The sequence below is a fragment of the Mesoplodon densirostris genome, chromosome 15 (assembly GCF_025265405.1).
Source record: "Mesoplodon densirostris isolate mMesDen1 chromosome 15, mMesDen1 primary haplotype, whole genome shotgun sequence".
NCBI lineage: Eukaryota > Metazoa > Chordata > Mammalia > Artiodactyla > Ziphiidae > Mesoplodon > Mesoplodon densirostris.
The window spans coordinates 20179335-20432051 of record NC_082675.1 but is presented as its reverse complement, the minus strand read 5'-3'; the positions used below and the strand labels follow the sequence as shown (position 1 = coordinate 20432051).

The 252717-nt window shown below is 47.0% G+C and overlaps 2 protein-coding genes across 2 annotated transcripts; both read right to left on the bottom strand.

Moving 5' to 3' along the window:
* Positions 1-5795: 5795 nt before the first annotated feature.
* ASPHD2 (aspartate beta-hydroxylase domain containing 2) lies at positions 5796-18474 on the bottom strand. The gene is made up of 4 exons (XM_060118875.1): positions 18391-18474; positions 13746-14843; positions 8155-8268; positions 5796-7567 (listed from the first exon to the last, which is right to left on the bottom strand). The coding sequence occupies exons 2-4, from the start codon at positions 14626-14628 to the stop codon at positions 7458-7460; spliced, it is 1107 nt and encodes a 368-aa protein (XP_059974858.1). The 5' UTR covers positions 14629-14843; positions 18391-18474; the 3' UTR covers positions 5796-7457.
* A 33095-nt stretch (positions 18475-51569) lies between these two features.
* On the bottom strand, positions 51570-245213 carry SEZ6L (seizure related 6 homolog like). The gene is made up of 18 exons (XM_060118330.1): positions 245196-245213; positions 244823-244862; positions 128647-129417; positions 127692-127825; positions 125508-125700; positions 123182-123367; positions 119430-119595; positions 115293-115459; positions 114699-114893; positions 112779-112917; positions 88356-88552; positions 81767-81961; positions 78850-79041; positions 60899-61093; positions 57909-57941; positions 56020-56134; positions 54568-54670; positions 51570-51606 (listed from the first exon to the last, which is right to left on the bottom strand). Exons 1-18 carry the CDS (start codon positions 245211-245213, stop codon positions 51577-51579), a joined length of 3069 nt encoding a protein of 1022 aa, XP_059974313.1. The 3' UTR covers positions 51570-51576.
* Positions 245214-252717: the final 7504 nt, after the last annotated feature.

Sequence of the window (252717 nt, the reverse complement as noted above, 5' to 3'; positions counted from 1 at the left end):
GAAACATCACAGCTGCCGCCTCTCTCTCAGTTCACCTATTTTGGGGAGAAGCTGACATCCGGGCAGCCCTATGGAGAAGCCCTCGTGGTGAGGGTCTCCTGCCCACGGCCACGTGCGTGAGCCTTCTTGGAAGCAGGTCCCCCAGCCGGGTTGCCTTCAGAGGACTGCAGCCCCTGCCGACATGTGACTCAACCTCGAAGAAACAGCCAGAACCATCAAGCCGAACCACTTCTGAACTCCTAGCCCTCAGGAAGTGTGGGAGATAATAAATGTGTGTTGTTTTAAGCCACTCTTGGGGTGATCTGTCACAGCAATAGACAGTAGACTCGCAAGCCCACAACTTATTCCCCGACCAGGTTCCCTACAGCTTTGGCCCAGGGACCCTTCAGCCAAATGGTGGACAAAGCCTCGGTCCGTATCCCAGCCACCAGCTCACCCACCGGGCCACACCACTTAGGAAGAAACTGAGCGCTCCCTCCCCTTTCTTCCTGCCAGTTCCAGAGTCCGATCCTTCCCGCGTGGGCGAGCCCCACTCCTCCACACCGGTGCCCCCCAGGGACGGCGGTGTCTGCACGACGCCCTGGCTTACGGCACACCCCAGAGTGCCCCCATCATCCAGGACAACTGCCTCCCGCCAGTGAGCGGGGAACACGGGAGGAGGGAGAGAAGTGAGAGGCTCTGTTTGGGCTCAGTCCCTGCGGCTGCCACCTGCGAACCTCAGGGAAAAAGGTCCTATGGCGTGATTAACAGTGGCAATCAATCAGACTCCTGCCGGGAAAGGCTCTCTGGTCCCGGGAGGGATGTTGAGCCTAATCAAACTGCCTCCCGCTGGAGGGAAGCATCTAGGCTTATGGCTCTTGTCACCTTGACAGTACAGCCAGTGGAGACTGGCTCTTGGTTGCAGTCACCCTCTCCTGAGCGCTGAAGCCCCATGGGGGGCCTTTCTCACGTGGCCGAGACGCTCTGCACACTCCCCCAGTTACTGCGTTCCTCACACCCATCCTGCAGGAAGTGGGGTGCGGCTGCTCCCCGCTGAGTGTGCATCCTCACACCGGACCACAGGCCTGTGTCATGAGCCCAGAAGCGGCCCCCAAAGATACCAACCAGGTCCTGTGAGCGTTACGTCGTGTGATCAGGGTCGCGCAGGTGTGATTAAGGATCTTGAGATGCAGGTCATCCGAGTGCCCTCACAAGTGTGCTTGTCAGAGAGGCAGAAGCACGTGACTCACGGAAGAGAACGGAGGCAGAGGCTGAGTGATGCGGCCACAAGACACAGAAGGGGCAAAGGATGGACTCCACCCCACAGAGCAGGACTTTGTCAACGCACTGACTTAGGCCCAGCGAAACCAATTCTGGACTTTGGCCTCCAGAAGCACGAGCGAACGAGTTCGGTTGTTTTAAGCCACCAGGTTCGTAGTAGTTTGTTAGAGCAGCCACGGGAAACTAACGCGCCCACCCTGCAAACTGGATGTGCCTGTCCTTCTGGCCATTCCAAGCCTCTGTCTTTCAACAGTGCGGTGCCACGGAGCGCAGGCGGGGAGCGAGGGCTCGCACCGTGAAGGCCCTTGCAAGGTGGCCGAGACACTGGGCGAAGGGGAGCCTTTAAGCAGAGCAGTGACTCAATTTGGTTCCCGTTGGAAACGTCACTGGCTCTCAGATGGGCGAGAAGCAGGGCAGGCGTGGAACCACCAGGAGGCTGTGGCTGTCCAGGTGGGAAGGGTTAGTGGCGCGGAGCAGGGAGGTGACACGACTGAGAGAGATGGGCAGGTTTGAGGACTACTTGGGAGATTGGAAGCGCCTCACTTGGGGCAGATAGAGGGATGTGCCTGCTTTGTGATGGGCACTGTCTCCAGACGGAGGAAGCCACGAGGGAGAGAGGGAGACCCCTACTAATAAGGGGTCCACGGGGGTGAGCAGGGAACCGACGGCTGACGCTCTCGAACTGCGTGTAACGCTAGCATCTGTTGACCGCCTCCCGCCTTACACACACACACACACCTTCACTGTGGATTGTCCTGGGAAAAGAGCAGCAGGAGGGGAAGTACCCTGTCCCCTCCCCCTGGGGAGGGCGGGGTGTAAGATCCACACTCGTCATCCTAGCTCAGGAAAAAAAGACACTCTGGATCTTTTCTCAGTACATTCATTGAATTTGGGAAGCTTAAGGTGAAGATTCTAAGGGCTTCAAGGCTGAAAAAGGACACTTCCTCTCTGTTTATTTTCAACGTCTGAACTTGAAACCAGCTGTGTTTCTCTGGGGAACAAAACCCAGAGTGCCTTTTGAATCCTGTCAAGCGCCAAGAAGAGGCCACGTCATGAGAGGCTGAGTGTGCGCGGGTCCAAGCTGAGTGCTAGCCCTTCTCTGCCCTGCCCTCCTACTCAGCGGGGCTGAGTGATCCCTGGGAAGGGCGTGGGGCACGGGGTGAGACGAGCCCTCTCCCCACTCCATCTCCCGTATGCTCAGAGGGTGCGTCCTTGCTCTCCAACCAGCCCCAACTGGTTCCTGGGGCAGTAGGAACACGCGGCTTTGGTGTGAGACCAGGGTTCAGATCGCAGCTCTACCACTTAGTGCTTTGGAAACTCTCAGTATCTTCTTTAAAATGCAGAGGAAAGGCGATGTACATAAAAGTGCGGCATGTCGTGGACCCACAGAAAGTGGGGCTCCGTGTGTGTGTCCTGAGAAGGCAAACGGCCTCCCCAGGGGGGAGAGAGAGGCCTGAACACACGACCGGAGTGCAAAAGCCTGGGAATGCTGAGCCATGAGCTAGGACACCTGGCTTCTGTTTCCGGCTTGCCCTCCAGCCGGCACCAGAGCCTTGTGCTCGCCCACTGCCCCGAGCCTACATTTTCTCGTGTTAAGTGTGCATAACTGGGTGGGTGTCCCAGCACCCACCCCCGCGGGGCCACAAGTATTATGGGATAATAATGTATACAATAGAATCTTCCAGAGGGAACAGTGCTGTCTGTACTCGAGGACGAAACGCACTCACCTTGAATCCGGGGTGGCTAACGCGGCGGAAGTGGGAAACATGGGGAAGGGTAGGTGACCTGAAGTTAGGACCAACGTGTGTGCCTGGGAAGGAGGCGGAAAGTCAATCAGTCTCTGTGTGTGTTGCCTCCTGCCACCCAGTGCTACAGTCTGCTTGGGTATTTTCACTGCCATCTGTCAGCAGCTCCAAAATATACAGCCCTATTCTGTCCTGTTCCCTGTGTTTACATCTGGTTAGCAAGATTCAGCCGGGGACATACATGTCATGGGGAGGCGGCTGCCAGCAGGGCAGGAGGGTCCTTAAAAACAGCATTTTGTACTTAGCCTCTGCTTCTCATATTTACATTTTAAAAACATGTAAGAAACACTTCCCACCCACCCACAACTTGCCATAATCTTATCTTATTCAGACCTCACTTTAAGCCTATAAGAGGAAGCATTAGGCACATTTTCGAGATGAAGTTCACAGAGTGGATTTGGACATGTGGTAGCAACAGACAGAAACCACAACTCAGACTTAAGAGTTAAAAGGGAGTTTATTGGCTCATGTAACGGAAAAGTCCAGAGGTAGGGCTGGTTCCAGGTAAAGCTATATTAGGACTCAGATGATCTCCACAAGATGAGAGACCTGCTCTCCTCTGTGGGTTTCACTCTCAGATTTTCTTTACACTGGATCCCCCACTCCCATCCCTCGAAAAGTAGCCTCTCTTTCTCAATGGTCCCAGGAAAGAACTTGGATCATGTGCCCAGCCCTGACCCAATCTCTTAGCACCCGGGAGTTTGGAAGGCTCTGATTGGTCAGGTGCGGGTCATGTGCCCAGCCTTGACCCACTCCCTAAGTACCCAGGAGTTTGGAAGGCTCTGATTGGTCAGGTGTGGGTCATGTGCCCAGCCCTGACCCAATCTCTTAGTACCCAGGAGTTTGGAAGGCTCTGATTGGTCAGGTGTGGGTCATGTGCCCAGCCCTGACCCAATCCCTAAGTACCCAGGAGTTTGGAAGGCTCTGATTGGTCAGGTGTGGGTCATGTGCCCAGCCCTGACCCAATCTCTTAGTACCCAGGAGTTTGGAAGGCTCTGATTGGTCAGGTGTGGGTCATGTGCCCAGCCTTGACCCACTCCCTAAGTACCCAGGAGTTTGGAAGGCTCTGATTGGTCAGGTGTGGGTCATGTGCCCAGCCCTGACCCAATCTCTTAGTACCCAGGAGTTTGGAAGGCTCTGATTGGTCAGGTGTGGGTCATGTGCCCAGCCCTGACCCACTCCCTAAGTACCCAGGAGTTTGGAAGGCTCTGATTGGTCAGGTGTGGGTCATGTGCCTAGCCCTGCAGCTGGGGTTGGGTCAGGTCCTGGAAATCCACGAACTGAGAAAGGGGAATGTTACGGTCTTGCAAGAGGCTCGTCAGAGTACTGCTGGAGGAGAGTGTTAACACAGTGACCATCCCCTAGATGCCAAGGTTAGGTGGCTTATCCCAGTACCACACAGGGGCACAGCTGAGCCTTGAACCTCCAGCTGGCTGATTTCAAAGGCCTTGCCATTTTTGCTACTCAGGGCATCGACCCTCAGCTCCAGCTACACATTAGAGTCAGCCCAGGAAATGAGCTGAAACAAATACCGAGACCTGGCCAAAGAACTGAGACGCCTTGGGGGCAGGGCGTGGGCATCAGTATTTCTCAAAAGCTCCCTGGGTGATTGTACTGTGCAGTCAAAGTCCAGAGCCAGTGGGTGAGGACTACCCTTCTCCTCCAGCACACGCTGCAGGGCACTACTCAGTGCTACCAGTGTGGCCGCTGCCAGCAAAGGAGGGCTCAGAACCCAGATGATGAGCAGGTGCCTGGGAGACCTGGGAGGTGACCCTGTCAAACTGAGTCACCGATCCGGCCTTGCAGCTGAGGCAGGCTGTCTCCGGGTGGAAGGCAGGGCCTCCCATTCGAAGCTGGGCAGGCATGCTGCCTCCCTTCTCTCACCTTGGGCGTCCCCGGCTGCAACATGTAAATTACTTTAGCAATTGCCTAGTTGGCAACGCGCACTTCAGGAGAGTGAGAAATACCGTGGCCCAGAGCGCATGGTGCTCTCCCCTCCCACTTGCCGTGGCAGCCTGGCCAGCTTTGCTATGAAAACACCTGGCAGCCAGGCATCTCCCGGGGCTCCAGGCCACCAGAGCTTCCTGTCCTTCTTCTAAGACAAGGGGAAAAATTCAAAACAGAGCCACCAAGGGCCCTGCTTCTCCCCGAGGTTAGACACAGACAACAGAAAGAAGCCGCAGCTCCCCTGGCCACCTCTACCACTGATCCAGTGGGTTCGTCCATCTCTTCCTCACCCATCCTTCCTCCTCACCTGTTTCTCTGTAACTGCTTAGAACCACTGCTATGTCAGGAAGGGAACCAACCCGCTGCTTCGTGTGCCAGGCACTGTCTCTACAGTGAAGGAAGCTGAGGCTCCCAGAGGCTCCGTGACTTGCCCAAGGTGACATGGGAGCAAGTTCCTGGCACCGAGTCCTGAATCCTCAGCGTTCCTGAAGCACGGTCCTTGTTCTTTGTCCAGAGTGACACCTGCAGTTCCTGAACATTCCATGGATCTGCTCCTTTCCCCCACTCCGCGCCCATTACTTAGAACTACATCTTGCTTCATCCCCTGTACATGATCACCGTTAGGGCCCGCCTGTCTCTGTGACACGATCCAGAAACAAAGAGCCTGCAACGAGTGGCCCTCTCGGAGCCTCTGCCCAAGTCCCACGTCACCTTTCCAACAGACCGCTTTACCACTTCACTCTGGTTTTCAGCAAGATCTTTTATTTACCCCCTGCTCCCCAACCGCATCACGTGAGCACAGGTAGCCAGGGACCTGTGTGGGCTGCTGGCTTTGTAAACGTAGAGCAGTCAATATGTATAGAAATCATGCACCTCAGTGATTCTTTAACAAGAAACTTAACAAGTAAAAAGACTTCAGGTGTGTTTGACATTTCTGCCCTTTCCTGCATTCTAATTGCTGAAAAATATCTGTGTAGAAACTGTACTCAAGTGTAGACACGGTTTCTTTGCACACTTGCTAGTAACTACCTAGTGCGTTTCAGGCTGCGTTTACTTCTGACGGTTGCTCCTCCCAGAAGCTGCTGGTTTCCGTTCGGATAGAAACACTGGACCCAGACATGGGACGAGCAGTATGTTCCGTACCGCTCCAAGGCTTTATAAACCTGACTCTGCCATAATACGTTATTCAAAAACGGCATCTCTAGTGTGGCTGGAGGAGACTCCTTCACACATCGGCTAACGGGGGGCTGTTTCTAGACTTCGTGCCTCAAACTGGCCACGTCCTTCACAGGAGACCCAGCGCCACGACCATGGGTCCTTTGGGTGTGTAGGTCCCCCCAGTGTCCTCACGTGCACACACTGGCTTAGGTGGCCCTCAGTGCACCCTTGTGCACTGACAGAGACAGAGGGCCGACTCTGCCATGATCTCTGAGCCCAGTGTTTGAACACTTATGTACAGACAAATAAATGGAAAATCATAGGCAACAGAACTCCAAAGCAAAACAGACACCTTGGGCGGATCTACGATTCCAGTTTGGCAGAGAAAGGCTTTTCCAGAACGTCAATGGATGAGTGAGGTCTTATCCCACCTCGGCGCCCATCAGCCAGCCTGGTGGTCTGAACGCTCATTACCGTGGACTCCAAACAGCTCAAACGGGGAATTCTCCAGGCCCGGTTTGGCAGCAGGGCTTCTGTAGGCAGTGAGGTCATCGAATCACATGTTCAGCTGCTGACCCGAGGGAGCCCCAGCTTGGCTCTCGAAGACACCAGCCTCAGCTCTGTCGGAAAGCAGCGTCTACAGAGAAGCCTCCAGTGCCATCAGGGACCTGACTGGGTTCAGGGCGAGGTGAGCAATGGTGAGTCTGCCCCGCCCTGACTGGGCCACCCTGCCGAGGAAGCCAGCCGGGGACGGCTGCGGATGCGGACCGCGGGCTCCCCCGACCCGGGCGGCTGAGGCCCAGGGTGACCATGACAGCAGCAGAGGCCACGTCCTCCAGCTCTCTGATCTGCAGTGTTTTGTTTTGTTTTTGTTTTTTTCTCTTAAGATGACAAGAAGATTTATGTTATTACATCCAGACAAGTAACCATTTGGCGACCCTATTTCAGAGCACTGATGAAACCAAGTAGCAGCGTGACACGGACGACAGGGACACCGAGCCTCTGGTCACAGAGCAAAGTAATGCGCTTTTAGGCAGAAAGGAACCGCAGAAGCAAATGACTGGAAGGGAAAAAAATCTAAGGAAATACAAGCTGAAAATTTCCCATTTTCAATAACCGAAGGAAAGAGGGACCCAACACGATCTAAAAAACAAAACCCAAATGAGAGCATTCTGTCGAGGCAGGTTTCTGAGCATGGAATTGGAACAGGGGCAGGGGCCGGGCCGCACCCCTGTCTGCCCGGGCGGACCGCGGCCACTCTCGGCGACTGCAGCACGACCAATGTTCTCATCGTCCCGGGGCAAAGATGAAATCCAGGGCCTGCCGTTCGGCCGCTGCGACGTTGGGATGCCACAGATCCACCATGAAAACCACCCGTGGGCCGTCCTCCGCCGAACCTGGGGGAGGGCGGCGAGAGAGGAGAGGTTCAAACCGCCCAGAGCCAGGACCCGGGCAGAGCCAGACCCACGCGGTTGGCTTTCAGGCAGGGACCCCTGCTGACCCCGGCACAGACCACAAGCTCTCCTCCTCTCTGACCAACAACATTATCAGAAGGCCCCAGAAGGTTCTGAGCAGAGTGCACGGAAGGAAACGGGCAGAGGGAGGGAAGGGGGAAAACGTGGTGGGTGGAACGCGCAGGGTTTTTAGGGAGGGGAGGTTATTCCGTGCGATCCTGTCCTGGTGGACACGTGACATCACACGTTCATGCAGACCCACAGAGTGTACAACAGCAAGAGTGAACCTTCATGTCAACTACGGACCTGAGTTAAAACTGGCGCGTCCATTGTAACCAACGTACCCCACTATTACAAGCTGCTAACAGAAGGGGAAATTTATGGCGGGGGTCACATCAGGGAGCACACTCTGTACTTCCTGCTCAGTTTTTCTGGAAACCAAAAACTGCTCTAAAAAGAAAGTTTAAATATACACGTAAATATATGTATTTATATTTTTAAAGGCGGCCACGGGGCACGCAGACACTCACCCTCATGGAACGCAGCGTGCAGGAAAGAATCGTCAAAGAGGAGGCAGCGGCCTTCTGCCCAGCACTGCGGCTCCCCGCCCACCACCAGCTCACAGCCACTCGGAGTCTTCAGACCTGGGGGCAAAGCAGAGAAAAGAAAATGAAGGCAGGCAGGGCCAGGGACGCCGGAAGTCGGGAGTGGCAAGCTGTGGAGGGAGCTCTCAACCTCCGAAGCCCCGACCCTGCGCCCCACCCCTCGGGAGCCCCGCCTGATGGGTGGGTGGAGGCAGTCCGTCAGGACAGATGCAGGCTGGGCACCTGCATCCTCACTGTGCTCCCTGGAGAAACTCATTCCTCTGGTGGCTTAATCTGTTCTGGGCCAGGGACTACTCTGATTAAAGCACAGACCAAGGTTTGCGCTACATGTGTGAGACTCCTGAAGCCCAGTCGTGGGACCCTGGAAACCGAGGGAGGCCAGGCTCAGAACCCTGCCTGCCCAATAGGCAAAGGCTGCTTTAATCGAGATTAAAGACTCGGAGACTCACACAGTGCCCTCCTCTTTAGGGTCCAACGTTTAAATCCACTGTGAGGCCTGAGGATGGCATGTTCACAGTCCAAGTTTCCCCAGCCTCATTCTGGGAAAATGGTGACACCCTTAAAGAAACGCCTGAGCTTTCAGAGGAAACGGACTGCCACCCTCATAGGGAGCCATATGTTTAAAATGCAGGTTGGGGGGCTTCCCTGGTGGCGCAGTGGTTTAGAGTCCGCCTGCTGATGCAGGGGACGCGGGTTCGTGCCCCGGTCTGGGAGGATCCCACATGCCGCGGAGCAGCTGGGCCTTTGAGCCATGGCTGCTGAGCCTGTGCGTCCGGAGCCTGTGCTCCGCAACGGGAGAGGCCACAACAGCGAGAGGCCCGCATACCGCAAAAAAACAAAACAAAACAAAATAAAATGCAGGTGGGGGACCCGAGCTCGGGTATATAACCCCGGAAAGGGGGGTCTTCTTCAAACACTGCCGTGCATGCACTTTCACACCCCCATTTCCAACTCAAGGGTCTGAAGGAATGCTTGGCCCCTGGCACTACCTGGTCTGTGAATGAAGGCACCGGCACAGCCATCTAACTGACTCAGAGGAGGCTGGGTAGGCCCTGACCCGGGAGGAAGTGGGCCCTGCAAGAGGGCCTGGGATCATGGTGTTGTCTGTCTGTCTTCAGTGACCCACCCTGACAATCACGACCCTGGGCCAGTCAGCATCCCCGCTCTGATTTAATGTCCCTATGACACACATGAAACAGCGTACTCTCTAACAGCCTGAGGATTTAACACACCCTCTGAACCAGAAATAGATGGCTCCAGGAAGCACATATGGAGTAAGAATTCAAACAAAGAGGCCACGTGGAGTAATGGGCAGGAGAGAGGACTTCAGGTCAGACGACCACCCTTACGTGCTGGGTGACTCTGAGCAAGTCACTCAACCTCTCTGAGCTACAGCCTCCTCATCTGTAAAGAGAGGCCATGAGCACACTTGCCTTCCAGGCTGTGTGACCGCTGTCCTTGCTACCAATCACTGAAGACTTACTGTGAGCAGGTTTGTGTTAAATAATCACTTTACAGACATCACTTCACACACTTTCCAGATGGAGCAACTGAGCTTTAGAGAAGTTAAGTGACCTGCTGGAAGTCGCTATTTAGTCCTGTGGGAACTGAGATTTGAACCCAAATCTGTCTGGCTCCATGGAACAGGCTCTTACAACACTGGACAGTAGGATATAAATGCTAGTTGTTACATGGGGTAGCAGTGAGGCTAAGTGGTTGTCAACTTCCCTGTAGTTAATATGTTTCAACTATCAATAGTACATTTCACTGAATCAGCTGGCACCGTCCATTCTGCCTCTGGAACCAGGATCTCCCACTACTGTTAACAACTGCTGGGGGAGGTTAGGGCTGTAGAGGAGCTCCGCCTGCTGCTCACTGGCCTGGATGGAGAGAGCCCCACACGCCACATCTTTCCATGCATGCCCTCACCGCTTGGGTGGAGAAGGCCTTTAGGGATAGGTGGTTCTCTGCAGCGACAGAACACCCCAGGATTCCAGAAAGAAGCTCCCCTTTGTCTGGGCCATGAAATGATTCATCACCACCACCCCCCATGGTACAACACAAAAACGGCCTGGCTTGCCGGCTTCCCAGCCCCTGCTCACTCGCCTCCGCCTCCCTTCACCGCGCCCCAGCCTTCCAGCGGCCCACCATCCCCGCCTACTGCCATAAACCAGCCTGGCTGGCAGATATGATCAACACTCGCCCAAACAGAGCATTCGGACGGCTCCTGGGGACAGACAGGCCCCACGCATGGCCTCAGCCAGTCCCATATCCCCAGGCCCCCTCTGGCTTAGGGCTCACTGCTTTGTCCCCAATGCCCATGGACAGAGGTGCAAGACGGGTGGAGAAAGGGTTCTGTCCCCCACTTCAGGAGGCTGGCAGCTGGCACTCAGGGTGGGCAAGGCAGACAGGAGCTGACCAGCTTGCATCACCCAGCCGGACGGCCAAGAAATCCAACAATATACTCACGAAAGGAAAATGAGAGCCTAATGGGCTTTTGTAGCGAGAATCTGGATCCGCTCACACATTTTCCTCTACCCTTCCCTGAGGGTCCGCCACTGGACCGGCATCTGCCTCCTGGCTAACAGCTGCCTGATTAGTTTCAGAGGTTGTTCCCTGGAGGTTTGTGACAGTGGGTGGGGACCTCGCAGCCCCGTACACGATGCTGGGTGACGGCTGGGCCGCATGGAGTGGGTGCTGCGCGATGCCACCTCTAGCGGAAGCTCGGAGCAGGCTCGGCAAACGTGTGCCATCCGGAGGCGCTGACGGCTGAAGAGCGGTGGCTGGGACGACGTCCCCAGTCCCCACTCAAGACAGAAGGCGGAAAGGGAGGCTGCGGGGCACTTCAAGGACACAGTTCTGGAACCGCAGGTGCCTCCCCACGCCTGCCAGGTAACCGGCGGAGGTGTGGCCGTTGGCATGTGCCAGGCCCTTCCTGCCTCTGACCTCATTCTCCGGACACCGCCTGTGTCAACACACGAGGTCACCTGAGTCTCACACCCCTCTCTTTCCTTCCTGGGTGGAAGGACAGAGGAGAGGGGGAAACGGAGCAAACCCAGGCCTGGCACTCACCCTTGCCATGGGGACAGCCCACGGTAGTGGGACGCCTTCCAACACAGCCTGCTGTCCAGGGTGACACGGATGACCCAGTTTTTCTGGTGGCAAGTGACTCTCTGGGCCGGGAGGGGAATGACGGGTCATAAAGAGGCCCACGTGGGCACATGTTACACACACACACACACACACACACGTACACTGCACACATATACAACAGGCATGAACACCCAGGAAGCAGGTCCACCAGCCCTTCCTACTCAACACAGCTGCCAGGAATTCTACCACATCCACTTCAAATGCCCCTCCTTACACGTCCTTCTGAAGCTTGTAAAAAACTTACAAGGGAAACCTTTAAAAAGAACAGCATGGCTCCCCGACGCCCACAGCCTGGCAGGGAGGCCCCCTGCGGTTTGCTCCCACTGAGCTGGTCAAGCTCAGCCCCACCAGCGGGCTCCCCAGCTAGCCCAGATACAGGCGCCCCAGCCCCAGGGGAAGGCTCCTGCTTTGCTCCACCCCGGCGGTCCCAGCGGTCCTGCAGGGTCAGACCCCCTTCCCGGAGCAGCCCACAGGCAGCCCCTGTGTCCCCTGAGCTCAGCGTGCACCCTGGTGCCTCACACAGAGATTTTATTACAATAATCATCACTAAGACGATCATCTCGCTTCTTAGATCAACCAGAGCCCCCTTTAACTGACTGCCCTCTACCTGCCAAGCACTTCACACACAGGACATACTTCTAATCTTCTAAACAGTCCTCCAGGTAGGTGTTACGCCCATTTCAGAGAGGAGAAATTGGAGGCTCAGTTTCAGAGCCTGCCCAGAGTCACCCGGCAAATGGGGCTAAGCCGGGATCTGAGTCCAGGTATGTTTGCTTCCAGAGTCTGTGCATTTTCCACTGTTTCCTGGGGGCAGGGACTATGTCTTATGGGTCATTTTTCACACTGCCCAACACAGTGTTTGATCATAAAAGCTACTAGCTACCCTTTATCGAATGCCGTCGCATGCCAGGCGCCGTGTCAAGTAGCCATGGCAGATATGACTTTATTGAAACCTCTCAACATTTCTGTAAGTACTATCTCCTCATTTTACAGATGTGGAAACTGAGGCCGAGAGAGACGTGGTTATTTCCCAAAGTCTCACAGCCAGCCACGAAGCCAGGCCACTCCCTCCAGAGCCCCTACCCTGTCCTGCTTTTACTCTTGAAATACTCAAAACGATGTCAATTGCCCGAATCTAGTTCCTTTTGTTTTTTTAAAGCAGTGAAGCCCTCTGTCCAGTCCCCACAGAAAGAGCGGGAGAAGCAGAGGGTTCTGGGCGAAGAGGGGCTGGAGGGGCTGGAGGGCCCGGGGCGGCGGGCTCAGGTCCCCCAGGCAGCCCCGAGGCTCCCCTGGGGACCACGGTTATGAACCCCCTTCTCCAGCCTACACTGGGGCTCCTCCGCGCGCCTCTCCTCCCTCCAACACAAAGCCAGGCGGGCACACTGCGAGCTTCCAAAGCGGGACCTTGCTCAGGCTCTCGGCAGCTCCTCTAGTCTGGGATGCCAACCAGAGGTGCCACTGCCCTGGTAACCAATATGTTATCATGACTCACTAGGAAGCAGGCATCCTGGAGAACTAACATCCCGCCTCACCGAGTGGTTTTTGAGCCTGCTTTTATCAAGTACTCACCACCAGGCTCTGCTTGAACAAATGCTTCACGACGTGCGTTACCACACCAGAGCCTCAACATAACTCTGTAAAAGATGATCTTTTTATAATACCTGCACTTCCCAAATGAGGAAACTGAGGCCCAGAGAGGTGGACTGACTTGCCCAAAGTAACACAGCCAGCTCATGGTGGGGTGAGGACGCAAACACAGGCAATCTGATTCCAGACCCTGTTCTCAAAACCACTGCTACACGCACTACGCGTATTACCAACCTCCCTCGAAGCCAAATAAAATCAACTTCACACAAAGCGTCCCTTCGTCCTTGGTGATTTGGAAGGCACTTGAGTATCTTTCAGCCTCCTGAATCACCCCAATAGCCTTTGGCTCTAGAACTACTCTGTCCGATACAGTAGCCAACTGTCATATTTTAAAATTTCGATTCAAGTAAAAATTGAGCTCCTTAGTTGCACTGGCCACATTTCAGGCACTCAAGTTACATGCAGCTGGTGGTTCCTGCACTGGACAGCGTAGATGGAGACCATTCCCATCTCGGCAGACAATTCCTTTGGACGGAGTTGCTGTCACAAATTAGGTTTGTACTGACCACGCGTTTCTTTTTTGACTCAATTCTCTGCTGCCAACACTGTTTACATGTGACCCATCAATTTCTGATCAGAGTACAGTGAAGCATGTGAAAAAGCACAATCCTGGCTACTGACTACAATTCGTGGTGTCTGGACTCCCGTCCGGCAGACGGGCTGGGATGTATTTATTAGAACAGCACGTGCCAGGACGCCCTGTCCCCACCACATACCTAAATGGCATCGGATGCGGATGTTGGTGGGTCCGTAGTGCTCCGTTATCACGGTGCCGGGGCTCAGCACGGAGATGCACGCATTCCCAAAAACATTGTTCCCAATACAGGTCCGAAGGCTTCCAAGCAAGCGGTACGTCCGTGGGCACTTCCTACAGTTCCGGGGGACGCAGACCCCCTGATTGACCAAGTAAAAGGTGACCCACTCCCCACTGGGGGTGCTGTTCATTTTCCAGCCCTGTGGGAGGCTGCAGTTCGAAAACGCTTTGTACAGGGCCTCAAACTCGCACAGGATGGTCTGGAAGCTGCGCTCCAGCAGCTCCACGTCATGCTTCTGTGCGTCCCGGGCGAAGTAGGGCGAGGTGGGGAGGTCGGGCAGGAAGAAGACCTCGGGCTTCTGGATGGAGGGCCGGCTGTTGAGGTAGCGGCCCTGCTCGCGGATGCCCTTGTGGATGCGGCCCATGCCGGACCAGGAGTAGCGCTTGGCGTACTCCTGCAGGTTGTGGTAGAGCTTCTGGTTGAGACCCTCACTGTGACTGCAGCGCACGCACTCGGGGGACTGGCAGTACACGAACCCGTTCTGCAGCCCCGTGGCGTCAGGGCCCTGCATCAGGGCGTTGACCGAGACGTAGGGCCGGGGCTGCTCCCTGCCCACGTGGTAACAGTACCACACGAACAGGACCAGCAGGCAGGCCACGGTGACCGCGGCCGTGGTGTCGCAGTCCCGCACAGACTGGATGCCGGTGGCGATGCAGTCCCTCAGGCCGTCCAGCGACCAGCTCCAGGCCACCAGCCACTCAAGCGACATTTTGGGGGAGCTGTTGGGGATCCAAAGTGAGGTCAGCTGGTCAGTCCTCGGGGGTCCCGAGGGCATGCATACCATGCAGGTCAGCGTAGGGGGTGAGGGGCGGCTGGGGCAGGCGGAGGCATGGCTGCCACGGTTCCTCGGGTCCTGCCAAGGGCGGCATGGACAGGCATCTGTGCCCAGCCCCCCACTCCCGGCAAAAGTCACTGCGGGTGGGGGCAAAGGAGCAGCTTTTGGTCACGTTGGCAAGTGGGGCTGGTCACCGTGAAATGACTTTTTGAGGCAGTCCAAACCTGAGATGAAAAAAATAATAATAAACCGCATAAATTTTTACACCTGGAAAAGTCCTCAAGTGAAACGCAAAGCCCCAGCTCGTTTTGTCAGGTCTCTGTTGGAAGGGGACACACTTCTCAATCCTGTACCTTCTCCCTCCATTTTATCACCACCCCCTTTCCCAAAAGGCCAATAGTGTTTAATCTGCATCAGGTACTGTTTGATCATTACAGTAGTTCCATCTGTTTTGTGTCATCCTTAGGAGGTGCTGTGATCCCCATTTTATGGATGAGGAAACTGAGGCTCAGAGAGGTCCTATAACTCACCCCAGTTCATGCAGCCGGGGCAGGGACACAGAGCCCATCTCACTTCAAAGCAATATCTATCCATTTTGCTATGCTCTTGCATGGTAGGTATGTAATAAATGCTTATTCTCCTTAAATCTCTGTACTTTTTATTAAAGAGAAATCTGGATTCAAAAGCATCTTACAAATGATAAAGTAATTTGGAACTGCATATTCTCCATTTTACTTTCCCTTTTCACAGCACTTCATCATTCTCATTTAATCTCTCTTGCCCTTCTGACATAGGTTGGGCTTAAATCAAGCTGGAAAAGGAAGTGGGCTCCCCGGGGTCACATCTGTGGTGGACACCAGGCATTTTCTGTCTACTCGCTTGGGAGGCTATCTACTGGCCTCACCCATGAGATTATGAAAGTGAAATGATGGATAGAATGAAAATAGAAGCCCTTTCCGGTCTGTCTCCAAAACACACAGAAGTGCTGCGCTTTGCCACGTGTCCTGCCGATGGTTTGGGCCAGCGTCTAGCTGATTATCCTCACAACCTAAAAGATGATCGGAGCCCAGCTGTCTCATTGCCCGTGTCTATAAAACCCCGGCCGCGTTTCCCAGGTGAAACTCCCTGTCCATCCTGCTCTAATTGGACGAAAACAGCCAGGTCTATGTTCTACTACATGTGTAATACATTCCCTCACCTCGAGGAGCAGAATAATTCAGAAATTTCGCTTGGTACCACGCTCTCCCTTGTCTCACAGGAATGTGAGAAGGCAACTAACAAAAACAGGAAAGCTGTACCCTCCCCCTTCTCCGGGGACGAAATTTGGCCCCAACATTCTTGCACCGTAGCAGAGAGGTTAAGAACCCAAACTGGGCAGGTCACTCCCCTGTCTCAGTCTGCTCATCTGTTAAGATGGGGTAATGCTCCTCTCATTGGATCAAGGGGAATGATGGGTTGAAAGCACTGATGATTACATCATGGTGACAGTTCAGAATGCGCTAGTGACCGCTGTGACATGTGGATCCCCATCTCTATTAGCCAGCAAACCACAGGTGGGCCATCAGGGAAAGGATCTCAGGTCTGAGAATTCCAACAGCCAAAGGTAAACCCTTGTTGCCACACATCTCAAGGAATTTTTTGGGGGGAGGGGTCCCCAGACGTGCAAAGCTATTAAAATTAAAGGGAAACCTTAGATTGTCTTTAACTCCCTACTTATATCTTCCCAGCTTAGGTTGAATAAAGAATCGCTTGACTATAATATTCAGTCAGAAACGCATATGCTGAATATTCATGGACATTTTTATGTTTCTAGGAAAAATACAAGAGTCGGGAGGTTAGAAGCTAAATTCTTTCCTCATACGTCCTCCATTTCTTCACAGATTTGGGAGAAGAGGGAAAGGCTGGGCCCCCTGGATGGAAACAGACTCCCTCCCCCACTCACCCCAGGGCCATGGTTCTTGACTAGTCCTCCCATAACTGGCAGCTGTTTCCTCTTGAGGAAAAGGGAAGGAAAATCATGATGAAAGGTGTTTTGTTTGCAAGCCATCTCCCAAACAGAACCCCAGGATTCTTGAAATTCAGTGTGAAACTAACATCTGTAGGATAACAAGCACTTTTACTAAAAGGATTTCCCCCATCACTGAGCTGAAGCCCTAACTGGAACTTTGAAAACCCAGTCTCTCAGGAAGAGAGGTTTTTCTTAAATGTTCCAAGAGTGACATGATGATCATTTAACAAACACCTGTTAAGTTTCAGTTCCCATCAGCCCTGCTTGAAGTTTAAGTCAATCAAAATGAAGACGTGGAGTACCCGGTGGACGACGAGGGAATCTCTCCATTGGACAGTCACACCACTTACCCTCTCCCCAGGGAAGCCTCATTCTGTACAACACCAGCCATGAACGCTCCCTAAGCTGAGCTATAAACAAAACGCAGAAGATCCTCATGCCCTGGACCCCAGCTTCAGACCCTGCTCACAAGATCACAAACAGCACTGAGCGCTCAAGTAAGGACTTTTCACATCTGCCACTTACTTTTACCCAAACTACGCTGGCAGGACCCTGAGCCCGGAGGTGGATTAACAAGCTCACAGCTGAAACGTGACACTAAATTAAACCTTTACCTTTGCAGGGTGATTGGCAGTTTATTAACTACTGGTTCAAACATCTGACCCTCATAGACCCCAGCCCTGCAGCTGGGAGGGCATGAATTCCACCCCCCACTCCCACCCCCCAGCTCTTGTCTCTGTGACCACAGTAACTTCCAGCTTCCTTTACACATCTGTTCCCATTTCTTGTCCTCATCAGGGATGGGGACACCTCATTGCAGTTCTGCACTTTAATAATACGCAACTCCAGATCTTCAAAGTCAGCCAGCTCTGGGCAATAGGGTCCGAATTCATGGCCACTTTTTGGTGAGCAAGTCCAATCAAATATAACTTCTGATACAATGAACACCGAGGGAGAGAGACACTCGCCTCAAACCTGGTTAATCCAGTTCACATTACCAGTCCAAGAGGCTGCCCAGTGCCAGAGAGCTTCTGCTCACTCTCAGGGTACCCTAGAAGCCCCCCAAGGAGCAGGGCAAGGAGTGTGATGCAGGCACCCAGGAGCTTGAGAGCTGCCCTGGGGCCAGCCCTCTGCTGCGGGGAACCGAAGACCTCTCCTCCTCACTTTCTTGTCCAGCTTTTTCAGTATCCACCCACTCAGGAGAGTGGGGGAAAGGGGAGTGCACAGGTTAATACAGATGGTGACCACCAGGAGGTCGGGGCGGGAGGGGGGGTGGGGTGGGGGGAATGGGACGATGGAAAGGTACTGACAGGAAAAGTGGGCGATTAGGGAAGGAGGCTCATGGGACAGGGGAGGAGGGTCACCACGGGAAATAAGGGAAATGGGTGATGCACAGGGATGGGGGGGAGGGGGAGAGCAACAAGAGAAGGGACCAGGGAAGGTGGTGACCGAGGAGGTGATGGTGATGGGGCATGTTAACACGGTGCACAGAGTCGCGAGGGAGCAAGGGGACAAGGAGGGTGATGCCCGGCCCGGGCCGCGTACACTGCCAAGGCGGCGGCGCTCAGCACGTAGCGAGCGCTGGGCGGCGGGGGCCCCTCGTACGGGCCGAGATGCGGGGCGCTGAGCACCCTCAGCGGCCGCGCCGCCGGGCGTGGGGGCCGCGGGCCTGCAGCCACCCGGCCCCCGCCTCCTCCCCCTCTCGTAGGGTCGGTCCCGTTGCGCCGCCGTCCTGCCCCGCAGCCCCCGGAGAAGCCGCTTACCTGCGCCCGAGCTCGCGGGCGGCGGGGGCGGTCGCTGGGGCCGGGGCGACGCCGCCGCCCGAGGGCGCGGACGCTCGGACGCCCCCTGCCCACGCCGCGGAGCCACCGCCCCGCTGCTGCCCGGCCCACGCCGCCGGAGCCCGAGCCAGAGCCGAGCTGGTTCCCAGCCGGTGCCGACGCCGCGCTGCGCTCCGCGGGGCCGCGGGAACCACAACTCCCACAATGCCGCGCGCGGCCGGGCGGCTCGAGGAAGGGGGGCGGGCACGGGCGGGGCGGGGCCGAGACCCCCAGCGGCCAGCGGCGCTAGTCAGTCGCACGTGGGGTGACCCGGGGCCGGGATCGCGTCGCCCGCTCGCGTGGCTTTTGCGGGCGCGGCCGTGGGCCCGAGCGGGGAGACGCACTACCCGCCCAGTCCCAGGGCGCGCGCAGGCGGGCGGGCGTTGGGTAATTCATGAAGTCCGGCGGGCGTTAATTCACCTGCTCCTGGTTCTTCCTCTGTGCCTTCTCTGTTCTCCCTCCCTTGGTCTCTCTCCTTTCTCTGGTTCTCCCTCCTACATTTCCTCCTTTCCTTCTCTTTCACTTTCCCTCCCTCTTCTTTCCTCCCTCACTTCCTCTTGCCCTGACACCCTGTTTCTTTATTAATTCATATACTTAAGAGGCCTCGCAGGCACTTGGAATGAAATCGCAAATCAAACAGGATCCTTAAGTTTCATGGAAAAAAACTCATTCGCTTGATACAAATGATTATTGGGCAACCTCTCTGGGGCTGGCCCTGCGCTCTCTGGCGAGCAGTCCAGACGCGGCCCCTGCCCGCAGGGAGTCACCGACTAGCCAGGAGTAGGCGGTGCCCAAGTAATCACAGGTACACATCTACAGTCACCTACCAGGCAGAGTGGTTACCAAGAGAAAGGACAGGACAGGATGAGAATGTGTAACAGGGGGACCTAATGCGGGGTTGGAGTCCCCAGGGAGGACTCTCTGAGCAAGTAGTGTTCGAGCGAAGGCTTGTGGGAGACAAATAACAGGGGCCATGGGTCGTGTTGTGGGCTCCGGGGGAACTATGCATGAGTGGGTTTTGGGAACACGGAGTGGGAGGGCCAGCCCACAGTCCATCCATTCTGTACCAAAATCCACCTTGCCCCTTCACAGACCCCACCTCCCACCTCCCACCACCCCCACACCCAGAACCCACCTCTACCGTGTCCCAGAACCCACCTTGCCCCTTCCCAGAATCCACCAGGTCCCTGTCCCAGAACTCACCTCTTCCATGCCCCAGAATTCACCTCACCTTTGTCCCAGAGCCTACCTCTAGGATGTCCCAGAATCCACCTTGTCTCTCTCAGAAACCACCTCTACCATCTCTATTATTGCTCAGAATCCACATCTACTGTGGCCCAGAATCTACCTTTACCATGTCTTAAAATCCACTTCATCCCTGTTATCTCCCCCCTTAAGTCCAAAGGAGGAAGAACTTTTCTTTTTTTCTCTTTTATTCCGGATGCATACATTGGGAAACCATAAAATGCATCCGGATTTGCTCCAAGTGTGGGTAATCGACACAGGCATCAGATTTAGAAACATTAAACATGTTGTATCTTTTCACTGCCAGCCTCGGAATGGTTGAGCCTGGGTAGGGTGGAGAAGATGGGAGGGTATTTGGTGCATCTCACATTCAGAAAGTTGCTCAAATTTAGAGTTCTCCAAAGACACATATGTTCAGTCACTGCATCACACTGACAGGGATGAAAAAGAAAAATATTCTTCATACAGTTGTAAATGTGTGCTCCATTGCTGGATCACACCATCTGTAGTACATTATGAATTAATATTGTCTATAAATCTTGTAATTATCTTTGACCAGTGCAATTATTTCGCTCTGTATTTGTTAAAAGCATTTATTTGTTCAACGGCAAAATTACCACACACACACTTTGCTAACCCTGCTTGCCATTCTTTCCTTTGGGAGACCCTGGGAGGTGAATTCCCCCCAGAAAAGGGTATATGGGCCTTCCAGAGGGGGCTTTTGGGTGAAAGCTCATGACAAATTTTCACTGTGTTAATGGAAGAGTTGAGATAAGGGCCAAGTGCTTATAAATTGCCTGGCTTCAGCTTGGCTGTTACCCGCGTCCTCCTCCTCTCCCCGTTGTCTCTAGCGCAGTCATTCCCGACCCACTCTGAGGCTGCACAGCCTATCTTTATGCCATCTTGTACACTTGTGGGGTCCACCCAACTCCCTCCTCCTACAGATGGAGTCACTAGGGGTCCAGAGAGAAAACATGCCTTGCTCAATCAAGGTCACAGCAAGTCAGTAGGGGAATGTGTAGACCATCGACAAAATACTTGTTTGGTGGGTGAGAGAAACTGGTATAGTCACTTTATAGAGCAATTTGGTAGTATTTGCTAAAACAACAGCAACAACAAATATGTTTCCCCTAAGAACCAATAATTTCACTACAAGAGAAATTCTAGGGTAGATAAAGTAATAGTAGCATCTTCATGTTATATAATACTGGGCAGCTATTAAAAAGGAAGAGCTAGATGTATGTATAACAATATAGAGCTCCTGAACAAATGATAAAGCAAAAAAAAAAGCAGAATTCTACGTGCAGTATAATTTCATTTACATAATATGCACATATACAACACAAAACATTACTCTATGGTTTCTGTGGATGTACACACATATTTATGTAAAAGCAGGAGAAAAGCACTGGAAGAATACCCTAGTATGTTGTCCTTTTTAAAACTTAAAATAATACAATGTTTGTAAATATAAAGACTATCCCTCAGAGAAAGCAACTTAGAGGGACGTCAAGAAGGAATGAGAATTGGACACAGTGGACAAAAGGAATTCCAGCATTTTCTGTAATGTTTTAACTTCATTTGATATTTTCAAAAGGATTTAAATGCTCCTGGAACAAAAAGCAAAAAGGACAAATGACTTACTAGGACTACCCTTCTTCCCTATCCCTCAACCACCCAGTTCCCTTTCCTTGAGAAAATCATTATAACCAATTTCTTACCCATTTTCCCAGGAAAATGCTATGCATTTGCAAATATACAGAAGTATTTTAACTTTAAAAAAAGGAAAAGACACGGATGGTCACTCTCACCACACCTACCCAACATTGTACTGGGCCTTCTCACCAGTGCAATAAGGCAAGAAAAAGAAATAGGAGGCATTTGGAAGAGTAAGTGAAAAAAAAAAACATTCATAGTAGCAACAAAACAAAACTGTAAAGAACTCAGGAATGAATTTAACTAAAATGGGAAAGATGGGGGAAAAATGAAATAAAAATATTGAAGGGCACAGAATAAATTGTGAATAATGACAATGTACGCAAAAACTCCCAAAGAGACAACATCACAAAAATGTCAGTTTCCCCAACTGACCTATAAAATTTAAATCAATTTTTATGACAATCCCAATGTTTTTCATGCAACGAGATAAACTGATCTTAAAATTTATAGAGAAAAGCAAAGGGCCAAGAAAGCTAAAGACAAAATGAAATTATCTAATAAAAAATGAGCCAAGGATAAGAGCAGGCAAGTCACACAAGAGGAAACACAAATGGCCAGTAAACAACTAGGAAGGTGCCGTGCCCATTGTTCATCATGGAAAGGCAAATTAAAACCACAGTGAGATGCTCTTTTGCTTTCATCCTGTTGGCAAAAATTGAAAGGCCAGTTGACGCCAAGTATTGTTAAGGCTGTGGAGCAACAGGTGCTCTTGTACACTGCTGGTGGAGTGTAAATTTGCACAACTACTTTGGCCCTCTTTTGTAAAGTTTGAAGGTGTGCACACCCCCCAATCCTGCCATGCTACTTCCTGGTATATGCTCCAGGGCACTGATTTTCAAACTGGGGGTTCCACTGATGGTTGTAGAATTGACAGAGTGAGTCATGACCACGATTTGAAACAACGAAATAGACAACAGACAATCAAAAATTACAGGAGTGTTTCTGAAAGTGTCCTAAGAGTACTGTGTGTTTGTGTGCATGGGGGTGTTGCACTGGGTCCCAGTGTAAAATGCATTTCTGATAGTGGGTGGCAGTCAGGTCAATTTGAAAGCCTTTGCCCTAGAGAACTTTGCAGAGTGGGACGCGTACAAGAATGTACATTGCAACATTTCGTGAAAAACTGGAGGCAACAAACATTATCAAGAGGAAAATGCACACATAAACTCATACAAAGGAATATGATGTAGCAGGTAAAGTGCTTGAGACAGAGCTAAATGTTTCAACATGGATAAATCTCCAAAATATAATGTTGAGCTGGAAAAGGAAACAACAGATTGGTATTATAGCATAATATTGATATTAAGTGTGAACTCATGCAAAGAATACAATATGCTGTTTAGGGAATATGTATATAATATTATATGTTACATATGTGTACATATACACATAGATACATTCAGGAAAATGCATATATTAATGTATGTATTAATAGTAAAAATCTTGCATGGGGACAATTAATGCAAATTCAGGATAGTGGTTATTTCTAGGGAGGGAGTATAGAGGAGAGGGAGTAGGATTGGGGAAGGGTACGTGGTAGGGGGGGCTTCAACAATATTTTAAATATTTTATTTCTTTCAAAAACCAAAGCAACAAAGCAAAATGTTAAGATTTGCAAAGGAAGGTGGTAGGTACATAAATGTTTATCCTGTTATTCCTATGAATGTTTGAACTATTACACAATTATAAATTATAAGGAGGCAATTTATTTTTTTTTTGTGGTACGTGGGCCTCTCACTGTTGCGGCCTCTCCCGTTGTGGAGCACAGGCTCCGGACGCTCAGGCTCAGCGGCCATGGCTCACGGGCCCAGCCGCTCTGTGGCATGTGGGATCTTCCCAGACCGGGGCATGAACCCGTGTCCCCTGCATCGGCAGGCGGACTCTCAACCACTGCGCCACCAGGGAAGCCCAAGGAGGCAATTTGATTAGGTAAAACTTACTTTGTTTTTAAAGGTCTGGGTTGCAGGTTTCCAATATGACTTGAGCTACTTGGAGATTTTCAGAACAGCTGCTTCAACTGTGTTCCAACTTTGAGGTTCCTAGTAGCCCTGGTAGGGGCAACAAGAGAAAGGGGATGAAGGGAGTGGGGTGACAGGCACACGCCCAGGGTCTCTTAGTTGCTTGCCTCTGAGCAGCTGGCTTTTCATTGGCTTCTGTACTTGTATTTTAGTTCCTAAAACTAAAATAAGTTTGTATACCATTGCCCTAAGCTACCCCAAATAAAAACTAGGAAGCTTTGGGGGGAGTGGGGGAGGGAAGGATTGGGAGTTTGGAGTTAGCAGATGCAAACTATTACATATAGGATGGAGAAACAACAAGGTCCTACTGTATAACACAGGGAACTATATTCAATATCCTGTGATAAACCATAATGGAAAAGAATATGAAAAATAATATATATATGTGTAACTGAATCAGTTTGCTGTACAGCAGAAATTAATACAACATTGTGAATCAACTATACTTCAATAAAATTAAAAAAAAAAAAAGCTGGGAAGCTTTGCTCTGAGCAACATCAGGATAAGCCTGAGTCAGAAATCCTAGGGAATGAGTTTGCATATCTCTCCAAATAGCTTTATCGCATTGGATGATACACTTTGGTTGGTTAGCATATACAGAGGAGTAATTCTATCTGTCCAGAAAGCAGAGCCACACTTCCGCGTTATCAAATGCTTAATGGATTCCAAGAGCAAATCTAAATCACCTTGAGCTGATCCAATAAAGTGCTGCTAACATCTCTTTTGCGTCTGAACAGACAGTGAACTTCCTGCTTACAGTGTCAATAGGTAGAACCAGACATGAGCCTGCTGCTGTGAAGACGGGGATAGCTTGCCTTAGACATTGGAGTAAGTGACTTAATTAAAATTTCTTCCCAAAGCCATCACCTGTTTCTGCCACTGTCTTCCACTGGGTCACCACCCAGCCCCCGCTTGACCTGGCTCACTGCCTTCATCTGGACTACACCAGTCATTCCTCAATCTCCAGAAGCTTTGGAATAGCTTTGGCTGGGCAGGGAAGGTAGGTGTGAGAAGCTATCAGCCTCTGCAATGGAAAAACAGCCATTAGAAGCATGAGCAGGTTTATAAGATCTTTAAGAGAATCAGCCCTCTACCAAACCTGGAATAGACTTCAACCTCTAAATGAACTAGAGTGTGTTTTGCTTCCTTTCCCACCTCTAAGAGCCTTTGTTGGTCACAAACTGTGACCAATATAGCCTTCCATTTGTGCACCCAGTGGGGGTTGATACTAAAACTGTTTAACAATCAGTACATCATGGCACCAACCATCAGAATGGATGCAGACTATTAAAAAACAGCCACGGCCATATCAATGCCACATCAGCCTCAGACCAAGTGGTAGAGAAACCTCATATTCATGGAATTCATCCAGGCTGCCTCTGAGCTCAGGAGCAGACATATCTTGAAACTCCCAGCTAGAATAGAGAAGCGTCCTCTCATTCTGAACCCACTTTTTCTACATTCCCAACAGAGGGAAGCTGAGAAGTCACCTGGGAAGACTATTTATTCTACACAGAATTGTTGAACATATACTCTGTGCTGTGCCCACTGAATATATGGCAGTGATTGAGTACTGGTGGCCTCTGTGTTAAATCCAGCATGAATATACATTCAATGTGGCCCAAAAGGAGCTTTTAAAAATTGTCAAACTGAAGGCAGAAGACCTAAATAGACATTTCTCCAAAGAAGACCTACAGATGGCCAACAGGCACATGAAAAGATGCTCAACATCGCTAATAATCAGAGAAATGCACCTCAAAACTACAGTGAGGTATCACCTCACACCAGTCAGAATGGCCACCATCAAAAAGTCTGCCAAGAATAAATGCTAGAGAAGGTATGGAGAAAAGGGAACCCTCTTACACTGTTGGTAGAAATGTAAATTGGTGCAGGCACTATGGAGAATAGTATGGCGGTTCCTTAAAAAACTGAAAAAGAGTTGCCATATTATCCAGCAATCCCATTCCTAGGCATACACCCAGACAAAACTCTAATTCGAAAAGATATGTGCACCTCTACGTTCATAGCCGCACTATTCACAATAGCCAAGACATGGAAGCAACCTAAATGTCTATCAACAGATGAATGGATAAAGAAGGTGTGGGGTGTATATATATATATATATATACACACACACATACACATATATATATGAATATTACTCAGCCATAAAAAGAATGAAATAATGCCATTTGCAACTACATGGATGGATCCAGAGATGATCATACTAAGTGAAGTCAGTCAGACAAAGACAAATATCATATGATATCACTTATATGTGGAATCTAAATATGATACAAATGAACTTATTTACAAAACAGAAACAGACTTACAGACATAGAAAGCAAACTTGTAGTTATCAAAGGGAAAAGGGTGGGGAGGGATAAATTAGGAGTTTGGGATTAACAGATACGCACTACTATATATAAAATAGATAAACAACAAGGACCTACTATATAACACAGGGAACTATATTCAATATCCTGTAATAACCTACGGTGGAAAAGAATCTGAAGAATAATATATGTACTGTATACCTACATATATATACACATATATGAAACCAAATCACTTTGCTGTACACCAGAAACTAACACAACACTGTACATCAACTACACTTTAATTTTAAAGAATTGTCAACCTTAAAAAATTAGGAGGGGCTTCCCTGGTGGTGCAGTGGTTGAGAGTCTGCCTGCCAATGCAGGGGACGCGGGTTCGTGCCCCGGTCCGGGAAGATCCCACGTGCTGCGGAGCGGCTAGGCCCGTGAACCATGGCCACTGAGCCTGCGTGTCCGGAGCCTGTGCTCCGCAACGAGAGAGGCCACAACAGTGAGAGACCCGCGTACCGCAAAAAAAAAAAAAAAAAATTAGGAGATACCACATACAAACCAGGATTTCCAGCTTCTCTTGAAAAATGGCAATTTCTGGTCATACTGGGACTGATTTCTGCAAAACAGCAAACTGGCTGGTAGGAGGTTTGCTGCAGTCACCACCCGCTGTCTACCGCTCCCCAACACCAAAGAGGACTGTCACTTGCCCCCACCACTGACTCTGCACTGTGTGTGTTTTTATAGTAAGAACTATTTCTCTGCTTTCATGTCTCTGTCAAAAGTGGGAAAACAAAAGCCAGACCAAGAGAGCTGAATGATTTTTATTAGGCTTGGCCACTTCCCCTGTTTATGTTACCTGACATGTTCCACAGGCACTTGAGTTTGTAGCTCCCGGAACGAAACGATGCCAAAAAAAACTTTAAAAAATTTTAAAAATGAATTTCTGCCTCTGGGAACTTGCAGAAGTGAGGATTAAACTTGACAACCTTGGGACCTGGTAGCAGGAAGAGGGGAGGAAGGAACAGTGAGTGCAAAAGGCTTATAAGTGTGAACAATCTCGGCATGTTTAGGAAATGGCAGAAAGCCCATGTGGCTGGGGGAGGGGACAGGGAGCGTGCAGGGAGAGGGGTTTGGAGAGCAGGCTCAGGCCTCGTAAGCCCTGGGAAGGAGCTTGGGTTTTATTCTAAGTGGCTTGGCATGTGTTCTGCTCAACAGCCACAAAGGCGCCAAAGGCTCCTGAACGACACTTGGTTATTAGACCTTGTAGACAGAGGTAGGTTAGAGGAGCAGTAACAGCAGGGGAGAAGAGGTGTGGGTCAAGCTGGCTTTTACCTAAGTGATTGGTATCACTCAGGTGCCCAGAAGTGGGGAGATGGCACACTCTCACTGGGTTTCATACCCACAAAAACAACTAAGTGAAGTGGAGCTAGGCAATCTACCTGAAAAAGAACTCAGAGTAATGATAGTAAAGATGATCTAAGATCTTGGAAAAAGAATGGAGGCACAGACCAAGAAGATACAAGAAATGTTTAACTAACAGCTAGAAGATTTAAAGAACAAAGAGAGATGAACAATAATTGAAATGAAGGGGCTTCCCTGGTGGCGCAGTGGTTGGGAGTCCGCCTGCCAGTGCGGGGGACACAGGTTTGAGCCCTGGTCTGGGAGGATCCCACGTGCTGCAGAGCATCTGGGCCCGTGCACCACAACTGCTGAGCCCACTTGCCGCAACTGCTGAGGCCAGCGCACCTGGAGCCCGTGCTCCAGAGCGGGAGGGGCCACCACAATGAGGGGCCCACGCACCCCAGTGAGGAGTGGCCTCCACTCACGGAAACTGGAGAGGGCCCACGTGCAGCGGCGAAGACCCAACGCAGCCATAAATAAATAAATTTATAAAAAATAAAATAATTGAAATGAAAAATACACTAGAAGGAATCAATGGCAGAATAAATGAGGCAGAAGAACAAATAAGTGAGCTGGAAGACAGAGTGGTGGATATCACTGTCCTGGAACAGAATAAAGAGGTGGGTTTGATAAAGGGAGAGGGCAGAGTTTAAGGAAACCTCAAGGATGGTGCAGTACCCAGAGCTAGTAACAGGGGGAGCTGTTACCCCCTTAGGCTGGAAAGGACAGGGAGAGTGGTTACCAGAATCTAGAGATAGAGATATTGTTTAGAGAGGGCTGTACTCTTCCCATAAAGGACCCTGTCAGCCCGTGGGACCCCACATACAGGAAGCTGGGAAGAATGACCTCACTCTCTGCCTGCCTTCTCATCTCCTGCTGGGGCTCTACCAACTGGACACCACAAGAGAGGGAGCCCATTGATGGAGATCACATAGGTCAGCCTCCCCAGGGGTGAGAACAGGGAGAAGGCCAGGGAGTGGATCTGGAGGTGCAAAAGAAAAATACCCAGTTCACCCTCCAGGACAAAGGAAATGGAAATCGCATCCCGATGTGGATGAGGGGCCAGACTCAGGTGCAGTGTTTGCTGACAATGGCTATCACCCAACATCTCCAACTTCAGGGCAGAAGAACCTCCTGGTTTCAGGAAGCCCAGGGACCCATGCAAGGAAAACCTTCAGGATCTGCTTTTGAAGGTAAGCTATTTGGATGCGGACTCAGAACTGCCAAAATGGAGCAAGAGGCACTTTCGATTAGTTGGAAGTCCCTCGAGAGATGTCCCTCAACTGCTGTTACTGGAATTTGCAACTCCTGTAAAAAGCTGCCCCGGGCATGACTCACTGAGTTGATGTCCAAACCACTGCCTCCACGGCTCTCCAACCCAACCCCCTAGTCCCCTCCCTCTTTCTGCAGCTGCAATCTGAGAGGCAAACTTTGCTCCCTCCAGGGAGGGGCCCCCAGGACCTAGTGCCAGCTTCCTTGCCTGGCCAGCTGCCTTTGCACACTGCAGGTAGCCAGGATTTCCTGGATTCCAGGGGAAAAGAAGCATGTTGGAAGAGTCCAGACAGTAGACGTCTCCTCGTCGCAGGTCACATTCCCAGAGGGAGGAGGTGAGTGCCGTGGAGCCACAACTGGAAATCACCTGATCAGTTACAAGCTCCGGCTCAGTAAATGAGTTTAGGACAGCTCCATGGAGCTAAGTCTTTTTCACATTTCTTTGGGGTTTTTTTTGGCTGTGCCATGTGGCTTGTGGGATTTTAGTTCCCTGACCAGGGATTGAACCCAGGCCCTCAGCATTGGGAGTGTAGAGTCCTAACCACTGGACTGCCAGGGAATTCCCCTTTTTTGTATTTATTAACGAATTTGGTTTTCATGCATCTGGGAATTTGCAACAGCTTGAACCAGATGCTTTAAGGTTTAGTTTAGGTTTGCTTTGTTTTGTTGCAAGCTTCTTTTTTGCTGTCTTTTGGTCTGCATTTTTCCCTTGCTTCTACCTGGCTAAAGGAGAAATTTATCAGCCCTGCCAGATTCTATCTAGCTGATCTGGCAGTGGCATGGGAGCAATGGTCAGGTCACAACGTGACTGTTATCAACTCAACCTGCTGGTTGACACATATGACCTATCTAGAATTGAAGGGCTGTATTCCAAGTTCCTCTGAGTCTTCAGCTGGCAAAGTTGTCATGATTTCCCTTAACCTGAGATGCACTGTTGAGAATTTTTTCCTTTATAAACTCACACTTCACTTGATGGAAGAAAGCAAGGAGCTTTAGACTCAGATCCAGGTTTGAATCCCATCTCCATCCATCACTGGCTGTGTGGCCTTAGACACAGGTTACCTAAGCTCACTGAGCCTCAGTTGTCCACCTGTCAAAATGGGCTTAATACCAACCTCATAGTATTGCTATAAGGATTCAATGGGATGACATGAATCCTTTATACGGTCTCGTTTAGCAGGTATCCGGTGTCCTCCTGTTCCCAGCCTCCTTATTCACACATTTGAACCCTTTTCATCCAGGCTGCTGCCTTCAGGATCTTGCTTAACCACAAGAGGAGCCGGCATGATTATGCAGTTTATTGCCGTTCACAGACTTCCCTACTCCTTGGAGCTCCAGCCATCATCTAGCCCTTGCCAAGCCTTCTGCAGGTTGTGTCCTACAGAGTGTGATGTTTGGAGCACCATGTTGATTTGGGAAGATGGAAATTCAGAGCAATGGATTGGAAGTACAGTGGGTGGGGAGGGTGTGGGAGAGACTTGGGCGATCAGCAGGGGCTGTGAAAAACCATGGAACTGCTGAGAATGGCAGGAAAAAAAAACAAAGCAACCCTGATGAGGCTGGGCAGCAGGTGCTGCAGAGATCTTACTGGCACGCAAGACGCCCTCAGTATTGGTGAAGGAATGAATCTGGAGGATGAGGAAGAGCTCAGGGAATGGGCAAATCAGCCAGCAGTCTCAGGGCACTTAGAAAGACTGGGTTTCTGCTTAAATGCCACTGATCAGAGAGGACCTCCTTGTCCTTTGATATCCAACAGCACTTGACCCGTCGTCCACTTGAGCCACTGTCCTTCCTGGCTCCCCTGCAGTGCTCATCACCATATTGCATATTTATTGTATATTTATTGGTTTGTTGTTTGGCTACTTCACTAGGATAGGAACTCCAGGAGGGCAGGGACTTGGTCTCTTTTGTTTTCTCCTGCATCTTCAGCCCCTACAACAGAGCACGGCACACAGCAGAGACTCCGTACATATATTTGAATACGTTCATGATTGAATACATGAGAGCCATTACAGGGATGGGTGGGGTGGGGATGGGAGGACCGGGGAGAAAGACTTGCCATGGTTCTCAAACTTAGGATGCCTCAGGATCACCTGGGGCTGGATTAAAATGGGGATTGTCTGGTCCCATTCCTGACCAGCTGAATCAGACTGTTCTGGTGCAGGAATTTTGAGGACTCCACTGAGAAGCACTGGACTTGCCTTAGAAACTGCTGGATTTCCCCCAATCACTCTCCCTCCTAGAATGATCCTCCCTTCACTTATCTCAGAATCACTTTGTGATATCCAAGCACTCGACTTAATAGCTCTTCTATATATATATGTCTTGATACATCACGTTGGTGAAGCCCACCCAGAATAACTTGATGAAAAAGAAGAGAGAACTTTCTCCAAACTGCTCCATCCCAAGATGATGCTCTTGGGCTCCCCAAACTCTCCTTCCTAAGAGTTCTACTTGCTGGCACACTATGAAAACACTAAATTTTAACCTTTAGCCGTTTACTGTTCAGTACTTCATAGCCTCTAGTGTCTTATTTCTAAATGATCTTCTGTGTTTGAATTACTCACATTAGGGAGTACTCTCGGAGGACGGGGACTGCAACTTTTATTTTCCATCTTTCCCTTAGTGCCGGCTGTCCGAGAGTCTGCTCTATGAATGCTCTTAACTCACTGGCCAATTAACAGCCACAGTTGGGCGCTGCATAAGCGCCTGAAACATGAAAATGATGATGAGAGCGATAACAATAACAGCTTCTTGGATATGAAGCCTCCAAGTGCCTTCCTTTCTAGAAGACCAATGACTTGGTAGAAGAGGAATTTTCCTATTGTTATGTAACTTTCACTGTTTCTTCACTACTCTTTGGCTTTCCTTCCTGCCCCAATAACATGATCTGTCCCTAAAGGAATTTATTCAGTTAGCCCCAGGAAGTATATGCCCACAGTATGAATGTTTAGGTCGACACAGAAAGATGGGAATTTGCAGGGAGATCAAAGGGGGAGCTAATACTTTCACCTCTGCTGACTCACCTTACATTGAAGCAGAAATCGCAGGACAGATGGCTCTTGCCCTCTGAATTTGCAGAAATGTTATTTTAGTCCTGTGCCCATTGCTCATGATAAAAACAGTGGCAAAACAAATGAAAGAACCACCATGGCTTGCTGTCCACTGTTGCTGCTGGTGGTGGTGGGGTGTGTGTGTGTGTGTGTTGCAGCAGTTTCATCTTTTATGAAAATGCTTCTGACACTCCTTCATCTCTGCCTCCCAACCCCAAACCAAAGATGACTCCTGTCTTTACAATTTCCATTGCCGGCCCCACTGTTCTCCCAGAGACCTTGTTTTGAATACTAGAAGCTAACTCTGATTTCTTCCACTCCCAAGTGCTTGCTGCGACCAGTGGACTCTACCTCCACTGTCTCGCCCACAAGCATCCCTCTTTCCCATTCTCTTGGCTACCACAGCAATTCTGATCCGCACCATTCCCCAATCAGTATCCCCTCCCCCCACATATCATGGACAATTTCAGGTTTCTAAAGCAACTCCCTGGTTTCAAAGGCTCCCAATTTATCTACCGAAAAGATATGCAGACTCACTGGCTTGGTTGTCAAGCCCTTGCAAGAAAGCCCCGACCTACCTGGCCAGGCTTATCCCCTCTACTCTGGCATCTAGGTATTTTCTCAGGTTGTCTCTATGTCCAGGGACGCTCTCCTTTACTGTCATGTCTGTAGAAATCTTGTGTACTATCTTAGGCCTCACCAAGTGAGCATCAATGGGCTCTTCAGTTTATCCAATCTTCACTGAATCTCCAGACACAGTGCTAGGTGTTGCGGATTACAGAAATGAATAAAGCATGGCCCCTGCTCTCAGCGGAGTTCACTGTCTAGTAGGGGAGAGTGATGGGGGAGCATTCAATAAAGCTAATGGTTTCAATAATTCAGATTTTTGTGGAAGTAGAGAGAAGGGGTGCCTGACTTTGAACTTGTTTGTAGGGCAGGGATGGTGGGAAGATAGGGAAGCAGATATGGAGGGAGTGACACGTGGGCAGTTAGGTGATCATGAGAGGGCAGCACATAAGCCACCAAACGAGATGAAACAAGTGCAAGGAGGCTGTGGAGAAGCACAGCCAGATGCTCTATCACATGGGACATTTGTGAACAGGCTGTACAGAAACCCTGTGCCTCAGACCAGTTCACTGAGAGGAAGAGAGAGGAATTTTCTTCTGGCTCTTGATGCTCATTGGTCAAAGTTTATCTGACAGGGCATTGAGTCCCCACGTAGGCTTTTGGGAAGCTGCTGGGGAGGTCACATCCCAGGTCCTGCTACATGGAGCTTCATCCAAGTCTAGACGTGATGGGGAGGATCAGAGTCTTCAAGAGCCTGGTGTGCTCGTGGACCTGGGTACCAGAGCTGCCAGGGCTCCTACCATGGCAGGTACAACAGACGCTGTGTCTGATCCTAGCCTCAATCCAGGGGAGGCAAAGAAGCCAGCACTGGGGGGCAGTGGAGACTTCAGCTGTGGTGATGGTGGCTGGGCTTTCCATGAAGCAGAGCATCAACTGTGAGTGGTCCAGTCTACCTCTTGAACTTCTCATTTATACGTAGGCCTTCCCATGATATCTGGCTTCCAGACCATCATATCTGGTCTCAACTTTTTTGGAAGACAAGGCTACTTACTACATGGAGGGTAGATTTAAAGGGGTAGATTTAAAGGGATTTAAAGTCTGGGAGCAGAGAGATTAGCTAGGAGGCTCTTCAATTGTCTTAGTAAGAGATGATAAACATCTCAACTAGGATAGTGGTAGTGGTGATGGAGAGGAGAAAAAGAACCTGATAGATATTTGCCACTGCATTGTGGCCCCCCAATTCATATGTTAACCCCAACACGATGGTATTTGGAGACGGGGGTCTTTGGCAGGCAATTAGATTTAGATGAGGTCATGAGGGTCGGATTAATGCCCTTATAAGAAGAGACAACAGAGCTGTCTCTCTTCCTCTCTCCCCCTCTCCCCCCCCGCCACCCCCCTCCTCTCTGCCATGTGAGACCAGAGCAAGAGGGTGGCTATCTGTAGGTCAGGAAGAAAACTCACACCAGAACCCGACCATGCTGGCACTCTGACCTGAGACTTCCAGACTCCAGAACCAATAGAAAATGAATTTCTGTTGTTTAAGCCACCCAGTCTATGGTATTGGTATTCCGTAATATCTTATGGGAAATCCTAATGAACTTTCTGGCCAACCCAATACTTTGTTATGGCAGCCTGAGCTGACTAATACATGGGGGTTGAGGGAGAAGAAGGAATCAAAGTTTCCAAGAAACTTGATTCCAAAGTTTCTACCTTGGGTAACTGGAAGGAAAGATGGCGATTCCAACATGTGAAATGGAGAAGGCAGACGTTTCCCACTATTTGAACCATGGGAAAAACCAAGAGAACAAGGCCACCATTTTTGAATGGCCCAAACAAAATCCAAAGGCCAGAATAGGAGGATGTAGTTGACACTTTTTATATCATAAGAGAAATTTCCAAAATTCCAGTTTGTCTAATTATTTTCTGAATCTATTTTTTTTAAATTAATTGAATATCTTCTTTAGGAGTTTAAAAGAAAATCTCATCTTCTGGTATGCCAATCTGACAAAGGTTAAAGAGAGGCATTATCTTTCGTTTCACATTGCCGCCTTACAGACTGGATTTAAAAAATAGATATATAATCATCTGAGTTGCAAGGCTCTTTTTTAGCTCAGAGAGTAGGAGGTAGATTGGCATGCAAGAGGTTCATTTAGCAAGTATATTCCGAGTTATGTTGCCACACTGTCCTGTCAAGATTTAAATGCTGAGAACAGCAAACAGGCTTGCCATCCATAACAAAGTCATGTCTCAAGTCAGGAGCCCATGGATCACTGAATCTGCTTCACCCAATATCTCCCTGGGACCGATTTTTAAAAGGACAGAATCGAGATAGGATGTCGGGATCTAGAAATTATGTCAAGCCATTCTTATTATCATTCATCTTCCGTTGTCTTCTTTGCCAAGTTGTGCCATTGTTTCTCTTTCAAATCAGGTCTTAGAAAAATATATTGCAGGGACAGTTTTGGACATCTTGATTTGAAATTTCCAGCAGCTCTTTCAGTCAGTGCTTTTTCTGTTTCCATGGCAACCAGCAACGTTTTGAAGAGGCGGTGACAGGTTCAGCACAAACCAGCTACCATGGGGAGTATGTGTCAGTATGTCAGCTAAAGTCAGTGGCAAAATTACCACCTTCTGGGGCTTTCTCTGATATGGCCAACTTGACCTTCTAAAGAAAGAGAAACAGAATGATGATGACAAAGTCATTTCCGCCCCCCAGAATTCCGGGTCTGTATTCTGTTCCTCTCTCCATCACCAAGTCATTCAGTACTCCCACTTTGAAGCCACCAGCAGAGCAGATGTGGTGACTGCTGTCTGCGAAACATGCGTGATCACAGGGCTAGAGAGAGGAGATAGCTCTGGTAAGGTAGGTGACTTGCCTATTGGCTGACATTTCCTGCCTTGTGGAATTCATTCCCAGGAACCCTAATGTGTCTTGCTAGGAAATTTCAGATTGGGTTCATTGCTTTAAGAATTCATGGTTTTTATCACATCAAAAAAATAAAATACTTGGGGATAAACCTAACCAAGGAGGTGAATTGCTAAGAACTATAAAACAGTAATAAAGGAAATTGAAGATGATTCAAAGAAATGGAAAGAAATCCCATGCTCTTGGATTGGAAGAATTAATATTGTTTAAATGGCCATACTACCCAAAGCAATCTACAGATTTAATGCAGTACCTATCAAAATACCCATGACATTTTTCACAGAACTAGAACAAATGATCCTAAAATTTATATGGAACCATAAAAGACCCAGAATTGCCACAGCAATCCTGAGGAAAAAGAAGAAAGCAGGAGACATAACCCTCCCAGACTTCAGACAATACTACAAAGCTACAGTCATCGAAACGTGTGTTACTGGCACAGAAACAGACATATGGATCAATGGAACAGAATAGAAAGCCCAAAAATAAACTCACACACGTATGGACAACTAATCTTTGACAAGGGAGGCAAGAATATACAATGGGGAAAAGACAGTCTCTTCAGCAAATGGTGTTGAGAGAGTTGGACAGCCACATGTAAATCAATGAAATTAGAACACACCTTCTCACTATACACAAAAATAAACTCAAAATGGCTTAAAGACTTAAATATAAGATAAGACACCATAAAACTCTTAGAAGAGGACATAAGCAAAACATTCTCTGACATAAATCATACCAATGTTTTCTTAGGTCAGTCTCCTAAGGCAATAGAAATAAAAGTAAAAATAAACAAATGGGACCTAATCAAACTTATAAACTTTTGCACAGCAAAGGAAACCATTAACAAAATGAAAAGACAACCTAAGAACTGGGAGAAAATATTTGCAAATGATGTGACCAACAAGGGCTTAATTCTCAAAATATACAAACAGCTCCTACAATTCAATAACAAAACAAACAAACAACCCGATTGAAAAATGGGCAGAAGATGTAAATAGACGTTCCTCCAAAGAAGACCTACAGATGGCCAACAGGCACATGAAAAGATGCTCATCACCGCTAATTATTAGAGAAATGCAAATCAAAACTACAATGAGGTACCACCTCACACCAGTCAGAATGACCATCATTAAAACATCTACAAATAATAAATGCTGGAGGCGGTGTGGAGCAAAGGGAATCCTCTTACACTGTTGGTGGGAATGTAAATTGGTACAGCCATTATAGAAAACAGTATGGAGGTTCCTCAAAAAAACTAAAAATAGAGTTGCCATATGATCCAGCAATCATATGATCCAGATATCATATAACTCCTGGGCATATACCCCAGGAGTATAAATTATAGACAAAACTATAATTCAAAAAGATACATGCACCCCAATGTTCACAGCAGCACTATTTACAATAGCCAAGACATGGAAACAACCTAAATGTCCATAGACAGATGAATGGATAAAGAAGATGTGGTACACATATACAATGGAATATTACTCAGCCATTAAAAAGAATGAAATAATGCCATTTGCAGCAATGTGAATGGACCTAGAGATTATCATATGAAGTCAGAAAAACAAATACCATATGATATCACTTATACGTGGAATCTAAAATATGACACAAATGTACATCTACAAATCAAAAACAGACTCACAGACTTGTGAGTCTGTTTTTGTGAGAGTTGTGAGAGTTGCCAACTTGTGAGAGTTGCCAAAGGGGAGGGGGTTGAGGAGGGAAGGTTTGGCAGTTTGGGGTTAGCAGATGCAAACTATTATATATAGGATGGATAAACAACAAGGTCCTACTGTATAGCACAGGGAACTATATTCAATACCCTATGATAAACTATAATGGAAAATAATATATATATATATGTGTGTATAACTGAGTCACTTTGCTGTACAGCAGAAATTAAACACAACGTTGTAAATAAAAAAAAATTCATGGTTTTCACATAGTTGCATGTAGCGGAGAGAGAGGGGCACACATTTCTCACAGACCCTGAGATTCTGCTGGATTTGGGGAGACATTCCTCGTAGGTGTGTGACTCACCTGTAAAAGTCCAATTACACGTGGGCTAGGTATGGGGCATTGTCAGCAGGAGAGCTGGTGACCCCCCTCTCCAGCTTCCTAAGGAGCTGGGTGTGGCACGTGTTTAAAAAAAAAAAAAAGAAATCCTCAATGAGATCCAACAAACACCTTGCCACTCTCACAAATGCAAAAGGAGAAACTGTTATATTTATTTTGCTCTAGATTTTATCAGCCATTTGGCCACAGAAGACAGACCTCTGTTTGCCTTGTCAGATATGCTCAACTTAGAATCTGCAGGAGATGCCACGTATCCTCAAGGCTCTTACCATTTCTCTGCGCTTGTGTTCCTTGTCCTGCAGGCTTTCTCTGGAGCGCCCCAGCTATTGGCACAGGTGACAGGCCAGTGTGTCAGGGAATTAACAAACTCTGAGAGCTGCCATCATCCAACTGAAGGGAGATACGGGACAATTATCTCTGCGCTTGGAACGGGGAGATTAGGTTGTGTGTCTACACTGGCTCCAAGGGTTCCCAGGTGGAAGAGAATTTCTTTTTTTATAAATTTATTTATTTAGTTATTTTTGGCTGCGTTGGGTCTTCGTTGCTGCGCGGCTTTCTCTAGTTGTGGCGAGCGGGGGCTCCTCTTCGTTGCGGTGAGTGAGCTTCTCATTGTGGTGGCTTCTCTTGTTGCGGAGCACGGTTTCTAGGTGTGCGGGCTTCAGTAGTTGTGGTGCGTGGGCTCAGCAGTTGTGGCTCGCGGGCTCTAGAGCGCAGGCTCAGTAGTTGTGGTGCACGGGCTTAGCTGCTCCGTGGCATGTGGGATCTTCCCAGACCAGGGCTCGAACCCGTGTCCCCTGCACTGGCAGGCGGATTCTTAACCACTGCGCCACCAGGAAAGTCCCGAGAATTTCATTAAGCAAGTTATGCACTTATTTAATGCACCTTTTACTGACTGCCTCTCTTCTCCTGACTCATTTCCCTACTGACCTGTGGACAGTTCCTGGGTGGGCTTTTTATATATTTAATTTTATTTTCCCACCAAATTTTAAAAATGAGGTGAAATTCACATCCTAACATAAAATTAACCATTTTAAAGTGAGCGATTCACTGGCATTTAGTACATTCACAATGTTGTTGTGCAATCTCTGATTCCAAATCATTTTCAGCAGTGCAAAAGAAAGCCTCACACCTATTAAGCTGTTACTCCCCACCCCCACCCCCTCCTCAGCCCCTGGCAACCACCAATCTGCATTCTGTTTCTATGTATTTACCTATTCTGGATATTTCACATAAATGAAATCGTATAGTATGTGACTTTTTGAGTCTGGCTTCTTTCACTTAGCATAATACTTTCAAGGTTGATTCACGTTGTAGGATGTGTCGGGACTTCATTCCTTTTTAAGGTGAATAATATTGCATTGTATAGATGCACCAGTTTTGTTTATTCACTTGTCTATTAATAGGTATTTGGGTTGTTTCCACCTTTTAAGCTATTGTAAATAGTGCTGCTATGAACATCCATGTACAAGAACTGGTTTGAGTCCCCGGTTTCAATTCATTTGGGCCTATATTACCTAGAAGTGCAATTGCTGCATCTTATAATTCAATGTTTAACTTTTTGAAGAACTGCCCAACTATCTCCACGGTGGTTATACTGGGGTTCAATTTCCCCACAACCTCGCCACCACTTACTATTTTCTGTTTAAAATTATGCCTATCCTAGAGGGTGTGAAATACCTCATTAAATACCTTTTCCGTGTGCTCGTTCCGAAACACATGGAAAAGTTTAAAAAAAGAACACAAAGCACAGAACACCTGTGTGCCCTCCGCTTAGCTTCAACAATTTGGATTTGCCGGAGTAGTTCCTGGTGGTGTCATTTAACCGGTTCGTCCATCTTGTGTATTTTCTGTAAACTGGGAGTTTTGTCTAAAAGCCTGAATAGGTTCAGGTGAAACATCTCAACTTAACATTTTAAATAATAATAGCAGACAAGAGTACTAGGCGCGTAGTAGGGGCCCACTGTTCCACGCACATAGTCTTACCGAATCTCAAAATGACTCTGGGTAGAGGAGGCAGCAGTTGTTTCTACCTGTCCGGAATCCACAGCTGTCTCTTCTGGCCGCAACACTTTGATTTTCTTCTCAGAAACCACCATTCCTCCTTTGGTCCTCCGGCTAGGAGATGCCGGCCGCAACCCCTACCACCACAGGTGCCCCTGACTAAGGCGTAACAACCAGACTTGCAGTGATTGGCCAATGAGAGGCACGTGATCCGCTTGGGCCAATGAGAGCCAGCCTTTGTGCTACCGCAGTTCATGGAATAGAAGGCTACGTCTTTGACTGTAGGACTCACTGTAAAGAGAGTACTGCCAAGTAGTTGTGAAAGGGCATCATTTGTCAGATACACCCTGATTTCAGAAATGTTCAAATGTGAAAAGGAAAAATGTCTTACATTGCTGGCCATCTTGCCCTCCCTGGAGGAGAGCCTGTCTGAAGAGTGGAGAGGTGTTTCCTGGGGAGAGTTGCTTAACTCCCCACGCACTCTTTCCTCTCTTCTAATGGCCTAGGGACAAGCATTGGGAGGCTGCTGGCTGAAGCTCTGGATGCTCAGGAAACCGACCCAGTCTCGCCCAACACTTGCAGGAAATGCCCTCTACTCACTCATCTTTCCTGACGACCGGGGTCCTTTGGGTCCCCAAATTTGCAGAGACTTCATGGATTCCATTGAGTGGGGGAGTGGGGGGTGAGCGGGGGGGAGGCGGCACTAGAAGCAGCTACACAGTCCACAGAGACGGGTCTGTGATGGACAAGACATTCCCGTGGGGACTACAGTGGTGGTCAGGGCACTGGGAGGGAGGTCCCAGAAACCACCCTCCCCCAAAGATCTCCAGGCACTGGGCTCAGAAATCGGACTGTTTGAAGGGTGACCACTTAGCTGTGTGACACTGGGCAAGTTACCCAGCCTCTCTGAGCCTCAGCTTCCTTATCTATACTGGCTTGTCATTTACAAGGCTGCTGGGAGGCTTAAATGAGAACATCTCTACAGAGCTTATCACAACGCCAGGCACACTGTGAGCACTTACCACTTGTTAGCTGTCGCTCTGCCCAAGATTATCCAGACCTTATGTGTCTGGCCAGCCTTGAACCTAGGGATGTCTGGCTCTCCCGCTGTGTTCTTAACACCTCCCCAGGATCCTTTCACAGCCTAGATCTCCTCCCCTTTTCCCCACTCTTGTCACTCTCTTAAACTCACAGCTAAATTGTGACAAAAGAGGGATTTGTGGCAAATGGCTCAGCAGGATTTAGAAGCAACTGCTGGGCACATCTGCTGCACACGCTGACAGACTCCAGAGAACAAAGCTGTGACCACCTCAGCTCACCTCCGGAGTCTAGAGTGGGGGTGGGAAGGGAGGAGCTGGAGGACTGGGTGTGGGGCAACACCCATGGGGACCTCCAGGGGCCTCCCAGACCCTCCAGTTGTGTCTTTCAAAATCACAAAGCTTAGGAATGAGGTGTGTGTATGTGCTCTTTTCGTTGGAATCTCAAAAGTCAAAAGATATTTTTAACAGAGGTGGACACTGGAGAAATTCAGCGATGGCTGTGCAAGGCAGGTTTCCAGGCAGCCCAAGATGTGCGCAGCCTGACAATCTGGTCCCTGGGAGACGGAGCTGGTGCCGGGATGATGTGGGGATGGGGGCGGGATACAGACAGAGACGAAGAGAGAAACAGAGGGAGGAACAGAGAGATAGATACAGAGGGAAACAGAGACACAGAGAAGCAGAGAGGGAGAGAGACAATAAGAGACAGAAACACACAGAGAAAGGCAGAGAGAGAAAAAGAGACAGAGAGACAAAGAGAGACAGAAAGAATCAGAAGGAGAGAGAGGACAGAAAGAAGGAGAGAAGAGGACATTTGTTAAAGAGAAAGAAAAGAGAAAGGCAAGAAAACGGAGAGAAAGAGCGGGGGCAGTGAGAACTTGAGGCGAGAAAGAGAAAAAGATTAAAGGGAAAAAGGAAACAGACGAGAGAAAGGCTGAGGGGAGCAGAGAAAGGAGGTGGGAGGGGGCGGGAGGGATCTGATTAGCCAGTGAGGACCTTTCCCCATTTCTGTCTCCTGTATTTTTCCTCTGGCAGGTGGAGCGCCAAATTAGCAATAATCTCATGCCTGTGGAAGCCCTGAACCCCAGCCCAGTATCCAGGCTATGTTAGAGGTTTATGGATCTGATTTTGTACTAGCGTTTTACCCCACCAGTTTCCGCCCCAAAGTAGACCCTTCTCCTAGGCACTCAATGCTTGTTCATAGGCCACAACTTTGGGAAGACCCTGGGAGATACCGACAGCCTGGAACCGGGCACATAATTTTCAAAATGCAAACATGGGGCCCCTTGTTCAAAAATTATCAAGACCTTGACAGCCGATCATTAAACCAAGCATGGGGCTCTTCCAAGGGCAGGGCACCTACTCCCCTCACTTAGATGTGAGTGAGTGGGAGAGCAAGGACCCCAGGGCCTCTGGGAATGGCAAGAGGCAATGACTCTACCTTGGGTTTCTCTGTTAACTTCATTCATTCATTCATTCATTCATTCATTCATTCAACAGATATTTAAGACTTTTAGCCTGTAGCTAGTCTTAAATATGGCAACAAAACCCTCCATTTCTCAAGTACTTTTCTGCGCTAAGCATTTTATGTCTATTATCTCATTTCGTTCTCATTAATAACTAGACAGCATGGCTGTTATTATCACCAGTCCCATTTTACAGATGAGGAAACTGAGGCCACTGGCTTAAGTCCCAGGGCTATTAAGTGGTAGAGCCAGGGCTGTCTGCCTAGAGCCCTCATTCTTTACTGTCAGGCCTGTCTGTCTCTATTCCTCTTCTGAAAGGAACAGGAGACAGAAAGTGAGGCTCAGTAGAAAGGAACATCTGCTTCATGATTTCTGGTGAGCAGGGAAATTAGAGGGAGGAAAAGGGGAGTAGACTTTAAGCAGGAGGAAGCCTCTTCCACATAAATGTAGGAGTTTTCACATACTGGGGTATGGGCAGAATTGGCAGGAAGCAACAAATCATGGCCCCAAAGCACAGCCTGCCTGTGCCCTAGGGACACGGGAATGAGCAGAGTTCAGAAATTCAGCATCTGATGTGTAGTGAAAGCATCCGGTGCAAGTAAGTTTGGTTTTTTTCTCTGAAGTCGCTAACACACCGTGTCAGTTTGCCCTGCAGTGGGCACCACTTGATGGATGTGTCACGTCCTCTGGAACGGGGGTTCTTAGCCTGGGGGTGGGAGTGAGCTCTGGTTCTCCTGCATCTGGATGTAGCTTTCCTGGTGGGCGCTCTCCAGAAGCAGACCCTGAGTTAAGATGCCACTAAAAGTGGTTGTTTGGGAGGTGATACCAGGAAGCACCAAAGGACAGTGGGTAAGTAACCCTCAGAAGGGAAGGAAGACCATAAAAAAGTCTTATTATTGAGCACTGGGAACTCTGGGGACAGCATAGAACATACCTCACAGTTGTTCCTCCCAAGGGAAGTGAGAGCTGGGATAGTAATCCCTCAACTCCATCCCTCATTGGCTGAGAACTGCTCCCAGGTATATCCCTCTAGCGCGTCCAGTTGCCCTGTAAGCCACGTAGAGTATATAATTCTTACCTGTGGGTCTTCACATTCGGTATACGAGTTATTACTAAATATAGAATTGTCGGTACACTACACAAATATTACAAATTTTCAGATGTAGATAGATGCTTTGTGAATATGACTGCAGGTGTGTGTCTGGGGGGAGAGGCACCTACACAAGACATATTTTCTCAATTACCCGACATACAAATAATAGTCCACTAGTAGTATACCTCTGAGTTTCAAGGAACAGAAACCCAACTCAAATTGGCTTTATCCCAAAGAGAAGTTTTTGTTCATATGATTGCAAAGGCAAGAGGAAGTGGGTCTGACTTTCAGTCCAGCTGGATCCAAGAGCCTCAATAACGTCACCAGGAATCTCTTTTTTTCCATTTCTGGGATTTGTTTTTCTTGGTCTTTTTTTCATTTACAGCCAGCTTTGTGCCACGTGACAGCAAGATGGCTGCCGGCAGGTCCTGGCATCCCTCCAGCAGCCTGACAACTCCCACACAAAGAGTGAGCCTGTTTCCCATTGGCCCAGATTGGGTCAGGTGACCATCTCTGAGCTAATTCTGGAACCTCTGATTGGCCAGACTGTGGTCACGTGCTCAGAGTCAGGCGGTAGGATGGCTCCACCCAAGCACGTGGACTGAGATCCCCTCTCTCTCGTGGTTCCCCAGAGTAAAATGGAGGAGCTATTACTAAAAGAAGGGAGCCTAGATTTCCATTACAGCCAGCATGTGGAGTGCCCGCCACGAAAAAGGGACCTTCCTTTTGGAAAATGTTAGGATATAGACCAAAATATACCAAGGTCTTCCTAAAGAGACATACGGTTGGTTGCCATGATTTGGGGATAAAAGTATGGTTCTTGCAACATAATTTGATGAAATCATTTTGATTATATAAACCGCTCAGAGAATCCTCCAGTAGAAAATAGTTGAAATTCACGAAGGAGGGACTCGGGGCGTGGGGGCAGGGATGGGAACTGAGGCAGAGTGGATAAATATCCACTGTAGAGAAGAGGTCCAGGTAGAAGAGCCTCCCTGCAGGTGGGATCCCGCAGTACCGTGGGTTAGAGCCCGACTGATGAGAAAAGCGGGATTCTGGAACTGCTGGCAAAGCCTTTCAGATAAATAAGCACAATGGTTCCCTACTGATTGTCCTTGGCGTTCTTTTTAGCTTTTGACACAACACATTCTGCTGCAATAAACAACCTTGTACAAACATCCTCTCCCCGGTGCCTTGTATTTCTGTGGGATAAGTGGAATAAATTATGATGTCGCACACCATGGGCTATAACTCAGCTTTAAAATAATAAGCTGGAGCTTTGTTCAATGACCTGGTGAGATGTCTGGGATAGATATGTCCCCCCTCTCTCTCTCTCGATAAAAAAAAGCAAGGTGCAGAACTTTTTCTTTTTTTGAGGAAAACTAAAAACTTTGTGTTTTTATGAGCAAGGGGAATGGTGTGGAAGGACACTCATCCAACAATGAATATTAATATTTTAAGGACGTGGGACTAGAGGGCTTGAAAAGGTGATTAGCTTGCTTACTAGTCCAGTGGGCTATATTTATACACGTATATATTTCACACGCAATCAAACAAAAATGTAAAGAGGAAGCCTGCCTTCTAAGAAGGTTGAAGATTGGCCTGCAGGTTGGGGGTTAGGGAAAATTGAAAAGGCATATATTGCTTTTATAGAAGAGGGAGGTAGGGTTGGTAGATAAAATGCCCAGTTAAATTTGGATTTCACATAAAGGACAAATAAATTTTAGCACAAGTATATCCCAAACATTGCACTCTCCCACTGGCCCAGCTTGGGTCATGTGGCCATCTCTGAACTAATCATGAAACCTCTGATTGGTCAGAGGGTAGTCAGGTGCCCATAGGGTCAGAACTTATACTACAGATTTACACATATTTTTCAAAATCTGATTTTCAAATTTAACTGGGTGTCCTATAGTTTTATTTTCTAAATTTGGCAACCCTGTGTGGAAAAAAGTAAGCTGTCTGGGTAGGGGGTGGGGGTAGTGACCAGGGGGCCCCAGCTCTGTAAGTGGGAGAGCACTGAAGTTTGGAGAGGGAGAGATATTACAACAGGAACCCAGGAATGTGAGACTCTTGAGGACAGAATTGGGGAAAGAGAATTTTAAGGAAGTTTCCTTGGGTGATGTGCCTCTCACTCAGTTCCCTTGAGAGACCATCAGTAAAAATTCGATTCTTTTAAGTCTTCTGTGGACTTAGAGTGGTTGAGGCCTACACTGTGTGAGCCCCTGGTCCCAGGTGAGCCCATTTTTTAACCATAACACCTTCTGCCTGGATCTATTTCATGGGCAAGGAGGAAGTACCAATGAAGTTCGTTTCTCTTTCTCTGTCAAGAGTCAAGGGCAGTCCACTCATCCTCCAAACTGAAAACTGTTGTATCAGAAACAATCCATTTCATCAGATGACTTTGTCCAAAGGGAATAACCCTTGTGAGGCAGTGAAGTGTGGCTGAGGCTGCCATCTGGTGGTTGAAAGGGACTCAGACGCTGGCAACCTTGGCCATACCTTGCTTGGGCTTCCCTGTTTGGTTGATATTCATTTCTTCACAAATATTTAAGAATGCCTATATGTGCCAAGCAACCACGTTGCAAACAGTAGTATTAACAGCACTGTTTTAAAATGGGAATTTTTTAGTTGAGTGCAAATAAAAACTTATACTGGAAATGTAAGAAAATAAAAAGTAGGTCTTTAAAACTTGTAAGCTATGAAATTCATGTCTTAACTACTTTTTCTATCCTATGACATCTTTTAGGGTAGACGGTTCGTAAATCTTGGACAGAGTTATAACATGGAGAGGGAAAGAGTGGGGATCAGAGTGAGGAGAAAGGAGGGAGGGCGAGAAACTGGGAATGGAGGTTGGTGGGGGCACAAGAGCTGAAAAGTTGATAGAACTTTCCAGAAAGTGGCATTCATACCTTATCTTTGCTTTTAGATTCCACTTTGGTGAAATATTTCCTCTGTTTATACTGTTTCAGAACATACAGAACCATCACCTGTATTTATGGAGCTGGTTTCATGCATTATTATGCTTTACACTTGGGACAGATAGGTTGATGTTGGTGCCATCAGCGGGCCAGGGTTTTCTATCCACTTAGTGTCCATTCTTAGTGGCTTGCTTTTGTCCTCACGCTGGACTCTTCTATTGCAAGATGAACACTCAGGTCCTGAAGTATCATGGCTGGGTTCAGAAAGGAGAAAAGGGGGCTGGTGCTGTAGCAGCTGTGTCTGTCCCCTTTTATCAGGAAAGCAAACACTTTTTTAGGGCAACCCTCACTCTCCACACACACACACACACACACACACACACACACACAGAGCCAACTTCAGCTAATGCTTGTTGACCAGAATGGGTCAGAAGATCAACCCTAACAGCAAGGGAGGCTGGGGAACTGGGTAACAGGATTGTCATAATTGAAACCAACCATGACCCGTTGTTGGAAGATGGGTTCATGGCTGCTCTGAACAAAATTAGGGCTTCATTAGCAGAGAGAAGAGAAGCAGATACTGGATACTGTCTGCCCCAGCATTCCATCACTTTTAGGACAGTCAGTAACTTTTCCTTTCTCTTTTATGCAGGGATTTGGAAGCCCCATAGCGAGGAGCTTCGCAGGGACACAGGAAGGCGACTCCCCGTTGGGGTGCGTCACTCCAAGACGCTGCTAATTGCTGATGGAGTCAAGATTCAGACCCAGAGTGGCAGCTCCTCACTGCTGCCTAACACAGCCGAACACCTCCCAGGACAAAACCCAGTGAGGCCGAGCCCCTGAGCTCAGGGCCTCCACAGGATCAGAGCCTGCTTGGGTTCTGCGTGCCCCGGGAGGGAGCGGCACTGCTCAGGCTGGCTCAGGCATTCCTACCCAGGACATCGACCAGGATCCAGACCTCCTGGGTTCCCTTCCCTCATGGATGAGCTATGTGGACTTGGGCAAGCGACTTAGCCTCTCTGAGCCTCAGACGCCACATCTGTAAGAGGAGAATGATAATAATTTTACTGACAGGAGTAAATGAGATATTAAAGGGCATCAAATAACTAGGAAATCTAAAACTATTCTAAAAGAGAAAGTGCGTTTAAAATGTAGAAAACAAAACAAAAAGAAGCAGCCAACGAATGCCAGCTACTAACTATTACCATGATTGTTATGATTATTACTATGTTATCCTGGCAGGGATCTCTTTGGTCACTGCTTTATTGTTCTCCCTCTCCTGGCCCAGGGCTGCCCATTCTGCTGTTTGTCTGAAGCACATTTACTAGTGCAGGTGGGTTCATGGTCTCAGGGGAAGCTCTGTCTTTGCACTATTGTTCTAAACTTGTAGGCAGCCAGGCCTGGGAAACAGAATCTTGGTTTCCGAAAGGATCCCAGGCACCCTCTGCCTTTCCGTCTTCTTTCTTCACCTTGTCTGTCCTTTCTCGGAATCTCCTCCGTTCCAGACCTGATTTTGAGTGACAGGCCCATGGATGATTCAGCCCCACCCTGGTCCTGACAGTGGCCCCGCCCCACTGGTGAAACTTCTCTCCAGGAAACCTATCAGAAGCCCCACCCCTTCATTTTATAACGGAAGATGATTGGATAGCTGCAGGGAAGGAGCACGCCCGACGTCCACCCAGGATGTTGCCCTACGTGCCTCCCCCACTCTGTTCTCCGTTTACTGTGAGTTGTCCCTGGGATGATAAGGCGAACTTGGAGCCTCCTTCCCCCTGATCCTTGAAAATTACCTAAATTTTGGATTGGATTCCCCACGTGGCCACCAGAGGGAGCATTAAACACAAAGTCCAGTCCTATCCCTCCCCTCCCTACCTACGTGTGGTCTGCCCCCTTCGGCCTCTCTGCCCGCCTCCCACCATGCAACCCCCTCTCTCCACCCTCCAGCCACACTGGCTGTCCCTCAAAGGGGACAAACTCCCACTGGCCTCCCTCTGCCCCGAAGCTTCCCCAAACATCCCCGTATGGCTTTACTCTCCTTTCCGTCCCAGCTTAAAATCACCTCCTTGACCGCCCACCCCTAACCACAGCCGCACCTGGCTCATGCCTGCACTTGTCATTCCTGGCTCGTATCCTTGCTTGTGGTCATCTATAAGGATTTTACTCCTTTCTTCTGGGTACCACCTGGAGGATTGCTTTTTCAAATGGAGACAGGCCAGTGATGGCTAATTGTATGTGTCAATTTGACTGGGCTAAGGGATGACCAGATAGCTAGACAGACATTTTCAGGTGTGTCTGTGAGGGCGTTTCCCAAAGAGATTAGCATTTGAATTGGGAAACTGAGTAAAGATCATCACCCTCACCAAGGCAGATGGGCATCTTTCCAACCCACGGAGGGCCTGAAGAGAACAGAAGGCGGAGGATGGAGAATTTGCTGTCTGCTTGAGCTGCAGCATCTCTGCTTTCCTGTCCTCGGACACTGATGCTCCTGGTACGTCCTGCATGGTGGTATGTGACGATGGCAGTGGACATGTCTTGTTCCAAACATTCCCCAAATGTTCCTGGAACCATTCCGAGTCAGCAGTCCTGTCTTGGCATTCAAAGTCTCAGTAGGTGTCATCCCAGCCGAATCCCCAGAAACGGGGAACATTCCACTCAGTGCCAGCCTGGAGCGTTTGTAACAAAAACCCCATAGCTTTGACTCTTTTTCATTTCTTTTATTAGCATCAATATATACAAAGTGGAAAATGACTTCATTTCATTATTCTAGCTTAGAAAGTTTGTTTTGCGTTTAATTCTATTTGGGCATAAAATGGAAATGAAAACTTCCCAGGAGAAAGCCTCCCTTTGGGGGTTCTGAACAACTCAATAAAACGTGACCTCAAATGACCCAGCGACCTCAAAAACATAGGAAAGTCATACCCTTTGGATTGACCAAAAGAAAGGTCATTTTTGCCCAAGGCTCACGCTCAGCCTACATCTACCCACGTATTTGCCCAGTCCCGTCCGTCTGCTTATACAACCATTTGGATCACATAGCCACTTTGTTTCCTGCTGGGCTGTTTGGCAGTTTCCAAAGCTATCAGCCTGAGGTTCTGCAGGCTCGCCAAGGAGCTGGCTTCAAAAGATCATTTTTAAAGCATGTCCGTGGAACTAAATAAGGATGGCCATCAAGTAGCAACCAGAATACTTATGTTGGCTAAATAATTCTACCCTCTACCACCAAAAAAAGCAGAAAGATGAGTCCCAAGCTGAAGAGGGTTGAGTGTGTGCATTTTTAAAGCACAGGGTGGTAGCTGGCAGATACAGCTTATACGAATTAGCATGTAATACGCACCATCACATGCATTCTTTGAAGCTCGAAATCTCTGTAAACATATTTCCCCGATGTTTTACAAAGAGTAGCTTGTAGGAAGGTTCAGTCTGTTCTCAAGTTTAAGATTGTATCCTGTTCAAAAATATTTAATCCCAGCGGGTTGTAACATTGAGCTTATTAAAAACAGACATGACATGAGCTGAAATGAGATGCCTGGTAAATTTTTGGCACGATTATTATGATCTGTTTTACCTTTACATATTAAAAAGACACATTCAGGTATTTTAAAAAGAAAAATAGACACCAACCTGTCTTTCCCATCACACTGTACATTGTCAAGCTTGCATGATCCATCTTTTGACTAAAACAAACTTTTAAAACATGGTCACAGGTGCTGTATGACTAGGACAGAACTAAGACATTGGAATCCTGGAAAAAAAAGAAAAATCAACACCTCTCTACCCCATCCAACAGCCAATAAGAACTCCTGGGCATGGCCTGGCCCGTTTTAGGGAACAGGGTTAGAATAAAGATTTTATATTTTGTCAGTCTTTATGAAAGGCAAATATTTAGTGTTCATGTAACCACAGTATGTTCTAAAATTAAATATCATTAATAGAGTTCTTCATTCTGGATGACCCAGGGTTAGGATTAGAATCAGCATCAAATAGATATAAAAGCAAAGATTTGATTCTGCCTTCAAAAAAAAAGTGTGCATTATTTGCATTGCTGGTCTTTCTCCAGACATGACATTGCTCATTAATGGTCTGGAACACTTCTCCTCTGGTTCTTTCATAAAATGGGGTGGGCTTTGGGCAGCTGGACAGCAGCCTTTTATGATCTCTTGCTGTGCATCATGAATGCATGCTTGAAGGAGCAGCTGTGCAGGATTCTTTTCTGGCAGAAGGAAAATATTTGGGCCTCAGACCCCCCCAAGGCTGAGGTCCACGGTCCCGGCTGGGAGGAGGGGATGTGCGTGTGTGTGCGTGGTGTGTGTGTGTGCGCGCGCGCAAAGCCAACCACCATATTCTGTTTCAGATGCTTCCTAAGCAAGCTACCAAAACATGGACTCCCAGCCATTCTCCCAAAGGCATGGCAGCCAGAAAGGTCTTGTTTGAAAACCAGCTGATTTAAAACAATTCTAGGGAGCATGGGAAGGCTCCAAAGAGTACCCCAAAAGCCACTGGGCCGGTGTGCCTCTCTGAGCCACTGGCTGACACTAGGGAGATGAATTAGCCTCACATGAACTTTTCCTTCCAAGCATCCTCACCCCTTGCCTTCTCTTTACACCTATATTTAGAAAAGAATCTTCCAGATAATCACACACTCACCAGTCCTACTGGGTTGAGGTGAAAGGGCTCTGACAAAATACCAGGATGCAGGATTAATGAGATGCTAAGAGTTCCTTTCTGGCCTACAATTCCTCCTTCTCTCCTCACTGGAGTTCAAATCGTGTGATGTGGATGCCGTCGTGGCTTTAAGCCCCCCGTTCCTGTTCCTCGGCACCTCTGTGGTCAAGCATTCATGCCACCATCCAACATCCGGGCAGAGCTTCAGAGAATAGAAAAGTAGTTTCTTCTCATAGGACCCTCCCTCCCTCCAAAATACTTGATTGCAAGTGTATTCTGAAGGTGCCACCTTTTAGAGTGACAGTGCACTTGAGTCTCCCCTATTTTGAGGGCTCTGGCAGTGCAGCACCCCGGGAGGGAAACAGAGCTCACCCCTGGATTTCTCCCCTGCAACCCAAAGCCTCTTAACACTATGGACGGTGCTGCTCACGCCTGCAAAGACTACGGATCTATCATCGCAGCTTGAGGGTGGCCTTGTTGAACAAGGTGATCGATTCTGGCCCTTGGAGCATAAATTACCTGCCCTTTCATCGTTGAAAGAGTATCACGGAAAAGAACATTTTATTCTCTCGATTCCCTTAGCCAGCTTTCCCCCTCATCCACTTCTTCACTGGAACTCTCAGATCTCTCATCTTCTCTGAAAACTTTCCTTTGTCATCTGTCACCTTTATAGAAAGAAAACATTTTCTTAGTTTGCCAGCATCCAGCGAGGCCAGGGTGGTGAAAGAGAATGTTTATGTAACACCTTTGCTGCCTTCAGAGGGGCCGTGGGAGGGAGGAGACGGGGCAGGTTCTTTTAGAAGCTGGGGAAATTGGAAGGGAGAAAACAGACTGGTTTTGGAGTAGTGCTGTTTAAGTCTCCGTGCTAAATTTCAACCCAAGTTAATCCAACAAGAAATACCCTTTCCAACCTAATCTTGGGACTTAGATTTGTATGAAAAACACCATGGGCATGGATCCTGAAGATGCATGCAATTTGATGCAGCCGTAGCATGGCATTGCTGATGGGAGAAACAGCTTGTTGTTGTTGTTGTTTTTCCTCTTCCCTCCACTGCTGTGTTTGCTATTTTACAGGTCCTCTACCTGCCTTCAGGATTGAAGCTGTACCACAAATTTGGCTGCAGCTGCAATACATTCAACCACATCTATTTCGATTTTAAATATAATAAATACAGTGAAGAAAACAGAAAGTCTTCAGTAAAGAGTCTAAAGAAAAGACAGCCGGCACTCTGGGCTTTCCATCAAATGCCACATGGTCTCTGGATGAATTTCTCGAGGAGGTTGTAGTTGAGTTTGTATTTCTAAGTTCCCTTCTCACGTGGAGTTCTCTCTAGATGGAAACTTCATACTCTCTGGTTTCCTGTGAGAGAGAGAAGCACAGATCTGTTGACCCCGTGTGGCAGAGTGACTCATGAATCGTTCTGGATCTTCACCCTTCTCTGTATCCAAGATATTGGACATAGGACTTTGCAGTGCTCTTTACTCTAAACTTGACTTGCTTTTACCAATGGGCTATGGGAAAGTGGGTCATAAGAGGGGCTTGAAAAGTGCCTGTTTCTGCTGCTGGTGTCCTGCCCTTCTCCCTTCACCATGAGTAGAGCATGCCTTGATGGCCTTTAGCACCAGCAAGAAGATGAGAGTCATGGACAGCAGAGCTGAGTCATCAGCCAACCACAGATGTGTGAGTGAGCACTGCCAAACCAGGACTACCACCCAGCTGAAACTACCTGGAAACACTGTCCCATGGACTGATGAGCAAATTAACGCTTGTTACTTTGAGCGACTGAGTTTTGGGATTGTTACTCGGCATTAACATAGTGCTAGGTGACTGATACATATACGAATAAGTCTTAATAAGGTCTAGTTTCGGGCCTCCCTGGTGGCGCAAGTGGTTGAGAGTCCGCCTGCCGATGCAGGGGATACGGGTTCGTGCCCCGGTCTGGGAGGATCCCATATGCCGCGGAGCGGCTGGGCCCGTGAGCCATGGCCGCTGGGCCTGCGCGTCCGGAGCCTGTGCTCCGCAACGGGGGAGGCCACAACAGTGAGAGGCCCGCATACCGAAAAAAAAAAAAAAAAAAAAAAAAAAAAAAATAAGGTCTAGTTTCTAAAGTGCTATTTTTCATCAGCTTGACCTTCTCTGAGGATTCAGAAACAAGCTATACACAATGTAAAATAACATATGACCTTGTCTTACCAGTGCCATATCTAAAATGACCACAACATGTAGGCAGCAACCAGTTCAATTTCTCCAATACTCATTGGAGTGTGTGTAATGTACTCCAGGGCCCCAGGGCAGAGGAGTAGGGAGATATAAGAAGTCATAGGCTCGGCCCCATGTCACTGTCACGTGCTTTAATGGAGGTCTACAGTTCCCACTGGGGCAACACAGATAAGCAATTCTGTCTGTGCTTCATGGTAGATGGAAGTTTGGGGGGCAGGCTCCAAGGTGGGCCTCACGGTCCCCAACCTCCTGGTATCCACATTCCTTGTATGATCCCTTCCCCTTAACTGTATGCAGAACCTATGATTTGCTTCTAAGCAACAGAATACAGCAAAGGTGCTAGGATGTCACTTCCATGTTTATATTTTGTAGGATTGTGACCTCTCTCTCTCTCTCTCTCTCGGTGACTCTGAAAAATCAAGCTGCCATGTTGTGAGTTGTTCTATGGAGAGGGACACACAGAAAGGAACTGAGGTTGACAGCATGCAAGAAACTGAGCCCCTCAGTCCAACGACCTGCCAGAAACTGGATGCTATCAACAGTCATGTGAGCTTGGAAGTGATCCTTCCCCAGTCAAGCCACAGATGAGACTGCAGCCTTGACTGGCACCTTGATTGTAGCCTGTGAGTCCTGGAGCAGAGAACCTACATGAGCTGTGCCTGGACTCCTGACCTACAGGTTCTATGGGGTAATAAATGTGTGTCCTTTAGGCTCCTAAATGTGCAAAAATATTGTTACACATCAATTGACAACCAACAGGAGGTCAGAGGAAGCAGGAGTGAAGGAAGGTCAGCACGGACAAGGAACGAGTCAAGTTTACGCCCCCAATATTGGGAGATGATTGTATGTCATCACACAGTGAATTTGAAGGGTTGTGGTTTTGCAAACTCATGACCAGCCTTCTTGTTCTTCACACATGCCTCTGGGCCTTTGCATGTGCTCTCCTGTCTTCCTGGCGTCTTCTTCAGCCACCTTATATGACTCAGCTTTCTCAAAGATGAGATGAGATGGCCTTCTCCCACCCCATCATACACTCATAGCACCCTGTCCAATTTCTTTCATGGACCTTAAAAATTATGGTTGGCCCTTAAAAATTATGGTTTGTTGCAATCAAGATATTCACTGGCATATTTGATTGTTTGAGGTTCAAGGAGAGGCAAGAGAGTCTAACAGAGTTTGCATCCTGGCTGCAGGTTGTGTGTTCTGGCTGTGTGCAATCTTTTTTTTTTTTTTTTTGTGGTACGTGGGCCTCTCACTGTTGTGGCCTCTCCCGTTGCAGAGCACAGGCTCCAGACGCGCAGGCTCAGCGGCCATGGCTCATGGGCCCAGCCGCTCCATGGCACGTGGGATCCTCCCAGACCGGGGCATGAACCCGCGACCCCTGCATCGGCAGGCAGACTCTCAACCACTGCGCCACCAGGGAAGTCCTGTGTGCAATCTTGATCAAATCGTTTTTCCTCTCCCTGAACCTCAATGTCCTCATCAGTCAATCAGAAATAACTAGAGAATCCATCACAAAGAGAGTTACAAGGATTCAAGGGGATTATGCATTTAAGGTGCCTGGCCCATAATATTACTATTACCATTACTACTACTACTACTACTACTACTACTATTGATATCTGTCTCCTTTGTGAGATTATAAGCTCATTAACGGAAGGACTGTGTCTATTTGGTTCAGCCGTGTCCCTAGTACCAACACAAGGCTGCTGCTCAAATGTGTGGGCATGGTGCACACTGCCATTCAATAAGGAATGTAGTTTAATAAGATGTTGGGAATGCTGCCCACTGCCACCAGGCCACCGCTGGGCTCTGACCCATTTCAGCTGTCTCTCCATGGGTCTCTGGTGCAGCCCCTTCTTTCTGTGACCATTCTGCTAAGAACAAAGAGTTACAGGCTTGTCATCAATTCCTAGAACGAGCTGAGTTCTCCAGCATTTACTTCAATAGGGGTCTTGGCGGGGATGAGACAGGAGGACCACTGGCCATGCCTTTCTGCCAGCAGCATCATGAGCAAAAGGAAATTAAACCTCCCGTTTTGATGTCAATGGATTCAGAGCAAAGAGGGAGGCACCAGGGAGAGAAGAGAGACCCACTCACCCCTGTCTCGTAAATGGGGTTGTCGAACTCGGTTTCCACGGTGATCTGGCTGTAGGGGTGGGAGTACATCAGGGGCAGGCGGAGGTTGGAGTAATAGCGGCATCTGGAGAAGAGACGGTGAAGGGAAGAGAAGTTACTTTTCCTGGACGAGGAGGCACCTTGCAGTCCCACGGGGGAACAGTGGGTGCCACTTCCTGAGCATGGGCACCTCCATGGATAACAAGGAGGATGTGTGGAGACGGCCTCTCGTAGGTTAGAATCCGAGTGGGGTGAAAGCTGAAATCATAATTGCTCTCAATTTCTAACCCAGTCAGTGATCCTTAAAGCCCCGGACCTCCCCTTACTGGAGCTTAATGTGTTTTCTCCTGTAAGATGATACAAGTCCCTCTTTAATGCAAAGAGCAAGCGCAATAATAATGAGCATTTATTAAGCATATACTGCGTTGCCTCAGAGCGGCCTTCCCTGACCACCTGTTTAGATCTGGTCTCTGTTCCCACACCCTGTCTCTTTCCTTTATTGTGTTTATTATAGTGTGTGATCATGTGTGTATTTCTCCTCTCCCCCTTCCAGACTGTGAGCTCCACAGGGACCATTTAGAGTAGGCAAATGCCTGCCTCAGGGCCTTTGCACATGCTGCTTCTCTGCCTGGAATCCTCCCCTCCCAGATATGCTGCATAGTTTACTCACTGTTGCTTTCAAGCTCGTACTCAAATGTGATTTCTCACCGGGGCCTCCTCTACCCACCCCCCCAACTTAAAATGCAACCACTGCCCCACCCCAGCTCCCTTTTTCTCTAAGTTTTCTTTTTCTCCCTGCATTTTTCACCTTCTAATGTACTACTTACTTTTATATTATACTTTACTTATTGTCTCTCTTCCCCCATTAGAACCTGTGCCCTACATGTCAACGATTTCCTTTTGTTTTGATCATGACGATGATCTTAGAGCCCAGAAAATGGCCTGGTACAGAGTCGGTGTTCAATTGTGAAATTGAACGAATTAGTGAATATGCTAGCCACAGATGAATACCTTCCTTCCTTATTAAAGGCACATTCTATGATCCCCGACACCTGGGACACTGACATTAGACTGTCAATACATACGTGTTGAATAAGTGAGGGAATGAATGAGTGAATGAAGGAAAGAATGAGTCAGTGTGCCTGGCGATAGGAAATGTCTCTCTCTCCCATTAAACATTAGCTCTGTGAGGTCAGGAGAGTGTCTGTCTGATTTGTTGCTGCATGCTCAGCCCTCCTACCATGAAGGGTTGGCAGGCGCACGATCTAAATATTTCTCAGAGCTGAATTGAATCACACCATCCCTTCAATCACACAAATGCTACTGTCCCCAAGAGTGGAGACCCTGAGGCTCAGGGTCCAGTGACGAGCCCAGCCCCCCAGCACGCTGGTCGCTGAGTGGGTGAGAGCCCCACTCCCACCCGAAGCCCCATACCTGGTGATGTAAATGTAGGCTCCTCCCAGCAGTAAGGAGATGATGAGGACTGGGATGAAGATAGCCAGTGCCATGTTTCCCCCTTCCAGAGACGTCTCAGCTGCCGCTTCTGCTACTAAATGCACAAGCCAGTGAGGGCACCTGGCTCCCAGGGGAGTACCCGCCCTCCCAGCCCTGCACCCACTCCAAGACCTAATGTCACAGAGCCAGCCAATGGAGAACCATCTCCAGAAGGGAGAAGAGGCAGAGAGTAAAGGAAATGGTGCTGGTTCTTGGCAACAGAGCCCCAGACCCATTCCTGGATGGGGTGGTCATCACTTGAAATCTGGTTAAAATCCAATTCCAGGGAAGACTTGGAGAAAATCCCCAATGTGCTAACTGGAAAGGCAGATTTGCTTGACAGTCCATGGAGAAGACAGAGGTCCCTCCCAGACCTGCTCAATCAGACCCTCCAGCAGAGGGCGCTGGGCAGCTGGGTCAGTGCTCGGTACCTGCACACCTCATGACACCCCAACTGCACACCCCATGACACCCTAACCGTGAAGACAGTTTTCATCCTCAGAGGCCACGGCTGCACACTCTCAGGCAACCCTCTTGGCCTCACCTGGGGCCTCCCGCTACCTCCCAGTGGTTAGAGGAAATCACAAGAACTCTGATGCTTATTGTGGAGGTGGAGGGGGGGAAGGGGGCGTTTTCCGAGCAAGGCTTGAAGGCAGGCTCCACATCCCTTCTGGACACATTTTCCTCTGCCGTTCTCCACAGCCACGTCTAACAGAGCTCGGCGTTATGCAAATCTGCAATCCGTTAACCACCACTCCTTGGGTCTGAAAAATCAATCTTAATACCCATGATGAATGTGCGAGCCCAGAACATTATGATGGCCTCACACCCTCTGAGCAACCCAGGCCTTTGAGATGTTCTCATGGTCCACTGGCCGGTGCAAGACAGCAAAGGAAGGGCCTGTGTAGAGCCTAACACCACAGATGCCCTTCTTCTTCTAGCGGAGTGACTGATACATGCTCCCCACAGCCTACACATATATTTGAACTCCGGCTCTGTCTGCTTGGATTAAAATGTCATCTGTTGCAGAAGAGAGCAACTAATGACATGTAATTTCCACTGCCCCAGATTCCGAGTGAACAATTTATTGTCAGAAAGATAAGTGGCTCCAAAAATAATTTAAAAAACTGTCCAATTGGTTAAAACTTTTTTTTTAACAAAACATGTTATTTTTTTCCTGATACGACAGCCCAGTGAGTGGTTTTGTACCAAACTGAACGAAGGTTATACAGAAATGCAGAACATTTTATGTGTGGGATGCATTGAAAAGGGAAGATAAAACAAAATCCTGGATCACTTTTAGCATCTGTTCCACATTAATATATCTCACTTGGTAATTTCTAACAAGAACAGAAAACAAGGGGGATCCAGGGACAGCTATTTTGGGGAAGAAAAAGATGGAGGGGAAAACAGACCACAGAGCATCCCCTGGGGAAGACCTTTCCCTCCCAAAACCCTGCAGGAGCTTGCTCAGCATGAAAGGTGAGGCATCTCTGGATTTAGCTCCCCCAAAGAGCACCACATGGCTGAAAAGTTTTACAAGAGGGTATGTGTTTCTCAGGCACGTGAACTACCAGATGTTTTTACCTCGTCATCATGAACAGAACGGGCATCAAATCTCTTTTGGGTCATAGTTAGGACTATAAGTTGCAAATTCAATGATTTTTTTTTCTTTACAGTGTCATTTGTTTTGAAATTATCTTCAGCAGTGTGAAGGTAGAATTTTTGCTTAATTTTCTGTTAAGCGCCTCGATAAGGAGCTCCAAGGACCTTCCCTTGCTTTCTGCTATTAGCTTGATTTATGGGATTTTTTTCTTCATGGGACTCACCTTCTAAAGCATGTTCAAAGCTGTCTTGATTAACTGAAAGAGAAATTGGAGCATTGGTCAATGTCAAGTGAATTGACTCTGTTTGCATGAAGCACCCCCCAAATTAGGTGCAAAAGTCCACTCCATGCTTTGCTGTAGTGCTGTGGTTTTGTTTGTTAATTTTTTTAAATCTTAGGCTACTGGAATTAGTGGAAATGCCTCATTCCCTTCCTAAGTTCCTGAGAGATGAGACAGATATGAAAGGAAAAGGACAATAATTACTGAATACTCACCAAATGTCAGATACTGGGCATCAAAAGCTTTATATGTATTTGCTCACTTAACACTCACAACAATCTCATTAGGTAGATATTATTCTCATCCCCATTTAACAGATAAGCAAACAGAGGTTCAGAGAAGTGAAATGATTTCTCTGACACCACACTGCTCCTAAGTGATGGAGGCAGGATTTAAACTTGCTTGGCTTTCTTGGGCCTTTGCTCTTAACTACATAGTCCTGGTCTCTTCAGTGTTTTTGTGTCGGACCAAGGCTGATGAATGGCGAGGGGCAAGACAAAATTCCAAATCCGAAATCCTGAGCCCAGCCAGAGGTCAAACTGTTTTCCTGCTTTGAAATATACATTTATATGAACCTTTCTAATTTCACTTTTATTCCATATTGATTTGGAATATAGGGTTTTTACTCCATATTTTCATTCCTTCATTGCCATAGACTGGAACTCTCTGGAGTTGGTTTATTCCCCTGGATTCCCTGTACAACTTCTCCGGAAGTTCAGGATGATGGGGGCCGGTGTCTTCACACTTTGGCATCCAAGTCATCATGATAGCTGAGCACAAAAACAGACCCACAGGGACAGGGTTCAGGGATGCAAGACCCCCCGAGTGAAGGGCTTCGATGCAAAGATTGCATGATAAGGTCGTGGGAGGAGCTGGCCCCCAAAGGCCCAGCAACAGCCGTGTCCTACATAATACGGAGATTTCCTAGTTAGAGCTTTGGTCAAAGTGACTCTGTGACTTTCATCGTTATCATGTGACGATAACAAAACCAGCCGACAAAAAAGCTAACTAACTAACTGACTGCAGACATCTCTGGAGCCAGGGCATCAGGAAAATGGGAAGATTAAGGCAGATGCTTCCTACCCAAGACATGAATGGGACCTTGATTACGTGTCTGGGAGGGCATGAGCTTCCATGAAATCTTAGAAATGGAAGGAAATGTTGAACCTCTGAGTGTGATCAGTGGGCCCCGGGGGCATGTGCTAAGAGGCAGCTTCCTGGGCCCTTTCCTGGACCTGCCAGGGCGGCGTCCTTGGGAACCCAGGGCCCATGAGTCCCAGGGGGTGGCCTCACACGGGCGCTCTGTCATTTCTCCAACTCCAGACCACAAACGATGGACCCCACTTTTTTGGGGAAGAGGAAGTGATTTATTATTTCATTACAGAGTTGGCAGGGTGGGCCACAGGAGTGGAAGTGGAGAGGAGAGAAAAGGGCAGTGGTCTCCCAAGACAGTGTCTTTCCTGCTAGACGGTCTGTCGTACCTGAGGGGCTAGGACTGCCTCACCTGGTGGGCTTTCAAAGGCAGGGAATTTATAATTAGCAGAAGTGGGTTCTAATCCTAGATTTGTCTTGTACCAGTTGTGTGGTTTGGGGTAAGTCACTTAACCTCTGTGAGCCTCTCTGTCCACATCTGTGAAATGGGTATGACGGCTCACCTATCTCAGAGGATGGTCAAGAGGCTTCAATGAGGTGATGCAGGGAAAATCTTTTTTTATGGGTACAATTCACATGACATAAAATTAACCATTTTAATTCAGTGTCCAATTCAGGGGCATTTAGTACATTCACAATGTTGTGCAAGCATCACCTCTATCTAGTTCTAAAACATTTTCATCATCTCAAAAGGAGATTCAGTATCAATTAAGCAGTTACTCTTCCCTCCCCACCAGCCCCTGGGGAGCTCTGAGTTCCATCTCTATGGATTTACCTGTTCTGGATATTTCATTCAAATTGAATCATACAGTATGTGACCTTTTGTGTCTGGCTTCTTTTCACTGAGCATAACCTTTTCAAGGTGCATCCATGTTATAGCATTCCTTTTTACGGCTGAACAATATTCCCTTATATGAACATGCCACATTCTGCTTATCCATTCACCAGCTGATGGACATTTGGGCGGTTTCCATCTTTTGTGAAGAATGCTGCTACGATCATTTGTACAAGTGTTGGTTTGAATACCTGTTTTCAGTTACTTTGTGCCTACACCCAGGAGTATAAGTTCTGGCCGGGAAAGTACTTTTAAGCCTTAACGCTGAACTTCACGAACGAGCATTTGGGGATCCGCTGAAGTTACGGGTTCCCAAGTAGACATGTAAAACTGCATGTTTTGGTCCCCCCCGAGGGAGAGAATTCAGAGCTTTCTGCCTGATTCTCAAAAGGGTACTAACACCATAAAAGGTTAAATCCACTTGCCTAAAGTGTTGAACATACTTAGGATATGATTATGAATTTCACACCTCAAAGATGCGGATAAATGGATCCAAATCTCACTAGGTGTGCCCTAACTTAACTTCAACGATGAGTGGTTCACTGATTCTAAAATACACTTCCCCCCCTTTTCACCATCTCTGAGATGGGGGGTGTCTCATAACCAAGTGGTTGTGAGAAGGGGGTGCAGGAGGCGGGAAACTTTTCAGCCACGCTGTCCAAGCAGGAGTCAAAAGCAGGCTGCCTCTCCTTTATGATAAAAACCTAAGCTCTTTCAGTAAGTAAAAACAAAAATGCTAAGCAAGGAGAAGGCACTGTGTCATAGTTTAATTGGCAGCCATGTCCTTTCTCAGCAGTGCAGAAAATAACGGTGGTGTCTTAGATTTAGTGAAACACAGTAGCCTGGCTTTTTAGAATAAGTTTAGAATCGCTGCAAGTCAGTCTTTACATCTCTGGGTCCCTCATCCCCCGGGACTCCGGGGGTGGGGAGGCGGTGGTTTCTTTACCTTTACAGACGGGCAGTGGCCCATTCCAGTGGGATGGCTGTCCCAGGATGCATCGAATCGTCACTTCGCCCATAAGCTCGAAGCCCTCATAGCACATGAAGGTGAGGGACTCTCCTGGCAGGTAGAGTCGTTTGTACAGGATTTGGTACCCATTTTCAGGTAACCCTGGGTTGTCACATGCGAGGGACTCCTCCGCTGAAATGCAAGCCAAAAGGAGCTCTGATGAGACGATGTAAATCTCTGGGGACTCCTACTCAGAGCCTGTGTGATCTGAGGCCAGTCTCTCCAGCATCATTTCTCTGCATCCCCACCTTGCACTGAACTGTTGCTCACTCCTCAAACTCACCTTTCCCTCTCCCACCTCGGGGCATGGGTTACACGTGGGCACAGTACGATATACTAAGCTGTGGAATCTGGGTTAAAAATCTGGGTTCTGCTACTTACTAGCTGTGTGACCTCCAGCAAGGGCCACAACCTCTCTGAGCCTCAGTTTCCTCATCACTAAAATGGCAATAACAGCAGTACCTATCTCACAGGGACCTGGAAGATTAAACAAGATAATGTGCGCAATTGCTTAGCACGCCCTTGAAATGTAAGTACTCAGTAAATAATGGGCGGTGGTGTTGCTACATTATGAAATATTCCTCCTGCTTCTCACCTTATACCTCACCTGCCCACACAGCCTGGATATGTCTTGTTTTTCAATACTCAGTCCTCATATCTCCTCCTTCAGGAAGCCTTCCCTGACGCTCCCTGAGTCACTAATCTCTCCGGCTCTTCCTCCACCACAGCACTGCATACACTGTATTGTATTTAATTATTTACTATCAGTCTCCCTCACTGGAGATGAGCCTGTTCAGGCATGCTGGAAGCTCAGGGCCTGGTATACAGTAGGAGCATAAATGACCCTAACATGTACAGTAGGAGCATCATAAATGACACCTGCTAGCTTAAGACTTATTGGAGAGTTGAACCTGACAGCCTGACCCATTCCAGGGCCAGTGTGTGATCTAGTTCCTTTTCAGCACCTGGATAGACTGGAAAGCCAGCAAAAACTGCTGTGCACGCAGGACTACACGTCCTGAAACGTTAAAAGTTCTTATTATTAAAAAATTTAAACTGGGTAAAATCTACATAATATAAAATTTACCATCTTCACCATTTTAAGTATACAGTTCAGTCGTGTCAAATACATTCCCACTGTTGTACAATCTCCAGAACTCTTTATCTTCCCACATGGAAACTCTGTCCCCATTAAACACTGACTCCCCATCTCCCCTCCCAACCAGCCCTTGGCAACCACCATTCTACTTTCTGTCTCTATGACTCTGACTACTCTAGGGACCACACATAAGTGGAATCATCCAGTATTTGTCTTTTTGCGACTGGCTTATTACACTGAACATAATGTCCTCAAGGGTCATCCATGCTGTAGCATGTGTCAGCATTTCCTTCCTTTTTAAGGCTGAATCATATTCCATTGTATGGCTGGACAAACATTTTGTTTATTCATCCATCCACCAATGGACACTTGAATGGCTTCCCCTTTCGGCTATTGTGAATAATGCTGCTATGAACATGGGTGTGCAAATACCTCTTTGAGACCCTGCCTTCAATCTGTGGCTAGATACCCAGAAGTGGGATTTCTGGACCATACAGTAATCCTACATGTCACTTTCTGAGGAACCACCATCCCGTTTTCTACAGTGGCAGCACCATTTTACATTCCCACAAACAGAGAACAAGGGGTTTTCTACGCCAAATCCTAAAACATTTTGTTCCTTCAGGATCTTGCTTTGCTGTACAAAGACCCAAGTCTTTACATATCACAGCTGCACCTGCCATACATGTTTCAGAGAAACAAGCTTCTGTCCACAGCTTCCAATACTCACTTGATTAGTGAAACTCGGAAGAGATGACCTGCTGTCTCTTTTACCTGAAGGATTCCTGTAATATCTGAGTGATTTTTGCAACTTACTAGTGTAACCCCCCAGCCTGCCATCATCCTGACTCTGCAGGCCCTCGATGTAGAACGTGGAGCAGGTGGCTCTTTTATTATTTCACACCTGGTGATTCCACTGCGCTTGGAGAAGAGGCAGGGTCTCCAGACTGGGCTATTAGGGCTTTGTCCATCTGCTTCCTGCCTCCCTCTCAAATGGTTCCTCACTTTACATCGAACTAGTCACATTTTGCCAGATGGGTTACTCTGTTTCACCCCTTTGTGCTTTGCCTATGCTGTTCCCTCTGTCTGAGATGCCCTTCCCCTTCCTATCTAAAGGAGAGTGACATAAATACACTACCATGTGTAAAATAGATAGCTAGTCGGAACCTGCTGTATAGCACAGGCAGCTCAGCTTGGTGCTCAGTGATGACCTAGAGGGGTGGGATGGGGAGGGGGGTGGGAGGGAGGTCCAAGCGGGAGGGGATATGCGTATACATGCAGCTGATTTGCTTCATTGTACAGCAGAAACTGGCACAACACTGTAAAGCAATTATACTCCAATAAAAAATAATAATAAAGGAGAGTGCAGTGGAAAGGCTAAGACAGCCCTTGATAATCTTCACCTGCTGGTATTAACGCTCTTTGCAGCTCTTTGTAGCAGGACCTGGGACTCACTTCCAACCAATAAAGTATCAATACAGCCAAGACGAAGGGCTGTCACTTCCGTGAAGATGTTATATAAGACTGTAGTTCTGTCTTGCTAGCAGACTCTCCACTGTCTTTGGAGTAGGAGCTCCAAAGCTTGGAAGTGGATCCTTCCCCCGACTGAGCCTTCAGATGAGACTCCAGCCCCAGGTCTCTCTTATGAGAGATCCTGAACCAAAGGACCCAGTTAAGCTGTTCCCAGTCTCCAGACCCATAGAAACTGTAAGACAATAGATATGGGTTGTTTCAAGCATCTTATTTTACAAGGCAGATCTCAAGAATTCCCCCAAGGAGCCAGATCTGTCCCCAGCAGCATGAATTCCCCTGTCCTTGGAACCCTGTTCTATAACCTTCACAGACCTCCATCGCAGCTTCAGAACCTTTTATAGCGCTGTTTGAGTCTCACCTTGCCCACTCACTCCCAGGCTGGAAACTCATCTTACGTTCAGGTCAGGAATTCCAGTGCCTAGCACCTTGCCTGCATCACAGGAAGCACTCATTCATTCATTAGGTCAATGAATGTTTACTGAACACCTATTATGTGCCAACACATATGTAGCACTGAGGACGCGGAGGTGAATGAAACAGATATAACCACTTGCCCCATGGAAATGGTGGATGGCACATAGTAGAACAGAAGTCCCAACTAGACCCTATGTCCCTGTGAATTTGACCTACACATGGGCTCTACTTAGCTTGTGCAAATCAGGGTATTTCATGTAATAATCTGAATCTCTGGCTTCTTCTGAAACATTGGAAGGTAAGACAATACTGGGTTCACATAACTACATGGCAATGATTGTGACCTGGAGCCCAAGCACCCAACTCACATGGCGTTGAGTAGAAGCTGTCCGCCTTAGATAAGAAATATGTTCCCCAGTTAGACACAATCCTTACCACTCCCTATTGTTCTACACATGGTACCTGCCTGACATTTAGGAAGGCATTTTAATGTATCACCTTTCCAAGGAACAAATGAATGAATGACTATGTTTTAGTGACAGTAATCACCACTAATGAGGAATTGGGGCTTTGATCTCTTTGAATGGGTGGGTCAACAGGGACCTGGCTTAGAAGGTTCCTAAGGTTCCTAGGGTTCCAACCTCTTGAGGTTGAAAGATTTTTTTCTTTGTAATTCAATAGCAGCCTTCATCAGGGGTGAAGAACTGTTTTCCTCCCATACCTGCAATCCAGGAAGCCAGCCTGTAGAAAGGGACTTGCTGGGTCGCTGGGTGGCTAGGGGTGCATCTTGCACGACAATGCAGATGCACCTTGGCAGGTGCTCATGCTTTTATTCAGAAAACATTTAGCAAGTGTTTATTGCATGCCAGACAACGCACCCAGCAGCGGGGCCAGAAGGCGAATCAGACACCATTCCTGCCCTCCAGAGACTGTGGTCTCAATGCGCTAAGCGGGCAAACAAATGTAAACGGACAACTAAACAAAAAGAGACGGCAGTTGCTGTCAGAGAGAGAAGCTCAAAAGAGTTAGGGGCACCTGGAGGAGACCCCCTAAGTCGGCGGGGGCGGGGCTGTGAGAGCAGCTGAGAGAGAGGCAGAGATATTGACTAGCCTTCCCTTCAGTTCACACTCCCAGGAATGAGGTGCCAGGTGGTTCAGCTGATGCCTGACCAAAGCTCATCCCTCCACTAAACCAAGGTCATCTCTATGGTTGAAGTTCACCCACGGGCACTTGAGAACAGCCAGTGTTACCAGGTCTGGGTCCCCGGTCAAACCACAATGCCTTCCTTCAATCAATCACAGGGACCCTTAAAGACAGCATTGTATTATGTGTCCATGGAAGACACCTAGAAGGACTGGTAAGGTATCATTAACCTTGCAGAGTGTGCCTGGGGTATGAGCTGTAGTTAGGGAAAATTTTCCTTTTACATTTTATAGTCCTATATAGCATATTGATGTATCGTTTTAAAAACAGGTTGGGCACGCCTTACTTTTATAATATACACAGGTAATAACATCATGACCCAAACCCTGCACCCATGTCCTAGTGATTCCTCTGAAAGTTTGCTCTTCAACCTGGCTGGGCTCTGTGGAGCTGGGGTTGGCTTTTACTCACTGCTATATCTTCAGCAGTCTGGCACACAGTAGGTGCCCAATAAATGTTTCTTGAAAGACCTTACATCAATTCAACTGAAAGATTACAGAATAGAAGTTCTTGGGCTCAAGTGCCTAATGGCCCGGGATTCAGATCCTAGTTATGCACCTGTGGGTAAGATATTTGACCTCTGTGAGCCTCAACGTCCTCATCTGTGAAATGGGATAGATCACAGGGTTGCTATGATGATGAAATGAGCTCATGCATGTGAGGGTGAGCAACATATAGTAGCACCCAGTAAACGATGGTTATTTTTCTGGGTTTTACAATTTTGGTCATACTTTCAACCCAACTTTACTATTGTTTACTTAATCTTTTTAAAAATTTCTATTAACTTATTTTTCCATTTAAACAGTGTTACATAATTTAGCCTCACCCCAAATAATAACATTCTTATAATCACAGGTTTCAAATGTCAGTTTTATTTTTAAAGATTTTCTTAACATTGAAAAGTTAATCTGGGCACTGTCTAAAGCCACATGGGTATCGCCAGTGGAGTATATAATACTCCTTGGGAAATGCAGCCCCATGCACTACACTTTACAGTTGATGAACTTCCAGAGTCTAAAATTCACCCTTTGGGTTTAAAAAAATTTTTTTTTCAGTCCAGCAGACATTTGCTCTGTCCCTATGTTCCAGGCTTGTGCTAGGAGCTGGTACAGAGCAGGGAAATAAAGAAGCATGGTTCCTGTTTTCCCAGGACTCAGTCTAGTGGGGGAGAGGAACAGTTATCAGGTAATTGCAACCCAGTGCTTGGCAGCAGCTGTGATGGAAGAAACACAGAGCAGAAACCTCACTGAGTCAGTCAGAGGTGGGAAGGTCAGGGAAGGTTTTCAGAGGAAACCTGGAAATCTAGTGCTATACTGGGAGAGACTGAAGACTCAGACCCCAGGTAAGTGCTGATCTGATTCCTTGGCTTCTCACCCTCCTGGGAATCCAGCTTCCCAGTAAGTGATCCTTAAGAGAAGATAAATCCTTAAGACAAACAAAACAAACAAGTGTATCACCTGCAGTGTAGCAGAGTGGCCAGCAGGTGGCAGTGGCAATGCAGAAGGATTTCCCTACAAACTTTCCCTGGAATTTTCTTTCATAAATGAACAGATTAATGAGTATAACAAATATTTCTTGAGCACCTTCTATGTGCCAGGCCCTGGACATACAGCAATGAGCAAGACAGACAGGGCCCCCGCCTTCATGTAACTTAATGTTCATGTATTCCACAGTATTTCCTGTACCAGGCACTGTCCTGGCCCTGCGGAGATAGAAAGTGACAAAGGACAAATTCTTGGACCTGGAGGTAAAGGAAGAGACTGACAGCAGGTCCAGGAGGATGAGGGGGAGGTGTCCTCAGCTGTTCTCACCTGGCTTCATAGTAGAATCACCCTAGGTTATTCAGTGAGCCGGCTCTGCCCCCTAAGGAATTTTAATCAGTCCCCCCCAAATATTCTTATTAAAGCTCCCCAGGTGATTCTAAAGTCCAGCCAGCAAAGAAGACATACTGATGGCCAAGAGGCACATGAAAAGATGCTCCACGCCGCTAATTATTAGAGAAATGCAAATCAAAACTATAATGGGGTACCACCTCACAGCGGTCAGAATGGCCATCATCAAAAAGTCTACAAATGGGCTTCCCTGGTGGCGCAGTGGTTGAGAGTCCGCCTGCCGATGCAGGGGACACGGGTTCGTGCCTCGGTCCGGGAAGATCCCACATGCCGCAGAGCGGCTGGGCCCCTGAGCCATGGCCGCTGAGCCTGCGCGTCCGGAGCCTGTGCTCTGCAATGGGAGAGGCCACAACAGTGAGAGGCCCGCGTATCACAAAAAAAAAAAAAAAAAAAAAAAAAAAAAAAAAAAAAAAGTCTACATATAACAAATGCTGGAGAGTGTGGAGAAAAGGGAACCCTCCTACACTGTTGGTGGGAATGTAAATTGGTGCAGCCACTATGGAAAACAGTACGGAGGTTCCTTAAAAAACTAAGAATAGAGTTACCATATGATCCAGCAATCCCACTCCCTGAGCATATATACCCAGAGAAAATTGTAATTCAAAAAGATACATGCAGAACCATTTACAATAGCCAAGACATGGAAGCAACCTAAATGTCCATCGACAGATGAATGGATAAACATGTGGAATACACACACACACACACACACACACACACACACCCCATGGAATATTACTCAGCCATAAAAAAGAATGAAATAATGCTATTCGCAGCAACATGGATGGACCTAGAGATGACCATACAAAGTGAAGTCAGTCAGACAGAGAAAGAAAGATACCATATGATATCACTTATATGTGGAATCTAAAAAACTGGTACAAATGAACTGATTTACAAAACAGAAATAGACTCTTTTTTTTTTTTTTTTTTTTTTTTTTTTGTGGTATGCGGGCCTCCCACTGCTGTGGCCTCCCCCGTTGCGGAGCACAGGCTCCGGATGCGCAGGCTCCGGATGCGCAGGCCCAGCGGCCATGGCTCACGGGCCCAGCCGCTCCGCGGCACATGGGATCCTCCCAGACCGGGACACGAACCCGTATCCCCTGCATCGGCAGGCGGACTCTCAACCACTGCGCCACCAGGGAGGCCCCAGAAATAGACTCTTAAAGTCCAGCCAGAACTTTAGGGCTGAAGGGTTTAGGGCTCAGAACTGCAGCTCTGGTGTCTTGACATGGTTAAGAAATTAATAATTTAATCCACTGATTTCCAAAGTATTCAAATACCCATTCTGTACCAGATGACTTGCAAATATTATTTCTAATCCTCCCCTAAATCTTTAAAGATGGTAACAGTACTGACCAGAATAGCCAAAATTTACTGAGAGCATTCTATGAGCCAGGCACTATTTGGAGCTTTTGTATCCATAAACTCAGTTAATTATTCCAACAACCCCAAGGCACAGACATTGTTATGACTCTCCCCATTTTATATCGGTGCAGATGAAGCACAGAACTGTTGGGTATCTCGCTGGGTAACCTGTCAAGCTAGTTAGTGGGAGAGATAGGATTCAAATCCAAGTGGTCCAAGTCCACTGTTAATCACCGCACCATACAGCCATTTTACAGATGAGGAAACTGAGGCTCAGGAGAAGGTCTCTTGTGAAAGGTCCCACAAGAAGGAAGTGGCTGAGTTAAGATTTGAGTCTTTCCCTCCAAAGTCAATCCAATTCAATTTTGACCCGACCATCAGTAAGAGTCTGAGAAGAATTCCACATGGAATTCCACCTCTGGCAGAAACCAGCTGTCTTTGAAGGCATCTGTATTTATCTTCAGCTCCCAGAAGATGGCAGGAAAGTGATGAGGGAAGTGACTTGAATCTGAAATTGGAGGCCGGGATCCACTGTGTTACCCTGGGTGAATCAATTCATGTCTCTGGACTTCGCTTTTTCCTGCCTGCTACGTATATAGACTGGACCAAGACCCCACTCTTAAGCTGAGATGTGGCTGGTCAATGACATTCCTACACCGAGGAGGCACCCACACTTTGAAATAAGATGGTTTAAGGCAGGTTTTCTCAGCTTAGATGCTGCTGACATTTTGGGCTGGGTAATTCTTTGTGGTGGGGCTGTCCTGTGCCCTGTAGGATGTTGGGCAGCATCCCGGCCTCTGCCCACTAGATGCCAGTAGTACTCCTCTTCCCCTGTTGTGACAACCAATAGATGTCTCTAGAAACTGCCTTTGACAATTGTCCCCTGGGGAGCAGATTCACCCCTGGTTGAGAATCACGTGTCTAAGGTTTAAACAATTCTGACGGCAATCCGTGTGATTTCAACCTGTTCTCTCCCAGGAATTCAAGTGGCTTGGACTGATGGTCTTATAGACATAACCACAAACCTACCCTCATTTTTATCTTCCTCCCATTCCCCCCCTCCCTTTAAGTACAGGAAAAAATGTACATTTTTAGAGCACATTTGTACGAAATGCTCAAAATCAGGTTTCTTGGTTATTGCTATGAATGATTTGTAATATACTCTACAGTAGTGGAGCAGTGAAACTGAGTGGTAATTAGCAACCAGTGTTAACTGAGCACTTATTAGACAGCAGACACACTGTTATGAGCGTCTATATTGATGGTTGGTATGATCATTCTTTCTGATGAGGACACCGGCTTTGCCTTCTTCAAAGTCACGCAGCTGGCAAGTGGCAGGGCTGAGATGCAAACCTGACCTGCTGGATTTGAAGTCCTGTGCACTTAACGGTTCTGCTATAATGAAGGGCGCTTCTCCTGCCCAAATTCCCTGGGCTATCGTGAATTGCTCTGAGCTACTGCTTCCTCAGAGACAGGAATTTTTAAATGAAGAAGGGCACCCAGCTAGGGCCTGGCATGCTGGCCGAGGTGAGGCCGCTGGGGATGATTCATCAATGGAAACTTTTACTGTGGCCACCGTCTGGCCATGTGGCTTCTATCCAGGTCAGGAAATCTCCACATCTCGTATTTGTGGTGTTCTGGGGGCAGGGCTGTGAAGGGCCAGGGCCTCCTGGGGAATCCCTACAGGCCTCTCTGGAGAGCCACCCACAAAACCCTCGCTTGTCTTTGTCAGAGCCTCATTACTTTTCATGCTGTGGTTTATGTCTTCTGGATGGGACCCCCAGCAGCCATCTACCATGTCGCCACCAAAGAAGGGAAGCTGCAATGAAGCCACGAAACTCAATAAAGACTGCATTAGTATTGCTAACAGGGACGATGACAGTAATAGTAACAAATACTGTCATTTTTTGAGCCTGCTGGGCCCAAGGGATACAAGAACCAATTGGATACATTCCTAGCAAGCAAGGTATGTGTTTGAGTCTCTGAACATATAAACAGATCATTTTGATAAGCTGCAGCAAGTGCTGTGTAGCTATAGGAGCCATGGGAGTGCAGATGAGAGAAACATGACCTAGCCTAGGCAGTCAGGGAGGCCCTTCTGGAGGAGGTGATACTGCGGATCCATTGTTCTTTCTTTCATAGACTTGTTTCTCCTCCCCCATCTTCAATAGACCCCAGGCTCCCTGACAATGCAGACTGTGTCTGTTTATATATTGCAGCATTTCTGCCATATTTTCAGGACCTAACACCAGTGTTCCCGAACTATACACCATGATGCCCCCGGGTGCCACCATGAACTCACAGGGGTGCTGTGAGATTTTTAAAAAATGTTGAAGAGACACAGTGACATCTTCCAGCCTCATGTGAACTCTTAGCTTGAGAAAGTTCACAGTTTTAACATCAGATTGAGCTACATTCTTTTTTTCGGGGGGGGGGGTGCATATAGATTGTAGTTTATTTACTTTTTTAAACATCTTTATTGGAGTATAACTGCTTCACAATGGAGCTACATTCTTTTTGATGATGCCCCATCTTTGCAAAGGTAGGTTTTCTGTGGTTGCTGTGCTAAAAAGCAAGAACTGTGACAAAATCAGTGTGGAACAGGAGATGCAGGTGGCAGAGTCGAGTTTGATGCTAAGAGTTTGAGAAGTTTGGCAGAGCCCAGCAGGCACACACACTCCCGCAGCAGTAGTTGGATTATTACTGTAATTGTAAATAAGTGTTATTTAAGAACGAAATAAAAATTTTACAATCTTTTCTCTCAATTTATGTGCATTCCTTTTTCAAGCAGCTCCTAAGTTGTCAGGATATAGCTGCTTATTAAGTGATTTGGACCTAACTGCTTAATAAATAGAATTGTTAGGTATTCTGGCCTAGGAAATCTACAAAACAATCCTGACACTCCAAAGATACTGGGAGTTGAGAAAGTTTGGGAACCTCTGTCCTAGCATGCACCTGCAGATAAGAGGACTTGTTAAATGACCAAATTATATCCAACAAACCTGCGTGGTAGGAAGCAGTAATCCGTTTTCACAGATGGGGGCCCTAGGTCCAGAGAGAGCAAGCTACTGGTCCAAGGTCACACAGAAGAGCTGGAGGTGGGTCTGACAGCAAATTTCAGACTCTTCCCTCTACCTATGCCTGACCTGTCTGTTCTTGAAGTGGCCTGGGGTAAATGGACCAGGAGTGAAAAGACATGGCTTTGAGTCCCAGCTGGACCAAACGATGGCGTTGGCAAGTGACTGTGAACAGAGGCTGCAGATGTCCAGAGCTTATACGATTTGCTTGTTGGTGCAAAGTCTTGGTCAATGGTAGAGCCCCAGAGCTTCACCCGGGAACCAGGGCTGCAGAGTCCGAGGTAGGAAGAAGACACTTTGGGGGTTAGGCAGGCTTTAGCTGGAATCCTGGGTTTTCCCCTTCCCTGCTATGTGACCTCAGGAAAGCTGCTCACCCTCTCTGGGCCTTCTCTGCCTGCTTTTAAGTGGACATGCAAACCATTCATGCAGTTTTGTGAGGGTTAAACGTGTGAATGTTGGGGAAGGGCTGGGCACAGCCAAGGTGCTCGTCAAATCAGGGCTGTTTCCTTGGTTCAGCAGAAGAAACATCTTAAAGCTGTTTTATTGGACTTCCCTGGTGGCAGAGTGGTTAAGAATCCGCCTGCCAATGCAGGGGACAAGGGTTCAAGCCCTGGTCTGGGAAGATCCCACATGCCGCGGAGCAACTAAGCCGTGTGCCGCAACTACTGAGCCTGCGCTCTACAGCCCACGTGCCACAACTACTGAGACCGCGTGTCACAGCTACTGAAGCCCACTTGGCTAGAGCCTGTGCTCCGCAACAAGAGAAGCCACCACAATGAGAAGCCCACGCACCGCAACGAAGAGTAGCCCCTGCTCGTCACAACTAGAGAAAGCCCGTGTGCAGCAACGAAGACCCAATGCAGCCAAAAATAAATAAATTAATTAATTTAAAAAAATAGGGCTTCCCTGGTGGTGCAGTGGTTGAGAGTCCGCCTGCCGATGCAGGGGACGCGGGTTCGTGCCCCGGTCCGGGAAGATCCCACATGCTGCAAAGAGGCTGGGCCCGTGAGCCATGGCTGCTGAGCCTGCACGTCCGGAGCCTGTGCTCCGCAACGGGAGAGGCCACAGCAGTGAGAGGCCTGCGTACCGCAAAAAAAAAAAAAAAAGCTGTTTTATGTCCACTAACCTTGTTAAAAATACTCTCAGAACCCAGATACAACCGCCCCTCAGTCTGGGCACCTCGCTGCTAGAATCTGACTATCCTCCTGCCTCGTGTATCATCTCCCGTCGGCCTCACCTGCCTGGATCAATGCTGGAACCCCATGCTGGGTTCTCCTGACATCTGAGAGGAGGATGGCGTGCCTCCTGGCACCGAGCTTGACTCGTGAACTCATTAGCATGGGTGTCAGGAACAACTTCTCACCGGAGCTCTGCAGATCTTGGGGAAAGGCGGCGGCCCCGGAGGGACCGGGGCTGCTTCTCGGAAACCCAGCAGGTGCTGCAGCCCAGAGGGTCTTTGGAGGCTGTGCCTCATTAGTGAGGTGCCTTTTCTTTCTTTTAAAAAAATATTTCCACCTTTCAGTATTTTAAAGGGGAAGTGGGAGTTGTATTTGCTTCTTGGGCTGCTGTAACAAAGTGCCACAATCAGGAGCCGTAGGACGACAGTCATTCCTTGTCTCATAGCTCTGGAGGCTAGAAGCCCTGCTCCCTCTGAAACCTCCGGAAGGAGGATGCTTCCCTGCCTCTCCCTAGCTTCTGGTGGTCTCTGGCAATTCTTGGCATCCTTGACTTGCAGGTACAACACTCCCATCACTGCCTCTGTCATCACGCGATGCTCTCCCTATGTCTGTGTCTCCATGTGAGTCCAAATTTCCCTCTTCTTGTAAGGACACCAGGTCACTGGATTAACGCCCACCGTAATCTGGTATGACCTCATCTTAACTTGATGATATCTGCAAAGACCCTATTTCCCCAAACCTCATGGTTACAGGCCCTGGGGGTTAGGACTTTGACATTGTTTTTTGGGGGACACAATTAAGCCCCAAACAGGAACCAACCAGTCAGTGTCAGAACTTGGCCCAAAGGTCTGGGGACTGGGAAGGGATGTGGTGGTGGCTAAGGGGTTAGGACCATAGACTACAATTCCACTGGGACAGCCCTGTGTGAGTTTGCGCCCTGCCACCCATGGTGAAATGATGGCGGCGCCAGGCTGGTGGAAGGGATGCTGGCCTTGGAGATCAGAGCCCTAAATCGGAATCCTAGCTCTGCCCACAAAGAAGTTTGTGACCTTAGTCATACTTCCCTTTGAGAATCAATTTCCTTTACATCCCCCCCTCCACACATGCATTTATATGTGTGTGTGCACATATATACATTCACAAAAATACATATATATATATATAAAATCTAGTTAGCAATGTATTTTACACATGATAACTACTGTTATCTGTATTTTCCTCTGAGCTTTAGTTTCCTTAATGTATACGTGCATGTATATACACACATACTGTACACATATATACATATATGTTCACAAATACATATAACATGCTTAGCAAAATGTCTTACACAGTTGATAGATAACAACTATTTTTATTATCTGTAAAATGAGGGCAGCTGTGTTTTATCTCAAGGTTATCCTCAATTGCATTTTATCTCCCAGATTCCCTTCAGCTCTGAAATTCTAGGACTCAGACTAAATTCTAGGACTCACTCAGACTAAATTCTAGGACTAAGGGTTGTGTGGTCCAAGATTCCCTGTTACTTGTGCAAACAGAATAATAAAGTCTCTCCTTTTCTGTGCAGAGCTTTTTACGGCGATGAATTCCCACTTGTCTATATTTGCTTTTGTTGCCTGTGCCTTTGGTGTCATATGTGTGAAATCATTGCCAAGACCAATGTCAGGGAGCTTTTCCCCTATGTTTTCTTCTAGAATTTTTACAGTCTCAGGTCTTACATTTAAGTCTTTAACCATTTTGAGTTGATTTTTGTGTATGGTGTCAGATAAGGGTCCAATTTCAAAGAAAACAATCAGTGAGAGAAATCTTGAATGTACTGAATGAGAGAACATATTTGCAAACCATGTATCTGATAAGGGGTTAATTTCCAAAATACATAAGGAACTCCTACAACTCAACAGCCGACAAACAAATAACCCAATTAAAAAATGGGCAAAGGACTTGAATAGACATTTCTCCAAAGAAGATATACAAATGGCCAACATGTACACGAAAGATGCTCAACGCCATGGTCATCAGGGAGATGCTAATCAAAACTACAATAAGATATCACCTCACACATGGTAGGATGGCTATTATCAAAGAAACAAAAGACAGCAAGAGTTGGTGAGGGCATGAAGAAGAGGGAACCCTTGGTGGGAATGCAAAATGGTACAGCCGCTATGGAAAACAGTGAGAAGGTTCCTCAAACAATTAAAGATAGAACAAGCATTATGATCCAGCAATCCCTCTTCTGGGTATTTACCCCAAATAACTGAAATCAGGATCTTGAAGAGATTTTAGCACCACTGTGTTCATTGCAGCACTATTTCCACTAGCCAAGATGTGGAAACAAACATCACTGATGGATGAATGGATACAGTAAACGTGGTGTATACATACGATGGCATATCACTCAGCTTTGAAAAAGAAGGAAATTCTGCCATATGTGACAACATGGATGGACCTCGAGGATATTATGCTGAGTGAAATAAGCCAGTCACAAAAGGACAAATACTGTCTGGTTCTACTTATAGGATGCATCTAAAATAGTCAAATTCAGGGACTTCCCTGGTGGTCCAGTGGGTAAGACTCCACGCTCCCAATGCAGGGGCCTGGGTTCGATCCCTAGTCGGGGAACTAGATCCCACATGCATGCCGCAACTAAGAGTCCGCATGCCTCAACTAAGAATCCACATGCCACAATTAAGAAGTCTGCATGCCGCAACTAAGAGTCCGCATGCCACAACTAAGAGTTCGCATGCCACAACTAAGAAGTCTGTATGCCGCAACTAAGAGCCCACATGAAACAACTAAGAGCCCGCATGCTGCAACAAAGATCCTGTGTGCCACAACTAAGACCCAGCGCTAAGTAAATAAATAAATTTTTTTTGAATAGAAATTTATTTTAAAAAATAGTCAAATTCTTACCATATGATCCAGCAATGCCACTCCTGGGCATATATCTGGACAAAACTCTAATCCAAAAAGATATATGTGCCCTTATGTTCATAGCAGCACTATTCACAACAACCAAGACATGGAAACAACCTAAATGTCCATCGACAGATAAATGGATAAAGAAGATGTGGTACATATATACGATGGAATACTACTCAGCCATAAAACAGAATAAAATAATGCCATTTGGGGCAACATAGATGCAACTAGAGATTATAATGCAAAGTGAAGTAAGTCAGAAAGAGAAAGACAAATACCATATGATATCATGTATACGTGGAATCTAAAATATGACACAAATGAGCCTATCTGCGAAACAGAAACAGACTCATGGACATAGAAAACAGACTGGTGGTTGTCAAGGGGGTTGGGGGAGGGATGGGGTGGGAGGCTGGGGTCAGCAGATGTAGGCTTTTATATATGGAGTGGATAAGCAGCAAGGTCCTACTGGATGGCACAGAGAACCATGTTCAATAGCCTATGATAAACAATAATGGAAAAGTATATAAAAAAAGACTGTATATATATGTATAACTGAATCACTTTGCTGTATAGCAGTAATTAACTCAACATTGGAAATCAACTATGCTTCAATAAAAAAATCTTTTTAAAAAAGGTCAAGGGGCTTCCCTGGTGGCGCAGTGGTTGAGAGTCCGCCTGCCGATGCAGGGGACCCGGGTTCGTGCCCCAGTCCGGGAAGATCCCACATGCCGCAGAGCGGCTGGGCCCATGAGCCGTGCGTGTCCGGAGCCTGTGCTCCGCAACGGGAGAGGCCACAACAGTGATAGGCCCGCATACCACAAAAAAAAAAAAAAAAAAAAAAAAAGGGTCAAATTCATAGAACCAGAGAGTCAAACGGTGGCTGCCTGGGGCTGGAGGAAGGGGAAATGGGGAAATTGCTTATCAACAGGCATAAAGTTCCCATTATGCAAGGTAAGTAACTTCTAAAGATCTGCTGTACAACACCATGCCTCTGAGTTAATGATACTCTATTATACACTCAAAGATTTGCTAAAAGGGTCCATTTCATGTTGTGTTCTTACCACACCCTCCCCCTTTTTGAGAAGAGAAAATGGGAACCCAGAAACATAAATCTTCCTCTAATAAAGGAATCAGATGTCAATTAACGAAAATCTATGAAGTAGATGATGTGCACTTAAATTTTTCATTTATTTGGGTCTGTGTGATAAATCCCTTTTGTGGGCTGAGAAACCTGAATTTATGGACTACCACAGGGGACCCTGGCCTTGGCTGCCTCACAAATAGAAAGAGAGGAAGGTCTCCTCAGAGTTTGAATTTGACCATGCTCTGTTCTTTATCAGAAGCAACGAACATCTCTGCTATTAATTAATTATGTGAATGTGAATTAATGCATGTGACTGCTCAGAATGGTGCCTGGCATACAATAAGTGCTCAGTAAGTACAGGCATACCTTGTTTTTTTTTTTTTTTTCTTTTTTGTGCGGTACGCGGGCCTCTCAGTGCTGTGGCCTCTCTCGTTGCGAAGCACAGGCTCTGGACGCGCAGGCTCAGCGGCCACGGCTCACGGGCCCAGCCGCTCCGCGGCATGTGGGGTCTTCCCAGACCGGGGCATGAACCCGCGTCCCCTGCATCGGCAGGCGGACTCTCAACCACTGCGCCACCAGGGAAGCCCAGGCATACCTTGTTTTATTGCACGTTGCTTTACTGTGCTTCACAGATACTGTTTTTTTTTTTTTTTACAAATCGAAGGTTTGTGGCAACCCTGCATGGTCAGATGAGGGTTAGCATTTTTTTTTTTTTAAGCAATAAAGTCTTTTAAAATTAAGGTACATACTTTTTTTTTTTTTAGACGTAATGCTATAGCACACTTAATAGATTACAGTATAGGCTAAATGTAACTTTTATATACACTAGGAAACCCAAAATTTTGCTTTATTGCAATATTTTCTTTTATTGTGTTGGTCTGGAACTGAACCCACAGTATCTCTGAGGTCTGCCTGTATCTGTTTATCCCATGGAAAAGGACAAGGATTTTCTTGCTTTCCAATTGTCTTCCAAACAGTGAATGCTTCTGTCCATCTAAATGGCAGGGCTGCTTGTTTGTGGCCATGAAAAAGCTCCACAAAGCCTGTTTTGATACTTGTGAGAAGTGACAAAACACAGCTACTTCAGGAGAGAGTCACATCCTTAAGTTACACTCTGTTCATCACATAAGATGTAGTTTACAATAAACATAAACATACAATAAACATCTATTCTTTTGTTGTTGTTTAAAGTCTGATTCCCCAGCACTATCAAGACCTCAGTGCAGCTCTGGGAGCTTGGGCTGCCTGTGCCCTTAATGGATCTCTTCAAAAAACACTCATAAAATAGCAGTGCAGCTGACATCTCTAAACCCCAGGTATCGTGTGAGGCTTTGTTCCTTCTGCAGAGCCTCACGCTTTTCTTAAGCAATGGGTCCGATATCTGTCAGCACATCAGAAACCTTGGGAAGCCTTTGAAACTCACGATACACCCCAGACCAACTGCATCCGAATCTCCAGGGTGTTTTAAAACATCCTAGATGATTCCCATGCGCCATCGAGGCTGAGACCCCCCACCCCCCGCCCCAGACCCCTGCTCTCCACCTCCTCTGCCTGGTGAGAATATGCAGTTACTCTTCCATTCTCAGAGTGACCTTGGAAGCCTTTTTTTGAGTTCTTATGGTAGAGAACCCCCCAAAGTGTTTTTTTAACCAAACGTTTGCTTTGATGGCCCTGTAGAAGAGGTCAAAGAGAGTCTAAATCACTCTATTTACTGCCCTGTGGACTGCTCAATTTTAATCACTTAGAGTCAGGCAGGCCTGGGTTTGCCTCTGGCCTCCTTCTTAACTGACTAGCTGTGTGATCTGGGGCCATGATTTCACCTCTTTGAACCTTAGTATCCTCTTTGGAAGATGGAGACAGTACTGCCGTGCTCACGAAGCTACCCAAGGAAGAAGAGAGGGAAATCTGGTAAAGGACTCAGCACACTGCCTGATAAACTTACCATAACTGTTAGAGTAGCCATGCCCTCAATCCCTGTTAGTTATTGTTGGGGGACAGCGATAATAAACGCTCCCAAGAGTGGGTACCGCCTCCTAGGAGCCCAGCCCTCCACCGGGAGTAAGAAGAAGCCAACCCCCAGATGCATCCCGGAGGCTCAAGCCAATAAAGAGGACTCACAAACACAGTGGGGCAGGCGAGAGGTCCAGATGGGCGTGCCGGTTTCACGGCTGTAGCAGGTCAGGAGGGAGCTCCCTTCCAGCACGAAGCCCGTGTTGCAGGTGTACTGGATGGTGGTGCCCACCAGCAGCACGGGGTCCGAAATCAAGCGGGTCGAGTGGTCTACTTCCCCGGGATCGGTGCAGTACATAACTACACGAGATGAAACCAAACCAGGTGGGTGTTAGGGCCTGATGACCACTGGTTTGCTGAGAACTACAGAATGATCTAGAACATTTCCTCACTTAGTTCTTTCCCTGTTTGAAAGACACTGCATGCGGCTGGAGAACAGGCCAGGACAAGAGAGACTTGAATTTAATTTTCACTTTTAGGAATTTGCCCAAAGAATTGTTTGCATCAGGGCCCAAAGACCCACATACAAGGCTGCACATTGCACATAATAATATTATACTTGTAATGGTTAAAAAGCAATCCTTTAACAGAAGAGGAGTTAAATATCAGGCAGCAACCATTCCATGAAATCCTGACCAACCACGAATGAGAACAAAGTGCTCTTTCCCACTGCTTTCTTTGTAGTACTTAACTATAGGAAAATAAGCATCCACTACATTCTTTCATTCATTCACTCATTCATTTATTTGGTCTCACCGTGTCGCTTGTGGGATCTTAGTTCCCTGACCAGGGATCGAATCCCGGGCCCAGGGCAGTGAAAGCACGGAGTACTAACCACCAGACTGCTAGGGAAGTCCTAAGTGTCCATTACTTTTAAGTTAAAAAGTCAATATAGATAAAAGGAGAAAAATAAACCAATTAAAAAGGAATGAAGTATGGAAAAGAGAAACTGAGTTTTAAATTGACAACTGTAATGTAAATTTTGCACTGTGACTCATGATACACTATTCTTAATATTTATGCAGAGAGGAAACATCTTAAGACTAAATAAAACCTATTTCTCATTGTGCTGCAAAAATAAAAATAAAAAGGAATGAAGTAGATCACATGTGTGATATGAAAAGATGTCTATTTCTGAATTGAAGAAAAAAGCTGTTGCAAGGCAGTTTCTAGAAACTGATGCCTATTATGGTAAAATATCTGTATCTGCAGCTATTTCTATATGTGTATCCATATATATCTCAACATACACAATACACACACACATGCGTATTTACGTATGTGTGTAACAGACAGATACATACATATGCAATTGGAATAAGACAGAATAAACTTTTGAGCGTGGCCTCATTGCTAGAGAGCAGATCATAGGGATTTTCACTTTCTACCTCATTATTTTACTACCACTTGATTACCGTATATTTGTTACTGGCACAATTTTAAGATACAGTTATATATTTACATCTTTTAATGTCAAGAGTGGAGCTTAACCAATGAAAGGTAGTTATAACATTCAGGGACTTCTAGGTGGGACCCCACTGTTCTAGGAGGTTCTTCTGCTCTCATTTCACTAGAAGAGAAGCATTTTGGTGGGTCTGTGTCTTGAACGCAGAGTGAGCGTGGCACCCAGCCTGGGAACATAAACACACAGGCACACAACAGGCCCAATACACATTTATTTGCTCTACTTTGGGCCTTTTCTTGGCAAAAATTGAGGCAGGGGAGGGGACCCCCCCCATAGAGAGCTAGTTATGTCCCCTCCAAGCCTTTAAAAATGTTTAAAAAATAATGATGATGATGTAGACTGCATTGGTGGGTTCGTGATGGATCTCTCTTAATTGTACATCTCACTGTCCATTTTTATTTTCTATCACAATCCGCACACATACACACACCCCACATTCTGTTGCAGAACAAATCGATGTGTTTGTGTAGCTGGTTTTATGGACCTTCAGCGAGTTCTTTCATGTTTCCCACCATTATAATTTTCCTTGATGTTGGAATGTTTATGACAGGAATTGTATGTAGCCCCCCCATGCTCTCCTTCCCTGACAGCCTCTTTCTCTGCAGCACTTAATATTTCTTCTTGGGCAATTGGTGACTTAAGTCATGCTGAACAGATCTACCGAAGTATCACCAAGGATCCAAGGATTCCCAGGAAGAAGGCTGCAGACTAGAGTTTTATGTAGGAGGTGGGAAGCAAATGGAGGAGGGGAGAGGCCAAATTTAGCTCCCCCCACCCCGATACTAAGACATCAGGGTAGAAACCATTAGAGGCACTTCCTGTCGCTACCCCTCTTCAAGACGCTAAACTCAGCTATCACTAGACACACTTGGCCTGCACTCAGGCCAGCACTCAGGAGAGCAGGCAGAAGGAACCAGGGGACTGGGGGGGATGCTGTCTGGATAAAGTCAGCTACCTACCAGTGTCTACTTCAATGTAAATGCAAGAGAAAGACCACTGAAGGTTTAGAAACAAGGAGAAGTTTTCTTGTTTCTCTAGATACCTTCACTAAGGCGTTGCCAGAAAATTCAAGCTACTTCTTTTAAAAAATTATCATCGATCAAACTATTTCCATTTTGGAAATGCTGAGAAAATAAAACGTGCCTTAAAAAAAAAAAAGTTGGCTACCTACCATAGGGGTTTTGAACTGGGGCTCCTAGGGCCAACTTAGATTTGTTTTGCTTGGCTGCTGCAGGTATTTTAACGACTTGAATTTGAATGATGTTTTTACACAGGCTACATATATTCCTGCTGACTGCAGTCCACACCATTCCCTAATGTCTCACACCCAGCCTGCTTTACTTATTTCCATTATCTGCCAGGCTTTTGAAACCACCTGAGTCTGAGATCCCTGCCCTTGGGCTACAAAACGACATTGGTGAACAGCACCGGTGTGTTGGTGGAATAGAAGAGAGGCCAGATTCTACACTGAATACCTCCTCTGCATCCATGCAAAAAAATACTCCATGGGAGGGATTTTCCATCCAATGACCTAGAGGAAAACAACAAGACTACTCTTACTTTTCTCACAAAATGGGGGATTGCTGCTCCAGCTGAGGTCCCACTGGCAGGTGAGGGTGTCGCTCCCCACGATGTCATAGCCGGGGTCACACTGGTAGGTGATTCTGGCTCCCCTCACGAGCTCTGTATGAGAAGTGGTTTTCCAACCATTCTGGATCTCGGGCAAATCTGAGCAGGAGTCGTTCCTTGACACCTCTTTAAAACAAAAACATCATCCTTAGATGCGGAGGTGGCCTTGTTGCTGGGGGTTCCTTTTATGAATGTCAGACGAAAGAGAAAATAGAAGAAAAAGCCCCCAGAAGTAAGCAACACAACTTCTGAAATCCCTTAACCTGCAAGAACTCTTCCCTAGGGGGATTTTACAATGACTTCTTCCCATTTTGGATGTGGAACCTCCAGCCAAGCCATCAGAGGACTGCAGCCCCAGCTGATATCTTGACTATAACCTCATGACAGGCCCCAAATCAGGACCGCCCAGTATTAACTCCTGAATTCCTGACTCACAGAAACTGTGAGATAGTGAACGTTTATTGTTAATTTGGGGGGGTCATCTGTTACGTAGCAATAGGTTGCTACTATACTCAGCCTTATCCTAAGAATGTCCATAAATCTATGGGTTTGATGGATTAGTCATATACATTTTTGTAATGTAGACTAAGATAAACACGTAACTATTAAGAAAGAAATAATTATTGGTTGCATTCTTCAAATCACATCGCCTACCATCAGCGAACATTAACCATACTCCAGAAAATGCTACACACAGCTTATCGTCACAGAATCTTCCTCTGGAATAATTCTGTTTTCCCCCTGCAAACCTTTGTTACTAAGGTAGCAATCCAAAGCCCACTATTATCACTCTCGCTTCTAAGTGCGCACTGCACAGATTTTGAGAAGAGGGCTAATTATGCCATGTAATTAATTTGCGGCTCTTATGTGCTTCTGGGGAAAGCAAAGCACCTCCATTGTCTGCAGGAAAGTCATTCTGAGAAACAAGCAATGGCTTTTCCCGGGATTTCATCATGATTTTATTTGGGGGAAGGAGATCTCCTGGGTGTCCGCAAGAAGAAGGGGAGCGGGAAATGGCTTCTAGAATTGCTTCGTGGGGAACAGGAGCCTCTATTTTTAGGCCTTTGAAAAATCAGCCAAGCCCTGGATTTGGGACACAGCTGCAAATGTTCAAACTCTGGATGAAAGAGGAGAAATGGGGGCAAATACTGGATATGTGGTCTGCCTTGTGCCAGATGCTTTGGGACTGAGAAAGGTTTGCTTGTCTGACTTTTCAAGATGAGCCGGCATGGCTATACATTTCCATGGGCCCTCCCGTCTCCTCCGTAGCATTCATCGCATTTGTCATTCTCAGCGGCTGCCACCATGCAGCAGAGCCTTGATTCAAACCTTGGCCCCACTGTCCACTAACTGGGTGGTTTTGGCTAAGTCACTTAACCTTCTGTTCTTCAGTTCCCAGACTCTACCCCCAGAGACCCTGATTCAGGAGTCTGCATGTTCACCAAACACCCTAGGCAGAGCTTCTGGAATTATCTGTTCCTATGAACCTTTGTTAACTTTGCTTAGAATGAGAAAACTGGCCCAGGAGTCAGAGAACTTCCCTTCTAATCCTCTTTCTTTATTTTAGAAGCTGTGTGACTCCAGTCATGTCAATAAACGTCTCTGAGCCTCACTGTCCTCAATCAGAGAATGGAGACAAGAATCATGACCCTGTCTATCCCTAGAGGCAAGATGAAAACTAATTAATGTGCAGGATATGAGAGAATAACACTAAGACAAGTTATATGGTTTCATTGATTTGTTTGACTAAGATGTTGTGAGTGCGTACTATGTGCCAGGCACCAGGAATACAGAGATCTGAAGTCATGGTTCCATGCTCACAGTCAAGATCAGCACCATGGTACAACTTTTGGGCAAAAGAAATACCTAAATGTACTGAATACATACCACCACTTCACAGTCTTATGCTCATGGCAGACATCACTAATCAACCATAGCAATCTCTGTCTTTGAATCAAGCTGAAACCTCCCAATCCTTCTCAACACAACATTCCAGGGAGCCACTGTCATTTGATTGGAGTTGACCTACAATATGGAACTTATTTATTATCCTGGGATTAGAGGAATAAACATACAAGTGACCAATATCTCTTTGAAAAACACTGCTTGCTTATCTCTGCTTTTTAATTCCCTTCCCTCCCACGCACTTGACGACAGACAACAGCAAAACATAAGAAGCAGTGAGAAGAATGGGCCTTTGCTTCTGTCTGTGCAAAGGAGAATTATGGGAAGTCAGAACCATGTAGGCCCAGTGTTCTTACATGGAAGGTTCTGACAGCAATCAGAGCAGATAAGCCTCGGCCACTTTCCAGAGCTGGGGTCAGGCCTTGAGATCAGTGTAGGAGCTTTAGTATTCTCTAGATGAGGGGCCTCCCTGGTGGCGCAGTGGTTAAGAATCCACCTGCCAATGCAGGCGACATGGGTTTGAGCCCAGGTCCAGGAAGATCCCACGTGCCGCGGGGCAATTAAGCCCGTGCGCCACAGCTACTGAGCCTGTGCTCTAGAGCCCACAAGCCACAACTACTGAAGCCCGTGTGCCTAGAGCCCGTGCTCCAGCACAAGAGAAGACACCACAGTGAGAAGCCTGCACACCGCAACAAAGAGTAGCCCCCGCTTGCCGCAACTAGAGAAAGCCCGTACGCAGCAACGAAGACCCAACGCAGCCAAAAAAGAAAAAACTAATTCTCTAGATGACAACAGAAACCCCTAACCCTTCCATCTGATCCCTCTACTGGATGGGAGTTGCATCCGTGTCTGGTTAAATCTAGACCCAGGGTAGCAAATACCTCTCCCATGCCCATGACAGACATCACTAATCAATCACGGCATTCTTTTCCACTGACTTCAGGCATGGCCTCCTCTGAAAACAACATGGTCTTCAATCCAGGTAGTCACTGGCAATTGATTGACATCAAAATTAAATACAAAGGCCCACTTTCCTTCTCTGTGAAATTAACCTGTGTTTCTTTAAGAGAAATAAGAAAAAAGTTGAGCTGTTCTCCCTTTTTGTGTTACCCATATTAGCCAGGCTGTGTACCCCTGGGAAGCACTCTCTGAAATCCTGTGCTCATCAGCATATGATCCTGATATTGTCTGTTAATGGGACTCTTCCATTTTCACTAACTGGCTCAAGGGCAGGGAGAGAATTCTATTCATTCCTGTATCCTGATGACTAGGACAGGGCCTAGCATGAAATTTTGTGAACCAAACTCTGTGGAAAATGGAGATAATGCGTTTGAAGATGAAATAAAATAATATATGTAAGAGTGTTTGCCAACCGCAAATTGTCACATGAATCTAAGTTTCAGCTTCAATTAACAAGAGCACCTCCTCTTCAAAATATTGCCAAACTGAACAATGGCCAGGCTTTCTGGTCAACCTTGGGCAGCCTTGGATAGAGTCATATTTCTGCCATCAAGCTGAATGCAGTTTTGCAAGACTGACTCGGGCACCAGAGGAGACAAATGAGCAAAAATATGACCTCATCTTCCAGTAGGGAGGGAGGCGGGGAGGAATGGTCTAAGGAGACAGACTGAAGCCAAGTCACCAGAAACTTTCCCTCCAAAGGCAGCTGACTCTGGAGGGCACGTCGCCTGGACAGCCTCTGCCCAGGGCATCACCCAGTGAACAACGCATGGAAAGTGGCAGCAGTTACACTCTGAACATACCCAGCATCGCCATCAAGGGTAAAAAGACCCCTGAGTCACATAAAAAAGAAATCAGTGCTTGTGATTGCTTCTCTGAGAGGTACCTGCAGAGCAGAGCGGGGACAGGAAGTGTCCACCAGCTGGAAATAAAAAAAAGCAAGAGACTTATTTTCATATGCATGAGGCTCCTTGAGACAGCCAATGGTCAGGGAACTAGCTTGTATTCTGGAGGCAGGAGGAGATACAAAGAGAACACTTTGTATGAGCTAGAGATGGGCAAATCTTCAAGCCAAGGGGAAGAACCAAAGACACGGAATCGTGCTCAAGCCAGAGGGTCTTTGGTGGTGGCAGAGAGACTTGGCAGGATCAGTCCTCCTTTTCCTGGTTCCATCTTGGAGATCAAGACGTCAACCTCTTCCCTGGGGGGTGCAAGCAAGTCCCCTAACTGCTGGCTGAATCCCGCCCATTGAAATCCTCAGGAGGCAAGCACCCACCATCCTGGATGCCAAAAGAAGTTAGGTCTTTTCTACCTAACACTGTGTCTCCCAGGTTCTCTGCTATTGCCAAAAATATTGGGGGTAGAGAAACCCTAAGAGCTGGAAGCCTGGATGTGAGCCTCAGGTCCGCCCCTGATGATCAAGTCCCTCATCCTTGGTGGTCCAGGGCTTCTTGTGCTGTGACGAGACAGGGCTGGACCAGACACTCTGTCAGTTCAAGTCCCTTCCAGGGCTGGGATCAGTGGGACTTCACAGTGTTCTGGTCCCGACTGCTGGCGAGGATAGCAGCTTGGACTAGGGTGGTGGGCGTGGATAGACGGAGAAGAGGACTTGGATCTGAGACAGATTGTAGCAGTACAGCTGAGCGGAGGGACTGGATACAGGGGAAGCAGCCTGAGAAACCAGGAGAGTCGTGGTCCCGCCTCCTGGGCTGGGCAGACAGCAGGAGCAGTGAGAGGTGCTGAGGGCAGGGAGGCAAAGAGGTCGCTCTGCTCTGTCCGTGCTAAACCCGAGCTGTCAGTGAGACGTGCAAGAGCGCAGTGAGCAGGGAGCTGGAGAGATCTGGAGTTCACGGGAGAGGTCAAGGCTGTAGGTACAAACTAGGGGTCAATGGAATATAGATAAGCATTGTTTAAAACCATGGGCCTGGAGGACAGCACACAGAGAGAAGGCAGGACAGGGTCCAGGATGGGACCCTCCAAGGTTTAGAGCTTGAGCAGAGCAGAGGAGGGGGATGGAGCCAGGAATGAATAAGGGGGAGTTTCAGGGTGAGGAGTGAGGAGGGAAGGGTGTGGGTGGATGAAATAATTAAGAAGGGGGTACTGGATGGTCACGTGTGAACTTAGTTTGAACTTTATAGCAGGATTTTTTTTTTTTTTTTTTTTTTTTGTGGTATGCAGGCCTCTCACTGTTGCGGCCTCTCCCATTGTGGAGCACAGGCTCCGGACGCACAGGCTCAGCAGCCACGGCTCACGGGCCCAGCCGCTCCGCGGAATGTGGGATCTTCCCGGACCAGGGCACGAACCCGTGTCCCCTGAATCGGCAGGCGGACTCTCAACCACTGCGCCACCAGGGAAGCCCAGCAGGATTTTTTTTAAAAGATGATGGGAAGAGAAAAGGTTTGGAAGACACATTGAGCAGCAAGAAAGAATCTAGAGTACGGGAGAAGAGTATGGAGGTTCCTTAAAAAAAATAAACATAGAGCTATCATACGATCCAGTAATACCACTCCTGGGCATATATCTGGAGAAAACCATAATTTGAAAAGATACGTGCACCCCAACACCAATAGCAGCACAATTTACAATAGCCAAGATGTGGAAGCAACCTAAATGTCCATCAAGAGAAGAATGGATAAAGAAGATGTGGCACCTATATACAATGGAATATTACTCGGCCATAAAAAAGAATGAAATAATGCCATTTGCAGCAAAATGGATGGACCTAGAGACTGTCATATGGAATGAAGTAAGTCAGACACAGAAAGACAAAAATACCACATGATGTTGCTTATATGTGGAATCTAAAAAAAGGGTACAAATGAACTTACCTACAAAACAGAAATAAAGTTACAGATGCGGAAAACAAACTTATGGTTACCGGGGGGAAGGGGGGAAGCGATAAATTGGAGATTGGGATTGACATATACACACTACTATATATAAAACTGATAACTAATAAGGACCTACTGTATAGCACAGGGAATTCTACTCAGTACTCTGTAATGGCCTATATGGGAAAGGAATCTAAAAAAGAGTGGATATATGTATATGTGTAACTAATTCACTTTGCTGTGCACCTGAAACTAATATAACATTGTAAATCAACTATACTCGAATAAAAATTTAAAAAAATAAAGTATGGGAGGTAGGAGAGAAAGGGCTGTCTTGGTTGGACGGGGCTTCAGGAGAAGAAGAGTCCTTAGGGGAGAGCCAAGCTTCAGTTCAGGCAAGATGGCATAGGTAATGCTTTGAGAAGTTGCAAATACGGAAGAGTGTGTTGACGATATAAAGTCACAGCTGGCTGCAAATGAAAAATGATGAATCTTAAAGTTATGAGACATTATCTACTAAGTCCTGATATCAACCCTGTGGAGGAGGTATCACTATTTCCATTTTACAGATGACAAAAAAGAGGCTCAGAGAGGTTAAGTGACTTGCCCAAGGTCACACAGTCATCAATGATAATCCTAAGATTTGAACCCTTGTCCTTCTGACTAGAGAGACCAACCTCTTAAAAAAAAACGATGTATATTTACCGTGTCAATATATTGAAAAACTCATGTAGCACAACCCTCCCCAAAAGACATATCTAGAAGAAATTGTCTTAACTTGCACCTAAACCCAAGGAGAAAAAGTGACTGGCTAGAATACTTACCTATGTAGTTCATGATGAACCCCTGGCCCTTCCCAAAGATGAGCCCGGCAGGGTCTGAGTGGAACTGGATGGTTAGGTCCGGCGTGGACGAGTACAGCTTCTGGGGTCCGCTGTTTCCAAGGTACTGCCCCAAGATGTGGGGCATGACCTCATCACCGTCGTAGATGGTCAGGATGTCGCTGTTGCTTAGGTTCAGGCTTGGGGGGCAGAGAGAAGAGGAGGGGTCTTGTGAAGCCAAGTTACAGGCATTCAACAAGCCTTTGATTTCTTTTTTCAAGCAACACTCATTTTCTTGAGATATACTATGTGTCATATCCCAAGCTAGGAACTGGGGGTGAGGAAGGCATAGACCAAACCCGTGAACAGGATGTGATGGTCCTTCCTAAAAGCATCGCACACAGATCCGTGGATGGATTGGGCTTTTGAAGACTCATTCATGAAATGACCTTCCCAGCATGGAGCTCACTGCAGAGTCAAGTGCTGCATTGTCTGTAGAATTGCCTTCAATACCCCCGTCATTAACAACATTTTTTCCTGGGTGAAACTAAGTGCTGGGCATTGAGCCACCTGCTGGGGGTGTGACCTGGGTCTTCCATTTTTCTGTGATGCAGAGCACGCTGACTGCTTGCTAATGATAACTTGCATTCTTATAGTTGGCAAATTCCTCAAAATCAACCAGCTAATCTATTATGTTTAGGGGACGGAACAGAGAATGGGATGGAGGCACCTTATTCATGCACTATGCTCCAACCTGCCATCACTATTCATAGCATCACAGGATGACACACTTTTAAAGACCCAAACACAATAAGAGTACCTTGACACTAAGTATTTGGACAGCGATGGACAGTTAATAATCCAGAAAGCACAGTACGGCAAAGAAACGTGTGCTATGTTAGGTGTGCTGGATAAAATTGATCTGTGATTGTAGGAACGCCAGACAATTCAACTCCGGCTGCATCAATCATGGATAGATATTAACTTACGCCTCTTTCCTTCCTTTCTCCTTCTCCACTTCTCTCTTTCTTCCCTTTTTCTCTTGTGTCTTCTTTACTTGTATCCCCTCCCTAATATTTCCAAGCACCTACTATGTGCCAGGCCCTGTGCTGTGATCAGAGGACACAAGGAGTCACAGAGCAGTGGTCTGTTTAGACGAGAAAGCCAGGGATTGTGGTAGGAGTTACAGTCAAGGTAGGTGCAGAAAAGTGTGTCTAACTCAGATGGGGGGCATCAGAGAGGCCTCCCTGGAGGAGGTGATCCTCAAGAAAGAGAAGGGGACCACTAGGCAGATAAACAGGAGGTGGGTGGAGAGGGCAGCGCCTGAGGCAGAGGGAAGAAGGGAGAGGGGTCACAACTCCTGAAGGAACTTGCCTGGTGGTCAGTGTGCCCGGCTTTGGGTATAGACATGGAAGCAGGAGTCAGACCATGAAGGGTTTAGAGAGACAAGTTTAGGTCACTTGGATGTCACCTTGCTGGGGATGGGAGACAGTAAAGGATTTTAAACAGGAGCATCCTGACTGAGCAATTCACTGCCAGAGGAGAGGCGTTCCAGGAAATGGCCTCCAGAGAAGTTCTTGGAACTGATGCAGAACCACAACCTCCTCCCACCCCACCCCTCATGCCCCCCTCTTCATCCACTGCCCAAGGGCGGTGTCTGCTGCCACTCCAGGAGCAGGGAGGAGATGTGGAAACCACCCATGTTGTTGGTGCTTCAAGTAGTAAAGAACAAAGCAACAGAAACACAAGGCACACTGCTGAAGGTCTGTTTCCAGAGCGCAGGGGACATATTTTATCGACCATAATTCCTCATGTCAAGTTGTCCCAACAGGTGGCTTAGGAAGATTCTAATTATCCCCATAACCTCCATCAGCTTCCCCGGCACCACCCCCAAACATCCTCTCCTAATAAAAGCTGTGCGCTTGTTTTGCACACAGGGCTTCCAGACTAAGCTCCGAGACTCCACCTACTCCCCGCCAGTTTACAACCAGGCGACAGCCTCTAAACCCCTATTACATTGACATTCTGGAGTCGCCACCTTCTCTTGAACACAGTAGGTGCTCAATAAATGCTATGCTATGAAAGAGTCTGCTGGAGACCCCATATGACAACAGAAATAGTAGGGTTGATGTCAGTTTTTGAACTATGGAAGAGTCTCTTAACTCTAAGTACCATGAAAACATCAGTAGCTCATGAAAGTGCGGATTAGGCTAGTGCGAAACGTTGTAGATGGCAGATATTTATTCCATAAGCCAACTTCACAGCGGATCTGCTGGTAACAGTGGGCTGCAGACAGTGTACAACTTGGCTTTATTCTATCATTCATTTCAGTGATCTCAATGCAGTAGAAGCATCTTCAAGGGTGCAAACAGCTTTCATGTGAAAACCCTAGCACAACTCTCTGTTCTTTCTAAAACAGGAAGGAGCAGTGCTCTGGAAAGAGCACACAGCCTTGGAAGTCAGAAAGCTCTGGTTTCATTCTTGGTTCGACACTTTCGTGGAGGGCATGTGTTTTCTCTGAAGTTCCTTGTCTGTGAATAGGGCTGAATATTTCCAGTCAATGTCATGGGCTTTCAGAGTGAGGTAAGGCAGGCAGAAGATCTGGGATCAGACTCTAGGTTCACTGATAGCACCTGAGCAAGTCTGGTCAAGTCATTTGAATGTTATGTCATGTTGTCATGTTACCATGTGCATCATCACCATCATCACCAACATCATCATCACCATCACCACCACCATCACCATCATCATCATTCTCTTTTTGGATTGCCATTTACATCAAATGACATCAGATGGCTTACGTCTGTGATTCTCAGCTAGAGGTGGTTTTGGCCCTTGGAGACAGTTGGCAATGTCTAGAAACATGGTTGTCCCAGTGGGGGCGGGGGAGGTATGCCACTGGTGAGTCCATGTCAGGGAGACTGTTAAACATCCTATAATGCACAAGATAGCCTTCTCCCACGATAAAGAATTTGGACCACAATTATCTGGTCCAAAATGTCAACAGTGCTAAGGCTGAGAAACCCTTATTTATGTGAATGCATTTTGTAAACTGTGTGCAACAAACTATTAAATGCAACTACTCCTGTCATCCTGGAATTTCAAAGTCCCCTAAGCTAAGAATAAGCCAACAGGGACTAAGCATTCCTACTTTCTAAAGGAATAGACATGGCCATTGTTTAAGACTGGGTTCTGGGGACTTCCCTGGTGGCGCAGTGGTTAAGAATCCACTTGCCAATGCAGGGGACACGGGTTCGAGCCCTGGTCTGGGAAGATCCCACATGCCGCGGAGCAACTAAGCCCGTGCGCCACAACTACTGAGTCTGCGCTCTAGAGCCCACGTGCCACAACTACTGAAGCCCGTGTGCCTAAAGCCCATGCTCCACAACAAGAGAAGCTACTGCAATGAGAAGCCCGTGCACCGCAAGAAGAGTAGACCCCACTCGCCTCAACTAGAGAAAGCCCACACACAGGAATGAAGACCCAATGTAGCACGAAATAAATAAATAAATTTATTAAAAAAAAAAAAAAAAAAAAAGACTGGGTTCTCCAGAAGCTGAGCCTGAGCAAAGATGTGAGTGTCTCTTGGAGTCTGGCTTATCTGGGAGGCCACCCCAGGCAGCACTGGTGGGGAAGTGGCATAGAAGGAAGGGAATGAGCCAATGCATGGTGCATAGATGGGCAAGTTCCACGGTGGGCAGTGGGCTCAGTCCTGCAGGAACCGTGAGAAATGGTGCAAAACATACCTTGGGGGAGAGGGAGCTGGGGTATTTATCTTCCAGCTCCCATCCCTCATTGGCTGAGGACTGCTACTAGGGATACTAAATCTCCAGCACTTCTGACTTGCCCACGTGGTACCAAAGCCTTCAGGTGAAGAGGGTTGCAGTAGGAAGCCATCGTGAGTACACAGTGGTAAGGGCTCCAGGGCTTGGATAAGACACCAACGGCATCTGCTACCACCATCTATGCAGCTCTTCCAATATGAGCCCTCCACCCACTTCTAGCTTAATGAAGGCAAGGAATTCACTGGGCCATCAAAGAGGCTTGCAGGGGGCTCCCCTGGTGGCGCAGTGGTTGGGAGTCCGCCTGCCGACGCAGGGGACACGGGTTCGTGCCCCGGTCCGGGAAGATCCCACATGCCACGGAGTGGCTGGGTCTGTGAGCCATGGCTGCTGAGCCTGCACATCCAGAGCCTGTGCTCCGCAACGGGGAGAGGCCACAACAGTGAGAGGCCCAAGTACTGCAAAAACAAAAACAAAAACAAAAAAGAGGCTTGCAGGAAAGGCTGCCTTAAGGGGCAGGCCACTGTGGGAGGGGAGCCAAGGGGAAGGGAGGAGGTATATCACCCTCATCTGGTGAACAGGGCTTCGAAGAAACTCTTGGTGGCTTGACAGTGACTGCATTTGATGTTCACCAAGAAAAGAGTAATGAGAAAAATCAGCCTAGAGCTGCCTGCCTACCTGGGGCGAAGCAAAGGGAGAAAGGGGGGGTGTTGGGAGTGAGCTACCCATCACTGATGGGAATGGGGATGCTTCCTAGGTCTAGATGTGAACCCTGATGAAGGCAGCCACTGTGCATCCCCTTAAAAATGGTCCCACTCTGAAAGGGCAATGGAATCCAGCAGAGGGGAAGGTCAAGTGCATCCAGGCTCTGCCCATATCAAGCATGCCCCGTAAGAGAGAGGAAAAAAAAAAAATCAGCATTCTACATCTTCCATAATATAACAGTGCAGTGACATTAGACTGTCCTGTGAGAAAGAAGCAGCCCACAAGGCCCTTTCTCATTGCAGAATTCCCAGCCCAAGAAGCCCTGCTGAGGGAGGCATGAGCTTTTGAATATGAATAATGTTTAGAGCTGTATGATTATCAGACTGAACTACACTTCTTAGGACCAGAAGACCCATGAAAACAAAGCTTTCAGCCTGAGAAGCAAAAAAAAAAAAAAAAAAAAAGAGAAGGTACGGGAAGGGAAGTGGGAGAAAGAATGAAGTTACTCTCTCCTGTATCCTTCTGGATCCATCTTTTTGAGAGGCTGGTTCCCATGATATATACAAATGCTGATAATTCATTTTCCGTCCCAATCCAAAGACGAGCCTGCATTTTTGCTGGCCCATCCAGCTGTGTTTGATACACTGAGTACATCCAGGGTCCCTGCCGCAGGGCCATCCTCAGCAGCTGAGAGGAAAAGGCAGAGACTTAACGGCAGAGAGACTGGCCAAAGGGCAGAGCAGGGTTTTCTGCCCAGGACGGAAGAGAGATGTCAGCCAGATACAATCTGAGGAGGTGCCAAGAAATCAGGGTGTCAGTTTTACTCCAGAACTAATGGGAAATGGAGTGGTTCCGGCAGGCAGGTGGGTTTGATCTGACTGGAATTGGGTGTAGCAGGTCCCCCACAGGGAGAATTCCACGGGAAGACAGAGCTCCCCAAGGCCAGCCCCTGCATGTGCCAGCCCCTCTTAACTGCCAGAGGGAAAGGCTTTCCTCGGGCACAGGGTCTTCAGCTCCTGCCAGAAGACCTCAGCCTCTGTGTCTCTTCCTACACCACGAGCCACTCCTTTTTCCTTGGTCTCTGCCATAGGCTTTTCTCCATCTTTCAGCTGGATTGTGGGGCAGGACCTCACGGCTTACTACCTCCATCCTTCCCTGGTCCCAATCCCTCTCCCATCAGCGCTCAGGGAAATCCTTCCGAAACACAAAGCTGGACCCTTCACTTGACAGTTCAATAGATGAGCAAACATGGTCTATTCATACCATGGAGTCTTATTCAGCCATGAAAAGGAATGAAGCACTGACACACGCTACGACATGGATGAGCCTTACAAAAGAGACAGTTTAAAAAATCACTACATGTTGTGTGATTCCATTTATAAGAAATATCCAGAAGAGGTAAATCCATAGAAACACAAAGCAACTTGGTGATTGCCAAGGGCTAGGGAGACAGGTGAGGAGGAAGGAGTGTGATTGCTTAATAGATAGGGGTTTGTTTTGGGGATGATGAAAATGTGGTAGTTACACAGCATTGTGAATGCACTAAATACCCCCGAATTGTATATGATAAAACGGTTCACATCATGTTATGTGGCTTTCATCTCAATTAAAAAGAAAGCTACCTTACCTTAGGTAAAGTACAAGGTTTTGATCCCAGTGTCAAGGCTGTATCTATGTTTTCATCCCCTCCCCTCCTCACAGCCTCATCTCTCCAACCCAATATTCCAACCCAAATATTTTACCCTCCAGCCAGACTGAATTACTTGTCAATCTCGCCAAAGAATGTGGCCCTTGCCCACCTCTGGGGCTTTCGACATGCTGTTCCCTGGACCCTGTATCCTTCCTTAGCCTTCCCTCTCTAAACCTGGGTAACCCCTCCCATCTTTTACTCTCAGTCTTTCAAGATTCGCTCACGCATAGAGCTCCCCCCCGGCCCTTGAGTCCGGACTGGGAGCCCCTCCGTGCTCACCCCTCATACAGAGCTCAGCACTTGTGCCCCAATGGCCTGGCATGTCTGCACGAGACCAGAGGCTCCCTGAGGCTGGGGAGCACGTGTGCCTGCTTACAGCTGTGTCCCCAGCTCTTGGCACAGTACTGAGTGTGTGCTGGGTGAATCAGCAGCAGCCCAGAGCAGTTGTCGGGTCTCAGCCTCAGCTCCCATGCAAGGCGGACTGTGGCTCTGATCCCGTCTCTGCCTGGGACCCTGACCCCAGATGGATTCTTACCTGTACCAGCCTTGGGAGCGGGACTTCTCTGGCCCTGGCTGCTTTTAGGACTTGCTCCCAGAGGTTAATTTGAAAGCCCTAAGTGATGGGAACTCCCCCAATGATTTCTGCCCCACCTGCCTCCTGGAGCCCTGTTGCCCACACCCTCCATTCTTCTTAGATATGCAGGTCACCAGAATCAAGCCTGATACCACAATGATGTCCCTATATGCCTGATAAGCCACTTCAATGTCAACCCATGACCCTGACCAGCTGGGTTCTAGTTTCCTCCCCTCCCCCACCTTGACCCTGCTCCGGGCACATCCCGAGACCCATCCAGTGCCTGAGCAAGCATTTGTGGGCACGCCATCCACCGCTTCCACTTCTGAATTCCTCTTTCAACTCTGCCCTGTATCAGAGCTGTAAAAACACCGGTCCCATGGGTGTTTTGGGACAAAAGGTCTACCAAGACCTCATTTAGCTTTTGAACAACAACACTGCCTACTGAGTATTAAGCACTCAAACAACAATAACCCCGCAAGCTAAGACTTACAACCATCCCCATGTTACAGATAAGGAAACTGAGGCTCAGCCAGGAGAAGCCACCTGTCCAAGGTCACGTAGGAATCAGATTCAGGACTCAAACCTAAGTCTGCCAAGCCAAAGCCTGAGATAGGAGCCACTATTTCATACGATGTCCCATGAAAGCCACATATACATGTGTCCAAAAAGTGTACCCAGACAAGGACCTACTGTATAGCACAGGGAACTATACTCAATATTTTGTAATAACCTAAAAGGGAAAAGAATCTGAAAAAAAAATACAACTGAATCAATCTGCTGTACACCTGAAACTAATACAACTTGTAAATCAACTATACTTCAATAAAAAAAAAAAAGTGTGCCCAGATTCAGTCTTACCTCAGAAAATGCAACTTTAAAATTACAAATAAAGCCTGCAGGATGAGGAAGCCCTGTTTCACTGCCACCCTGGATCCTGACATGTCTTTTGTTCTCATGACGTCATACCTAAAGTTCATTTGAATAATGAAAATAAAAACAAAAATAAACAAATGGAACCTAATTAAACTTAAAAGCTTTTGCACAGCAAAGGAAACCATAAACAAGACGAAAAGACAACCCTCAGAATGGGAGAAAATATTTGCAAATGAAGCAACGGAAAAAGGATTAATCTCCAAAATATACAGACAGCTCATGGAGCTCAATATCAAAACAACAAACAACCCAATTAAAAAATGGGTGGAAGGGCTTCCCTGGTGGCGCAGTGGTTGAGAGTCCGCCTGCCAATGCAGGGGACATGGGTTCGTGCCCCGGTCCGGGAAGATCCCACAAGCCATGGAGTGGCTGGGCCCGTGAGCCATGGCCGCTGAGCCTGCGCGTCCGGAGCCTGTGCTCCGCAACGGGAGAGGCCACAACAGTGAGAGGCCTGCATACTGCAAAAAAAAAAAAAAAGGTGGAACATCTAAATAGACATTTCACCAAAGAAGATGGCCAAGAGGCACATGAAAAGATGCTCGACATCACTAATTATTAGAGAAATGCAAATCAAAACTACAATGAGGTATCACCTCACACCAGTCAGAATGGCCATCATCAAAAAAATCTACAAACAATAAACGCCACATTCTTGGTGGGAATGTGAATTGATACAGCCACTATGGAGAACGGTATGGAGGTTCCTTAAAAAACTAAAAATGGAACTACCATATCACCCAGTAATCCCACTTCTGGGCATATACCCTGAGAAAACCGTAATTCAAAAGGACACATTACCCCACTGTTCACTGCAGCACTATTTACAATAGCCAGGACACGGAAACAACCTAAATGTCCAACGATAGATGAATGAATAAAGAAGATGTGGTACATATACACAGTGGAATATTACTCAGCCATAAAAAGGAATGAAACTGGGTCATCTGCGGAGATGTAGATGGACCTAGAGTCTGTCATACAGAGTAAAGTAAGCCAGAAAGAGAAAAACAAATACTGTATATTAACACATATATGTGGAATCTAGAAAAATGGTACAGGTGAACCTATTTGTAGGTCAGGAATAGAGACGTAGACACAGAGAAGGACATGTGGATACAGGGGGAGGGTGGGACGAATTGGGAGATTAGGTTTGACATAAATACAGTACCATGTGTAAAATAGATAGCTAGTGGGAACCTGCTGTATAGCACAGGGAGCTCAGCTCAGTGCTCTGTGATGACCTGGATGGGTGGGATGGGGGGTGGGGTGGGAGGGAGGTCCAAGAGGGAGGGGATATAGGTATTTTATATATACCTATATATATATATATATATATATATATATATATATATGGCTGATTCGCTTCATTGTACAGCAGAAAATAACACAATATTGTAAAGCAATTTTACTCCAATAAAAAAATTTTTTTGTCTCCTAAACATTTTACATTTCTTGGTAACAACTTATTTCATTTTGTTGCCAATCACATAGGACAGAGAATGTGATAAAATCAGCATTAAACTGGTTGCTTAGTCTGGGTGGCTTTATTAGTGGAATGAGATTTCTGTTATGGTTTTGGAAATATGTTAAAAGAGTCTGGGAAGGATGCTTAAGAAACTGGTATAGCGTTTGCCTTGAGGGAGGGGGCTGTTTGCTGGGAAGGGTGGGAAAGGACTTTCATAGTAGACCCTTTTGTACCTTTGGGTTTTGAATCATGTGAATGTTTTACCTTTTCAAAAGGGATAAAAACAGCCCGAGGGACCCTCATTATGGCTTTCACTAGGGTCTAGAGAGCCAAAGAGGTGAGGATGGAAGGCAAATTTGAATCTGACACACATTAGCAAGTATATCTTCTCTTGGCCAGCAGAAGGCAGTGTGCGCCTAAGCAAGGCATATGCTGCTATTCCTCTGCAGGGCGCCCCTGCTTTCCCATCCTTACCCCAGCCAACCAGGACCCTGCAAGTGGAGAGAAGGTGGTAGGTGAGCTGCAGTTAATATTCCACAGAAGGTGTAGAAAGAAATGATGGGCACCTTGCTTTTCTTTATTCCCCTCCCAACAAACATCTGACCCTTGCTTAGAAATCTTGCCTTTAAAAGTCTTTCCCGAGTAGTATTCATAAGACGATTGTAGGTAGACAAACAAATTTGGAAATGTCTAATGGTTATGCATTTATTTAAATGTGAATTAGAAAAATATATAAATATATGGTTTGCACATCCAACTTCTAATTTCACGGACATTATTTTGTTTAGAGGAAGCCAAGAGAAAAAGGCAAGCCAATTTAAAGGGGAAAATAAAAAGCAGCTGGTAGTAGATTTGGACTGTGGAAATAGCAAAAATTAGCCCACAGAATACAGCTCAGTTTCCCAGCCTTCCAAGACTTCCGTGAGCTCCACAGGTGGGCCCCAGCCCACCTCTGCTGGCTCAAGCATCTTTGGATACCAGATCCTTTGTAGCCCCTAGACCTGCCTTCGCCAGGCTGGTCCCCTGTATCTGGAATGCCTCTCCTCTCCTCTCCTCTCTGCCTGACATCATTTTATAGGTCCTTCTGTGCTCCTTACACCCTCCTGCGTTTATGGCCATATAATAACTAGCCAAGGCTTTCATAAGGCTTCCTCGGTGCCAGGAGCTGTTCCCAGCACTTCAGATGACCATTTCACTTTATCCTTAGACGAACACTCTAAGGACTACTATTCTCACCTGTTTCACAGATAAGTAAACTGAGCTACCCAGAGGTAAAGAAACGCACTGAAGCTCAAACAGCTGGTCATACAGGAGAGCCAGAGTCTAAACCCATGTAGTTGGAAGGCAAGACCCCAGCACTGAACCACAGGACTCTACTTGCCCATGTCAGCTCCCATGTCGGGCTGCAAGCTCCCTGAAGGCACATGCCCTGTATCTCTGGAGCCCAGCAGGGCTTGGCACAGGTGAAATAAATGTCATTTACACGGATGAATTATAGTGAATTTCTCTGTTTTTTCCAGGTGAGCAAACTGAGGGATTCAATGACTTTCCCAAGAAAACACCATCTTGCAATCAAGGCAGGACCTCCACGGGACAGCAGAGATTGGTGATTAAATACACCAGATTTAAATAAGGGAAAGAAGAGAAGCAGAAGCCATAAATGCAGCTGTAAGTGCAACAAAACTTTTATAAAACACTTATATTTTTTCTGAAGGCCTTAAAGACCTGTTTAGAATTCCTTTGTATTCATTTTCTCATCAAATCCCCTCAGCCACATGGTGAGGTGGTTCAAGAAAATGTACTAATCCCATTTCACAGACGAGTAAACTCACGCCAGAAAGGCCCAGGTCCCAAGGCCTCTGCGCCTGCATGAAGCCACACAGCCAGCACCAGGTGCTCCTCCGCACCGTGGAATTGCTGAGGGGCCCTTTGGCCCAGTGCTAATTTGGTTTCAATTTAATTTGATAAAATGGCAGGCGGGACAAGAAACCATGTCACCTCCAAGGAACACAGAGAAAACCAATCTCTTTGGCTCCCCAAAAGGACCCATTAAAGCGTAAAAAATGAACAGGTTTCTCATTTCCTCTCTGTCCTTCCCCATGTCTTTTCCTTCCTTCCTCTCTTCTTTCCCCTCCAGATACTCCCCAAGCGCTGGTCTGTGTCGGGCTCAGACCCAGCCCTCGCCCAGTCCTGGCTGCACATAAGAATCTCTGGGGAGATTTTAAAACTCCCAGTGATGTCCAGGCTGGACCCCAGGCCAACTGGACCCTCAGCATCTCTGGGGGTGGGTCCTGTGCATCAGTGTTGCTGAAATTCCTGAGGAGGTTGTGCCGGCTGCCAGGACTGAAAGCCACTACCCTGGAAGCTTCAATGTGGATGAGACCCCACCTCTGTTCTGCCTTTCTTTCCTCCTTTTCCCCCACCTTTTTGCCCCTCCTCAACCAACTCCCCCAAAGAGAAAGAGAAGAAAGAGACCCCTCACCAGATGTGCCTTTCCTCTGGGACCACCTCACGGGCTGAGCTGGCACATCCCTGGACTGAGCCATCTCAGAATGCGGTGGGCAAAACTTCAGCAAGATCAACAAGGCATTTCCCACCCAGCACTGCAGACCAGGGGCAAAGCCAACAACACTTTTCAGCTGCTTTGCTGCGAAAGCAGAAAGAAATCAGTCCTCAACCACCCTGGTGTTTTTGCTCCATCTTGAGAGGCAGTGCTAAGAGAATGGACTCTGGGTTCAAATCCTAAGTGTGCTGGTTTCTAGCTGGGCGACCTTGAGAAAGTGACTTAACCCCTCTGATCCTCAATGTCCTCACCTGTAAAATGGGGATAATATTTTTGAAAGCTGCAACTAACATAATTAGTGCCAGGAATTCAATTAACATAGCATTGTTTGTCTTCGAAAAAATACATTTCCAATGAACTATACAGCCTGCTCAAGGGAGACAAGGTGTGGTCTCAGGAGATCTCACTGAGGGCTCCTCCCCGGCCCCCGCCCCCGCCCCCGCAGCGCTTCTCTGCTCTGTGACTATGAACAAGTCGCTTGCCCAGCCTGGCCCTCAGTTTCCCCAGATGAAAATCTCAGAATCCACGAATTGTAAAAAAAAAAAATATATATATATATATTAACAATGGCTACAGTTTCCTTCTACTCAGAAGGTTGGACTCCCTACCCCCTCCTTCGATAGTAGTTAAGGGATGGATTTGGGAATTCAAGGATTCAGACACAGGCTGGTAAAGCTTGGGTTTCTCAGACCCAAGGGTGGCCCTTCCCTGACTTTCCTCTGTGGAGATGCCCACATCTCTCCCTCTTTTTGGATATGAGTTTCCCCAAATTTATAAAATTAGTGGGTGGGACCAGAGGCCTTCTTCATTTCAGGACCTCTAAGTCAGGGTGAAAGAGCTGAACTTGAGAGAGTATAATTAAAGCATAATTAAATTAGAGCTTAAATAAGGGTGTGTGTTGTGTGTGTATGTATGTGGTTTGTACGTGGTGTGTGTGGTTTGTATGTGCTATGTATGGTATGCGTGTGCATGGTGTGTGTGGTCTGTTCGTGGTGAGTGATATCTGTGTTGTGTGTGTGTGTGGTGTGTATGATGTAAGTGGTGTGTGTGTGGTATGTGTGATGTGTGTGGTGTGTGTGATGTGTATGGTGTGTATGTGTGATATGTGAGTACACGCACACACACACATGTGCAGAGGGAGGTGGGCCCAGGACTCTGCATCACTGCAGGAAGATGTTCCAAGCTGTCACCAAGCAGGAGCTGACAGCCTTTGGATATGTGTTTCCTGTCACTCCGAATCCCCATCATGACACGTATTCTTGAAGGCGTCACCTTGTACAGCCTGGTGTGGCTCGTCTGAGCTGCCAAAACACTCCCTGTTCGACAGATCGCAGTCTCAGGGAGCGGGAGGAACTGTCCTCCAGGAAAAAAACAAACCGTTTGGAACCTCGAGGGCTCACCTGAGCTCTCCCTGGAGGCACAAGATGGGCGTGCAGGGGTTCCCCAGGCAGGGCCACACATCACAGGACCACGCCCAGGGCCTCTGCCGCCACCTGGCTGCCTGATCCCTCCCTCCACCCTCCGCCTATTGCCAGGGTGTGCAGTCTAAACCACAGGTCCGACCATGTCACTGGCCTGCTTAGAATCTCCAGGGAGGCTGGCTGCCATCAGGACAACGTGGTCCCACTACGTGAGGCAAGGCAGGGCTGGGAGGTGATGCAGGACGTGGGCTCAGTGTCACACAGCCAGGTCCAAACCTGGCAGCCACTGACCCTCCAAGCAACTGTGTCCTCAGCTATGACATGGGGAACATCATCGTGTGAACTCATCAGTTGTTTACAGAATTAAGTAAGTTGATGGAGGTGATGCACTCAGAAGAGTTTGGCACGCAGTGAGTTATTGTTATCTCCAGGCCTCGGACAACCTAACGCAACACCAGGCACATGGTGGTGGATCCTCACTAAGCACTTGCTGGAGGGTAAGTGCTGGGGTCACTGTACGTCAGGTAGTTACCAGACAAGCAGCTGCAGCTCCCAGGATGTCGGATCTAATTGCATCCGAAGGCCGTGGGCTCCTAGGTGTGCGCCAGCAAAGCAGGGGCCTGGCTCGAGACAGGGGGTGGTCCCCTCCCAGAGCTGCAAACACCAAGGCTGGGAAGAGCCTGGCATGGCTGAGGAGCAGAGAATGGGCATGTGCTGGGGGAGGACCTGTCCTGGAGCTTGTGTTTCCAAGTTACCACTAACCACAACAATCCCTTGCAAATTGGGAAAGGGGAGTGTTCAATCAGGTAGGGTGCCTGGAGAGTGCCTTAGGATGAAGCCACTTCATCCCTCAGTGTCAAACCAAAACCCCATGGTCAGGGGCAACGCGCGCACGCGCGTGCGTGTGTGTGTGTGTAGTTATATAATGGAGCCCTATTTGTTCACACATCATGGAAGGAATTAATCACCCTCATCATCAGAGCTGCCAATTAAAGTACTGAGTGTGTGCACGGTATCAGGCCCTTGCCAAGAGTTCTACCTTTTCAAGAACTCTAAGAGGTGGGTACCACAGTATTATCCTCCTTTTAAAGATAGGAAACTGAAGCTCAGAGAAGTAAAGTGACTTATCCAAGGTCATACAGCCAATAAGTAGAAGAGTTAGGACCTGAACTCCAGACTTCCTACCACTGGCAAAAAAAGCCTATTCCTCTTCCTGAAAAAAACTCAGGATCTTTCCAGAGTGCCTCCCACAAGTAGGAAGCATCAGGTAGAGAAAGAAACATTTTCTGAGCTTTCTTTATGCCAGGCACCAAGCTCTGGGTAGAAATCTTGTCTCCTTCACTTCCTAGCTGTGGGATTGTAGGCAAGTTACTTCACTTCTCTGAGCCTTGGTTTCCTCATCAGTAAAATGGGGATAATGATGGCCACCTCTTAGGGTCAGTTGTGCACAGGGATGTCATTTGGAGCTTCGGACTAGGACCAGGAGACCCGAGTTCTAACCCTTATTCCTCTTTGGCTGAGGTAGCTTGAGTGTGAAAATGATTTCAAAGCTCTGCCCCTTTGTGTCCATACCCTTTGCAGGAGGCATCTGCCACCAAGAGGTGGAGTCTGTTTCTCCTCCCCTTGAATCTGGTCTGGCCCTTGCTTTGTGACTTGCCATAGGATATGGCAGATGATGCTGAGAAAATTCCTAGTCTAGACTCACTCAAGAGGCCTTGAATGCTTCTGCTCATGGTTGTGGAACGCTGGCCACTCGCCACAGGAAGGAGCCCAAGCTAACTGTTGGAGAATGAGAGACGCGTGGAGCAGAGGTGAGCCATCCGAGGCTAGGGTTGATTAGACTGTCTGACAGCCAACCCAGCCCAAACATGTAAGAAAGGCCAGTCACGATTCACGGAGCCACCTACCTAACCCGCAGCTGCCCAAAGACATGGGAGTGAGCCACCTCAGACCAGAATAACCACCTTGCTGATCTGTAGACTCATGAGAAATAATACAACTGAGTTTGGGGTAGTTTGTTACACGGCCATAGCTGACTGATAGAATGGTCTTGGGACAGTCTTTTCCCATCTCTGGGTCACAGTTTCCTCATCTGCAACAGGATGGAAATTGGGCTCTATGAACTGTGTTGTTCCTTAGATTCCCTAGAATGGTTCTCAGATTCCCTAGAATGTTTGGCTCTGGGGAAATCCCTTCTCCCTCCACTAATGGATTGGAAAGCTTTCATTTCTATTGTGGCCATTTCTCCCATGATTTCTGTTGGTGTCTGGATATCTGTGCTCCTGGGGGGCTGCCCTCAAGTCTTGACTCTCCCTTCTTGTCTGGCTCTTGAGCTGAGTTCTTTCCACCCAAAGCAGCTATATCTCTGTTTGATGGACGGAAGTGCCTCCGGACAGGCACTTAATTTTTAGGGCTTGGAATTAACTTAGCACAGAACAGGCTGGCAGCAGCTGAAGAGAAATATTCCACAGCTATCAATCATATGGTTACTGGGGTTTGTTATTAGGGTCTTTTATTTCCTGGTTGGAGGACTGTGCTGGGGCCCATAAACAGGGAGATATTTGGGGCTGTGCCCCACAGTGGAGCTGAGAAAGGCAAGCTGGAGCTTGGCTGAAATTTTGTTCTTCCAGAAACGTATGTAGGTGTCCAGGAAATGGGAGGAGGGCGCCTCTCTGAGCCTCAATTTCTTCTTCTGTAAGATGGGGCAAGGGATTTCTCCCTTGTGGAGCACCTCATTACCATTTATTGGGTGGTTATAACACCGGCTTTGGCCTCAGAGACCTCAAATCCTGACTTGGCCTCTTTCTAGCTGTGTGACCTTAAGCAAGTGACTTCACCTCTCTGAGCCTCAGTTTTCCCATCTGTGAAATGGGGGTAATCATAATGTTATCACATAGGTTTCTTGGTGAGAGTTAAATGACTTTACATGGGGAAAGCACTTAGTGACTGGCAAACAGTAAGCGCTCAATGAATTTAGACAATGATTTTGATGCTGATGATAACTGCCGTTATCATTCATGTAATAATTCCTGCCAAATGTTTAGCCGAAAATCTGGCATATAGTAGGGATGGTTATTTGCCTATTTTATGCCAGAAACCTTACTAAGAACTTTACGTGTTGTTTAATTAACATACACACTCACCATCTCTTTCATTCAACAAATATTTATTGAGCACTTACTGTATGCCAGGCCCTGGGGAGAAAGTAAACAAAACATCCCATTGTGAGGCAGGGATCACCACCTTCAGTCATCTGCCTGAGGCCGCAGAGCCAATAAGAAGTACAGTCAGGCTTTAAAGGCAATTCTTCTTTGACTCTAGAACCTTCAGGTCTCCTCTGGCATGTGGCATCTTCAAGGTTGGCCCCTGGGCTCGGCTCTTGTGGCCACCCTCAGGCTATCTTTCAGGTCCTAACTCTGACTTGCTGTACGATGCCAGGCAAGTTACCTCCCCTCTCTGGGCCCCTCCCAGCTCTTCCATTCTAGAATGTCTTCTCCAACCATTCCTTAGTTCTTTTATTCTCCTTTCTATGTTTTACACTTTGAGAGAGCAAGAGTAAGGGAAAAGAGAGACTTAAGAAATCCTTAAGGATGTAAGAGATTCATGCTCGGTTGCATTTTAGGGTAGCAGCAGATTCCTGATGGAGCTGGGAGGTACCTGGTGGATTAGGGACTAGGCATTTGGGGTGGGAAGGAGGTTTAGCCTGGGGGCTCCTGACTCACCTTATGCACCCACCCCTTCTTATCTGTAACACTGACAATACAAGGCAGAGGGTTCTAATTAAGGCTGCAATTCAGGGCATCCACTGGGTACTTATTGGTCACTGTAACACTGCTTGAGTCCCTTGCTCACAAGGGCCCCTCAGGGAATGCCATTCCCCCATTACAGTTTGACCAATTGACACTCTTCAGAATCCTGCTTGGATGTCACCCTCTCTGTGACATTTCCACAATGTGCAGAGATAAATCCAGTGCCCCATACTGCCCCACCCCCACCCCCGCCCCACTCCTCCAGCCACAGCACTTTGCCTGCATCTTGCCAGATTGTTCATGGCCCTGCTTCCCTTCCTGACCTTTGAGTTGCTGGAGGCCTGGGAGCCTTCCTGCTTCATCACTGAGACATATAGCTGGTGCCCCCAAAGGCTGTTCCAGTCAATGAAAGTAGACGCTACAGTGTGTGCACAAACCCTGGCTCTGCCCTTCATTAGCTGTGTGACCTGGGGAAGCCGATTCACCTTTCTGTGCTGTCATTTCCAGATCCATAAAGCGGCGATGATAACAGCTGTCTCATGAGAATTCCTGGCAATTGCAGTCTTCATTTACTAAGTGCCAACTAGGTGCCAGACCCCACGTGATGTGGTTTGCATACATTATCTCTAAATTTGGGTAATTACCCCTCTGTAATTATCTCTACTCACATTAGCGCTAATTTATGTAATTATTATCTCTATGTAATAATGTTCACGTTCATTATTGCTCATGGGTATAAATGATGCAGCTCAGGGCCTAGAACACAGTAGGTCTTTCATAAATGATGGCTAATTAGAACCGTTATCCTAACACCCACAGCACCACAGACCTGCCCAGTGGATGAGGGGGAGAAAAGTCCCCTCTCGCCTGGCACACTCGGCTGATATCCTCATGACTCAGCAAACATTCCAGCACCTACTACGGGCCACCTACCCAGCTCGGTCAGCAGTGCAAACTCCTTCCCCTTTGCCGATGTGATAAATAACAACTGCAAACACTTAGGCCACGTGAGGGGCCCCAAGGACGGAATTATTTTTACTATCAAACCCAAATTGGTTTACTAAAACTGTCAGCGGAAACCGAGCAAGATAAATTAAACCCAGCAGCTCCTGGGCCTCATGCATTCTTCGCTGGTGAGACGCTATTTTCACTCCCTCAGTGGGAGGAAGGGGGTGCCGGGTCCAGATGCCGCTCTGCCAAGCGTGAGCCAGGGTTTGCTGGGGAGCCTCGGGCTGGGACCCAAGCGTTTCAGCTCCCTTCTGCAAAGGCTTAACCCTGCGAGCTCCTAAACCCCTTCCCCTGCTGCCAAGTTTGGGCAAGTCCAGACTCCCTCATGTGGCCTTCAAGGCCCTGCCTGATCCTACTGCTTCCTTGTTGATGCCACGCCTCCTATATCTCTGAGCTCCAGACACACAGGGCTTCCCTTAGCTCCTCTCATGAGCTGGTGAAGAACACAGACCCTGGAGACAGGGCAAGCAGAGCTGGAATCCCAGCCATGTGATCATAGTCACTGTTCTACTCTATAAGTGTCAGTTTACTCCTCTGTAAAATGGAGATAATAAGAGGACCCACTGCACGTGCTTATTGTGAAGGTGCCTGGGATGTGAACGCCTGGGATGCATTAAATGCTCAGCATATATTCCATATTACAGACAAATAACAAGAGAGTCACGCTTTCCTGCTTCTGGACCTTAGCACATGTTGTTCCTTTTGGCTGGAACACTGTTCCCTCCATCCTTGCTCATCTTCTATCTGTCCTTTGGTCTCAGTTCAGCATAGATCAGGGTTTTTCTGCTTTAGCACTATTGACATTTGGGGTCCGCTAATTTTTCGGTGGGGACAGCCCTGTGCATTGCAGGATGTTTAGCAGCATCCCTGGACTCTCCCCACTAGATGCCAGTAGCATCTCCCCCCTCCCAACACATACCACTTATGACAACCAGAAATGCCTCCAGACATTGCTAAGTGTCCCGGGGGGAGGCGCGCAAAATCATCCCTGGTTGAGAACCACCCACTTAGAAAAGTTGCTTTCTCAGGAAAGCTTTTTCTCCACGTCCTGCTAATTTATTTACTTATTTGGCTGTGTTGGGTCTTCGTGGCTGCTTGTCGGCTTGTGGGGGCTACTGTTTGTTGCGGTGTGCGGGCTTCTCACTGCGGTGGCTTTTCTTGTTGCAGAGCATGGGCTCTGGGTGTGCGGGCTTCAGTAGTTGTGGCTTGTGGGCTCTAGAGCGCAGGCTCAGTAATTGTGGCGCACGGGCTTAGTTGCTCCGCAGCACGTGGGATCTTCCCGGCCCAGGGCTCGAACTCGTGTCCCCTGCATTGGCAGGTAGATTCTTAACCACTGTGCCACCAGGGAAGCCCCCTGCTAATTTAGATAAGGGTGTTGAGGGACATCTCAGAGGAGGCAATATGGGAGCAGAGACCTGCAGGAAGCTAGGGAGTGAGCTATATGGATATTCAGGGCAGAGCATTCCAGGGCAGGGTGGGGGTGGGGTGGTAGGAGACAGCCAGTGCAAAGGCCCTGAGGTATGTTTACAGAACAGCAAGGAGGCCAGTGTGGCCAACAGGAGAGACCAAGGAGGAGAGTGGAAAAAAGCGAAGCAGGAGCCATAATTAGGGTCAGATCACATAGGGCTTCTGTAAGAACTTCAGCTTTTACTCTGAATAGAATGAGGAGCTATTGCAGGGTTTGAGGCAGAGTATGATGCGATCACTCAGGGTGCCGGGTTAAAAACAGCCGCCAATGGGACAAAAGCAGGAGCAGGGAGACAAGTGAGGACGAGACAGCGGAGGCTTAGACCATGGTGGTGGTGGCAGTGGGGGTGTCAGAGATGCTTCAACTCCAGGCAGATTTAAGTCCTGAGTAGAATCAACAGGATGTACTGAGGCTCTGAGTACAGATGTAGGAGAAAGGGAAGAATCCTGTTCACAGGGAGTGTGCTGGAGCCGGTGGCTCCTACTGGGCCATATGGGCTGACTATTAAATGTCCAGGCATTTGGTGACCCTGTTGGCTTTGTGTTGGTTGCTTGATATTGGCCACAGTGGGAGTATTTACACCATGGAAATTGGCAAATGTTGCAAATCAGGGAGTTGCTCCCCACCCCTTGTCAAGGAAAGCCATTGTGGAACGCTGACCAGTGTTCTCCTGCTCTAGAATAACTCCACATCTTTTGGGTCTGAGCAGCAGGCAGGATGGGTGACTCCTTTCTGAGATGGGAAGGTGAGGCGAAATAGGTTTGGAGAAAGAGAATCAAGGGTTGAAGTTTGGGGATACGTCGTTGGAGATGCCTCTTAGACATCCAAGTAAGAGGTAAGAAGGCAGGTGGAAATAAGTTGAATATAATAGCTGCATCTTCTTTCTAGGATAACTTTGAGGAGTAAATTAATTAACGTTTGGAAAGAACCCTGCAAACAGTGAGTGCTCAATGATGAAAATGGCTTTCTTTATCACCTCCATTAGAAAGGATTTAGACTTGTGGTCCCTCAAGTCTGAATCTGACCAGCAGCTACTTTTTGGAGAGGAGGGGGCATTATTTTAACAAATTGAATTTATGTTAGAGAAATGCAAATCAAACTACAATGAGGGACTTCTCTGGTGGTGCAGTGGTTAAGAATCTGCCTGCCAATGCAGGGGACATGGGTTCGAGCCCTGGTCGGGGAAGATCCCACATGCCGTGGAGCAACTAAGCCCATGTGCCACAACTACTGAGCCTGCGCTCTAGAGCCCATGAGCCACAGCTACGGAGCTCACATGCCACAGCTACTGAAGCCCGCGCGCCTAGAGTCCGTGCTCCACAGCAAGAGAAGCCACCACAACATGAAGCCCGCGCGCAGCAACAAAGAGTAGCCCCTGCTCACCACAACTAGAGAAAGCCCTCGCGCAGCAACAAAGACCCAATGCAGCCAAAAAAGAAACTAAAAAAAAAACCTACAATGAGTTACCACCTCACACCGGTCAGAATGGCCATCATTAAAAAATCTACAAATAACAAACGCTGGAGAGGGTGTGGAGAAAAGGGAACCCTCCTACACTATTGGTGGGAATGTAAATTGGTGCAGCTACTATGGAGAACAGTATGGAGGTTCCTCAAAAAAACTAAAAATAGAGTTGCCATATGATCCAGCAATCCTACTCCTGGGCATATATCCAGACAAAACTATAATTCAAAAAGATATGTGGGGGCTTCCCTGGTGGCGCAGTGGTTGAGAGTCCGCCTGCCGATGCAGGGGATGCAGGTTCGTGCCCCGGTCCGGAAAGATCCCACATGCTGCGGAGCGGCTGGGCCCGTGAGCCATGGCCGCTGAGCCTGCGCGTCCGGAGCCTGTGCTCCACAATGGGAGAGGCCACAGCAGTGAGAGGCCCGTGTACCGCAAAAAAAAAAAGATATGTGCACCCCTATGTTCATAGCCACACTATTCACAATAGCCAAGACATGGAAGCAACCTAAATGTCTATCAACAGATGAATGGATAAAGACGATGTGGTGTATACACACACACATGTACACACACACACACAGTGTATACTACTCAGCCATAAAAAAGAATGAAATAATGCCATTTGCAGGAACATGGATGAACCTAGAGATTCTCATACTGAGTGAAGTAAGTCAGAAAGAGAAAGACAAATACCATATGATATCACTTATGTGTGGAATCTAAAATATGACACAAATGAACTCATCTATGAAACTAAACCAGACTCACAGACATAGAGAACAGACTTGTGGTTGCCAAGGGGGAGGGGGATAGAGGAAGGGAAGGATTGAGAGTTTGGGATTAACAGATGCAAACTATTATATAGAGAGAATGGATAAACAACAAGGTCCTACTGTATAGTACAGGGAATTATATTCAATATCCTGTGATAAACCATAACGGAAAAGAATATGGAAAAGAATGTATATATGGTAGCATATACATATATATGTATATATAACATATATATGTGCATATATATGTGTATATGTATATATATACACAAATACATGCACATATATATGTATATATATACACATATATACATATGTATACATACATATATGTGTATATGTGTATATATATGTATATATAACAGAATCACTTTGCTGTATGCCAGAAACTAACACAACATTGTAAATCAACTATACTTAAATAATTTTTTTTTAAATTTGAATTTAAATGATGTTAGGTGGGGATGTAGTTCCCACTTCACCACAGTTCCCCCAGCTCTACATTATCTCACACAGCCCCAATTCCCATTTTATGATACTTGCCTGACCTTGCAGGAGTCAGCGTTTGCATTCTCTCTGTTCAAGGCAACCTGTCCCTTTGCAGAAGAGTGAGAAGCCCAGAGAGGCTGGGTGACAGGTCCAGGGTTGCTCAGGGATCACTGTCAGGGCACAGAGGAGGGAACCCAGGGGTCCTCCCTCCTAGCCAACACTCACATCTCGAGTTGCCAAGATGATCAGAAGAAAGTGCCCCCTGCAAGGGTTCCTTTTCTGATGCTAATGCTGGTGGTGGCCTGGCTTTGGGGAAGTATTTCTGCTTAAATGTTCCAGTTTCCTGGATGGGCTGCTGCATCGTGTGCTTTGTAGTGGAAGTAAAACCCCATCCCATGTTGAGATGAAGGTTAATTGAATATTTGATGCCTGGAGGGGATGAAAGCAGGGTTCCCATTTTCCTGTTTCCTCTTCCAGGCCTCTGACACCAAGGGGAGACGTGGGTCAGTCTTGGTGAAGCAAAACCACCTGTAAGGGATGCATGCTGTGAGGAGAGGATGCTGAACTGGGCAGAAGGGAGGGGACCACAAACTATGTCTTGGGGCAGGGAGCTGGAGGACCTGCAGCAGAAGCCAAGATATCAGGAGTTGATTTCCTCCTCTCCTGGCTGAAGACTGAGGTGGTTTGCCCAGCAACTTCTGGTGGTGAGGTGCTCATCAACTGGGACCATAAATTTATATTTGTCATGAGGGCAGTGGGGAGCCATGGAAGGCTTCCTGGAGGAAGGAGCTTTAGAATGGGGTTTCCTACCACCGGAAAACTACTAGAGCTCATCAATGAATTCAGTAAAGTTGCAGGATATGAAATTAGTATGCAGAAATCTGTTGCATTTCTATACACTAACAACAGAATATCAGGAAGAGAAATTAAAGAAACAATCCCATTTACCATTGCATCAAAAAGAATAAAATACCTAGAAATCAACCTACCTAAGGAGGCAAAATATCTGTACTCAGAAAACTATAAGCCATTGATGAAAGAAATTGAAGATGACACAAACAGATGGAAAGATATACTGTGTTCTTGGATTGGAAAAACCAATATTGTTAAAATGACTATACTACCCAAGGCAATTACATATTCAATGCAATCCCTATCAAATTACCAATGGCATTTTTCACAGAACTGGAACAAAAAATTTTTTAATTTGTGTGGAAACACAAAAGACCCCGAATAGCCAAAACAATCTTAAGAAAGAAGAATGGAGCTAGAGGGATCACAATTCCCAACTTCAGACTAGACTACAAAGCTACAGTAATCAAAACAGTATGGTACTGGCACAAAATCTTGAAAATAATTTCCCTCTCGCCAGGCTCCTCTGCAAAGCCAAGCAGCACCCAAGTCATGCTTCCCAGACAAGTGGGTTTCTACTTCAGGTTTGAGGGGAGAGCTGACCCCCAGGCTGCATCCAGAGAGGCTCTTCCAAACTTGGCATCCCCCCACTGTCCTAGCCACATGTCTGGATCTGCTGGACAGCCCTTTCTTCTGCTTTTCTAGCCACCACTGTGTGTCTCTGTCCCCTTCTCCTGATTCCTGGGGAGTTAGGGAAAGTTCTGGATGGAGCATCTAATAGGTACCCCCACTGAATATTGGAAACAGCCACACAGCCAAGTAAATCCATTCATGACAGCATTTCTTCATTCAGCAATCATTTTCTGAGCATCTACTATGTGTCAGGCTCTGTGTTAGACCCTGAAACAGAGATAAATCAGACCAGGACCTGACTGCAAGGACCTTCTGGTCTAGTTGAGAGAGACAGATAGGAAAATAAACTACTGTGGTACAGAGTGTACATGTTATATTTCTCTCCTCCTCCTGACCATACTAGCCATTCGGTCCTCTGAAAATGCTGTGCCTGCTCTTGTCACAGGGCCTCTGCATACTCTGTTCCTTCTTGGATGAATTCACTCCAATTCATCCTTTAGTTCTGAGCTTTGTCAGATCCTCAGCAAAGGCTTTTCTGACCTTCCTCTTTATATCAAATCCCCATTATAGAATCTCATGGCATCAGGCACCCTTCCTTACAGCACTTAACAAAGCTACATCGAAGCAATTCCTCACTTAGTGCCTGTTTCCTTAGACAACTGACTTTCCTGAGGATAGGAATTCCTTCTGGGTGTGTATCATGTTGTCACTTCCTCACCATAGGGACCCCAGTTCTTTGCACAGTCCCTGACACGCAGTAGATGCTTAATTAATACTGGTTGAAACAATAAAGCAGGAGCAATTTCTTCCCCAACTGGCTGGCCTGGGGGGGTCCACCCATCATAAACACTCACAATTGGATATCTAAGAAGATCCGTTTCTCCTCCCCTACGTGGATCTTCCAGACACAATCTTCACCTTCCACGTAGGGCTCTGGCCAGTTTGGGGACAGCACCACACCGGCCACGGCAGAGAGCTCCCCACCACACATGGCTGTAAAGACACAGACACACACACACATTATCCATAAGGAAGCAGATATGGTGTAACAGTTAAGAGTGTGGTCTATGAAGTCAGACAGTCCATACATGTGTGCGGAATGATTAAATTAGGACTGGCCACCTGCCTCCTTTAGCTGAAATTTGGCAAAGGTGGGGCAAGGACATTGTACTGTGCGTTCTGCATCCATGGATTCAACCAACAGGGGATCAGAAATATCTGAAAAAAAATTCCAGGAAGTTTCAAAAAGCAAAACTTGAATTTGCCACTCACCGGCAATTATTCACATAGCGTTAACATTGCATTTAGGACATTCCCATAGCATTTACATTGTATTTACAACTATTTACATAGTATTTACGCTGTATTAGGAATTATAAGTAATCTAGAGATGATTTAAAGTATATGAGAGGATGTGCCCTTTTATATAAGGGGCTTGAACATCCACGGATTTTGGTATTGGGGGCGCGGGGGGGTGTGCCCTGGAACCCGTCCCCTGTAGATACTGAAGGATGACTGTAGTTCTTTCAGGACGAAGGACAGAGTTCAAAGTTTCAAGTGCATCCTTAATAGCCCTCCCCTTGAGCAGGGTGAATAGTGACTAGAGACGGTACATTCTAGTCAGAGGGACCTGGGTTCGAGTCTTGCCTCTGCCATCCGCCTCTTGCTCTGTGACAAGGCATGTAAGAAGTTCCTGGAGCCTCAGATGCCTCCCTCTGTACAGCAGGGAGAAACACCAGTTGCTGACTTCACTGGGTTATTCTGAGGCTTAAGTGAGCTCATGGATGTCAAACACAGCACAGCGCCTGGCACAAGGTAAGCGTTCAGTAATTCTTAACGTTACTGTGGAACGCCCTGGCTCTGAACTGGAAGCGGAGATGTGGCCACACCTGGCGCCTGGCCCTTTAAATTCCACTCTGTGTTTACCGCTTTGGAAAATTCTCAGTGTGGCAGAGGCCAAAGCACCAATAAATTCCGCTCTCTTAAACCAGTACATTTAATACAGGGATCAATCCCTCACCACGGCAAGGCTGTGATTTCACGCCAACCACCATCCAGGTGGCGGCTGCCAGGAGCCAGGGCTCTGTTCATTACTCCACATTCCCCACATGGGTCCAGGCTCGGGGTGGCTCAGTGGCCTTGAATATGGAGAAGTGGGGTGGGGCAGGGCACTGGGAGTCCCCGTAGATGAGGATTCCATACAGCTGACATTGTCCAAAGGGGCTCAGGGCACAGGTCTCTGAAAACAGAGACCTGAGTTCCATTCCCACCTCTGCCAATTACCCTCAGTGTGTTCTGAGGCATATCACGTCACAGCTTGTTTCCTCATCTGTACACGAGATCGTAATAATATGCACCTCACAGGATTGTAGTGAGGATTAAATCAGATAAAGCACAAAGTGCCTGCAACACAGTTTTTTGCACTCCTATTAACAACTGTTATTATCATTATCATTAATTAGACTCAGGGCTGCCATGTGCTGTTGGGCGGGTTGTGCACTGCACATGTCTGCATAGCACAGGTAGGAGCTGAAATCCATGCAGCGATCTTCTCACCAAGCTGTGCGTGATGGGGTCTTGTGCCTGGAGGAAGAGGCAACTTTTCAATTTTATCCATTTTGTGATTTTCTCAAGGACCAGCAGCAAACCTGACCCAAAGGAGGGTGAGCTCCAGAAAGGATTCTACTCCTAAAATCGGTATATAAGCTGGGCCTTTCATCTGAAGGGGTGGACGGGTCTGGGGTGCCCTGGGAGGAGGGCTGTGACCCACTCACCTCTGCACAGGGGCTCCGTGTCATTCCAGTATGGGTCCCGCATGTTGATGCACTCAATGATGGCCGGGCCCTGCTCCAGGGAGTGGCCGGGGTCACAGGTAAACTCCACTATGGTCCCGATGTTATAGGTGGGGTCGGACGTGGTGAAGTTCCCGTTCTGAATGTAGGGCTCATAGCAGTGGCCTTTCTCAAAGGCTGGGGCCAGGACACAAAAGAGGGCAGCCACTCAAGTGAGTCAGGGGTGGCTCACAGGGCTGTGTCTCAGAAGCAGGGGCCCCTCTTGCTGTCCAGGGAAGCCCCAAGGGAAACGGGTACCAGACCCCACATTCCAGTTCCCACTGACCTGCTGAGGGCCCTTAGGCCATTCACTTGGCTTCTCGGGCCTCATTATTTTCATATCTAAAATGGGAACAAGAACCTCTGCTCTCCCAACCCCGCAGAGGCGGCCTTTGGAAGTCCAAGAGTCACTCTAGCTATGGCTTCTCCCCCATCCTTTGCAGGTCAGATTTCTACCTCCCATGACCCGGCCCCGCCATGCTTCCCCTGCTCCCACACTGCCACCCCAGGAGACGGGGCAGCCTCTGGGACCCTCACCCTCGAACCGGATGTTGAAGGCTGAGGCCATCCGCCCCTGGTCAGACGTGAATTCGATGCAGATGGTGTGGCCATCACTCAGCAGGCCCTCAAAGGGGACATTCTCGGTTTGGAGGGAGTCGTAGAGAAGAGTGGACTTGTTGGTCAGCCCACTGTAGACCATCATCCTGGCAGTGGGGAAGGAGACAAGAGCCAATGTGAGGTCTTCTTGGGCCGCTGATGCACAGCAGTGGGAGGTGTGTGCTGTGACCACCCCCTCCGGGGCCTCAATCCCAGACTCATATCCCGATTTCACCCCATACTCGCCTGGACACTCTGCTTCATCTATTCGAATTTGTCTCCCTTTCTGTACAATGCTTGTCCCAGACTCATGGATAGATTCTGAGCTCTTAAGGAAAGTGCTGGGTGTGATGTAATGACCAGACGAATTAATAGATACTGATTATTATTACTAATTGAGAAGCTGGGATGATTGGGCTAATATCATTTCTGAAACACTGATATATATATATAATCAGACAGAGTTCCGACTTTAACTTCTGAGCTGAGTGACTTTGGACAAAAGCGCTGCACCCCACTGAGCCCGTTTCATCTGTAAAATGGGTACAAGCACACCTACACCAGAGTGTGGGGATTAGAGACCATGGATATAAAGTGCGCAGGGAAGAGTAGGTATGCAAGTCAAATGACCAAGCATTGGACCCCTACTAGACTTTGTCACTGATTTTTATCTCCTAAGACCACCATGCCTGGAGTCAGGAGTCCCAATTTCTAGTCCCCAGTTCCCTACCCACTGAGCTTACAGAAGTCTCAACACATCTTGTGCCTCAGAATCCACAACCCTGAAAAGAGGGATCACAATGTCTTTCCTACCTATCTTACAGGGGGACTGTGAGAATACAACAAGGTAAAGTGTCCTGAAAAATGAAAGGCAACAGACAAAACGTTGGTATTCATTTCTACTGTTATTAAAACCCTTTGGGGACTTCCCTGGTGGCACAGTGGCTAAGAATCCGCCTGCCAATGCAAAGGACACGGGTTCGAGCCCTGGTCTGGGAAGATCCCACATGCCGCAGAGCAGCTAAGCCTGTGTGCCACAACTACTGAGCTTGCACTCTAGAGCCCGTGAGCCACAACTACTGAGCCCACGTGCCACAACTACTGAAGCCCGTGCGCCTAGAGCCCGTGCTCCACAACAAGAGAAGCCACCACAATGAGAAGCCTGTGCACCGCAAGGAAGAGTAGAGAAAGCCCGCGCTCACCGCAACTAGAGAAAGCCCACACGCAGCAATGAAGACCCAACACAGCCCCAAATAAAGAAATAAATTAATTAATTAAGAAAGAAAAATACAACCTTTGGCACTTGGCTCTTTGCTAGCCTTGGTATTTTTTAAAAAGTTACACAAAAATGGGGAAGAAACCAGTACACAAATTGGATCACTTATTTTTCTGGACTCATAAACAGGCATTTTTAATCCTTTGAGGGTTTTTTTTTTTTTACTGTGACCCATAAAAAGCGTTTATCATATGAATTTCTAATGTCACCAAAATGCATAAATGTTAGAGTCACAGTCTGTTCATTTTGCCATGTGTCCACTGTGGCTGGGATGAGGAGGGGGCTGAGGTAGAGGCCAAGGGCCATTCCGAGAGTGGGGAGGGGCCTCTTCACAATCTTCTGATCCCTGCTGATTTTGTTGTATCTTGGGGGCCATGCCCCAGGACTCCTCTTTCAGAAAACCAGTGCCTTTTGCTCTAGAGCAAACTCTCAGGATCTCAAAATCTCTAGTCAATTAATCTTTCAAAAACAGCAATTTTCTACTTATGTTCTCTAGAATGTCTAAAATAGTAATAAAAATCTATACATAGTCTGTGGTCAAATGGGTTTGGGAAATGCCAGGTTAAATAAAAATTAAACATTTTTTCCCTTGCAGGACCTGTCAGTGCCTTTGCCAGCTAATGTGCATTAGCACCTTCCAAGACAGAGACTGTGTATATATTGTCTCCCAAACATGTTTGACCAGAGAACCCACCTTCTGTGCTGCATACTATGGGACTGGAGTTTAGAAAGACTTCATTTTGGGGGGAAACCATCTTTAAAATCTTTCTTCGGGCTTCCCTGGTGGCGCAGTGGTTGAGAGTCCGCCTGCCGATGCAGGGGACACGGGTTCGTGCCCCGATCCCGGAAGATCCCACATGCCGCGGAGCGGCTGGGCCCGCGAGCCATGGCCGCGGAGCCTGTGTGTCCGGAGCCTGTGCTCCGCAACGGGAGAGGCCACAGCAGTGAGAGGCCCGCGTACAGCAAAAAAAAAAAAAAAAAAAAAAAAAAAATCTTTCTTCATTTCTCTCCTCTACTCAAAATCCTCCCATGGCTATCTATAGTTTATAGAGGCAGCCTGGTACCCAAAGCCCTTCAGAAGATGATCCCCATTTACCTCTAATCTTTGCCCATCCTCCACTCCTATTCTCCATGCTTGGGCTACTCTACCCACTCACTGTATTTTGGGTTCCCTGATCGAATCTCTTTCCAAGGTTTAGATCAGGTCCCATTTCTTCTCTTTTTAAAATTAATTAATTAATTAATTTAGGGTCTTCATTGCTGCGTGCAGGCTTTCTCTAGTTGTGGTGAGCAGGGGCTACTCTTCGTTGTGGGGCGCGAGCTTCTCATTGCAGTGGCTTCTCTTGTTGCGGAGCACAGGCTCTAGGCGTGTGGGCTTCAGTAGTTGTGGCATGCAGGCTCAGTAGTTGTGGCTCGTGGGCTCTAGAGCGCAGGCTCAGCAGTTGGGGCGCACGTGCTTAGCCGCTCCACAGCATGTGGGATCCTCCCAGACCAGGGCTCAAACCCGTGTCCCCTGTACTGGCAGGCTGATTCTTAGCCACTGTGCCACCAGGGAAGCCCCACATCTTGTACTTTAAAGCAGTGATTTATTGATATGGAGTTGTTCAGGATAAGGCTGGACGACTTGGAAGGAAGTAGACTCCAGAGTTGGGTAACTTATTTAGTTTTCTGGTATTTTCTCTCAGAATCCTTTCCTAGAGGTTAATGGTCTAGGTTTGAAGCTTCAAAGAAGTCAAGACACTATATAATTCTAAGATCAACATCGGACAGATTGCAGAATTCTAAGGTGCTGACATGCTGTCGGTGCCCTACCCACATCCCCTCAGCACCATTCCTCACCTATTTTCGGATGGTTTCCAGAGTCTCTGAGAACCAGCCAGCTCCAAGGGTGGCAGGCAGTGCTGGGGAATCAGTGTGTCCAGGAGCACGCCTCCTCCAACATGGATGGTGGGGGTGGATAAATACCCAGCTCCTTCACCCTCCGATAGGAACGCTCTGAGCCCTGCTCAACACAGCTTCCTGGAGGCCCGCAGTAGATACCCAGTTGTCTCTGCAGTCACCTGCCTACTAATACATACTGTATCTACTCCCTTTCCTTCTCTGCTTATTTTCCTGGTGCTTTCTAAGATCAGCTCCCAAACAAACCACTTTCTCTCACATCTTTGTCACTCTGTTTCCAAGGGAACTCAACCTAAGACAGCAAGTCTAAGCAGCTAAGATGCTAATTTTCTAGAACATTCCAGAATATTCTAGAATAAGTTCTCAGAGTTTTCAGGTTCTGGATTCTGTGCATATAACTTAGCATCTACAGACATACTCTTGGTTAGATGTTGTCTTGTATCTTCTCTAGTTCCTTCTGGTACATAAGTCTGGTTTTTCCATCTCAACTGCCAGGAACCAATGTTTCCTACTTCTCTCCTGTTCTCTATGGAGCCTAATACATGACTGGGCACAGAGCAGATGCTCAGTAAACACTCCCTCCTTGTTCAATTGCAAAAAGGATGTGCAGGAGAAGGGATGAGGCAGTTCGAGGTGGGGGAACTGGATTCCCTTCTTGCGTCTCCCCCTACCCTGCTGTGTGACTAGGGTAAGCCCCTTCCCCTCTGTATGTCCTAGTTTCCTTATGTGTAAGAGGAAGAGATCGAAGATGATGGTCTCTAATATCCTTGCCACCCTCCCCAGCTCTTCCTTTCTTGACGTCCATGAGGCAGCATTTTAGTCCTTTCAAGACTCCAAATCCCAAGCCACGTTCTAACACTCTGGGAAGGAATGAGGCTGGCTGGGGACCCTCAGAGTTTTACCTGTCCTTCTCGTGCAGTGACAGCCTCTCGAAGTGCAGATGCAGCTTCTGGCCCTCTGGAGCTTCAATTGTCCACATACAGAACTGGCTCCCATTGGCATTTCCAGAGTGACTTGGGGACAGGACGCGGCCGATGGTGGCGTTGTGCACAGCCCCTCCACAAGGGGCTGGGGTCAGAGAGTAGGGGTGGGTGGGCAGTGAGAGGATGCAGAGAGAGACAGAGAGAGAGAGAGGAAGTGAGGGTTTCATCCTTCCCCACTCCCCACCCCTTCATGGGAGGAAATAGGCTGGGGAAGAGAGAAACCATGGGAAAAGTCCCATCCTCCTGAGAGAGGTTCATCCTGTTTGACAGGAGGTCTAATTCCATGATTAGAACCATTGCCATGTGCGTTCCATGGTAGGGAATGAATGGCTGTGATTTAAGGATTCTTCCATGCGCTGGCTGCGCCCTGATTCCTAATTACAAAATGGTAATTAAGAAGGACATAAATAGGCAGTTCTCAAAAGAAGAAATATACTTATATTACTTAGTAAGCACTAAAAAAATACAGCCTCACTGGTAATAAAAGAAATGCAAATCTAAACTATATTCTATCTTTATCCACCTAATTGGTCAAGATAAAAAGCAGCAATAAACTGGGAAGCTATCTCCAGTGATGGGAAATGGTCACTCTCATTCAGGAGTGGTTAGAATGCAAGTTGCTGTGGCCTTTCAGGAGGGCGATTTGATGAAAAATCTGGAAAATATGTTCAAACACTTTGACCTAGTAATGAAGGTTCTGGGAATTTACCTTAAGAAAAGATTTAGAGAGTTTCACAAAAATGTATGAATGAGGATGTTCACTGCCAGATTGCCTCTAAGAGCAAAAAACAAGAAAGAACATGAATGTCCGCGTACAGATGCTTGGTGAAATAAATGCATGTCATTCGTATAGTTTTTAAGAACCATGCTCTCAAAGAACTTGAGAATATAGGAAAATATTCACTATATTGTAAGTGGGAAAAAAGAAGCTAGAAAATGGTCCACTATATCTATTTCAATGAGCTATATGCAAGGATCAATTGAGACCAGGAATATAAAAGTGATTTGCTACAGTCTTCAACACTTTCTTGGAATTTTTTTTTTTAAACCAGAGCCATGTATTACTTTTATCATAAAAGTTTAATAAATATTAAAAAGTGATTTGTGAACTAGAAAGAGTCATACAAATGTGGGGAGGTAGTCTTATTTTTAGGAGATATTTGGTTCTCATTAAATATTTGCTGAATGACTGCATGACTAATGCAGTCATGCATCAGTGACGTGCACTGATGAGAAAGGCAGATAGCTCCCTTCTCTGCTCTGGACTCTGCTGTGACCTACAGCAAAGGCACTACCAAGAAGTCTTGTACAGTAGTTCTTTCAGGACCACGGACAGAGCACTGGGACGCAGGCTCTCCAGCTACCTCTCCTGAATCCCCATCCAAAAGTGAAGGTTCAAATCTGGCCAGCGCCACTTATCTGCTGTGGATCTAGGACGAGCCACTGAAGCTCTCTGAACCTCTAGGTCACTGTAAAATGTTAATAATAATTCCTCCCTCTTTCTGGGACTGTGGTGGTTAAGTCAATGAAACACTGCATGTAGAGGGCTTGGCGTTGTCCCTGGCACAGAGTAGGTGCTCAAAATGTAGCCAGCATTACTGCCCCATAGCTCAGGAGCCAAGGAGATGGAGGACACTGTCCCTGGTGGGGGGCACCGGCCACCTGTCCCCCGCGAGCTGCTGCTCATTTGCGGCCTCTCTGCTCCCATTCCTTGCCTTATTAAGCCGACTGATGGCTGGTATCAATTTGCCAGCCGCGGCTCCCCATCCGTCTTTCTTAGCACAAATTGAGGCTTAATTCCTCTCTGATTTCATACATAGATAAAAATTAATGTGAGGGAGGCCTGGAGACCAACTGCCCTATGGTTTGAATTTTTCTTCTTTGTTAAAAAAAAAATTCTGAAGGGCCTTGGGGGAATGATACTGCAACAATTAAATCTGAGAATTTATCATCAGCTCTCATTTGCATTTTGAATTCTACTGACTATATGGATGCCTGGAGGGCAGGAGTGATATTTTCTTATTCCCAGTAGTCTCCTTGTACATGACTCATGGCCTGGCACAGAGTAGGTGCTCAGTTAATGTGGGCAGCCTACACTTTCCTGGCCATGATCAGGACTTTTGAGAATCTAATAGAGATTTGCTCTCTTGATAACTGAGGATGGTCAAGGTCATGGCCACTGGGGCAGACCGAGTGTGGTACAGAGTGCTTCTCAATCTATAATGCACACATGAACCACAAAAGGAGCATTTTAAATGTAGATTTTGATTCGCTTGGTTTTGTATGGGGCTTGGGATTGTGTATTTCTAATAAACTCACTGGTCTGCAGATTGCACTTTGAACAGTGAAGGAGTAAGGAAAAGAGCTCAGGAGAGAAGGGTTCTGGACTCAGTTCAATTTCTATCTGGTGACCTTGAGGGAGAAACTTCACCTCCATGGGCCTCAGTTTCCTCATCCGTAAAATGGGGTAATTGTTCCCACCATGTAGGATTGCTGTGAGGATTTATCAGAGCCCTGGCCTATGGACTGGGCTCAAAATATGGCAGCTGTCATATCCAAAGCACAAGCAACAAACAAAAATTACACAAATTAGACTTTGTCAAAATTAAGGACACTATCAAGAAGTGAAAAGGCAACCCACAGAGTAGGAGAAAATATTTTCAAATCATATATCTGGTAAGGGTCTAGTATCCAGAATATATAAAGAACTCCTACAACTCAAGAAAAAGACAACCAAATTTTAAAAATGGGCAAAGGAGTTGAATAGACATTTCTCCTAGAAGATATACAAATGGTCAACAAGCATATGAAAAGATACTAATGTCACTAGCCATTAGGAAAATGCAAATCAAAATCACAGTAAGATACCTTCACACCCACATTATTATATGGCTATAATAATAAAAAGAAGACATGGAAAATAAGTGCTGGTGAGGATGTGGAGAAACTGGTACTTTCATACATGGCTGGTGGGAAAGTAAAATGGTGCAGCCGTTGTGGAAAACAGTTTGACGGTTCCTTCAAAAGTTAAACGTGGTTATTACCATATAACCCAGCAATTCCACTTTGGGGTATATACCCCAGAGAAATGAAAACATAAAAACTTGCATACAGACATTTATAGCAGCATTATTCCTAATACCCCCAAAGTGGAAACAATTCAAACGTCCACCAACGAATGAACAGATGAAATGTGGCCTATCCATATCATGGAATATTATTCAGTCATAAAAAGGAATGAAGTTCTGACAGACGTTACAACGTGGATGAACCCTGAAAACACTATGCTAAGTGAAAGAAGCCAGATACAAAAGATTACATATTGTACGATCCCATGTATATGAAATGTCCAGAATAGGCAAATCTATAGAGACAGAAAGCATATTGGTGGTTTCCAGGGGCTGGGGACAGGGAAGAATGGGGAGTGACTGCTACTGGGTCCAGGGTGTCCTTTTGGGGGTGATAAAGATAGTGGTGATGGTTGCACAAAATTGTGAATGTACTAAGTATCACTAAAGGTCAATTTTATCATATAACAAAACTTTAAATGGCAGTAGCCATCTGTATTTGGAGGAATCTCTTCCCTAAGGTCAATCTTAATACCCTGGGGGCTGGTCTCTCCCCTCTTAAGTGGACCATCCGTGTTTGGTCTGGCTGAGGCTGGCATGTACCTGAGCAGATGGGTTCCTGGCTGCTCCAGTGGGGCTTGGAGGCATTGATGCACGTCAGCGTCTTGGCACCCTGGAGCTCGTAACCCAGGTGGCAGTGGAAGTGGGCCACCCCACCTGAGTGCAGGTCCATCACCACGACATCCCCGTAGTCGGGCCGGCGGGGAAAATTGCAGCTCAGCATGAAGGCTGGGAAGAAATGCAGGGGCAGACAGTCATCTCTCAGAGGGGGAGACAAAGAACATGACCCACATCCTGGGAGTCAATTTTTGCTGAGGAGAAAAGATGAGGCCCCTGAGGACCCTGGAGTGCTGGAGGAGGGTATTTTTGTGATTCGAGTTGATCACGTGGTGCTGAGACTGCCAGATGCGCACTTTTTTCTAGGCTCAAAGCTCCCCACCCTTGAGCCTCCCTGGTGGCGCAGTGGTTAAGAGTCCGCCTGCCGATGCAGGGGATACGGGTTCGTGCCCCGGTCTGGGAGGATCCCATATGCCGCGGAGCGGCTGGGCCCGTGAGCCATGGCCGCTGGGCCTGCGCATCCGGAGCCTGTGCTCCGCAACGGGAGAGGCCACAACAGTGAGAGGCCCGCATACCGCAAAAAGAAAAAAAAAAAAAAAAAAAAGCTCCCCACCCTGCCTAACCAGAGACGGCAGGTTTGGGGTGACAAATGTGTTCCCATCTCTCCCTGGAGACAGAATGGCCTTCTCCTTGAGCACAGGAGGGACAGGATCACCCAGGTAGGTTAGGCTCACGTGCACGAACAGCTTAGGTGTCTGATGAAAATGCAGGCTCTTGGACCAGAGTTAGAACAACCATTTCTTCAGGAAATGCCCAAGATATGAAAGCTTGGAAACAACTGTCCTGGGAGGTAAGGGCTTGGGCTCTGAGGGAGATGGATGTGAGTTTACATTCTCTTACTCCATCGCTCAGAAACTGTGTGACCTTGAGAAAGTGACACAGTGCCCTGAGCTTCACTCTCCTCTCTGTGATCGTCCCTGTTTCACAGGTGGCGGTAAGGATTACAGGTGAAATGCCAAAGAAGGGCCTCCTTAGCCCAGTATCTGGTGTACAGAGCTCACTGGATGGGGTGGTAGAAGGGTGTACGTGACCACGCTGAGCTCCTTGAGTTTCATTTTCCTAAGAGGGTGCTGAATCCATCCTAGCTCCACCACTAGACTACGGTCTGACCTCTCCTGCAGCCTAGGATATCTGCATTCCCAGTTCCCATGAGGAGGACTAAATTCAAGCTCATGGCTCAATGAGCTATTTTTTCCATTTTTTAATTAACAAAGACAACAGACGGCAGTCTGCATATTGAGAAGGTGTGAGGAAACGGACACTCCTGTATAAAGTCGCCCATCTGTTTCAGAAACATCCAAGGGGAAATTTTTTAATGAATTGTTTTTCCAGACATTCAGTCAATGTGACGTAAATGTGGATGGCTTTCCATCTCCCAAGGTGTGGCTAAGGGCTCCCCTTCCCCGTCATATACTTGGCAAGGATCCAGGGGGAGCTCCTGGTAAGGGAAGTAACCGGAGGTCTTGGGAACCGCCCAGGAGGTGGGGAAAATGGGATGACATTGAAATGAGAGAGAGAAGGAAGAGAGAATGGGGGTGGGAATGAACAGAGGGAGGGGAGGAAAGAAAGATATGGAGGAAGCAAGAAAAGAGGGAGGAGAAGAGAGGAGAAAGGTGAACAGAAAACAAAAGAGAGGAGACTAGAAACAGACAAAAAGGAAAGAAAGAAACAGTGGAGAAGAAGAAAAAAGAGAGAAGGACTCCAGTAGCAGAGGCTCTTTCCCAGAAACCCACGGACTCTCATGGGATTTGTGTGTCAGATTCAGGAGACATGAACTTGAATGGGAAAAAGGGGCTTGCTCATTCTTCATTAACTTTTTACTTAACAATGATACTTCCTTCAATCACAGATGTAGGCAACAATCTGTAACATAGTCACAGAACATGTGACTTTGTCACCAAGAGAAATCATAGATATTTTCATATCAAAATGAATATCTTGACATATTTCTTATGCTCCTTTGGAATTACAGTAATTATCAGAGCCAATGGGAAATATTTAATGTGTTAATAAAGAAGCACATAGATGATATCACAGATGAAAACAATATTTTGACAACTGCTATTAAATATGAATGGCTTCCTTTTGAATTGTATGTATTTTATGCTCTTAGAAACACAAATCTAAGAAGGGGTTCACAGTGTTACCAAACTGCCAGAGAGGGTCCCTGGCACAAAAAGGGTGAGAATCCTTGGCTCCAGAGAGAAAGGGAGACAAAAGCTACATCTCAACAGCCTCAGCCTGATCTTACCCTGGTAGTGCAGCTGGAAGGTCCCAAGGCCATCGTCCTGGAAGGTCCGGAAGTAGACGGAGATGGTGTTGGTGGGGCTTCGGATCACCTGCCCCTCTACCAGGAGGGTGTGGTTCGCCAGAATGGTCAGGGAGGGGCCGTCCACCCCACGGATGGAAAGCAGCTCCCCCTCGGACAGGTTCACACTCTTCACCTGGAGACAGGTAGGGGTAGACAGAATCTGAGTCGTGTCTGAGACAGGGCATCTGTTAGCCCCCTTATCTGAGTTCCATGAAAGAGGCTTCTGGATGCTGGCAGCCAAGACAGAGTCTTCTGGAGCTGGCAGGTGGGGTTTGATCAGCTTGTGCCTGAGGTCCCATCTCCAGGGAGACAGAAGGCATTTCACCAGAAGGTAAGCTCCAGGGAGGCAGGAAACTTTCCATGCTGCTCAGGGTCCCCAGGGCCTAAAATCATGCCTGGCACATAGTACGTGCTCAATAATCTTTATAGACTGACTGAATACACTCTTGCCCTTCTGCATAAACTGGTGAGGGCGTGGGGGGCCTCATCTCTAGGGCTTTCTCAGGCCCACTTTCTTTTCCTCCTCAATGGTGGCTTCAATGGCAGAGGCTCCTCAAAGCCCCATGTACTTGGTTTGCCAAGTCCACTTTCCAGGCTTGGGAGAAAAAGAAGGGAGATACTTTACTCGCAGACAAGGATGCTGAACAAATGCAGCGGGGCTGGGGTGGGGACCTTAGTCAGTCCCCAGTTCCTAATATGAATATTTCTGCTTCTCTTAGTGGGGCCTGGGGCCCCAGACCCTTGCCTCTTGTGTAAGCAAGGCAGGCATTACTGACAAGCCTTTCCTCTTTCAGGCCATACACGTTACTCTCTTTTCTCTTTGATGAACGCCTACTCATTCGTCAAAGCCCCACTAAAATTACCCTTCTCCGTGAAACCTTCCCTAACTGCCAAGGAGCCTGCCTGTCTCTCCACTGTGATTCCACAACATCCACTATGAACATCTACTACAGACCATTGGGAGAAGCATCCCAATGTCTTCCATGTGTGTCTATCTCAATCACAAAACAGCAGACTCCTTTAGGGCAGGCACTGCATCAGTTTTACACACCATCCTGTCCCCCATTGCTGTGACTGGTACAGAGTAGGTGCTAACGAAGGAATTCTACTGTGCCTGATAAAAAGCTCCACACAGTATTAGACAGAGTGGGTCTATTCAACTGGAAGAAAGTGTTCATCAAGTGCCAGAATCAGCTGGATGGCAACTTTTCTCCAGGTTAATTCCATGAACATTTACGAAGTACCTACCATGTGCCACATGCTGTGCTAAGCTCTGGACACAAGTTCTGCCGAGAGGCTTACCTGTCATCCTTCCTATACAATCAGAAAACCTTCCTAAAGTAAAGTTCTGCTTATGTCATACAACTGACTCTGCTTAAAATCTTCTGGTGGCTTTCTGGCTTCACTTCCACCCTTTCTTCTGTGGGACAGTGAACTGGACAGTTCACCACTTCCTGGCATGTCATCTTACTTCATATCAAAAAGTGCTTCTAAAGATGGGGAGGTCAGTTGGGGATGGCCTGGAACTAGGGTGGGGATAATTGGTAACATGCATTGAGTGCCCGCTCTCTCTCCCTTAGGCTCTGGATGAATGCCCTCTGTGCACTGTCATATTTATTCCTCCCTGAAACTCTGTAAAGTAGCAACATTTTCATCTGTTTTACTGATGGGGAAACTGAGGCTCAGAGAGCTGGAGCCCCTTACCCAAAGTCATATAGCATTAACTGGTAGAGCTGCGACTTAAAACCCAGATGTTTGAGCACTATGCCACCCTGCTTTTCCATTCTTAGTTTGCAGCCAAAAGTTTATGAATCAAATGAGCCACATGGGGCTTCCATGACTATGTGTGTGTTTAATAAGCAGGGTATCAGAGGACTTTCCTTCTGGGTATAATGATTCACAATTTATCAACACATCCCCTTCCCTCCATGTGTGTCAAGCTATTTCAGCTGTGCCCTGAGTTGGGAACTCCTATTCATCCACCAAAGCCCAGCTTAAATTGCCCCATAGGGCAAAGCCAGAACCATACTGGTTAGGATGATAAAAACAAGCCTGACTCAGACAATCCTTCAGAGACTTCCTGCTGGAAGAGGCAGCCACTGCAGGGCACCTTTCGGGGGTTACCTGGAGCTCCACCCCATAGCCAGTGTACACTGTCACGTTGTACGTGCACTCCAGGAAGTTGTTGAGGGGCAGCGGTGGGTAATCACTGGAGTCGATGTACCCTTCAGGATCGGAGAAACTCACACTGCAGAGAGCTGGAGGAAAGCACTGTCATTAGGACACGGAGAACAGCTCAGATGTCATCTCTCAGATGGGCTGTGGGCTGGATCTGGGCCTCCGAGGACACCTGTGTTCTCCTGTCCCCACTCCTCCCACTGCTGTTCATTCTCCTTCAGCTCCAGAATCAACATGATAATCAAATAGCAGCATCTGACACAGAATGATAACTTACTACATGCTGCTAGGCACCTCATCGGTCTACAGGGGTGACCCCATTCATCCTTGAAGGGACTGATATTTCATTCTCATCTGAGATAAGTAAAGCAGAGCTCAGAGAGGGTGCGCATCTGGGCCAAGCTCACACAGCGAGCAGGAGTCAAACCTAGAGCTCATACTCTTTCCTGAGCGGTCACATTGCATTTGTCCAAAATCAATGTATGATTGACAGCTGATGTCTCTCCTCTGTGTTTGAAGATGGAAAAAAAGACAGAAGAAAGACTGGAACACAGACGTGCATTTTATCAAGTTCATGTAACGGTAAAAGCAAAAGCACCTTGAAAGGCTAGGGCCTTCTAGGCAGACAAAAGGATTCTGTTCCAGGATGAAAGGTTTTGAATCCTGCTGTTTAGCTGTGTGGCATTGGGCAGGGTACTCGATGTCTTACGGTCTCAGGGGTCTCATCTCTAAAATAGGGATTTTAATTCTGGGCCACAGGGTCAAGCTCATAGCTAGGGCTCCATAGATGGTAACCAAAGGTGGGACATGGACCTCCCCGGCCCCCCTCTCCCATGCCCTGCACGCAGCAGGTGCCTCATCGCGGTTCTGGGGGGGGCTGGAGGGGTTGGGGGCTGCACACCTGGGGCCTGCTCAGTGGTGATGACCGTGGTGGTAATGATGGTGGACGTCGTGGTCTCCTGGCTTTCCTCCGAGGCCGACCCGGTCAGCTCGTTCTCACATTTGTCCATCAGGGTCATAGGGCTGGCATCCCCTGGGGGAGCCTCGTGGGCCTCCTCAGGCATGGCGGGCGCCCCGGGGTCGGGGCTCTGGGGGAGCGTGTGGGCCACCAGTGGCTGCGAGGTGAAGGGGGCAATCTGTAGGGGCACGGGCGTCGTGGGGACTACACCTTCCTTCCGCTCCAGCCAGAGGGGATCCTCCGATGACAGCGACAGTGGGTGGGTGTCCTCCCCTGCGGAGGCCACGGGGTCCTGGTCCCCAGGTGGGCGGGGCTTCTCTGTGGCAGAGGAGAGGAGACCTAGGCCCGAGGATGCTGGCTGGGACGCCCCCCTCTGCACGGCTGCTGCGGTGGTGGCCTTCAGCCTCAGCTGCTTCCTGGTCAAGTTCACCTGCTTGAGCGAAGGCGGCTTCTTCGTTGGGGGGAAGGCATGCCTGGTGCCGGGTTCCTCTGGAAGCGGAAGCAGCATGGACGTGGCTGCGGAGTCTTGAGGTGCAGAAGGGACCATTCCTTCCAACTCTGGCTTGCGAAGCTCGTCCCCTGACTGCGCTGGATTCAGAGGGGCCGTGGTCACTCTCTCTTTGGGGGTCTCTTGGCTCAGACTGCTGCTCCCCAGGGCTTCCGAGGGCAGAAAGTAAGTACCTGAAGGGCCAGCATCTCCCTCCAGTGGCGCATCTTGGAAAGAGAACGGACACCAGTTAGCTTGGGGCCAAGGGCTTTAGGTCCTCACCTGGCAGACGCTGAGGGTGGCCCCCCTGAGGTGGTACCCAAGGCTTGCTAGGATGCTGGTACAGCCCAATCAACCTATGTGGGGCTGCCTCCTTTCCTTCCTTCCTTCTTCCCTTCCTTTCTTACTTCCTTTTCCCAACCAGGGAGACTGGGGTTGATTGTGGCCAGCCTGAGCTAAGCATTAGAGATACAGAAACCAAGGGCACAAGAATTTCACAGTCCAGTTACATATGCCCTGGGAGGGGGAATAAGAAAGTAGAGATAATCATATTTGATGTGATAAACGCTTAGAAAGAGAAAAGCTTTGTGTGCTAAGAGGACAGGCCCCTAACCCAGTCTGTGGGGCAGGACCACCATGTACAGCTGGACAGGTTGCTCACTGCACAAGGCTATCCCACTAAGAGGATGAGTGGGGCTGTAACCAACCCAGTCTCTTCTCTAAGCTGTGTGCCCTGACTCAGGGCTATATTATCCTGGGATTGGGGGAGTTTGATTTTTTTTTTTGTTTTAACTAAATAATGTACAAGTGACCTTGTGGGAAACACACGAAGATGTGAGGATCCAGAATCATGAGGCAGGTTTAGAACAGAGGGGTATGGGAAGACCCAAGGCCTGGCTGAGATGAGCGCAAAAGAGGAATGAAAGAGAACAGGGGACATAGGTGGAGGGTGATTAGAGAGAGAGCTGGTGAGGTAGGGAGGTCGGGGCCAGTCTCTGGTGGGCCTTGTACGTCCTGTTGACCCCTTGTGATTTATTTTTGCCTTGAAAGGAAAACCACCTAATAATTTTAAATAAGGGCTGGCCCAGGCTACTGTTTAGCAGAATCATGCCTGAAAACAGCTGCATCTACTTATCTGAGACTCAGTTCTGCCAACTGCAAGCTGGCAAATGGCTCTACCTCTCTGAGCCTCAGTTTCCTCAGCTGTAAAATGGGGCTATTGTTCCCTATTTCATAGGGTTTTCATCATTCAAGAGGTTGATTATGGAAAGCATGTGTACATGTACGTACATGTGGGTCCCTCACCCACAGAGTGCCTGGTATGTATCCGCTGCTGTATCTGTCATCGTTTTTTATACTCTTGTCATTATAATCGTGCCCTCAGCAGGGGGCTGGAGCAGTCAGAATGTTCCCAATGAAGATCTTGAGATAGAGAGGAATTACGTCCTGGGGACAAAGGACTGATAGCTGTCCAGGACTGATAGCTGTCCTTGTCAATTTTCCGCAGAAAGACAACTCACTCAGCCACAGTCTCAGGTCCCTTCAGCACTGTCATTTAAATTTATTTCCGTAGCCGTTGGAAAGGCTCTTTTACTTTCATGGAGTCGGCAGTGGCAGTGGCTTAATCTATCTAGACTGCAACAGTGTGCAACTGGCATCAACAAATATTCCTGTTGTGTAACACTGATTACCAAGCCAGTGTACATTCCAGGCCGATGATGGCACTGGGGCCAGATCTGACCTGAGGACAGATCCAGGTCATTCAGGCGCCAGGCAGGTTTCCTGGTCCAAGGTGGGAAGCATTGAGGCTTTGGGGTTAGACCTGGGTTCAAATCCTGCCTTTGACAGTTACTAGCTGCGTGAACCTGGGCAAGTCCATTAAGCCTCTTTTGTGTAGTAGAGACACTCCATCTACCTCATAGGATCAGATCAGCTGTGGGCTGCTTGAAAGCGGTAACTCTTATGCTCACGGTCACTTTTATCAAATGATTGGTATTGACCATCTTTGTAGACTGTCAAGTGAGAAGGTGATAAGACAAGAACAATCGAGGATGAGGGTTCAGGACACCTGGCTCCCAAGACCCAGCTGTGGTTTGATGCACAGAGCTTGGATGCAACCAGGGGTTGGGGGACCCGGATAGTGGTCCTGTCTTGGCCACTACTCCCCATCATTACTGGGTGGGTTTCCTCTTCTCTCTGTGTGTCAAATGGGCTGCCAGACTAGATAAAATCTAAGGGTCCTTCCAGCTCTGACTGTTGATTTTTGAAACAATCAGGTAACTGGCAATTATTCTTAGAGCTTGTTGTTAATCTTGCTAAAAAGGGCCAAGTGACAACCTCAGTCCTGACACTAGCTTGTGAGTTTTGTTGGGTCCTGTGGCTACATTAGTTTCAGCCAGTCTTTTCACAAAAATGCCCCCTTGATCCCAAGGGGCTGGAGGAGAGAGAGGAAGTGGAAGAGGGAGTGAGAGATAGAAATACTTGGAAAACAAGTTGTGTCAAAGGTGATAAAAGATTACAAATGACATAAAGCACATCAAAGTGCCTTGGCTATAATAAGAGTGATATTTATGATATTTTATTTATGATCACTTTATTGAGTGCTGAATATGTGCAAAGGCATGTGCTACGTGCTTTGTAGCACAAAGGCATGTGATACATGCTTTCTCACCCTTATTTTTTTTATTTTTTATTTTTTTGCTGTACGCGGGCCTCTCACTGCTGTGGCCTCTCCCGTTGCGGAGCACAGGCTCCGGACACACAGGCTCCGCGGCCATGGCTCGCGGGCCCAGCTGCTCCGCGGCATGTGGGATCCTCCGGGATCGGGGCACGAACCCGTGTCCCCTGCATCGGCAGGCGGACTCTCAACCACTGCGCCACCAGGGAAGCCCTCTCACCCTTATTAATTAGAAATTATTATTCCTATTTTACGGATGGGCAAATGGAGGCTTTGGGATATTAAATAACTTTCCAAGGTCATACAACAAAGCTGGGTTTCAAACCTTGGTTTTCCTGATGGCAAAGACCACGCTGCTAGCCTTCAAGAAATACGGAGTATTATCACTTGCAGCCTCTCCTCAGCTTGAATTGGCCTCTCCCCACAAAACCCCTCTCTCTAAACCCTTGGTCTGTTTGCGTTTCTGCTGGGTGGGCTACAGCGTTTTTCAACCCCCTAGATGGCACTCCCCAACACCAACATGTTCCTGGTTAAAATAAGAACTTTAACAGATCGGATGGGTCTGGTCCCCTCTGCCAGACCCATCACATCTGGATCTCCTCCGAGCCCACTGAGATCCAGCACAGCCAGGAAAAGCAGAAGGAAATACAAGAAAGAGGACCCTGTAGTCAACTTCCTCCCCCACCCCCAATCACTGCTGCCACCTCCGGGGTCCCCAGGGAAAAACTGGTGCCAAGCTCAGCAGCTAGAAAGCATTTTAGGAAGCTGATCCACTGGACTGCGTCAGCCCTTTCTCACTGAATACCTGACTCCCAAGAAGAGTCTCAATATGCACCATGTAAATTCATCTCCCTGTCCCTGATGCCTCTTCTTACTCTTCAGAGCTCACACACGCTGGGGTCTTGCTGGCTGGCTCCAAACTGAAGGCCATGTTCAAGACAGATGAGTATATTCTGTGATCTGCAAGGCATGCAGGCCGTGAGACCCGGCCTTTGTTCTCAGCTGGGACGCTGGCCAAATGAGGGCCATGTGTAACCACATCCCAGTGGGAATTAGCCAAAATTGGATTCCATGGCCTCAGAGGTCCAGAGACTTCACTTGCTCAAACAGGCCAGCTTTTCCTGGGGCCCCAGTGACCAAGAGGAGTTAAATTAACTCCTCTTTCCCATAGCACTTAACTTTTTCAATCATCGTAGTCACATCTGGCTGGTTCTCCCTTTATCGTGGGTGCTCAGTGCCCCACTGGAATGCTGTCAATCAACTGATGAGTGAAAGCACTGGGTGCTGACTCTCTTGGCTGGTTGACCCTCAGCATGAGAGAGTCAACACTCTAGGACATGGTCCCTGCATTCAAGAAGTTAGGAAGGCATAACAACAAGGTCCTACTGTATAGCACAGTGAACTATATTCAATATCCTGTGATAAACCGTAATGGAAAAGTATATGAAAAAGAATATACATAACTGAATCGCTTTGCTGTACAGCAGAAATTACCACAACATTGTAAATCAGCTATACTTCGATTAAGAAAAAAACGAAGTTAGGAAGGCAGACGCACAGCGATAACCCAATACCGGTACCAAACCGAAGAGACAGAGCTTTAATTACATCCTTATGCTGCTTTCTCTCTCAAGACAGAATGGAGCAACGTTGAAGGCAACTGAGCATTTGTTCTGCTACCCAAGTTGTGGGGGAAACACATCTCACTCTCTCTTTTTTCTAACGTTGATGGGGAGATGGGAGGTTAGACTGGGAAGCATCCCACTGAAGTCCAAAAAGCACAAGTTCTGAAGCTCTGAAGCTGAAGGTCTGTATCTTAAATGCCCACAGAATGGCCAGGAACAGGCTGGATTCTAAGCAATAGCACATCACACAGGCACAAAGGGATAGAAGAAGTGGAGCAAACAGAAGCCGGATGATGCTTCTGCTATAATGTTCTGTGAAAACAGCAAGACCTAAAGTTCTATGGTGTGGATGCAAACGACTGGACACAACCAACTCAAACAAATCGCAATCAGAGAGTCATTTTTTGACTTGGAGGAGAGGCCCCCAAGTGTGATCCTGGTTGCCTCTGGGTGGTGGGCCTTTCAGTGATGCGTTTTCTTCCTTCTACTTTTTGACATTTTCTAAAATGTGCCTAAGAAGTATTCAAAACTTTCTTAAGTGAAAAAAATTTTATGAGAAGAGCAGGGTTTAAATGCTGCCTTGTGATGGAGAGGAGGAGGGAAAGCAGACAAACATTTGTAATCACAGAATTGCTTCATTCACTAGTCATTGAACCCCTTTGGGATGCAGTCTCCCGGTGGGGATGATGATAACTCTTCTCTCATTGGACTCGTGAATTAGTAGTCAAAGTGACTACTTTTAAGAAGTAGGAATGGCAGGTGGATCAATGGATATCTTTTTGATAAATGGCAGCACAAAAATGTTAGTCACTTCTCTTCAACAATATTCATATCTAATTCAGTGGTGCTTTCTTGTACCTTCACCTTCCGCAATAAGGACTCGCTCAGCCCACGCTGGTGGGTTTGCTTGGCCCCCACAGGGACAAAACCAAAAACAAACTGTCACCTCTTATAGATGGAAAGTGCCCCGAGGAAGGACTTGAGGTCCAGAGAGGGAAAATGGGCTGCCCAGGGTCACACAGCATGTTAGCAGCCATAACAACACAAGGCTATTTGAGGCTTGAAAAACCACATCAAAGCACATCAGACAAAACCAGAAACAAAGAATGTCAGTTCATCCCGTGCCTTCTACATCTGGGCTGGATGATTCTTTGCTGTGGGGCGAGGGGCTGTCCTGTGCATTGCAGGATGTTGGGCAGCATCCCTGGTCTCCACTGGCTAGAGGCCAGCAGCAACCTCCCCCCACCCCTGTGTGACAATCAGAAATGACTCCAGACATGGCCAAATGTCCCTTGGGCGGGGGCGGGGGGAGCAAAAGACCCTCTGATTGATGACCATTGGTACTGCCCCCAGAACTGAATAGACTTTCCCTCCCATTCCTGGGGTTGATCTGCTTTGTTTTGCTTAAATCATTGAATTTTAGGGCGGAGAAGGTCTTAGGCTAATCCCCATTTTACAGATAAGGACACTGACATAAGTGAGGGCTGTATTTCTTTCTCCCACTCACATTTGATCATTCATTCATTCAGCGAGCACCTACTATGTGCCAGACACAGGCAACAGGTGCTAGCATCCAGAGGTCCACCTTGGACAGCAAACAGCCAGAGCTGATGAATACGACCCATTCCTTTCAGCCAGACCCAGCTCACTCAGCCCTGCGGGAACAAGGACCCTCTGGACTTTGAGAAGACTTTCTGGGACAGAAAGGGCAGAGATGGGGGTGGGCTTCGGGTGCCGTGGGGTTTCATCTAGTGCCTCAGTCAGAGCCCTCTACCTGTGCCCGGGCTAACAATACTGACATTCAGATGGTGACTGACACTCTGCAAAGTGCATTCCCAGCTGTGATCTCATTCCAACCTCCAAACGATTCTGTGAACTTGGCATTTTGTTTCTCCCATTTTATAGATGAAAATAAAAATCAAGCCTCAGAAAGAGGAAGTGACCTGTCCAAGATCATAGAGCAAATTGGGGTAGGATGAGACACGTTCTGACCTTGTTTCCTGTGTCCTTTCCTCTTTTCCACATAAAATAGTTTATTTGAAAAATGCAAGAATACCTGCAAGGTGTAAAATCAGAAGTATCAGCCCTGTACCACCCCGACCCATCCACCAGTCCTGCCTTCCAAAGGGAACCCCTGTTAATAGGATCTTGTTTAATCTCCAAGTAAAATGTATTGATATAAAAATAATAAAGCATTGTCACCTTAAAAGGTGTGACAGCACATAGGAGTGTGGGGCTGAAGTCAGAATTGCTTGGGATCCAGACTCAGCCTGCTGCTAACTGCCCACGAGACCCTGGACAGTCCCTTCCCTTCTCTGGGCCTCCCTGTTCTCATCCGTAAGGTGGGATCACACCAGCCTTATCTCTTAGGCTTGTCAGAGAGTAAGATGAGACCATGAGTGTACAGCATGGCTCACAGAGCAGCTGTCAGCCCTCATAAAGCACTGCTGTCACTGTCAATCTAAATATTCACAGAGTTACGACATCGTATATATTGCTCTGGCACTTACTAAGAAGTATGTTTTGAAAATATTCCAGCCATTTAGAAAGAGTTGAAGACTAAGGCAACAATACTCATGTGTGTAGACCTTTAGCTTAAGAAACAGAAGGCAAACCAGTACAGTCAATCTCTGTTGGTTCCTCCCTACCATCCTCTCCTTCTTCTTCTCCACCTCCTGGGAGTAACTACCGTCCTGAATTTGGCCTTGAGCATTCTCATTTATTATGCGCATTATGTATATTTTACTATTATTATTAGTTATTGTGTGCATTTATTTATTATGTGTCAATATCTCTGAACAATATATTGTGCAGCCTGTTTTAAAATTTTATATATGAATCCTCCTGCAACCTGCTCCTTCCTTTCCTTTCCGTTCATTCAATATTTTGTGAGATTCATCCATGTTGACAAGTGTAGTTCTGATCATTTTTCACTGCTGTATAGTATTCCATTACACTAGTGCCCCACCACCATTTTTTCACTTAAAATCCATCATGGCTATCTTTTTGTCAGCACATATGTGGCCACTTCATGCTTTTTTAATGGCTACATTAAAATATAAACACATATATTATTGAATCAGGCTCTTAATCGATTCATATTCAGTTGTTATTCTCCACCCTGTCTTCTCAAATAACACTGCAATAAAGACATTCCTTTTGTGAACATGTCCAGGTAATTCTTCAGGAACATGTACCAGAAGTTGTATTGCTCAGCCAAAAGATTTACATATTTAACATTTTGATCGATGCTGAAAAAACACCTTCCAGAATAACCTAAACTTGTTTATTTACCCTGACACCTACTCTACACAAGAGTGCTGTTGCCCTCCAGCTCTGTCTATGCTTAACTTCTGGTGACTGTTAACTTGACCATCTAAGTTGGAATCTGCGGCAGTTGGACCCAGGCATAGTGGGTTTCTAGAATGCACCCCCCGCCCTGGGTGATTCCAAGGTGCTCTCTTGCTTTCTCTAGTTGTTGCTGCAGGTGTGCCCACAGTTGGTCCTGACCTTTCACCTGCCTCACCACACTTTTACTCCAGAGCACCCAGGAAGCCCACCCCACCATAGCCAGACTTTGTATCACAGATCAGGCCGGGTATTTCTGGCACATGAGGGCTAGCAAGAGAGTGTGGATGCAGTGGCTTAGTAGCAAAAGAAGTTCCATCTAAACAGCTGTAGATTTCTAGGTAGATGGGCTGCTTGGTCAGGTCCCCAAACAGAAGGACAGTTATGGTCATGACACCCAGTGGGATGGTACAAAGTGTTCACAGTACCAAGTATTATTTCTATTAGCAAAAATCTGGAAAACATTTACCTGCCCATCTATAGGGGGCTAGTTAAATGATTGTAGAAACACAAGATGGAATACACGCAGGGTTCAAACGGATGAGATGAAGTCACTGGTGAATTACATGGTTAGTAACCTGGCAAAAATGTTCAGAATTACATCTCCCCTTTGACTCAAGTCCACTTCTTGGAATTTATCCTGCAGAGAGATGTCTGCCCACGTGTAAAATGACATACATACAAGGTTAAGCAATGCAGCACTCTCTGTAGTAGCAAACGACTTGGAGACAAACGAAGTATCCATCGATAAGGTTAAATCAATTACGGAACATCCAGACAGAATGCTGTGCAGCTGCATGAAAAGGATGGCGAAGCTATCTGTGGACCAAAGAGGAGAGATGGCCATGGTTTGTGTTAGGTTAAAACGCAAAGTGCAGAACAGTACACGGAATTTGTTGCTTTTTGTGTAGAAATGGGGAAAGAAAATAAAGCTAGATATGTGGGCATTTGCTTACATGTGCATAAAGAAACTCTGAAAGGAGACACAAGAAACTAATCATGATGGTTAGAGAGGAGGTGGGACACTGGAAATAGGATGGCGAGTAATGGTGGGAAGGAGAATTTTCACTACATACCTTTACATCAATACATATATATGTATCTATGTGTATGTATATGTATATATGCATATATAGCTGTGTGTCTGTATCAATAAAATATTACCTATTCAACAACTATGTAACTAATTTAAAAATAACATAAAGAACAGCAGAGCTATGTGCCAACACAATTCAGTGTGAGGTGAAAAAAATCAAGGTAGAGTAGGGGGTATAACAGCTCTCATGGGAGTGAAAGGAATACATTTGAGCAAAGTAATGGGAATTGCCTTAGCAGAGCAGGACTGAGGCTTGCAGTGGGAGAGGGAACCACTTTTTACTGTGCATCATTTTTTAATAATTTGATTAATTTGCCATGTGTGTGCTATTTTTATAGCAATACTAATTAGTAATAGTACTTAACTCCCTGAGGTTTGCCACCCCAATTTCAGAGGAGGGCAGAGAACAAACCCCAACCTTTCTCAGGGTTTCAGACGGCTCTCACATTTCCACAGGGGGTGGGGAAAATGTGCATCACTCCAGTAGGGAGTGGTCCACTTCTCCCTCTCTCCCTCACTTCTCCTGAGAGAGGAGGGATCATCTGATTGGAGGTGTTAGGGAGGGAGGTACTTGGGATATCTGATATCCATGGCATCCCGTTTCCAGGGCAACAGCACTGGACCAAAAACCCAGCAGTGGGGCTCCCCCTCTGTCCCCGCTCTTTTCCAGACTTCTCTCCTTGGGCCTGGGCACGCTGAATCAAAGCCACTTGGGGAGGACAGGGTGTAGGTGTCCATCTATGGTCTACAGCCCAGCTTCCTCAGTAATCAAGCTGGTCCCATCTGGCTCCTTGGGTCTGTTTTTCCCACTTGGTTAAAATCAGCGAAGAGGACCACTGAGGGGGGTGACGACCATCCCCACCCTCTGCGCTGACTAATTAGAGCCCAGAGACTCGGGAGAAACTTCGCATGGCCCTCACTGACTTGCTTATTAATAACATTTAGGTTAAACACAAGTCACCTGAACTTCACCTAGCACTTCACGCTCTTCAAGGAAGTCTTGACTTTGCAGTTATATCAAGGGACCCATGGTGGTCCTCTACTTTGGGCAAGACAGATGGGAATCCTCATACACAGGTAGACGGTCAGCCACTGCAGATTTCCCACCACACCTCCAAAATCGATCCCCAATCAGGATTTGTACCAAATGAGTCCTTGGAAATGATCAAATCATCTGGAGTGGATGGGGAGTACTTCTAAGATGTAAATCAGGTCATAGGATCTCTTTGGTTGGAACCCATCAGTGGCTGCCCATAACACTGAGAATAAGATCAAAACTCCTTTCATTTGGGCTTCAAAGCCTTTTGGGTCTAGCCTTGGACCACCACCCCACCACCCCCAGCCAATATCATCTCTTACCATGCTTCCCCTCAAACTACAGTATGACCCCATGCACTTTTTTTCCCCTTAAAACTTCCAAATTCATTCTGTACCTCAGGGCCTTTACACATGCTGTTCCCTCAGTCTGGCACTCTCTTTGATATCTTTGCTTGCCCGGCTTCCTCTGGTCATCCAGGTCTCAGCTCTCCTTCTCCAAAATCCCCTTTTTCACTTTCTGTATCATTCCTTTCAGAGTGCTTCTCACAACCTGAATTAGTCTTGGTGATTTGTTCTCATGTTCACTGTCTCCCACGAGACAGTCCACACTCATGCAATGTCACCTCTCACGAACACGTGTGTCCCAAGTGTAGAATAACTGTGACATTCAGAAGCTGTCTGGGGACCACAAGACCCCCCTACACTGTTGTCCTCTGTGTTGGGTTTGGTCTTCCCTGTATCTTCTTGAAAAGCTAAGTTAATGCAGTGCTGAGTGCACAGTAGAAGTATATAAACTTTATTTATTTTACTATTATATCCCCCACCAACTACCATAGTGTCTTCCATGGAGGAGAAATCGAAAAAAAATTTATTGAATTCATCAAGGAAGGCAGGCGGTAGAGAGGGAAGAGTGAGGAGGATGGGGAGGGATGGGGAGAAGAAAGGGAAGCTGGGACAGGCAATGCATCTTTGGATTTCGTGCAAAGCTCTGCACATGCTAGACGTCCAATGGATGTAGTGGGTGAAGAAGAGAAAGGGTGCTTTGGAACACTTAGCAAGAGCTTAGGAGATAATGAAGTTCCCTTCAAATCCAGAAATTCTAGAATTCTGAATGTGGCCGTGCCTGGGTGGTGGGGAGCAGGGTGTAGACATTACTAACGAAGGCCAAGTGCCCTGGCCTCATTGTGGTAAAAGCTACTCTGGTCCAGTTCTCAGCCTCTCATAGGTCCACTGTTCTAACTTCCTTCCTTTTCTTAATCTCTATTTTATTTATTCCCTCTCTGATCTTTATTATTTCCTTCCTTCTGCTGACTTTAGGTTTTGTTTGTTCTTCTTTTTCCAGTTCTTTTAGGTGGTAGGTTAGATTGTTTCATTTGAGATTTTTCTTGTTTTTTGAGGTAGGCCTGTATCACTATGAACTTCCCTCTAATAAATAATTGCTTTTACCACATCTTATAGATTTTGTAGGGTTGTGTTTTCACTGTCATTTGTCTCAAGGCATTTTTAAATTTCCCTTTTGATTTCCTCGTTAACCCGTTGGTTTTTTAGTAACTCCCTTCCTTTTCAACCAATTTTCTCTTCAGGACTGAAATGGACAGATTTCTATTCCATGTCCTCCCTCCACCTGGAGATGAGTTAACTGACAGGGGAATGAGTGTCAGGAAAAAGGGAGGAGGCTAGGATCATTGACTGACCATCTGTGATTCAACACCTCCATCATGGGGGCACAGGAAAGGCCCAGGACCCCCAGCAGAGGAGAGGAAGGAAAATCCCTCAATATGGGATAGGCATAACCCAGATCATCTAGCCATCCTCTCCACCAGGCTCAGACATTCATCACTCTGAAAAAAAAAAATCACCTAAGGAGATTATTTCCGGGAGCACTGAGTAGTCGCAGACAGAGCATGGGAAACGTCCAGGGCAGGCACCAGGGTTCCATTCCACACAGTCCAGTGGGGAGTTAGATGAGCTCAGCTTTTCATTTTTACAAGGCACCAGAGAACCTGAGGGCCTCCATGAAAGATGCAAAGAGAGCAAGTTGTACCTTAAAAAAATATTTTTAGCTATCCTATTATTCCCACAACATGGTTATGAAAACCCTGCTTCTCTTCCGGACTTTGCTTCATAATTCCAGCGCCTTCTACCCACAGCAGCCAGAGGGATGTTTCTAAACCACCCCCTTCTAGTGGCCGGTAGTCTCTCCTGGATTTTCTGTCCTTCCCTTAACTCCTAACACTACCGAAAAGATATTCCTGGATTTTCTCAACTCCTACCAAAAAGAAAAGCCACAACGTAAGTCACACTATCGTACTTGTCTGGCATCTTTCCCATTCTTCCTTACTAGAAGTAAGTCTCCCGAGGACAGCAATCACGCCTGCCCTATTCATCACTGTCACCCTAGAACTTATTCCATGACCATGAGCCTGACACACAGGAGGCCCCTCATCAATAGCTACTTAATGAATCATGGTTATGCCTGCAGCACCGTGGAGAACAAGACTTGGGGTCTTAGATCAAGTCCACCTCTTTAAGTGAGGGAGTACAGACCAGCAGGCAGTTAACACTGCTGGCTACCATAAAGGGAAATCCTCAGTCAACAAAGATGCTTTGGTCTAAGGTTTCGAGGCTGGAGAGCTGTTCTAGATGAACATACATACCTACTCGTTCTAATTACAGAAGATAATCTCATCAGGGTACAGAGCGCAGGAAGGCAGCCCATTCCCATCAATCACACAATTGGCTTTAGCAGTGGGAGGGCAAATAGAAACCCACCTCGTGAGTTTGTCTGTCTGTCTCTTCATTTCCCTGGCACAGCCCAATATGCCATAATCATACAGATGGAGGGGAGATTTTGGTGTGATGTACGTATCACCCCAAAGAGCACACCAACTGCACCTGTGAACAGACACTCTGAACCCACCCCCAAGTCTGCAGCAGAAGCTCAGGGACACCCCGACCCACCTGAGTCTGCAGCAGAAGCCCAGGGACACCCCGACCCCCCTGAGTCTGCTGCAGAAGCCCAGGGACACCCCGACCCCCCTGAGTCTAGAGCAGAAGCCCAGGGACACCCCGACCCCCCTGAGTCTGCTGCAGAAGCCCAGGGGGCTGCAGGGGACTTGGAGCAGGTGTTAGAAGGACAAGTTTGTACAGGCAAGAAAAGACTCTTTCAGTGTTTCGGCTGCAAGAGTAATTATCCGATAATTGTCCTCTGTGAGCTGGCTTCTCCCCCACAAATGGGCCTCCTTTGTAATTCATGTTGGGTTCAGAAAGCGTTGAACGTTCTTTTATGTCCAGTTGCGTCTCATCAGAGCGAAGGCTGGGCGGTGCATCCATCTTCCCCGTGAATGAGCCCAGATAGCTGTTGGCACAGGGGTGCAATCCTGCCTTTGTCTTTAACAATCTGATTAACTGTGGCTGACATCAGTGCCAACTGATTAGCATTTAAACGCTCTTCTCCCTTCCCACCTCCATCCCCCTACCTCCAACCCCAACTCTATTCACATCTCATGGTGCTGCGGGGCGATTTCTTGCCGGTAGCGAGGGGGAGAGGAACACATTGTGATTTATTTGTGTACATGAAATTCACTGAGTCATTGAGAGAGGGCTGGGAGACAGACACACAAGACAGCTCCGAGAGGAAACTCATAGTGGGAAATCTGTCTGGATTCAATTACCTATATGCTCGCACGAGCAAATATAATACTTGGGAATGAATCCAGATGGTCCGTGAGTGAGTTTAAAAGATATCATGAGTAAGCTCACTATTTCCCTTCACCTGTGTGCTCAGATCTGCAGACAAGAATAAAGAATAGATCGGCATCCTGGGATGCTTCTAAGACATGCTCAGAGTGGAGAAGATCCAGGGAATCAGGAGAGCCGGGTTCAGGCATTGGTTGTACCACTACTTTGCTATCTACCGTAGGCAAATTCCATCTCTCAAAGCCTCAGTTTCTCGCTCTGTGAAGTTAAGACCGTCATCTTTGCCTGGTCAACCTTAAGGAAACAAAATTGGGGCAATGTGGAGGTGAAGTAATGTATAGGATTGAGTTTCATAATTGTGAGGCTTAATTTGTTTCATTAAAGAGCTGAGGGCAGGGGTCTCTTCAGACAGAATACGGACAGCAGTGGCTTTATTTGCTGGGGACAAACAAAACATTTTCATGGCTTTACCTGAGGCATTAAAATGCTTTCCCGCCCTTTTCCTGAAACATAGCTATTGTTATCTTCCTTTTAATGATGAGGAAACATGGGTAAGCGGCAAAGAGCTAGGATTTAAACTAGGGCTGTCTGGCCCTCAAACCCATACCTATATTTCTTCTGTCTCTCCTCCAGCTGACCCCTGACCCTGGCCTGGCTGCTTTCCAGAGAAAATGTCAAGTGCTACCCACTACCAACAAATTAGCATAGGATCTACTCCAGCTAAGGGGTCCCCAGAGATGGAGGAGGATGCTGACTGTGCCCCATGAATAGCAGAACACTGGTTGCTCTTCCTAAGGCCTGGACTACAGAGGAAAGTGGGAGAATGGCTTCTACAAAGGCAGAACCTAAAGAGGCAGGGAAGATGCCCCCAGCATTCCCATTTCACAGGTGGGCAAACTGAGGCCTGTGTTGCAAAGGAAAAAGCTCTGGATTAGGAAGGTCAGGGTGCCTTGATAACTCACCCTATGGCCTTCTGTAAGCCCACCCTAATCTCTGGGCCTCAATTTTATCCTCTGTTTAATGGAATCATTTCTTCAAATAAAACCTTAAGAGGACTGACAATGTATAACTGTGCAGTAAAGGATTAACTCAGCCGATCTAGGTTGTCCATACACTGCACATTCCAAAGACAGGTTTGGCCCTTGCCCCTGGTTCCTGGGACATAACCTTTAAGCCCTTGGAATATTCTGCCTGATAAGAGCATCTTTGTTTAGCTGGGGGCATTGGGCCTCACCATGTACTCTATGCTACCAATGTGATTTATGGTGGGGGCCTTGGGGTTGGTACCAGTTTCACCGCTAGAGGGGCTGGAGACTAAGATCAGCCACATGGATGGTCAGTCACACTTAAGTGATCAACCCCCAACAAAATGCCTGGATACCAAGGCTCAGGTGAACTTTGGTGGTTGATAATACTCTGGGTGTTGCACAACGGTGTTTCTGGAAGTAAGCACTGTGTGCACGACTCCACTGGTAGGGGACACCTGGGAGCTTGTGCCTGGGCTCTCTTGATCTCCACCCTCTGCGCCTTTTTCCTTTGCTGGGTTTAGTCCGTATCCTTTCACTGTAATTAACCAGGACTCTGGATATGATGGCTTCTCTGAGTTCCATGAGTTCTTCTAGCAAATTACTGAACCTGAGGGTTGTCTTGGGGACGACTGAACCCCCATAATCAGCCAGAAAAGGGACCTCATGGGTTGAATCAGGAGTGGGGGTGGCAGTCTGAGAGCTGCCCCCTAAACTTCTTCCTTATCCCTTTGGTGATGATGGTGAGGAGATGACGGAAGCTAAAGGTGGTAAGTGCCTAGGACATGTCAGGTCCTTTACATCCATGCTGCTACCTGGACCATTTCACCTACTCTTCTCAACACCCTTGGGACGCAGGTAATATTATTACTGAAATCTAGCAGGACCCTGTGGGGCTCCTGGGCATGGAAGCCTTTCTGTGTCCCCTGTTTCTTGTTTGTAGGAAATGGGCTTCAGCCTCCATGACCTTCCCTGAGTTCCAAAGGGCAGGTTCAAACAGTTTCTAATCAGGGAAGGGAGGGGATGCACGAGACGAGAGAGGAGCAGTCAAGAAACAATAGTGCAGCCTTGGGGCAGGGTTCTGGTTCCACCTCGAGGGATACACAAAACAGTATCTTTGAGTTCTTCTGCAGAAATAAAACCCCCAACAAATGGAAGATGTTAACTACTTGAAGAAGCATTCTTCATAACCTCAAGAACCACAGAAGCTCATCAGGAGACCACCTGAGGCCAGATTAAAGGAATATAGGCGCTGCACACACCCTGATCCTTATCTGCAACTCACCCTTGAACAATTGATATAAAACTCCACTAAATTCCCCTGGGTTGGGACACACAGTTTTGAGGGCAGGAGCCTGCTGTGTCCCCCTTTGCCTGGCAAAGCAACAAAGCTATTCTTTTCTATTTCACCCAAAACTTTGTCTCCAAGATTCAATTCGGCACCAGTGCACAGAGGCCAAGTTTTGGCATCATTACCCACCCACCCACCCACCCTCCTTTTACGGATGAGAAAACTGAGACTCAAAGAGGTTTGGTTTACTTGCTGAAAGCAACACCACTAGTAGCTGGTGGGGTTGAGATTTGAACATAATTTGTAAAGCACTTGGAAGGATGGTCTCTCATATCCCTTCCAGATCTGATGTCTTAGAGATAGGTGATTTTAAGGGACAATTTATCTTTTGGGGCATGGTTGAAAATTCTGTGGCTTGGAGGAAGAAATAGTTTCTACTTATCCCCCGCTTCTCCCCTGATCTCTTTCAGGTGGCTTTGTCCATGCCAGGTCCACACCTGCTACCTTCTAGGTCAATTTCAACAGGGACTTGGGCTGGGAATAGGAGAAGCCATTCCATTCCATTCTATACTATCCTATCCTACCCATCCTATATCATTCCATCCCCTCCCATCTTACCCATCCCATCCCTCTCATCCTATTCCATCACATCTCAGCTCACCCATCCTATTCCACCCCACTCCAATTCAGTCCATCCCAATCCATCATCAGGTATTGAGCACACACTGTGTGTTGCGGGGATACAGGGATGCACAACACATCACCTCTACCCTCAGCCTCACACAGGTCAAGGTTCTCTCCAGGCAGATGAGCTCAGTGCATCCTGGGGAGTGGGTTGGCACCATCCAATGCCAAGCTCCAGGCTCCTCCATTCTCTAACTCCTGAGCCTTGATGTCTGCCTCCTGGAGTCCAGCCAGCCTCTGCCCAGAGCCTAATGAGCTCTTGCAGCCAACAAGAACAATGCCTCGGGTTTGCATGGGCCTGAGGCCGAGGCAGTGCACAGAGCCTCTCTTCACTCCCAGGCCCGCCCGCTGGGCAGGTGGTGGGCTCAGGGCTTGGGGGAAACGCCAGAGTGGGCGGATTTGATGGTCCTCAGAGCGGCCACTGTCAGCCCCCGAGCCTGGCGGAGACTGCACAGAGAGCCTCAGTGCCCTGGCGCCCACCTGGCCCCCTTCACAGGCCCTGTGCCTGCATACACTGGCGCCGGGCCATCTCCCTGGGGTGGGGGGGGAAGATGTCTTTTATTCACTCAGCAGCCAACTCTGCCAAGGTTGGCTCAGCACATGTGGGGCTTGTGACACAGGGAAAGAGAGATGGATGCACAGAGATGAAGCAGGGAAGATGCCAGTCTCTCCTTTTCATGAATAATAACCGCAGCTTCATTCACAGTACCACTCCTAATTTTTACCTAATGACAGTAATGGCCGCCACTTTTGGAAACTTATGATGTGCTGTGTTTCACATGCACTGTATCATTTAATCCTTAGAACTACTCTGCAATAAGGAGGCTGTTAGTCTCCCCATTTTGCTGAGGGGAAAACTGAGGTTCAGAGAGGGAAAGTCACTCACCCAAGAACACACTGGGAGAGGGTGGTAGAGCAGGGATTCAAAACTAGGACTGTTTGACCTATGAGCCCCTTAACTTCTAGCTCTCTTCCACTTCAGGTCCTGTTTAAGGCATTCCAGGTACATTATCTTATTTAATTTTCACAGTAGCAATTTGTTCATTCATCCATACCCTCATATAGTCATTCAACAAACTCCCCAAGAACGCACTGGGTGCCAGGCACTGTGCTCAGAGATGTGGAAGGAGGTATACAATATGTTGGAAGCAGTCTCTCTTCTCAGAGCGGGTGGAAATGAAAGGGAGGGGAGCTAACTCCAGAGCCCCTGCTTTTCCTTTCAAGGCACCCACTTCTGTCTGAGGCTATGGGATCAGGAGCAAAGGGTGACCTGAGGTTTGTCCCTGACCTCTGCCTGGACAGTCTGAATTTCCCATTTGGCATAAGATACCCGGATGGAGACTCACCAAGTGATAAGAGAATTGGGTGAGAGCTCAAGTCTCTTGTGCCCAACACTCACAGTGAGGATGGTCATGCAGACCATATTTTGAGTCTCTTGGTCCCAAACCTATTTTTTCACCCTGTTCATAAACTTTACTTGAAGTATAACCTATGCATGGAAAAGTCTACTCAATGAACTTTCTCAAGCTGGACACACCTGCACAGCTAGCAACCAGATCAGGGAGCAAAACACTGCCAGTACCTATGGTATCTTCTGGTCACACACCCCCACCCCCGCCAAGGTAAGCCCAATTTCGCCGTCTATTGTGGAAGATTAGTTTTGCCTGTTTACGAAGTCATTGGGTAATTATGCAACATGTTCTCTTTTGTAACCAACTTCTTCCACTCATTATATTTATCCATGTCGTTGCATGTAGTGGTAGTTCATTCCTTTTTTATTGCTGCATAGTATTCCATTTTGTGACTATACCATACATTACCCATGCTACTGCCGTTGGACATTGGAGTTGCTTCCAGACCTTGGCTATTATGAGCAGTACAACCATGAACATTGTATTACATGCTTTTTTTTGGTGCACATGTATACCCATTACTGCTGGGTATATTCCCAGCGGAATGCTAGTTGCACAGTATGGCATGTTCATCTTTAGTAGATACTGCCAAAAATTTAGTCCAAGTCTTTCAACTTTGATGAAAAAATTATTCAGCTGCTTTCCTACGATGCTGTAACTAGCAGACCAACAGAAACCTAATGTTGTTTATAGAAATACTACTAATAATGACTATTTTTATTGCTGTTCTGTTGTTCCTATCCTTCCAGGACTTGGGAACAAAAGCACATGCTAAGCACCAAATGAATGGTTTGGATAAAAACCTGACCCAATAGCACATCCAGAGAGGCCAACCGGACATTACTGCAATATCAATTTCCATTTTCCAAGGGTTGGCTGGCCACGCTTCCTCCTCATTTTGGTGGTCTGGGTCATTAGTGGATGTTTCATTACACCCTTGAATGGGGATTACTTCTTGCAGCTCCCTCTTTAACTAAGCTTAAAAAGAATCCAGGGGGCTGGGGCTTGCCTGTAATGAGGTTTCAAGACAGCTGCCCATGTAGAGGGGCAGGAAGGCAGGGGGCAGGGGTCCAGGCATGGGAGGAGTTGCAAGCATCCGGGAGACACCAGGGAGGGCCTCTCCATGAGAGCCAGCCTTAGGCAATCAGGCTTTAAGCTGGAGGCAATGCACCCCCTATGTACCAACTTGACCTCCTCTTGAATGAAGAAGAGATGGAGGGGTACAAAGATGAAACTGGGCAATTTGCAATGGTCTGAATTTAAATCTCCAAGAGGTCTTAATCCACATCTTCCCTCTTCAGGGCACCGGAGACATCCACAGTTTCTATTCAGCACACTTGCCTCTTACTTTTTTTGCCACCTTGTCTTTGCTGGTGTCGTTCTTCCACCAGGAATTCTTAACTCCCTGACACAGAGAAGCTCACACACACATCACAACCATCAGCACCAACATGTGTTTCCAAAATCTCTGCCCCATCTGCTATTACAACTTAAGCCTCTTGCTTTTGCTACTACTGTGTTGTTTTCTTATAGATGCAAAGGAATCCTTATTTTTTCCTTGGAGAAATTGAGGCCAGGGAGGGAACGTGATTTATCCAGTGTTACCCAGGAAGTAGTGAGGACGACAACAATGGCAATAATAACAACATCTCATTCATAATAACTGAACCCTTACTATGTGCCAAGAACTGGGCTCAACACGCCATGATGCATTATCTTATTTAATCCTTCTGTGTCAGGTCCTGTGTTTTGTCCATTTTATAGACAAGGAAACCGCGGTTCAGAAAACTGAAGTTATTATCCTGAAGCTTCTGAACACAGGCTTAGCACTGGCCACGGGTTCGTCCAACTCTAGGGCAAGTTTTTTTTTTTTTTTTTTGCGGTACGCGGGCCTCTCACTGTTGTGGCCCCTCCCGTTGCGGAGCACAGGCTCCGGACGCGCAGGCTCAGCGGCCGTGGCTCACGGGCCCAGCCGCTCCACGGCATGTGGGATCCTCCCAGACCGGGGCACGAACCCGTGTTCCCTGCATCGGCAGGCGGACTCTCAACCACTGCGCCACCAGGGAGGCCCTAGGGCAAGTATTTTTAAGGACTTGTTGTGTTCTTGGCTCTGTGACACCTTCCCGGGGCTGTCCTTCCTGACGGCATCCTTCTCCTCCTTGGAAGGCCTCTCTCCCCTCTCTTCCTTTGTGTACTAGGCTTGTAACACAGGACTGACAACTCATTGGCCACCACTGGAACGACACTGGTGGGTGAAATAATACAATACTGATCTTCCCATGGTAGACTCTATTCCTTGTAGCCGAGTGGAAGGGAGATTAATGCAGGACCCTGGTGGATAGCAAACAGCATCTGTAAGGCCGCTTCTGTGACAAGCTGGATAACATGCTTTATTAGCCTCATGACAAGACAATGTTTTACCATAATTTTTGATCAGAGACTGGGTGATGTTAGTGTATCAAAATAGGTTTGGGAGGCGGTCACGCTGTATAAGTAGCAAATGAAAAATGTAGTCAGTGGCAGGGGCTGGCAGGTTGGAGACGGAGGTTAAACTCTGTTTTCCAAAGGGACAGAAAACACAATGAATGCTTACATCTCCAAACTAGGAGGCCGGGGTTCCAATGCTGACCTTGGGACAGTGTCGGCCACACCTCCCCACACTTTTATGCCTTCATTAAAGTTCTCGATCCTCTGCCAGACAGCCCTGGGCATTGCCTTCTCTGAGACCAGTGTTTCTCCAAAGATCACTTGCACCAGAATCTCCTGGGCTGATTTTTAAAAATGCAGATTCCTAGGTTCATCTCAGACCCAGTAAATTAGAATTTTTGGGGGGTGGGGTGGGGCCAAAAGGAGTCTGCACTTTTACCAAGTCCCCAGATGAGCCACATGCTCATTGATGTTTAAGAATCATTGCCTTTGGACATATGTTCAGTGGAATATTCCTCAGCCATAAAAAATAATAATGCCATTTGCAGCAACGTGGATGGACCTAGAGATTGTCATACTGAATGAAGTAAATCAGACAGAGAAGGACAAATATCATATGATATTGCTTATATGTGGAATCTAAAAAAATGGTACAAATGAATTTATTTGCAAAACAGAAATAGAGTTACAGATGTAGAAAACAAACTTATGGTTACCGGGGATAAGGTGGGGGGAGGGATAAATTGGGAGATTGTGATTGACAATATACACACTACTATATATAAAATAGATAATTAATAAGGACCTACAGTGTAGCACAGGGAAGTCTACTCAATACTCTGTAATGGCCTATATGAGGAAAGAATCTAAAAAAGAGTGGATATATGTATATGTATGACTGATTCACTTTGCTGTACAGCAGAAGCTAACACAACACTGTTAATCAACTATACTCCAATTTTAAAAAAAAAGAATCATTGCCTTTGGAAATTCTGGGCATGGAGAAACTTACATCCCATAATATCCCCACAACCATGTCATCACACCAGTAAAACTGCATTTAACTGTGTTACAGTTAATCAGGTAATCTTTTATAGCACTTTATCATGTACACTGCAAATTCACATCCATTGTCCTCTCTGGCCCTAGAACAATCTTGTGCAAAGAAATTGTCCTTCCCATGTTACAGAGGAGGAAACTGAGGCTCAAATATGTAAAGGGCTGTGCCAAAGGCCTTACTACCAGTGCGCAAAGCAGCCAGCGTTGATTCCCTTACTTTCCTTCCAACACACCTTGCTCTCTGGGATTTGCCCTAGGCTGGTGGTTCTCAGCTGGGGGTGATTATGACCCTTAGGGGACAGTTAGTCATGTCTGGAGACATTTTTGATTGTCACAACTGGGGTGGGGAGAGTCACTGGCATCTAGTGAGTAAGGGCCAGGGATGCTGCTCACCATCCTCCAGTGCACAGGACAGCCCCCACCTCCAAGAAACATCCAGCCTAAATGTCAGTAATGCCGACGTGGAGAACCTGGACCTACGTACCCTACTTTGTCCCACCCAGATTTTAAGTTCACTGAGATGCTTCTGGAGAGTTTTGGCTCTGGATCCCTCTAGTTGCTGCAGGGAGCATGGACTGTAATGAAGAAAAAGTAAATTCTGGGAGACCAGGTTAGGCAGCTTATTTAATCGTTGCATGACCTTGGCCATGCGACGCCCCCCTCCCTGCTGAGCCTCAGTTTCCACTTAGGTAGGACAGGCGTAGAGTGATTAGGCTAGATGAGACTCTTCGTATCACTTTAAACGTGTCCTGTGATCTAATTATGCCTAATTTTCTGTTAATGCTGCGTGACCTCTTTTGGAAGGCGAGACAAGATCTGAGTCTGGCTTTATGAAAGGCAAAGTTGTGCATTTTGGCCAATCCCTCTTCCCACCTCATCAGCCAGATTTGCTCCACATTAAAAAGGAACTCCCAAGGCAGAGAATGTTTTGGAAGGAAACTGGATTGGAATTTAATTGATGGCCCGGGCGATATGCCACAGCCATTAAATTACCCTGAAAAGCCAGCCCATTGTTCTATACAGAAGCAACATGGCTTTGTTTAGATAATGCCATGTGTGTGAATTCAGTTTCTTCCCCACTGGACCCACTGTGAGTAAAAGCCTCTCTTTGATGCCAGTAGGCCAGATGCAGGCCAGCGGCCCTGATGGCCTTCACTCACATCCTGGCTGGAAGGGTCTTGAATTCAGCAGAGTCTCCAAATCTAATTCCTGCCCCTTACATTCTCCAGCCACCTTCCCTGCAGTCCTGGAGATCCTCTTTGATCTGACCACACCATCCCCCCCCTTAACCCCCCTCCATGGATCTCTGGCATCTATGTCAGCCATCCCCAAATTCTGGGGGTTATAGAGAGGTGTGCCACAAAAGTATGTTTGGAGATGCTTCTCCTCCTCTTGGACAATGCCCACTTTCATGGTAAAGGCTCTAGCAAATCCTGCGGCAAACAGAAAATGTGTCCAGCTTGATTTAAACCACGTTTCCCAAACCATCTGCATACGAATTCCCCTCCCACTCTCGCCTTTATCCACATCTCACTATTTATGTCTCGTAAAATAGGCTTCCACAGAATTCCAGGCTGGGAAACAGTAATCTATAGAGAAATACAAAAGGCTTTTCATGGACATGTCCTATCCTCCAAGCACTCACCCTACGGCCGTTTCCAACTCCTTGATATTTCCCCAAACCCATGTTTTGGAAGGGTAGGCAGTAAAATACAGTGTTTACAACTAAGCCTGGAGTCAATGAATCACTGATTCATATTTTTGACATTTCCCAGCAGTGTGAGCTGAGAGAGTTAACCTCCATGACCTCAGTCTCTTTACCTATGAAATGGGTATAAGAGCACCACCTCACAGGGTAGTTGTGAGAGTTAAATGAGCAGATGTACGTAAAAAGCTTAGAAAATAGTAGACCCTCAATAAATGTTAGCTCTTGATTTCATTACAGACGGTCCCCAACTTATAATAGTTCGACTTAAGACTTTTGTACTTTACGACGGTGTAAAAGCGATACATATTCAGTAGGAACTATACTTTGAATGTGGATCTTTTCCCAGACTAGCAATACGTGGTCCAATCCTCTCTCATGATGCTGGGCAGCAGCATCAAGCCACAGCTCCTAGTCAGCCACATGATCACAAGGATAAACAACCAATACACTTACGACCACTTAGTACCCATACAACCATCTCATCTTCACTTTCAGTAGAGTATATTCAATAACTTATGTGAAATATTCAACAATTATGAAATAGGCTTTGTGTTAGATGATTTTGCCCACTCTAGGCAAATATAAGTGTTCTGAGCACATTTAAGGTAGGCTAAACTATGATGTTTGGTAGGTTGGGGTATTAAATGCATTCAAACATATGATATTTTCAACCTACAATGGGTATATTGGGATATGACCCCAACCTAAGTTGAGAAAGATCTGTATATTGTTATAACTTCTTACACATTATTCCCTCTGTTGGAAATACCTTCCCACTTCTTGGCCATCTGGTAAACCTCTACTCCATCTTAAATGTCTTGGCTCTGATATCATCTCTCTGTAGAGCCCTCTTTACATCTGTTTGGAAGAGACAGGTGCTCCTTGCCCTGTTCTCCTCCATCAACGGGCCTGTTTGCCTTCCTTCCTTCCTTTATTCATTTAATTTAACTGAGTCCCTGCTCTGTGCCCGCCATTCTCCACACAGGGGACACAGTGGAAACCGGACTGATTTGGTCTCTGACCTCCTGGAGCTGAAAGTCTAGAAGGAAAGACAGATGTGAAACAAAGAATGACACAGAAAATTAACTGCCACCAGGATGAGAGCTATGGGAACACTTACCAGGGCTCTGGTTTCTATTCTTGCTCTTAGTATGCTGCATTTTAATGATTTGTTTTCAGGAACATCTCCCCCACCAGACAGGGAGCTACTTCAGGGAGCCTGACTGAAAGCCTGGAACATAGACGATGCACCTGAAATGTTTACTGAATAGGGGGAGGGCCTGGGAGCAGCCGAGGTTGAGAATGACCCTCATCCCTCTGTCCCCTTTGACCTAACATACCTGCCAGCTACTGGGACATCTACCACTTAGAACATCATAAACCCAATTCCTTAAGGAGAAGAGAGAATGACCTGGTTTATTCTATTTGAAGAACTCAGAGTTCCCAGAGCCCTGGGTGCCTCTCAGAGCTCCATTTTTATTTCTAAAAGAAAAATAATAAACCAGGTTAGCGCTAAAGAAGATGAATAGGAACAGAAACAGGCTAACCTGCAGTCTGCCACTCTCCGAGGTGCTATCCTTGTCAGTTCCAGGGAGAGGGAGAGAGAAAAGACACAATTCTTCAAATAGCTCTTCTCTTTTTGGGGGAATATGTAATCGTCTCAGTTAAAACACAGACCAGAATACTTAATGGCACGGAAATTGATTTCGATGCTATTTAAATAATTTCCCACTAGAGAAAACAGGTATTACTTGGCCTAATTTGGTGGAAGCATTCATTTCCTTCCCAGCTCAGAACTTGCATGCACGAGGTTCTGCTTGCACAAAGCAGATCTGAATTTGTGTCCGGCTCAGAGGACTTTTCCAGGGGACTGGAAGGGTAAGGAGCCTAAGGCTCAGGTCAACCAGAGACGTGCACAGGATGCAAATTTAAGAAACCTTGCCCCAACTACACCATCCTCACCTCCTCTAGTGTGTTTCCATGGGAAGGATCTTCCGGAGAGTGGGATTTGTAGTCCTGCAGCACTGCCTATGATGTCATTGAGAGTAGGGGCTAAGTGGAGGAGGGGGTCAGTGATGCATGGTCCTATATGATTCCTCCAACTCTAAAAACACATCTAGTGCAATACGAGTGCGCATGTCACTTCTTTCTAAATTGCCTTTCTTGGCAAGACGGTACAAGGAAGGAAATGAACCTACATAAGCTGCTCACCAAACACTCTGCTAGGCACTCACAGCTCCTGTGTGCAAATTCCACATCAGAAACTATCACTGGCAAAGGGAAACCCATGCAGAGGTAGGCAAACCACAGCCTATGAGCCAAATCTGGCTCACCATCTGTCATGGTAAATAGCTTTATTGAAACAAGGCAATGTTTTCTCTTTCACATATAGTCTATGGCTGCTTTTATGCTGCTATGGCAGAGTTGAATAATTGTCTCAGAGACTAAACGGCCAGCAAAGCCTAAAATATTTACTATCTGGCTCTTTACAGGAAAAGTTTGCCAGCCTCTGGTTTGAAGTATGAATATGTGAAATTACCATTTTAGTCGTGAAAAGAAGAAAAAGGTAAAATATCGGCAATTTCATGTGGTTCAGTCTAACGCTCTGTTTTACTGTTAAACCCCACAGATTGCAGAGCTTGCTTCATTCATCTTCCTCATTTGTATTTGTGTAGTAAACAGAACTAAAGCTCAGAGAAGTTAAGTGACTTGCCCAAGGTCACACAGCTGGAAAGTGACAAGATTAGGACACAAACTCAGGAGCCCAACTCCAAGGTAACTACCCTTCCCGCTCCCTGTGGCTCCTCCCAGGGAGCCCTGACAAAGTCTATGCTCCGTTGTCAACCTCTGTGCCCTCGAAGTGACCAAATATTAACATCCTCCCCCCTCAGCCTCAGAGTCTGCCAAGAATCCAGAAATGAGATGACCCTGAGCTTATTCTTTGTGTTACTAGCAGTAAATGTTGTGATGGGAATCCTTGATCTGAAAGACGGCCAAAGGTCATCTCAGCTGTCTATGTTGAAGGGTTTGGTGTTACCTCAAGAGCAATGGGGGGTTTTAAACCTGCGGCGTAGAGGCGACATAACCAGATTTACAAAGACCACTCTACTTTCTGGCTGGAGCTTGGAGGTGGGGCAGGGGTAAAAGCAAAGAGACCAATCCAGGTGAAAGATGAGGAGGTCTGGCTAGCAGTGGAGGCTGAAAGGTGAATTAATTTGAGATAGATCTTCTTAGAGTCAAGAGGTCTTGGGATTGGACTGGATGTGGAGAGGGGAAGGACTGAAAGAGGGAAAGGTGACAAGGATGATGCCCAGGCTGGTGGACCACCGAGAAGGAAAATGCTGAGGGAGGACTAGTGCTGGGAGGAAGATGGGGTTTGTTAGGTAGATCACTGCAGACGGGGGTAATTGTTATCTCAGTTGGCTGTTGGAAGAATACGTGAGATAATGTCTGTGCAGAGCTGAGCACGTAGTGCTCCTTACATGCACAGTTTAAGAAAGTGAAAGGATTTCAACAAAGGCACGTGGCAATATGGAGAGAAAGGGTCTTCTGGAGTCAGAGAGACTGGTGTTCAAATCCGGAGGCTGCCACTTACTCACCAAGGGACGTAGGATACTTTTCATTTATCTGAGTCTTGGCTCCTCCTCTGATGACACGGACACATGGATGGGTAGACACTGTGCTAAGTGATTCACGTGCCTGTCTCCACTGACCCTCACACCTGCCCTGGCAGGCAGAGGCTACTACTGCCAGCCTTGTGTGATAGATGAAGACCATGAGGCTCAGAGAGGAGAAGGCACCAGCCCCAGGTTCCACCACAAGCAGTGGAGCTGGACTTTGAATCCAGGCCTGAGGGCTCTACAGTGATTATGGTATCCAGGTAATAATATCCACCCCCTTGTGGTTGTGCGAATGAGATCAAGGGAAGGGCTAATGTGGTGTCTGGCACCCAGTATAGACCACAGGGGGCACGGAAGTGCCGAGTGGTATCAAGTCCTTCCCATAAGAGTTTAGGGGAACAAGGGGTAGGTGCCCTGGGAGGCTTCTTGGAGGAGGTGGCGTTAGACCTGAGTCAGAATCAAGCAGGGGATGTCTATGGGAAGAGGGGAAGATGCCTGTGGAAGCTCTACAATGCAAAATTAGTCATTTTGTAGGTTGAAAAGGAACCAAAGTTCTTTGTCTTGTGCTCAAACCATCCCCTCTTCTTTTTGATTGCTTTGGAATTCTAGTGACCTCAAGTTGGTCTCTCTTTAGGGACTGAGCTTTGTCATGATAAATAATTTGGGCTTCACATTTTGGGGTCTTGGCACCCCCCACCCCGCCTCAAACTCTGAACACGTTGGTCCTCTCTGTCTCCACTGGCTACCTTTCTCATTCAGATTTCAGGCTATTTGCTTAAACATCACCTCTGCAGCTTTTTAGACTAGGTCAGTCCCCATTACATGCTCCCTGAGCTCCTGTGCTTCTAATTACTTGCTCAACATCTGTCTCTCCCCTTGGAAAGAAGCCTGAGAGTGGAAACAATATCTATTTTTACAGAACTAGAACTAGCAGCAGCTCTGAGTCGGGCACACACAAAGGCTAAATAAATACTTGAATAAACAAATGAATGGATGCATTTGTATACCTCATCCTGGTTCCCTGCCACATCTGGATTAATATCTCTCCCTTCCTTCCCCCCAGGGCTTTCTACAGATTGCCATGAGATGATATGTGGCTGAGTCTGACATCTACTACAATAATCCAGAAGTCTCATATTTACCTCCTAATCTAGAAGGGTCATGGATTCCTTTTTTAAAAATGTCCATCATTCTAGCCCTGGCCACCAGATTACTATTCCTGGAATTCCTCTTTCATCCTAGTACAACCCAGCTCCCTCCCCCTGGAGATAAGAATCCAAATACTCTCCCTAGGCTTTTCAGACCCTCCAGTCCTGGACCAAACAAACCTCTGCACTATTATCTCCTTCTGACTCCTGACCACTTAGGCTCACACTTCCCCACCCCTGGCACACTCACACGATTGAAATCCTGGGGTCCCCTTTGCTGCTGTTCCTTGATCAACCCGACCTCCTCCTCAAAGCCATCCCCAATCACCCCGGTCCAAACTGACTTCTCTGAAATACCTGTATCCATTCTGTCTGAACCATCTTTTTTGTTGTTTTATCTGTGTCTACCCTACCACCTCAACTATATTCTTTGAAAGAAGAGGAGGCCTTGTCTTGGCCAACTCTGTATTCTTACAGCAAGTAGTGCCGTATGCTTAGTGGGCACATGTTACTAACCTCCTGTACGTAACACCCATTCCACCTATAGCTACTTGTTCCATGTCTGTCTTCCCCCTTAGACTGTAAATTTCATGAGGGCAGAGACCTGATTCAACTTCACACCCCCTGCTTTCTGATCCCTTGCAGAATCAACAAGTGTTTATTATGAATACACAAATACGTGCCTCACACTGGTGTTTACCTTTGCACTGTGTATCTTTTATTCCCTACTTAGATCCCTAAGGATGACAAATCAGCATATGGGCGGGGGCCGGGGAGATGAGATCCCTACCCAAGTTCCCAGGGTTGGGGGAAATCATCTTGTAATTGTTCAAAGCATAATCAAACCTTCATAAAATTAAATACCTGCATGGTCACGTATAAGTCATGGCTCAGTTTTTTTCCTTCAATAGCACAGAGATCAAAAATCTTTTTTTTCAAGAAGTTGAGAGAAACTATGAGCTCTGGGAGAGAGATGAGAGACATGATCTGTACTCTAGGATTAGAAGGTACTTTGGTACCCTGAGCACACTGATATTTCAGGACAATGGACAGCAGCTACCGCACCGCCCCCCCCCACCCCGGGCCCCACAACAGGCGCCTCCTCTAAACAGTGGGCAGTTCCTATAGCAGATAGTGACTTGAAGGCGTTGTGCCCTTAAGACCTCCTACCTCTGTGTTAAGACACTTCAGGGTGTCTCTCCAAGTCCACTCTCCCCTTTACCCTCCTGACCCCTTTTCCTGCCATGCTCTCTCCTGCTGTCCCATTCTTAGAACTGTTTTTGCCTTTTCCCTAACGATCTGTGCTTTTGCTCTTCCTTGGTAGGCTCTGCCAGCTGAGTTAAGGGAAGCCAGAGAGCGCAGAGGAGTCTTGCTGCTGTGATTCCCTGGGTTCCTCACCTTTACCTGCACCTCAGGTTGCCTTTCAAGGCTAAACTCTATTTTGAACCTCATTACTGTAGACATAGGAGGTTTTTCCCCAACTCTCCAAGTTTGTCAAGGATAGAGGGAAACAGTAATCATCATCCTGCCTGTCTTGGTGCCAGCCAATTTCATCTTCATATTCTAACCCTAATCCTAACCCAATGCTCTTTTACTTCTCTCATTTGGGATGAAAATATAATTTTCTTCTCACTTCAGCAATTGTGGAGGTCCTAACAGAAGCCAGGATTCTGGAAGTCTTCCATTTCTGCTCCCTCCATATTCAGTCAACCACACAGTCTTGTGATTGTTCATTCTTTCAACTTTACCACTTCCTCTATCCGCATCCGGCCATGCCCACTGGCTCAAGCTACCATCATCTTGTGCCTGGGTGATTATTATGGCCTCCTCACTGGTGGCCCTCACCCCAGTCTTTCCCTCCAAAAGACCCTGCTTTCATGGTGATTTTTCTAAAATTCAAATACAACCATAGTACTCCTCTGCCTAAAATCCTTCAGAATTTACCCTCAAAATATGTTGACTCTTTCGAACATTGTGTATAAGGTCCTTCAATTCCAGTCGAAGCCTGCATTTACAGCCTCAACTCCCCCTGGGTCCCTACCCCAGATCCTTTATGATTCAACTATTCAATGATACAGAATTAAATATACATTTCTAGACACATGTAGTATAAGAATAGTGGTTAGGAAGATAGGTCTAACAGTCAGACTGCCTGGGCTTGGATCCAGTTCTGCAATTTGCTAGCTGTATGTCATGTCCTTGTACACGTTTCCTCATTTAAAAATTGATATAAAGCAGAAACTAACACACCACTGTAAAGCAATTATACTCCAATAAAGATGTTAAAAAAATAGAAAAAAAATGTAGTAGCACCTACATCAGAAGGTTGTTGTAGCATAAATGAGATAATTCACACAAAGGTCATAACACAGTACACACCTTTTTGTAAAATATTATTACACATGCTGTGTTACGTGCCTTGGTTCATTCTGGCGCTTTTGCCCTCTCTTCACCTGGTTAATTGCTAACTCCTCTTGAACTCTCAATTCAGGGAGCACTCTCAATGCAGGAAGCCTTTCTGGATTCTTGGGCTGGCTTAATGACTCCCCCATCCCTATTCACTTCTCACAATGTCCTGTAACCATCTGTGCATCTGACACGTGCCGTGTGAGTTAAGCGACTGCATCTTCCCCTTCTCCATCTTCAGTGCCTGGCCTACACTTGGGTAGGATCTGCCAAGTGAATGGACATGTAAGAATCTAACTCTCCTATGAGGCTGTGTGTATCTCAAAGGGAGAGGCTGCTGCTTCTCTCCCACTCCCCCTCCCGCAGCTCTCCACCCAGACCTGGGCAGAGTGGATGCTCACAAAAGACTTTTTAGCTCAACTGAATTGGAAGTGCCAGACTCATTCCAGGAGTCCTTGTGCGGCCATCCTGATGGGGGTGGGGGGCGGCGGCCGGTTCGCAGGAGCCCCGATAAAGCCGGCTAGGGTTGGTATAAGCTACTTATTCTGAAAGAACTAAAGCTAACCTTTCCCAAGCAGTCTGGTCAGATTCTCGTTTCTAATACAGATGCTATCAGGGTCCTGGATGTGATAAACTCTCCGGGGTTTCTCTAAGTCTTTGTATGCTGGCTGGAGTTAAATGCCTGTTCTCCACTCCCTCCAGATCAGCGAGCTGCAGACACACCTTGACTGCAGGGGAAAAAACCGGATTCTCCTTGTGGGCTGGAGTCACGGAAATGGTGGGTCCCTGGCACCCCCTGCTCCCGTTCCCCACGGCTGCCCCTCCACCGTCTTCAAATCTCAGCATAAACATCGCCTCCTCAGAAGGGCCTTCTCCGGCCATCTTAAGTTAAGAAGTCCTTATAATTTTACCGACGCCCCGTTTACTGTGAGTCCCACAAGGGCGGGGATCATCTCCGCCTGGTCTTCCGTTATAGCCTTTGTGCCAACACAGGACTTTGCACATAGTAAATCCTCAATAAACATTCATGGAATGGGTTAATGGATAGGAACTGGGAGTGCTGGGAGACCCTAGGGAATCGTTTTTTTTTTTTTTTTAATAAATTTATTTAATTATTTGTTTTTATTTTTGGCTTTGTTGGGTCTTCGTTGCAGTGTGTGGGCTTCTCATTGTTGTGGCTTCTCTTGTTGCAGAGCACGGGCTCTAGGTGCGCGGGCTTCAGGAGTTGTGACACGCAGGTTCAGTAGTTGTGGTGCACGGGCTTAGTTGCTCCGTGAGATGTGGGATCTTCCCGGGCCAGGGCTTGAACCCGTGTCCCTTGCATTGACAGGCGGATGCTTAACCACTGCACCACCAGGGAAGCCCGGGAATCGTTTTGCTTCTTGGACTTCTTTCCTCTCCTGTAAAGGGAGAGCGTTGAATGGGATTTTCTGGGGTTCCTTTTGAGTCCACTGTCTATGAGCTTACAGGAATGAGATCGGGAAGAGAGCAACTCACACTGGACATCTCTGTTCTAAAGCTAGAGCCTTGCTAGGTGTATTCACCTAGATTGGGATTTCTCAACCTCAGCACTCTTGACATTTGGGCAGGAAAATTCCTTGTGGGGGTGGGGATGGGGGCAGGGAGCTGTCCAGTGCATTATAGGACGATTAGCAAGATCCCTGGCCTCAACCCATGAGATGCCAGCAGTAGCCCCCAAACAAGTGGTAACGACCAAAAATCTCACCAGACATTGCCATACGTCCTTTGGGGAGCAAAGCTGCTCCCCACCCCCCTGGAGAACTCCTGGCGTAGCCTGTGGAGGCCTGAGAATCACGCTGAGGAGTCTGGACTCGTTCCTTCACCAGGAGCATGTCTGCCCTTGAAGGACTCTCAGCAGGTGACAAGCTCCCTCCTTGGCAGTGGACCTCAGACGTGAGCAGGTATCAGGATTCCCTGAGAGGACCTGTTAAGAGCCAGACTACCGGGTCCCACTCCCAGTTTCTGACGCAGCAGGTCTGGGGAGGGGTTGGAGATTTTGCATTTCTAATAAGGTCCCAGGTGATGCTGATGCTGCTGGTCCAGGGACCAGACTCTGAGAACCGGTGCCCTAGGGCAGTGGTCCCCTACCCTGGCAGTACACGAGAGCCGCCTGGGGAGGTTTTACCAACTCCTATGACTCGGCCACACCCAAGCCCACTACATCATCATCTTTAGGGTGGCACCAAGGCATATGTGTCTCTTAAAGCTCCCAGTGTTACAGACAAGCCCAAGACCTTCTGCGCTACGGCACAGGGAGAGCCGTGAGCATCTCCTCCATGTTTTCTACATTCTGTTCATTCAAAAGGAGCCTTTGGACCATGCTGGCTGTGGGGAAATGCTGGAATGGAAGAAACCTGTTTTCTATTCATGTGTGGGTCCCTCCTCACTCAATTGGCCTCTTATCCACTTCGCTGATTCACTTGTTAGCTCATCTTCTTGTCCCCATGTGTCTTTGTTAGTTTCTTCTTTCCTGCACACGCCCCTTTCATCCCTTAGTACCCCACGCTTATCTGCGTCTCACTCTTCACTTAGTCTCATTCATTTCCCTCCTGCCCACCTATCTGTTCATTCTCCTCCCCATTCTTCTCTTCACTCCTTTATTTTCCTGTCTTGCTTCTCGAGCAGGGAGGCAGGACCTGGACGACTAAGATGGCAGACCTTTGCACGTGGAACTCTCTCTCCTGCCCCCCTTCCCTCCCTCCTCCCCTCCTGATCCTCCTTGAGGTTTCAGAGTCATCATCCCTTCCTTAATCTCCCAGACCAGCTTGAACCCCTCTCATGTGCACTTATACCCCTACAGCTCCCACAGATGTTGTTTTACAATGATTTTTAAATTATGTGATCACCGTTTGTCACTTGACGCCATGAGGGCGGGGGCCCTGTCTAGTCTTGCTCTCACTGGACTCCAGTGTCTAGCCCGGTGCCTGCCCTTGTGTTGAATGAATGCCGCGAGTGTGCCTGGACACCTGCCACAGGGCACCCTCCCCTGTCTGCATCTGGCAAGGTCCTTTGTGCAGGCAGTTGGTGGACATGGAAGTGACAGCCCCAGGACTCTTTTCCCAGCAACTGTGGGCCCAGATTGATTGTGAAATTACCTGGAAAAGACAGAGACAATGGGCTTCTCTGGTGGTGCAGTGGTTGAGAGTCCGCCTGCCAATGCAGGGCACACGGGTTCGTGCCCCGGACCGGGAGGATCCCACATGCCGCGGAGCGGCTGGGCCCGTGAGCCGTGGCCACTGGGCCTGCGTGTCCGGAGCCTGTGCTCCGCAACGGGAAAGGCCACAACAGTGAGAAGCCCGCGTACGGCAAAAAAAAAAAAAAAAGACAGAGACAAGGCTCATCCCCGCTATCTTGGCAAAAGTTATCCCTGGTAGTCAAGAGCGATTTCTCAAGCTGGTCTCAACTGCTGTATTTCAACCCAGGACGTTGAAATGGCAAGCTGTCTGACATTTACCCATCAGGGTGATTTCAGGTCTCTCTCCAGGCCTTCCAGGCCTCCCCACGTGGGAAAGCTGTAGGGGATTAGCACAGACTTCCTAAAGCATTAACCAGATTCTCAGGAGGAGCAAAGGGCAGGTTTGTAAATGCAGATGCCTGGGCTTTAGGTGGACAATGCCTTACGATGCCTTCATATCCCTAGGCCAGAGGAAAATGGGCCGTGGGAGAGAATTCTTAACTGTTCTTCAGAACTGGTCTGCACAGCAGACCCCATGCTGGCTCCTCAACCCCAGTTAACCAATGCAAGTTAACTGTAGAAACTGGAAGCTCCAACTTTCTCACTAGCAACGAGCTCGGGGGACCAGGGAGTAGAATTCTGAGGACAGGAATCGACAGATGAATGGATAAAGAAGATGTGGTATACATATACAACGGAATACTACTCAGCCATAAAAAAGAACGAAATAATGCCATTTGCAGCAACATGGATGCAACTAGAGATTATCATACTAAGTGAAGTCAGAAAGAGAAAGACAAATACCATATGATATCACTTATAGGTGGAATCTAAAGTATGACACAAATGAACCTATCTATGAAACAGAAACAGACTGCTGAGGGGGAGGGTGTTGGGGGGGATGGAGTGGGAGGTTGGGGTTAGCAGATATAAGCTTTTATATATAGAACGGATAAACACCAAGGTCCTACTGTATAGCACAGAGAACTATATTCGATATCCTATAATAAACCATAATGGAAAAGAATATAAAAATAGAATGTGTATATATATATGTGTATATAACTGAATCACCTTGCTGTTCAGAAGAAATTAACACAACATTGTAAATCAACAATACTTTTTTGTGTGTGTGTGTTATGTTTTACTTTTGATGCTTCTGTAAGCATGCTTTTTTTTTTTTTTGCTGCGTTAGGTCTTCGTCACTGCACGCAGGCTTTCTCTAGTTGCAGAGAGCAGGGGCTACTCTTCGTTGCAGTGCACAGGCTTCTCATTGCTGTAGCTTCTCTTGTTGCGGAGCACGGGCTCTAGAGTGCGTGGGCTTCAGTAGCTGTGGCACATGGGCTCAGTAGTTGTGGCTTGCAGGCTCTAGAGCGCAGGCTCAGTAGTTGTTGCACACGGGCTTAGTTGCTCCGCGGCATGTGGGATCTTCCCAGGTGAGGGATTGAATCCGTGTCCCCTGCATTGGCAGGCGGATTCTTAACCACTGCACTACCAGGGAAGTCCTCAACTATACTTTAATTGAAAAAAAGAATTCTGAGGTCAGGAAACAGCCCTCACATTCATGCCTGGAGACATCCACCCACTGACAAAGAGCCATGTAGGATGTCCCCCTGCCTTGGCAGCTGTCCAAGGTTCTAGCTTTGCTGGGGTTGTCTTTCAGACCTTTCTCCCTATGACCCCTGACATTTTACTTCTTTCCCAAAGCCCCCCAGATGGGACAGATACTCAGTTCTTCCTAAATGACTGCTAGTTGGGAGGGGAGGTCCAGAGGAAGCCACTGCCTTTGGAGTATTTACCACGTGCTCAGCTCAGTACTCTGCTAGATGCTTCATCACATGTGTTGATTTTGGGGGGACGTATCTCCCTCCTTCCCTCTCTTCCTTTTCCAGTGCTAGCTTTAGCTAATGAGCATCTTCATGCATACAACCTCTGCTACCATCAAATCCATTGCCAAGCACAAATCCAGAATGAAATTCTTTGGTCAAAGGGCATGAAGATTTTTACAGCTCTAGCTGAACGAAACTGCCACACTGCCTTCCTAAGGGGTCTTTCAAATTACAAACATCCTTGCTTACCAATGTTACAGTAACCTTGCCAGCACCCAGCCTTATTGGTTTAAACATTTTAAGCTAATCTATTCAGTGTAATGTGGTCCCTCAAGGACACTATCAGGTGCATTCACTTGACCTCTATGAAGGATGAACATCTCCCATGAGTCTTCTACTCGTGGTTCATGTTGGTGAATTATTTAATTATGCACTGTATTTGTGTTTTGTGGTCTAGATTTTTTAAAGGATAACTCTGAATAAATTATAAACCTATGTTTATCAAATCTTTTCTTTTTCATTATCACCCATCCCAGCAGGGTTTTAAGATAATTTTTTCCATGAAAATTTAATCCTGCAGCTAGACTATATATCTCTTTATGTACTGTACATAGATCTGTGCTTTATACATACACAGGACCCCAAGAACTAATCTTTGTCCCACTGGGTTCAATATTGCCCTCATTAAGAATGTATGCAACAAACTAAATTCAACTAGTTTAGTGAAGTAATAATGAACTAATGATCCTGAACTAAATAATAATTCAGCTAAAGACATTAACTAAATTCAACAAACATTTCCTGGGTGCCTATTATGTACCAGCAACAACTTAGTCACTGTGGATTCAAAAACGAAGAAAGCAAGGGTTCTACTATCTTTTCATCTGCCATTTTTAATGCAGATGAGGATGTTGAGAAAGGGCATTGTAAGTGGGAGGAAGGACGGACAGCCTGAAGAAAGGTCTGGGGACAATCAAAACAAACAAACAACAAACAGCAATAGTAGCAGCAATGACAATAAAGCAGGTGAAAGGTTTGTAAGCAGATGCATTTCACGCAGGAGCAGAAGCTGGACCAAGGATTACACTGGAGACATCCTCCCAGTAAATAAGGGTAGTCAGCCCGGTGGACAAAGGGGGACCTAGCGGCAGGAGGACCTGGTTCCAAGCCCAGCTTGGAACTGACATGCTGTGTGATTCTGAACCAGCCACGTCACTTTGCATTCCAACTCTGTAAAATGAGGAAGGCTAGTAAGACCCACCCCTCCAGGTAGGTATGAGGATTAAATGATATAAAGCTCCCAAAACTCTTAGCACAGTGCCTGGCCCAGAGTTAGGGCTCAAAGACTGTTTGCTATCATTATTAATATCACTGTGTTAATTTCAAGAACATTGCAGGCTGTCAGACACCTGGTGAGGAATGGCTCTGCCAAAAGGTTTTTCAAGGGTCTCAGGTAGAGTATGACCTTCAGATGTGAAACCACAATAAGTACATAAATAAGTACCAAATAAGTACATAAATCACTAAAAAGCTCAATTCCACAGTTCGTTTCTCCCTAACCCTTTCCTTTTTTCTTATTCTCTAGCCCAGTGCTTCTTAAACTTCAATGTGTATACATGAGTCACCGGGGATCATGTTAAAATGCAGATTCTGATTTGGTAAGTCTGGGATGAGGTCCAAGATTTTGCATTTCTAACTACTTCCCAGGGGATGTGCTGCAGACCACCCTTAGAGTAAGGCCGCCCCCGTGGGTCTCCATGGGGGTGGATGATCTCAGGTCATCGCTTTACATGGGGGTGCTTCAGATGATGGGATTGAGCTCAGGACTCTGCAAGCCTCCAGGGGATGAAGTGGGGGAGTGGAGAGCAGACCCCAACTGTGTCAGTGCACAAGTGGTTGCATATAGACCTACCCCTTTGCTCCGACAGACAAGATCTGAACATCCAGAGGCCCTCCCTGGCTCAGGGAGTGTGAGTCTCCCTGGCCCTGGGGTGAGGCTTTCCAACTCCACAAACACCACTGCGTCCCGATAATCACAGCCCCTCTGCAGGGGCCACCGACTAAGGGCACTTTTCTGTCTTACCACGCATTTATCCTGAGACAGGCCAGCACTTGTCATATTCCCATTTTGCAGAGGAGGCAACAGGTTCAGGAAGGTGAAGTGTACGGACCCAAACTCTGTTGGAGGGGCAGAGACGGGATTTGAATGCAGAGCTGACTCCGAATGCGCTCCAACCCCCTGACCTCAAATATTCACACAGCACAATGCCTGACTTCCTCCCAGTCTTTGCAGGCCCTGGGGTAGCCTCTGGGGATGCAGTGCTGAATTAGAAATGCATGGGCATCAGCGGGTTTCATATTCACTAGCTGGGCAGCCTTACAGGGCAACTTCTGCCACTGGGTGGTTTGCACCAAGCTTGTAGTAGGAACCATCACGTGGGGTTCTTAGCCTCAAAACCAGATTTCCTTTCCATCAACACCCCGAAAAACAGGGTTGGCATTTCATGCACCATCAGCTGAACCTTTGGTTTTCAACTGAAAACCCCACCCTCAACCCCAAACATCCCATCTTGCTACAAGCAGGAGAAAAGGCGCTTCTCCAGAGAGGGCCTGAGATGCAAGAGGCCAGAGTCAGAATCCTATGCCCAGGTCCCAGGTCAAGTGCCTGATGGCTGTGCAGCTTGGGGTGAGTTACTTTGCCTCTCTGCACCTTACTTTCTCAACTGTGAAAAAGAGATAATTATAATAATCTAAATACCAACAGTAATTCCCACTTATTAAATACTTATGTGCAAGGCATTGTGTTTCCTTAGTTAACCCGAATCGTGACTCTATGAGGTAGTAATGTCATTATTCCCATTTTACAGATTAGGAAGGTAGTGTAATGATGTTGAGACTGAAGGGCTTTCTGGGTATTCGGTGTGACAATGTGTACAAAGTGCCTGGTGCACAGTAGGTCCTGTTGCTGGGTGGTCGTCAGGGCCTCTGTCCAGCTATTGCACTGTCACTTCGTCCATCCCCTGCAATCCTGTGGACACATAGTGTCTTCTGCATCCAGGCTGGTGGCCTGTGACTGAGGCACAGCGGAGTTCTGGTCGTCTTGCTCAGAGTCAGGTGTCCAGGCATGATCACGGGGAGACCATGTATGTGCCCAGCATCATTCTAAGAGTTTTGCATGGATCATCTCACAGCACCCACCTAGCCACATGCAAGCTTGTATTATCTCATCCCCATTTTATAGGAACCCAAGGCCTAGAGAGGGCGTATTCATTTCCTGCTGCTGCCGGAACAAATTACCACCAACTGGGTGCTTTAAAATAACAGAAACTTGTTCTCTTGCAGATCTGGAGGCCAGAAGACCCAAATCAAGGTGTCTGCAGGGCCAGTCACCCTCTGAAGGCTCTAGAAGAGATTCCTTCCTGGCCTCCACCAGCTTCTGGGAGCTTCCAGTCATTCTTAGCATTCCTTGTCTGGAGGCTAGAAGTCTGAAATCAAGGTGTCTGCAGGGCCAGGCACCCTCTGAAGGCTCTAGAAGAGTTTCCTTCCTGGCCTCCGCCAGCTTCTGGGAGCTCCCGGCCATCCTTGGCACTCCTTGGCTTGTAGCTGCCTCGCTCCAGTCTCTGCTTCCTTCTTCCCTGAGTGTTCCTATCTCCTCTGCATCTGCACACGGCCTTCTTAGGAGGACACATGTCTTTAGGGCCCATCCTAGTCCAGAATGACCTCATCTCAACCAATTACATCTCCAAAGACCCAACTATCCAAGTCATATCCAAGTAAGGTCACATTCTGAGATTCCACGTCGACATGAATTTGGAGGGGGCATGATTAACCCAGGAGAGAGGGTGATGTGTCTGAGGAAGTGGCGGAGCTCAGGCTTAAACCCAGATTCTGTAAAGCCCAACTCTGTGCTTTCAGCTATTCCACTAATGGCAGAGTTGGGACCTCTCCGCCCTACCGATGCCCCTCGTCTCCTTGGATCTTATGTGCGCCTGAGTCAAAAGAAGGTCTGGGCAAAAAAAGGAAAGCCAGGCAGTCATTTCACACCATGGGATGAGACTCTGGGCTCTTCCTACAGCTATGACAGAGCTACCTCTGCCTCTCCACTCAGACAGCAAAAAGCAACACAGTCTCGATGCTTGAAAATTCCTCCAGAGTTTGCAATGCACTCACACACGTAGCCCTGTGTGAATGGTCTCCTGACACCTTCACGTGGTTTGCACTGTCAACCCCACTTGCCTGACGGGAAAACTGAGACCCAGACGGTGTCATCCGGAAATGCCTTGGAAGATGGAGGAAGTCCCAAAGTGCTGTGCTAATGAAGGGGGTTATTAATAACTAATTAAGAACAGCAACAACGACGCTAATAGTTGCTGCACGTTACTGATGCAATTCTGTGCAAAAAACATTTCCAGGCGCCTTGCTAAGTACTCAACCAATATTATCTCATTTAATTCAATTAAGGACAACAACCCAGGAGAAATGTCGTCAGTTAACTGACTCTGTTGTGAGGAGGAGCACTAGAAGGTCTGCAGCTCTGATGCTCTCACATCTTAGACATATTTATTTTCTTCCTTTGGGCGTTGTTGAGTAAAAGGAAAGAGAGAAAGACTGGGGCCAGGGGAAGATAATTGGCTTTTCCACTGAGACACATATGAGAAGGTCTGCTTCTACTTTCCTCTCCAGATGAATGGCTCAGAAAACACCATGCCCCCTCCTCCTCTCCTTCCCTCTCTCTGTCCCTTTCAACCAATGTGTCACCTATGTGCCACTGGATGAGGGTTAAGAATATAGCAGTGAACTAAACCTGTTCTATGAATGTGCTTTTCTTCTACAGGAGGTGGAGGGCATGTCTCATACATGTCTGAATTCAGGATTCTCAATCGAATTTAGCATCATCTAGTTTGGAAACGGACATACAACCCAGACCTGGTGTGGGAACTCGGGGACAGGAGAGTTGGGTCAATTATTAAGACTCAGACAAATCAACATTTAAGGATTAACCTGCCTAATTACTCTCAATACCCACAAGCAATCCTGTCTTGATGTACATATGATATAGTATTTAATTTCCATGAGCTCTTTCCTATAATTATGTCTCAAAAAGGAAGATGAAAGGGTGCTGCATTGTCTGCTCTGGTATAATAATTTCACATTCTCCACTAAGGGGACTACTTACAGGACTCATGATCTTTGCCCTTTGCAGAAGGGACCAACAGAACTGGGGTTATAACAATAGCACTAATACTAGCGATAATACAGTAATAATAGTAACAACAACAACAGCAATAATAATCGGCCTAAGAGCTCGCAGCACATAGGAAAGTGTAGCATCTCCATGTGGCCTAAGGACAGCGGAAAGAAGGGGGGTGACTCTCTCAAGGTCACACTCCCGGCGGTGGCCGGCCTGAGAGGAGGACCTGGTGTCCTGATACCCAGGCCAGCATTCTTTAATAACAATGCCAAAGAAAGCAATAAACGCCAGCATTTGGTGCTAATTCCCCATTGTGCCAGGCATTGGCAAACAGTACTGCAAGTCATCACAAGAACCCTGAAAGGAGGCACTGTCAGCCCATTTTCCAAATGCCCTAAGCCCCCATGGGGTAGGATGTAAGCCCAGGGGCAAGGGCAGGCTTGGGAGAATCCCTGCCTGGAGGAGGGAGGAGGAAGTGCTACAGGGGCATTTCAAGGGCTGCCCGGGAGCCCGTACCCCAGTTCCAGCAGAACAGCTTTGCCCGACTCTCTCTACCTCTCCTCTTCCAATCCGACTTCATTCCAGTCTATCTAAAGTCAAGCTTTCAGCTGCCAGGGATGCTGGCTTCAAGGTCCACAGGAATGATGCCCGGGGAATTGCAGAGCTACCTTAGCTACGGGCAAGCAAAAGTTGCCATGGAAACCCTTCATCCCTTCCCAGACCTGCAGCCCATTCTCCCTCCCTTGATGCTCCATCCCTCACTTCCTTTCCACACAGGGGCTGGGTTGACCAGAAAGCCCAGATAAAGGCAGGGCACAACTGCAGGCTTTCCTTTGATGCACACTTGTCTCCCGGCCTTTGGCCTCCTTCCAATCCATCCTATACGTGATGCCCTAATGATTATCTCTTCTCCAGTTCAAATCATGTTATTCCCCTGCATAAAACCTGCCATGGAGCCCCAGTGCCTGAAGAAGCAAGCACAAACTCTTTGTTCTGATATTAAAAGTGCCCCCTTCTTCATAATATAGGTACACATAAGCATGAAAACCCCATCAGTCCATGGGCTCCAAGATGGACCAGGTCTCTCTTGTTCATTGTTGCTTCCCTGGTGCCTAGCACAGCTCCAGGCTCACGGTAGACACTCAGGAAGGAGAAAAAAGGAAGAGAGGGGAATGAAAAGTGAAAAATGCCAATTTCTCCTACCCTTAGCAGACCCTCTGCTTCAGTTGTCCATGAGACAAAGTCAAGTTCAACATCTTTCCTCAAAGCTCCTCCTCCAAGACCAGGCAGGTCTCCATCCCAACTCTTTCTGCCAAAATCCTACTCACCCTTAGAAGGCTCAGCTAAGCTACCACCTCCTCCAGTAAGACTTCCTAGATGCCCCCTTTAGAACCAATGTCTCTCTATTCTGGAAGCTCACTGGGGCGAGCTGTGTGTGTGCAAAGCACCTTGGCCTCTTCTCTGTAAGTCCTTTGAGTTTAGGGAGCCTGCATTCTTCATTTGCCTCCTGAGCACCTCGTGGTGTTAAGTTCTAGTCACTGGTGCTCAGGAAGCAAATATATTTTGGATTTATTTGCATCAAAGGCCATTGTGACTTTCCCTCATTCCAGGGCTTCTCAGCTTCCACCCACACGCCACTTGGGCGATGGGCCACTCTGCTGGTTTTTCTTCTCTGGGGGCCTTAATGGGTTAAGCAGAATCACCAGAGCAAGTCCTCTGATGAACTTCAGTGCTCTCTCTCCTCTTCATTTGGTTGCCCTGCTACCAGCCCTGATCCCTTTGCGATCTGTTTTCCATGCGTCGGCTAGAGTGATGCTTATAAAACCTCAGCCACAACAAAGTCACTCCATGGCTCAAAACCCTGCAATGGTTTCCCTCTCGTTCTGAATAACAGCTGAAGCCGCCGGTCTCTAAGATGATAGCTTGCCCCGTACGGCTGATCTTATCTGCCCCCTCACTCTCAGCTCCAGCGCCCTGGCCTCCTTGCACATCCTGAGCACAATGCTGCCTCAGCGCCTTTGCACTTGCTCTTCTTTCAATCTGAATGCTGTTCCCTCAGGTATCTGCATGGCTCATGCCCTCATTCATTCACTCTCTCTGCTCAATGTCACCTCCTCCCAGAGGCTTTCTTTGCTCATTCATCACCTGAAATCCTCTTTACCCTTCATAATTGCCTTCAAGTAAGGTGGAACCTCCCGCTCTCTGACATATTCTCTGTATGTTTGTTTACCTTCTGTCTCCTCGCAGTGGGTCAAATTGTCTCCACCAAAAAGACATGCTCAAGCCCTAACCCCCGGTACTCGTGAATGTGGCCTTATTTGGAAATGGGGTCTTTGAGGATGTCATCAAGTTAATATGAGGTCATACTGGATTGGGGTAGACCCTAATTCAATAACTGGTGCCCTTACAAGATGAGAGGAATTTGGACACAGACAGAGAGCTGAGCATGCCGTGGGATGGCAGAGAGGCAGAGACTGGAATGATGCATCTACAAGCCAGGGATGCCAAGAGTTGCTGGCGACCACCAGAAGCCTGGAGAGAGGCACAGAATAGATTGTCCCTCAGGGCCTCCAGAAGGAATCAACCTTCCCGATACCCTGATTTCAGACATCTGGCCTCCAGACCCATGAGAAAAGACATTTCTGTTGTTGTAAGCCCCCCAGTTTGTGGTACTTTATGACAGCAGCTCTGGGCACAGACACACTTCTTCACTAGAATATCAACTCCATGAGGACAGGACCATATGTCTGTTCCCTGCATCCCCAGCTCCTAGACCAGTGCCTGGCAAGAGTAGGTGCTCTACCTGTACTTTTTCAGATGAATGAATGAATTCCTTTGGCAAGTCTTCACTGAGAACCAAGTCCTGTGCTAAGCTCTGAAGAAGTTTCTCGTTAACCCAAGACTGAGCCCCAGCATGTTCTCCAAGGAGTGATCCACTCCAGAGTAATAGCATGATTCCTAAACCACTTTGCCAGGTTCTCAAGCACTTTCAGCCCCATCACTGCACACGGCTCTCACCAATCAGCCAACAAACTCAAGATGTATTTATCATCAATATCTCGATTTTCCAAATAAGGAAGAAAAGACTCAGAGAGGTAGAGAGATTTCCCCAAGATCACCCAGCCAATGAGGGGCTTCAACCCAAGGCAGCCTGCCTCCTACAGAATGAGATGGACCCGGGACTTCCCTGGCGGTCCAGTGTTTAAGAATCCACGCTTCCAATGCAGAGGGCATGGGTTCGATCCCTGGTCAGGGAACTAAGATCCCGCGTGCCACGCAGTGCAGCCAAAAAAACAAAAACAGAATGAGACAGACCCAAGGCCTGGAGGGTATCGGCAAAGGAGAGCCTCGGGAGGCAGTGTTAGGATGTTTATTGAGTGCCTACTCTGTGCAGTGAGCCTCTGTGCTGGGCATGGCACATGGCCCTGTGGACTGAGACAGAGGTGGGAATTGTAGCACTGTGGTCCTAGCAGCCAGTCTGGGCAGCAAGTCTGAACGCCAGCTTCAGGGGGAGCTGTGTGATTTGGGCGACTGACTCCCCATCTCTGAGCCCTGGGGACACCAGTGAAGGCATTTGCATCTCCCCGTCAACCTCCCAAAAGTCAGTTTTCCACAAGCCTCTCAGGTATGATGGTTGTCATCGATGTGTACACCAATCCCATAACACCTAATTAATCACAGAATCTCACTTTTAATAGCCTCGAGGAAGCCAGGCTCGGACCCCGGGGCTCCCTTGTTCCTTGTGCCTGGGTACATATGACTTTTGAGCCCATGACGTTGACAGAGAGTAACGCCAGCCTGTGGCATGAGGCAAAGGGCCTCCTCTTAAAATAAAACAGGAGCCTGAAAGCCCCAAAAGCTATTTTTAAGGGAGTCTAGAAGTGTTTGTTTGTTTTAAAAATATCATGAAATGGTTATTACCAACTTTTTTTTCTTCTCCTCCCTCCTTCTTCCCAAACAGGTGCAGTAAGATTAGTGGTAATTTCAAAAGCAGGATTGCGTCTGTGTCAATTTCTCACTAATGAGCAAAACATGCCATGTAATTGCTATGTATTGAAGGAGGCAACAATACGTTTTCGGCGGCTGTTTAATATGCCGGGGCTTGGTTGAGCAGATGTTCTGAGACTCGCTTTCGAAGATGGAGGAGGCAAGCCCAGAGCAAGAAGGTGACGTTTCCCTTTCTTCCTGCTTCATCCAGTGCCGGGCCCCTTGGAGGGCATAAGACAAAGCCAAGGGCGTGTGACACACCTGTGCTTGATTCCCGGAAGCAGAGCTGATAGGAGCTGGAAACGGGCTGGGGCGGCACAGGAGGGGCGCGAGAGTGCCCTGGGGCACTAACCTCTGGATCATAACAAGGTCTTATATTTGGACTTTTCAGCTACCAGGATGTCCCCTGCTAGCTCTGTGATCGTCAGCCTCTCTGAGTGTCAGCCTCATCAACTCTCGAACGGGGATCATAATACGCCGACGTAGCTCGTGGGGATGAAATGAATGAACAGCCGGGGATGCCCATCTCTAAAGTGTCCACGTGACTCACTCCCTCAACGGTCTGCTGCAACAGTCAACCTCCTCTGTCTGCACGCGGCAAGGTCCTTGGTGCTGGGGAACTGGTGGACATGGACAGCAAATATCACATCTTCATGAGACCTTCCCCGACCACCTCCCAGCTCCCAGTGAGGGCGAGGCTTTATCATCTGTATTTTTCTTTCACTGATGAATTCCAAGTGCCTGAAACAGTGCCCGGCGCATAGTAAGTGCCTGATTCCTCTTGACTATATGATGCCTCTGGAATATCTACCCTAGGACCCATGACACAGCAGTAGCTCTGTAAATGGCAGCATAAAAGTTATTATTTAAATTGCTCAGAGCAAAGTGTTACATTAAGTGCCTGCCGCCTGCCGGGCACAGGACCAGATGCCTTTACATGAATTACCTTCCCACTCCTCCCAACAACCAAGTAAGGCAGGTACTGTTATCACCCCATTTGATGGAGCTCAGGGAAGAGAGACAATGTGCCCACATTCACACAACTGTCAAGAGGCAGGGGCTGATTGCACATCACTCTGTGCTGAGTTCCAAGTCCCTTTTCAGGGCCAGCCCTGTCTACCAGTTGCCCAAACAGAGAAGGCCCCTGATGAATGGGACTTCCCTTCCACCAAGGAGGAGGGGTGGGTCGTTGGAACCTTTGCAAGGAGTCAAACATGAGAGAAGGGGAGAGGGCACACGAGACACAGGGGACAGCATGAGCAAAGGCATGGGGGTCAAGCCAGATGCATTTCTCATGTGTCTACTCTGGGCCCCGCCCTGGGGAAGGTACAGGGAGGGCTACCCAAGGAGACCCACCCCTGCCAGGGGGAGAAACAGCATCTGAGACACACCAGTGAATGATAAGGAAGGAACAAAATAAATCCCATGATTCAATGATATTTGTAGCTCAAGAAGCCCCAGCCCGTGGCTGGTGGAGGGAAGCCGCCCTCCCTGAGTTAAGCTGAGGCTGAGCTGAAGGTGGGGGCCCGAGGGGGTGCTGTCAGAGGTCGGAGAGGGAAGAGGATGACATGGAAATGAATGGCTTCCTGCTTGGGTCTGCATGCAGCAGCCCAAGGTCAAGCTGGCAGGTTTCAGGTGCATTTCTCCAATGTGGAAAGTGACACGAGAGAATGTTTTATGACCTCAGTGGCTCAGGCATCAGAACACCACGGTGGTTTCATGTTAAGACACCCAAGTGGGATAAATTGCCCCTTGGGTCTGAGGAAGAGGCAGCACGTGGAACTGGAAGGATTTGGAGGCTGGGGGCTGGTCTCGTCTTGAATCCATCCCTCTAGTGGATGCAAAGTCGAAGAACTTGGGCTCTGGAGTCCTGGGGGCTTGGGTTCAAGTCCTGGGGGCTTGGGTTCACAAGCCTCTGTTTCCTCCTCTACAAAGTGGGGGTTAGCACGGTCCCTCCTCGTGGACTGGATGGACAAAATGATACTTTGTGAACATTGAAGAAATAGGGGGCAGACGTCTGCCTGACGGTGCTCAGAAAGGCTGTGAATGAACGTGTCAGTCAATGTGCGAGACACTACGGTGTGTGCTGGGGACGGGGTGCTAAAGCCACTGCCAAGGGCTCACCCCACCCCACCCCCAAACTGGGTGCATGCTTTCTGTAGTTCCTACTCAGCAGTTAAAACGATGTGTTCTAAAAACAAGAACAGAATGACATGCTCTAGTTATTTAGAGAGGCAGGCTAACCTAGTGGTTTGGGGTCAGATGGGGCTGGTTAGACTCGTGATTCCTTCCTGGCTGCCTGGGCCTCCATTGAGGCACACACCCCCCTCGGAGCTCCAGGCTCACCATCTGCACACCGAGGGTGAAAACAGGACCCATCTCACGCAGCTATTGTGAGAATAAATGAAGTAACGTGCGCGGAGCCTGGCTTACTGTCAGCACCCGATCAACGGCCACTAGTTTTGCTCTGATTGTTGTCGTCGTCGTTGTTGTGTGCACTTTCTCGATCTCGCTTCTTACGCAGCTGCCTCCCAGGGAAGCAGGGCCTGAGTTTTACTCCCCTCTACCATCTGCAAGTCATCAGAACCGTGCCCGCCTCTTTGTAAGGTGCCAAGTTGTGAAGTAAACGAAGGAGTGATTGAACGAAAGCCATCTTGTCGTGGGACCATCTTTTTCAACACAGTTCCCCGACTTCTCCATTCTTCCAGATGGAACTCGTATTTTTAGCTCTTAAGCTTGCGTCTGTGTTTCCTCTCTTGGGTGCCTTGCCCAGTGGAAACTCACAGTAGGTGCCTATGAAATACCAGCCTACACGCCTGGGCTTTACCTTGGGCTACACTATGTCAAGGATATAACCTTGACATCAACAGCACAGGGCTCCGAGCCACACCTAAGCTACCCTAGTTAGCCCTCCTGCCCCTTTGACTGGTGCCTGCCCCTTAATTAATAACGGGGACATGGTTTGCTCAAGCCCCCGCCTCTGTCCATCTACCTACCGTCCTGGGTTATCGGGAAGACCCCACAGCCCTTGAACCTCCTCCCAAGACCTTGGGTCCAACAGCTCCTCCATCAAGAATAATCCCAGGCTGCCGGCCTGATGGTGGAAAATGAATATTCTGGCCGTTTTTCAGTTTCCAGATTGACTGGGGACAAACAGGAACTCGGCCCCCTCAACCAATCATCCAATGCAGTCAGCTGTAACTAGGTATACACTTAAACAGGCGGTGTGTGAAATAGCACACCCTCACTCTGCTGATTAAAAAAAAAAAATCCCAAATCCTTATTCCCCGCAGTCACTGGCTTGGCTTGGAGGCCGGGGAGCGGGAGGGATGGGTTAGGGGAGAGATGGGACCACCTTAATAGCCACAAACATTTTAACATTAATGGCCCCCTCACCCCACTGTACACTATGAAATATGTTTTGTCTTCCACAGTGCTTTGGTGAAGTAATAAATCATTCAGTTCCCTGGTTTTATTAATCAAATAATAAGAGTAACTGAAATAGTGTTTGCTTTGTGCCAAGCACTTTACATGTATTAACTCATTTCATCCTCCCAGCAACCCTACAAGGTAGGTACTATTATCGTGATACCCATTTTACAGATGAGGAAACTGAAGCACAGAGAGAGAAAATAACCTGCCTGGGTTCACCCGGCTGGTAAGTGGTTCCAGCTCCCGCCCTGATGTCTTTGGACATCTTCATGCAAACATGTACTGGGAGTCTCCTATTTGTGAGGTGTTGCACCAGAATCTGAGGACAAGGGATCCAAGACCTGGTCCCTGTCCCCTTGAGGATGCTGTGGGGAAAGCAGACTTGTAAACAAAGACAGGAAGCCACAGCTGGCATGAAGAGTACTATCTCAGAGGCAAGTCAGTGCTGAGAGCCTTCACAATTCCATTAGATCCCCGTGACAACCCGATGAGGTAGAAACATGATTACCCTTGTTTGACATGTGGGGAAATGGAGGCCCAGAGAGCTGCGTTCATGCTTCAGGGAAGTGGCTAAGCTGGGATTTGAAGCCAGGTCTGTGTAACTCAAGATCCCACTCCCTAGAGGGTCCCCGGGACACTGGTCTAGAAGGTCAGTAGAAGCTTCTGGAAGGCAGGATGGTGAGCTGAGAACTGGGTGAGGCAGATGATGAACGGGGAGCAGGGAAGGGTCTCCAGCAGAATCTGGATGTGAGAGAGGCTGGTGTGTATGCGGGGCTGGCGTGTAGGAGGGGGTGTTTATGAGGGAGGGGCGCTGGTGAGTGTGGGGATCCCGTGTGTATGGGCATCTGTGTGGCAGAGAAGAGAGCACTTGATCTTAGCCAAAAGCCCAAGAAGCGATGAGAAGAGAGCAGAGCGAGGCTGGAAGGGACATGCTGGCAGTGAGGTCCTAGCGGCTGGCAGTGCCCATGCCAAGCTGAGCCTCAGAGGTCAAAGTTAGGGTGTCATCCTGCAGACAGTATTGACGAATTTTAAACTCGAATAACCTGATCTTTGAGCTAGCAGATTCAGCCTAGTTTTGCTAAGTATAGAATCCCCAGCAGGGTTTTCAAAACCCTTACCCTTTTTCTCAGACCCTCCCCCATCACTCTTTTCAAAGACCATTAGCATCTGGGGACCCCAGACCGGAAACCGGTGGTTTAGTTGATACCTTTTTGAATGGCCCTTTTGAAATGTCACAACTGGGATTAATCAAGTCCACAACCTCAAAAGGTTTGACCCACCCCCTGTCCCAATCCCATTCCTAATATTTAATGTTTCCGTTCCTAGCCAGATAAACCAAATATATAAATAAATGTTTTTTTAAAAAAAGTCATCTGTAATTATTAGAGAAAGGCAAATCCAAACTACAATGAGGTACCACCTCACACGGGTCAGAATGGCTGTCATTAAAAAGTCTACAAATAACAAATGCTGGAGAGGGTGTTGAGAAAAGGGAACCCTCCTACACTGCTGGTGGGAATGTAAGTTGGTGCAGCCACTATGGAGAACAGTGTGGAGGTTCCTCAGAAAACTAAAAATAAAACTACCATATGATCCAGCAATCCCACTCCCGGGCATACATCCAGACAAAACTATAACTCAAAAAGATAAATGCACCCCTGTGTTCATAGCAGCACTATTCACAATAGCCAAAACATGGAAACAACCTAAATGTCCAACGACAGATAAATGAATAAAGAAGATGTGATACATATACACAAGAGAATACTTCTCAGCCATAAAAAAGAACAAAATAATGCCATTTGCAGCAACATGGACTCAACTAGAGATTATCATAGTAAGTGAAGTAAGTCAGAAAGAAAAGACAGGGACTTCCCTGGTGGCACAGTCGTTAAGAATCTGCCTGCCAATGCAGGGGACACAGGTTCAAGCCCTAGTCTGGGAAGATCCCACATGCCACGGAGCAACTAGGCCTGTACACCACAACAACTGAGCCTGCGCTCTAGAGCCCTTAAGCCACAACAACTGAGTCCGTGCGCCTAGAGCCCGTGCTCCCCAACAAGAGAAGCCACCGCAATGAGAAGCCCGTGTACCGCAACGAAGAGCAGCCCCCGCTCGCCGCAACTAGAGAAAGCCCGTGCGCAGCAACGAAGACCCAACGCAGCCAAAAATAAACAACAACAATAACAAAAAAAACCATATGCTATCACCTATATGTGGAATCTAAGATAGGGCACAAATGAACCTATATACAAAACAGAAACAGAGGGGCGGAGTCAAGATGGCGTACTAGGAGGACACGAATTCGCGTCTCCTCACAACTGGGGCACCTACCAGGCACCAGTAGGGAACCACTGACACCTAAGGGGACGGGAGGAACTCCCAGTGACCGGGTAGGACATGGGGTGTGGGGGGAGCGAAGGGGGAAGATAAGTGGAGGCGGGACGGGACTGGCGCCCCTGAGGGGTGGCTGGGGGAGGGGAGGAGTTCCTACACCCAGCGGGACCCACCCACGAATAGGGGGTCCAGTGGCGGCGGGGGAGACCCTGGGGGAGGGGCACGCAGAAACAGAAGGGAACGGGGCCAGTGCTTTCCCTGTCCGCTTAGGCACCGGGGAGCCTGTTGGGCTCCCAGGCCTAATCCTCTGCCCTCGGAGCCTCCCTCCTGCCAGGCAGATCCCAAGTCCCGCCCCTACACCCCCACCCAGGGTCCCACCTCTACAATCGGAGACCCCCTCCAATCCCTGGGCCTAAACCCCACCCACACACCCTCACTCAGGGCCCTACCTCCAAACTCCGGAACTCCACACTCCGGACACCCTCCTTTCCACGTGCTGCCTCTCCCCTTCTGTGCAGGTCCTAAGCAGAGGCCCCGCCCATGCTTGAACGTTGCCCCACCTAGGCCCCGCCCCATGCTCAAACATCACCCCCAACCTGCCTAGGTCCCGCCCCACCCTAAACCCCGCCCCTGCCTAAGTTCTACCCTCCCCCCTGCCTAAACTCCACCCCCATAGCCAAGGCTTTTTTTTTTCTTTTTTCCTCTTTAAAAAAATTTTTTTGCATTTTATTTATTTTTTTATACAGCAGGTTCCTATTAGCCATTTTATACATATTAGTGTATATATGTCAATGCCAATCTCCCAATTCATCACACCACCACCCCACCCCAACCCCTCCAATTAAGATGGACTTAACTGATATTTATAGGACATTCCATCCAAAAACAACAGAATACACTTTCTTCTCACGTGCTCATGGAACATTCTCCAGGATAGATCATATCTTGGGTCACAAATCAAGCCTTGGTAAATTTAAGAAAACTGAATTGTATCAAGTATCTTTTCCAACCACAACGCTATGAGACTAGATATCAATTACAGGAAAAAAAATGTAAAAAATACAAACACATGGAGGCTAAACAATACGCTACTAAATAACCAAGTGATCACTGAAGAAATCAAAGAGGAAATCAAAAAATACCTAGAAACAAATGACAATGAAAACACGATGACGCATAACCTATGGGATGCAGCAAAAGCAATGCTAAGAGGGAAGTTTATAGCAATACAATCTTACCTCAAGAAACAAGAAGAATCTCAAATAAACAACCTAACCTTACACCTAAAGCAATTAGAGAAAAGAACAAAAAAACACCAAAGTGGGACTTCCTGGTGGCACAGTGGTTAAGAATCTGCCTGCCAATGCAGGGGATACGGGTTCCATCCCTGGTCTGGGGAGATCCCACATGCCGCAGAGCAACTAAGCCCGCGCGCCACAACTACTCAGCCTGTGCTCTAGAGCCCGTGAGCCACAACTACTGAGCCCACATGCCACAACTACTGAAGCCCAAGTGCCTAGAGCCCATGCTCAATAGAAGCCAACGCAAGAAGAGAAGCCAACAAGAGAAGCCAACGCGATGAGAAGTCCGAGCACCGCAATGAAGTGTAGCCCCTGCTTGCCGCACCAGAGAAAGCCTGCATGCAGCAACGAAGACCCAACGCAGCCAAAAATAAAATCAATTAATTAATTAATTAAAAAAAAACAAAGTTAGCAGAAGGAAAGAAATCATACAGATCTGATCAGAAATAAATGAAAAAGAAATGAAGGAAACAATAGCAAAGATCAATTAAACTAAAAGCTGGTTCTTTGAGAAGATAAACAAAATTGATAAACCATTAGCCAGACTCATCAAGAAAAAAAGGGAGAAGACTCAAATCAACAGAATTAGAAATGAAAAAGCAGAAACAACAACTGACACTGTAGAAATACAAAGGATCATGAGAGATTACTACAAGCAACTATATGCCAATAAAATGGACAACCTGAAAGAAATGGACAAATTCTTAGAAATGCACAACCTTCGAGGCTGAACCAGGAAGAAATAGAAAATATAAACAGACTAATCATAAGCACTGAAATTGAAACTGTGATTAAAAATCTTCCAACAAACAAAAGCCCAGGACCAGATGGCTTCACAGGCAAATTCTATCAAACATTTAGAGAAGAGCTAACACCCATCCTTCTCAAACTCTTCCAAAATATAGCAGAGGGAGCAACACTCCCAAACTCATTCTACAAGGCCACCATCACCCTGATACCAAAACCAGACAAAGATGTCACAAAAAAAGAAAACTACAGGCCAATATCACTGATCAACATAGATGCAAAAATCTTCAACAAAATACTAGCACACAGAATCCAGCAGTGCATTAAAAGGATCATACACCATGATGAAGTGGGGTTTATCCCAGGAATGCAAGGATTCTTCAATATATGCAAATCAATCATTGTGATACACCACATTAACAATCTGAAGGATAAAAGCCATATGATAATCTCAATACATGCAGAAAAAGCTTTTGACAAAATTCAACACCCATTTATGATAAAGACTCTCCAGAAAGTAGGCATAGAGGGAACCTACCTCAACATAATAAAGGCCATATATGACAAACCCACAGCCAACATCGTTCTCAATGGTGAAAAACTGAAACCATTTCCTCTAAGATCAGGAAGAAGACACAGTTGCCCACTCTTACCACTATTATTCACCATAGTTTTGGAAGTTTTAGCCACAGCGATCAGAGACGAAAAAGAAATAAAAGGAATCCAAATTGGAAAAGAAGAAGTAAAACTGTCACTGTTTGCAGATGACATGATACTATACATAGAGAATCCTAAAGATGCTACCAGAAAACTGCTAGAGCTAATCAGTGAATATGGTAGAGTAGCAGGATACAAAATTAATGCACAGAAACCTCTTGCATTCCTATACACTAATGATGAAAAATCTGAAAGAGAAATTAAGGAAACACTCCCATTTACCATTGCAACAGAAAGAACAAAATACCTAGAAATAAACCTACCTAAGGGTACAAAGACCTGTATGCAGAATACTAAAAGACACTGATGAAAGAAATTAAAGATGATAGAAACAGATGGAGAGATATACTATGTTCTCAGATTGGAAGAATCAACATTGTGAAAATGACTCTACTACCCAAAGCAATCTACAGATTCAATGCAATCCTTATCAAACTACCAATGGCATTTTTTTTTTTTTTTTTGCTGTACGCGGGCCTCTCACCATTGTGGCCTCTCCCGTTGCAGAGCACAGGCTCCGGATGCGCAGGCTCAGCAGCCATGGCTCACAGACCCAGCCGCTCCGCGGCATGTGGGATCTTCCCGGACCGGGGCACGAACCCATGTCCCCTGCATCGGCAGGCGGATTCTCAACCACTGCGCCACCAGGGAAGGCCCCCAATGGCATTTTTCACAGAACAAGAACAAAAAATTTCACAATTTGTATGGAAACACAAGACCCCGAATTGCCAAAACAATCTTGAGAAAGAAAAAAGGAGCTGGAGGAATGAGGCTCCTGGATTTCAGACTATACTATAAAGCTACAGTAATCAAGACAGTATGGTACTGGCACAAAAACAGAAATATAGATCAATGGAACAGGATAGAAAGCCCAGAGATAAACCCACGCACCTATGGTCACCTTATCTTTGATAAAGGAGGCAAGAATATACAGTGGAGAAAGGACAGCGTCTTCAATAAGTGGTGCTGGGAAAACTGGACAGCTACATGTAAAAGAATGAAATTAGAACACTCACTAACACAGTACACAAAAATAAACTCAAAATGGATTAAAGACCTAAATGTAAGGCCAGACACTATCAAACTCTTAGAAGAAAACATAGGCAGAACACTCTATGACATAAATCACAGCAAGATCCTTTTTGACACACCTCCTAGAGAAATGGAAATAAAAACAAAAATAAAAAATGGGCCCTAATGAAACTTAAAAGCTTTTGCACAGCAAAGGAAACCATAAACAAGACCAAAAGCCAGCCCTCAGAATGGGAGAAAATACTTGCAAATGAAGCAACTGACAAATTAATCTCCAAAATACACAAGCAGCTCATGCAGCTCAATATCAAAAAAAAAAAAAAAAAAAAAAAAAACCAATCCAAAAATGGGCAGAACACCTAAACAGACATTTCTCCAAAGAAGATATACAGATTGCCAACAAACACTTGAATGGCTGCTCAACATCACTAATCATTAGAGAAATGCAAATCAAAACTACAATGAGGTATCACCTCACACCTGTCAGAATGGCCATCATCAAAAAAATCTAGAAACAATAAATGCTGGAGAGGGTGTGGAGAAAAAGGAACCCTCTTGCACTGTTGGTGGGAATGTAAATTAATATAGCCACTATGGAGAACAGTACGGAGGTTCCTTAAAAAACTAAAAATGGAACTACCATGCAACTCAGCAATCCCACTACTGGGCATATACCCTGAGAAAACCATAATTCAAAAAGAGTCATGTACCACAATGTTCATTGCAGCACTATTTACAATAGCCAGGACATGGAAGCAACCTAAGTGTCCATCAACAGATGAATGGATAAAGAAGATGTGGTACATATATCCAATGGAATATTACTCAGCCATAAAAAGAAACGAAATTGAGCTATTTGTAGTGAGGTGGATGGACCTAGAGTCGACAGAGTGAAGTGAGTCAGAAAGAGAAAAACAAATACTGTATGCTAACACATATATATGGAATCTTAAAAAAAAAAAAGGTTCTGATGAACCTAGGGGCAGGACAGGAATAAAGACACAGATGTAGAGAATGGACTTGAGGACACGGGGAGGGGGAAGGGTAAGCTGGGACGAAGTGAGAGAGTAGCACTGACATATATACACTAACAAATGTAAAATAGCTAGCTAGTGGGAAGCAGCCACATAGCACAGGGAGATCAGCTCCGTGCTTTGTGACCACCTAGAGGGGTGGGATAGGGAGGGTGGGAGGGAGACGCAAGAGGGAGGGGATATGGGGATATACGTGTGTATATAGCTGATTCACTCTGTTATACAGCAGAAACTAACACAACACTGTGAAGCAATTATACTCCAATAAAGATGTTAAAAAAAAAAAAAAACAGAAACAGACTCACAGACATAGAGAACAGACTTGTGTTTGCCACGGGGGAGGGGGGTGGGGGAGGGATGGAGTGGGCGTTTGGGATTAGTAGATCCAAACTGTTATCCATAGGATGGATAAACAACAAGGTCCTACTGTATGGCACAGGGAACTATATTCAATATCCTGTGATATACCATAATGGAAAAGAATATGAAAAAAAAGAATGTATATAATTGAGTCACTCTGCTGTACAAAGCACTGTAAATCAACTATGCTTCAAAAAAAAAGAAAGGTCGTCTCTTTTGGAGAGCTGCTAGAAATGCTGGGGCCACACTGGGAAGATCATACATCATTCAGGCATGAGGAAGCTTCAGTAACACCAAAGTTCTCAAGCAATTAGAGGGTCGGCCTCTCTGTTCAGCTCCAGAGACCTAAGGGGCTAGCAGCTGTGACTCCCGGGAGATGAGCCTCGTACCATATCCCAGTCTGTCTTCCAACTCCAAACATAGTCAGGGGCTGGATGACAGGTCTAAAGGCAGAGGGAGCTTAAAATTTTTCCCTGTGTCAACCCGGAGGGACCGTCATATGGAGAAACTGCTGGACCGGAAGGTGGGCTTTGCAGAGGGTGGCGAGGATGACATGGAGACAGAGCCATTGAGAGGTGGGGGGAGACCCAAACGTCTCCTCTGCGAAGGGAACCTGGAGGGCAAGGCAAGATCTATGCCCCACATATGCAGAATTGCCGTACTCCCCCAAAGGGGCCAGGTTTCCCCATCCTCGAGGGCTTTGCTTAACCCATGTTCTTGGTTTAGAATACCTTCTCTCCCTTTCACCTGGCTAATTTCTATTTATCTTTAAAATTCAGTACAGGTGTCATCTCTTCCAGGGAGCCTTCCTTGAATACACCCCCCCATGCTCCCATAGCCTCTGTGCTCCCGCATCACAGCTATTGGTTCGTATCTCTCCCTCTCTGGCCTGACACCTCCCCGAGGACAGTGGCCATGGCTGTGTCTTACACGTTCTTGTGTTCTTAATGCCTACCGTGGTAAGTATTCAGTAAATGTCTGTTGAATGCATGAATGAAAAATTAGATGAATGAATGACTACATGGAGTTTCCATGACAGTGATTCTCCAAGTGTGTTTGCCTCCAGGGGACATCTGGCAATGTCTGGAGACTTTTTTGTCTGTCATGACTGTGGGGAGGAGGGGGAGAGGGACCAGGGATGCTATTAAATACCTTACAATGCACAGGACATGGCCCCAGCCCCCTTCTTGCCCCATATAAAGAATTATCCAACCCAAAATGCCAATAGCTCTGAGGTTGAGAAATTCTGCTGTGTGTCAGGTCCTGCATCCACTGCTGTAGGAAATGGGAAAGAAGGCAAAAGCACAATCCCTGCCCCTACTAAGTTTATAATCTGGCAAAGCACATAAGAGCAACATCTGAGCAACCACTAGAAAAAAGAATAGGACAGAAACATTTATTGAACACCCCCTAGCATCAGGCACTGTGGGTAACTCTACCCTGTCAAACTCCTATTTATCCTTCAAAATCCAGCTTAAATATCACCACCTCCAGGTAGCCTTCCCTGACGTCCCAACCCAGGCTCAGTCTGCCCCTTCTCTCTGCTGCTGCAGTTTCCACTGTACCATCCCGTAATTATTTGTATACATGACTGTCTCCCCTCCAGCCTGAGGACAGGGTCTGTGTCCTAATTGCCTTTATTTTTCTGGTTCCTGGAGAATAACGAGTGGTTTACTAAATGTTTGGGGAAATGAATATCAGAAACAGAACTATTGCAGCCTTCAAGCCAACAGTGGGGTTTCCCTGCCTTCTGGAACCTGGGAGAGGCCTGTGTAAGGACGACCACGGCTGAGATGTCCAAGGGTACAGGTGAGATCCACCCCCAGTCACGACTGGCCACGGAAGAGGAAGGCTGTTCTGGGCTGTCACTACTTTGTCATTGACTTGGCTGCCAAGCCAGAGACCAAGACGTTCTCCCAATGAGCCTGTCAACTAACAAACTATAAATTAAAAAGGAGAAAAAAAAAAAGGTCTTCTAATTCCGACCCACTCTATTTTTTACTCGCAGCTGCTTGGGAGGGAATGTACTGTGACTTTCAGATGGAACATTTCTTTGGCTGAAGTTCCCCTCTCTCTGCCTGCCCCATCATTTCCCATTTCACCAGGGTCCAGCCTGGTGGGAGCCGAGGGCGCATGGGCTTTGGGGTCTGAATTCTGGCTCTGCCGCTTCTTAACTACGTCTCTCTGCACCTTCCTTTCCTCACCTATAGAATCCTAGTATCTTAGCAGTTCCGGAAAGCACTGAGGCCTTTGGGGTGAAAGGTTCTCCATTGCCCTCCACACCAGCATCTCCCAAGTAGCCACAGAGGATCTGAAACCACCTACGGGATGCTTTTAGCTCAAAAGGGAGGCAGGACTTCTGATCCCTGGAAAGGAGCCTCCCCATCCTAGCTCCCAATCCCCAATCCTTCTCCCTCAATATTCCCTTCCAACCTTTAGAGAATATTAACACTCTGATCTGTCCAAGATAAAGGGTTCTCAAACATCACTGAGCCATGCAACTCTCCCACTGTACACATGACGAAACTGAGGCTCAGAGAGGGGAAGAGAGCTTAGCTGGGCCACACAAAGAGGGGTGAGAGGTGCTGGGCCCCTGGGCCTCACTCAGTATGCTGCATTTTCCTTTTCATAGTTATAACAATGGCATCTAACATTTGTTAAGTGCTTGCTAATGTGCCAGGCACTGAATTATCTTAACACCTTGTGAGGAAAAAAGTACCCATAAAAGGGAAAATGGATAAACTGAACCTCATTAAAATTAAGAACTTCTGCTCTCTGATAGACACCATTAAGAAAATGAAGACAAGCCACAGATGGGGAGAAACTATCCACAGATCTCATATCTGATAAAGAATTATAACCAGAATATAAAAATGATTCTCAAGAGTAATAAAATAAGTAATCCCCCAAAGGGGTAAAAATATTTGAACAGGCACTGTGGCACCCAAAAGATACATGGATGGCAAATAAACTCATGAAATGATGCTCAACACATTAGTAATACGGGAAATGCAAATTAAAATCACAATGGACACTCTGACACACCTACCAGAATGGCTAAAAATAAAGACAGATAGTAGCAAGTGTTGACAAGGAAAAGAAGCACCTGGAACTCTCACATGTATGTGGTGGGATGTAAAATGGTACCAATCTGGAAAACAGAAAGTTTTTTAAAAAGATAAATGTATACCTACCATGTGATTAAGAAATTCTACTCTTAGGTGTTTATCTAAGAAAAATGAAAACCTATGTCCATATAAAGACCTATACACTTGTCCACAGCAGCTCTATTCATAATAGCTCCAAACTAGAAATGACCCAACTATCCATCCACGCGTGACTGGATAAACAAACTGTGGGTCATTCATATGATGGAATGCTGCCTGGCAAGAAAAAGGGATGATCTCTTGATACCCACAAAAACATGGATGAATCTCAAAAAACACGATACCAAGTGAAAGAAGACAGATTAAAAAATCAGAGTACATATTACATGATTCCATCTATAGAAAACTCTAGAAAATGCAAACTAATATATAGTGACAGTGGCAGCCTGGAGAAGATGAGGGGAAGGATGAGAGGGAGGAATTTTTTACAAAAGGGCATGAAAACTTTTTAGGGGGATCAATGTGCTCATTATCTTGATTGTGGGGATGGTTTTATGGGTGTATGTGTATCTTGAAACTTATCAAATTATTCATTTTAAACATGTGCAGTTTATTGAATGCCAGTTATACTTCAATAAATATAGCAAAAAAAATTTTTTAAAACCTATGAGGAGTAAAGCAATGGTGTTTTACTCCTATTTTATAGGATAAACTGAGACTCAGAGAGGTTAGGTCACTTGCACAGGATCACCCAGATAGTAAGTGGTGGAGCTGGGACTCAAAGCCAGGAGATGGTGACTAAGAAGTCCCACTTCTCGATCGCCAGGCTAGTCTGCCCTCAGCTCCCAGTGGGTCATGTTATCTGTCATATCGTCCATAAGGTAAGAGAGAGACAGAGAAATAGCGAGAACAAGAGAGGGAGAAACACACACACACACACACACACACACACAGAGAGAGAGAGAGAGAGAGAGAGAGAGAGAGAGAGAGAGAGAGAGAGAGAGAGAGAGAGCATGCATGTCTTTTGGAATTCCTTCCTCCAATTCCTCTCCACCCCACCAGCTTCCCCAGACTATCATGGATCTGCTTTCTGTTACTATGCATTCGTTTGCATTTTCTACTATTTTATATAAATGGAATCATGTAGTGTGTAGTCTATTTTTTTTTTGCTCTGGCCGCTTTCACTCAGTATAATGGTTTTTGAGATTCATCCACATTGTTGACAGAGGTGGGGGGAGGGAGGGAGGGAGGGAGGGAGGGACAGAGAGAGACAGAGAGAGACACCTGAGGAGAACAGGGGAGTCGGTTTCCTTAAACTCACCACTCTCCCACAACCACTCCTGACCCTATATAACACTGTACAAGGCATCCACCCATCCCACACGGTCCCTCCAGCCTGAGGTGCCACCACCCCTCTCCTGGATGATTAGTAACTGGGGGCTGTGCTCCCCAGAGTGTGGACTGACCAGCGTCGAAGCCCGTCCCCGCCCCCGAGCTTCCTCCCAGGGCGGGAGCGTACTGGGGTGCTTGCCCCTGGATGACTGGGCTCCCTTCGGGTCCTGCCTCCTTTCTGTCCACCTCCCCTCCCCCGCTAGCCAGCCTGTCTTCGCTTGGTGCCTCCCAGGCTGGGGAGGCTTCCCTGCTCCTGGGTCCTGACACCCAGGCTTCCCAAGGTGGTTGGAGGAGGTCCTTAAAATGTCAAATGGTGGCCCCGTGCCCCCCTCGTGGCCTCTGGTTGCACTGAGGATAAGATCAAACTCCTTCACTGGCCTCAGAGCCCCATGTGGATGGCTCCTCCCAGCTTCCCAGCCCTGCCTCCTGAATTCCTATCCTCATTCCCAAGCCTGGCCCTCCTTCCTGGAACCTTCTTCTCCCAGATCCCTGTGCAGCTGGCTGCCCCTCATCGCCCAGGTCTCAGCTCAAAGAGCACCTTCTAAGAGGGGCTCCAGACCACCTTTGTTAGATATCACACATACATGCCCCCGATGCTCATGATTACAACCCACTCGCTTTGTAGTGGTCACAATCTGAAATGACCCCGCTTATTTGTGGCTTTACTCGTTTGTCATCTGCATCCTGTGTTTAGATCAGAGACTTGTATGTACTAAGCACTCAGGAAATACAGGTGCAGTAAGGAAGGGGGGTCTGATCTGGCACATTCACCCCAAACTTGGAGAAAACCTGTGTGACATTGGTCCAAGTACTTAACTTCTCTGCGCCTCAGGTTGCTCATCTATAAAATGGGCATAATAAACTTCCCTTCCCCATGGTGTTGGAAGGCATGGGGCCAAGCACAAGGGGTGCTATTAATACATGATAGACCCCTTTATTAGTAGTATTATTTCTTCTTTGGTTGTGAGGGGTTGGTAGATGGACGTGGGAAGTTACTACAGGACCCTCCGAGCTCCCCATCCTAGACAAGCATCCACCTTCCATCTGCAAGGATGTTCTGGGAAGAATCGCTCCACACGACAGGATGAGGCAGCTCCCAGAGGAGTCTGCATCTGAAGAGAGTAAGCGAGACGGCCCTGATGAAGAGACCCCGTGAGAGACAAGGGGAGATTTCAGACAATCTCTAATTTGTATTCTCCACTTGACGCAAAAGGACACTGCATCTCTAAAAAGGGAACAATCAGAGATTAGGGAAGATTGCTGTGAGAGAAAACCTTGTTTAAATCTATTACTGAACAAAAATGGTCTGTGGGTTTGGAATGGAAAATTTGTGTTTCTGGTCCCATCTTAGATTAACCCGTGGCAGAGCGCCACTGAGTCCATGAAGGGGGGAGGACAGAGTCTAATGGCTGATATTTAGACTCCGTTTCTAAAACCCCTGTGCTGAGAACGAGCCTGCTGTATCCCTCTGAAGTGCCAGACCACTACCTGACATGGCCATCCCCATTTTACAGATGGGGAGACTAAGGCTTACAGGGATGCAGTAGTTTGGGCAAGGTGATACATTCAGGGCAGAGCAGGCTGAGATGTGAACTCATGTCTCTCTCTTTCTAGAGTCTGAGCTCCTGGCATATGCACAGATGTGTGTGTGGGGGGGGGGCACATGCATGTGACTTAATGTCTTTTAGGGCAGGAGGGATCTCAGAGGTCAGCTCATAGGGCCACTTCCTTTCATAGATGGGGAAACTGAGGCTTGAATGAGGGAAGGAATTTCCTGGGAACTTGCCCAATTGATGCTAGAAGGATTTCAGGAATTCTGATTGAACGAGTGCCTACTAGGTGCCAGGCACCTTGCTAAGGCTTCCCACTGATCTCCTCATCCATGCCACTAGGAGGAAGGCACCATGAGCCCATTTGACAGCTGAGGAAACTGAGGTTCAGAGAGGCTAAGTCATTGCTCAAGGTGACAGAGTAAGGAGGTGGCAGAGTTGGGATTCAACCCCAGGTGTGTCCGAGTGCTTCGTGGAGAGCTGTCTGGGGACCTTCTGGCAGGCAGCCCTCCTCTCCATACATGTGTCCCCCAGGGCACCAAGCTGGCTCCCAGTGTCTTCCATCTCCCCCACACCCACTCAGGTGAGGGCTACAGGCCAAAGCTGGCTTGGAATTGACCTTGACCGGCGGCCGCTTGCTTAGCCACTGGGGCTGGAGATTCTGCCCCATGAGAGCAGGGGAGCCCAGAATGGTTTCTGTCTCCACCAAGATGCAGAGTGAGATGGGAGGTGAGGGGGTGATGGATGACCTGCTCTGGAGCCATTAGCTTTGAGGCAACACTGAGGGGTGAAGAGAACCAATTTGGGCAACGAATCTACCTCTAGGGCCATTCTTTAGTGGAGTAGAAACTGCACCCGTAGTGCAAACTCACGCTGGACAATGACTGCTGGTCAGAAAGAGGGGTCCCTTAAAACAGAAAACCCTGCATAGCACTGGAGATAGAACTAACTCCGGTGGAATCTAAAAAAAAAAAAAAAAGACACAAATGAACTTATTTACAAAAGAGAAATAGACCCACAGACATAGAAAACAAACTTATGGTTACCAAAGGGGAAAGGGATAAATTAGGAGTTTGGGTTAACATATACATACTCCGATATATAAAACAGATAATCAACGAGGACCCACTGTATAGCACAGGGAACTATACTCAATATTTTATAATAACCTATAAGGAAAAGAATCTGAAAAATAATATATATATATGTATAACTGAACCACTTTGCTGTACACCTGAAACTAACACAACATTGTAAATCAGCTATACTACAATCAATCAATACTAACTCCTAGCCTGGCCTGGGGATGACTGGTCCCCCCAGGTTCCTTGAACACCCCAAACTTGTCCCTTCCTTAAGATCTTTGTTTTCACGGCTCCCTTCCCTAGAATATCCTCCCCAGTTCTTTCCGGGGCTCCCTCCCTCTCTTCACTCAGGCCTCTGCTTTAATGTCTCTCTGGAGCCTCTCCTGGCCACTCTGGTCACTGGTCACTCCAATCAGTTTCCATTTCACTTCTACTGAAGGATTTTCTTCAAAGTCCTCATTTCAGTTGCATTTTCTATTCCTCTAGCTGTATGTTTCATGTTTCTTATCTGACTTATTCCATTAGAATAGAAGGGCCACAAAGACCAATATCTTGCCCATCTTCCTCACCCCTGTCATCCCAGCCCTCAGCCCCAGGCCTGGCACAGAGTTGGTGTTCGATAAATATCTGTTGAATGAATGCGTGACCTACCCAAGCTCCCACAGCACATGAGAGATGGTATAATCAGGGCCAGCTGCATGGGGGAGAAACCCTTTTCTGTCTCTTCTACCTTTATGATCAAGGAACAACCCTCAAGTGGTTACCTTCCTCCTCACTCAGTTTCCCCAGTCACAAGCAGGGGCTTGGTGACACTATTCTCATGGGCCACCAGCTCTGATTCTGGAATCTTTGAAACAGCAGGTTTTTGCCTTAGTCATCCTTGGCGCTGTAGCCTGTAGGCTGAAGTGGAGGACTGCCTGATCTGGGGATGCCAATGCCAGGGACACAGCTCAGCCTGGCTCCTATGTGGCACACATCTTCACGGCAGCTGAGGGCTTTGTACATGGCCTGTCAGGGACTGCGCCTGGCAGCTTATGGCCAAAAGCGATACTGTGTTCATTAAGAACAAGTGCAGGGCTTCCCTCGTGGTGCAGCGGTTAAGAATCTGCCTGCCAATGCAGGGGACACGGGTTTGAGCCCTGGTCCAGGAAGATCCCACATGCTGTGGAGCAACTAAGCCTGTGAGCCACAATGACTGAGCCTGCGCTCTAGAGCCCGCGAGCCACAACTACTGAGCCCATGTGCCACAACCCATGAAGCCCACACGCCTAGAGCCCGTGCTTCGCAACGAGAAGCCACCGCAATGAGAAGCCCGTGCACCACAACAAAGAGTAGCCGCAGCTTGCCGCAACTAGAGAAAGCCCGCGCATAGCAACGAAGGCCCAGTGCAGCCAAAAAGAAATAAAATAAATAAATTTATTTAAAAAAAAAAAAAAGAACAAGTCCAGGGCAGAGAAGGAGGGCTTAATTTAGTGAGGTTTGTTTGGGCTTTTGTCATCTTCTGGAGCATCTGCAGGCCTGACTTGCCTATCCTGGCAGAACAGGGGGCATTGATGACCATCTGCACCTGGCTTTGTACAGCTCCAGTCTGGTGGCGATGAAAGGGCTTCGTACGTTCTCTGTCCTGGCAGCACATTTGAATCACCTGCGGAACCTCGCCATCCCTCATTCCCCATTGCCAGAGAGTCTGTCTCAACTGATCTGGGGTGGGACCCAGACCTTAATGTTTTGTAAGAGCTCCCCAGGTGATGCTGAGGCATAGCTGCAGTTTAGGGCCACTGGTTACCTACACTGAGGCGGCTGAGTCAGGATCACCTGGAGGATGCTTGTTAAATCACAGATTACTGTGCATCATCCCAGGCCTGCTGAATCAAAATCTCTGTGGGCAGCGGGTGGGGTCCAAGAGTCTACATCTTCTAATAAGCAGGGGGATGGTTATGCACATTCATTATTTTGATTGCTTTTTTAAAACAGTTTTATTGTGGTGTAACTGACATACAATAAACTACATATTTAAAGAGTACAGTTTGATACGTTGTGATACACCTACATCTGTGAAACCATCACTGCAGGCAAGATAGTGGACCTATACCTTTTCCCCAGAGGTTTCTGCGTATGCACCTTAAACTTTGAATTTTACTGGCTCAGAAGAAAAACTCAAGCAGGCGAGCACAGTAAGTAAGAGGGCAGAGTTTGGCTTCTGAGGGAGTTGGGTTCCTGTTCTGGTGCTGCCATGTACCAGCTGTGGGGCTCCAGGGCACTTGCCTCCCCTCTCTGAGGCTCAATTTCTTCATTGTGATAGTCCCCAATTCACAATGTCATTGGGAGCATTGAAGGAGATGTTTGGAGAGCACCTTGCTGAAAGTAAGCCCCCAGTCAGCACGACCATTAGCATTAGACCCACCATCACCTCCACTCTCATGGCGGGCTGAGAGGAGGGGCAGAACCGGGAAGGAGAGAGAGACTTGGGAAGGGTGAGGGGTGCAAACGGCTGAGTGGCCCTGTCTTCTCCATTGGGTGCCCAGGGCCCGGTACCATGCTGGCGCGTACTTGGCTTTCAATAAAAATGGGTGGAGTGACAAACGGCATGCTGCCCAGCACTTACGTGACATTGGGGTGGGGGTGGGGTGTAGTAAAGCTTTATCTTTCCTCCCTGACTCCGCCCACACCTTCATTCACCTTCTCTCCCGACCACATTCCCCATCTCTAGTTTGGGTCACAAGCCTGCAAGCCTGGCCCTCCATCTCCCCAGACTCTTATTTTTTTCGGAACATGGTTACTTCCTCGGGAACACCTCCATCTATTTTCTAGCTCATTCGTTTCTCTTCAGAAGTTCACTTGTTTGTGCTTTTGCTCATTTAGTCCATCGTTCAGGCAGGCAAGAATCTTCACGTAATCATGTCTGCACCTCTGCGGGAGCATGCCTGTGTTATCCTAGCGCTTAGCCCCACGGTGGGAGCACCGATAAGAGCTTGTTAACCAAGTGAGCAGAGAGGAAGCCGGCTCTCTGCCCCCGTGCTGTACCCAGGAACCACTTTACCAATGCATCTGATTCTCCCCTGTTCTCCGCTCCCAATAAGTCTGGGGTCTCTGCCCCTCCCCTGGTCACTGGCACTTCAACTTCACCACATGTTTGTTTGAATCTTTTCTCACCAACCGAGCTGTCAAATCCTGGAGGGCAGAAGCCACCCTGCAGACCTTGGCCCGAGTGCCTGTCACAGTCTTGTATATAGTCAGCACTCAGAATGGCAGGTGGAGGTGACAGAGGCAATCACTCATAATCATAATACCATCAACTCCCATTTATTGAGCTTCTGGTACTTTCTACCCATCACCTCATTAGACCCACAGATGAGGATGATGTTATTTCCCTGGTTTCCCACTTGAGGAAACTGGGGCTCAGAGAGGTTAAGTGGCCACACAGCCATCAACAATGGAGCAGCAATCAGAGCCTGGATCTACTGGATTCCAAGGATAGTGCTCTCTCCATCCACTCATTCAGTATACATTGCTGAGTGTATGTGCCAGGCTCCATGCTAGGGATGTGTGCAGAGCAAAAATGTTCACAGTTCATGTCTTTATGGAGCTTGTATCAGTTAGAATCTTACGGAATAAGGTGCAAGTCCTATGGAATTAACTCAGCTACTGCTAGTCGCACGAAGCCACAGCCCATGGCAATAAGAGGTCAGTGGTAAGTGGACCAGGGCTGATCCAGCCACCCCACAGTGGCAACAGGGAACCCCAGCTCCTTCTCTCTGCTCTCCCATCTTTGTGTGACTCCACCCTTCATGGCTGAAAGACAACTGCTGCAGCAGTCTTCACTGGGTTTGTACTCTAGCCAGGGATAACAGGAAGAGGCCAAAGGGCATCCAAGTTGAATCTGTCCTCTTTGGAGAATCTCTTCTGGAAGTCTGAACAGCACCTTCTGCTTGCATCTCATTGGCCAGACAGTGTTACATGGCCATTTCTACCTGCAAGGAATTCTGGGAATTCAACTATAGCAGAGAACGGCTAGAGAGGACAGGAGTGGGCTCGGTGTTGGGTAAATCTGTCGATAGCTTCAGCCACAGAGTTCGGGCTGATTTTAACAGAATAATCACAGAAAAAAATGACGGTGCAATTACTAGCTGAGATAAGGGCTCTGAAAGAATGAAATATGATGCTCTGAGCATATTTAAGTTTCTGATTTCAAAGGCAAAGGGCACACAGTTGCTTTGCAGAATTGATGCTTGAGCTGGAATTTGAAGGATGACTTCACCAAGGTGAACTTGGTGAAGGTAGGAGGGAAGTATGTTCCAGGCTGACGGAACAGCTTTTGCAGCAGTGAGAGGTGGGCAGGGACCCAGACCCTACTGGGAACAGTAGATTATATTCATAATTTCAGTCTTTATTCTGAAAGCAGTAGGGAGCCACAGAAGGGTTTTAAAACAGGCAGGTGGCGTTGGCAGATCTGTGTTTTGCGAAGATGGCTGTGGCAGCAGTGTGGAGAATGGATTGAAAGTTGGAAACCAGAAGACCAGCAAGGGGACTGTTGCCATTGGCTGTGTGAGAGCTGATGGTGGCTACAACTCAGAGGATGGCAGCAGGGATGGAGAAAAAGTGAGCAGCTTGGAGAAATATTTAGGAGGCAAAAAGGACAGGACTTGGAAATGGATCGGATAAGGGGAACGAGGGAGAGCAAGGAGTAATAGACGACTTTCAAGTTTTTGTCTTGCTCAAGCGCACATATGGCAGCACCATTCACTAAGCCAGCAAATACCAGAGAGAGAGGACCAGGTCTGTGGCATGGAGGGGGGTGGGGGGGCAACAGTGGGTTGAGGGGTGTGAGCCGAGTGAAGGGTTGGTACTGCGTTAGAATTAGAAGCCATCCTTTCTTTGCAAATCCTTCACCTTTCAGGCAGCCACACTTAGCCCCGTTTGTTCCTAAATGCAGCTGCTTCAGGGTTCTTTTTGAGTCCCATTTACTTACTTTCTGTCCAGATTGCAAATTGCCACTTAGGATGGCAACAATTTTCCTCAAGTGCATCCCTAATCCCTCTTTCTCCTGATGCATTACCCCAACATGGCTAAAAGCATCACCTTGTTGGTTCTCTTCCTTCCTGGAGTCACTTAATACCTTAGCCATGGATGCTGGACCAGGGTCACTGTCTATTTCTCCTTTTATATGTTCAGCTTGTCCTTGAAAAGACCCCTCACCCTCCTTCTCAAAATCAGCCAGCCCCGGAGTCTAATGGCTTCTGACAGGCTGAGTGATCCCACTGTTCGAAACCAGTAATGTAGGAGCACGTACTGGCTTGGCAGTGGTTGTGATTCTTATTGTTATGTGGATGGCATTGATTAGGGGAAGCAAGCCAATCTCTCTGACTGAGTCAGCTTCCTGACCAGTGACAGGCTCATCCTGTGTTTGGCGTGACAAGCTATCTATCCCACAAAGTTACTGCTAGCCATGCAAAGTTCCTGATAATCAGAAAACTGAAACTGCTTGAGTCTGGGATAAACTGGAGCATCCTTTGATGCCCTGAATTGTAGGATGGCTGGGACAAATCTTTTCAAGCAGCTTTAGAGTCATTCCACCACAAACTCTTCAAAGCATTGATTTGTCCCCTTTGTTTAGAGTAGCCTATTTGTTTTAGTAAGTTCTTTTCAGATCCCAAAGTAAAACGTGTTCATTGTAGAACTTTTGTAGTAATAGCTAATGGCATATCTAAAACAGATTTCTTTTTAAAAAAAATGTATTTATTAATTAATTTATTTTTTGGCTGCGTTGGGTCTTCGTTGCTGAGCACGGGCTTTCTCTAGTTGTGAGCAGGGGCTACTCTACGGTGCGGTATGCAGGCTTCTCATTGTGGTGGCTTCTCTTGTTGCAGAGCACGGGCTCTAGGTGCACAGGCTTCAGTAGTTGTGGCACGTGGGCTCAGTAGTTGTGGTGCACGTGCTTAGTTACTCTGCAGCATGTGGGATCTTCCCAGACCAGGGCTTGAACCCGTGTCCCCTGCATTGGCAGGCGGATTCTTAACCACTGTGCCACCAGGGAAGTCCCCTAAAACAGATTTCTTAGAGCCTAGCTGATTTTCAGATGACTGCAGACCCACGTGAGTTGGGGGGGGTGGTGATTTGTTATGCAGCATTATCAAGGCAATAGATACAGGTATTAACATCCATCTAGCTACTTAATCCCTAATCTAGGGGAAGCAAACATACCTTGCATCTGTGCGCTTTCTCCATCACCACTGCCACCACCTTAATCCTATGTCAAACATCTCTAAACTCTTATCCAGATGATAGTGACAACTTCCTACTTCTCCCACCTTACCCTTCTTCAGTCTATTCTCCAGCCAGTGGCCAAAGTGAGTTTTAAACAATCATATTAAATCACCCCCTGCTCTAAACCCAAGAGACTTCCCATTGCACTTAGGAAAAAACTCAATCTCTTTGCCATGGCTTTGAAGGCATGAGGTGATCTGTCCCTGCCTGCCTCTCCGATACCGCCTGTTTCTCTTTCTCTGTCACTACCCCTGGTTACAGAGAACAGAGATGGGACAGGGCCCGCCATCCTGACTCCCAGTCCAGTTCTCCTTCTGCTCCACAGAGTAACTGCTCATCGGGGTAACAAGTGTCCTCAAACCTCCCTAACTCCTCCTTGGTTGCAGAACTGCCAATTTAGAAACATCCAAGACAGTGAGGATAAGTCGACTTCTTCCTCATTTCCCTCCCACCTCAGTTTCTGCCTCCAAAAGCTCTCTCGTGACTTACAGCCTCCTCAGATTAATTGTCAGCAGCAGCCAGTGCTGTTAGGGATTTTCCAGTTGGACTCAGGATGGTGCATTAAGTCAGCTTTTTTGTTTTCTTTTTCCTTGAGACGTTTTACTCGATGATGATAACCCACTGGGTGTGCCACTGATCCCTCAGTGCTTAATAACAAGGCCACGTTAATAGTAATTAATTCTGATATTGAATATATTTTCCATTAAAAGCAGAAACGACAGGTCAGATTTAATGAGCTATGAATGATCAGACCCAGACAGTACCAGCTTTGCTTTACAAATGCCGACTATGCCCCAGACTCTCAATTTCCCACCTTCTCCCTATCCTGGGGACTTAATTATAGCAACAATGAGGACAAGGATAATAATTATTACTGTCAACATTTATTATTTTCCATGTACCAAACACTATACTAAGCACTTTACCTGAATTATTTGAATTAAAACTCACAATAATCTTTTCATGTGGATTCTCTTATTATCCCCAGAGAAATGAAGGGACTTTCCCAAGGTCACATAGCTAAGAATCATCAGAGCCAGGATTCAAACTCGGGCTGAGCATAAAATCTGCATTCTCCGTCCCTAAGCAACACTTCCTCCCACTGAAGGAGAGGCTGAGAAGCAGATATTCTGTGTCATAAATTATGCTTGAAATTCAACTTGAGAAACTCAAGTTACTCTACAATGTAATTAAAAATACAGAGCGGGGGCCTCCCTGGTGGCGCAAGTGGTTGAGAGTCCGCCTGCCGATGCAGGGGATACGGGTTCGTGCCCCGGTCTGGGAGGATCCCATATGCCGCGGAGCGGCTGGGCCCGTGAGCCATGGCCGCTGAGCCTGCGCGTCCGGAGCCTGTGCTCCGCAACGGGGGAGGCCACAACAGTGAGAGGCCCGCATACCGCAAAAAAAAAAAAAAAAAAACAGAGCGAAGTAAATCAGAAAGAGAAAGACAAATACCGTATGCTAACACATATATATGGAATCTAAGAAAAAAAAATGTCATGAAGAACCTAGGGGTAAGACGGGAATAAAGACACAGACCTACTAGAGAATGGACTTGAGGACATGGGGAGGGGGAAGGGTAAGCTGTGACAAAGCGAGAGAGTGGCATGGACATACATACACTACCAAACGTAAGGTATAGCTAGTGGGAAGCAGCCGCATAGCACAGGGAGATCAGCTTGGTGCTTTGTGACCACCTAGAGGGGTGGGATAGGGACGGTGGGAGGGAGGGAGACGCAAGAGGGAGGGGATATGGGAACATATGTATAACTGATTCACTTTTGTTATAAAGCAGAAACTAACACACCATTGTAAAGCAATTATACTCCAATAAAGATGTAAAAAAATATATATATATATATAATGAAAAAAATAGATTGTTTTTGATACAAAGGAATTACTGTGGCTTATGTTGCAACATCTCGCTTTGTGAGAATTTCATCTATAAGGCAAGAGACAGTACTTGAAATATCATTACCTTTGGATTTAGACAGACCTGGGGTTGACATCTAACTTCTTAGCAGTTGCATGATCTCTGACAGGAGACTTCGTTCACATATAACCTATTTTCTCTCTTTTTCCACACACCTCATCTCACACCACCCTAACAGACGCATTTTGTGGATAGAAGATGAAACATCCAAGGGAAGAGTTGAAAGCCTATCAGGTCTGGGGTGAGCCGCCAGGACCAGAGGTTATACTGTCTCCTAATGGTAGAGACAACCACCAACGACATCACAACCAAAGGAAGAGCTTCACATCTTACAGATCAGGGTTTCCCAGCCTTGGCACTACTGACATTTTGGACTGGCAGTTCTTGGTTTGGGAGACAATCCTAGGCACCACAGGAAGTTTAGCAGCATCCCTGGCCTCTACCCACTAGATGCCAGTGGTCGCTGCCCAGTTGTGACAACCAAAAGTGTCTCTAGACATTGCTGCATGTTTCCTGGGGGGCAAAATTGCCCCCAGCTGAGAACCACTGCTACGAATAAAATTATAATGGCAACATGATGTCATGTGCCAGTGTTATTAGGGATTCCTACTGGGTTTCAATATGTAGTATATTCTATTTCCATTAATGAAAAAATATATTTTTCCTATTAAGCCATTTTAAAATCATTTTCACCACATGTATGATGAGGAGGCTCCCCTCAATTTCCCCTGTAATATTGGAATTGTTCTTATACACCAGCAGGTTTTGTTTCACAGCACATATGATGGTTTCTCTCTCCAGTTCACAGCTTCCTTCTCTAGAATGACAGGCATAGTACCTAGCTCTAAGGACTGCTGGAAGGTCCTATGTCAAGTGCCTCGTATACAGTAAAGGTTCAATAAATGCTAATTTCCTTCTTCCCCTTGAGCCAGCAAGGACTCCTTCCAGAGGAAGAGGTAAGTGGTGCAATGGAGGAAAGCTAGTGGGGCAGTGAAACTGGAGCCCTTGGTCTGTGTCCTGGCCCTGTCACAGTCTTGCTGTGTGACCTTGCATAGGTCGTTTACCCTCTCTGGGCCTCACTTTCCCCAATCTGTAAAGTGAAGAAGTTAGATTAGAAACTCTCAAAGGTCCCCAAGCTCTGAACTGTAGGTTTCTACAAAGCTGTGCATGGCAGTAGTTCCCTAAGTAAGCATGCACTAGAATCACCTAAGCAACTGATTAAAATGCAGGTTCCCAGGCCCTGAGCTTAAGTGTTTCTGATTTAGGGAGTTCTGATGGAAGGGGTTCTGGGTCCACACTCTGGGAAATCCTATCATCACCTACTGATAACCCAAGAGCATCAGAGGCTCCACAAGCTTGTTGAGAACATGCACTGATTTTTCATTCTTTTCTGCAATACACTCATTTCTGAAAAGTTGGCCTGGATAAAATTCTTGGCAAATCGAATGTGTGTGTGTGTGTGTGTGTGTGTGGTGTGTGGTGTGTGTGTGTGTGCGTGTGTGTCCGTCCTGCAGAGGAGAGATGGTAGTTGTCTTTTAAAACCTCACAATGTTGTTGGGTTGAAGAGATGTTCACAGATCACAACAATAATACCGGTGGCCACTAACCTGAGCGAGGGCTCGCTATGCCCTGAGTCTCTCAGGAAGCTCGCTGCACACCTTCTCATGGGCAGTCTTCCTGACACCTCTACGGGGCAGTGACAGTGTCTCTATTTCACGTAGAGGACAGCGGAGGCTTCAGGAGTTGGAATAACTTCCTGTCATTTTGTTAGGAAGTGGCAGAGCCAGAATTCCTCCTACAGCCCCATGACTAACCACTGCCCAGTGCTAACAAGCACTATGGCTGGTTTCAATCGGGGCAAGTGACACTGGGTAACCAAGATGCTCGCAGGCAGTTAGACAATGGGAACACACCGTGTTAGAAAAAAGACCAGTCTCTGTGGGCTGGAACAGACAGCAGAGGGAGGATTTAATGGGGCCTTGAAGGCTGTGGGGAGAATCAGATGGGCAAGGGCAGGGGGTCAGCTGTGGGAGTGACAGAAGGAATTTGAGTTGCATTTCATTCTTTTTATTTGTTCAACATTCACGGACTCTTCCAAAGGAAGATCACCTATTCCTCCCTCTCTCCATTCCTACTCCTTTCATTTTCCCCTTCTTCTTCTTTTTTAAAAAATATTTATTTTATTTATTTGGCTGTGCCAGGTCTTAGTTGTGGCACACAGGATCTTTTAGCTGCAGCATGTGGGATCTAGTTCCCAGACGAGGGATCAAACCCAGGCCCCATATGCACTGGGAGTGTGGAGTCTTAACCGCTGGACCACCAGGGAAGTCCCTCCCTTCTTTTCTTTCCTCTCTTTCTGCTATCATCCATCCAGCCAGGCAGCCTCCCTTCCTTCCACCCATGGATCTATCTATCCATCCACCTATCTATCCATCCATCCACCCACCCACCTTTCCTTCCATCCATCCATCCTTCCACCTGTCTATACATCCATCCATCTATTCATCCATGCTGCCTCCCTTCCTTCCTTCCATCCATTTATCTATTCATCTACCTATCCATCCACCCTCCATCCAGCCTCCATCCATCCATCCATCCTCCATCCATCCATCCATATATCCACCCATCCATCCTGCCTTCCTTCTGTCTATCCATCCAACCAGTCATCAATCCATCAGTCTAATATTTATTGTGTGATATAAGCCAGAAATTCCTCTTCTTTTCCGTCTTCCCTTCCCTCTCTTCCTTTCTTCCTCCTTCATCCCTTCTTCCATTTCAACATGTATTCCCTGAGCATTTACTGGGTGCCAAACTTCATGCTAAGCCCTGGGGATACAACGGTCCCTGCCCTGGAAGACCTCACAATCTAATGGGGGAGAGAGAGGCAGGGGATTGTGGGACTACATGGCAATTCCCATCACAGATTCTGCACACGCTACATAGGGTGACATCCCAGGGATGAATTTCAGGTTGAGGAAGAAGCCTGCACAGTGACTGTCCCGTGATCTCACCTGGCAATAAGATCTGGTGCCCCCCAAGACAGCTGGTAGAGTGGAAAGAGCTGGGAGGACACACCCTAATGCTGGGGGTACTCCTGAGCCTCAGTTTCCTCATCTGTACAGTGGAGACACAACAGCTGCTCTGTCTGCCTCGAAGAGATGTGGAGGGGATTGAAGAGGACAGGGTCAGTGAAGGTTCATTATTATTACTATCTCTGACTTAAGATTCTATGCAAATGTCAGCTCCACTGGTGGCGGTTTGCCGGTCTTGTTCAGCACTGCAGCCCTAGTACCTAGAACAGTGCCTGGTACATAGCAGGTGCTCAGTAAATATTTGTTGAATGAACGAATGAGTGTATGATGATTACCATCTGGCAGATATGGCATCTGTGGCCAGAAGGATGGAGCCACGTGCCCACAGTCCCACAGCAAGTAGGTGGTGGACCCAGGGTTCTCACTAGACCCATTAGACGCCAGCATTCATGCACTTTCCACTCGCTGTGAGGCTTAATTCTACCACCAAAACTCAGTGGTATCAGTCGCCCAGCCTCTTGGTCACCTACGTGGTGCCCTGGTGGATGGACATTGTTCTAACTATTGTCATTGCTGTCACCGGGCATTGCATGTCCCTCTTCATTGCCAAGGACAAATCTGCCCTGTTCCCACAGCCAGAAGCTTTAATGAGTACCCCTTGGGCTTCTGCTTAATTCTTTTTATTGGTTTTTCTCACGGCATGGGATTAAGAAAAAATGCTTTTAGAAAGTGGCGGATTTCCCGGTTTACGTAGGTTCCCTGGGCTCAGAAGACAGATTCACAAGGGAAAGGTTGTTGACATCAGAGACGAGAGTTCATATGGAAAACAAAGCAGCAAGTCATCTGCTCAATGACAAGTTCTAACTGCTTAGTTCTTTCAAATTGGACATATATAGAACAGATTCTGTAAAAAAGGCACATAGGACTCTATCTTGTTTATGTTTCCACTGTGATGCTATTCACATCCTACCTGCTTTCCTACTGACATTTGCCAGGAGTGAGGAAAACTTACATTTTTTCCCCCAACATCTTCTATGAAGAGAAACTGGAAACATTCACAAGTTTTGCTTCACTTAAACATTAAAACCTAAGTGTCCATTGACAGATGAATGGATGAAGAAGATGTGGCACATATATACAATGGAATATTACTCAGCCATAAAAAGAAACGTAATTGAGCTATTTGTAGTGAGGTGGATGGACCTAGAGTCTGTTATACAGAGTGAAGTAAGTCAGAAAGAGAAAAAAAATACCGTACGCTAACACATATATATGGAATCTAAAAAAAAAAAAGGTTCTGAAGAACCTAGGGGCAGGACAGGAATAAACACACAGATGTAGAGAATGGACTTGGGGACACGGGGAGGGGGAAGGGTAAGCTGGGACGAAGTGGGAGAGTAGCATTGACATATATACACTACCAAATATAAAATAGATAGCTAGCGGGAAGCAGCTGCATCGCACGGGGAGATCAGCCCCGTGCTTTGTGACAACCTAGAGGGGTGGGATAGAGAGGGTGGGAGGCAGACGCAAGAGGGAGGGGATATGGGGATATATGTATACATATAGCTGATTCACTTTGTTATAAAGCAGAAACTAACACACCATTGTAAAGCAATTATACTCCAATAAAGATGTTTAAAAAAATGGTTAAAATGGCAACTTTTATGTTATGTATATTTTATCAGAATTAAAAAAATAAATTTAAAAAGAAAAAAAAAGTTTAAACAAAACAGAACAAAAAAAAAACAAAAAAAACCCACCCTGCGAGAAAGGCGATGGGATCCCTACTCTGTCAGCTTAGAAAAGTCATGTGCTTGTTGGTGCCAGAACCAGGACTTGAATCCAGGACTTTTCCAATATTACAGCATGCTGCCTCCATCAAGACATGTGAGAATTCTGGCTGTGGCCAGGGAGTCATCTGTGGCAAAGAAACAGAACAAAGCCCACTGCTCTTTGCAGGGCTTGGATACTTACTTCACCTCTTTGAGCCTCGGTTGCTGCATCTGTGAAATGGGGATATTACTAGTACTACAGAGGGCTTTGGCTGGAGTTGAAAAGGGACAATGAAATGGTATTTATAAAGCACTTAGCACTGCCTGAAACATACATGCCCTCAACAAAGGGGAGACCTCAGTTTCCTCTCCTACTTGATGGTTATTTGCACACCTGCATCTGTTTCCCTACTCAACTGGGTGTTCATAAAAGGCAGGGAGCATGTCTAATTTACCTCTGTGCCCCAGCATCCAGGAGACTGACTGATCCCCAAGAACTGTTTGTAGAAGGAGCAGTGAAATGAACCTCTGTGTTCATTTCCTGTCAGCATCTGCCTCAGAATGCCTCCCACGTTCACGATTCAATTCACCTCTTATGAGAAAAAGCCAGGCTCCTCGCCTTCTATCGCAACAGGTGGCAAAGGGATTTTAGAAGCTGTTCTATGGCAAGTCTAAGTGGAAATCCCTTGGGGAGGAGATTTCCCATAGAAGCACGTTTTCCAGGCCCACTCAGGGCCCCAGGAGCCCATCTCGGACCAGTCCTTGGAGGCTTGTCATCTGTTTTACAGATTAAGAGAGTGAGGGCCAGAAAGGGGAAAGGACGGGCTCATGGCTGCACAGATAAGAACTGGTTGGGTGGGAACTCAACTAACTACACAATTAAATAATCCCATCATTAATCTGGAATCACAAAAGGATGGATACCCCAGAGGAAGAGAGAGAGCTCTCTGTGGAAGTGACAGGTTGAGATCTGAAGGAGACGTTAACGAGGCCAAAAGGCAGGGAGGAGCATATGAAGGGAATGTTTAGGAAGAGAGAACAGCAGGTGCAAAGGCCCTGTGGTGGGAGGAGTCAGCGTGGTCAAAGCAAACAGAGTGAAGGGAGGATGTTAGCAATGCAGTTGGAAACAGAAACAGGGGTTGGATCATGCATGTTTTGAAGTCCCGGGGAGGAGTTTGGGTTTGGTTTCAAGGAGGGTTGTGAGCAGAAGGCTGACACAATCAGGTTGGGGGTTTTCAAACATCCCTGTGGTGCTTGGGGGAGGGGAGGATAGGGAGTTTTTGAGTCCCAGCCCTGCTGACTAGTGGTGTGACCCTGGGTGACTGCAGGTCATCACACCGGTTCTTGAGATTGTTGAGTAAATGAGATAGTAATTAACGAGTTACTACAGTCATCACTAGTCAAAAGAGCTAAGAGTCAGGAGTCCTGGGTTCAAATCCTGATTCTGCTCATGTACCCCTCTGGGCAGGCAGAAGAGCCCATTGATTAAGAGCTCTGGCTTTGACACCAGAAACCTGGGATCCAGGCCAAACCCTGCCACTGACCTCCTAGTTGCATGGCATTCAGCAAGTGACCTTTCCTCTCCAAGCCTCAGTTTTCCCATTTGCAAACTGGGGACAATAGTAGGAACCACTTCATGGGGTGGTTGTATGAATTTAATGAAAATTAGTAGCTTAATGTCTGATAAGTTATGGCCACTATTATTATTATTATTATTGCGGTCAAGTTCTATTTGCAGTAAGAGCAATGCCTCTACCTCCTAGATCATTTTTTTGAACAATAAATGCAACATCCAGAACCTTGGGGATGGGTCAGCTGTACCGTCAGGTGTTGAGTGATTTCTTGGGAAAAGTTCTAAGACAAGGGAAAGACTGATGTAGCCAAAAGAACTGGATTCCTTTCCCAGCCCCTCCACCAACTGATCGTGTGGCCTTGGCAAGGCCCCAGCTTTCCCTGGTTCTCTGTTTCTTCCTCTCTGGGCATTGCTCCCAAAAGGAACTGTCCCTTTAACGAGCTGGCTGATCAGAATGCTCTAGGTTGGGGTCAGGAGGGTGGGAATCACTCAAATCCAATTTCCAGGGCTTCACCAAGTGCTCCTGTCACTTGATAAGGAGAAGCTGGGACCTCAGCTTTGCTGGTGTCAGAGAGAAGTCGGGATGGTTTAGCACCTTGCAAAGCTCGCTCACCGTATCTGGCTCTGCAGATAAGGCCCAGCTAATCAGACAAGTTGCCCTCCATCTTTCCTCAGATCCTTGTTCACCACCAGCAGCCAAATGGTCCTGCTTTCTAGAGGTGAACATATTTGAAATGATCCCTGACAAGACATTGGAAATGAAAACTTGATCCTAAGCCCAATACAGGCTGCAGGGGCCTAAAGTTCGGGCTGTGAAATAAAGGCCTAAGGAATTCCTTTTATCCATTCACTTACTTCTTTTTTTTTTTTTTAACATCTTTATTGGAGTATGATTGTTTCACAATGTGTGTTAGTTTCTGCTTTATAACAAAGTTATACATATACATATGTTCCCATATCTCTTCTCTCTTGCGTCTCCCTCCCACCCTCCCTATCCCACCCCTCTAGGTGGTCACAAAGCACTGAGCTGATCTCCCTGTGCTATGCGGCTGCTTCCCACTAGCTATCTATTTTACTTTTGGTAGTGTATATATGTCCATGCCACTCTCACTTTGTCACAGCTTACCCTTCCCCCTCCCCGTATCCTCAAGTCCATGCTCTAGTAGGTCTGTGTCTTTATTCCTGTCTTACCCCTAGGTACTTCATGACCTTTTTTTTTTCCCTTAGATTCCATATATATGTGTTAGCATACAGTATTTGTTTTCTCTTTCTGACTTACTTCACTCTGTATGACAGATTCTAGGTCCATCCACCTCACTACAAATAACTCAATTTCGTTCCTTTTTATGGCTGAGTAATATTCCATTGTATATATGTGCCACATCTTCTTTATCCATTCATCTGTTGATGGACACTTAGGTTGCTTCCATGTCCTGGCTATTGTAAATAGAGCTGCAATGAACATTGTGGTACATGAATCTTTTTGAATTATGGTTTTCTCAGGGTATATGCCCAGTAGTGGGATTGCTGAGTTGCATGGTAGTTCCATTTTTAGTTTTTTAAGGAACCTCCATACTGTTCTCCATAGTGGCTGTATCAATTCACATTCCCACCAGCAGTGCAAGAGGGTTCCCTTTTCTCCACACCCTCTCCAGCATTTATTGTTTCTAGATTTTTTGATGGTGGCCATTCTGACTGGTGTGAGATGATATCTCATTGCAGTTTTGATTTGCATTTCTCTAATGATTAATGATGTTGAGCATTCTTTCATGTGTTTGTTGGCAATCTGTATATCTTCCTTGGAGAAATGTCTACTTAGGTCTTCTGCCCATTTTTGGATTGGGTTGTTTGTTTTTTTGTTATTGAGCTGCATGAGCTGCTTGTAAATTTTGGAGATTAATCCTTTGTCAGTTGCTTCATTTGCAAATATTTTCTCCCATTCTGAGTGTTGGCTTTTGGTCTTGTTTATGGTCTCCTTTGCTGTGCAAAAGCTTTTAAGTTTCATTAGGTCCCATTTGTTTATTTTTGTTTTTATTTCCATTTCTCTAGGAGGTGTGTCAAAATGGATCTTGCTGTGATTTGTGTCATAGAATGTTCTGCCTATGTTTTCCTCTAAGAGTTTGATAGCGTCTGGCCTTACATTTAGGTCTTTAATCCATTTTGAGTTTATTTTTGTGTATGGTGTTAGGGAGTGTTCTAATTTCATACTTTTACATGTACCTGTCCGGTTTTCCGAGCACCACTTATTGAAGAGACTGTCTTTTCTCCATTGTATATTCTTGCCTCCTTTATCAAAGATAAGGTGACCATATGTGCGTGGGTTTATCTCTGGGCTTTCTATCCTGTTCCATTGATCTATCTTTCTGTTTTTGTGTCAGTACCATACTGTCTTGATTACTGTAGCTTTAGAGTATAGTCTGAAATCAGGGAGCCTGATTCCTCCAGCTCCATTTTTCATTCTCAAGATTGCTTTGGCTATTCAGGGTCTTTTGTGTTTCCATATAAATTGTGAAATTTTTTGTTCTAGTTCTGTGAAAAATGCCATTGGTAGTTTGATAGGGATTGCATTGAATCTGTAGATTGCTTTGGGTAGTAGAGTCATTTTCACAATGTTGATTCTTCCAATCCAAGAACATGGTATATCTCTCCATCTATTTGTATCATCTTTAATTTCTTTCATCAGTGTCTTATAAATTTCTGCATACAGGTCTTTTGTCTCCTTAGGTAGGTTTATTCCTAGATATTTTATTCTTTTTGTTACAATGGTAAATGGGAGTGTTTTCTTAATTTCACTTTCAGATTTTTCATCATTAGTGTATAAGAACGCCTGAGATTTCTGTGCATTAATTTTGTATCCTGCTACTTTACCAAATTCATTGATTAGCTCTAGTAGTTTTCTGGTAGCATCTTTAGGATCACTTACTTCTTTATGGGGTTTCTCCCTACCTCTCACAGCTTTGCTCTCCAATTCCCTTTTGGATGGGGTCTCTCCTTCTCTTCCTTTCTCTTATCTCTTCCTGTGTCTCCATGAGGGGCCAATTTTCTTTTGAGAACAAGAGGAATTGCCTCTGCCATGTTGGTTCGCCAATCCAAGATGGCAGGAGTAGTCCATCAAGAAAGTAGTCCATCAAGAAAGGTCTCCAGGCAAAGGAAAAGAAAATCAGGGCCTTACCTGTATATGCAAAACTGTATCTAAGGCCAAAATTGAACCATACAATGATCTCATTTAACATTCTAATTTTTTAAATTAAAAAAAAATTACAATAGGTATTTACATATATATAATTCAGTTCTAACCAAAAACCACCCATGTAACAATTGATAGAAGTTCGCTTCTGAGAAATGTTTCTCTTGAACCATTTTGCTCTCCTCCTTTGAAGAAACCATTTCTTTAGTTCAATAAACACATACTGAGGGCCTGCCTAATTTATACCTAGTCATTCACTTTCAGCGCTTATATGCCAGGCACTCTAAATGCATCATCTCAGTTAATACCCATGCAACCTCATGAAGTAGGTGTTACTGTATTTCACCAATTCTCAGGTCCACATTGATCGACAATTTAACATCTCTGAGATGAGACACATCTCTGAAATCTGGACACACAGTATGTCTTTGTCCCACTGGCTGCATTTTTAAATTCCTTAGTGACCCATAAAATATTAGGTATCTTATAATCAATGCCATCTTAGAGTTGATGAAATATTTTACAGTGGAGGAAACTGAGACTCAGACAGTGAAGCCACATAGCCAGCATGTGACAGAGCCAGGATTCAAGCTCACATCCTCTTCCTGCACAGCCCCAGGCCCTCAGTCACCCCAACTCTGTGTCCACCCATGGGGCCCTGAGGTCAACAGATCTTGCCTAAATTGTTAGAGCTAGTCCTGTCTGGATGGTTAGATTTGTAGAAATCTAGCAAAATAACCTTGTAGGTGACCTACTTTAAACCCTTCCTCTTCCAAATGACTGGCCAAAGGGCTCGCAGCAAAATGTTGAGAGAAAAGTGGGACCAGGATCCAGACACATGACCTCCAGGCATATGATTTTGTTCATCAATGTTAAGAGTTCAATTTCCTACCGGCCCCTGTCTGTCCCCCAAACCACGATTCTATGTTCTACTTTTATCTCTCCTTTCTCGCTAAGTGTAAGCTGTCCACTCTTCTTTCCCTCCCTTCCAAATCTGAGCCAACTGGCTCCAAATTCCTTTTGTTGAGGTTGGTTAAAAACAAGGTGTTACTGTCTGTTCACACCTTTCCTCTGGGCAAGCTGCTTCCTCCCTGAAATTCCCTCTGAGCTCCAGCCAGCAAATTCTCATACGTCATCCTCCAAATGATATTCCTGCTTTGTACAGTTCCAGGTTTTAGTTCCCTCTTCTTTTTCATCACAGAATCTATAACCTTGAATCCTGGGTCCTGCAGCATATCTGGGCAAACAGGTCTCGATGTGAACAGCTAACATTTATTGCCTCTTTCCATGTGCCAGGCCCTATCCTAAGTACTGCATGTACATCAGCACATTTCATCCTCAGAATGGCTCTGTGCGGCAGGCTCTATCACTGTTTCCATTTTTCAGATGGCCTCAGAGAGGTGAAGGGACCTGCCCAAGGACACACAGCTAGGTTTCAAATAAAGTTTACTCCAAAGCCTCTTTCTTAACCACCAGACTTTACAACTTTCCCCTCCTTCAATGCTTTAGGAGGTCGTTGACCCCAAAAGTCACCCATTTCTCTTGTAGTTTCTTTTTTGGTCCTCACAATATTGCTGTGGGTACAACTGAATTCCAAGCAAAGTGTGGGTAGAAAATGGCATCGTGTAGGCCCTGCATTGCCTCTGGGCCTTGCACAACACTGGACATGTCACATGGGTCCAATCCATGCTATTGCCTGAGTTATTCAATCCCCCCTAATTTAGGAACTTTGACTGAGTCCAGCTGTGTGCTGGGTGCTAGGGAGAGAAAGGAAAGTTGAAGCTCTGCTCTCATGGAAGAAAACAAAGAAAAAGTAAATAGGAGTTCTTAACCTGGGCCGCACGGATAGGCTTTGGGGGGGATGTGGTCTGTGAACCAACTAAATTATATGCCCAGTGGTGAAGGGTGTGTGCATTTTGGGGTGATGGTGTCCATCCCTTTCAGTTGGTTATGATCCTCTAAACAGATACAAATCACATGTGTTATGACAGTTCCCATGAAGTTCAAGATAAAGTGGAATGCATCATTGTTTCCACCCTGCAGATCGGAAAGCTGATGCCTGGCAGGGTAAAGAGACATGTCCAGGGCCATCCAGCCTGTGCCTACAGCCAGGAACTGAATCCATTTCCTTGCTTCCTCGTATTAGGTTTCTGCTGTTCTCTTTTGGAATTGCAATCAGCCAGGGATAACTGAAAGACAATTTCCCCATGATGAAACAGCTATTTTGCTTTAAAAACAAACTGGGGGTCAAGGAGAGGGTTATGTGGACAAATTAAGCCTCGTCGCAGTCACACAATTCATTGCAAGTAATTCTGACCACTGGTGGGAGGGGCTTAAGGCCCCTCAGCCCACCCCCACTCTGGGATTTAGGACCCAGCCCTCCTGGGTGCTCAGATGACTGATACTACATTGGGCTTTGGTTCTGGCAACAGGGTGTCTGCCTCTGTCCCAGGCTCAGCCCGTGTCTTATCAACTCTGCTTAGTCTTGCCAATCTCTGTCTCAAGGACCAGAGTGCTGAACCCAAGGCTGGGGTCCAGCTTCCTGCTCTACTCTCACCCTGATACTTGGCCACCACCGGCAATCTTCCTCTCCAGGTATTGTATTTTGCCTTTCTTCTCATCTCCAGCTGCATCCCACCTGCCACCTCTCTCTCTCCAGGGGGACCACCTGCTTCAAAGCCTCCTATCGTCTCGGGCTGTGCCTGGTTATGTCCCATTCTGAGCCTGTTTCCTCACTTCTAAAAGCAGTGGCTGGAGACTTCCCTGGTGGTGCAGTGGTTGGGAATCCGCCTGCCAATGCAGGGGACACGGGTTCAATCCCTGGTCCGGGAAGATCCCACATGCTGCGGAGCAACTAAGCCGGTGCGCCACAACTACTGAGCCTGCGCTCTAGAGCCTGTGAGCCACAACTACTGAGCCAGCATGCCACAACTACTGAAGCCCACGCGCCTAAAGCCCTTGCTCCACGACAAGAGAAGTCACCACAATGAGAAGCCCGCGCACCGCAACGAAGAATAGCCCCTGCTCGCCGCAACTAGAGAAAGCCTGCGCCCAGCAACAAAAACCCAATGCAGCCAAAAAATAATAAAGAAAGAAATTTTTTTTAAAAATTAAAAATATATATTTATTTTTTTATTAAAAAAAAAATAGGGCTTCCCTGGTGGCGCAGTGGTTGAGAGTCCGCCTGCCGATGGCAGGAGACACGGGTTCATGCCCCAGTCCGGGAAGATCCCACATGCTGCGGAGCGGCTGGGCCCGTGAGCCATGGCCGCTGAGCCTGCGCGTCCGGAGCCTGTGCTCCGCAACAGGAGAGGCCACAGTGAGAGGCCCGCGTACCGAAACGAAAAAAGAAAAAATAAATAAATAAAATAAGTAAATAAAGCAGTGGCTGGAGCAATGGTTTTTCCAACTGTTTTTAACTATAGAATCCACTATTTCAGGGCCTCCCTGGTGGCGCAGTGGTTGAGAGTCCGCCTGCCGATGCAGGGGATACGGGTTCGTGCCCCGGTCTGGGAGGATCCCATATGCCGCGGAGCGGCTGGGCCCGTGAGCCATGGCCGCTGGGCCTGCGCGTCCGGAGCCTGCGCTCCGCAACGGGGGGGGGGCCACAGCAGTGAGAGGCCCGCATACCACAAAAAAAAAAAAAAAGAATCCACTATTTCAGTGAGATCATGAATTGTAGCATAGAAAGATGATAAAAATGGGATTTTCTGGCTGACTCCACGGGGCTATGAAACCTTTAAATTTTTCTTAGGATAAAGCCCAGGGCCCATACCATGATCTGAAAAGCCCTGCATGGCCTGAAACCTTCCCATTTCCCTGTTTTATCTCAGTCACTGACCTGCTTCTAATTCTTTACACGACTCATGTTCCCTCCACCCCAGGCTCTTGAATCCACCATCCTCTTTCTCTGAAGCACTCCCTACCTGCTCCCCTTCACCTCGTTAGTTTCCATTTGTCCTTTGGATTTTATCACTTAACCAGGAAGCCACCAAGCCCAGGCTGGATTCTCTGACATACGAATGCATGGCCCCAGTGCCCTTCTCCTCTCTTTTATGTCTGACTTTCTTTCTGAGGGCATGGATTCTGTCTACTTTTGCTCACCACTGTCTACCCATCACAAAATAGCTTTGATGAATATTTTATGAATGCCTGAATGTGATGGGAAGCTCAGAAGCCCCCTGGGCTGACCATCGACTTCTCCAATTTCCAGTGGATCCTGATGGAAAAACCCCTGGACTGAATCACTTGTATTTTTTGAGCCTAAAGCTTTCGAGAACTATGGTTGCAGTTCTAGTGCATATACAATGAAATAGGATGGGCAGGTAGGCAGAGTGGGTCTTCCTTCCTTTAGACTTTATCTTCTGGGCCCAGCTCAGGATCTAGGGCAGGACGGGGGTTGGGTTACATTCTTGTCCATGGCCTTGTTTCCGATGACACTGCTCTTCAGTGAAATGGCAAAGACTTTGGCCAACACCACTAACAGCCCAATCTCATTCCAACCGACTCGATCAACTAAATGCCTTGGCAGGACTGAAAGTTGACTGTAGCAAAACCTCTTGAATGAAAAAATAAAAAATCTTGAACTAGTCTTTCCTTTCATGGGGTGGAAATTTCCATTACAACAGTACAGATCCAGTTAGCTTCTGTGGTTCTCTTCTCCAAGAAATGGAGAAACCCGGGCAAATCTATGGGGGAGACCAGAGCTTGGGGGATAACAAAGCTTAGGGGCAGGGTTCATAAGGTCAGATGCCTATAAAAACTGAGAGAAAATGCATATGAGTGAAGTGGACAGTATGGCATATCAGGGAAAAAACCCATGCCAAATTAAGGGGCATGCTCGCCTATTCACAGTACGGGAATGTGGGTTCTGGGTTGTGAACTCTTCTGATTTTTCTAGGGATGCCTGCACTTGGGATTTTTCATGCAAACGTCTTCCATGTTAAGTGCTGGAATAATTCATTGAAAATATAAAATATTTCCTGGCCAAAGCTAAAAATGCATGTGGGTTAGTTTTGGCTTGTAGACTCTCTCTTCTGATTAGAAGCTTGGAAAAAAGTCCAACTTCCTTTGCCTCCCCAGGAGTCCTTTGAATTGGAATCAGGAAACCACGGTGAGAAAGGGGGTGGGAAAAGAGGAAATGTGGGTGAGGGCGCTGGGCTGGTGTATGAGTGTATGGACACCCACTCTCCCAGGCAAGACACAAAAGAAACTGCCTCCAGGGAAGCTGACTAGACCATCATGGTGTGTCACTGACATCGGACTTACATTAAATTATCACCACTCGAGTGCCTTCCGCTGTTGCTTGTGTTCCAAAATGTCCCAATGAATTTAAAAGGAGTGCTATGTTCTCTTAAAGGAAAAAAACCTAATGTTCTGTCCTTGATCAGAACCCACTCAGGAAAATGAGTGCTCTGAATGGGAGCCCTCCCTCCTCCTCTCTGGGGGAGAGAAGGAAACAGGGAGAATTGACTAAGGCTTTTGATTAGTTCATGGAAAAGTTTTTTTGTTTGTTTGTTTCTTTTATTATTGCTTTGTCTTTCCTCCAACAGAAATTGACCTGATAGATCTCAGAGGAGAACCAATGGAAATATGTGGTGTGTGCATTGGGGCGGAGGGTGGGGGAAGGGTAATGGTTTATATTTACTGAGAGGCTTTCCAGGTGGTGGGACTGTGTTATGCTCCCACCTTGGTTCACAAATGAATGATATTTTTTGCTAAATAGGTGTGTGGTATCTGCAGCTTCACAGGATGTATTTTTCCACTGACTGACCTCCTTCCCTCCTTCCCTCTTTCCTTTCCTTCCCCTTCCTCTTTCTCCATCCACTCCTTTATTCAGTAAACATTTACTGAGCATTCTCTCCCTCTCAGGTACTGTGCTGGGCAGAAGGGATAAGATACACCTAATTCAATCACATCAGCTGCACAGTTAAGTGACATGAATCCATCTACCTGAGCTCAGATAAAGAAAGAAAGTTAAATAATTTGGGCAACTTGGCTTAACGTTCTACAAGATGACTACTGACTAAGCAATAGGTCATGAATATCTGCCACTCTCTTAGTCTCCATCCGCTTGCGCCTCTCAAAGTGTGAGCATCTTGCAAAAAGGGAGTGATTTTAGATTGCAATGTTAGAAAAGTGTGGTGGTGGATTCTGGGTTTTCACTAAAACTCATTTCCTGCTCCTCCTGGGCATAAAGCTAGACTCCACATCCTAGCCTCCCTTACAGTTAGGTGCTGACTGAGTCCTGCCTATGGCTGCGTCACTTCCAGACCCAACGCATTAAAAGCCCCTGTGTCATCCTCCATATTACTCACTTCTCTTCCAGATGGATGCTGAGGACCCATCAAGGAGCTCAAGACCCAAGGTTCTTGGTAGAGCCCCAAGAGAGAAGGAATTTACATGCCTGAATGTCCATGAGGAAGGTTACTTGTTGACTTGGAATGTCTTCAAGAGACATTTTACAAGCAAGATAAACTTTTAAGGCTCTAAGTGCACAATTTTGGGGTTTGTTATAGCATCTTGCATTACTTACCCTAACTAGTATATCAGCTCTTTCACCAAACGAAGAACTGATCATCTGTGGCAAAACTGGATTAAAATCCGGCCATACTGGACAGATAGGGAGGAGGTGTGTGGTTCTCCAGTGTGGCTCCATGCTATGTAATTTTTTTTAACCTTATAAGCCGACCTTAGAGCCTCGACCATAGATATAAGGTGTGACTTCTCTATATGGAGCATCCCTGGGATAGTTCATACACAAGGCAATTCAAACTGAGGCAATGATTTGGTCAGCTGAAGAAGTAAACACCTCAACTCCCATCTTCCCAACACATATGACTCATAACAATTTCAGTTACCTGGGCCATTTCTGTACAAGCAGATGTTTACCTAGCTTTCATCGACAAAGTGATTATAGCAAAGAATGCCCAGGCATTCTTTCAGAAATCCACTCGGTCCTGTCCTGGGGTCAGGCTGGAACTCAATTCACCCCAATTTCCAGCCCATGTGGTTTTATTACTCATCTTTTTTTTTTTCGGTACGCAGGCCTCTCACTGTTGTGGCCTCTCCCGTTGTGGAGCACAGGCTCTGGACACGCAGGCTCAGCGGTCATGGCTCATGAGCCTAGCCACTCTGTGGCATGTGGGATCTTCCTGGACCGGGGCATGAACCCGTGTCCCCTGCATCGGCAGGCAGACTCTCAACAACTGCACCACCAGGGAAGCCCACTCATCTTTAAATAGAGATAAAAATACCAGTTTCAAAGACTGTGTGTTAAACACACACACACACACACACACACACACACACACGCTACTGTGGCTCATACACAGTACCCTTCTTTAAGTCAGAGCCCAAGAATGATCATTCAGAGATCGAAGACTAGAAAACTTTAAAAAATGTAATAATATGGTGATGATGTTGGATAACTGACCCTCCCTCAGGTAACAGCTATAAACTCCAGAGCCACTGGAAGGTAAACAAAAATACACAGACTTGTAAGAGAGTCAAAACTTGAAGGAAGTAAAATAAACAAGGGTTCAATTGTTTGTTTTTGTGGCTTTTAGCTTTAGGGCAGGCTGAAGTCAGTGCTACTTGGGAAAGCCAAAACTCCAAGAAAAACTTATAGTCTAAGGAGGAACAGAGGAAGGAAAAACAAAGAGGAGAAAAACAAACAAATAAAGCTACTAAAACAGAAGATTCAAATTCACCCACATCAACACATACCTTAAATGTTAACATGATGACAGGTGCCATTTACTGTGGACCTACTATGTGCCAGGTGACTTATCTGCATTATTTAATCTGATCCTAATAACAACTTTGTGAGAGAAAGTCAATTTCATGGTGATGAAGGAATCAAGGGTGAGGGAGATTAAATGTCTTGCCTAAAGTGTGATGTTAATAGAACCAAGATGTTAGGTCTGACTGCAAAGCTTATGATAGTTCCATAGCATTCTGCCTCTAGGGTGGTTATCAGTACTGTGGTGTCAGAGTAAGAAAAACGGAGTGCTGCATTGCCTCTTCCTTCCTACCACCTCGTGACAATTACAGTGGGTCTAAGTGACTGGAAAAAACAACAGGAAAAGAGCAGCATAACAGAAGATACCTGTCCCAACGTCTACCTTCAGTGAGTGACCTCATATGCCAACCCCTCGTAGAGCTCATATTAAAGTTTATGCTTTTTGCTTTAAACAAAATCTTAGATGCATTAAGAAGGAAATAAGGGTTGTCATGGTTCAAAAAACACTGGATTCATTCCATAGATACCTATTAGGAATAAACTGTCCCTGGAGTTTTCAAAATAAATTATTGTGGCTTCATCAGGCATAGGCGATTAGCTCTAAATCCAATGCTTCAGTGCCATTTTCAATTTTCTGTTCACAGAGATGGCTCAGTTTCTCTGGGTTCTTCTACTTTCTCTGATAGTTTAGCTTAAAACAAGTTTCTCTAGGTTATGTGACAGCACCTCAAATGGGTACTGCTTCCTATTTCCTAGAATATTCTGATTATCCTTATTTACCATAAAGACAATACAATATGGATGCTGGACCATCTTGCTGTCTTGACACAGTGCTCAGCCTGTTCCCTCTGGGTTTTTGAGGTTTTGCGTGTTATTGGTGGCTGCTTAGTGTTAGTCAGATGGCTGTAGTTTTGAATCTTGACTCTCCATCTTATTAGCTGTGTAACCTTGGCCAAGTAATTTTACCTTTCTGGGTTTTTGTTTTCTCATTTTCAAAGTGCAGACAATAATAACAGTACCGACTGCATAGGACTTTTGGAAGCTTAGGCGAGACAATGTCTGTAAAAGACCTACAGTGGCTGGCATATAGGACACGCTTCATTAAAAGTTTAAAAAAACTGTATGCTCTGCGGAACTGTTGTGCCACAGGTAGAGGAAAGAGCTACTATCTCTGTCCTAGGGTAGGAACTGAGAGGAAAGGAGATGGTTCTGTAAATCTTCTCAGGGGAGGGACGACTTGGGTCGAGTTCTGAAGGGTGAATGGTGGTTTTCTAAGTGGGCTGAGTGGAGAGATTATTCCAGAGAGGAGTAAGGACATTTTCAAAGGCTTCTGTGGTAGAACACTGCCTGGAATGACGGGAAGAAAACTGGAAACTTATGTTATGATGAAGCTGTGAGGGGGCCTATTTGTGCAGTCAAGGATTTGAGCACTCACTCTACAGGAGAGGCTGCCAAGATGCCGAAGGCCGAGAGGGACACAGTGTAGGCTCTCTGGGGGAAATCACTCCAGCAAGAGGGTGGAGGACGCGTTCCAGAGGCATAACAAGGAGGCTTGAAGAAGCTTGAAAGGTCTGGCATGATGGTTCCCAAGAGTGAGGACGGTGACCTGAACAGGGTAGTGGCCGTGGAGGGTGAAGAAGAAAGGATGGACTTTAAAATCACTCCAGAGGCGACTAACTAGGTGCCGAAAAATACTTGAACAGAAAGAAGGCTTGATTCATTCTCTTGAAGAGGAAGAGATTCTGCTAAATTGATTTCTGAAAGGACTCACAGGAGAATTAAAATTAATTCAAGAAGAAAGCAATTTGGTTCGAGCCATGGTTCTTAAACGTCAGTGTGATTGGTTTGGAGGAGTTGTTAAAATACAAATTCCAGGTCCCCTCCCTCAAAGATTCTGGTGCAGGAAGGCTACGATGGGAAACCATTAACCACATTTTTAGTAGGTGCCCCAGGTGAATCTGAGGGAGGGGGACCCAGACCGCCCACTTTGAGAAAAACGGGTTTAGGGAAAGAAGAGTGACAGTTAGGGTGCAGTTAGAGAGCCAGGCAAGACTAAATTGAAGCAAGGGCTTTGCGGGTTAAGCAATCAGGGAACACTTCAGGAAGAAAGTCACTTGTGAGTTGATGAGTTGACTATTAAAGGGGGAGAGGAGGAGTGGGGAAGACATTCAGGTGAGGAATTTACCAGCAATGAGAAGACCATCCTGGCAGATGTTAACTCATAAAGGATAACCCTGAAGGGCAAAAAGAAACCAGACTTGAAAGAAGCTTGAATGCTAGGTAAGCAGTGGTGGTGGCTGACAGGAGGTGCCAACGACAGCCATGTATTCTTGAACAAGGAGAGGCAGTGAAATCCACCAAATAAATGGAGTTCCACCTCTCTTTAGATCTGACACTGAGTTAGCTCTGCCAATTATATCGATGGAAAGGAATAATGAGGGGGCAAACAAAGACAAGAGGGAGTCAGGTCCGGTGGTTCAGAGATCTCTTGGTTACATGATACAAGTCTGTTCGCTTGGAAGCTCACGAGTCACGCTGGTTTAAAGTGGGACCTTTCACCAGAGAGAGACAGAGAGAGAGAGCTGGGCAGGGGCAGGACACAGAATCACAGCATGGATTTCTGTGAAGCTTCTTAAGAAAGCTATTAGAAGGTCCAGAAAATGGATCCAGGAGGTAAGATCCTGGAACTACAGCTCATTAGAGCATCTCTGCTTCAGTCTCTGGCAAACTTGATGAGCTCCAACCTGCCTGGAGCCTTCTCATATACTGTTCCCTCTGGCAGAACACTCTTCCACCCTCCATCTAGTAAACTGCTTCACATCCTTCTACTCTCAGCAGAAAGATACTTCCTCAAGGAAGACTTTCCCAACTCCCAGACTGGATTAGATGCCCATTTTAGAAGCCCTCCAAGCAATAAACCCAGGTGGTTAAGAACATAGGCTCTGGAACCAAACTGCCTAGATTTAGGTTATGCCACTTAGCTGCTGTGTGACCTTGGGAAAATGCCTTAACCTCTCAGAGCCTCAGTTTCCTCATCTATACAATGGGGATGATATTAATAGCATATGCTTCATAACTTAATGTGGTTATTAATTGAGTTAGGGCATGTAAAGTGCTTAGAACAATGACTAGCACATAGCAAACGCTACATTGGTGACACAGCTATGTTAGAGTCCCCTGGACTCCTTTTTTCCCAAGCACGGTGTTCCTGTCACAATGGTAGTAAAATCATTATGTGTGCGAGCAACTTTGTCATGGCTGACTCCCCACATAGATTAAAGACCCCAAGAGGGACCATGTCTGCATTGTGTCCTGCTGGGATTCCAATCCCTGCACATACTAGATACTAAAAAAATATGTATTGGATGAGTGCTCTAACCAAATCTTCATGCTGCAGATGAGAAGGCAATGAGATACAGGGATGGAAAGTACTTTCCCAAGGCCACAGAGGGAGTGGGTACTAGGATTGCAGAGTAGGTTCTAGAATTAAGGTGCCTTAAAACTTGGAACCTTTGGGGAGGCATTTTGGAAATTTTTAAATTCTCTGCTCAAATCCTGGCAGTAAAACCCTTCTTGCCTCATAATCACAATGCCCTCCTTGTCAAAAGTCAGAAAGAGAAGTTGAAACATCATTTTATGCTCTCCCTCTCTCCACTTCTGTTCCCCCTCAGCTCCTGGGATCTACGTCATACAGATAGCCCAGTCTGGCCCTCACCTGGAGGCGGGGCAGGCAGGATGCCGTGACGGTTCAGGTCTTTAGTGAAACATACCTGGCTTCCAATCCTGGCCAGCTGTGGGACCCTGGTCAAGTCCTCACACCTCTTTGGACCTTTGTTTCCACATCACAGCATGGAGGTGATAAAGTGTCCATATCCTAGAGGTGTTGACAAGTTGAGATGATAAAATGCTGCCTGGCATGCAGTATGTGGTTAGTAAGTGTTCCTGTGGTTATTACATCCTTATTTTACACAGGGAAACTAATCCCAGGGAAGGAAGGGTTGTGACAAAGGACAAAAACGAGTGATTTGATGCATCCATTCAAGAGGCTTGTACCAACCCTTCTATTGCCTACTGCTTGTCAAAGACATGAACAAGAGACAGCCTTCACCTCGAGGGGCTCAGAGACTAGTGGGAGAAACAGAGATATAAGCTAATAGTCACAACATGCATCATGGCTGCTATCAAGAAGGGAGATACCTGGGACTAAGGGAGCATAAAGGTCTCATCTAAGTGAATCTGGAGGGTTCCAGGAAAGGCTTCACAGAGATGTAAGGACAGGCCACCCAGGTGAAGGTGAGAGATGGGAAAGGGCATTCCAGGCAAAGGTGTATGGCATGGAGATGAGAGAAAGCAAGTTGAGTGTCAGCTTGATTTATTCCTCAACAAATGTCTGTGGGACATACTTCTGTACCCACAATGTTCTAGGTCCTAGAAAAATGATCTAGACACTGACACCTTGATTCAAAAACCAATCACAAGGGCAGAGGCTCTGAGTTGCAGGCACAGATTTACAGCCAAGCTGCTTCTCGCCAGGGCAACCCTAGGAATTGCTCCACCAGGGGGAGCTGCGGTCACAATCTGTCCTTAGCTGTTTGACTAGAAAAACAAAAGCAGTATATAAAGAAACCTAAAAATTAAAATTTAAATCTAAAAATTAAAGTGTTGTATAAGTATTACAATTAAGGAAAATTATTGCAGCTCCGTGTAAATTTTTAAATTATTTCTATTAAACATTAGTTCATGATGATTAATGATTCCTTGCATGCAAACTCGATAATACGGTGAGCGGAGAATATTCTAAATCACCCAGGGACTGATGGTTCTTCCAAAGGTCCCCTCTATTTCTGTGTGATTGTGACTGAAGAACAGATCTGCCCTTCCAACCACATCATCATTAAACTCTCCCTCTCCTCTGCCACTAACCTCCTCAGAAAAAAGTAAGACATAAAACTGATGAATTGTTTACTGGGAGAAGAATATCAGAGTTAACCCCTGTTACCTCCCTGTCCCTCTAGCTCAGGAAGCTGTGTCTGACAATGGCCTCAAGGGAGCATTCTGGGGAGGAGATAGGCGGCCTTCTCATCCATCAATCTCAAAGGTTAGGAACATTCCTGAGACAGCCCATGCCTCCTTCAGTGTCTGTTAGAGAACATGCCAGCGCGAATTTACGGAAACCCATGAGGACGTTTGTGCCTGCTCGGCTGTACCATACTGTGGCTAGGGAGGTTGGGGGAAGGACCTTTCCATTTGTTTACTGGGATCATTGAGCAATAGATCCTGCTTTTACATGAATCAGAAATTTAACCATTTGTTTAAAGGGATCCATGGGAATACAAACACAGGTATGAAGGAAGATAGAAAATGGACCCCTCAGGTGTGGAGACAAAGGACCCCTCCTACACTGTTGGTGGGAATGTAAATTGGTGCAGCCACTATGGAAAACAGTATGGAGATTTCTTAGAAAACTAAAAATCATATCATATATGGTAGCTATCATATATGGTAGCTGTATGATCCTGTAATCCCACTCCTGGGCGTATATCTGGAGAAAAGCAAAATTCAAAATGAAACATGCAGCCCAATGTTCACAGCAGCACTATTTACAATAGCCAGGACATGGAAGCAACCTATATGTCCATTGACAGATGAATAGATAAAGAAAATGCGGTACATATATACAATGAAACATTACTCAGCCATGAGTGAAATAATGCCATTTGCAGCAACATGGATCGACCCAGATACTGTCATACTGAGTGAAGTAAGCTACACAGAGAATGATAAATATATGATATTGCTTATGTGTGGAACCATACTGCCTTCCTCACCTCCTACGACGACCCCTTCTCGAATAGAAGAATACCGCATTGCTCCTGACACAGTGAGATCCTGGCCAAGGAAGGTAATGCTGGGGAGGCAGTGGCCAGTGGGGACTCCACAAGCCCTGACCACTGATCTGTGATGGGATCAGAGAAAGAGGGAAGACCCCTCCCTCCCCCATTAGCCTGTGAGTCCCATGAAGGCAGAGGCTGTGTGTCCAGCATCAACGACCAAGCCTGGCAAAGAGCTCAAAAATTATTGAAAAGATGGATCCCATGCACATAAACTCACACACATATACATGCAGAGACATATACACACGCACAGACATACACATGTAAACATATATGCAAACAAACACATATATATCCGAAGTTCTAATATTAGAGAAAGGAAAGGAGTTAAAAGAAAATATATACGTTAGGAGGAGAAGGGAGAAGGAAGGAGAAGGATTCAGGAAGTCTTGGGAACCAGCTACATTTCCATCTCACCCCACCACTTCCTATCAATGAGATCTTTCCGTTTCCATGAAATGGAAATAACAATAACAGTACCATGTTCAGAGGACTGTCGTGAAATTTCAAGGAATCCATCCAGATGAGGTGCTTGGCCCAGGACCGAGCTCATGATAAGCACAGATTAAAAGTGGTCACGTACAAGAAGTGTCAGGCTCACAGGTGTGTGGGCGGTTCCCTGCAGCTGCCAGCTCCCCTTCCTTATCTTCACGTGTTTAGTTAAGTCTAAAGACCCATGGGGGCTGAAGCTACACAACTTCCATTCTTGCCATGCTGTAGGAGGACTCTACCCAATGGCTGAGTACAAATTAGCAGAAGAGGATTCACCAAACTGCTAAAAAGCCGCACCGACAGTTTGAAATTAATCCTTGCCTCGGGCCCTGGATGTACCACTCTTCGCTTAAGTTTTTTTTTTTTTTTTTTTTTTGTGGTACGCGGGCCTCTCACTGTTGTGGCCTCTCCCGTTGCAGAGCACAGGCTCCGGACGCGCAGGCTCAGCAGCCATGGCTCACGGGCCCAGCCGCTCCGCGGCATGTGGGATCTTCCCGGACCGGGGCACGAACTTGTGTCCCCTGCATCAGCAGGCGGACTCTCAACCACTGCGCCACCAGGGAAGCCCCACTTCGCTTAAGTTTTGCCGCATAAATATGTTTTGGAAATATTCAGAGGTAATGGGACTGCACATAAGAGAATCAATTAAATTAACCTTTCCCCAAAAGCATCAGGTAGACGAATCAAACCAAGGTAATTAAAGAGATTGCTTTTGCCTCTCTTTTAAGTTATAATTTTGTACAAAATAGCTCCCGACGTCATCACACTGCGGGTTTCCTCTCGGATGAATAGACACAAATTAAATCAGTTCCCAGACATCCCCTCCCTCCCAGGCTGTCTACCCTGGAGAGAGCAGGTTTGACATTAGCCCAGAGGGTGAACACTAGCGGGATATTGCTGCTACCACAGCCCCTGCTCAGCATCAGGCCCCAAGCAACTTGAGACCTGGGTGTGGTTCTCCATCTACATTTTTTTTTTTTAAATCACAGGCTCTAACACAGTGATTGGTACAAAAGGTTGGTTGGAGATTGGCAATGCGTTGGTTTTCTCCATCGCTAATTTGCAAGCGCTTTGGGCCAGTGTTTTCCATTCTCTGGGAATCTGTTTTCTCATTTCCCAGTGGTCAGACAACTCTGATTTTAAGGACCTGTCCAGAGCTGATAATCTCTAACTTGTCTTCAATAGTCTAGACTTGCTATGAAATTTCCAATGACTCTCTGATCACTCCAGTGTCCTTCCAGGTTCTTGAGCATAACTCCCCTAGGACTTGGGAAGATGAAACTCGTTTTCCCCAGTAGATTTTTCCTCCTTCTTCTTTAATTATAAAATCTCCACATTTTAGCTGCAGACACGGCCATCTAGGATATACTGAATACTACAATTCTCAGCCTCACTTGCAGCTGGGTGTGGCCATGGGGCTATGTTCTGGCCAATGGGAAGTGATAGGCATGACTCCCGCTGAAAGCCCTCAGAAGGAAGTGTCCACCACTCCCTATTTTTACCCCTTGCCATTGGCTGGAAGGTGGTATAAGGACAGGAGCTGGAACAGCTGTCTTTGAAGATGTGAAGGAAGGTCCAAGTTGAGGATGCCAGAGCATCCTCTGAGTTGGAAGGAGCCTGGGGTCCCTGGAGGTTCCAGATCTGTCTTGTTATCTCTGGACCATCCACATTGATAGAGAAACAGAGTACTGTCTTAATTAAGCCACAAGCATATTTTGATCTCTCTGACGTAGCAGTTGACCCAATATTATTAATAACTTATACAGCCTGTAGAGGTGAGTCTTGCTTTACCCAATAATAAGATTCTGGAAATGTGTGAGTAAATGGAATTATTGTGCCTTCAATCACATTTTCAATGTGCCTGGAGAAGCAGTATGTTGGGGTAGTCAAGAGTAGGATTTGGGAGTTAGGAGTGAAGTTCACCTCTATTGCTATCTGTGTGGCCTTGGACAAGTTACTTAGCATCTCTATACTTCCATATTCTTCATTTACAAAGTGGAGGTGTTTGTATTCATCTCACAAGATTCTTGTGAAGATTAATTGAGACCTGAATGCAAAGTCCTTAGCTTGGTACCCCGCACTGTAGTAAAGCACTCCATAAATATTCCATGGAATTATCTGGGAAGTGAAAAAAACAAATGTCCCAGAATCCACCAGCACAGATTCTGGCTCCACTAGTCTCAAGTGGGGTCTTGGTATCTATGCATTTTAAAGCTTTCCAAGGGAATCCCCCACTGCGGGGGAGAGGGGGGAAATAGGGGGGTGGGTAGTGCATGGGTTGATCCCTGGTCAGGGAACTGGGATCCCGCAAGTCGCGTGGCATGGCCAAAAAAATAAAGTAAAATAAAACTTTCCCAGTTCCTTGAGTAGTTGAGAACCACTGAATTAAAGGAATCTAGGGGGAGAGCTTTCTATAAATCAATTCCTGATTTGCCCATCATGCTAATACAGCCACACCTTTCGGATGAGTTGTCCTTACCTTGCAATCCCTTTCTGTTTCCCTTTTGTTTTTTCCCCCATCATCTCTGTATACATGCTCTTCCGGCTATCACTGTTCACAGCATGAGCTTCCAGAGGAACCCTGAGTCTAAGTTACAGTCTCAGCCTGATTCCAGTGATAACTAATATCTACGTATTGGGTTGGCCAAAAAGTTCGTTTGGGTTTTTTTCCATAACGTCTTATGGCTTAAGTTTTATGGGCTTTCTGGAGCACTTTCATATATATCATGCCACTAGATCTTGGCCACAGCACTGCAAAGCACTTAAGACTGGTTTTACCATCATCATCACCTCCATTTTACAGGTGAGAAAACTGAGGCTCAGAGTGGTTAAATAATTTCCCCAATGGGAGCCCAGATTTGAACTAAGTTTGGTCTGATTTCAAAGCTTGTGATTCACTCCTGAACCCCTCTGCTTCTCTAATACTGCATTGTGATTACTGAAATGAGTCATTTCTTCATTTATTCAATACACGTTTGTAGTCTCAAAGACCAAAGAGATGGATAATTCCATGAGCTAATGAAACCCTGGGTAGACCAGTAGCTTCTCCCTATTTGCCCAAATCCAGCTGTGAGTTTGGTGCGAGCTTCGGGGGAAATCCGAAATCACCAAAGCCCTCTGGAGTATCCACAGAGGGAGGCTGGACCACGCCAGAATTTCCCAGGAATTCCATGCAAGGAAAGAAGACTGCCCTTTTACCGCTCTCTCCAAATCTATCCCTTATCAGATGAAGGCATTCTCTTTAGTCAGAGGAGCTTGAAAGCTACTGCAAGGCCACTCTCCTGTCTAACTTGCCCAAGCCAACTGCAGATCAGAAACATTACGGTGAAAAGCCCCTGTCATCTAGAAAGCCTGCGTTCCATTTGCCAAAAAAAAAAAAAGTTTCTCTTACACATTATATAACTCCAGGGCGGCAGTTGCTTAGCAACTGAGCCAAGTGGGCTGGGCTAGGAGGAGTTATTAACTCTTCCTGCAGTCAACTGACATTGTTGAGTCTTCCTGGAAGGCCACCAGCCACCCTATTTTCCATAACAGAAAGCTCATGACATTCATCTGTCCTTACACCAGGACCCCTCCTGGCTCTCTTTTCACCAGAATTCAATAGGTGACAGTGTGCAGCTTATCTAGTAAGACCAGCCTCAGGCTTTCCCCAGCCCATGGAGAGAATCTATTGAGAATCCACTTGATCATTTTAGCTACATGAAATTGAACACCCGGCAAGCAAAAGAAGTTAAATGCACATTGCCACATCAGCGTATACACTCATTTTTAACAGGAATTCACAGAGCACCTACTGTGTGCCAGACCCAGTGCTAGGTACCGGGGATCGGCAGTAAACAAAATCATCAAAAGCCCCACCCTGATGAACCTACATTCTAGTTGGGGAGAAAGATGGTACCTATGGAAAGAAAGAAATAAACAAGCTACTTCTGTTTCTCGTAAGTGCTTTGAAGGAAATAAAATAAGGGGATGTAATAGAAAGAGCCTAGTGTACATGTAGGAGGGGGTGTATCTATATCTACAGCTATCTGTATGCACCCACCTAAATTTATCCACCTATAAGATGTGTCCACATTCTGGACACACCGGGTTGCTGCTGATAGACGTCTTCCATTCAGTGTCAGCATTACAAGAGCTCTAGAGCTGCTCTTGTTCAATCTCAGAAATCTTTCCTATGCCTGTAAACGGTATCATCCGATCCAGCCAGTCACTCAAGCAGTAACCTGGGGGATACTTTGATTCTATTTTCTCCCCTTTTCCCACATTTATCCAACAAATCTATTGACTTTGATTTAAAAACAGGGGACTTCCCTGGTGGCGCAGTGGTTAAGAATCCGCCTGCCAACGCAGGGGCCACGGGATCGATCCCTGGTCCGGGAAGATCCCACATGCCGCAGAGCAACTAAGCCCATGCGTCACAACTACTGAAGCCCACGCACCTAGAGCCCGTGCTCCGCAACAAGAGAAGCCACCGCAATGAGACGCCCGCGCACCGCAACGAAGAGTAGCCCGCACTCGTTGCAACTAGAGAAAGCCGGCGCATAGCAATGAAGACCCAACGCAGCTAAAAAAATAAATTAAAAAAATAAAATAAATAAATTTTAAAAAAATAATAAAAATTAAAAAATAAAAACAGACCGTGAACCTTCCACTTCTCTCCATCTCCGCAGCTTCCATGCAGGTGCAAACTGCCACTTTGCCCCTCTGGATGACTCCACAGCTTCCCTACCAGTCTCCCCTTACAGTCCCTTCTCCACCCAGCAGCCAAAGTGAGACTTCAAAAAGGGAACTCAGACCCCATCACTCACTCCTCTGCTTAGCACCTTTTAGTGGCTTGCGTCCCACTGTTCTTAGATCGCCTCCAAACCCTTACTGCAAGGCCCTGTGCGTCCCAGAGCCTGGCTGCTTCTCTCGACCCGTTACTGACCATGCCTGCCCTTGTTTATCAGCCACAGCGGTCTTGGTTCTGAGTCAAACAGGACAAACTCATTCGTTCCTCAGGGCTTTTGCACATGCTGTTTCCTTTGCTCTGGGCCTGACAACCCCCTACTTATCTATCAGATCTTAGTTTAAAGGTTGCCTCCTCAGGGAGGCCCTCCTTGACCACCTGATTCCCCCATGCCAGCACCCAGCTTGATGACTCTATAGCACTTTTATTCCTATTTGTAATTGTGTTGTAAGCAGCTTTTGTCAGGAAAGAGCCCTCTACAGGGAGGTCCCTTTTGTCTTGTCACTAACCTTAAACCAGGCACCCCCATGCTCTACTCATCTCTGGCTCTGGCATACCTTTCAAATCTTTTGGCCACACAATACCTTGCCCCATCTGTTGGCTCTTTCCGTAGATCAAAGAAGTAGAAATGAAGAATAAGTAATTCACAGATGACCAGATCTGTTCCCTCACTTCCCCTTCGGTAATCTCATGAACAAACTGTGAACAAGAGAGCATCTAAAGAAGAATCACAAGAGGGACTTCCCTGGTGGCACAGTGGTTAAGAATCCACCTGCCAATGCAGTGGACACGGGTTCGAGCCCTGGTCCGGGAAGATCCCACATGCTGCAGAGCAACTAAGCCTGTGCGCCACAACTATTGAGCCTGCGCTCTAGAGCCCGTGAGCCACAACTACTGAGCCCGTGTGCCACAACTACTGAAGCCCGTGCACCTAGAGCCCATGCTCCGCAACAAGAGAAGCCACTGCAATGAGAAGCCTGTGCACTGCAACGAAGAGTAGCCCCCGCTCGCTGCAACTAGAGAAAGCCTGCGCGCAGCAACGAAAACCCAATGTAGCCAAAAATAAATAAATAAATATATTTTTAAAAAGAAGAATCACAAGAAGTTGACAAGCCTGCACACAGTGGGGGATAGCGATGACTCTGACCCCCTATCTGAATGATTAACTTAGACTGTGTCCTTTTTTCTCTTTAAAAACTTTCATGCCTGAGCATAATCTTTGGAGCAGGTTTGTGGGGGACACTGAGTCCACCATCTCCCCAGATTGCCGGCATTCTGATTAAAAGGAACTTTCCCTTCTACCAACATCTGTCTCTCTCTCTCAAGTACTGATTTCTGAGCGGCGTGCAGCTGGACCCGATTCGGTAACAGTGTGTGTGTGTATAAATATATATACTTAACTTGCTTGTTGTTTTTCTCCTCTTATAGACTGAGCTTCATGAGGGCGGAGACCACATGTATTTGGTTCCAACAATGTCACCAGCACCTGTCCTGGAGCATGGCATATATAGACAGTGTTTAGATGTTTCTATTTTCTAAATGAATGAATATAACATAATAAAATAGCTAGAATTTGCTGAGTGCTTACAACTTCCCAAGCACAATGCCAAGCACTTAACATAGAATCTCACTTAATCTTCAATGATAACCCAATGAGATAGGTGTTACTATCTCCATTTTAGAGATGAGTAAACTGAGGTTCAGAGAGAAGAGCTGATAAGACCAAGGTCACACAGCCAGGCAGTCAGTGGCTAGGCTGAAATTAGAACTAAGCTTACTCTGACTCCCAAAGCTGGACTTTTCAATCACTATAGAATTCCTAATAACCTTGAGGAGTTTTATGACGCTTTTTTCACCCTTCCCTACTTTACTGTATGAGGAATATTTCACCCATAGGCAGCAGGCCTATCAAAGGTAGTTTGAGAGTCTGAGATGGCATTTCAGGTGAGCTCAGTCTGGCCAGTCTTGTAAAGTCAGGCAAAGTCCAGTTATCTGAACAACCAGAGCAGAGCAGACAAAGGGCGAACGAAAATAACTCCCCTCACGGAGTCATTCCTGATTGTGCGTGGGAGGCTTTGCAGGACATCTGACGTGCTCTACAGCACGGAGCATCTCCCTATTGCTTTATGCCCAGCACAAACCTTGATGAAAAAGAATATGTCGGTGGAAGTAGCTGGCCCTAAACAGTTCTGCAGGCGGGGGGAACTTGGTTTGGATTAAAATACGATAATGCAAACAGCTCTTTCTTCGGATGTTCTGAGCCCCTCAGTCAAGATCCTTGCATGGATTTGTATCCACCCAAAGTCCTTTCAGGTGGGAACTCTTCCTATCCCCATTTTACAGGTGAGAAGATGGAGAGAGACAAGGGTCTGCTCCAAGTTGCACAGCCTGTAAGTGGTGCATCTGGGGTTCCAACTGAGGTAGGTAAAGATCCAGAATTCTCTTTCCTATACCATCAGGAATACCCCCATACCATGAGCCCCCAACCCTTTTCTAAAGACCTATTGCATTGCCCAATGGTAGATTCATATGCAGATTCCTAAATACCATGAAATGGCCAAGATGAAACAGGTACTGCGGATCACAGACAACTGATGTGCAGTCCAAGCTTGTCAACCAGTGAGTGTAAGGTAAGGCTCTCTGAATTCAGGGGTGGGGAGAGACAGTCACATACACTTTTTTTTTTTTTTTTTTTGCGGTACGCGGGCCTCTCACTGCTGCGGCCCCTCCCGCTGCGGAGCACAGGCTGCGGACGCGTAGGCCCAGTGGCCACGGCCTACGGGCCCAGCTGCTCCGCGGCACGCGGGACCCTCCCGGACCAGGGCACGAACCCGCGCCGCCCGCATCAGCAGGCGGACTCCCAACCACTGCACCACCAGGGAAGCCCTCACATACACATTTAATCCACATCTCCTTTGCTTCAAGATGCACTAGTTATAACAAAGATCTAGTTATATCAAAGATCATCATCTTTGACAATACCACTGTCTTCTAAAGGCCAAGAAGGTCAACAGAATGAGCTAGCCTGTATAAAAGCACCCTAACCTCAAAAATGCCTTGCTTTTCCCATCTGTGAAATAGGAATTTCAGGAGTAGGGTCTAGTTGCATCTAAGATTGCTTTTAGTCCCAAAGTTCTCACCTCCAACCTTCGAGTTTGCTCTTCTCTGAGTCTGCAATGCCCTTCCCTCTCCTATCTCTGCTAAGTTTTACTCATCCTCTGGGACTCAGCTCAGGGCTCGCCTCCTCTGGGAAGCCTGCCTGCCTTAAAACCCTAGTCTGGGTCATGTGCATCCCTGGAGCTCTGGGGCTTATTTCTACCCTGGGACACATCGCTATTTGTCAAAATTGTCTGCTTATACATCCAACCTCCCCATAAGCCTCTGAGACTCTTGAGGGCAAGGATTCTGTCCTAGACAACTTCTTTCCTTCAACAGCCAGCACGGTTCCTGACACTCAAGAAACACCCAGCACGGGTGCACTGTATACACAGCACCATAATCTCCAGCACGGTTATTATTCCTGGGAGAATTTGACCCAAACAGCCACAGGGAATTGAGCAAAATGAATGCCATGGCAAGTCTAATGCCATGGTGGGGTGGGAATGGGATAACCAATTTTCTCTACGCATCTCCTCAATGTTCAAAAATGTCAAATGAAGAAAAAACCAAACTGTAAAAACAGTACCTTTTCTGTTCATGCATTTCCCACTATTTTAGGACAATGTAAAACAACAAGATTGAAGAAAAACATCAAGCCAGGGTGAGCTCTTGGCCTTGACACAAACTCGCTTTGTGACCTTGCATAAGTTATCTTCCCTCTCTGAGTCCTAGATGCTTCATCTTTAAGTAACGGAGATGGACAGGGTATTCACCAAGTGCTCCGATTCATATATATTCCTCAGGCATCGAGCCATGGTTTTTTTCACATGGATTTTCTGGTGACAAATTAAGGTTTTTTTTTTTTTTTTCTCCTGGGGAATTCTCTCATTTTTCCGTGTTCAAAGACACACAAACTGGGCTTCCCTAGTGGCGCAGTGGTTGAGAGTCCGCCTGCCGATGCAGGGGACACGGGTTTGTGCCCCGGTCCAGGAAGATCCCACATGCTGCGGAGCGGCTGGGCCCGTGAGCCGTGGCCGCTGAGCCTGCACGTCCAGAGCCTGTGCTCCACAGCGGGAGAGGCCACAGCAGGGAGAGGCCTGCGTACCGCAAAAAAAAAAAAAAAAAGACAAACTGCTCACAATTCCCTGCTGTTGTAAGAGCAATTTGCCTTCATTATTCTAAAGCTTTCAGCATTTCTTGAAACCACTTTTTATATGGAAAAAAAACTGTTCCTGATGTGATCACAGGAGATAAATCTGCTATTTCACATTTTCAAAAAGGAATCAAAATGCTCCCTACTAGATCAGCTCGGTGCTTTGTGACCGCCTGGAGGGGTGGGATAGGGAGGATGGGAGGGAGACGCAAAAGGGAGGGGATATGGGAACATATGTATATGTATAACTGATTAAATTTGTTATAAAGAAAAAAAAAATGCTCCCTACTAGAGTAGGTACTGATTACAATTTATGGCGAGGGCTGAAAACTGCTTTTATCGTCCTCTTTCATCTGTCCAGAATTATTCTTTCTATTTAGGACAGGAATGACTAAAGGGGTGGAGGGTGAACGTGAAGAAATCCCTTTGGTGTGATGTTTATACTTCATTTTGTGTTTCTTTCATGAATCACATTATCTTGGGTTGACCAGATAGCTCATTTGTATGACCTCCCCTTCCTTTCATTCAACTAGGAACCCAAACAAGATAGGAGGGATAATAGAGGACTTGGGAAATGGGCCTATTTTACCCATTAAGGCCTGAGGCCTACAAGCTTTTTAAGAGCCCATGAAAATATCTGGGAGCTAAAAACAATATATTGCCTCCAAAATAATAAAACTGCACAAGCAAAATTAATAAAGGCTCAACTTAAATGGCTCCATAACCATACCATTATGTCAATCTTAGTATTTTTTAAATTTAGTGTTCACGAAGTTTCATTATATTTGAAAAGAGCTGATGGGTTCAAGTCTCATTTCATAAGAAATGTGAGTATGTGTGATGATTTTTTCAAGAAATTACAGATAAACGTAAATTGAGAGAGTTACTGTGGTAACAAAATAATTCCAAAAGTATAACTTTAATATTTCCTTTAAAATGTTATAATAAAAATGCATTTAAGGGCTTCCCTGGCAGCTCAGTGGTTAAGAATCCACCTGCCAATGCAGGGACACAGGTTCGAGCTCTGGTCAGGGAAGATCCCACATGCCACAGAGCAACTAGGCAGGTGCGCCACAGCTGCTGAGCCTGCGCTCTAGAGCCCATGAGCCACAACTGCTGAGCCCGTGAGCCACAACTGCTGAGCCCACGTGCCACAGCTGCTGAAGCCCACATGCCTAGAGCCCGTGCTCTGCAATGAGAGAGGCCACTACAGTGAGAGGCCCACACACCACAACGAGGAGTGGCCCCCACTCGCCACAGCTAGAGAGGGCCCACGTGCAGCAGTGAAGACCCAATGCAGCCAAAAATTAATTAATTAAAATAAATAATAAAAAATGCATTTAATTTGTATGATGCGATGTGAGTTTGGGGCTCCAAAATAAGACTTCTTAGGGCAAACCAAGGTGTTAAAATGGCCTTCCATAGGATGAGTTGATGAATGGACAAGTTGATAGATGAAAAGACAAATGAATGGATGCATGGATGGAAAGACAGATGAATGGATGGATTCATCAACAGGCGAATGGATGAAAAGATGGTTGGATGAATGGACAGCTGTATATAAGGACAGATGAACAGACAGGTGGATAGATGGACAGATACATCAATGGATTGATGAATGGGTGGACAAGGATGGATGGATAGATGGATGGACGGGTGGATGGTTGGTAGGACAGGTGGATGGACGGACAGATAGATGGATGGATGAAGTTACTTGCCCAATATCTCTCAGTGAGTTAGTGAATGTGCCCTGATTCCTCACTTTCAATCTGTTATTAAAGCCATTTAAATTTAGTCACAGTTCCTCAAGCACAAGGACTGGAAGGATCCCGAGAGATCACCTAGTACAACCTTCTCATTCTACAGATGAAAATACTGAGGGTCAGAGAAAGGAAGAGACTCAGCTGACGGCACATTTCCTTTATTCTAATCAAGCAGGAGGTTGTTATTTAAATGTTTGCCACTTGGAGAGACCTGGCACACGCCTATTTCTCAGGCACCCTACATATTTATAGGATAGTGTTTCACAACTGATGGCAACTTGCTGCTAAACTGGCAGGTCTCTGTCTTGCCAAGCCCCACAATCCTTCCCGCACACTTTCCCTGCTGTCTTCTGAAAAAGGCAGAATGGTGAATGGCAGTGTTGTGTCTGGGTCCAAACTACTTTGTAGGCTCTGCTCAGGAGAAACACCTCTGCTTAACTCATGCTCATGCCATCTTACTCGTAGTACATACTCTGTCCCCTCCTGAGTCCTTCAGGTATCAGTTGAAACATGGTAGGAAAAAAAAGAAGCTCTTGGTCTCCTGACATACTGGACTTGACTGTGACTTTTCTCTTGGTGACAGCATTTTGATTTTCCTTTGGGAGGCCTCCATTCCTCCCTCTTAATCCATGTGTTGGGGGAGCTCAGGCCTGGCCAATCAGGTCCTACATCACTCCAGCTCCAGTGACTGGTTCAAAGGTGAGCACATAAACCAAGTCTGACTATATGGTTTACACATATATTAGCCTACTTAATCCTCTCTACCACCCTGTGAAGTAGGTACTCTTATAAATCTCTTTTAAAGATGAGGAAACTGAGGCATGGAGAGATTCAATAACTTGCCTGAGATTGTAGAGCTGATAAATGTCAGAGATGCAACTTGAACCCAGGTGGCCTGATTTCAAGACAGCATGCCTAATCTTGCAATATCTTGCCTTTAATATTTGGTGTATATTCTGTCTTCCGAAAATACCAGTTGATGGGTTTTATCATAGATGCTGAAAAAAAATATACGTTTGCTCCCATTAAGTGCTTAGTTTACAACTTCAAAGTGACAATCCTCGGTGAATTGGACTGAATGACCTCAAGTAATTTCATACATATGACAACTCACTTTTCTGGAACTTTACTTCCTGGTAGCCTCAGCTAAGTGGAAGCTGCTAAGAACGAAGAACGAGTGAAAAATGAAAGCTTACAGTAAAAAATGTTGCAAAGGGTGGGTGCTAAAGCTGGCGGAAGTTATCCATAGAAGAATCCCTCACTCTGATTTTGCACACTATTTTTACATGAATGTCATCTATCTTCTCAGCTTAAAGTAATTTAGAAAATGGCAATCTGGGAGGCACTCAGTGTAGCATTGTGGAGTCATTGACTCATGAGTTAGACTGATCTAGAAGCAAATCTCAGCCATGAAACTGACAGGTAAAGGAGTTTGCCTCTCTGAGCCTCAGTTTCCTCATCTGTAAAATGATGGCAATAATAGTATCTACCGCACACCATTGCTACGAGAAGGAAATTACATGATTGGTATAAAGTGCCCAGCATATAGTAGGTCGTTGATAAATTATATCCATTATGATTGGCCAACGATAAGGTTTTCATCCCTTCTCAGGCTCAGTTTCCTCATATACAAACTATGGATTATAACAGGAGTCCTCCTGGGGTATTTCTCAAGGTTGCTGGATAGAGTAGTAAGATAACAGAAACAAAAATGCCTTTTAAGTGGCCAAAGGCTACTTAAGTGTAAGGTACAGTTATTACTTCTAGAGCAGTAGGAATTATACTACTGTTAATACTTGGTACAATTAATCATCATTACGACTACTGCTATTATTATTGCTGCTGCTACTATAAAAGAATATAATATTAGTCCTTAGGTTCCTGCAATATTTCACGATAACCTCCTGGATTAAGAGTGACCACACTTGGGCTTCCCTTGTGGCACAGTGGTTGAGAGTCCACCTGCCGATGCAGGGGACACGGGTTCGTGCCCCGGTCCAGGAAGATCCCACATGCCGCAGAGCAGCTGGGCCCGTGAGCCATGGCCGCTGAGCCTGCGCGTCCGGAGCCTGTGCTCCGCAACGGGAGAGGCCACAACAGTGAGAGGCCCTGGTACCGCAAAAAAAAAAAAAAAAAAAAAAAAAATTTAAGAGTGACCACACTTGAAATGAACACCCAGAATTGTGGCCTCTCTATCGAACCTGAACCAATAGCACCTCCTTTGTACCTGAAATGAATTTAACAAGGGTCCCTTGGCATGAGGAGATACAGACATAAACTGAGTATAGAGAGGTGAGTACCTAGCATAGCAGTTCCCAAGCACATGGCAATTGCACAATAAATTCTATATGGTGAATGAGTACGAGAGGTAGATTAAAGAAGGCGGCCAAGACTCTGCCATCCAGAATGAGGTTTGTTTCCCCTCCCCTTGCATCTGAGCTAGCCTTGTGACTTGTTTTGACCAACAGAAAGCAATGTGCAACTTCTAAAGCCAGCCCTTGCAAGATCTTTAGCCTTTGCTCTTGGAACACTCCTGCTTAGAATCCAGCTGCCATGCTGGGGGAAGCCCAAGCCACATGGAGAGGCCACGTGAGGAAAAAACTAAGGTGGCTCTGGTGATAAGAAGCTCAAGTTGCCCAAAATATGGATGAGCCCCTTAGACCTTCCAGACCAGTCAAGCTCCCTGATGACCATGGCTCTGTCCAACAGTACATGGACCAGAAGAATCTCCAAGCTGAGCTCTGTTAAACCACTGAATCGTTTGAGATAATAGATGGTTGCTATTTTCAGCCACTAAGATTGGGGGGTGGTTTGTTATGCAGCAATAGCTAACTGAAACAAAGTGGGTGTCAGTGCTCCAGTAAGATGTTCCTAACCCAGCTTCAAGGGGTGGGGATGGCTTCCCAGAAGAGACAGCATGTGGAAGTCGTACAGGATTTATGGGTGATGCAGGCACGAAAGGGCCCTGGCTCTCACACGAGTCAACCCTCTTCTCTACATGACGCTTTTGAGTCCTCCAAGGTGGATAAGTGACAAGAACCAGGATTTTTAAATCTTTTCTCATCTGAATAATTGTTTCTCCTCTTTAGGGATCAGCCCCACTTCCCCGGCTTTAAATCAAAATGACAGAGCCTCCAAATTTGTTCAGGTGCTCACGCATTTATAAAAATGTCTTTTGCTGGAAAAGTCCTGGTATGTCTAATTTCTGCCCCAAGCACATTTTTATAGTTAAGCTATAGTATGTCATTTAATTTACCCTGCAATGTCAGGCCTCCATGAAACCGAGAGCTGGTGATAATACATATAAGATCTTTTTTGGACAGTCTGATCAGGGACTGAGAGGAGGGGAGGGGGGGCATTTAATCATCATTTGTCCAAATTTATATTCTCTTCCTCCGCTCTCTGCTGCTTTTTCTGTGTTCTAGCCACTGCAGGGAGGACAAAGAAAGCCTTTCAAAGCACCTGACCAGGTTTGAGGAGGCAAGCGTGTGGATTGGTTGGAGGTCCGAAACACTGCTGAAGGGTCAAGGGCTGGGAATCCGTGGACTTCTGAGCAGACTCAGAGCATCACCCTCACTTCCATTGTGCTTGGAGAGATTGTGCCAGGAGGGGTGGGCTGGGCTGAATGGAATTCAAATGTTTCCAGACCTTCCAGAGAGGCAGGAGACAGGTGGGCCTGTCTCGTGGTAGGGGCATGAGGGGGTGGGATAAATTCCTTCAAGTCCTACCTGCAAGGGCTTCCTAAATAACCCTCCTCCACTTCATCAACAGCTTTCCAAACCAGATCAGGCCACCCTCTGGCTCACAGTGGCTTCTAAGCACAAGAGAACAAACTCCCAGTGCCTCCTGGCAGCCCTCCCTGCCCTACGGGATCTGGCTCCACCACCTCTTAATGTCATCATGCCCACTTTCTTCTCAGTTCTCAACACTCTGACCACAACGGCTTTCCGTTAGTTCTTTGAATGCCCCGAACTCTGGCGACTTACCCTGGCCAAGGCCAGAGCTGGATCCTGGCTGCTAACACATCTCTGGCTCAGCCTGGCCCCTGCAAGAGCAAAAGTGGGGGGGAGGGCTGATGGCAGGGATAATTCAAGTCAGGGAGGCCGGCCCTGTGCACAGCAAACCTGGGCTGGTGAGCAGGAGGCTGGGTGTGATCGATCCCAGGCTTCACGGGACCGGGACTGCCCCTGGGGAGGGAACACAGAGTAGACTCCCACCGTACCCATATACCACAGAGAGGCAGTGGATACTTTTAAAGTCCCTCAGACTCAAATAGAAATCCCAGCTCTGGGTCTTTCTAGAGCTGTGCGACCTTGAGCAAATCCCTGACCCTCTCCAAGCCCCAGTGGTGACTGCTGTCAAATGGGCATAATAGTCTCTAACCCGCTGGACCATGATGGGGGCTTAAATGGGAGTAAAGGGCGTAGCGTGTGTCTGGCATATAAATGGTAAGCATAATTATCATGAACAAAGGAATCATATAAGGTCATGGTTTAGGGGTCAAATAATCCAGGCACGCTTTATCGATGCACCAGAAATCTCCAGGTACAGTGGGTAGAGCTTCTGAGGCAGTAGGCAGGGGTGCAGCCCAAGTATTTGTGTCTTTAAAGGCTCCCCAAGGGATTTTAACTCCCTCTTAAGTCCATTTTGAAAACTACTGATTCAGCCCAGGCTGCTAAATTTAGAGATGGAGAAACTGAGGCCCAGAGAGGGACAGCGATGGGCCCAAGGTCACACAGCACATCTCCACACACACACAGCTCCAGAATGCAGATATCTGACCCCTGGTTGGGTGGTCTTTCTGCTAGTCCATGCCAAGGAGTTAGGTTAAACCAAGGTGCCTGGCTCTGGCTAAGTCCCCGTGGGCAGTGTGAGGGCTGCCCTCACATACTCAGCTCATACTCTTCAGAGGTTATAAATACTCTCAGGATCCCCAGCTCTCTTTTTAACTTCTTCATGTATACAGCGCCCTGGGAGAATATCTGAGGTTCTTTGGAAACTCTTTATCTTGTTTATTATCACACACTGACAAGCTGAACCCCTTCTCTCCTGTTGCAGGGCTGGGCCATCACTTTTACCCCATTATGCAAATAACAAGTGATGGCTGTGGGGGATGCAGCCCACCCAGCACATGGATGGATATTTGATGGATCAATGAATGAATGAATGAATGTGCTGAATCAGTGAATAAGTGAATAATCACCGAGAGTAAGTTCCTTGAGGGCTGGCACTGGCTTTTGTTCCAGGGCCTGGAGCAGAGCCTACACAGTAGACACTCATTAAATATTTGCTGCTTGTGGTGGAATCAGTGAATTTCCAGCACCCTCCTGGGAAAGACAGATGCCCAAATAAAAACTGAGACTAGTACAGGCTTATTACTACAGCAGGGGTGCCAGCCTGGGGCCTTGGGGCCAGCACAGGGAGAGGGAGGGGGAGGGGACGCATTAGGGAAGGGACCCCGGAAGTGGGTACACGGTATTGGAGACTGGGGAGGGAACCAGTGAAGACAGCCTGACTTGGGCTAATTCTGGGCCTTGTTCCAGTCACAGAAAAGAGGCCCAAGAAATAGAAAAGCAAGTTACGGACCAATATGGAGAGCATGGTACCAGGTTGTAAGAATTCAAAGTGTATATGCTGGGACTTCCCTGGCGGTCCAGTAGTCCAGTGGCTAAGACTCTGCACTGCCACTGCGGGGGGCGGTGGGTTCAATACCTGATCAGGGAGCTGAGATCCCGCGTGCCGCGTGACGTTGCCAAAAAAAAAGAAAGAGTGTATGCCCAAATTGAGGGTCATTCTATAAAACAATGGGTCAGTCCTCTTCCAAAATGTCAATGTCAGGAAAAAGGGAAGCCAAGGAACCGTTCCTCATCTGAAAAATAGGACTCATTTTCTTTTTTTTATAAATTTATTTATGTTATTTATTTATTTTTGGCTGAGTTGGGTCTTTGTTGCTGTGCGCGGGCTTTCTCTAGTTGCGGTGAATGGGGGCTACTCTTCGTTGCGGTGTGCGGGCTCTAGGCATGCAGGCTTCAGTAGTTGTGGCACACGGGCTCCGTAGTTGTGGCTCGCAGGCTCTAGAGCACAGACTCAGTAGTTGTGGCGCACGGGCTTAACTGCTCCGCGGCATGTGGGATCTTCCCGGACCAGGGCTCGAACCCGTGTCCCCTGCATTGGCAGGCAGATTCTTAATCACTGTGCCAGCAGGGAAGCCCAGGACTCATTTTCAATATCACTAGCCTCTCAAAGTTGTTTGTGACCATCTAATACAATAACAGGTACCCTCTGCCACATGCATACAAGTAAATGACTATTTTTATTACTACTTAGAATAAAACTACTCCAGGACCTGAAAGAGGTAATTTGTTTATGGCCAAACCTCATTAACTGATTGTCCAAGTTTATGCTTTATGGACATAGTGGGTACCTAATTTACGTATATACACACACTCAGGTACATCTATGTAAGTCTCTGCAATTCAGGGTGTATTTTCCCACATGCCTAAGAGAATGCAGCACCAACATAGTTGCCATAAGTGAAATCAGTGACATTGCTCTCAGCAGGCCCTGACGGAGCTCTCTTGTCTGTGTCTATGAAGTCTGGAATGGTTCTTGAAGGTTTTCTTCAAGGGGCACACTTATGTGGCCCATGAAAGAGCATCTACTAATTTTTTCTTTTAGAAATGAGGGTGGGTGAGACCAAGCCAGTTTGCTTTGTGTAGATATTAGCCAGGACTGCAGGCAGTGCTCTGGGAATTGGCAGCTCCCAGCCCTGAACCCTTGGAGAGAGCTGCCCGCTTGCCTGGAAATCATCAGGGCAACACAAGAGAGAATGGAGGAGAGAAGAAAAAACTTGCATTTTTGACTCATACTTGAGTTTGAAGAATGATTAGCTGTTGGGACTTCCCTGGTGGTGCAGTGGTTAAGAATCCGCCTGCCAATGCAGGGGACACGGGTTCGAGCCCTGGTCCGGGAAGATCCCACATGCCGCAGAGCAACTAAGCCTGTGCGCCACAACTACTGAGCCTGTGCTCCAGAGCCCGCGAGCCACAACTCCGGAAGCCCGGGCACCTAAAGCCCATGCTCTGCAACAAGAGAAAGCCTGCACACAGCAACAAAGACCCAATGCAGCCAAAAATAAATAATAAAATAAAATAAATTAATTCAAAACAAAACAAAAAAGAATGGTTAGCTGTAAGTTCTTTCAGGACAAGGATATGTTTTATTCATCTATCTCTAGCCCGTGCCAAGTACCTGATACAGAGTAGAAGGTCTTGAAGGATGAGAAAGTGGTCTTGAATGAATGAATTAATGAATCCTAATCCACCACCATTTAGCCATCTGAGCCTCAGTCAGCTTCCTAATCTATAACTAAATGGCTATAACAGTCACCTTTGAAGTTCTGCTAATAATTAAGCAAAATCCTACAAATGAAGCCCTAGCAGGGATTCTAGGGCATTATAGGAGCTTGTTTCCTCCTCAGCCTTTCCAGAAGTCTACTTTCTTTGGAAACAGGGCAGGGGCATAGTGGAGAGACAGACAGATAAGACCCAGACTTTGCCCTCTGGAAGCTCCCGACCCGCAAGAGGCCTCAGAGGACCAGGCCACACCCAAGTTGTTCCTTGTCTGGGCTTTTGTGGCTGATGTGAGATGAACCTTGCTCATAAAAAACTGGCCAGGGAGTGACGGCTCCACCCCCCCCCCCCCCCCCGATCCCTGCATTCTGCTTAGAACCTCAATTTTATTAAATAATAAAATACCTTAAATCAGGAAGCACAGTTTAGATGTGGGTGCTGTAAAGTCAATACACCTCTGTGAATTCCCAAAGACCATTTTATCTGTGGGGTTCATGCAATTGTGAATTCTGTCCCCACTGGTGAGGTAATTTATACACCAAGTCCCTCTTCCTCTGTCGAGACTCTTGGGAAAGGTCATTCATTCATTTATTCATAGCTGTATCTATATCGAGTACCTAATTCCTGTCAGGCACCATGCTAGCTCTTGATGAACAATTCCTTCTTTATTTCAAATAGATGAAAAAGGTACAGTTATTTTCCCTGCCCATGCTTTTTCCACAAGGCACAATCTGCCAAGGTTATGCAGCTAGTAAGTGATGAAGCTAGGTCTCAGACTCTGGTCTCTGTGCCCCTAAACTCTGAGCTCTCGGCCACTGCCCCACACCCAATGAGCACCTGCTGACTGCACGACGTGCCATGCTCTGAGCCAGATGTTGGTGACACAGGCTTGAGGAGTTCTTAGTCTGGGAAGAAAACAATCAGGCCTTAGCAGGCATGCTGATATTAAGCATTTCCTGAGCACTAATTAAGAATGATTACACTTCAGCAGTCATTCAACCACAACTGTGCATTTATTGAGCTTCTGTTTTCTGGAGATGGACTGTTGAGAGGTGGGGACTGAGAAAGAAATGTGATCTATTCCCTGCCTTGGAGGACCTCATTGTCCTGAAGGGGAGAAAGGCTTTCCAATGCTTGCATCTGAGGGGAAGTGATTAATGATGATGACAGTCCATTGATCGTGCATCCCATAACCAGACACCTGCTATGTCCTAGCACAAGTCTAGGTCCTGAACTCGAAATCACTCCATGTGGGTACACACTGATAGTGCATCCTTCTGACTTTCCTGTGACATCAATGGTAGGTCTAGATACATGTTTAATTAATGAGGAGGGTGATGATGATATGTGTTATATTGTATATGTTCCTATGCTTATTGAGCTCCTACTATGGGTACCAACCACTGTTCTACAAGTTTTATAGGATTAACTCATGGCTCCTTGCTACAATCCTATGATATGGGTCCATCTGTCATGCTCACTTCACAGCTGAGGAAACTGAGACCTAGAGAGGTTAAATAACTTGCCTAAACTTACACAGTTGAATTAACAAGAGAGGTCTGAGGCTTTCTTTAAAAACAACCACAAGAAAATGTTGTTTCTAATGCCAAGGCAAGTAACAGTATGCAAATTAGCCCCAGCACACCATTTTTTATTTATGCCATAAATTAGGCAAATTTCCCTTCCAAAGCCCTGGAAAATGAGGCCTGATTCCACATATTTTGCATTCATTTCCAAGGTGGTTGGCCCCCAGTTAGCTTTACAGCTCAGTAAACCTGCTCTAAAGAGGGGCACAGAGGTGCAGGCCTCATCAGCAGGCTTTAGGGAATGAGAAGTGGGAGAGGCACTGGCCCTCTCCCTGTGCAAATCGCTTTATAGTTTAGTGATGCCCTTCCACATTCAGGGTTGCCACGTACAGTTGCATAGGTTGTGCACTGCTTAACTTCAGGGGAGCCCTTCACATACACTACAGTATGAATAGCGCCTCCTGCAGTTGTGCATGGAAGTGACCATATGCATTGCATTCTCACAAGCTACCCTGTGGAGGAAGGCTGAGGAAGTACTCTATTCTCGTTTTGCAGATGGGAACCAGGGAGCTGAACTGATGAGAGGACTTCCTCCAGCATCACACAGCACATAAATGGCAGAGCTGGGATCCACATTCAGGCCTGTCTCAGTTCTAACCCAGGGCTGAGTTCACCACTCTCAGAAAGTTCACTCCGAGTACGTTCTTTTAAACACCTCCCTAGTTCCATAATGTTAAAGCTTTGGAGAAATCACCACCTTATATAATAGCCGTGTTACTACAGCTGCCCATAGAACAACATGTTTGAAAAAGCACACCCTGTTTTCCCACTGGCCTCCATCACTGCTTCTAAAGACGTTGTCGTCATTCCGAAAGAACCTTTCACAAGGATGGGGAGGGCTCCTGGGACCCTATCTTGAAGTTTCTCTTCACTTTCTACCCTAGCTTGATTTTCAGAGATGATGGATCACCTTGAAATGCCTAAATACACCAGTTTAAGAGGACCCCTCTCATCAACTTCCGCCCTAAACTGTTTTTTCCTAAGTTTACCCAAATGATGTAAAGATTGTATATTTCCTACATATGCTTTTTGCTATGCCCCCTAAATCTGAGCCATTCATGGCCAAAGAATGCCTTTCTTTCTCTCCTTTCTCTCTTTCTCCCTTTCTCTCTTCCTTCCTTTCTCCCTCCCTTCCTCCTTTCCTTCCTTCCCTCACTCATCCACTCAACAAAACGGCTGAGCATAGAGAGATAATAAGAGTCAACCCAATCAACAGACACTTACAACACATTGTGATTCTTTCCAGCTCCCTGGATGTGTTTATCAGTGAGGTCACAGCTTGATGAATATGGATGTACTAGAAAACGAGTTCCAGAGCCACATCCTCAGTTAGAAGGGTTGAGGAAGCAGCTATCGAGGGCAGCGGAGCAAGTGTGTGAAATGTCATTAGCAGTGATTACTCAACCCAAAGTATAGACCTGAACGGCCCCATGTTATGCCCCACGCATGCTTATCACCCCAGCCGCACATGATTGGATCAAACACAAACTGCCAACCTTCCGCCTGAGCAGGACAAGCCATATTCCTCTTAGGAACCTGAACCAGGAAACATGAAGAGGCTGTTAGGAGGTCTGTCTGGACTGCCATGGTCTAGAGCAGTACCATCCAATGGAGCTTTCTGTCAAGATGGAAACCTTCTTTCTCCATGCTGTCCAATATGGCAGCCGTTGGCCACACAGGGCTACTGAGTACTTGAAATGTGGCTAGTGGGACTGAGGCACTCAAATTCTAATTTGATTTAATGAATTCAAATCTAAAATTAAACAGCCACACGTGACTAGTGCTTTCCACAGAAGGCGGCACACCTGTAGAGTTTGAGCTGGAAGAAGGGTGGGTATGAGCCCCTGTATCCACCCATCTTGCCCTCACCTCCAGCTCCTGGATCATCCCTGGTGTCCTCTCTGCCCAAAGCTGGCCCTGACCACATCATCTATGCCTCCTGCGACCCCTCCCTGGCTCTCTACACCCCACGCCCCTCGCTGGGTTTCTCAATCAGCCACTCTCTACAACCCATGGTGAGAGCAAGGAAGCCCAGGAGGGGCACCTGCCCTGGGACCTGCACCTCTCTGAGCTTCCCTGGCTTATTCTTGCTTGCTTGACTCGAGCCATCTGCTCGGATGGCACCACTGTGAAGCCACAATGGCCCGCATGTCAGTGGAGGTGATGAGGGAGATGCACAGTGAGTGAGCAGAAGGGGGCACAGGCAGTGGAGAGGGAGTCAGAGGCAACAGGTGCACACAGAGAAGCAGATGCCATGAAAGAGAAATGCAGAGAGGAGCCACGCCCTGCAACAGCCTTGGTCCAATATTTGAGGTATCCTTTGAGCGAGCCTTCTTATTCTCGAGCTATCCTGAGCAAGTCTTTGTTCTGTACAGCCCAAAGAAATTGTGGTTCCTCCCTTGGGAGCCAGCATGGATTTGGGAATTTGAGAATCAGCTCAGAGCAACAACAGCAGCAGCAACAAATCATCACAATCATCTCAGAGTGAAGTGACTTATCTAAGGTCACATAGGCTGGAATGGATATCTCTGATTCTAGAGTCTGTGCTCTTCAATACACTATACTGCCTTGCCCAGTGGGGCTCCTGATCTTGGGTCAATGTTTCGTTTCAGCATCCTGAACTCACTGATGCATGAGCTAAGCTTTGGCACGTGCCTACCCCCAAGCTGGGAACGGGTGAGACAAGCAAACTGTCACAAAATGGATCAAACCCACCCTTCTTCCTTCTACGATTTGTCCCAAGCTCCACATCCCATGTATTAGACTGTATCCACCCACCCTGCCCTCACCTCCAGCCCCTGGATCATCCCTGGTGTCCTACTTGCCCAAAGCTGGCCCTGACCACAACATCTATGCCTCCTGCGACCCCTCCTTGGCTCTCTACACCCCACGCCCCACGCTGGGTTTCTCAATCAGCCACTCTCTACAACCCATGGTGAGGGCAAGGAAGCCCAGGAGGGGCACCTGGCCTGGGACCTGCACCTCTCTGAGCCTCCTTGGCTTACTCTTGCTTGCTTGACTTGAGCCATCTGGTTGGATGGCACCATTCCCAGGTGCAAGCTGGTCCACTGATGCCTCGAAGATTCAGGTGCCAAGTCAGCACAGGAGGGAGGTAGAGCTTGATTTCAGCTTCTGCTGAAGCTCCTTTTATGCAGCCACTCCGCCATGGCCACATAATGTAAATATCCAATGTGGGTAAGGGATGCCACTGGTTTAATGGAGACAGACGCCCTTAAGGCTGTCATTGCCACATCTCCTTGGGTATCAGAACATATGCTTGAGGACAGCTGGGATTCTATGGTTCTTAAAGAGGAGGGAGGGCTTCCCTGGTGGTGCAGTGATTGAGAGTCCGCCTGCCAATGCAGGGGACATGGGTTCGTGCCCCGGTCCGGGAAGATCCCACATGCCATGGAGCGGCTGGGCCCGTGAGCCATGGCCATTGAGCCTGCGTGTCCGGAGCCTGTGCTCCACAACGGGAGAGGCCACAACAGTGAGAGGCCCACATACCGCAAAAAAAAAAAAAAAAAAAAAAGAGGAGGGAGTCACTTTAGAATGGGAGTGAGAAGACACAAGTCAGAGGTTCCAGTTCTGGCTCTGCCACTCACTTGCAGTGGGATTTTGAGTAAGTCAGTCCCTTCTCATCTTTGGGTCTCTTTCCTCAATAAAATGAAAATATCAGGGGGAGGGTTGAGGCAGGTGGGGAGCCTGAAGAACTGCTACTATCTGATGAATATTACAGATCCCAGGAAGGGTAGCTTGTTTATTTTTTTTTGCAGAGCATCTCTATACCAAGCCCCCCTCCATCCCATGATCCCCGGGAAGTGGGCAGAGAATAGACCATGACCCCCAAATGAGGCCCAACGCTGGCTCAGAGTGACAAAGCAGCTTGTCCAAGGTCACACATCTAATGAAAAGCAACAGAGTTACACTCAGGTTGTTCTGACTCTAGAGCCTGGGTTTTCATTCACTTTGCTATTCTTTCTCAGTTTTCAGCTGGGCATTTGCTGTTTTTGCAGCTGTCAGGGAGCCAAGAGAAAGCAGAGTCTACAACAACCAGTGTGGTGTCCAGAAAGTTCCTCATATTAAATGAGCTAAGCCACAGGGTAAATAATTGCAACCAATATTCCCATTGGAAAGAAAGGTGCCCTCAGCAAGCACTCAGTGAACGGTCCATCTTGTGGCCATGTGTCTGCACAAAGGTGGGTTTTTTCTCTTTACAAAATTTCTCTCCTCCCTCATCTTCTAATTTTCCTTTCTCCTTTTCCTATTTGTAGAATTCTTCAGTGAGTTCACATCTATTATCTCATTGATTTTCCTCATGGCAATCCTATGAGGTAGGACACTATTATTAGTCTCATTTTTCAGAGGAGGAACCAAGGCTCATACCTGCTGCCTAAGACCACACAGAGGTAGGAGAAGGAGTCGGGAATGAAATTCAGATCTCAGGTCTCTACCACCTCACCGCTAAGATTAAGATGAAAGGTCGTTTAACAGAGTAAATGCACTTACACTGGGTTAGATACAGGCTAAGAGAGCTATGGATGAGTATGATTCAGCTGAGGTTTCTGGAAAGTTCATTGTCTAGTGGGAGGGAGGCATGTAAACTGGTAACTCATCAGTGTGTGAGTTACGCATAATAGGGGAATAGAACGCGTTGAGCGGGGAGACGGAAGATCATTCATGGCTGCTATAAGGAGGAGAGAGGCAAGGGAAGGTCTTATAGAAAGAGACAATTAGGGACTAGGTTTTGAAGGATGAATAGAAGTTCACCAGGTGAACAATACTAGCAATAATGGCAACTTTTTATTGAGTGCTTGCTATGGGCTACACATACCTACGTACATTCTTGACAGTCTTTCAAGGGAGACACGACCCTCCCATTTTTCATATCAGGCCAGAATAGGTTCAGAACGCTAAAGCAAATAGCTCCAAATCACGATGCTAAATCAGCTATCTGGGAATTTAATCTGGTCCTCTCTGAACTCCTTCAGCCTCCTAGGATGACAGTCCAGGATGAAGGAACAGCATGAGTAAGACAAGAAGGATACTTCACCCAGAAGCCATCAGGGTGAGTATGAACTCTTTCTCCTCTTTGTGATCTGCTGTGAGTTACCGGGCATCTGCCACTGGGTGAGATATCTCCCCTCCTGGAGGCCAGTCAAACCGCCTTGATTTCTGGATTTGCATCAGCTCTTATTTAGCCATTGCTATGTGATACCTATATGCTCATACTCTAGCATCTAGAACAAACCTGGGCTTTGGAGTCAACCAGTCTCGGGTTTGAATCCTGACTCCATCATTGCTTGCCCATGACACCTTAAGCAACTCCATCATTCACTGCCATGACACCTGTATGTTTCTAAGACTCAGCTTCCTCATCAGTAACATGTAGTTAGTGACATCATCTGATAGAGTTGGGTGAAGATCAGCTGAGTGAATACAGAGTAAGCACATGGACGGTCCTGTGGCACAGAGTAGCCCACGCTCAATGGCAAATAGCATGTTATAGTTTGTAATTCTCTCATAACAAGCCCAGGAAAAAACACATGGGGGGTGTTTGGGGTCTTCAGCTTTCCGTGCCAGCACCCACTTCCCTGAAGCTTGAACTCCTGGTATGCATAAAGCATCTTGACTCCTGTGTCTCATCCAAGCCCTGTGAGGACAGCTTTGTGTATGGGGTAGTGGTTACTGTGATCCATTTTACAGATGGGAAAATTGAGGCTCATGGCTAGGAGATGGTTGAGCTTAGGTCCTGAACTCAGGGGCTTAGAGAAACCAAGCTACACTGTGAGTTCTCCATGAATGGTTGAGTGGCCTGGGAACATGAGAAATTACAAACAGCCACAGCTTCAAAACCAACCAATGAACCAGCTGTATCTCCCACCTTCTTTCATGAAGTCTCCTTTCCCTGCCTGGGAAGAATAACCCCTATGCTTTTTTTTTTTTTTTTTGAGAGCTATTAAGAGCTTGGGAAAATCCTAGTTGATTTTGGTTTCTGTCCTGTCAGTCTTTGGAGTTGGGTGAGCTGGGGTTTGGACCCACCCCGCCTGGATGCACACTAACGGTGAAACATGCTTTGTACACATTTCATTTGGAAACACAGCAGGACCCAGCTTGGAAGGCGCTATGCCCAGCAGTCAAGCTCACAAACGCAGTAGCTAGGCTACCTGGATTCAAATCCTACCTCTGTAACCTCCTGGCTAACAACTGTGAGCTTCCTGAACAGATAACAGCCCCTCTAAGCCGTGGTTTCCTCATCCACACAATGGAGAGAAATGGTGGAAATTAAAATAACCCATGTAAGGGCTGAATATATATTAAGTACTCATTAGATATAATGATTATGAATTAATTGCCTACACTTTAATTGTAGCCTACTTCACTTTACGACTCACTTCAATTTGACCAGTTTCACTTGAGTGCTTACAATGTGCCAGGAACTGTGTAGGCACAGGAGATACATCCAACACACACTTGACAAGTATTTATTGCACCCCCCCCAACCCAGGGGTCTGCAGAATTTGCACATGAGCTTGGGGAACGCTGCAAGTAAGAGGCAGTAGTGGGGCATGGTTCTAAAGGATTCTGGCTCAGGCCTGGGTTTGATACCAGACTGAAACCACTTCTTGGCTTTGTGACTTTCAACGCATTGCTTAACCTCTCTGTGCCTCGATTTCCCCGACCATAAAATTAGGAAAATAACAGCATCTACCTCATGGGGCTGTTGTGAGGATGCTCTGAACAGATCTATATAAACCACTCATCACGAGGCTTGGAATGAAATCAACACTCAATAAATGCTGTTTTCATCACTGACATAGTCCCAGCTATGGTCTAGTAAATTACGTCACATTGGTCCACTGACCTCAGCCCAATGCATCACCCTTTCACCCTCCCCTGAAAGCAGCCCTGTTCTCTTCCCAACCCCCACCCTCCCCACCACCAAAGGGTTTCAGAGGAGCTACAGTAACCAGAGGATTGTACGAATATTCAAATCCTGTAAAGCCACGTTTACCCAGGGCTGTGCACTGCCGTCTATACTCAGCATCTGCGCTCGGCGGACTTCGGAGAGGGTTCCATCGGTGTCATCACAACCTCTAACACCGCGGCTCACAGGCCTTTGTTCCAGCTCTCACCTCCTCAGCAGCCCATGCAACCCAGGGGAACGCCGAAAGGGTGGGCAGATCCCAGGATCCTTCTACCCTTCTCACGTGTGCGCGTGCGTGACTGCCTCCCTTCCCTGCCCACTCGCTCCTGTTTCCCCAATTCCACAGGTGTGTGATGTGTTCCGAAAGTGAAGCCTTCTTCAGGATCATCATTGCCCCAAAGAAGAAATCTCCCGTGGCTGCTGGTACCTGTTACATCCCTTTAGGGCCAGCTCAGATGCTATTAACTCAGGGAAGCCTTCACTGGCTACCTCTGGCCAGCATTAAACACACCCACCTGTGAGATCCCTGCACTCTGATTACAATCACCCCCTCCCAACATGTATCCCATGGTGTGGACACTGGTGATTTACCTGCAGGTCTTTCTTGCTAGGCTGCCATTACCGGGATAAGGACCTCATCATATTATTCTGTGTCTCCAGCACCCAATACAGGGCCCGCTGCATGCATAGGAAGTGCTTAGTAAATGTTAAATGAATGAAAGGATAACTGTTTTTGACAGAAAACTCTCTTCTTAGGTCTTCCTTCCAACCACTATCCTGCTATCCTATATCTCTGGTACAATGAACTCTGCTTTCTGGTGGTAATATTGAGGGTCAAAGAGATACAGTATGAGAGTTTGAAAAGAAAGGGAGTCTGTACCAGGTCATGCAAATTCCTCACTTGGGCTACTCGTTACCCTACCTCCAACCCTTCTACTTGGGCCTAAATTATCCAGATATTTATTCCAACATTTCCAACACCAATTTCAAGGATCTGCTTTCCAGGTGCCTACTAGGAAGGGCAATTTGCTCTTTGGAAAGTAGGGAAGAAAAGGGAGAAAACATTACTTGAGCATCTATTACATGCCAGGTGCTTTACAGGTATAAGTGTTATGTAATCACTGCAACCATCCTTCCAGGCTGGGACCATTAATCCCCACCCCACCTCCATCCCCATCCCACAGGTAGTGAAATGGTGGCCCAGAGAAGATCGACCTGACAAAGGTCACACACTCATAAACAATGCAGCTGGGCCTGACCCAGGTCGCTCCGATTCCAAAACCACATACTTCTTTTCTGGAACCCTATAAATCTAATCCCAGTGGCCAGATGAGTCAAACTCCTCAGAACAGCCTTGCCATGGCCTCTTTGGTGTTTTGCAATTTGGCTACATGAAGGAAACCACAAACTGGTATTAAAAAAAAGGGCAGTTGGACTCTGTATTCTAATGATGCCTTCCTTGGAGCATCCCCCCTCCCTCTTTTCACCTTTCCTTCCTCTTTTTCACTGCATATATCAGGCACCATCAAGTAATTTTTCTCTTAGAAATAGGAGAGCTCCATTCCACTGACCTCTGGCATTGCACACACCTGGTGGTTCCAAAGGTCAGAATTCACCTCTTCTGCCCTCAATCACCAACCGTAGCTTTGAGCGCCCCTAGTGGAGGTCTGTGCCAATGGCACGTTGCAGAATGTGGACCAAATATGAGGACCAGTAAATTGAGCCCTTTTGAATCGCTTTTTGAATAGCAGGAATGAACTTGTGAGCAAAACTAGAAAACAAACCGCTCTGATTAGGAAACATCCTTTTACCTGGGAAGAGGAAGGAAAGGAATATACCATTATTTTCCTAATGTCCAGCTGAGACATGTGAACACAAGAATCCCTCAGGCTTTGATAAGGTGGCCCCAGCAGGGGCGGCTAAAACTCCACAGATTAAAAAAAAAAAAAAAAAAATGCCGATCCACCATGAAAATAGTCTTTAAGTGAATCTAACGACAGTGTACATTAGAGACTGGAGGAAGCCGCAAATTTGAGTCTTATTAAACAATATTGAATTTACTTTATTAATTCAAGGAAAAAGAAAAGAAATTACACTCAGGCTCTGCAGTCTTAGCACGTAGTTACAGCTATACCCCATGTGCATATCTTAGACAATAAGAAGCCTCTTCAAAAACAAGTTATATTTTATACTTATTCATGCCTTACGGCAAAATGGCCCAGAGAATCACGTGACCTACATAAGCATTTAGCAACAAGTCTCTTTCAAGTACTGTATTTACAAATCTCCTCACTGCACCACAAACAGAAGGACCGGCTTGCAACACACAATGAGACGAATGGGTCTCCATCTGACATTAGTGGAAGTTGGGCTCCACGTTAAAAACAGAATATACTGCGGAAGGTCAATTGTTTCCAAATGCTCATAGGCTACCCTTACTCCCTCCTTATGACTCACAGTCTT

Excerpts from the sequence above, each read along its gene's own strand:
- SEZ6L (XM_060118330.1), bottom strand. Across the intron at positions 127,826-128,646 it reads CACCACTGAGCAGGCCCCAG|CTCTCTGCAGTGTGAGTTTC; the intron begins GTGTGCAGCCCC and ends GCTTTCCTCCAG. Across the intron at positions 114,894-115,292 it reads CTTCAACATCCGGTTCGAGG|CCTTTGAGAAAGGCCACTGC; the intron begins GTGAGGGTCCCA and ends TCCTGGCCCCAG.
- ASPHD2 (XM_060118875.1), bottom strand. The coding sequence starts at position 14,628 with ATGGTATGCATGCCCTCGGGACCCCCGAGGACTGACCAGCTGACCTCA. Across the intron at positions 8,269-13,745 it reads CCGCATCCGATGCCATTTAG|GTCTGAAGACTCCGAGTGGC; the intron begins GTATGTGGTGGG and ends CTTTGCCCCCAG. Across the intron at positions 7,568-8,154 it reads GCACGCTGCGTTCCATGAGG|GTTCGGCGGAGGACGGCCCA; the intron begins GTGAGTGTCTGC and ends GCCCTCCCCCAG.